We start from the raw sequence: 264,340 nt of genomic DNA on the forward strand, positions 1-264,340 counted from the left end.
ACCACATGTCCATAGTACATTTCCCTGCAAAAACATCATCCCAATTCACACCCGCAAGATCCGTATGCTCCACGTCCCGCTGGACTAAGTTGTGAATGTAGGATGGGACTATGTTGAAAAATAAATATGCTAGGTTTTCTAAAATTGACTCCTTCTATCTTAGGCCACAAACTTATCAATCACTCCTCATAAAATATCAGATTAAATTTGAGGTAGAGACTTGCTAGTAGAAATTTCATCACCCTAATGATGTCAAGATATCAATGATGGGACTTTAAACTTCATTCACTGTGAATTAAGGGCTTCCATCAGGACTGAGTTTGACATTGGTCTTTGTAGACTTTCACCTGTTTGTCTTTATTCTCCCCCGTCTTCTCACCCCTGAGTCTGCGCTCGTGTAGCCAGGAAATGTGGAGTGAAGTCAACATTACAACAAAAGAATAACAAAACACTAAAGGAGAGAGGGTCGCAAAGGGGTTTAAAAAAAAGAATCAAATGAGCAACTAAACTAATAAAAATTGTATTCTGCGGAAACCATTGATTGAAGAAAACCAAGCAGATTGAAAGGATAAACTGACAAGGTGTGATAGTAAAGTTTTTAATTAGCTCTTGTGTCTCTATACCTACCCATGTAACTGCTACAATGGGCATGAGATTTGCGGAGATTAGAAATAATGCTTCAATATTTAAAGTAAAAAGCCAGGGTGGAGAAGATGAAACCCTGCCTCCCATATAACCCTCCACCTTAAATTCCTACGTATACCTGTCTAGTAGTCTCTTAAATTTCACTAGTGTATCTGCCTCCACCACTGACTCAGGCAGTGCATTCCATGCACCAACCACTCTGAGTAAAAAACCTTACTCTAATATCCCCCTTCAACTTTCCACACCTTACCTTAAAGCCATGTCCTGTTGTATTGAGCAGTGGTGCCCTGGGGAAGAGGCGCTGGCTGTCCACTCTATCTATTCCTCTTAATATCTTGTATACCTGTATCTATGATGGTAGTGGCAAATATATTTTGGTTGAGTGGATTAGATCTGTGCATATTAAAACTGAAGGCAATGTAAAACCTCATTGTAAATGAAACTATGGAAGAGATAAATAATTTCTCCTTTTGAATTTGGCAGTAAAAATAGAGTAAAACAATTACTTGTAAGGGCTCAACACTCACTTTCAAAGTCTCTACAGCTCATGTTCTCAATATTTATGCTGATTTATTAATGAGGCAGCTGATTCTAAATTGGGAATGGAAATAATGTCATGGAAGAATATGACAGGATACATGACGATATTAACATTACAGAATAGACAGAACTGGCCAATTGATCTGCAATATAACTCAGTTTAATGCAGTACATTTTAATACAAAGAGCAAGTAAACCACACTTTGCTTATAATGATCTTTAAATAGGTATGAAAGCAAATGTATTATGTGTCATACACTAAATCTAAAGATGACATTAATAAGGCCACTAAAAATTCAAATTGTGCAATGTAGATCATCTCTATATGGGTAGAATTAAACAGCAAAGCACCTGGATCTTGGTTTGGTTATAAATAATGTTCCTTGATTTTATTTTAAAAAGCATACAGAACTATTCAGATTCATTGATTTATCACAAGTTAATCAAAACATACAGTGAAATATATGGCAAACACGAGGAAGTCTGCAGATGCTGGAAATTCAAGCAACACACACAAAATGCTGGTGGAACACAGCATTTTGTGTGTGTTCAGTGAAATATATCATTTGATTTAAAAACCAACACAACCTAAGTATGGGCTGTGAGCAGCCAGCAAGTGAGCATTAAAGCATTTCTGATCCAGTAATGGAAAAGACATATAAAAGCTTGTAGAATTTAGGTTCACTTACAAGCTAATAGCTAAGGACTAATTTGATGGAATTAATAATTCGATAGGGCAGAAGTGGAGATGTTTTCACATAATAGGGTAAACCAGGCCTGAAACCTTGAAAACATGACAGGCATTTGTAAATCCAAAGGAATGAGAAATATGTGGAATATGCTCGTGACATTAATATAATTTAGTTCACATATTTTCTGAAGATATTTGCCATTTAATCTTATTAAAAGATCACTCTCAGTTGCTAAATAATTCAAGTTCCTGCTGCTCTTAACTGGGTCAAAATGTTGGTTTATGTTGCATCATGATCCAGAAAGTGAGAAAATTTTGTAATAATTAACCTGGAACAATTACAAAGTAAATCAAATAGTGTAGATTACAACACTGTACAGTATATCACTGTACAATACCAGTGACCTGAGACCAATTCCCGACGCTCTCTGTAAGGAGTTTGACATTCTTCCGGTGCCCAAGCGAGTTTCCTCCCACAGTCCGAAGATTTACTGGTTCATAGGTGAAATGGTCATTGTAAATTGTTTCTAATTAAGGGTTAAATTGGGGGTTTACTGGTTGGCCTGGATGGAATGACTTAGTCCATACTGTATCTCAGTAGAATAGTTACTATGACGAGTGATAAATTGCTAGGTTCAGTGATTTTTTTGATTGGTGTTCTGGGATAGATGTTGTCTATATTCCTATCACCCCTACCGGGGCATAAGCTGCCTACAACAGCTCGTCAGAGTCCTCTGTCCTGGGCCATTTTTCAAGTTGACCCAGGTGTGCCCATTTTCTTGGTTGTGTTGCCAGGTTTTCTTTGGCTGGCCTCTTATCAGCCCAGTGGCTTCCACAGACTTGTAGCTTTCACCACACGACTCTATACATCTTCCAGGTGAAGATCCTTCCTCTCTCAGGAATGAGGTCTTTGTTGTGTTTCTATAGCTCTGGGTTTTTACGAATAAGGTTGCTAGCCCCCTCCTCATTTTGTAGCTGTGCTTGGATGGTCCATACATTTCTGCTGCATCAGGTATTCATTAGTATAAGATGATGACAGACAGAGAGAAACTGGGGTAAAGAAATACAGAAGAGCAGGAATTTGGAGATGGGCAATTGAAGGTAAAGTTATGTTCTCATTAAATAAATCTAATCCATTGTCTAAAACAACACTGGTAGTCATAATGAGGTCATTGTCATCTAGGAGTAACACCTCATATTCCATCTGGGCAGCCTCCAACTTGATGACATAAACATTGATTTTGCCAACTTCTCGTAATTTCTCCCCCCCCCCCCCCTCTCTTTTTGGATTCCCTGTTCTGGCTCCCCTCTTAGCCCTTCTTCAAACCAGCCCATCATGTCCTACTGGTGGTGCTCCTCCTTCCCTTTCTTCCATTGGCCATGTCGCCTTCTATCAGATTCCTCCTCTGACTCTTTACCTGTTCCACCTATCATCTCCCCTTCCCCCACCCACCTTCAAGCCATGCTCTCTTCTCATTGCTGCCATTGGGAAGGAAGTACAGGAGTCTTAGGTCCCACACCACCAGGTTCAGGAAAAAATATTACCCTAGCACCATCAGCCTCCTGACCAGCATGGGTAACTTCACTCACCTCAACTCTGAACTTATTTCACAACCTACTGTGATGAGGTCCTAAGATTTATTCAATATGGACTGTTCCTTTAAAAAGAGTGTGTGTGTACTGATTCAGAGAGAGAGAGAGAGAGAGAGAGAACTGAACAGCTCGTGAGTTGCCATGGTTACGGAAGGGCAGAGCTATATGATGGACAGCTGGCGTTCAGCATGTTTGGGATATTTACAAGGTCAGCTGGCTTTTCAGATAGACACACGGGAGACACAGAAGAAATAGACATTGGATGAGATTTATGTGCCCATGAGAGGGTAGGTTTTGCTAGCACTGTGGAAAAGGGGTGACTGGTGGAAGGCTATCAGTGTGTTTAACCCTTGCCTGGGTTGATAGCTTTACCGTGTGAAGACGGTACCCTTTTGTGTGGTCACAGTCGGTGATTTTAACAAGACTTCGGAGGACAATGTGGGAAGAATCGACAGCATTGGCTTACTTGGAAAACAAATCACCTCTCGCTCTCCCCAGTTCTACTCAACTCAATATCACAAACTGAACTGACTTCATTTCTATACCATCGTAAGACTGTAGCATTTACCACCTGAGCTTGGAAGAAGTTTTGGGTTTTATATTTACACACTTATATGCTCTGCTAACCTGTTTGATTTATCTGGTTTTATTACCATATTACACAGATACTAATAAATAGTGTTTTGTTTATAGCAAAATTAGACTCCAATTGTGTTCCATTTCTGCTGGTTACTTTTAACCTGTTATGGGGTACATAACACTACTGACTCATTTTGTACACATCATGTTCTCAGTATTATTTCTGTACTTATTAATATTTTTTATTTGCAGAATTCATTCTTTGCTCACAGGCTGTTGTCTTTGTAGTTTTTCATTGATTCTATTGTATTCCTTTGGTTCACAGTGATTGCCTGCAAGAAAGTTAATCTTGGGGTAGTATTGGTGACATATACATTGATAATAAATTTACTTTGAACTTTGCTGGAATCTTGAAGCAGCGATCAATGTGTTGGAAGAACTCAACAGGTTAAGCAGCGTCTGTGAGGGAATAGAATTCTTTTCCTCCTACAAGTGCTGCCCAACCCACTGAGTACATCCAGAGAATAAGTATTGGTAGATTATTTGATGAAGTTTAATGCCCATTTCCCATCTGTGGGCTATAAAGTGGAATCATAGTCAGTAATCATAATTGGCAATTATGTTACAGTTCAGGTGGAAGTCTTAATATATTTGAAAGTTGTTAAATGTTATAGAATCAAAGTCGAATTTATCTTATGTGCAGGTGTGTGTGTGCATAGGTGTAATGAAAAACTTAACTATCAGTATCACTGCACATAGCATCACATATTCAGCATTCACAAGAAAAACATTAAGCATAATTTGTACATAATTACCATGTACTTTTTTTTACAAGAAAACAATTAGAACAAGAATCAGAGCCTGTTTAGTGCAACTTGATCAAAATGGGAGCTAAACTCTATCGATTAGGGCTGTGCCAACTGGTTCAAGATTTGAATGGTCAAAGTGAAATAGCTTTTCTTGAACCAGGCAGTGTGGACCTTCAGGCTTCTGTACCTCCTGCCCAATGGTGGCTGCATGAAAATGGCATGAAAGATTAGTTCTTGCACAGAACTCTTAAGTTCAAACACTTAAGATTGCTAGAAATACTGAGAATCTTTTCAGGTTGATGACCTTTTCATCGTGATTAGGAATGATCAGAGATTAAATGAATCTTAGAATTCAGAGAGAGGAGAGAATTAAAGGGAAATAAGGCAGAGAAGTTTAAATGGGAAAATACAGTAATGGAGAGGTGTAAAAATGGCTGTAAAGGCTATGGCAATAAGTAGACCTGGAATGGGAATGAATTGGAGAAAATAATAGATGTAAATAAAGCGGCTATATTTCATTAGGAGTTTGAGGAGACTTGGTATGTCACCAAAGACACTCGCAAATTTCTACAGATGTACTGTACTGAGCAGTCTAACCGGCTGCCTTACCATCTGGTATGGGGGCACTGCACAGGATTGAAATAGAACATAGAAACATAGAAAACCTACAGCACAATACAAGCCCTTTGGACCACAAGGTTGTGCTGAACAAGTCCCTACCCTAGAATCACTAGGCTTACCTATAGCCCTCTATTTTTCTAATCTCCATGTACCTATCCAAAAGTCTCTTAAAAGACCCTATCATATCCGCTTCCACCACCGTTGTCGGCAGCCCATTTCACACACTCACCGCTCTCTAAGTAAAAAACTTACCCCTGACATCTCCTCTGTACCTACACCCCAGCCCTTTAAACCTGTGTCCTCTTGTGGCAATCATTTCAGCCCTGGGAAGAAGCCTCTGACTATCCACACAATCTAATCTTTCAACATCTAATACACCTCTATCAGGTCACCTCTCATCCTCCATCTCTCCAAGGAGAAAAGGCCGAGTTCACTCAACCTATCCTCATAAGACATGCTCCCCAATCCAGGCAACATCCTTGTAAATCTCCTCTGCACCCTTTCTATCTATGGCTTCCTGTAGTAAGGCAACCAAAACTGAGCAAAGTACTCCAAGTGGGATCTGACCAGGGTCCTATATAGATGCAACATTAACTCTCGGCTCCTAAATTCAATTCCACGATTGATGAAGACCAATACACCGTACGCCTTCTTAACCACTGAGTCAACTTGCGCAGCAGCTTTGAGTGTCCTATGGACTCGAACCCCAAGATCCCTCTGATCCTTCACACTGCCAAGAGTCTTACTATTAATACTATATTCTGCTATCATATTTGACCTACCAAAATGAACCACTTCACGCTTATCTGGGTTGAACTCCATCTGCCACGTCTCAGCCCAGATTTGCATGGTACTCTGTAACCTCCGACAGCCCTCCACAATATCCACAACGCCTCTAACTTTTGTGTCATCGACAAGCTTACTAACCCATCCCTCCACTTCCTCATCCAGGTCATTTATAAAAATCTGTAAGAGTAAGGGTCTCAGAACAGATCCCTGAGGCACTCCACTGGTGACCGATCTCCATGCAGAATATGACCCGTCGACAACCACTCTTTCCCTTCTGTGGTCAAGCCAGTTCTGGATCCACAAAGCAATGTCCCCTTGGATCCCATGCCTCCTTACTTTCACAATAAGCCTTGCATGGGGTACCTTATCAAATGCCTTGCTGAAATCCATATACACTATATCTACTGCTCTTCCTTCATCAATATATTTAGTCACATCCTCAAAAACTTCAGCTAGGCTCGTAAGGCACGACCTGCCCTTGACAAAGCCATGTTGACTATTCCTAATCATATTATACCTCTCCAAATGTTCATAAGTCCTGCCTCTCAGGATCTTCTCCATCAACTTACCAACCACTGAGACTCACTGGCCTATAATTTCCTGGTATATCTCTACTCCCTTTCTTGAATAAAGGAACAATATTCCAATCCTCTGGAACCTCTCCCGTCCCCATTGATGATCACCAGAGACTCAGCAATCTCCTCCCTCGCCTCCCACAGTAGCCTGGGGTACATCTCATCTGGGCCTGGTGACTTATCCAACTTTATGCTTTCCAAAGGCTCCAGCACATCCTCTTTCTTAATAACTACATGCTCAAGCCTTTCAATCTGCTACAAGTCATCACTATTATCACCAAGAGCCTTTTCCATAGTGAATACTTAAGTACTAAGTACCTCTGCTATTTCCTCCGGTTCCATACACACTTTCCCACTGTCACATTTGATAGGGGCCTATTCTTTCATGTCTTATCCTCCTGCTCTTCACATACTTGTAGAATTCCTTGGGGTTTTCCTTAATCCTGTCCACCAAGGCCTTCTCATGGCCCCTTCTGGCTCTCCTAATTTCGTTCTTAAGCTCCTTCCTGTTAGCCTTATAATCTTCTACATCACTAACATTACCTAGCTCTTTGAACCTTTGTAAGCTTTTCTTTTCTTAATAATGATAAATAAGTTACAGAAAGTTGTGAATTCAGTCAGCTCTATCATGGGCACTAGCCTCCCCAGTACGTAGGACATCTTAACCATATAACCATATAACAATCACAGCACGGAAACAGGCCATTCCGGCCCTCCTAGTCCATGCCGAACTCTTAATCTCACCTAGTCCCACCTACCCGCACTCAGCCCATAACCCTCCACTCCTTTCCTGTCCATATACCTATCCAATTTTACCTTAAATGACACAACTGAACTGGCCTCTACTACTTCTACAGGAAGCTCATTCCACACAGCTATCACTCTCTGAGTAAAGAAATACCCCCTCGTGTTTCCCTTAAACTTTTGCCCCCTAACTCTCAAATCATGTCCTCTCATTTGAATCTCCCCTACTCTCAATGGAAACAGCCTATTCACGTCAACTCTATCTATCCCTCTCAACATTTTAAATACCTCGATCTAATCCCCCCTCAACCTTCTACGCTCCAATGAATAGAGACCTAACTTGTTCAACCTTTCTCTGTAACTTATGTGCTGAAACCCAGGTAACATCCTAGTAAATCGTCTCTGCACTCTCTCTAATTTATTGATATCTTTCCTATAATTCGGTGACCAGAACTGTACACAATATTCCAAATTTGGCCTTACCAATGCCTTGTACAATTTTAACATTACATCCCAACTTCTGTACTCAATGCTCTGATTTATAAAGGCCAGCGTTCCAAAAGCCTTCTTCACCACCCTATCTACATGAGACTCCACCTTCAGGGAACTATGCACTGTTATTCCTAGATCTCTCTGTTCCACTGCATTCCTCAATGCCCTACCATTTACCCTGTATGTTCTATTTGGATTATTCCTGCCAAAATGTAGAACCTCACACTTCTCAGCATTAAACTCCATCTGCCAACGTTCAGCCCATTCTTCTAACCGGCATAAATCTCCCTGCAAGCTTTGAAAGCTCTTCTTGGAGCGATGCTTCATCGGAAAGTCTGACCATCTGGCTGTACTTCTACTCCCTGAGTACAGGCAGAGACTGAAGATTGCAACACCAGTAGTAAGGACCAAGAAGGTATGGACATTGGAAGCACTTACAGGACTACTTTCAGGGATTCATCTTTGAACCTGGATAAGTATGCTGCAGCTGTTACCGACTTCATTAAGATCTGTGTGGATGAGTGTGTGCCTATGAAAACTTACAGAATATACCTGAACTAAAAGCTATAGATGGACTAGGAGGTTCATCGGCTGCTGAGGGCTCGATCTGTGGCACTTAACTCTGCTGATCCAGGACTGTACAAGAAGACCAGGTATGATTTGTGGAGGGCTATTTCAAGGATAAAGAGACAATTCCAAGTGAGGTTGGAGGTGACACCAGATGCATGTTAATTCTGGCAGGGTTTGCAGGACATTAATTCTTATAAAGTGAAATCTAATAGCGTGAATGGCAGCAAATCTTCACTACTAGACGAGCTCAACGCCCTTTATGCTCGCTTTAAAATGGAAAATATAACTACAGATGTCAAGATTTCTGCTGCATCAGGTGACCTGTCTTGGAGGCCAATGTCAGCCTGTCTTTCAGGAGGGTGAACCCTCTCAAGGCAGCAGGTCTTGATGGAGTACCTAGTAAGGCTCTGAAAACGTGTGTCAACTGGTTGATGGGAGTATTCAAGGGCATTTCCAATCTCCTGTCAGAATTTCACACCTGTTTCAAAAGGGGAACAATTATACCAGTGCCCAAGAAGGGTAGTGTGAGTTGCCTTAATGACTATTGTCAGTAGCACTCACAGCTATGGTGATGAAATGCTTTGAGAGGTTGGTCGTGGCTAGAACGTTCTCCTGCCTCAGCAAGGACCTGGACCCACTACAATTTGCCTGTCGCCACAATAGGTCAATGACAGACGCAGGCTACGTCCACACTAGACCTGATAATTTTGAAAATGCCAGTTTTGCGTAAAAACGATAGGTGTCCACACTATGCGTTTTTGAAAATACCTCTATCCACACTGAAACGGAGATTTTGGTGAATTTCCTCCTGCTGATAGATAGATAGATAGATACTTTATTCCAATTTATTCCAATACATTTCCAATGTCCCATACACTTGTTGTAGCAAAACTAATTACATACAATACTTAACTCAGTAAAAAATATGATATGCATCTAAATCACTATCTCAAAAAGCATTAATAATAGCTTTTAAAAAGTTCTTAAGTCCTGGTGGTTGAGTTGTAAAGCCTAATGGCATTGGGGAGTATTGACCTCTTCATCCTGTCTGAGGAGCATTGCATCGATAGTAACCTGTCGCTGAAACTGCTTCTCTGTCTCTGGATGGTGCTATGTAGAGGATGTTCAGAGTTTTCCATAATTGACCGTAGCCTACTCAGCGCCCTTCGCTCAGCTACCGATGTTAAACTCTCCAGTACTTTGCCCACGACAGAGCCCGCCTTCCTTACCAGCTTATTAAGACGTGAGGCGTCCCTCTTCTTAATGCTTCCTCCCCAACACGCCACCACAAAGAAGAGGGCGCTCTCCACAACTGACCTATAGAACAACTTCAGCATCTCACTACAGACATTGAATGACGCCAACCTTCTAAGGAAGTACAGTCGACTCTATGCCTTCCTGCACAAGGCATCTGTGTTGGCAGTCCAGTCTAGCTTCTTGTCTAACTGTACTCCCAGATACTTGTAGGTCTTAACCTGCTCCACACATTCTCCATTAATGATCACTGGCTCCATATGAGGCCTAGTGATCTGTGCATGCTGTGCATGCGCAGGACACATCTATCAAAAACAAGCGACATGTTTGGTGTCAAATCTTGCCGTAAAAGTCCGGGTTTGTGCAGTTACAAACTAGAAAAACTTAAAACGACGGACAGCTGTTGGCTTTCGCACAGGAGAAAACTAAAACTTAAAACTAAAAAAAAAACAAATACTGGAGCGTACCGCAGCAACCGACAGGGAGTTCATGGACAGATTGACCCGGCTGACGATAAACATTGAAAAACTGACTAACTCTGTTGCATTAATAAAGCACCTTGTTAAATGTATAAAACATGTCTGCATCAGTGTTATCTTGTATTTCCATACAATGTTACATTAGGCTGTTACACATCTATTGTCAGAGAAGTACTTGCATAAATAGGTAAACCACCTTCATACGAGCAAGGACAGAAAACAGGACAAAGTACAGTATACTTATTTATTCAGTAAGGTATGGGTCAAAGTATTTGGTGAGTACATTTCTAACTCTTCTGGCTTCAGTCTCTTTGCCCTCTGTTCTGAAATTGTTAGGTTGCGTTCAAGAAAACAATGAAATAGCGCGCTGCCAAGAGATAGCGATTTCAAAAGTCTCCGGTTACCCTGTCCACACTGATCTGCCTGAGCAGCGTTTTCAAAAATACCCACCCTGTGAAGTTTCTGAAAAGCTCCGGTTTCGGGGGACAAAAACGTCGTTTTAGTGTGGACGGAGGATAAAAACGAAGAGAAAAAGCTTCGGTTATGGATTTATCCAGCGTAGTGTGGATGTAGCCGCAATCTCAGTGGCTCCTCACAAGGCCTTGGACCACCTGGACAACACAAACACCTATGTCAGGATGCTGTTCATTGACTATAGCTCAGCATTTAACTCCATCATTCCTACAGTCCTGATCGACAAGCGATAGAACCTGGGCCTCTGTACCTCCTTCTGCAACTGGATCCTGGACTTTCTAACTGGAAGACCACAATCTGTGCAGATTGGTGATAATATCTCCTCGCTGATGATCAACATTGGTGCACCTCAGGGGTGTGTGCTTAGTCCTCTGCTTTACTCTCTCTATACCCACGACTGTGTGGCTAGGTATAGCTCAAATACCATCTATAAATTTGATGAGATTTTGAGGAGTTTGAGGAGATTCGGTTTGTCACCTAAAACACTCAAAAACTTCTACAGATGTACCATGGAGAGCATTCTGACAGGCTGCACCACCGTCTGGTATGGACGGGGGGTGGGCTACTGCACAGGATCGAAAAAAGCTACAAAAACTTGTAAATTTAGTCAGCTCCAGCTTGAGTACTAGCCTCCATAGTATCCAAGACATCTTCAAGGAGCATTGCCTTAGGAAGGTGACATCCATTATTCAGCACCCCCCCCCCCCCCCCCCAAACACCCAAGACATGCCCTCTTCTCATTGTTACCAACAGGGAGGAGGTACAGGAGCCTGAAGGCAAACACTCGATGATTCAGGAACAGTTCCTTCTACTCCGCTGTCCGATTTCTGATTGGACATTGAATGCATAAACACTAACTCACTACTTACTTAATTTAACTTTCATATATAATATATATTTACTGTAATTGAGTTTTTATTATGCACAGTAGCATAATGACAGCAAATTTCACAATACATGCTGGTGAGAGTAAGCCTCATTCTGATGTAATAAACAGCTAAGCAAACTGCTGGAATTCTCAGATGCAAAGTAATATACAAAAATGAGAACTGTTGGATATCTAAAATTGCTGAATTCAATGTTAAATTCAAAAAGCTGTAAATTTGTCGAGTTATTGGATTAGGTGCAGTCCCACTAGCTTGTGCTGAGTTTGTTGGAAAAAGTTACAAGAGTAGAGATTAGGGGGAATAGGTTGGTGAACCTTTCAGTCTTATCTACTGAAAGCCCAGTTACTTGAGCAATACGCAAAAAATTACTGGAGGAACACGGCAGGTCAGGCAGCACCTATGGAGAGGAATAAACAGTCAACGTTTTGGGTTGAGACCCTTCATGGGAACTGGAAAGGAAAGGTACTAAAGGCAGGGGGAGGGGATGGAGTACGCTGGCAGGTGATGGTCTGCTATCAACTGGTGCTTCTGCTTCCCTTTCACCCATGATCCATTCTCTTCTCTGATCAAATTCCATCTTCAGCCCTTTACCTTTTTCTCCTATCATTTCATCCCTCCTCCCCCACCCACCAACCAACCTTCCCACTCACCTGGCTTCACCTATTGCACTTCCTCTCTCACCAACCTTCTTACTTTGACCTCTATCCCTTTCCTTTCCAGTCTTAATGAAAGGTCTAGGTCCAAAACGTCCATTCTCGATGCTGCCTAAGGTGCTGAGTTTCTCCGTTTTGTATACGTTGTTAAAATCATATTCAGTTCTGATGCAGGGTCTTGGACCTGAAACATCAGCTCTTAACTTTTTTTCCACAAAACTGCTTGACCTGATGAATGTTTTCAGCATTTTCTGTTTTATTTCAGGATTCCCACCAACTGCAATAATTTTGGTTTTCAAAATCAAGTTGTTTGTCAGGACCTGCCAGGTATGGTAACAGTTTCAGATATTGAGATATCATGAATAACTTTGGTACCATGCATTAGTAGACTGAGGTAGTTAAAAACAGAATGCAGAATAGTGTTACAGCTACAGAGAAAGTCCAGTGCAGAGACAAAAAAAGTACAAGGACTGTGATGACGTAGAATGGGAAATCAACAATTCATCCTTAGTGTCCATTAAATTCTCTGAAACCGAGGGACAGAAAATGTCTGCTTCTGTATGCTTCCAAGGTTTTGTACCATGTGCATATTTGCTCTGATCTTTCTTAATCCGGTACCCAAGATGAAGCCGACTAAATTTACAACCCTCTGCAGCTTCTTTTGGTCCTGTACAGTAGTCCCCCAACCCACCAACCTGTTTTGGGACAGATATTTCATATAAAAATGGTGCATGCACACCAACTTTAATCGTCTGCTCACGAGTGCATGTACAAGTATATCATAACATCCCCCTTTTTATCAAAACAAAGAAAAGGAACAACTGTATTAACAATTAACCTCAATTTCTCTGGAGTCTACTTTCCAGTATATTTTCACGGAATTAACTTTCAAAGCATTCATTAATCATGCCTTATGTCTCTTATGCCTGTCACAAATACATACCACTCATTATTTCCGTTTGTATGAGCACATATACAAAATATAAAACATACTAAAATTTGACTTTAACTTCAAACTACACAACCTCAAATAGGACATGGTCCTTCTTTGAGTATAAACATGACATTGAAATGCCAAATAGTGTCAGACTTATTGTTCAATTGTTCATGCAATTATTCAATGTGGGACAAAGTCTTCTAGGTATTGTGGCCTTTTCACCATGCGGCCAGAATGAGTTTTGACTGTTTTGTCTGAGTCCTGTTGTTTGTTATTTGCATGTTTCAGCTTTGTATTAGTGTTTGTGTTCTGTCATTAGCCTCTGCTAGTGTTTGGCTCTGTGCATTTGATGCGGTAGGCACACTGTGATCATTGATCTCAGTTGTTTGACCTGATTTTGCCTGTTCATGTGTGATTAGCTTTTCAGACGGTTCCTCAGCCGTCTTTCGTAGATGTGTGCGATTACGTCGGTAGATCCCAGAAGGGGTTTGAACTACATATCAAGGCGCATCAAGGCGCCAACACACAATTGCTTTCTCCCAATTCTTTTTACCTTAACCATGGGTTGCATGTGCACGATATCCCCTTTGGCAAGTGGGGCAAGATCTTTGGCTGATTTGTTGTAATTGTCGGCCTGCTGCTGGACGCGGTTTTGTACACCTGCGTTCGCATACAGCTCTGTGTTCCAGTAAACTTGCTGTTGTAGGCGGGTGCGTGCGTGTGCGGTGATTCATCAGACGCTCAGCAGGACTTGTGCTGAGCCATTGCGAAGGTGTGTTGCGTTGGTCTACAAGTGCGAGGTAGGGATCTGCTTGTGATTTGTTGCTCTTTGTGAGGATACGCTTAGCTGTTTTAACTGCTGATTCAGCCTTTCCATTTGCTTTGCTATTTCTGGGACTGCTACACAAGTGCTCAAAATCCCATTCTCGTGCAATTCTGTAAAACTCCACTGACGTGTATTGTGGCCCATTATCACTAACCACTTGTGTTGGGCTACCATATCTCACAAAATGTGCCTTCAGTTTGCAAATAAGGGCTGCGCTGGTCTTATCGCAAAGAAGATCTAGCTCGAAGAAATTGCTGTAGTAATTGACGGTGATGAGGTACTCTTTTCCTTTGAATGTAAATAGGTTGGTACTTATCTTTTCCCACAGCCGAGCAGGTACCTTATGACTCATAAATGATTCTTTCTGCTGACTCATTTTGTATGTGCAACAAACATCACATGTAGCAATATATTGCTTGATGTCACTGTTCATGCCTGGCCAAAAAAGACATTTATGTGCGTGTCTGAGGCATCCTTCTACGCCCAAATGTGACGAATGAATTCTTTCCTTCATTTGCTTTCGCTCACTTTGCGGTATGATGACACGCTCACCTTTGAAGATTAAGCATTCTTGGACTGCAAGCTCATCCCTATAGCTATAGTAAGGTTTGAGTTGCTTTGGGAGCGTGTCACGTTCGCTTGGCCATCCGCTGATGATTACGCATTTCAAACATTTGTAGTGTATTATCTTTTGCTGTTTCTATGTGAATCTGCTCCAGACGCTCATCGCGGATTGGCAGGTGTGATAGCATGTTAACTTGGTCGAAGCTGTTCTCCTGGCCTGGAGTACAGTTAACTGCTTGCAGTAGCGTATCCGCGAGGTGCATGAGCTTTCCTTGACAGTAGGTGATGTCGGAATCATAGCTCTGCAGGTGAAGAAACATTCCCTGTAGGCGCTTTGGTGCCTTCACCAATGGCTTCTTAACTCATTTCAAGCAGCTTGTGATTGCAGAGTACTCTTGTGAAGCGGCCAAAAGTGTATTGATGGAAACACCCAAGTGCGAAAACGATTGCATTTCCTTTTCAATTGCTGCATAACGCATTTCTGTGTCCGTTAGCGCTCTGCTTGCATATGCGATCGGACGCCCATTCTGGAGGAGTGCTGCCTTTTGTTGCTGGCGTCACATTGGATGGTTAGCTCTTCCTTAGAATTGTAGTACGCTAACACTGGTGCTTCGGATACCATCCGCTTGATCTTGGAGAACGTTTTGCTGCTCAGCCTACCACTCCCATGCTACATCTGGCTTTGTCAGCTGTCTTATTGGCTCAAGGGTATCTGAGAGACTTGGTAGAAAACAGCTCAGGTAGTTGACAAATCCGATCAATCGCTGCACTCCCTGCACATCTGTGGGTCCTGGCATGTTGAGAATGTCAGCGACCTTTCTAGGATCAGGCTGAAGTCCCTCACTTGTGATGAGATGTCCCAAAAAGGGTATCTCTGTCGCTCTGAAGACAGATTTGTTCTTGTTGAGCCTGATATACTGCTTTGCACAGCGCTGTAATAGCTGCTCAAGTTTCACATCATGATCAGCGATTGCCTTTCCCTGCGTTTCCCCTTTTCCATATACCAGAATGTCGCCTGCGATGCAGATCACTCGCAGTAGTCCTTTCAGCGCCTGATGCAGTTTGCACTGGAAGATCTCTGATGAAACGCTGGTTCAAACGGAAGTCTGAGCCATCTATATTGCCCGAAAGCTGTGTTGGTGGTAAGCACGCTTGATTCACTGTCCAATTTCACTTGCCAAAATGCAGAACTCATTTCAAGCTTGCTGAAAACCTTAGCCTGGTCAAGATCTGGCAAAATATCCTCCATCACCGGAAGGGGGGGGTAGTGTTCTCTCCTCAGCGCTTTGTTCAATGGTCGAGGGTCAACAAATATACGAAGATTGCCGTTCTACTACCACTAGCAAGCTAACCCACCTTGTAGGTTCATGGACTGGAGCTATCACCTTGCGGTCTACCAGTTGATCAAGCTCAGCTTTCACTTTCCGCTTCATAGTGTGAGGTAGACGTGTGGGGGTAACTTCCTCATCAATCTGCAAGTGGGCTGCACCCGAAAGCTCCCCGAGCGCATCATCGAACACCTCTGCATAGCGTTCTTCTGGTGTGCATTGTTTTTCTCTGAGTGCAGGTGCATGCACCCTGAGAAAGTTGTCATCGTTGACCGTAATCAGCTTCATTTGTTGGCTGGCCCTGCTTCCCAGCAATTGTGTAAAGTCATCAGTGACCACAACAAATTTGACAGAATACTTGCGGTTCGTCATGGGGTTACGCAATTTCACTCTGCACATTCCTTCTGCATCCATGGTGGTCATGTTCTCCATCATCAGCTTTTTTGTACATTGTCTTAGTGTGTGATCTACTCCCTCCAAGTATTTGCGGGGTAAAATGTTAATGCTCACCCCGCTGTCGACTTGGAAGTCTATTGGCTCCCCATTGATGAGCATCTGTGTGAATACGTCATCCTTTGTCTTCAAACTGTTGATCACCAGCATAACATTGTTGATAAACTCGGTGCTGCTGTCACTGTTGGTTTGGTTATTGCTTTGTGCTTTCACCCCATGCATGGGCTTCTGCTTCAGTACCTTTGCAAAGTGATTTCAAATGCCACACGCCTTGCACACCTGTCCGTACGCTGGGCATTGTTGTTTGTCTCTTGCATGTTCCGTGCCACAGTACTTGCAAGGGTTCACTTTGCTTCTGTGGCTGTTCAAGGTGCCTTTTGCTCTGGCTCCACCGCTAGCACTAGCCTTCTGTCCAGGATGCTTTGAACCTTTCTTGTTAGCTCGAGGTTTAATCCCAAGGACAGCAGCGGACCTGCTATCTGCAGCCATACTGAATGCTTGTAGGTGTGATTCAGCCATTTCTTTTACAGTGCTTTTACAGATGTCAATGCAGTTATTGAGCATTAGTTTTCTCTCTTGTAACAGACATTTTCCTTAATGCCCAGTATGATCTTGTCTCTCAGCAGACTGTCTGACATACATGAGCAAAAATTACATGTCTTTGCAAGAGATCTAAGGCTGGCAAGAAACGATTCAAAGATCTCACCTTGTTCTTGTTGCCGCTTGTTGAACAAGTACTGTTCATATGTCTCATTTTTCTAACCCAGAGCATATCTGTCAAATGCACCTAAAATCTTTATGAGGTCTTACCTGCGAACACAAAACTGTTGTAGACCTCAAGTCCTGACGGTTCAATTGTATGCAAAAATAATGCCGTCTGGTATGCTGGAACTTGTTTGTGCAGTTGTGCTACGACGCTGTAATTAGTCCACATCTGCCGCCAGTCCGTGGTTGACCGTGACGGCCGGTGGCGGGCGAATGCCGCTGGCTGGCACCGACCATGGTCGCCCGCGGATGCTGGGTGCCGCTGAGATTCTGCTGTCCCACCTCGAGACATTGCTACTGCACCCGTCTCTATTTGTGGCTGGTTGCTCGTTTCGGTTGACATTTTTCTACTCTTACACTCACCCTCCGATGTTTCAGAGTTGTGCTATTATTATGCTGCTAACTGCACGTTGAAAATATCGGGCGCTGCCGATATTTTCCGAGTACCACCGCTGTCACTACGTTCCTAGACGGCTACTTCCGATTAAAAACAACGGCGCATGCGCACCAACTTTAATCATCTGCTCACGAGAGCATTTTCAAGCCCACACTTGAAAAGCACACATTTTTACTGAAAAGGATTTTGAAATTAATAAAGCCACAACAGGTGTTGTCTACGACGAGGTCCTGCAACCAGCATTGCTTTTCAGAATTTGTAGTTTCGGCTAGGGGATACCGGAAGTACTGATCAGGGTGTGAACGGCTTAAACTACAAATCCCAGGATGCTCCGCGGTTAGCGAAGCAGGCGGCGATTTGAACTGTGAGGCCGAGGCCGAGGTCTTGTTTGGGATTCTGAAGTGCTGGGTGAGTGAGATTTGTGTGCTAATCTCGACAAAAAAAAGAGGCTTGATTTGTGGTAGGGTTTCAGTGAAGGGCTGGGTCGCTGGGGGGGGGGGGAGGAGACATAAAACAACAGTGACCCTGGTTTAGCAACGTAAGTACGAGGAAATCTGCAGATGCTGTTAGTTCAAGCAACACACACAAAATGCTGGTGGAACGCAGCAGGCCAGGCAGCATCTATAGGGAGAAGCACTGTCAACGTTTCGGCCCGACTTTTCTTCCTATAGATGCTGTCTGGCCTGCTGTGTTCCACCAGCATTTTGTGTGTATTGGATCCTGGTTTAGCATAAGGTTGATCAGAATCAGGTTTGTTGTCACCGGCATGTGTCTTGAAATGTATTCACTTAGCAGCAGCAATTCAATGCAATACATTATATAGAAGAAAAAAATAATATAATAATAAATTACAGTATATGTATATTGAATAGATTAAAAATATGCAAAAACAGAAGTAATATATATTTAAAAAGTGAGGTAGTGTTCATGGGTTCAATATCCATTTAGAAATCGGATGGCAGAGGCTGTTCCTGAATTGCTGAATGTGAGAAAAGGGCATGCCCCGGGTGCTGGAGGTCCTTAATAATAGACGCTGCCTTTCTGAGAGACCACTCCTTGAAGATGTCCTGGGTACTTTGTAGGCTAATACCCAAGATGGAGCTGAATAAATTTACAATCCTCTGCAGTTTTTTTTGGTCCTGTGCAGTTAAACCCCCCCCATACCAGACAGTGATGCAGCCTATCAGAATGCTCTCCACAGTACTCTTTAACACCCTGGTTAGATCACACTTTTGTGTTCAGTTATGATCACCTGATTAAAGAAAAGATGTGGAAGCTTTAGAGAGGGTACAGAGGAGATTTACTAGGATGCTTCCTGGATTAGACAGCCTGTCTCATGAGGATACGTTGATTGAACTAGTTGTTTTCTTTTGGAGAGAAGGAGAGTGAGGGATGACTTAGAGGTATACAAGATGATAAGAGGCACAGATCAAGTGGACAGCCAGACACCTTTACCTAGGGCAGAAATAGATAATACAAGGGGGCATAATTTTAACAACAACACACACAAAGTGCTGGTAGAACACAGCAGGCTAGGCAGCATCTATAGGGAGAAGCGCTGTAAGGTGCTTGGAGGAACGTATAGGAGGGATGTCAGAGGTAATTATTTTTACTCAGAGAGTAGTGGGTGTGTGGAACACCCAGCCCGGGATAGTGGTGAAGGAGACAGATATATTAGGGACATGTAGGCCATGGATGAAAAAGAGAGGGCTATGTAGGAGGGAAGGGTTAAATTGATTTTAGAGTAGGTTAAAAGGTTGGCCCAATGTCATGGGCTGAAGGGTCTGTACTGTGTTAAGTTCTATATTCACTGCTTAATTGTCTGCTTCTTGTTGCGTACAGGTTGACATTGTGATAAGATGCCTGGGCGGCCAACCATCATGCCTGTGATATCCTTAAGCTCTGTGGATTCTGCATTGTCTTCGCTGAAAGCTTGTCATGTGTCAATCAGTTCTGGAATTGAGGTCACAACTGATGTCGCACTGGCCCTTATAGAGCATGAAGGTAAGTAGGGATCAGATTTATTATAAATACAACAGTGGTATCTTGAGGATCACTTCTGGGGTGTCTGCTTTACATTAACTTGCAATGATTTAAAAAGTCAGTATGTAATGTTTCAAAATGAGGGAACTGTGAGCTGCTGCAGAGGAACTTAGGGCGGACAGAAAGATAAATGTGAGATAGAATGGACTGTTCAACGTAGATTTATTACCCTGAGATTCATTTTCTTGCAGGCATTTACAAGAAAATAAAGAAATATGATAGAATTTATAAAAAACCTATACATAATAAAGACTGATAAATAATCAGTGTGCAAAAGAAGACAAATTGTGTAAATAATAAAAAGTAAATAAATAATACCGAGAACATGAGTTGTAGATTCATTGAAAGTGAGTCGAGAGGGAGTGGATAAGTTTAGCATTGAGATGAGTGAAGTTATCCATTCTGCCTCAGGAGCCTGATGGTTGTAAGGAAATATCTGTTTCTGAACCTGGTAGTGTGGGGCTGTACTTCTTGACCGATGTAGTAGTGAGAAGAGAGCATGGCCTGGATGGTGGAGGTCCTTAATGATGGATGCTGCTTTCTTGTGGCAGCGCTGATTGTAAATGTGCACAATGCTGTGGAGAGCTTTGCTTGTAATGGCTTGGATTGTGTCCACCAGTTTCTGTTCCTGTGCATTAGTGTTTCAATATCAAGCTGTGATACAACTGGTTAGGATACTCTAAACTGTGCATGTAGAGGTTTGTCACAGTTTTAGGAAAATTCACTTCAGGGAAAAATTAAAATGGTGCCAGGGAGAATCCTGGTATGCTGGTTCCTAACACAGAATGTGGAAAGAGGGATCAGTTAGGAAAACAAATTGTTGGCTTTTTTCTAATAGGAGGGGTTGGTATATGTAAGCGAGTCGCGGTGAGGCTATATATGACTGTAGTGAGATTTTATATGAAGAACTCTACGCAATGTTTGTCTTCGTACTTGGAGAAAGACAGGGACATAGGTAACACATATTGACTGCAACTCACAAACTAAAAGGTCTGGATGTGATTGAGTCTGTCAAATGTGTTCAGGAAATTTCCTTAATCAGTATGGAATATGGAAATAGGGAAATCTTAATATGGAAAAAGATAGGTCTTGTCTGTGGGTTGAGATTCCAAGTTGAAGAAAGGCCTATGTTGATGGTATCAGAAAGGATCTGGCAAGCCTGGATTGGGGCAGGCAGCTTTCTGGCAAAGGTACACTTAATAAGTGAGAGGCCTTCAAAAGTGAAATTATGAGAGAATGTAGTTGTATGTGCCTATCACAATAAAAGGTAAAGATAGCAGATTTGGGGAACCTTGGTTTTCAAGCATTATTGAGGTCCTGGTTCAGAAAAGAAGGAGGTGCATAGCAGGAATATAGGCAGGGAGGAATAAATAAGGTGGTTATGGAATATAAGAAACGCAAATGAACATTGAAGAAAGAAATCAGGAGGGCTAAAAGAAGGCAGGAGGTTGCCCGAGTAGATAAGTTGAAAGAGAATCCTAAGGAATTATACAAATATGTTAAGAGCAAAGGGATTGTAAGGGACAAAACTGGTCCTCTGGAAGAGCAGAATTGTAATTTGTGCATGGAGCCAAAGGAGATGGGAAGATCCTAAATGGATCTTAAAGGAACGTTAGGAGCAAAAGGATAGTAAGGGATAAAATTGGTCCTCTTGAAGATCAGAGTGGTCGGCTATGTATGGAACCAAAAGAAATGGGAGAGATATTAAATAGGTTTTTTGCATCTGTATTTACTAAGGAGACAGGAATGGAGTCTATGGAAACAAGGCAAACAAGTAGGGAGGTCATGGAACTTATACAGATTAAAGAGGAGGAGGTGCTTGCTGTCTTGAGGCAAATCAGAGTAGATGAATCCCCAGGACCTGACAGGGTATTCCCTCGGACCTTGAAGGAGACTAGTGTTGAAATTGCAGGGGCCCTGGCAGAAATATTTAAAATGTTGATATCCACGGGTCAGGTGCCAGAGGATTGGAGGATAGCTCATGTAGTTCCATTGTTTAAAAAAGCCTCAAAAAGTAAGCCGGGAAATTACAGGCCGGTAAGTTTGACATCGGTAGTGGGTAAATTATTGGAAGGAGTACTAAGAGATAGGATCTACAAGTATTTGGATAGACAGGGACTTATTAGAAAAGGTCATCGTGGCTTTGTGCATGGTAGGTCATGTTTAACCAATCTATTAGAGTTTTTCGAGGAAGATACCAGGAAAGTGGATGAAGGGAAGGCAGTGGATGTTGTATACATGGACTTTAGTAAGGCCTTTGACCAAGGTCCCGCATGGGAAGTTAGTTAGGAAGATTCAGTTGCTAGGTATACATGGAGAGGTAGTAAATTGGATTAGACATTGGCGTTTGGAGGGATATGGCCCAGGTGCAGGTCAGTGGGACTAGGCAGAAAAATGGTTCAGCACAGCCAAGAAGGGCCAAAAGGCCTGTTTCTGTGCTGTAATGTTCTATGGTTCTGTGGATCTTTTGCACCTGTGTTTATTCAGGAGATGGGCAGAGAGTCTACAGAAGTGAGGCAAAGCAGTATTGACTTAATAGACCAGATACATATTACAGAGGAGGAGGTGTTTGCTGTCTTGAGGCAAGTTAGGGTGGATAACTCCCTAGGGCCTGGCGAGGTGTTCCCTGGGATCCTGCAGGAGGCAAGTGCAGAAATTGCTGGGGTGCTAGAAGAGATATTTGGGTCGGTGGTGAGGAAGGCAAATGCCATATTAGCATTCATTTCAAGAGGTCTAGAATACCTAATACCACTACCAATGATGATTTAAAAGGTTAGAGATTATGGTGGCATTAGAAATGATCTGTCAAAAATCATTTGACTCTGCCATGGTGCCAGAGGACTGGAAAATTGCAAATGTCACTCCACTCTTTAAGAAAGGAGAAAGGTAGCAGAAAGGAAATTATAGACCAGCTAGCCTGACCTTAGTGGTTGGGAAGATGTTGGGAGTCAGTTGTTAAGGATGAGGTGATGGACTACTTGGTAACACAGGACAAGATAGGGTAAAGTCAACATGGTTTGCAACGAGAGGGGAGAACACATTGGGCCTTATTTATGCAAATATCCCGATGTGTACCGGGTGGAGCCCCACCCCCACCTTGGATACGCAGACTACATCTCTGTTATGCTAATCCCAGCATACAGACCGCTTGTCAGGTGCTCCAGACCAGTACAGAAGCAGGTGAAAACCTGGCCAGCAGGAGCCATCTCTGCTCTTCCAGACTGCTTTGAGCACACTGACTGGCACGTGTTCAGGGAGGCTGCAACCCATGGCAACTCTACCAACTTAGAGGCGTACACGGCATCAGTGACTAGCTCCATCAGCAAGCGCATCGATGACATCACTGTGTTCAAGACCATCACTAAGCGCTCTTTACCAGAAGCCATGGATGACCGAGGAGATGCGTGCGCTGCTGAGGACCCATGACTCCGCCTTCAGAGCAGGTGACAAGGCAGCCCTAACAACAGTGAGGGCCAAACTGTCCCGGGCCATCAGAGAGGCAAAGTGTGCACCCACCCAGTGAATCCATAGCCACTTCCAGGACACTAGTGACACGTGGCGCATATGGAAGGGCATTCAGAGCCCCGTTAACCCATCAAATATAATATTTTTCAAAAAATATTTGAACTGATAAGAAGGGCAAGAATGGGGAAAAAGAATGGAAATAAAAAAGCGACACTACGGAGCCTGCGTCTGAGAGGAGTGCTGCGAGCGGCTCTCCTACCCGACGCCGGGCTTCGTTCAGGCGAAGTGGCGAATATCTTCGAAATCCTGAAAGAAATAATGGAGTTCCAGAAAGATGTAAAGCAGCAGCTCCGTGATATTAAGTCAGAGCTCACCAGCGTAAATCAAAAAATAGTGGTGGCAGAGACTCAAATTGAGAAGGTGGAAGATTGCGTTCAAAACGTGGAACAGATACTGAGTAAGACAATAAAAATAATACATCACCAAGAAGGTAAACTGCTTGACCTGGAGGGAAGATCACGGTTGAAAAATATCAGAATCTACAACGTTCCTGAAGGAGTGGAGGGCTGGTCTATGACAGAGTTTGTCGGAAAGTTACTGCGGGACACGCTGGAGCTTACCCCGGCTCTGAAGCTGGAAGTTGAAAGAGACCACTGCGAGTTAGTCCCAAAACCTACCCAGGATAGAAAGCCACGCTCAATAATAATTAAATTCCTTCGGTACAGCACCAAGGTGGAGATTCTATGAAGGGCCTGGGGTAAGAAGAGAATGTTCTTAGAGGATAAATTAATATATTTCGACCAAGATTACCCTCCCCCCCCCGCAGTTCTCCAGAAATGCAAAGAATACTCTGAAGTAAAGCGAGTACTAAAGCAAAATAAGATTAGATTTCAAACTCCATACACTGCTAAACTTCGAGTGTTTTATGACAACAGGACGCGGTTGTACCAGACAGTGGAAGAGGCGACTGCAAATATGAAGGCCAGAGGGTTGCCTGTCAGCATGACCAAAACGAGGAAAAGCCTGGCTGAGATGTTATCCCACTCCGCTTTGGAAATAGTGCGAGAATCGAGAAGGCAGGAGACGGGAGAAGGCCGAGAGAAATATTTCAGGAAGAGACTAGGAGTTTCCCAAAGACAGTCCTCACCCCCTTCAGAACAGCCATAAGGTTTGGCTAACTTTAAAAATGTTGAGAAGCTAAACGGAAGCAAAAGTACACGTTGATATACCTATCTCGAGAAATACTTGTTATAATGTGGATTTTATATTACTCAGTTGTTATTCTTTATTCACTCACTTACTCCCTTTCCCCACCAAATTGAGAATATATATATAATGTATGTGTGTGCATATATGTGTATGTATGTAATGTGTGTGTGTATGTATGTGTGTATATACACACACACGTATATATAGGAGGAGTACACAGGACAATCTTGTCTGTGTAATGGATTTGTTCACTGACTTTTATGAATACTGCAATGGGGGCCCTCAACTCACAAGTAGGAGGGGTTATCCCCCACAGCTAGACATTTCCTCTAGCTCAACCCAGGGTCATCTACTAGAGACCTCAGCCTTGGAATCACACGTTCGTTGCCATTTTTGTTATTATTTGCGTTAAAAGGTAAAATTCATTTCTTTTAATGCCAATGGGCTATTAAATCCGATTAAACGTAAGAGAATTTTATCCAAAGTGAAAAAAGAACAAGCCCATGTAGTATATTTACAGGAAACTCATTTAAGTGATAATGAGCGTAAAAGACTAAAGAGAATGGGCTTCACTAATCTGTTTTTCTCCTCATATAAATCAGGACATAGGAGAGGAGTTGCTATTCTTATCTCAAGTAAGCTAAATTTTGAAAAAATATTTGAAATGGGAGATAAAGAAGGCAGATATATTCTGGTAAGGGGGAATATAGACAGCAATTCAGTTACTCTATTGAATATATACGCACCCCCGGGAAGAGATATTGGTTTCTTTCAGAAAATTACTGATATTATGGTAACGGAAACAGAAGGTCTCCTGATATGTGGGGGAGACTTAAATTTACCATTACAACCAAACTTAGACTCTTCCAATAGAAAAACCTATGAAACAAAATCTTTACTTTTTGAGGATGTTGGTTTAATTGATATCTGGAGGGACCTTTTCCCTGACAGAAGGGATTACACTCATTATTCTGCTCCCCATTCTGTATATACAAGAATAGACTATTTCATAACATTTGGAAAAGGCAAGGACAAAATAAGCACCTGTGGAATTGGGACAATAGATGTAAGTGACCATGCACTTATATATTTATCTGTTGATTTTGACCTACAGCCAATGAATACTATTTGGAAACTAAATTCAAGTCTACTCAATGAGCCGTACTTTAAGGAACAAATTAAAAAAGAAATTGGTCTCTACTTAGAATTTAATGATAATGGAGAGGTTTCACCTCCCATTTTATGGGATACTCTGAAGGCGGTCTTAAGAGGGAAAATTATAGCGATATCTTCATATAAGAAAAAAATAAGGAATAAAACATTAGAGGAATTACAAAATAAGCTGAAGGAACTAGAGAAAAAACACAAATTGAATTTGGCACAGGATACATTAGGGGAAATTAAAAGAATTAGGAATGAAATAAATAATTTGGCTACGCAAGAAATCAGGAAAATGTTTCTGAAACAGAGACATTATGAAAGTGGATTGATCAAAATCAAATAAGTAAAATATTATGCTGTTATATATACAATGGTCAAAAAAAACTACAACTCCTCATAATCATAAAAAAGAAGATTGGAAATTTTATTAATAAGGAAAGAAAACCCCACTAACTAAACTGAAATAAAAAAGAAAGAGAAAAAAAGGAAAGAAAAAGAAAGATTGAGCAGTCCAATTGAGGTTAAAATTAGAAAAAAAAGAGGAAAAAAAACACATCCTTTCAGTCATCTCTGAGCCTTCATGGATAAGGATTTCCCCCTAAGAGAATAAAGAAAAATAAATAAAAATAAATTAAATCATGTGGAAATATTGAATAAAGGGTCGCCAGACTTGTTCAAAATTAAAGGATGTATCAAATGTCCGGCTTCTAATTTTCTGCAAGCTTAGACATGACATAATGGAGGAGAGCCAATATAAAACAGTAGGTGGGTTAGATTCTTTCCAATGTAGCGAAATAGCTCTCCTAGCCAGTAAAGTTGAAAAAGCTATCACATGTTGGGAGGAAGCAGACACTTTGCTTGCTTCCTCTGGAATAATCCCAAAAATTGCTGTGTGGATTAGGTTGAACATCCATATCGATAACTTTAGATAATATTCCAAACACATCCCTCCAAAAATTATTTAAACTTACACATGACCAAAACATATGAATTAGAGTAGCCATTTCTGCGTTACATCTGTCACAAATAGGGCTTATATTCGGAAAAATATGTGCCAATTTATCTTTGGACATATGGGCCCTATGTACTATCTTAAACTGAATTAAGGTATGGCGTGCGCAGATAGATGAATTATTGACTAAATAATAAATTTTACTCCATTGATTATCTGAAGGTGAATGTTGAAGTTCTACTTCCCAGGTACGTTGAATCCTATTATTAGGCGACATGCAAGCATTCATTAACTGTTTATAAATGATAGCTATTAATCGTTTTTGAAAAGGTTTAAACTGAAAAATAACATAAGCCATATTTAAAGAGCAAGCCAAGGGGTAAATCGGTAAAAAATCACGTAAAAAAATTCCTAACCTGTAAATACCTGAAAAAATATTAGAGATATCATATTTATCCATTAACTGTGAAAAAGACATTAGTCTTGTAAAAACAAATCTAAAAAAGTTTTTATTCCCTTAATTTTCCATGTTAGAAAAGCCTTATCCAAAGTTGATGGTTTAAAAAAGACTAATTTCTTTTTACTAGAAAGTAAAAAATCATTTAATTCAACAAATCTACGAAATTGAAACCAAATTTTTAAAGTATGTTTAACAATAGGGTTAAGAGCTTGTCTACCTGTTCTGGAGAGCGAAAATGGAAGAGGAGCTCCTAATAAAGAAGCTAATGAAAACCCCATTACTGAATTTTCCTCCATATGTAACCATGAAGGGCGATCTTGGTCGTCTATATCATAAATCCAGAAAGTAATATAACAAATATTAATTGTCCAATAATAAAATCTAAAGTTTGGTAAAGCCAGTCCTCCATTTTTTTTGATCTTTGCAATAAAAGTTTATTCACTCTAGAGCTTTTATTATTCCAAACATAAGATAAAATCAGAGAATCCATTTTATCAAAAAATGTGTTTGGAACAAAAGAGGGAACTGCTTGAAATATATATAAAAATTTTGGTAGAATAACCATTATTATAGCATTTATTCGACCTATCAATGACATCGACATAAGTGACCATTTAGAAAGCACCTGTTGAGTATATTCAACTAAAGGGAAGAAATTATACCTATATAGGTCTTTAAAATTTTTTGTAATTTTGATACCAAGGTAAGTAAAATGGTTTTTGGCAATATTAAAAGGTATTTGAATATAATAATCAGAATAATTATTAATAGGAAATAATTCACTTTTATGTATATTAAGTTTATATCCAGAAAAAGTACCAAATTCCATAAATATAGATAACATAGAAGGAATAGATTTCTTAGGATTTGAAATGTAAGCTAATAAATCATCCACGTATAACGAAACCTTATGTAATTTATCCACTCTCCTAATACCCTGCACGGAATTAGAATCCCTAAGAGCAATAATAAGTGGTTCTAAAGCCAAATTAAATAATAAAGGACTAAGGGGACAGCCCTGACGGGTACCTCTATATAATCTAAAGTAAGGAGACTTTTGATTATTAGTTAAAACTGCAGCTACCGGGGCATGATAAATCAATTTAATCCAGGAAATAAATCCTGGACCAAAATTGAACCTCTTTAAAACCTGAAATAGATAAAGCCACTCCACCCTATCAAAGGCTTTCTCTGCATCTAAAGATACAATACGTTCAGATTCTTTGGCTGAAGGGGAATAAATGATATTTAATAATCTTTGAATATTAAAATGTGAGTACCTATTTTTAATAAATCCTGTTTGATCATTTGAGATAACATTAGGCAAGATAGTCTCAAGCCTATTTGCTAGAATCTTAGAGAGAATTTTAAAATCTACATTCAGTAAAGAAATAGGTCTATAGGATACACATTCCAGTGCGTCTTTTCCTTTTTTTGGAATCAATGAAATTAGTGCTTCGTATAAATTTTAGGAAGGTTCCTAGAGGATGTAGAGTCGGTAAATGTTTGATGAAGATGTGGTGTAAGCATTTCATGAAAGGTCTTATAAAATTCTACCGTATAACCATCAGGTCCTGGAGCTTTACCTAATTGCATAGAGGATATAGCCTTGGCTATCTCCTCTTGTTTAATAGATGCATCTAACATATCGACATCTTGAATTAAAATTTGGGGTATGTTTAACCTTTGCAAAAATTTATTCATAGTCATAGTACTATCAGAGAATTCAGATTAATAAAGATTAGAATAAAAGTCCATAAATATCTTATTAATTTCATAAGGATCTAAAGTTTCTGTTCTATCTGGTCAGCAAATTTTTAAAATCTGCCTTCTGACCATCCCAGCCTTTAACTGACCCGCTAAAAGTTTAGCAGATTTTTCCCTATGCATATAAAATAAACATTTAGATTTAAAAATTTGCTGTTCAATGGGAAAGGTCAGAAGCAAATCATACTGTGATTGAAGTTCGACCCTTTCTTTATATAGGTCTTCAGTAGGTTTAACTGAATATGCTTTATCTATCTGTTTAATTTTATTAATAAGCACTGACAATTCTGCTTTAGTTTTCTTTCTCAAGGCTGCTGAATATGAGAATATCTGTCCCCTAAGAAAAAATTTCAAAGTGTCCCATCTCATCAGATTTGACATTCCTTCAGTTGTATTAAATTCAAAAAATATAGAAATTTGCTCCTTAATAAAATGAACAAAAGATGGATCCTGTAACAATACAGGGTTCAATCTCCACTATGAGATTTTCAAAAATCTATCCGAAAGCTTAAGGGTTAACTTTAAAGGCGCGTGATCTGAAAGCGCAATGATGTCATACGCACATTCAACAACGGAGTTTAACAGATGTGTATCTAAAAAAAAGTAATCAATTCGAGAATATTTATGATGGCCGTGTGAGAAAAAAGAGAAATCTTTATCATTGGGGTGTTTATATCTCGAAATATTGACAAGGTGATATTCTAATAAAAAAGAGTTAATACAAGCTGCCGCTTTATTAGGAAGTGACGGATTGGTTGATGACCTGTCAATCGCTGGATTTAAACAACAATTAAAGTCACCACCCATGATCAGCTTATATTCATTGAGATTCGGTAACTCTGAAAAAAGTTTCTTAAAAAAATCAGAATAATCTACATTAGGTGCGTATACACACACCAGAGCTACCCTTTGCTCGCATAATAAACCGGTAACAATTAAATATCTTCCAATCGAATCAGTAGTAGTATTAAGGTGTACAAAAGGGATTTTGGGACTAAGAAATATAGAAACACCTCTTGTTTTACTATCCGACAGCGAGTGAAATAAGGGCCCTTTCCAGAAGCGGAAAAACCTGTCCTCATCCTGTTTTCGTATATGATTTTCTTGCGCAAAAATATCAGCATTGTGTTTTTAATTTCTTAAAAATCTTTTTACGCTTAATGGGATGATTGACACCGTTCCAATTCCAAGATATATTGATTTTATTAACATCCATGTTTAAAATTGAGTTTAATATTATATAAAAGAAATGTTACGCAAGTACAGATTAAACCAAAAGGCGCGGGTACAACCAGAGGGAGTGACACGTTTACGAACGAGAAATCCATCAAAAGAACTGCCCAATCAAGAAAAGAACCTACTCTAATAGACCCCCACCCAATAGATAGAAATGAAGGAACCGATAGGCTGGTCCCATGCTAACTAATAACCTTTGACCCTGTTCTCCATCTTGCAGCTCCGTATAATTAAAAAAAGCAAAAATCCCACGAAAAATAGCCATAATAAAAGGCACAAACAGAATTCAACTACTATAATGTTATGTCTAACATTAATAGAAACATAATCAACAACAGCCATCTTAGAATCCGCTAAAGTAGCTTAAACATATATTCAAAAGAAGGAATAAATCCTGGCAAATAATGTTACAAGCAATGTTCTTTCTCTCGAAAAAGATAAGTTAATGAGTGAGTATATATATATAAGAATGAAAAGGTATAGAATGTACTTAACTCAAAAGCTCCATAAACAACTCATACAGCAGATACTTCAAAATTGCCTATTGAGTAATCGGAGTAACTTTAATTTTTTATTCAGTAGGCTTAACTTTAAGATTTTTAATATACTCCCATCCCTCCTGAGGAGAGTAAATTCTCAATGATTGAGATTTTTCAGGAAAAATTATCAGCTTTACTGGAAAGCGTAGGGAGGGATTTAAATCTAATTTATACATTTCACTCATAACTTCTCAATATTTCTTCCTTTTGGCAAAGATCTCAGGTGAATAATCTTTGACTATACAAATTTGTGTTGAAGAATAATTTCCATTTCTTTCTGGCTTCTTGAATAATAACTTATTTAGTTGTATAATAATGCAAAGAAAGTACAACTGCTCGAGGACGTAATTCAGCTGAACGCCGAGAAAATGAAATTCTGTGAGCTAGTTTCGAGGGTCTCATTGAAAAGTGAGTACAGCATATCTGAAAAGAATTTTAACAGATCGCCAGCTTCAGTATTTTCAGGCAGTCCCAGAATACGCAGATTCCTCCGACGCCCTCTACTATCTAAGTCAACCATTCTTTTCTTCGTTTTAGATAGTTCTGAGGTAATTTCATTGATTTTCTTTTCCATTGAAGATATCTTCATTCCTTGATCTTTAACAGTTTGCTTGAATAGTTCATGCTCACTCTCAATGTGGGTTGTAGTTTGCTGAAGTGTTTGAAGTTGAGAGTCCAAGTTTTTCAGAGAGTCTTGAATCGTAGCTTTTTCGAGCTTCCCGTTTGAACTGGCCAGCTTATCAATTTTAATATTAAGCGATCCGAATTCCGACTTCATGTCTTGTATTGAAGAAAATATTCCCGCTAGTGTAACAGGTTTCTCCGTTTTCTTGGTTTGTTCCGTTTGCTCCATTTCAGAGAAAGTTTTGCCACTTCTCAGTTCAATACCAGAATGAATTTTTTTGGCCATTGTAATTAAGTCGTAAATCCTTCAGTAGAAGTAGTAAATCATCAAAACTAAAAGGGATCTGTTAGTGGGATATAAAATATATTAAAAGAGAGAGAGCTGCTAGGAATGCGACCTACTCCATGTGCTACAAGGTGGAGAATGGAGGTCTTGCTTTGCCTAATTTAAGAATGTATTACTGGGCTGTTAATGTGTGATATATGTCCTTTTGGTTATACTGGGTTGTTAAGAACGAGTGGCCAATTTGGGTAGATATGGAATTGAAAGCTGTGAAACAGTTTTATTTAACCTCATTATTGGGAGCTGCTCTACCTATACAATTAGCTAAAGTTTCTAATTTAAATTTATACCCTGTGATTAAGTATTCTTTACAAATTTGGCTCCAGTTCCATAATTTTTTAATCTTAAAAAATTTAAACTTTGTAGTTTAATTTATCAAAATTATTTTTTAAGCCTTCTTTGAGTGATCCAATTTTTTTATTTTGGAAAAATAAAGGTATTAATTCTTTTTTGGATCTACTTAAAGAAGATAGACTGCCTTTTGAACAATTAGTTGATAAATACTCTCTTTCATATTCACACTTCTTACAATACCTTCAAATTAGACATTTCTTACAAAAATATTTAAGTAATTTTCCTTGCATATTAGAGGCCAACCTGTTAGATACTATTATGAGTATGAACCCTTTGTTGAAGTGTTCCATTGGAAGAATTTATAATTTATTATTACAATTGGATAAGCGCTCTTTCTTTAAGATTAAACAAGATTGGGAAAAGGAACTTAATTTGACTATTATAACGGAGGACTGGATGCGGATCTTGAAGCTGGTTAACTCTTCCTCTATTTGTGCTAGCCATTCATTGATTCAATTTAAAATTGTACATCGTTACTATTTGACGAAGGAGAGATTGTCTAAAATCTTTCCTAATGTTGATAGTTATTTGTGATAGATGTAAAACTGAGACAGCTACACTGACACACATGTTTTGGTCTTGATCTATACTGGAACAGTTTTGGAAGTCAGTTTTTTCCACAATTTCTAAAGCACTTAAAATTAATTTACAACCTAACAAATTAACTGTGCTCTTTGGAATAATACCTCAAAATATTCGTGGTATTTCTTTGTCTGACCAACATGTTAGTTTGTTACATTGATAGCTAGGAGGGCCATTTTGTTGAAGTGGAAGGATACATCGGCTCCCACTCTGTCACAATGGTTCTCTCAAGTGATGTTATGTCTTAATATGGAGAAAATGAGAAGTCGAACCTTCGAACCTATGTTTGATTTTGAGAAAAGATGGGGTTCATTTGCTCGTTACTACCATTTGAGTTAATTGATAGATTTTCTCCATGATCTAATTCAAAATTTTGGTATAATTATTTTTTTGGTGACAGTTTGATGTTTATCTTTAGAAGCTTTCTGTATGACACATGGCTCCGGGGTTGAACACCTAATGGGTTCTTTTTTTTCCTTACCGTTTTCTTAATTTAGTATGGTTTTTCTTATCTTTTTTTGTGTCACCATATTTTTCAATCCTTAATATTGTTTTTTTCTCTTTTGAGACATTGTAAGTGTTACTTACTTCCATGTACTCTTGTTATTTTGGATAATAATAATAAAAAGATTTGAAAAGAAAGAAAGAAACTCCACCCCATCTAAAACTCTTGCTCTAGGGAGATGCCAATCGATGTTTGTGAAATTAAAATCTCCCATCATCTCTGTTATTATTACACCTTTCCAGGATCTGTTTCCCTATCTGCTCCTTGATATCCCTGTTACTAATGGGCGGCCTGTAACAGAACACCCAGTAAAGTTATTGATCCCTTCCTGTTCCTAACCTCCACCCACAAAGACTCCGTAGCCAATCCCTCCATGACGTCCACCTTTTCTGCAGCAGTGATCAACAGTGCCACACTCCCACCACTTTTGCCTCCCTCCCTGTCCTTTCTGAAACATCCATAGCCTGGCACTCAAAGTAACCATTCCTGCCCCTGAGCCATCCAAGTCTCTGTAATGGCCACAACATCGTAGCTCCAAGTACTGATCCACGCTCTAAGCTCATCTGCTTTGTTCACAACACTCCTTACCCTAAAATAGAGACATCTCAAACCTTCAGTCTGAGTGCATCCCTTCTCTATCACCTGCCTATCCTCCCTCACACACTGTCTCCTGGCTTTCTCTATTTGTGAGCCAACCACTTCATCACCAGTCTCTTCAGTTTGGTACCCACCCCTCAACAATTCTAGTTTAAACTCTCCCCAGTAACCTTAGCAAACCTTCCCGCCAGGATATTGGTTACCCTGGGATTCAAGTGCAATCCGTCCTTTTTGTACAGGTCACACCTGCCCAAAAGAGGTCCCAATGATCCAGAAATCTGAGTGCCTGACCCCTGCTCCAATCCCTCAGCCATGTATTTATCTTCCACCTCATTCTATTACTATACATGCTGTTGCGTGGCACAGATATGTGGAGAAATTTCTTTCATATAACCATATGACAATTACAGCATGGAAACAGGCCATCTCAGCCCTTCTAGTCCGTGCCGAACGCTTACTCTCACCTAGTCCCACTGATCTGCACTCAGCCCATAACCCTCCATTCTTTTTCTGTCCATATACCTATCCAATTTTTTTTAAATGACAAAATCGAACCTGCCTCTACTATTTCTACTGGAAGCTCTCCCACACAGCTACCACTCTCTGAGTAAAGTTCCCCCTCGTGTTACTCCTAAACTTTTGCCCCTTAACTCTCAACTCATGTCCTCTTGTTTGAATCTCCCCTCCTCTCAATGGAAAAAGCCTATCCACGTCAACTCTATCTATCCCCCTCATAATTTTAAATACCTCTGTCAAGTCCCCCCTCAACCTTCTACGCTCCAAAGAATAAAGACCTAACTTGTTCAACCTTTCACTGTAACTTAGGTGCTGAAACCCAGGTAACATTCTAGTAAATCTCCTCTGTACTCTCTCTATTTTGTTGACATCTTTCCTATAATTCGGTGACCAGAACTGTACACAATACTCCAAATTTGGCCTCACCAATGCCTTGTACAATTTTAACATTACATCCCAACTCCTATACTCAATGCTCTGATTTATAAAGGCCAGCATACCAAAAGCTTTCTTCACTACCCTATCCGCATGAGATTCCACCTTCTGGGAACTGTGCACCATTATTCCTAGATCGCCAAGAGGTGATGAATTTGTGGAATTTTTTGCCACATTCAGTCGTGGAGGTCAGGTTGTTGGGTGCATTTAAGGCAGAGATTGATAGGTTCTTGATAGGACATGGCATCAAAGGTTACGGGGAGAAGGCCAGAACCAGGGTTGAGGTGGAGAAAAAAAAGGAATCAGGCATGATTGAATGGAGGAGCAGGTTTAATGGTCCAGATGGCCTAATTCTGCTCCTATGTATTTTGGTCTCGTATATCCATCATCCTTGGCTACAGGTGAGGTACCAGAGGATTGGAGGATATCTAATGTTGTTCTGCTGTACAAGAAAGGCTCCAAAAATAAACCATGAAATTATAGGCTGGTGAGCCAGACATTAGTAGTGGGAAACTTATTGGAAAGTATTCTAAGGGTCCAGATATGAGTATTTGGATATACATGGACTAATTAAGGATAGCCAGAGTAGCTTCGTGCATGGTAGGTCATGTCTAACCAATCTCGTAGACATTTTCGAGGAGTTACCAGGAAAGTTGATGAAGGCAAGGCTGTGGATGTTGACCACATGTACTTTGGCAAAGCATTTGACAAGGTCCTGTATGGGAAGTTGGTCAAGAATTGGGTTAGGCATTGGTTTTGAGGGAGAACCCAGAGAGTGGTATTAGAGGGTTGCTTCTCTGATTGGAAGCCTGTGGCCACTGCTGTGTCCATTGTCATCTAAGGTGGGGACATGTTTGGCACAACTTTGTGGGCCGAAGGGCCAGTATTTTGCTGTATGTTTTCTATGTTTCCATATTAATGATTTGGATGGTTAACTGAATCAGCAAATTTGCAGTTGACACCAAGTTTGGGGGTGTAGTGAACAGTGAGGAAGACTATCATAGCTCGCAGGTCTAGAAGTGAGATCTGGACCAGCTGGAAAAATGGGCTGACAAATGGCAGATGGAATTTAATGCAGGTAAGTGGAAGGTGTTGCTTTTTGGTAGATTCATCCAGAATAGGCCTTGCACAGTGTATGCTAGGGCACTGAGGGGTAATGTGAAACAAAGGGTTTTGATCCAAAATTCATTGAAAGTGGCATCACAGGCATTTAGGGTTGTAAAGAAAGCTTTTGACACTTTGGCCTTCCTAAATCAAAGTATTGAGTACAGAAGATGGGATGTTATATTGAAATTGTAAAGACATTGGTGAAGCCTAATTTAGAGTATTTTGTGCAGTTTTGGTCATCTACCTACAGGAAATATGTAAATAAGGTTGAAAGAGTACAGAGGAAGTTTACTACAAGGATGTTGCCTAAGGACCTGAATTATAAGGAAAGATTGAATAAGTTAGGACTATATTCTTTACAGCATAGAAGATTGAGAAGAGATTTGATTAGCGGGTTACAAAATTATGAGGGGTGTAGATAGGATACATGCAAGCAGGCTTTTTTTAACTGAGGTTGGGAGGGACTGCAACCTAAGGTCATGGGTTAATGGTGAAAGGTGAAATTTGAGGGGAACATGAGGGGAAGCTTCTTTACTTAGAGGATCGTGAGAGTGTGGAATGAGCTGCCAGCACAAGTGGTGCATGTGAGCTCAATTTTAATGTTTAAGAGAAGTTTGGATAGGGACATGGAAAGTAGGGGTATGGAGGTTATTGAGAGTAGATAGTCCAAATGGTTTTGACATGGACTAAATGGGCCTAAAGGACTGTTTCTGTGCTGTACTTTGCTATGAATCCATAAGGTGAATGGTCACAGTCCTTGTCCTAGGGTAGGGCGATAAAAACTAGAGAACATAGATTTAAGGTGAGATGTGAAGGGTATAAATGCAATGCAAGAGCTAGGGGGTGGGGATGTGGAATGAGCTGACAGAGGAATGGGTAGGGTGGGTGCAATATCAACAAATAATAGACTTTTCAACAGGTACAGTGGGTAGGAAAGGTTTAGAGAGATATGGGCCAAACACAGGAGAATGGTACGAGCTCAGTTAGCAACTTTAACATGGAAGAGATGGGCTGAAGTGCCTGCTTCTGTGCTGTCCGACTGTATTTGTTTTGGAATCTTGTGTAGTATAGATTCATTAGAACAGGGGTTCCTATTTGATGCCATGGACCCCTACCATTAACAGAGGGATTGTGGATCCCAGGTTGGGAAATGCTAATAAAGTTTGCAAACAACTGGTTTGGATGAATGAAAGATTATATCATTTAGATATAAAATTCTGGAAGGGATAGGATGGCAGATGCTATGAACCCGTGGTTCACAGGGCATTATAAATACAAGATGGTGGAAATCCAGAGTGCATTATCTTGGGATAATAGATGAAAATTAAAAACAAAAATGAAGAGAAGTTTCTTCATGCAAAAGATTGTAAAAAAACTTTGGAATTGGCCACTGCAGAAGTGACTTTAATCGTGAAGAAGAGATTTTCATTGTGAAGTGTATTCAACACTGAGAAATATTTTATGGGCACTTGATACATACAGCAAGTTGCAGGAGGCACAGTCTCAGTCATGATCTTACTGATTAGCAAATGTGCGACTTTCTCCTCCTTTACAGTACTGTTATGGAAGAGATAAATATGTTTAACACACAAACATTATTGATTTTGCTGTATGTGTCAGCCTTCCATTGAAAATGTTAATATTATTTTTTGCAGCAGTCTGCAATAAGCCCTATCCATACACAAAGACATATTTGCTTGTATCACAGGCAGTCTTTTTCATATCTGTTCCTGATCTTTTTGCCTCAGCAATTTGATGTGTATTGATAATATTGTTGACCCTTAATCAGCTGTAACACACACAAAAATGCTGGAGAAACTCAGCAGGCCAGGCAGCATCTATGGGGGAAAAAAAGCACAGTCGACGTTTCAGGCCGAAATCAGCTGTGTTCTTTTGTCTTCTCACATGATTACAATTTACACATGTAGCAAAAGTTTTTTTTGGGGGGGATTGGTGTATGTTATGCTGTTAATATTTTCAAAATCTTCAACATTGTTCTGAGCTCAGTTGACTCACCTGGGAACTTTGTAAATCATTAGTTATCACAAATACCAATGTGCTTGTTGTACATCATAGGTCTCAAATTATAGGAGTGTGAAGGTGGCTACTAGGTGTATACAGGTAGTTCCCGAGTTATAAACGTCCGACTTACGAACAACTCGTACTTACAAACCGAGGACGGAGAACACCGTCTGCCATTTTAAGTCGGATCGCGACGCCGTCCTCCATTTTAAGTCGTTGCCTTTGACACTGTGTTGAGTGTGTAACTTTGTATTTGGCTTAAAATTTTCTTAGCAAGATTTACCCCCCCCCCCCCGGATCTGGTCGGCTGGTGGCACAGTGAGATCAGCACCGGGCTCAAGAATGGAGGTTCCTGAGTTCGATCCAGTGACAGACCAACAGACCGCTCCCGTGCTGGGTTGATGTCGATCCAGTGACTCCTGTACCATCCGTGCTGGGTTGATGTTGAGTTCGGAACTTTACCTCATTAAAAAAAAACACTGCCACCTCTAGTTTAAATTCCCACACGGAATATTGTGGAGGATCAAATACCCAACCCAGCACAGCCCCCACTTGTCCCATTTAACCTGGCTCAGTGCTGTGGACTTTAGGACCTGGGGAATTCAGTGTGGTTGTCCTTAGAACCCAGTGGACCTCGGGAGCCGGTCGTGGTCGGGACCCGCCGCCTGCAGTGTTTCTGTTCCATTGATGGGAAATGGTCACGATTGAAAATAAAGTGGAAATAATAAAGCGTTTGGAAATTGGTGAAACGCCATCGGTCTTTGGAAAAGCGTTAGGCTATAGTCGGTCAGCGATTGGAACAATTTTAAAGGATAAAGTGAGAATAATGGAGCATGTGAAAGGCCCTGCCCCAATGAAAGCTACAATTATTACTAAGCAATGCAGTGGTTTAATTATTGGGATACATATGTTTCTTAAGTGTTTTATATGCATAGAAAGGTAAAATATATACAAAGACAAACGTTTGACTAACTGATGCTAAATAATACCAGATGTACTTGTTCCGACTTACGTACAAATCCGACTTAAAGACGGACTCAGGAACGGAACTCATTCGTAACCCGGGGACTGCCTGTATACATATCAGCACGATGGAAACAAAATTAAAATGTCATATGAATTTGGCATGTATGCATCAAGTACAGCATAAAAGGAGAAAAACTGTTTCAACTGACAGAAAACACAGCTTATAACTTTCCAATCACTTTTAAGACCAGTGTGGTCTTAGCCCATACATGGTTTGATGAATGTTCATGGAAGCTCTTCTTCACATCACTGTTATAATGCATGGTTATTTGAGTTACTGTTGCCTTGAGCCTGGCCATTCTCCTATTGTTTGTGATCAGATTTATTATTGATGACATGCTGTGTGTCATAAAATTTGTTTTGTTGCAGCAGTACAGTACATAAAATAAGCTATAAATTTCAATAAGAAAAATTATATATGTGTACATATGTGTGTATGTGTTTTTTATTTATATACATACATACTGTTCCTAAATCTCTTGTGCGTGCTCTCTGGTGGTAGCAATGAAAAGAGGGCATGTCCTGGGTGGAAATCTGTTCAAAGATTTTGTACAATAATTTAGAATGATGATCAGAATCCAGGTTTGTTTTTACTTCCCAGTATTTTATATTGCTCTTGAATTTTCTTATAGATTGTAACCAAAAGCTTTTGTTTTTGATGTTTCATGTCCCAGAAAAATACAGTTAAGTGAAAATGTGAACCACAGGAATTGAATAGATCATCTGAGGCATTGTTCAGTTGAGACATAGAAACATAGAAATCTACAGCACATTACAGGCCCTTTGGCCCAGAATGTTGGACTGAAGTGTATGCAAATTATACTGTTCTAATTATTGATATACAGTGATTGAATATTGGTTGCATCTGTGTTCTAATCTGGGGGGGGGGTTGCCTATTTAGTATTAATGAGATCCTCCATTTTCTTCTCTGAGCATCATGTCTTTAAAACTCTCTTTAAAAGGTGGTGAAAGTAGAACTTTTAATTTTTTATGTGACAGATTTGTGATAAGTACGGTGATAAAAAATTGCAGTAGATAGGAATATTGAGTTGAGGTTCCAGTTGGACCAGCCATGATTTTGTTGATGAATGGAGCAAGTTTTACTTTGAATGGCCAACTCCTGCTTCTTCAGTCCGCGATCTCTGCTGCTGATCTCAACGGCTCTAACAATCCAGAGCAGACTCAAAACCTAGACTCCTCCACCGTCGATGCAGGTTCCAACAACCTCTGACATTGCCAAAGTGCCGACTCCAATCCTACCTTGACCTCCAGACCAGGTCTTCACGTGCTGCTGCTGTCTCCCCTTTCCCCACCACTACTCCACAGTTCTGTCTCTTTCAGGCCCTACTATCAGCTCCTGGGTCCTCGGAGACTCCATCTTCCTCTCACCTCACCATCGCTGAACATTCCAAACCTCCCTTCTCCTCAAACACCAGCAACCCCTCCCCCTTCCGATCTCAGCTCTCATCCAATCCCTCCGTCCTTTATTCTCTCTGAGACAGAATGTTCTGCCTGCACCCACGCCTCTCAGTTCTGCGCCCGCCACGACGCTGAGATCTTCCTCTGCCACCGACTCCAAGGCTATTTCTTTGGCAAGGACTCCCCATGCCACACCAATGATCCCTTCTCCCGTCTTCAACCCTCTTCGTCTTCCTGGACACCCATCCCTGGTCTTCTGCTCTGGATCTTTCCATTGCCAACTGCTGACAAGACATTAACCGTCCAGACTTTAACACTCCTCTCTCCTATTCCAACCTCACTCCTTTCAAACGCTCGGCTCTCCACTCCCTCCGCACTAAAGCCTAACCTCACCATCAAACTGGCAGATAAGAGAAGTGCTGTAGTAGTCTGGCGAACTGACCTCTACCTTGCTGAGGCCCAGCGCCAACTCTCAGACACCTCTTACTTGCTCCTCAAACAGGACCCCTCTTAGGCCATTGAGTCCCACATCATCACCAACCTTATTGACTCTGGGGATCTCCCATCCACCGCCACCAACCTCAGTTCTTGCCCCTGCACCTCTGATTTCTACCTTCTACCCAAGATCCACAAACCTGCTTGTCCAGGTAGACCCATTATTTCAGCTTGTTCCTGCCCTACTGAACTCATATCAGCATACCTCAACACTGTTTTATCCCCCCGGTTCAGTCCCCTCCCACCTACATCCATGACACCTCACACACTCTTGATCTTTTCAAGGATTTCAGGTTCTCTGGCCCCCCCCATCATCTTATTTTTACTATGGATGCCCAGTCCTTATACACATCCCTCCCCCTCCAGTAAGGCCTCAAAGCTCTCCATTTCTTCCTGGACCCCAGACCCAACCAGTTCACCTCCAGCACCACTCTCCTCTGTGCGGTGGAACTTTTCCACACTCTCAATAATTTCTCCTTTGGGTAGCCATGGGCATTCGCATGGGTCACAGCTGTGTCTGCCTGTTTGTAGTCTACGTGGAACAGTCTATGTTGTAAGCCTACACTGGTGACCATCTCGCACTTTTCTGACACTACATCAGTGACTGCAATTGGTGCTACTTCCTGCACCTATGCTGAACTTTTAAAAATCGGAGCAAGAGGCTGAGAGTGAAGGAGTAAGGAATCTCGGAGAGAAGCCTCTTTTTTTTTTTTACACTGCTCAGGGAAAAGAGGCTGGACTGCACAGACGTGTGATGTCAGCCACGCCAAAGGCTTAAAAAGGCGACCACCATATACAGCGGGCAGTGTAGGTTCCGGTAAGTTTTGTTTTGTTTGTTTAGAGTAGAGAAAATGCCAGGTAGGATGTTGGAATGCTCCTCTTGCAGGATGTGGGAAGTCAGGGAGACCTCTGGTGTCCCTGACAACGATACCTGCAAGAAGTGCATCCAACTGCAGCACCTAACAAACCACGTTAGGGAACTGGAGCAGGAGCTGGATGACCTCCGGATCATTCGGGAGAATGATGAGTTTATAGATAGTAGTTTCAGGGAGGTAGCTATGCCAAAGGAGCAGGGCACAGGTGATTGGGTTACTGTCAGGCGAGGGAAGGGGAAAGGGCAGGCAAAGCAGGGTTCCCCTATGGCCATTCCCCTCAACAACAAGTATACCGATTTGGATACTGTTGGGGGGGCGGGGGGTGTTGACCTACCTGGGACAAGCAGTGGCAACTGGATCTCTGGCACTGAGTCTAGCTCTGCAGTGCAGAAAGGAGGGTGGAAGAAGAGGAGAGAGGTAGTGATAGGGGTAACGATAGTTAGAGGTACAGACAGGAGGTTCTGTGGTTGTGACAGAGACTCCCGGATGGTTTGTTGCCTCCGGGACGCCAGGGTTGGGGATGTCTCTGATCGCGTGCACAGCACTCTGAAGTGGGAGGGTGAGCAGTCAGATGTCATGGTACGTTTTGGTACCAGTGACATAGGAAGAAAGAGTGAGGAGGTCCTGAAGAGTGAGTATAGAGAACTTGGTAGGAAGTTAAAAAGCAGGACCTCGAGGGTGGTAATCTCAGAATTGCTACCTGTGCCATGTGCCTGTGGGGGTAAGAGTAGGTTGCTCTGGCGGATGAACACATGGCTGAAGAACTGGTGTAGGGGGCAGGGTTTCAGATTTCAGGATCATTGGGACCTCTTCTGGGGCAGTTGGGACCTGTACAAGAGAGACGGGTTACACCTGAACTGCAGGGGGACCAATATCCTTGCAGGGAGGTTTGCCAGTGCTATAGGGGAGGGTTTAAACTAGATTTGCAGGGGGATGGGAATCAGAGTGACAGAGCAGATAGTGGAGTGGAGGTGAAAATAAATGAAGTTAAAAGTTCACACAAAGTCACAAATAGAAGGGTTGTGTGTGGTGGTAATAATCTTCTGAGATGTGTCTATTTCAATGCGAGGAGTATTGTGGGGAAGGCTGACGAGCTGAGGGTGTGGATTGACACGTGGAATTATGACATTATAGCTAGTAGTGAAACTTGGCTACAGGAGGGGCAGGACTGGCAGCCCAGTTCCAGGGTTTAGATGTTTCAGATGTGATAGAGGCAGAGGGATGAAGGGTGAGGGGTGGCATTGCTAGTCAGGGAAAATGTTACAGCAGTGTTCAGGCAGATCAGATCAGAGGGCTTGTCTACTGAGGCCATATGGGTGGAGCTGAGAAACAGAAAAGGTATGACCACATTAATGGGGTTGTATTATAGACCACCCAATAGTCAGCGAGAATTGGAGGAGCAGATCTGCAGAGAGATGGCAGACAGCTGCAGGAAACATAAAGTTGTGATAGTAGGGGATTTTAATTTTCCACATGTTGATTTGGACTCCCATACTGTTAAAGATCCAGACATTTTAGTGTTTGTAAAATATGTTCAGGAAAGTTTTCTAAATCAATATATAGAGGTATCAACCAGAGAAGATGAAATATTAGATCTCCTATTAGGAAACAAGTTAGGACAGGTGACGGAAGTGTGTGCAGGGGAACACTTTGGTTCCAGTGATCATAACACCATTAGTTTTAACTTGATCATGGATAAAGATAGATCTAGTCCTTGGGTTGAAGTTCTAAACTGGAAAAAGGCCAAATTTGAAGAAATGAGAAAGGATCTAAAAAGTGTGGATTAGGACAGGTTGTTCTCTGGCAAGGATGTGATTGGTAAGTGGGAGGCCTTCAAAGGAGAAATTTTGAGAGTGCAGAGTTTGTATGTTCCTGTCAGGATTAAAGGCAAAGTGAATAAGAATAAGGAACTTTGGTTCTCTAGGGATATTGGAACTCTGATAAAGAAGAAAAGAGTTATACATGTTATACATGTATAGGAAACGGAGCAAATAAGGTGCTTGAGGAGTATAAAAAATGCAAAAAAAACTTAAAGAAAATAGGAGGGCTAAAAGAAGATGTGAGGTTGCTTTGGCAGTCAAGGTGAAGGACAATCCAAAGAACTTCTACAGGTATATAAAGAGCAAAAGGATATTAAGGATTAAAATTGGTTCTCTTGAAGATCAGAGTGGTCGGCTACGTATGGAACCAAAAGAAATGGGGGAGATCTTAAATGGTTTTTTTGCATCTGTATTTACTAAGGAAACTGGCAAGGAGTCTATGGAAATAAGGCAAACGAGTAGTTAGGTCATGGAACCTATACAGATTGTAGAGGAGGAGTTGCTTGCTGTCTTGAGGCAAATCAGAGTAGATAAATCTCCAGGACCTGACAGGGTATTCCCTGAGACCTTGAAGGAGACTAGTGTTGAAATTGCAGGGGCCTGGCAGATATATTTAAAATGTCGGTATCTACGAGTGAGGTGCCAGAGGATTGGAGGATAGCTTATGTTGTTCCATTGTTTAAAAAAGGCTCTGAAAGTAATCCAGGAAATTATAGGCCAGTAAATTTGATGTCAGTTGTGGGTAAATTATTGGAAGGAGTATTAAGAGATAGGATCTACAAGTATTTGGATAGACAGAGACTTATTAGGGAGAGTCAACATGGTTTTGTGCGTGGTAGGTCATGTTTAGCCAATCTATTAGAGTTTTTCGAGGAGGTTACCAGAAAAGTGGATGAAGGGAAGACAGTGGATGTTGTCTACATGGACTTCAGTAAGGCCTTTGACAAGGTCCCCTGTGGGAGGTTAGTTAGGAAGTTTCAGTCGCTAGGTATACATGGTGAGGTAGTAAATTGGATTAGACATTGGCTCAATGGGAGAAACCAAAGAGTTGTAGTGGAGGATTGCTTCTCTGAGTGGAGGCCTGTGACTAGTGGTGTGCCACAGGGATCATGCTGGGTCCATTGTTATTTGTCATCTATATCAATGATCTGGATGATAATGTGGTAAACTGGATCAGAAAATTTGCTGATGATACAAAGATTGGAGGTGTAGTGGACAGTGAGTAAGGTTTTCAAAGCTTGCTCACCAGCTGGAAAAATGGGCTGAAAAATGGCAGATGGAGTTTAATGCGGAGAAGTGTGAGGTATTGCACTTCGGAAGGTCAAACCAAGGTAGAACATACAAGGTAAATGGTAGGACACTGAGGAGTGCAGTAGAACAGAGGGATCTGGGAATACAGATACAAAATTCCCTAAAAGTAGTGTCAAAAGTAGATAGGGTTGTAAAGAGAGCTTTCGGCACATTGGCCTTTATAAATCAAAGTATTGAGTATAAGAGTTGGAATGTTATGGTGAGGTTGTATAAGACATTGCTGAGGCCGAACTTAGAGCATTGTGAGCAGTTTTGGTCACCGAATTACAGGAAGGATATTAATAAGGTTGAAAGAGTGCAGAGAAGGTTTGTTGCCAGGACTTGAGAAACTGAGTTACAGAGAAAGTTTGAATAGGTTAGGACTTTATTCCTTGGAGCGTAGAAGATGAGGGGAGATTTGATAGAGGTATATAAAATTGTGATGGGTATAGATAGAGTGAATGCAAGCAGGCTTTTTCCACTGAGGCTAAGGGAGTGGACTAGGCAGAAAAATGGTGCGGCACAGCCAAGAAGGACTGAAGGGCCTGTTTCTGTGCTGTAATGTTCTATGGTTCTAACTCACTGATTTCATCTACTTTGCCTCCAAATTCCACCCGGCCCCCAAATTCACCTGGTCCATTTCTGACACTTCCCTTCCCTTTCTCTATCTCCGGAGACAGCTTATCCACCTATCAATGATAAACCAACGGACTCTGATAGCTACGTGGACTATACCTCGGCCCACCCTGCTACTTGTAAAAATGCAATCCCCTTCTCTCAGTTCCACCGTTTCTGCCGCATCATCTCTAAGGATGAGGCTTTTCATTTTAGAATGAAGGAATGTCCTCCTTTTTCAAAGAGAGGGGCTTCCCTTCTTCCACCATCAACGCTGCCCTCAACCACATCTCTTCCATTTCACGCATGTCTGCTCTTACCCCACTGTAGAAACATTGAAAACCTACAGCACAATACAGGCCCTTCGGCACACAAAGTTATGCCGAACATGTCCCTACCTTAGAAATTAATAGGCTCATCTATAGCCCTCTACTTTTCTAAGCTCCATCTGCCTATCCAAAAGTCTTTTAAAAGATCCTATCGTATCCACCTCCACCACCGTTGCCAGCAGCCCATTTCACGCACTCGCCACTCTGAGTTAAAAAAAAACTTACCCCTGACATCTCTGTACCTACTCCCCAGCACCTTAAAACTGTGTCCTCTTGTGGCAACCATTTCAGCCCCGGGAAAAAACCTCTGACTATCCACATGATCAATGCCTCTCATCATCTTATACACCTCTATCATCCTCCTGCCACGCTACAAGGGATAGGGTTCCTCTTGTCCTCACCTACCTAGATCAGCACATCACCACACCAGGTTCCACTCCTGTACCTAATTAAAGTGGTCACTGAATTTATGTCCCAGGTACATTGGCTGAGGGAGACATTAATTATTTTCATAAAGTAAGTTCAGGCCATGAAAATAAAGTTTAATATGATAATATTAACAATCTTGGAAATTAGAATTTTATGTTCCCCTGCCCCCCCAAAAAAGAAACAACATTGAATAAATTTGATCTGAGACTATATGAAATGCCTCTTTGATTTTTAACCCTGTAGATGTTGGCAAGTTCAGCACCGCATGTGAATATTAAAGTCCTCGTTGGCTGAGCTCTGTGATTTATGAAATATGATTATTCTTCTACTAATTCTATTTTTTCCTAATTTATTTCATTTTTAATAGCTTGTGAAGGATATGTGGGGAAAAGTCCCGACAGTTTGACAGTTGACAAAATTGGCTTTGATTGGTTTTAATGTAAACTTTAGTGTAATTGAAGATCAATAGTCAAAACTGTTGGGTTTAACTAGGATGTAGTGAAATCCTAATTTGTTCTTTCAAATTGTTTTTAATTATGAGGGCTCCTGAGAGGATCATTTGGGTCTCTCTTCACCCATCCGAGATACAGTACCTATATAAAGTCTTCACCCCCCCCCCACCGGAAGTTTTCGTCTTTTATTGTTTTACAACATGGAATCACAGTGCATTTAATTTGGCTTTTTTGACACTGATCACTGATCAACAGAAAAAGACTTTAATTATAAATATGCAATCAATTGTTTTGTGTTTTATAAGTATTCACTTTACTTTATTGTCACCAAACAATTGATATTAGAGTGTACAATCATCACAGTGATATTTGTTTCTGCCGCTTCGTGCTCCCTGAAGTCCCTTCACCCCCCCTTAATAAGACACACCAAATCATCACTGGTGCAACCATTTGGTTTTAGAAGTCACATAATTAGTTAAATGGAGATCACCTGTGGGTAGTCAGGGTGCTGGCAGCAATGCAACAGTGTGGATGCCAACTGCCATAAAAACCCAAGGAAGAAGTAGTAGTAGTCAGGGTGTCTCAATTGATTGTAGTAAAAAATACACCTATATCTGGAAAGTGCAACTGCTGGTAAGTCAGTATCCTGGCAAATCTATGCTATGAAGACAGAAGAACACTCTAAGCAACTCTGCAAAAAGACTATTGAAAAGCACAAGTTAAGAGATGAATTCAAGAAAATTTCCAAGTCATTGAATATCCTTTGGAGTACAATTCAGTCAATTATCAAGAATTGGAAAGAATATGGCACAGTTGTAAATATCCCTATAGCAGCCATTTCTCACAAACTGAGTGACCGCCCAAGAAGAGGACTAGTGAGGGAGGCCACCAAAAGACCTTTGACAACTCTGGAGGAGTTACAAACTTCAGTGTCTGAGATGGGAGAGACTGCGCATACAACAACTGTTGCCCAAGTGCTTCACCAGTCATGGTTTTATGGGAAAGTGCAAAGAAAAAACCACTGTTGGTGGGGAAGAAAACTCACATGAAATCTTGGCTAGAATTTTCCAGAAGGCATGTTCAGAGTTCAGAGAAGAAAGCTCTGAATTCAGCTGGAAGAAGGTTCTATGCTCTGATCAAACCAAAATTGAGCTTTTTGGCCATCAGACTAAACGCTATTTTTGGCATAAGCTAAATACTGCACATCATCAAAAACATACCATCCCTACCGTGAAGAATGATGGTGGCTACATCATGCTGTGAGAATGCTTCACTGCAGCAGGCCCTGGAAGGCTTGTGAAGGTAGAAGGTAAAATGACTGCAGCAAAATACAGGAAATTCCTGGAGGAAAACCTGATGCCTGGAGGAAAGCAAGAGAACTGTGACTTGGGCTAGGGGTTGTTTTCCAACGGGACAATGACCCCAAGCACAAAGCTAAAGCTACACAGGAATGGCTTAAAAACAACAAACTTAATGTCCTGGGGTGTCAAGTCAGAGTTCAGACCTAAATCCATTTGAGAAGTTGTGGCTGAACTTGAAAAGGACTCTTCAATCTGATGGAGCTTGAGCAGTTTTGTAAATAAGAATGGGGGAAAGCTTGCAGTGTCCAGATGTGCAAAGCTCCGATGTGCAGAAACCTATCCACACAGATTCAGGGCTGTAATTGTTGCCAAAGGTGTATTTACTAAATACTGTCTTGAAGGGGTAATTAATTATTCAATCAATTAATTTGTGTATAATAATTGTAATAAAATCCAGCCCAATTTGTAGGAATTTGTTTTCACTTTAACACTGAAGAGTCTTTTCTGTTAAATCCACTGTGTTTCAATGCTGTAAAACAATAATACATGAAAATTTCCAATGGGAGTGAATACTTTTTATAGGCACTGTATTTATCTGGAGTGCTGCATATGCAGGGCCCTTAGCATTGTCAATGATTCTTCCCATCCGTCCAACAGTCACTTTGATGGCCTACCATCAGGCAAGAGGCACCATAACATTAGGACAAAGACTGTTAGGATGGGAAACAGTTTCTTCCCCCTGGCTGTGAGACAATGATCCCTCTACCTGCAGCCACCCAGCTCTCATCAATTATGAAGTGCCAGTAGCATATACTGTTTACTTTTTAACTTGTGTCATAAATTCACCTAGTTATTTGTTAGTTTATCTGTGGTAACATTACCCTATGTGATGTCTGTGAATTATATGTACTTGGTTGTGCATCTTGATCTGGAAGAACTTTATTTAATTTGGCGGTCTACATGTATATGGTTGAATGACAATAAACTTGAACTTGTTTTCTAGGCAGTGTGGAAGAAGTAAAGAAAATGGAAAAGTTGATGCTGGACTATGTATCCATGGATCGAGAACTTGAACAATTCATACAAGTTGTTGAAGGCGTCACAAATCAGGTAGAATTATCAAGACTGCTTTGATGTTCCACTATTCTTGAATGTAGCTCTGTTGCATGGAATCCTGGTGTTAAAGATAAGGTTAGCTTTATTTGTCACATTTTCATCGAAGCATACAGTGATTTGGATTGAAAATGTGCTCGGGTTAGTCAGCAAGTGCTGCAATGTTTCCGGCACCAACATAGCATGCCCAGAACTTACTAACCAGTGCGTGTTTGAAATGTGGGAGGAAACCTGAGCACCTGGAGGTAACCCACAAGGTCATGGGGAGATCGTGCAAACTCCTCACTGATAGTAGTGGAAATTAAATTGAATCTTACAGCTGGCTGTAATAGTGTTATGCAAATCACTGCACTACTGTGCAACCCTATCTTCCTATCTATCATAGGAGTGAAGGGACTTGGGATAGGATGGATGGTAAAAATGTAAATATAGCCTGCAGTCAAATTGTCAGGAAGGGCAGGCAGGTGATGGGACTTAGTTGCGGCCAACAGGCTGTGTATCAAATCATTGGGGATACAGAATCAGAAAGGATAGCAAGTACAGTACTCAAGGTGTTGTATCCAAATGCGCGTAATATAAGAAATAAGGTGGATGATCTTGTTGCAATATTGCAGATTGCTGGATATAATGTTGTGGCCATCACTGAATTGTGGCTGAAGGATGGTTGCAGTTTGGAGCTGAATGTACAAGGTTACATGTTATATCAGAGGGACAGAAGGTAGGCAGAGGGGGTGGTGTGGCTCTACTGGTAAAGAATGGCATCAGGTCAGTAGAAGGATGTGTAGGATCGGAAGATGTTAAATCCTTGTTGGCTGAGTTAAGAAACTGCAAGGGTAAAAGGACGTTGATGGCAATTATATACAGGCCTCCCAGTAATGGCTGGGAGGTGGACGACAGGTTTCAACAGGAAATAGAAAAGGTGAGTCAAAAGGGCAATGTTATGGTAGTCATGGGAGATTTTAACATACAGGTCGATTGGGAAAATCAGGTTAGTAATGCATCTCGAGAGTGAGTTTGTTGAATGCCTAAGAGATAGCTTCTTACAGTTGCTTGTTGTTGAGCCTACTAGGGTCATCCAGCTATACTGGATTGGGTCTAAGTAATGAACTGGAGGTGATTAGGGATCTTAAGGTAAAAGAACCCTTGGGAATCAGTGATCACAATATGATTTGAATACAACTTGAAATTTGATAGGGAGAAAGTAAAGTCTGATGTAGCAGTATTTCAGTTGAGTAAGGGAAATTGGTGTGAGAAAGGAGTTGATTGAAGTAAATTGGAAGCAGCTGCTGGCAGGGATGTCAGCAGAGCAGCAATGGCATGCGTTTCTGGGAAAAATGAGGAAGGTGCAGGACATGTGTATTCCAAAAGTGAAGAAATACAGGTTTCCCCCGCTGTCCGAAGGTAGAAAGTTCCTATGAAACGGTTTGTAAGCCGGAATGTCGTAAAGCGAAGAAGCAATTACCAATAATTTATATGGGAAAAATTTGAGAGCGTTCCCAGACCCAAAAAATAACCTACCAAATCATACCAAATAACACATAAAACCTAAAGTAACACTAACATATCTTCTCTTCTTCTTCTTCTTCGGCTGTCCATCGGTTTTGATGTTGACTGTGCTGAGAGTTTAGTCTCTGCAGGCATGTTTGTGGGCCACTGACCAGCACTGGATCAGCATTGTCTCCCACAGCACCGAATATCTGCGTTCATGACCTGCTTCATATTTCTTCATACCATCCAGAAACCCTACTCCAACACGCCTTGCACAGTAATAAGGCAGATGGTGTTGTGCCCCCACCATACTGTCTCTCTGGGCTTCCAAATCTGATGCTAAGTGGTACACAGGAGTGTAACAGACTTAGCGGATAAGGAAGCTGCCCTGCAGTGACAACTAACTAGTCTAGTGATGCCATTCATTGACCTGCACTCCGGTTCCTCCACATGCCACCAAGGTGGCTGTACCATTGACCCATTTGGATTCATCTGCCACAGACACCATTAGACACCCTGCTGCCGGCATCCTCGTTGGGTGCAGCCTTTGCCTGAAGAGGCATAACCTACAAAGTAGCAAAGGCATGCTTACCGATGGAACATCACCTTTACGGTGAGGTTAGACCTGCCAGAGAACGAATCTCTGCTGTACTTCACTGATGTTTGGCCAGTGTCACTCCTTTCCCATGGTGAGGTGCCAAGGTAGGATTTTGTAGGAGAACACTAGCATATAGTAAAAGCAGGAATGATATGATGAATGCACAACCTATATAAAGTAGAAATACTTTTCTGCAATCATTGCAGCACCATCAAGGGAAGCGAAAATCTCATGCAAGCGCTCTCGGCGGAAGCACTCTCTCCAGTAACCTTTAAGCTATGAAGCTTAAAACTGGTCAAACCACCCATGACTACCTTTAAATTCCATTTTCGTAAAAATGTCTTTAATTCATATGGGAAAATTTTTTTCCAATAAATTGCAGTTTCGTCACAGTTAAACACTTGGTTATATGAATAACCACCTTCTGTAATTATTTTCTTCAGTTCTGCTGGGAACTTTTCGGCAGCTTCAGTATCAGCCGAAGCACTCTCCAGTGAAAGTTAAACTATGAAGCTGCCCTCGCCTCAGAAATCGATCAAACCACCCATGACTACCTTCAAATTCCACTTTCGCAACACTTTTATCACTATCGTCCAGTGCTTTCTGTCAGCTTATTAAAACGACTGACTGGTTTCTCCTTCAGTATAAGATAACTTAACGGAACACCATGCTTTGTTCACCCATCAATCCACTCAAGAAATAGACTTTCCATTTTATCCATTATTGGATGCCGACTAAAAGAGACCACTTTGCTATGAGCAGAACCAATAGTAACATCGGCAGCTTTCAAGATTCTTTCTCTCTGTGTAACTAGTGCGAATGGTGGACGCAGGCAAGTTCAATGCGCGGACAATGTCCTTACTTCGTTGACCGCAATTGAAATGTTTAATTACGTCCAGTTTTACACTAAGCTTAACACCCTTACTTAGGCTTTTCTGATACCTTCGAACTCATCTCGCTAACGGATGCACAAAATAAATCGAGATAAAGCACAGATGCTCACAGACGTGTTTAAGCTATGATGGCTAGAGTACAGTTCCAGGGGAGGAGCCTGGCTGCTTCGGGCGCGCTGCCTTTTTTTGTAAAAGCAAAAACACTCTTTGGCTAGCGAAAACATATAACTAATGTAGGTCTTTCGTAACAGCGAGCTGTGGTAAAGCAAACGTTTGGAAAACGGGAGCCACCTGTACTCAAATGGTAAAATAGTACAACTGTGGCTGACAAAGGAAGTCAAAGCAATTGTAAAAGCAAAAGAAAGGGAATACAACAAAGCAAAAATTATTGGGAAGATTTTATAAGCCTACAGAGAGCAACTAAAAGAATCATTAGAAGGGAAAAGATGAAATTTGAAAGCAAGTAGCAAATAATGTCAAAGTGGATAGTAAAAGTTTTTTTCAAGTATGTTAAAAATAAAAGAGAAATGAGAGTGGATATAGGACCGCTAGAAAATAAGGCAGTAGAAATAATAACGGGGGACAAGGAGATGGCTGATGAACTAAATGAGTATTTTGCGTCGGTCTTCACTGTGGAAAACACTAGTAGTCTGCCTGATGTTGTAGTGTGTGAAGGAAGAGAAGTGGGTGCAGTTACTGTTACAAGAGAGAAGGTGCTCAAAAAGCTGAAAGACCTAAAGATGCACAAGTCACCTGACCAGAGGAACTGTACCTTAGGGTTCTGAAAGAGGTACTGTTGAGATTGTGGTTGCATTAGAAATGATCTTTCAAAAATCATTGGACTCTGGCATGGTGCCGGAGGACTGGAAAATTGCCAATGTTACTCCACTCTTTAAGAAATGAGGAAGGTAGCGGAAATGAAATTATAGCCCAGTTGGCCTGACCCCCGTGGTTGGGAAGATGTTAAGGATGAGGTGATGGAGTACTTGGTGACACAGGACAAGATAGTACAAAGTCAGCATGGTTTCCTACAGGGAAAATGTTGCCTGACAAACCTGTTGGAATTCTTTGTGGGGATTACAAGTAGGATAGATAAAGGGGATGCAGTGGATGTTGTCTATTTGGACTTTCAGAAGGCCTTTGACAAGGTGCCACATATGAGGCTGCTTACCAAGTTAAGAGCACATGGTATTACAGGAAAGTTACTAACATGGTTAGAGCACTGGCTGATTGGTAGGAAGCAGTGAGTGGGAATTAAATGATCCTTTTTTCTTGTTGGCTGCCAGTGACTAATGGTGTTCCACAGGGGTTGGTGCTGGGACCACTTCTTTTTATTCTATATATAAATGATTTAGATGATGGAATAGATGGCTTTGTTGCCACATTTTCAGATGATATAAAAATTGCTGGAAGGACAGGTAATGTTGAGGAAACAGGTAGGATGCAGAAGGACAAGAAAGTGGCAAATGAAATACAATGTTGGAAAATGTATGGTCATGCGCTTTGGTAGTAGAAATAAATGTACAGACTTTTTTTTTAAACAGGGAGAAAATGCAGGAATCTGAGACGCAGAGGGAGTTGGGAGACCTTGTGTGGAACTTGCAGGTTGAGTCAGTGGTGAGGAAGACAAATGCCATGTGAGCATTCATTTCAAGAGTTCTAGAATACAAGAGCAAGGATGTGATGCTGAGGCTTTATAAGGCACTGGTGAGGCCTCGGCTTGAATATTGTGTACAGTTTTGGGCCTCTCATCTTAGAAAAGGTGCTGACATTAGAGAGGGTCCAGAGGAGTTTCACAAGGATGCTTCCAGGAATGAAAGGGTTATCATACGAGGAACATTTGATGGCTCTGGGTCTGTGCTTGTTGGAATTCAGAAGGATGAGGGGGGATCTCATTGAAACTTTTTGAATGTTGAAAGGCTTGTAGATGTGGAAAGGATGTTTCCCATGGTGTAAAAATCTAGGACAAGTGGGCACAGCCTCAGAATAGAGGGACACCCTTTCAGAACAGAAATGCAGAGAAATTTCTTTTGCAAAAGGGTGGTGAATTTGTAGAATTTGTTGCTACATGCAGCTGTGGAGGCCAGGTTGTTGGGTGTATTTAAGGCAGAGATTGATGGGTTCTTGATTCGAGACGCATCAGTAGTTACAGGGAGAAGGCTGGGAACTAGGTTTGAGGAGGAGATTAAAAAAAAAGCCATGATTGAATGGTGGAGCTGACTCGATGGCCCAGATTGTCTAATTCTGCTCCTATGTCTTATGGTCTATCATATTTTCATTTCTCTATTGAGGTGGGAAGATCTTTTTCTGGTTCCTTCCTTATTTTTTCCAACTTAGCCAATCACCAGCTCAGCGTCATTACTGTTGGAGTCATCCAAGGAGCTATCAAGCATGCCAAATAACTGGTAATTTTTCTCATTGTGGTGTATACAATCTTTCTGTACATAAATTGACTCTCACATTACCTGGAAAGTAAGGATATCTTCCAAAAGTGGATGAATGTGAAGTGTTTAGGGATGTAATAAGGTATTCTTCAATTTGGATTGTACCTTTTAAATATTTACATATCTTGTATATTCTTTATAACTGTATTGGAATTATTGAGGTCTTGCTGATTTTGCTTTGAGTTTTACCTTATATTGGACTACAGAACTAAAGGTGCGCCAACCTGAAATTATTAACCTGCTCAGTTGAGGAAAAACACCAGAGACACGAAATTACCTCTGAAACGGTTTTTATTCAGAGAGGAGTTCGCAGCCCCATACACTTAGGGCGTAAGGTAGCCAACTCCCAATTTGGCGGTTTACAAAGGTCATACTTATACCCAAAAGCAGGGTACTACATTCACAAATATGGTTACCGATTCAAATTCATCAATTGATTGGCTATTGCATAGCTAAGCACGCAAATTACTCGGAATAAGCATAGACGCAAGCGTAATACTTGGAATGGGTATGGACGCAAGCAAAACACTGGAAATAGGTATATAGCTCAAAATACTTTGCCAAACACATTGTCTTGTGGTCGCAGGTTTCCTTTTCTTTGTGGTTGCCACTTGCTGTCTGAAATCTTATTTTAGCTACTTCCCCAATAACGTATCCTCTCCCTGGTCCTGTCTACATATTTTGCTACACTTACCCCTCGCCCACCCTTTCTACACATACCCCTTACCCTCTTCACGTTCTCAGGTGCAGAGTTTTAACCAGTGACTTGTACTAACACATCCCCATTTCTGACTCTTCAAATGAGAGTTTAAGCTAAATTAAACTAAGCTTTAATTAAAATAACAGATAGAGGGATATCACCTGCACAAGTTAAATATTGCTATTGTTGGCAACAAATTCTAGATTTTACAGTTAACATGTATGAAGGTGTGGGACAAATCTTTGCAGGGGCAAAGCCTCACAATTTCTTCACACATTGTAGTCGCGGTGTTTTATTCAATAATGTTGCCCCAACCATTTTTCTATTACAGGCCCTTAGCAACTGACAGTTTGCGTGGTTTCAATTTCACAATGTTGTTCGACCAAATTATAATTTAGGTATCAAAAAAAAATTTGTTTAATATTCAAATTTAGGTTCAGACTTTTAACTTTATTGTTTTATTGTTAAGAATTTGTAGGAAAAAATCCAATATTAAGTGCTATTTCTGTGCTACGATTTATTAGGGCAACTCGCAGTTCATTTCCTGTGTATAAGGTTGTCATTGTGTCCATATATTTTTAAACCATGGAAAAAATCAGTCATTGGTATGATTGTATTGTAAGTTTGCTGAATTATCTTTTCCCATGTGTTTTGTCTGTGGGACTTGATGCATGCTAGTTTTGGTGCTGATGATGGGCCCCAGAACAAGCCACAGTTCCAGCTAAGCTGTTCCCCTACACATTGATTTATTTTCTGATTCTGCACCTACTTTTCCACCATTTAGAATACAAGTCAGGAGTATGATGGAATAATTTCAGCTTGCCTTGGTGAATGTTAACACAATCAATATTCAGAATCTTAGTGGAAGGATGTGTGGTGGAGTTAATAAATGGGTGAAAGCTGATGAAAAATTATGCGAAGCAGCTCTTGAAGTCACATCTTCAAATTACATCCGCTGTTGCCAAGGACAGGGAGCTAACTTGCATAATCTTCAAATCCTTCCCAGGTACAGAGGAGCTACCAGTATTTAAAATGAGGGTATAAGGGCACGAACATCATCTGATTGGTTTAATTTTGGAGAAATTTATATACAGTCAGCCCTCCTTATCTGCAGGGGATTGGTTCCAGGACCTCCTGTGGATACCAAAAAAATGAGGATGCTCAAGTCCCTTATATAAAATGGCGTAGTATTTGTATGTAACCTACGCACATCCTCCCGTATACTTTAAATCATCTCTAGATTACTTATAATACCTAATACAATGCAAATGCTATATAAATAGTTGTTATACTGTTGTTTAGGGAATAATGACAAGAGAAAAAAAAAGTCTACATGTTCAGTACAGACGTAACCATCATAGCTCTTCTGGGAACGCCGATGCCGCCTTGACATCAGCCGATCCCGATTCTCTCATGATCTTTAAGTTTTTGAGGCTGTAACGCTTTACATAGCCTGCCAGCCATCCCTTACTAGTCTTAAACTCCTTCCTCTTGCTCACAACTCAGGTAGCGAATGAACGAAACGTGAGGTGAGCAATGCTCAAACGACGAGTGCTGGAGAGAGAACTTCTGGGTTTTCCCAGTTCGTGCATGTACTCATGGACTGTAAATCTTAATCAGAGAAAAAGGTTAATTAGCATTTGGAGAGCTGTATTGAAGATGTTTGGCAGAAATGTTTGAATTTCTGAATCAGATGAAAAGCAGCACTTTTGGAAAGAGAAAAAGGTTAGGTATGTATGCATGCACTGGTGTGTGTTTATACATGCACATGATTATCTAACTTTAGTTTACAATGATGAAAACTACTCCATGCCTTGATAGAAATCCTTCTTCAGTGACTGTTGAGTGCATTTGCTTTTGAACATCAGTAAGATGTGTTTGTTGCCTTTATACTGGGATTGTTGTCCAACTTGAGAAGTTGTTATACTTAAAATTAGAAATGACCAGAATCTTCATTCGACATTATTAGGAATGGTTGCAATGGAATAACCCACTCTGGTTAATATCTAGACAGTGCACTAACAATTTTGTTTGTGTATGCATAACTGGTATGTTATCTCAAATTAATGAGTTCAATACTTGTCTGTTTTTCTAAATTACTTTTGATGAGAAAGTTTAGTAAAAGATGACTTTATTGATATTAGCCACTTGTAGTTTGAATTTGCTTTTTATATCATTAGAAAAGTTTAACATAATAAAATGGCAACTGCATTAAAGGTATTTCTTACTATATCTATGGTATCAAAAAAACAAGAAAATCATAACGTAGCACTCTTCTCTCCCTATCATTTCCATTTGCCACTTGCATGTTTTAGATCAGTGATTTTCAACCATTTTTTGGCCGCTTCTCAGGTTTCAGGGTCCCCCTTTCAAACAGGGATACAACATGAACGGATAGACAGAAAATCATTTTTTTTTAACAATCAATTTAATTTTTATTTATTTATTAAATTTTAGAAAATTACAAAGAATAAACGTGATGATAAAATAGTGAGAAAAATAATATTAACCCTCCCCCCCCAACCCTTATCTAAAGAAAGATCCCCACATGCTCCATGGAGTTTAAAATAATTTTAATATTTATTTTTACTTTCCCTAATTACTTTATAATTTTATCTTCAAAGGACCTATGTATTTAATCCTATCTTTTGTAAGTATGGGAGCCAAATTTTCAAAAATATATCATATTCATTTCTTAGATTGTATGTAATGTTTTCAAGTGGAATACAACTATGTATTTCATTATTCCAACAATCCATTGTTAAATATAAATCAGATTTCCAAGTAACTGCAATAACTTTTTTGGCTACTGCCAATGCAATTTTTATAAATTTTTTCTGATACTTATTCAATTTAAGTTTCGGTATTGTCCCTTCAATGTCTCCTAATAAAAATAATACTGGACTGTGTGGGAGTTGTACTCCAGTAATTTGTTCCAATAAAAGTCTTAGATTTATCCAAAATGGTTGAATTTTAAAACAAGACCAAGTAGAATGTAAAAAAGTACCAATTTCTTGATTACATCGAAAACATTGGTCAGACATATTTGAATTTAATCTATTTATTTTCTGTGGTATATATAATTGATGTAAAAAATTATATTGTATTAATCTAAGTCAAACATTTATTGTATTTCTCATACTATCAGAACATAATCTTGACCAGTTTTTTCCATCACTTTTAACATTCAAATCAGATTCCCATTTTTGTCTTGATTTATGAATTCCTGATTTAATTGTCTGTTTTTGAATCAAATTATACATACAAGATGTAATTTTTTTAATTTTTCCATTTTGAATTAATATTTCTATTTCACTAGGTTTTGGCATCAACATTGTTTGTCCCAGCTTTTCTCGTAAATAAGCCTTTAATTGACAATAATGGAAAAGAGTGTTCTTTATATTTATTTTTTAATTGATCAAACAACATCAATATACCTCCTTCAAAACAATCACCTATATATTTAATCCCCTTTTGGAACCAATTACCGTAGATTCCGGATTTTAAGCCGCTACTTTTTTCCCACATTTTGAACAGCTTTGAACTTTGCGGCCAATAATCCGAAGCGGCTAATGCATGATTTTTTTCATGCCGCCTCGTAAACATTTTGCCTCATAACAGTAGACCAATAAAATTGATGAGTAGTTCACAGAGGTCCAATGAAATTGTACGATAAATCAAGCGCACTTTCACAATTAAATTATTGTAAATCAGTCATTTGTACTCACCCTCATCAACATGGAAAACACTCGAAGCATTGTGCTGCCTACTTAGTTTAAACTATATTTGTTTTCTGTACTACATCGCGGGATGCTATGACGTCACACCCGGTTTCGCGGTGTCTTGTGGGAAAATGCCGGTTTGCGATGAAACGGGACGGAGGGAGGGAGCGCATTACGCGAGCGGCTTTGGATCTGAGCGAATTCTGCTTTTAAGTTAAAGGTATCAATAACTTTTCCTGGTAGGCTGCAATATATATATTTTTTTACTAGTCGTTAGGAGATATTGGAATGTTGTTCAGTAAAGAAGTATACGCAACGTATATTTAAAAGTAGCCGCGTACGGGCACGGTTCGAAAAAAAGCATTTGCAATATGTATTTGTTTTTGTTACCATATGGATTTAATTAAAAGTTAAAAAAATCCTCACGTGTAATATCTTTCTGTGTAAATATCTCATATTACAACGTGGGACACCTGCGGCCGAAAATCCGGTGCGGCCTAAAATCCGATGCGGCCTTTACAATTAAAAAATTGATTTTATTTCTAAAATTAGAGCCAGCGGCTTTTAATCAGGTGCGCTCTGTAGTCCGGAATCCACGGTATGTAAAAGTTTATTATCCATTGTAAAAGGAATAAGTCTATTTTGAATTAAAGTTCTTTTTGCTAATAAAGATTTCTTTATCTCATCGTCCATATTTACCTTATTCCATAAATCAATCAAGTGTCTTAATATAGGAGATTCTTTTTTTTCCCATATCCATTTGGATTCCCATTTATATATAAAATCTTCTGGTATGTTTTCTCCTATCTTATCTAATTCTATTCTAATCCATGCTGGTTTTTCTTCATCAAAAAAAGACGCAATAAATCTAAGTTGATTTGCTTTATAATAATTCTTAAAATTTGGAAGTTGTAACCCTCCTAAATCAAATTTACATGTCAATTTTTCCAATGATATTCTTGACATCTTTCCTTTCCAAAGAAATTTCCTTACATATTTATTCAGTTCTTGAAAAAACTTCTGAGGTAATTGTATTGGTAAAGTTTGGAATAAATATTGCAATCTAGGAAATATATTCATTTTTACAGCATTAACTCTACCTATTAATGTTATTGGTAACATCATCCATTTATCAAGATCCTCTTTTATATTTTTTAATAATGGCAAATAATTTTGTTTATATAAATTTTTTACATCATTATCAACTCTAATACCTAAATATTTTATCCCATTTATTGACCATCGAAATTGAGTTACTAATCGACATTGATTATAATTTCCTTTGGTAAGGGGTAAAATTTCACTTTTATCCCAATTTACTTTATACCCTGATACTTTCCCATGTTCTTCCAATCTAAAAGATAATCTTTGCAAAGATTGCAATGGGTTTGTTAAATAAATCAAAACATCATCAGCAAATAAATTAATCTTGTATTCTTCTTGATTAACTCTAAAGCCCCCAATGTCTGAATCTGTTCTAATTAATTCAGCTCATGGTTCTATTGCCAATACAAATAAAGCAGGTGATAATGGGCAGCCTTGTCTAGTTGACCTTGTTAAGCAAAATGGTGTTGAAATCTGACCATTTGTAACTACTTTAGTTTGAGGATTAGTATTTAAGGTTTTAATCCATTGTATAAAAGATTTTCCTAACTCATATTTTTCCAATACCTTAAATAAAAAATCCCATTCCAATCTATCAAATGCTTTTTCTGCATCCAAAGCAACTGCCACACTCATTTCCTCTCTTTTTTGTGCCAAATGAATTATACTAAGTAACCGGGTTATATTATCCATTGATTGTCTGTTTTTAATAAAACCTGTTTGATCCATATGTATTAATTTTGGTAAATATTTAGATATTCTATTAGATAAAATTTTTGCTATTATTTTATAATCTGTATTCAACAAAGAAATAGGCCTATATGATGTTGGTTTTAAAGGATCTCTATCTTTTTTTGGCAATACAGTTATGATCGCTGTTAAAAAAGATTGTGGGAGTTTATGCATTCTTTCCACGGTATATTAATTCCATAAAAGGAGGAATTAATAAATCTTTAAATTTTTTATAAAATTCAGGAGGAAAACCATCTTCTCCTGGGGATTTATTACCCTGAAGTGATCCTAAAGCTTCTTCAACCTCTTTTAATGTAAAGGGCATATCTAATCCTTTCTGTTCTTCCAAATTTAATTTTGGAAGGGTTATTTGTGATAAAAATTTATCTAAGCAATCTTATTTTGTGATTCTGATTGATATAGTTCAGTATATAATTTTTTAAAAGTTTCATTAATTTCTAAAGGTTTATAAGTAACCTTATTTACACTTGTTCTAATTGCATTTATTGTTTTAGAAGCCTGTTCTGTTTTCAACTGCCAAGCAAGAATTTTATGTGATCTTTCACCTAATTCATAATATTTCTGTTTAGTTCTCATAATTACTTTTTCTGTATGATATGTCTGGAGTGTATTATATTGTAGTTTTTTATTAACAAGTTGTCTTTGTTTTTCTTCTGTCATATATCTTTGAGATTCTTTTTCTAACTTTATGATATCTTTCCAATTGATCTATTTCTGCCATGTATTCCTTCTTAATTTTAGATGTATAACTTATAATCTGACCCCTTAAATATGCTTTCATCGCTTCCCATAATACAATTTTATCCTCAACTGAATGTAAATTTGTATCCAAAAAAAATTGAATCTGTTTTTTCACAAAATCACAAAAATCTTGACGTTTTAATAAAATTGAATTAAATCTCCATCTATAAATCGATTCCTCCTTATCCATCATTATCATTGTCATTATCAAGGGGGAATGATCTGACAGTATTCTTGCTATATATTCCACACTTTTCACTCTATCTTGAATATTTTTTGATAATAAAAAAAATCAATCCTTGAGTAAGTTTTATGTCTATTTGAATAAAATGAATAATCTCTTTCTCTTGGATTAATTTTTCTCCATATATCAATCAGGTTTAAGTCTTTAATTAATGATAGTTAGTTTTATTACTTTTGGTTTTGTAAAACTGGATCTAAACAAAAATTAAAATCTCCACCTATTAATATTTTATCATGTGCATCAGCCAAGTTCAAAAAAACTTCTTGTATGAATTTTGCATCATTTTCATTTGGTGCATAAATGTTCATAAAAGTCCATAATTCTGAAAAAATTTGACAATGCATAATCACATATCTCCCCACAGAATCAATTATTACATTTTGTATTTTAATTGGTAAAGATTTATTAACCAAAATTGCAACTCCTCTCGATTTTGAATTAAATGAAGCTGCAATGACATTTCCAACCCAATCCCTCTTTAATTTCTTATGTTCTGTTTCTGTTAAATGTGTTTCTTGTAAAAAAAAAGCTATATCTCCTTTCATTTTTTTTAATATATGTTAAAACTCTTTTTCTTTTTACAGGTACATTAATTCCATTAACATTAAGACTTAAAAAATTAAGTAAATTAATCATTCATAATACCTTGGGAACTCTTTAAAATTCTCCATGTTGCTATGATTTTCTCCCCAACCATCCAGGCAAAAAAGAAGGAAAATAGAAGAAAGATAACTAATATATAAGAAAAAAAACAAAGTACCCCCCCCCCACTAATGTTGCGAATAAAAAAAACACAACATTACCCCCCCCCCCCATTTTACGGGTCATGGCAATCACCATGATTGTACACGTGAAACTCGCAGCCATCGATCAGGAGCTCCTCTAGCTCCCCCGCAAAAAAAAAAAAAGAAAATATATTAGTGAAGGAAAGAAAGAAAATAATTAATGTCTCTACTCCCAATTAATACTCCTCAACTTTTTTTTTAATAATTGTCCGTCAAGTCCAGCCTTGTTTCAGTCTTCATCATTAGTCCATTTCATTTCTATAATTCTTTACTTCTCTTCGTGGACATAAGGTAATTCTTGTACAAATTTCTCCGCTTTCCGGTACTCAACGAAAAATCTTCTTTCTTCGTTATCCAGGAAAATTATCAATTTTGCTGGGTAGCTCAATAAAAATTTGTAGCCCTTTTCCCATAAAGATTTTTTCACTGGATTAAATTCCTTCCGCCTCTTCAGAAGATCGTAACTTAGGTCTGGATTAAAAAAAACTCTTTTCCCTTCTATTGTCAATGGCCCATTTCTCTTTTTAGCACCTTGAGTAGCTGCCTTCAAGATAATTTCTTTATCTTAGTACCTTAAGCATTTTATCAAAATTGATCTTGGATTTTGATCTTGTTGAGGTCTTGGTCTTAAAGCTCTGTGTGCTCTTTCAATTTCAATTACTTGGCTTCCTTCTTTCATTTCCAAAATTTTCGGAATCCATTCTTGAAAGAATTTTATTGGATTTTCTCCCTCTGTACCTTCCATAAGACCAACAATTTTGATATTATTTCGTTTACTTGAGTTTTCAAGCGCATCTATTTTTTCCAACATCCATTTTCTTTTTATTGTCCAGGCAAGATTATTGTCTTCTATCTTATCTATTCTTTCAGTATTTTCTTCCACTTTTACTTCCATCTCTTTAACTTTATTATCCATCTTCTTTTGTTTTTCCACCACATTATCGAGTGTATTCTGCATCCTTCTTATAGCTTTTAATTCATTCATAGTATATATCAGGATATCTTTTATGTCTCCTTTAATCTCCTCTTTCTTTTCCTCTTCTTCTTCCTCTGAATTTCCCAAAGAGTCTGACTCCACTTCCGATTCACTTCCAGTTTCACTTCTAGCCTTAGTTGGGATTTGTAGTTTTGTTACTTTTGTTAATATCTGTTCATGCATACTTGTTTCTTCGCGCATGCGTTGTTCTTGCCGTTTCTTCTTAGAGACCGCCGACATTGCTGCAACTTCCTGTGCCGCATCATCAGAAGTGCCATGCACTTCGCTGGGAGGAGATCCAACTTGAGTCCGAGGCTTCGCCGATACGGTTAGGCCTTTTTCCCCGCCGATTTGCGCAGTCTTCGAAGTAGTAGCTTTCTTCTGTTTCAGTTTAGGAGCCATATCAAAAGATAATCCTGAGTTACTTATAAATAGTTTCTAGTAGATATTTGTTAACTCTTCTTCATTTAAACCCTATTTCATTACTTTTTACGAGGGAGCTGGATTCCTAACGTCTCGACCCTACGTCATCACGTGACATCCCCCCATTTATTATTGAACACCAAGAAAACTTTGAACATTCCGACGTACTGGACAAAACACTGGTCAAAGGTCACCTCTTGTTGCGATATCAATTCTGTTCCTGGATTTTGTCCAGGATACTACCTAGCAGAATCCACTCTCAACCAAATAGGTTGAGGGAAAGGCAATAAAAAAAATCTTTGGGCTTTTTCCCACAGTGTTGTAAATTTATTCAGCAGATCACTTGATCCAAAAATCTTTTTGAAACTGACTGAACTGACGACGTGCAGTTATACCACTCTGAAGATCAATCAAACTCTCTTGAATTTGTGCCTCAACTTGGGTGGATTGTACTTCAAATGGATTCAAAACCCAATCCAGGATACCGAGGTTTAACAGGTCATTAAATCTTTCTTTTATATCTTTGTGTATCTGCTTGAGATGTTTCACATAAACGGTAAGGTCATCGTCCTTCAGTTTAAAGGCTGTAAACTTCATCAAATCCTATGGTCTCTGCGATCGTCTTGAGGTTTGAAAACCGTAAAAAATTCCTGACATCCCATGTTATGGCAATAGACTTCGAGTTTCTTAAGGAAAGAAACAATGGCTTCCTTACAATGTACGAGGTTACTGTCTTTGCCCAGTAAGGTCCTGTTAAACAAATTAAGTTTCTGAAAGATATCTGCCAGATAAAATATGTTCGCCTTAGCATCAACAAGTTTTTCTCCATGTTCTTTATCAGACATGAAGGAAACTGTGGTGTCCCAGAGTGTAACAAAACATTGAAGACAGTTTTCCTTGGAAAGCCACCTCACCTCAGTATGCAGCAGCAGCATCCAGAAGTCTTCTTCATTTTCTTCACACAGCTGCCGGAAAAGACGATCCTGAAGACCATGGGATTTGATGAAGTTTACAGCCTTTGTGACAACTGAAAGCGAAAGATTGAGATGTCCTCCTAAATTTTAAAAGTATGAGGCATGATTTTGCTATTTTTTTCCTAGCTAAATTGACAACATTGACTAGGAAATGGTTTAGGAAGGCTGCCTAAACGTTTTTGACTTGGGAATAAGTGCATGAAATACAGATACATTACTGACAAAAAAAAGCTGTCACCTGGAGCCAGGGATTTTTTTTTTTTTGGTGACTTCATATGCAGTAATAAATACCTTTCACAACCTACCTTAATGTATAATATATCCAAGCACACATACTTTAAAGTTACTAGGCTAAAAAAGGCCTAGCAAGACACGCTGATCTTTGCACAATGAAGTATGTCGATAATGGATGCGAGAACTTTTGATTGAATATATTGACCCGGTGCAGTTTGATTCGCGACTGACTAAAGTGAGGCTGTGTGGGAGGAGCTTAAGCAATGAATTTACCAGCTGAATTCAAATGGTGTGTTGGAAAGGTATTATAAATAGGAGGGAAACTATTGACTCCAATGAAGTTTGCTGCTTGAGTATTTCATTGGTTCAGTTACCAGGGCCCCCATAAACACTTGGGGCTCACCTTCTCACAGTTTTCAGTCGGTGGCCTCCTTCAAATGTGCCAGGGCCCCCAAGGGGGCCATATGGCCCCCATTGAGAATGGCTATTTTAGATGATGGAACCTTGGGTTTATCCAGTAAGACTGAGCAAGTCAACTACAGTTTTTACTTGCTATTAAGTATCTATTTTGATTTTTTTTTCTCTGATCACTAACCTATTCAATTGGATTTTATAAAAATCCTAGAAATGTGTGGTAGAAAAGAAGGTCTTCAAATTGTCTTTTGTGCTGGTTATTGCAATTGCAGTCATTACTGTTGACATATTGTACATTCACAAAGTTGAAGCCCCAGGGCTGATGCCCTGATGCACCTTTCATTATGTGTGGTCTGTTTTGTGCTTTTTCGTGATATCATTCCAGAGAAAGTTGTCTCATTTTTTAACTGCATTGTATTTGTGGTTTATAAATGACAATAAACTGAATCTAAATCTTGCTACTAGAAATTAGACTTAGTTTTGTCTACTCTCTGTTTTCAGCCGGCTTGTGTTCTGTCTGTAACAATATGCTAAGTTTTACTTTTGTAAGCTACTACCAGTCACTATTTTTAAGATGCTAGGGTGAAGACCATTAGGATTTGGGAGCATGTCGCTTCAGAAATTTTCTCAGTGTCAGTATGCTGATGATTGTAATTGTTCTGAATTCCTCCCTCCTCCTTCAGTTCATGATTTATAGTGATTTCTGGGGTGTACTGGTGTCTTCTCTAGTGAAGGCTAATGCAACATATCTGCTTTATTTCTCCACTATTTCCCTATTCTGCATTATTTATCGTCCTGATTCACTTTCTATAGGGCCAAGATACTATATTTTAAAAAATCTTTTATAGAATTTCATACAACCAAGTTTTTAATTTCTGATTGAATCTTTTATTTTAATTTTATCTGTCTTATTCACCTTTTAGTCATTTTTTATTCTTTTTATATTCTGTCCATTCTTTAAGATTTACCACCTGTCTTTGGAAAAGCTAGTTACTTTTTCTTTATAGTTAGCCACAACTGGTGTGTCTTGTGCATGAAATGTTACTTTCTTATTGGGATGTTTCTCTGTTTTGAAAGATCCACATACAGTGACATGCAAAAGGTTGGGCACCCCAAGAGATTTGAGCTCTCAGATAACTTTTACCAAGGTCCCAGACCTTAATTAGCTTGTTTGTGAACAAGCCCTGTCATTGTTAGGAAAGGCCAGGTGATGCAAATTTCAAAACTTTATAAATACCCTGACTCCTCAAACCTTGCCCCAACTATCAGCAGCCATGGGCTCCTCTAAGCAGCTGCTTAGCACTCTGAAAATTAAAATAAATGATGCCCACAAAGCAGGAGAAGACTATAAGAAGATAACAAAGCATTTTCAGGTAGCCGTTTCCTCAGTTCGTAATATAATTAAGAAATAGCAGTTAACAGGAATGGTGGAGGTCAAGAAGACCAAGAAAACTTTCCAAGAGAACCACTCGTATGATTGATAGAAAGGCAAATCAAAACCCCTGTTTGACTGCAAAAGACCTTCAGGAAGATTTAGCAGACTCTGGAGTGGTGGTGCACTGTTCTACTATGCAGCGACTTTTGCACAAATATGACCTTCATGGAAGAGTCAGAAGACGAAAACCTTTCCTGCGTCCTCACCACAAAATTCAGTGTCAGAAGTTTGCAAAGAAACATTTAAACGAGCCTGATGCATTTTGGAAACAAGTCCTGTGGACTGATGAAGTTAAAATAGAAATTTTTGGCCGCAATGTACAAAGGTATGTTTGGACAAAAAAGGGTGCAGAATTTCATGAAAAGAACACCTCTCCAACTGTTAAGCAAGGGGGTGGATCGATCATGCTTTGGGCTTGTGTTGCAGCCAGTGGCACGGGGAACATTTCACTGATAGAGGGAAGAATGAATTCAATTAAATCCCAGCAAATTCTGGAAGCAAACATCACACTGTCTGTAAAAAAGCTGAAGATGAAAAGAGGATGGCTTCTACAACAGAATGATACTAACCACACCTCAAAATCCACAAAGGACTACCTCAAGAGGTACAAGCTGAAGGTTTTGCCATAGCCCTCACCATACCCGACCTAAACATCATCGAAAATCTGTAGATAGATCTCAAAAGAGCAGTGCATGCAAGATGGCTCAAGAATCTCACAGAACTAGAAGCCTTTTGCAAGGAAGAATGGGCGAAAATCCCCCAAACAAGAATTGAAAGACTCGTAGCTGGCTACAGAAAGCGTTTACAAGCTGAGTTACTTGCCAAAGGGGGTTTTCCTAAGTATTGACCATGCAGGGTGCCCAAACTTTTGCTTTGGGCCCTTTTTCTTTTTTGTTATTTTGGAACTGTAAAAGATGTAAATTGCTTAAAGTATTAAAGAAATGTGTCATCTTTAACTTTATGCCTTTTGGAAATCAGGTCATCTTTTACTTGCTTAGCTATTCCCAGTAACAGAAATTTTGACCAGGGGTGCCCAAACTTTTGCATGCCATTGTAAATGTCTGCTGCACTCTCAATTCAGACATCCCCAAACTTATCATTAGATGTAGGAGCAGAATTGGGCCATTTGGCCCATCAAGTCTGTTCCAGTGTTTCATATGGTTGATCTATTTCTCTCTCAGCCCCAGTCTCCTGCCTTTTTCCCATATTCCTTCTTGCACTGATTAAGCAAGAGTCTATTAACCTCTGCCCAAGTATACGCAATGGTTTGGCCTCCACAGCTGCCTGTGGTACTAAATTCCACAGATTCACTACTTCCTTCTCAACTGTGTTCTAAATGGATGCCCCTGTATTCTGAGGCTGTGTCCTCTGGTCTTAGATTCCCTCACTATAGGAAACATGCTCTCTAGCGATGTATCAGAAACACAACATCCATTATTAAGGACCCCCATCACCCAGGGCATTCCCCTTTTCTTACCGTTGCCATCAGGTAGGAGTTACAGAAGCCTAAGGGCACACACTCAGCAGTTCAGGAACAGCTTCTTCCCTTCTGCCACCTGATTTCTGAATGGACATTGAACACATGAGTACTACCTCACTTTTTAATATTATTTCTGTTTTTTATCTATTCAATATACATACATTGTAATTGATTTACTTATTTATTTTCTATATTATGTATTGCATTGAACAGCTGCTGCTAAGTTAACAAATTTCATGACACATGCCAGTGATAATAAATCTGATTCTGACATCTACTGTATTGAAACCTTTCAACATTTGATAGTTTTCAATGAGATTCCCCCTCATTCTTCTGAATTCCAGTGAGTACTGGCCCCGAGCCATCAATTGGTCCTTATAATGGTAACCCTTTCATTCCCAGAATCATTCTTGTGAACCTCCTCTAAACTTCTCTAATGTCAGCACATCCTTTCTTAGATAAGGGGCTCAAAACTGCTGTCAATACTCCCAAGTAAGGCCTCACCCGTGCCTTATAAAGCCTCAACATTACATCCTTTTATAATTTAGTCCTCTTGAAATGAATGCTAACATTGCATTTTCCTTCCTCACCACTGACTCAACTTGAAAATTAACCTTTAGGAAATCCTGCATGAGGACTCCCAAGCCCCTTTGCAACAAGGCCATTCAACTCATTGAGGGGTGAAAAAACAATGAAGTGGTGACTATTTGGGCTACTAATGTACGTTCTAAAATTGGTGATGAAATTGCTTTTACTTTAATAAAGAAATCTTTATTTGTAGGTTTAAATAGATTTGAATAATTCTTGCAATTATTTGTCACTGTTTTGAATTTGCAGTTCATATTTTCTTTCACTGTATATTATAAATCAAAATCCAACTAGTTTTTATGTAAAGGCTGGAAAGCAAGAGGAGGCAGTAGGGTTGTGATCTAAGAGTCAAGTGGGTAGTAGCCCAAAAGAGTTTGAGAGCCGCTTGTCTAAACGAGATCTTACAATCTCCTGAACAATTCAGTGAACTTGACTCTCAGGAATGCAGATACAGTACCTTGAAGAGGCTGACGTTTGGCCATCTCTGGAAGAGAGTGTGCTGGGTTGGACTTCAAGATGGATGAAAACCCAAGGCCCTAGGCAGAAATCAAACAGGTCTTCTCCCCACTACTCTCTGCCAGCTAAGATTCTCCACCTGAGCCCGTCCCATCTGCTTGCATTTGAAATGTTTCCCTCCTTTCTCTCTCATACCATCAGGTGGGAGGTGCAGGAGTCTTAGTTGCTTTCTTCCAACCATTAGACTTCTGGTTCTGTGTGGATGGCTTCACTCGCTTCAATGCTGAACTGGCTCAACGGCCTGTGGACTCATTTTCAGGAACTCTGCAGCTCGTGTTATCAGTATTATTTGTTACCTTTTTTATTACTCGCACCACTTTCCCCTCTGGCACTTTGGATATTTATTGGTCTTTATTGTGTGTTTTTCATGGATTTTATTGTATTTCTTTATTTTCCTATACTTGCCCAAATCTTAAGGTTGTATATGGTATACATACTTCGATAATAAATCTACTTTGGACTTTGATACTGTACAAGTTGAATTTTTGTTGTAAGCATGACACCCTAAGACCATGAGATATAGGAGCAGAAGCAGGCTATTTGGCCCATCCAGCCTGCTCCGCCATTAAATCATGGGCTGATCCAATTCTTCCAGTCATCCTTACTCACCTGCCTTCTCCCCATACCCTTTGATGCCCTGGCTAATCAGGAACCTATCTATCTCTGCCTTAAATGCACCCAGTGACTTAGCCTCCACAGCCGCTCGTGGCAACAAATTCCACAGTTTTACCACTGTCTGACTAAAGTAATTTCTCTGCATCGCTGTTCTTAATGGACATCCTTCAATCCTGAAATTGTGCCCTCGTGTCCTGGACTCATCAGATTAGGATTGTGCACGGCACCCCGCTTAACAAATAATAGAATTCTCTCTTCAGGACCTCTCTTTTTCTACCTATGTCATTGGTTCCACCCGCTTTTTACCCTCTCCCTTCAGAATACTCTGCACCTGATCCAAGACATCCCGTACCGTGGCACCTGGGAGGCAACACACCATGCAGGTATCTCTATTAGGCTGACAGAACCTTCTGTCTGTTCCCCTCACTATTGAATCCCCTATGACTACCGCATTCCTCATCTTCTTCTCTCCCTTTTGCACCACGGAATCAGGCTCAGTGCCAGAGACCGGATTGCCGGGGTCGTCCTCTGTCGGGACACCTCCTCAACAGCATCCAAAACGGGATACCAATTACTGAGGGAGATGGCCACAGGGGTGCTCTCTACTATCTGAGCTTTTCCATCCCTTCCCTGACAGACACCCACTTGTCTAACTCCTGCAGCCTCGGGGTGACTAACTCCTTGTAGCTCCTATCCATCTCCTGCTCACTTTCCCTTATAAGCTGTAGGTCATCAAGCCGCAGCTCCAGATCCCTAACATGTTTTCTTAGAAGCTATATCTCGGTGCACCTGGCACAGATGCATTCGTCTGGGAGACTGGAAGATTCCCAGGATTCCCACATCTGACACCCAGAGCAAAGTACTACCCCTACGGACATGCTCTCTATTCCTCCAAAAAAAAAACAAGGGAAAAAAAATGAAGTCCACCTACCCACTTACCTTACTGAAGCCCGAATGAGCCAAAGCCCTACCACTCTGCCTCAGACCACTCCATCGATGACTGCTCTGCTAGGCAGTGTCTCTCTTTTATGCCTGAACCTTCCCAGCTCTGTAACTCATATTGGTGCTCCAGTTATAGCCGAGTTCCTGCAAAGCTTTCCCCTTTTAAACTTCGGTCCCGGATCTGTGCGCTGCCTCCTGTCTTGGAGCTCTCCAACTCACAACTGGTGCGCCAGTTATCTTCACTTTCTCAACCTTCTTAACAGTAAATAGATTTTCCAGCTGGCTATGCTAATGTTTGGTCATGTGTTTGGAACAAATTCTGTTCTGGTAATGTAATCCAAGTTCTAATATTAAACATCTGAATGTGTGACCAGCTGTTCCAGAATCCAGCTAATCTCCATAATGAAAGGTGGGTTGAGGATGGTGGAAGGATAGCCATTTAAAAATATCCACAATCTGACATTTCTCACTATCCATTATAAATTGTAAAGAAAATCTTGCGTTTATTTCAGATTGATAACAAATCCACTCTGCTAAAGATATATTCACCATTGCAAATTTACATATTTTTCTTTCATGGTCTCATATCTGATATTAAATTGTGGGTGTGAAACTTGGGTAGGCCTGGAGTAAAAAAAATGTTTGGACTTTTAATGTTGGAGTTACAAAAAAAGTGTTATGGCTGGTTACTTCCTGCATTAGTCTGGACAGATCAAAGTGTTTATGATGAGAAACATTTTTGCAAAGCTAATAATTTGTGCGAGGACCAGTTGAAAACTTTTAGCATTTTAGCTTAAAATGCTTTTAAGCTTTACAAAATCTGCTAGTTAAGAACCTTGCATTCCAATGAATAACACTCTCTTGAATTTTCCTTTTCCAACCACCCTCTTGATATTAACCTTTTCTACGTAACACATTTCTGTATGTTGGCTTTGAACAACATAGAAGTGTTCGACATAGTACAAAAATGTAGTGTTTTGCAAATTATAGTAGATCTGTGATTTGGTTCGAAATCTGTAGCTATCTTAGGAGAGGCTGAGACATGTGCAACTGCCTCTCATTAGGTGATGGTGTTAACTTTATCAATTCCCATCTTAAGAACCTTTCTTTCATATCCCAGGATCTTCCCCCTCACCTGGCCTCACCTATCACCTGTTAGCTTGTATTCCTTCCATTTCCTCCATCTTTTTATTTTAGCCTCTGCCTCCCTGCCCTTGCAGTACTGATTAAGAGTCTAGGCCCAAAACTTCTTTTGTTTACTCCTCTAATTGCAGCTGCCTGACTTGCAGAGTTTCTTCAGCTTTGTGTGTTTGTGTTCCTCTGGATTTCCAGCATCTTCAGAACCTTTTGAATTTATCTTAAGAACCAATCACATTTATAAATTTAAATCTTTTTCTAGGTAATGCAAGAACGAACAGAACGATTGCCTGATCTGAGATTACTATTAGATAAAAGGTTTAAAGAACTGAAAAATCTGAACAAAGATGAAGATCTACTTAAAACTGATAAATATCTCCATTTTAAATGTCAGCTGAATGAAATGAGAAGGCAAGGTAAGTGCAATGGTTATTTCACATCTGTGTCAATGCTTAGTGTTTATAGCCTCATTGTGGAGTTTGACATTGTCTTTTGAAGGTACTGCGGAGAGGGTCAGCACAGAAGCAGGCCCTTCAGCTCATCTAGTCCATGCTGAGCAATTTAAACTGCCTACTCTCATTGACTTGTACTGGGATTTAGCCCTCCATACTTCTACCATTCCTCATTCCCCATGTGCCTCTCCAAACTTATCTTAAATGTTGAAATCAAACTCGCATGCACCACTTACGCTGGTAGCTTGTATCATAATGCAACTGAATTTCGCCTTCCCTGGATTGCAAACACCTGACATGCTCACTCCTCCAAATTAATGAGCTCCCATAATATCATTGAACTTAAAAGTTCAATGTACATGCATTCAGATTCATTTATTTATCACATGTACATGAAACATACAATGAAATGTGTTGTTTGTATTAGCAATCAACACAACTTAGATGTGCTAGGAGTCGCCTGCAAGTGTCACTACACATTCCAGCACCAACATAGCATACCCATCTTGTTCAGCAGAGCAACACAAACAATAATAGCAACAAAACAGCAGTAAAACAAACCCCTTTACCATCCTCCCAACAACCCATCCACTTGCTCACAAGTCTGGCCTCCAACATCAGGTCAGGCCGATCCAGAACCCTTGGCATCAAACTAGCAGATATTGTGCCTCTGAGCTCTAGTCCCTGGCCTGGACTTGGAGGCTCATAGATATTGGGCAACTGACTTCTGGGCACACCGACCCAGAGGCTTTCAGACTCACCAATCCTATGATTGGCTGAACTAGTTTCCTTTCTCTGTCTGCTTGTAGTAATTGTTCTTTCTTATCCATCATCTGATGGGCTTTTGATGCCATTCATTACAGTACTGTGGAAGTCTGGTATTTTCCGACCTGTGGGCATTTGTAAAAAAATACTGAACCGGTCATTATCCAGGGATGCTTGTACATGGCAATTAAGGAAATGTCAAATAGAAAGACCATTATCCACTTAGACTACCATTCTAGTGAAGTTTGTTTCAAAGATTTTGTTGTTCATAATACTTGCTGATCCATAACGTAGATAGTTCTGAGGAGAAGGTATAGTTGCATGCAACTGCTGAGAGGATGAGTGAGGTCCTTCTCCCCTTTTAGTGACATTTACCGGTAGTGTATACGAGGACCTTGAAGCATTCCACACTGAATCCCAATAAATAAATAAACAAACAAACAAATAAATAAGCTGTTCCTAAGATGTTGAGTGTGTGCCTTCTGACTTCTGTACCATCTTCCTGATGGTAGCAATGAGACGTGGGCATGTTCTGGATGGTGAGGGTCCGTCATGATGGAGGGTCCTTAATGAGGGGAGGTATATTACTGACATGGGCTAGATAAAGGAACAAGGATTTTAGATGAGGAAAGGGTGATGGGGAAATCCAAATATGATGTGGATAAACAGGGCAGAAGGAAGGAAGTGAAAAACTGCCTTGTATATACTGTTTTATATAATAAATTCCAGTCAGGAAAGCTCACCAGCTCTTGGGTGGGGGGTGGGGGGGGAGGGGTGGAGGTGTTGAGAGGAATGGAATGATGAAATGATAGAGCAGAGAGCTTGACTAGTACATTACTACTCACAACCTTCTATAGATGCACAGTTATCCCCATTGAACTCCACTGAAGAATGACATAAATTGAATATCGACGTCCAATCTTCCCAGTCAGTTTTTTACTGATGATGGGACTACTGTTCTTTGCCTTGCACTCCTCAATAATTCCAGTAGGGGTCACTGAAGTTCAACAGACATCCCAGTACTCGATTAATACAAAAGCAACATTTGAATTGGGAATAACTAGCTGCCACATGGAAGATATTGAGTAAGAGGTACTTTAATGTTTTGTTTGCTTGAATTAATTGCATATATTTAATTGCTTTTATGTTGGAGAATTCAATTTAAAAAATAAGCTCTGCGGGTTTTATCTTCGATAAGCTAGTCAAGCGATTTGTTGTACAAGCGTTTTTGCAGACCCCTCTGCATTTTCTCAATGTGATTATTAGTTACATTCAGAAAGGCACCACGCAGAGTCTTGCTGAGCAGCTCCCAGCTCTGGCTTACCTGAGAACATTTGTACCTGTGGGTTCACTCCTGGTAAGAGTGCATTTAGATGGTAGGCTGTTGAGGTAATTCACCAGTCACTAGGAGACTATGTATTATATGAACCAGAGTTATTTGGAAAACAAAAGGGTGATTGTGTAACTTATTATTTCCACTGTCAGCAGGTTTTGTGGTGTAGTAATGTAATATTGATCTAAATAAATGTGATCTGAGCCAGTAAATAAAATACAGGATCATATGGTGCTCTACTGGAATTGATATTACAGTAATCAAATTATTTCTTCTCTATTTTGGTCACTTTGCTTTTTTTCCAAAGTTTTATGTTTTCTCCTATCTAACATACCTAAAGTATAATTCTATACTTTAGTTTAATTTTATTTCACTCTGGAGAGGGGTTGAAAGGAATGGAATGGCGGAACAGAGCATTTGAACTGAATGGCTTAATTCTGCTCCGATGTTGGTCTTACATCTGTGAGGAGATGCAAATGTCAGAACTGGTTGCACAGATTGGACAATTCTGTTTTGTGTTTTATTTTCCAAATCATGACTGAATTTGTATATAGGTGAACAATAATAGTAACACACACAAAATGCTGGTGGAACGCAGCAGGCCAGGCAGCATCTACAGAAAAGAGTACAGTTGATGTCCATAATCACAGGATTTATCCCTGTGAAATGTAATAAATAAGAAGATGCTGTTTTGGACAGACAGAAAGCAGATTGTCCTGATGAAGGGTCTCGACCTGAAACATTGACTGTACTCTTTTCCATAGATGCTCCTCCAGCATTTTGTGTGTGTTGCTCGGATTTCCAGCATCTGCAGATTTTCTCTTCTTTGTTATGGAAGAACAATAGTTCTGTCTGGGGCTAAGTTCAGTGTTGTTTTCTTTTCATTTTCTCATCTGTCTTTCCATCGCAATTTCAGATTGATCTGGTCCTAGGCTCTTTTCAATAAACGAGGATCTCTGATTCACATTGGATTATTTTTTCAATCCTCACCTTCTGGCGGAAAAGTCTCCGGCCTCTTGCTGACAGCTCCCAGACCACAGGAGTCCAAATCACAAAACTAATTCTTTCCACCCTTTTTATGGTACCATTTTCCATGCAACTGGAAATTGTCATATTATGACAATACCAACGTAAACACAACATGGATCAATTCACAAGAATAAATGAGAATTATTGAAATGAATTTGCAATAAGATTTCTAAAGCATTTAAAAACTTGATATTCTGCAGATGCTGGAAATCTGGAGCAACACACTAAGTGCTGGAAGAACTCAGCAGGTCAGTCTGCATCTATGGAGAGGAATAAACAGTTGAGATTTTAAGCGAGACCATTCATCAGGACTAGAGGGAAGAAGACAGAATTAGAAGGTGGGAGAGGTGGAGGAGTAAAAGCTGGCAGGCTACAGGTCAAGCCAGGTGAGGGGGAAGAAGAAGTGAGAAGTTAGGAGGTGTTGGGTAAAGGGCGAAAAGAAGGAAGAATCTGATAGCAGGGGAAGTACACCATGGGAGAAAACCAAGGAGAAGGGGCACCAGAATGAGGTGATAGTTGAAGATAAGAGAAGGGGTAAGAGGGGAACCAGAATGGGGAATAGTAAAAGATTGCTGTCGGATTGGAGGCTACCCAGCTGGAATATGAGGTGTTGCTCCTAAGAGTAGCCTGATTGTGTCAGTAGAGGAAGCCATGGACCAAAATGGGAAGAAGAATTAACATGGGTAGTCACCAGGAAAGCTCATCCATTGTGGCAGATGGAGAGAAGGTGCGTGATGAAGCTGGGTCTCACCAACGTTGAGGAGGCCACACCAGGAATACCAGATACAATAGATGACCCCAACATGCTTGCAGTTCCTTCCCAGTGAGTCTTCAGCATTATGCCTTTGTTGTTACTGACCAGCATCTCCTTGTTCTATCAATTGGTTCTCTTAGAGTTTCTCATGTGTGTTGACCATGTATATAAAGTAGACCTGAAACAGAACCACTGAATGTTTATTACAATAAATTTATTGGATTATTTTGTGCTGACAGCTTTTCGGTTTCTCCTCCCGATATGTGGAATCTCTGCATGAGGAGCAAAGGCTTTGCATGAACACAACTATACCAGGCTTACTTCATTAATGATGATTCATTGATTAAATGTACAAGATTCTGTCAAAGTTGTCAAGGTCTATTTGTTCTGCATTTTCTTTGTGCTGTGCCAACAGCAATGATCTTGTTGCAACTCAAATGCTGACCTGTGTTCTGGGTGACACAGGAAGATGAAATAGTAATAAACTCTGGTTATTAGAGTCTTTGTGTACCTTGGCAATGTTTGGTATATTTTTCTATGATGTGCTGGCAATATGATGGTATTGAAAGCCATTAACCTTGAATTTCTCTGGCATCTGTCCACTGCAGAATAAGAAAGGTGCACTGAGTAAAACTGGCTTATAGCTGCAGGTATTTATTATGAACAGCCAGCTTAAACTTTAGAATGTGTCATGGAAACCAGTATTTTCACAAATTGCTGAATTTACAATGAGTTGAATATTAACCGGGATCCCTGTAAGTAATATAAATGCCAAATGAAAGTAATATGACTCACTGTGAGTCATTTGATTCAGGTTATTTTGAAAGAGTACACAATAAATAATTTGGCTGTTATTCTGTTTACTGCAATACCTACAAAGTATTGGAGGAACTCAGTAGGTCAGGCTGCATCTATAGAGATGAATAAATAGTCGATGTTTTGGGCAGAGATCCTTCAGGATCTGATTCATTTCCATTGATGCTGCCTGACTTTCTGAGTTCCTCCAGCATTTTGCATGTGTTGTTCTGGATTTCAAGCATCTGCAGAATCTCATGTGATTCTGTTTACGGTGCTATAGATATTTTTCTAGGAACTTAAGATTGCATTTATTACAATCATTATTGAGGGTTAGTGCAGAGCACACCAGGATACCAGCCTGCAGGATACTTAACTGAACTTTATCGATAACCCTGTTTGCACAGTATGTGAATCCTCCCATAGAACCATAGAACATTACAGCACAGAAATAGGCCTTTTGGCCCTTCTTGGCTGTGCCAAACCATTTTTCTGCCTAGTCCCACTGACCTGCACCTGGGCATTATCCCTCCAAACCCCTCTCATCCATATATACCTGTCCAAGTTTTTCTTAAATGTCAAAAGTGAGCCCGCATTCATCTGGCAGCTCATTCCACACTCCCACTACTCTCTGTGAAGAAGCCCCCCCAATGTTCCCTTTAAACTTTTCACCCTTAACCCATGACCTCTGGTTTTTTTCTCCCCTAGCCTCAGTAGAAAAAGCTCCCATGTGGGAGTGGCTAACTGAGTGGCATCGGAATAACATTATTAACTACCTCTACATCTCCCCTTCTTTTAAAAAAAGAAAAACTAGGTATGTACTACTTATCCATAGAACTGCATAGAAATTAATCACTGAAGCTGGCTGATTTAGTTCATTTTGCCCATAGCACATAACTTGTGTTCCTTATATAAGCATAAAAAAGAATTGCCACCATTATAACTGTCTTACAATAACACTATTAACCACCACTACAGGGGGGACGTCACATGATGACGTAGGATCGAGACATGGAAATCCAGCTCTCCCGTAAAAAAAAAAACAGTAAAATAACATTTAAGTGAAGAAAAGTTATTAAATACTTTTTAAAAACTACTTATAAACTATTCAGGATTGTCTTAAGATATGCCTCCTAAACAGAAGCAGAAGAAAACTACTACTTTGAAGACAACACAAGTTGGAAAAGAGTCAAGGCCGGTCACTATGAAAGAGCCTTGGGCTCAACTGCATTTTAACTCTGGCGATACAGAACAGGAAACTGCGGCACCATCAACCGTTTCCAAAAAAAAGAGCAACAGGAATTGCGCATGCGTGAAGAAAGGGGCATGCGCAAACACGAGCAACCCAAACTACAAATCCCAGCTATGATCGGAACTGAAAGTGAAAGTGAATATGAGGTGGAATCAGATTCTCTGGATAAATCAGACGAAGATGAAGAGGCAAACAAAGAAGAGCAACAGGAAGAGGTTGGAGGTGATGGAGACATAAGAAAAACTTTGGTGCAAATAATGCATGAATTAAAAGTAATTTAAAAAAGATATTAAAATATGAAGATTATGTTTGATAAAAGGATGAAAAGTTAATTGAAATTGAAAGGGTTCACAGAGCCTTAAGACCAAGACCTCAAGTTGATCAAAACCCACGATCAATCTTGATAAAATGCTTAAGATAACAAGATAAAGAAAAGATCCCGAAGGCAGCTGCCCAACGTGCCAGAAAGAGAAACAGGCCATTGATGATAGAAGGGAAAACAGTTCTTTTCTATCCTGATATAAGTTATGATCTTTTGAAGAGAAAGAAGGAATTTAACCCAACGAAAAAAGTTTTATGGGAAAAAGGCTATAAATTTATATTGCGCCACCCGGCAACCCTGATAATTTTTTTGGATGACGGAAAAAGAAGATTTTTTACTGATTATCGGGATGCAGAAGAATTCGCACAAGAACTCCCAAATATTCGCTAATTACAGTCAAAGATTTAAAAGTGAAATGGATTAAAGATGAAGATAGGGACAGTGAATGGAACTGATGGATGTTTAAGGACAGAAGAATATTTAAATATATTCTTAATTATATGATACAGGGGAGAAAGGTTAAAATTTGAGAAATATTAATCGAGAGTAGTGATTTTTTTTCTCTTATATATACTTTTTTATGTTACGGGGGAGCTGAGGGAACTTCGGATCAATTGCTACAGGATTCACGTGTGTAATCATGACGATTGCCATGACCGTACAATGGAGGGGGGTAATGTGTTTTTTTTTTCATTCACAATATTAGTAGGGGGGTATTTTGTTATTTTTTTCTTTATAATCTATTTTTCTTTTATCTTTCTTTCTTTGCCTGGACAATCGGGGGGTGGGGGGGGAGACACATAGCAACATGAAGAATTTTAAAAAGATTCCCCAAGGTACTACGAAAGTTGAAAGATTAGGTATTATTATAGATTGGAGTAACCCTGTTTAAAAATAATGACTAATTTACTGAATTTTTAAAGTTTTAATGTTAATGGGCTTAATGGACCGGTAGAAAAGAAAAAGAATTTTAACATATATTAAGAAAATGAAAATAGATATAGCTTTTTTTTTACAAGAAACACACGTAACAGAGATAGAAGATCAGAAATTAAAGAGAGATTGGGTCGGAAATGTTATCGCAGCTTCATTTAACTCAAAGGCGAGGGGAGTTGCAATTTTGGTTAATAAAACTTTACCAATTAAAGTACAAAATGTATTAATTGATTCTGCGGGGAGATATGTAATTATACATTGTCAAATTTTTTCAGAACTATGGACTCTTATGAATATTTATGCACCAAATGAAAATGATGTAAAATTTATACAAGAGGCCTTTTTGAATTTGGCTGACACATATGACAAAATATTAATAGGTGGAGATTTTAATTTTTGTTTAGACCCAGTTTTAGATAGATCATCAAAGGTTGTTACAAAATCAAAAGTAGCAAAATTAACTTTATCATTGATGAAAGATTTAAATTTGATTGATATATGGAGAAGAATTAATCCAAAAGAAAGAGATTATTCATTTTATTCAAATAGACATAAAACTTATTCAGGGATAGATTTTTTTCTATTATCAACGAATATTCAAGACAGAGTGAAAAATATGGAATATAAAGCAAGGATATTGTCGGATCATTCCCCCTTGATAATGGCAATGATAATGATGGATAAAGAGGAATCGATTTACAGATGGAGATTTAATTCAATATTATTAAAACGCCAAAATTTTTGTGATTTCATGAAAGAGCAGATTCAGTTTTTTTTAGATACAAATTTACATTCAGTTGATGATAAATTTATAGTATGGGAAGCAATGAAGGCATATTTGAGAGGTCAGATAATAAGTTATACTTCTAAAATTAAGAAGGAATATATGGTAGAAACAGATCAATTGGAGAAAGAGATTACAAAATTAGAAAAAGAATCTCAAAGATATATGACAGAAGAAAAAAGAAGACAACTTGTTAACAAGAAGTTACAATATAATACACTTCAGACATACAGAACAGAAAAAGCAATTATGAGAACTAAACAGAGATATTACGAACTAGGTGAAAGATCACACAAGATTCTTGCTTGGCAGTTAAAAACAGACCAGACTTCCAAAATGATAAATGCAATTAGAACAAGTGTAAATAAAATTACTTACAAACCTTTAGAAATTAATGAAACTTTTAAGAATTTTTATTCTGAACTGTATCAATCAGAATCACAAAATTGTAATGTCGAGATAGAAAGGTTTTTATCACAAATAACTCTTCCAAAATTGAATTCGGAAGAACAGAAGGGATTAGATATGCCTTTTACATTAAAAGAGGTCGAAGAAGCTCTAGGATCACTTCAGAGTAATAAATCCCCAGGAGAAGATGGTTTTCTGCCCGAATTTTACAAAAAGTTTAAAGATTTACTAATTCCTCCTTTTATGGAGTTAATACATCAAGCAGAAAGAACACATGAACTTCCAGAATCTTTTTCGACAGCTATTTTAATAGTATTGCCAAAAAAAGATAGAGATCTTTTAAAGCCAACATCATATAGACCTATTTCTTTGTTGAACACCGATTATAAAATAATAGCAAAAATTTTATCTAATAGATTATCTAAATACCAAAATTAATACATATGGATCAAACAGGATTTATCAAAAATAGACAATCGGCAGATAATGTAACTTGGTTACTTAGTATAATTCATCTGGCACAAAAGAGGGAGGAAATGAGTGTGGCAGTTGCTTTAGATGCAGAAAAGCATTTGATAGATTGGAATGGGATTTTCTATTTAAGGTATTGGAAAAGTATGGGTTTGGAAAATCTTTTATAAAATGAATTAAAACCTTAAATACCCAAAGCTGAAGTAATGACAAATGGTCAAATTTCAACATCGTTTCAGTTAACAAGGTCAACTAGGCAAGGTTGTCCATTATCACCTGCTTTATTCGTGTTGGCGATAGAACCATTAGCTGAATTAATTAGAACAGACCCAGATATTATGGGTTTCAGAGTTAACCAGGAGGAATATAAGATTAATTTATTTGCTGATGATGTTTTGCTTTATTTAACAAACCCATTGTATTCACTGCGTAAATTATCTTCTAGATTAGAAGAATATGGGAAAATATCAGGCTACAAAATAAATTGGGATAAAAGTGAAATTCTACCCCTTACTAAAGGAGATTATAGTCAATGTCAATTAATAACTCAATTTAGATGGCTGATAAATGGTATAAAATATTTAGGTATAAGAGTTGATAATGAAATAAAGAACTTATATAAATTAAATTATTTACCATTATTGAAAAAAATTCAAGAAGATCTTGATAAATGGATGATGTTACCAATAACATTAGTAGGCAGAGTAAATGCTGTAAAAATTAATGTATTCCCTAGATTACAATATTTATTCCAAACACTACCAATACAATTACCAGAGAAGTTTTTTCAAGAGTTAAATAAATGTGTGAGGAAGTTCCTTTGGAAAGGTAAGATGTCAAGAATATCGTTGGAAAAATTGACATGGAAATTTGACCTAGGAGGGTTACAACTTCCAAACTTTAAAAATTATTATAAAGCAAATCAACTTAGATTTATTGCATCTTTTTTTGATGAAGATAAACCGGCATGGATTAGAATAGAACTAGATAAAATAGGAGAAAATATACCAGAAGATTTTATATATAAGTGGGAATCTAAATGGATACGGGAAAAGAAAGAATCTCCTATATTAAAACATTTGATTGATTTATGGAATAAGATAAATGTTGATGATGAGATAAAGAAATTTTTATTAGCAAAGAGACCTTTAATTCAAAATAAACTTATTCCTTTTACAATGGTAACCAACTTTTATACAACTGGTTTCAAAAAGGGATTAGATATATAGGAGATTGTTTTGAAGGAGGTATATTAATGTCATTTGATCAATTAAAGAATAAATATAAATGATCAAACAACACTCTTTTTTGTTATTTCCAATTAAGGGCTTATTTAAGAGATAAATTGGGTTATTGCAATGTTATTGCCGAACCTAATGAAATAGAAATTTTAATTCAAAAAGGAAAAATTTAAAAAATTATTTCTTGTATGTATAGTTTGATTCAAAAGCAGGCAATTAAACAAGGAATTCATAAGTCAAGACAAAAATGGGAAACTGATTTGAATATTAAAATTGAAGAAACAAATTGGTCAAGACTATGTCTTGACAGTATGACAAATACAACAAATGTCCGGCTAAGACTAGTGCAATATAATTTTTTACATCAATTATACATTACACCACAAAAAATAAATAAATTAAACCCAAATTTATCTGATCAATGCTTCCGATGTAATCAAGAAATTGGTACTTTTTTACACTCTACTTGGTCTTGTTTTAAAATTCAACCTTTTTGGACAAATTTAAGAGTTTTACTGGAACTAATTATTGGAATACAACTTCCTCATAATCCAACATTATTTTTACTAGGCGATATTGAAGGGATAAAATCGAAATCCAAGTTGAATAAATATCAGAAAGAATTCATAAAAATTGCATTGGCAGTAGCCAAAAAGGCTATTGCAGTTACTTGGAAATCGGATTCATACTTAAGTATAGATCGTTGGAAGAATGAAATTTTTAGCTGCATTCCACTTGAAAAAATTACTTATAATTTAAGAGATAAATATGAAATATTTTTGAAAATTTGGTGCCCTTATTTACAAAAGCTAGGATTAAATATATAGGTGCTCCGAAGATAAAATTATTGGTTATCTGGGGAAAGAAATAAATATACATATTAAAGCTATTACGAACTCCTTGGAGCATGTGGGGATCTTCCGATATCCAGGCTTCCTCCCTTCCTCCCTTTCTCCCTTCCTTCCCCTCCCTCCCTCCCTTCCTTCCTTCCCCCCCTCCCTTCCTTACTCCCTCCTTTTTTTTTCTATAGGGATATGTTGGGGGGGGGAAGGGTTGATAATTTTTTTTCTTTCTGTAACCTATTTGAAAATTCAATTAAAAAAATTATTTTAAAAAAACACCACTACAATTACTAAATCCTCCATTGTAACAAAATTATTTAGAAGTGACACTATGCATTTACTTTTAATAACAAGTTAAAACCTATTAACACCTGGTATAGAATAATAGCAGTATGATCATATCTGACTTGGTTCCAATAATTTTTTTTATTTTTTTAAAATAATTTTTTTATTAGTTTTTCAAAACATTTTACAAATTAAAAACCCCAAATCCCAATGAGGAGCATTAATACAGTGCAAAATTAAGCATACAATAACAATATGCTACAAAGGAAGAGAATTTAACAAAAAAGCACCTAAATTAAAGACAAGTAAGCTTAGTGTCCTCCCCAAGCCCCACAACACAAGAAAAAAAACAACTCCAGACCGACCACAACACAGTATAAAGAGTATAGGTCAGGACAGTCAAACTCCCAGACTGTGAATACATTTAGCAACAGAGGATAGTAATGCCTACTACCAGAAAATAAAGGGAGCTGAAAGCAAGAAAAGAAGAAAAAAAAAGAAAAAAAAACCCTAGTCAAGAGGAAGGTTATGAAAGTACTCCCAATAATTTTCATGGAGAAGTGTTAATGGTACTTTGATTGCCAAGAGCCAAGGAAAGGGAGATCAGGACAGGAGTAAAACAAGCAGGGGTTGGAAAAAACAAGGAGGAGGTGTGGGTGGAGGGAGAAAATTAGTGGAAGGGTCATAGTGATGGGAGCTTGAGCAGGGAATGGCCATTGTTAAAAAGGGTGTGAGCAAGAGAGAGTGATAGTATGAAAAGCATACATAGGTGTGAGCATTTGTTAAGTCCATGCAGTGGAACACAGCATCCAATCATCTTGGATCTCTTTTGACCAAAACCTCATTTTGTCAAGGTCACTCCATGTAAAAAGAATATATTTCCAGGCACTCTATACTCTTTTGAAGCAAGCCAACCTTGACCCCAAGTGATTGAAATGAGGATAAGTACCTGGGAGTCAGTTCTACTTTTTGATGAATAAAACTTGCATTTCATTGTTTATTCTTGCTGTATTTCTGTCAGTAATTATTGGTCATAGAATCTGGCGTTCCCCAAATACCAGCCTCAGGGAAGTACAAATGATAATTTATTTGAATATTAACAGATTGATCAATGTGCAATCACTGCCATGCTTGGATGTGTGTGCAATGCTTGGAACCATATAAAAACTGGTGTAAAAATAAATCATTAGTGGTTCTTGACCTGTACTTGGCGGGGGGGGGGGGGGGGTGGTGGGCGGGGGGGATCTCACTGAAACCTATCGAATATTGAAAGGCCTACATAGATTGGGCTTGTAACCGGAAGTGGGGGAGTTTAGGACCAGAGGGCACAGCTCAAATTACAAGGACATCTCTTTAGAACAGAGATTAGAAGGAATTTCTGTAGTCAGTGGGTGGTGACTCTGTGGAATTCATTCTCATGGACAGCTGTGAAGGCCAAGTCATTAGGTATATTTAAAACAGAGGTTGATAGGTTCTTGATTAATAAGGTTGGTAAAGGTTATTGGGAGAAGGCAGGAAAATGTGATTCAGAGGGATAATAAATCAGCCATGATACAATGGCAGAACAGACTTGGTGGGTTGAATGGCCTACTTCTACTCCCGTATCTTCTGGTCTTTATTGAAACATACAAAAGTTCAGCGTATTTTTTATTTCTACATGGAAATGGAAGTCACCAACTGCAGCAGCTCTTTACCTTTTGGCATGCTTCATTTGATCTCTTACATCCATTTTCTCTCACCATCTCAGCCTCTCACCCTGCTACCCTGTTTCCACCACCTTTCTGGCCTTTCCAGGTACCTTGCCCCTGCTCGCTCTGCATCTGTCTCTCATTCCTTCTGCTTTGGTTTATCACTTTTCCATGTCTCTTTTCCTCCCTTGGCATTTCAGCATTTGTTAAATGCTCGTTCTCTTATTCTCATATATAATGTTCATACTTTCTCCAAGACTTAAAATGCTAGCAGTTTATCACCTTGACACCGAATTACAAAATGGAAGAAAACATAGCGAGTCCATAACAACTCTACGTCAGAACAATCAGAAGAGTCAGAATCAGGTTTATTATCACTGTCCTACACGACGTGAAATTTGTTGTTTTGTGGCAGCAGTACAGTGGAAATTACCATAAGTAAGTAAACAAACAAATAGTGAAAAAAGGAATATAAGAGTTTGTGGGTTGATGGACAGTTCAGAAATGTAATAAGAGGGGGGAAGAAGCTGTACCATATCATTGAGTGTGGGTCTATTGACACCTGAACTTCCTCTCTACTACCCTTTCACGTTTTTGCTCCTGTTTTAAATCTCCTGCTGAACTCTGTAATTTCTGGTTCTCTCTTCTGTTTTTGGCATCTGTCAGATGCTTTTTTTTTCCTGTCTTTTAGAGGTCTGGATTTCATTTCCTGACCTCTTTACCCTTCTGAGAATATTTGTAACTTGTAGCTAAAACATCTCAACCTTAAAGGCCTCACGTTGTTCAAGTAATGCTTTGATTGCAACACACAAACTACTGGAGGAATTCAGCAGGTCAGGCAGCACCTATGGAAATGAATAAACAGTGACGTTTTCAACTGAGATCCTCGGGACTTGCTTTGTTTGGCAAGTTTAGTTTTTTATTTATGAGGGCCAGATCTGTTCTTATCCCATTGAAGCTCACCAAATGATTATTTTTACCTTTGAGTGATCTTAATGCTCTGTTAGAGCTATCTTTATTCTTTATAATAGTTAAATGAAGTTTTTTTGTTGCATGTTGCGCCCTGACCCACACCACAACAATTTCCTGATACATGTAAATGTGTATAGCAAATAAAGTTGATACTTGGTTTTAAATTGTATGATATTATAATCACTGTTTCCTTTGTGACTTCTCAAACTGATTTTTACTTGATTTGGCTTGGCTAATTTCCAAAAAACTATCTTCCTCTGGGACAAGAACAAGTACACCTGAACACACACAAGTTACTGCACTCTTTTTGCCCAAAATGTTACTGCTATCCTGGATAGTTGAATTTCCTGGCACTTTACTCCTCATTATCCTATAGAATAATCCCAATCTGTTAATGTTTTTTTTAACAGATTTGGTTGTTGGTCATTCCAGTGCTTCCTCCCTCTCCAGCACTGCAATTTCTTAATCTGGTTTCTGTTACAGGCATGGTTATGTGAATCCACAGTATGTCAACCTTATTTAATTGGCTGGAAGTCATAAACACAAGATTCCTAGAATGCCTCCTAGTATGTAACACACAGAAAATGCTGGAGGAACTCAGCAAGTAGGCAGCATCTATGGGAAGGAATAAACAGTTGATATTTCAGGCCAAGACCTTTTATCAGTCCTGATGAAGGGTTTCAGCCCAAACCTTCAACTCTTTATTCCTTTCCATAGATACTGCATGATCTGCTGAGTACCTCCAGCATTTTGTATGTGTTACTCTGGACTTCCACCATCTGCAAAATTTCCTGTGTATATAAACGCGTCAGGGATTTTCTCTTGGTCTACAAAAAAAAATCTTGTTCTGCTATTTATCTTTCTGCACTCTTGTTCTCTTTTTCAGTACTGCCTTCCTGTATTGTAACATTGTAAAGTCATTTTAAACCTCCTTTCACAGCACTATACAACTTTCCCTCAAGGATTTATCCCCACTTTTAATACATTCTTTCCAGCCTGTATAACATTCCATCTTCCTCATAGCTGATGTCAGTGCTCCAGGAATCACAACTCCTCCCTCATTACTGTTTTTCAGCCAAACATTCGTATCTGCTCTCTTATTTCTGTACTGACTGGTGCTTGGTATCAGGAGTAGGATGGGAATTAAAGATTAACTTTATTGTCACATGTACATTGAAATATCAAAGCATACAGTGAATTGTGTTGTTTGTATTGAGAATATGCTGGGGGCAGCCTGCAAGTGTCACCATGCTATGGCCCAAATATAGCATGCCCACAACTTACTAAACCTAACTAATACATCTTTGGAATGTAGGAGGAAACCAGGACACTGGTAGTAATCCAAGCAGTCACAGGGGAAAATGCGCAAACTCCCTATGGACAGCGGTCTTGCAGCTAGAGTTGTAAAGTGTTACGCTAACTGTTGTGCTATTCTATTTTTTAACCTCTTCCCTAACACAACATTTGTCTGCAGATCCCCCAAGACTTTCCCTGTAAATCTTGCTATTTGGTAGATAAAATGGACAACATTTGACCACTATATGTTCCAGATCAGGGGAGCAGGACTGAGACAGATCTATCACATCTGTGTACCATGATGAGTTAATCATGAAGAAAATGCCACTCATCATCATCAGGGGCCATGGCCAGTTTAAGCTTTGACTGCCATGGCCCACACACTCCTGTTTCGGGTCATGTGGATCAATTCATTGGTATTCATTTCCAGTTCTCTGGCTGCTGTCTCCATCGTCATTTGTTTTTGCCTTCCACTTGCTTTCTTCTCTTCAATCTTTCCCATAATTGCCATGCATTCTAACTCCTCTTTCCTAATCACGTGTCCAATGAAGTTACGTTGCCTTTTCATAATCTCATACATTATTTCTGTCTTTGTGCTTACTCTGTTCATGACATCCTCGTTAGATATTCGTTTTGTCCATGATATTCTTTGCATCCTCCTCAAAAACCACATCTTTGCTGCTTCAATTCATTTCCTCATGTTACTAGATATTGTCCAACATTCTGATCCATATAACATAACTGGATAAACATAATATTTCAGTACTCTGAGGCGGGTTGTCATGCCTAGTTTAGTGTTGGCCAGTATACTCTTCATTCTCGTAAAGGTGTCTTTTGCCATCCCTATTCTTCTTTTGATGTCCGTGTCGCATCTGCCATCTGATGTCACCCAGCTTCCTAAGTAGCAAACGTTCTGTACTTGTTTTATGTCTTCCCCATTTATTCTCAGTCTGCAGATAGGATTCTCCTTTTTGGATATCACCATACATTCTGTCTTTGTGCAATTGATAGATAGGCCCATTTTTGTACTTTCTTCAACAATTATATCAATTAAGTTTTGTAGTTCTTCCTCTGTACTTGCAATTAACACAGTGTCATCCACATATCTGAAATTATTGATGTTTTTGCCACCAACTTTAATTCCCAAGTTGTCTCTTATTTTTGTAATATTGTTTCACTGTACACATTATACAAATCAGGGGAGAAAACGCACCCTTGTCGAACACCTCTCTTGATTTTTGTAAACTGACACACTTCTCCATCTATTCTTACAGCGGCAGTTTGTTTCCAGTACAGATTTCTGGTTAGGCGGAGGTCTTTCGAATCTAGATCTAGAGTTTCCTGTAATATTTCAAATAACTTATTGTGCTTCACTTTATCAAGTGCTTTTGTATAGTTGATAAAACAAACAAATCATTTTGCACTTGAATAGCTGGTTCTGTTAGTATCCTTAACATCAATATCACATTTCTTGCACCTTTGTCTTTCACAATACCACATTGTTCTTTACCTATTTCAGCTTGTAACTTACTTTTAGCTTTTGTCATCAAAATTCTTAGAAGTATCTTGGTGATATGACTCATTAAACTTATGGTCTTATGTAATTCACATTCTATTGCTCCACGTTTCTTAGGAAGAGTGATAAATACTGATTTTTCATCTCTTCTGGTATTATTCCAGTTCAAGGGCGATAATTTGTTCTATTACTAATTCATCAGGACCTGCTGCCTTTCCTTTCTTCATCTTATTTATTGCATTACGAACTTCAGGATTTTAAAACAAAAGAGATGGTTGTTGACTTCAGGAGAGCACGGAGCAACCACTCTCTGCTGAACGTTGATGTCTGCTCTGTTGAGATCGTTAAGAACACCAAATTTCTTGGTGTTCACCTGGCGGAGAATCTCACCTGGTCCTTCAACACCAGTTTCATAGCCAAGAAAGCCTAGCAGTGTCTTTACTTTCTGCGAGGGCTGAGAAAAGTCCATCTCCCCACCCCCCATTTTCACCACATTCTACAGAGGATGTATCGAGAGCATCCTGAGCAGTGGCATCACTGCCTGGTTTGGGAGTTGCATCATCTCGGATCGCAAGACCATGTAGTGGTTAGTGAGGTCAGCTGAGAAGATCATTGGGGTCTCTATTCCCACTATTACAGACATTTACACTACACGCTGCACCCGCAAAGCTAACAGCATTGTGAAGGACCCCATGCACCCCTCACACAAACTCTTCTCCCTCCTGCCATCTGGCAAAAGGTACCAAAGCATTTGGGCTGTTACGACCAGACTGTGCAACAGTTTCTTCCCCCATTAGACTCCTCAATACTCAGAGTCTAGACTGACATCTACATCATTTATTACTATATTGCAATTTGTCCTCTACTGTGCCTATTGTCTTATTTATTAATTACTGTAATGCCCTGCACAATTTGTGCACTTTATGTAGTCCTGTGCAGGTCTAGTACAATTTTTATGTTGTTTTATGTAGTCTAGTGTAGCCTTGTGCTGTCTCACAGTGTCTAGTGTAGATCTGTGTTGTTTCATGTAGCACCAGGGTCCTGGAGGAACGTTGTTTCCTTCTTACTGTGTACTGTACCAGCAGTTTATGGTCGAACTTAAACTTGAAAATACTTGGACCTTCAATGTTCTTCTTAATTTCTGGTTTTTCGACTCGATCGTCTTCAAACAGTTCCTGAATATACTCAGTCCGTCTGTTCATAATCTCATTTTTTTCCATGATAATGGTACCGTCCTTTGCTTTCAAACATCCACCTGAAGTACAGAGCTTTTTACCAGTGGTATTCTTGATTTGTTTATCTAACTTTGTTTATTAACTTTTTATCTAAGGACTTATATTCTATGGGATTTGCTTTCTTCCGTCTCCTTTCTTCCATTAGATTTTTGATTTCATCTGTCATCCATTTATTCTTTGTGCTTTTTTCCTCTTTAGGAATCACTGACTTTGCTGATTCTACCAAGGCATCCTTTAGAGAATCAAACTTCATTTCTACATGATTGCTATCATCTTCAACAGATTCTATTTCTAGACTTTGAAATCTATTCCTTACCTCAATTGCAAATTTTTGTCTTTAAGTTTTCTTCTTTAGATAGATAGATAGATAGATACTTTATTCATCCCCATGGGGAAATTCAACTTTTTTCCCAATGTCCCATACACTTGTTGTAGCAAAACTAATTACATACAATACTTAACTCAGTAAAAAATATGATATGCATCTAAATCACTATCTCAAAAAGCATTAATAATAGCTTTTAAAAAGTTCTTAAGTCCTGGCGGTTGAATTGTAAAGCCTAATGGCATTGGGGAGTATTGACCTCTTCATCCTGTCTGAGGAGCATTGCATCGATAGTAACCTGTCGCTGAAACTGCTTCTCTGTCTCTGGATGGTGCTATGTAGAGGATGTTCAGAGTTTTCCATAATTGACCGTAGCCTACTCAGCGCCCTTCGCTCAGCTACCGATGTTAAACTCTCCAGTACTTTGCCCACGACAGAGCCCGCCTTCCTTACCAGCATATTAAGACGTGAGGCGTCCCTCTTCTTAATGCTTCCTCCCCAACACGCCACCACAAAGAAGAGGGTGCTCTCCACAACTGACCTATAGAACATCTTCAGCATCTCACTACAGACATTGAATGACGCCAACCTTCTAAGGAAGTACAGTCGACTCTGTGCCTTCCTGCACAAGGCATCTGTGTTGGCAGTCCAGTCTAGCTTCTCATCTAACTGTATTCCCAGATACTTGTAGGTCTTAACCTGCTCCACACATTCTCCATTAATGATCACTGGCTCCATATGAGGCCTAGATCTCCTAAAGTCCACCACCATCTCCTTGGTCTTGGTGATATTGAGACGCAGGTAGTTTGAGTTGCACCATATCACAAAGTCCTGTATCAGTTTCCTATACTCCTCCTCCTGTCCATTCCTGACACACCCCACTATGGCCGTGTCATCAGCGAACTTCTGCACATGGCAGGACTCCGAGTTATATTGGAAGTCTGATGTGTACAGGGTGAACAGGACCGGAGAGAGTACGGTTCCCTGCGGCGCTCCTGTGCTGCTGACCACCGTGTCAGACCTACAGTCTCCCAACCGCACATACTGAGGTCTATCTGTCAAGTAGTCCACTATCCAATCCACCATGTGAGAGTCTACTCCCATCTCCGTTAGTTTGTGCCCTAAGATCTTGGGCTGGATGGTGTTAAAGGCACTAGAGAAGTCAAGGAATGTAATCCTCACAGCACAACTGACCCCATCTAGGTGAGAGAGTGATTTGTGCAGCAAATACGTGATAGCATCCTCCACTCCCACCTTCTCCTTATACGCAAACTGAAGAGGATCCTGGGCGTGCCTGGTTTGTGGCCTCAGATTCTGTATTATCAGCCGCTCCATGGTCTTCATCACGTGCGACGTCAAGGCAACAGGTCTGAAGTCATTCAACTCCTTTGGTTGTGGTTTCTTCGGTACCGGAACAATACAGGATGTTTTCCACTGTCTGGGTACTCTTCTCTGCTCCAGGCTCATGTTGAAGATACGCTGTAGTGGTTCTCCCAGCTCAGTCGCACAGGCCCTCAGTAATCGTGGGGAAACTCCATCCGGTCCAGCCACCTTGCTGGTACAGATCTTCCTCAGTTGACCTTCCACCTGTGCAGCCGTAATCCTGGGCGTGGGCAAGGTCTCCTGTGAGTGGCTATTTTCCTGTGAGGGAAGTAAGCCTGGTGTGGATTTCTGCGGTGAGGATGAGATTAATGAGATTAATTAATTGTGAGTAGTCAATTAATTGTTCAGGGTTTTGCTTCTTCAGTTTTTTAAGTTTTACTTTTACATGACATATTACTGGTCATTATTACTGTTGTAATGTGAGTATTATTAACAGTAAGTTAATACTAATTGGGAAGCTGTTGGTAACGAGAGGTTGGTTTCAGGGTCGGCGGGGTTTGTACTCCCAGTGTGCATTGTTTATAGTTCCACCACCTACGCCACACGAGGTACCTGGAAGCCTCTGTATTGTAAATATCATTTGCCGTCCCAGATAAAGATGTTCTTTTGTCCATGAACTTGTCAAGTGGTCCTTTTTTGAAGTAGATGTTACTGCCTATTTTTGGCAACAGGGTGAACTGGGTCTGTGGACGTGTCAACACATTTCAAGGATGAGGAGCCTCGCGTTCGGATGGCTACGTTCAGTACTATTGGTGAATGTGTGGAGGGAAATGAGGACTGGCTGGAGTATGAGGACACTTTTTCTGTGCTAATGGAATTACTGAGGAGGCTAAGAAGTGCACTATTCTCCTGAGTGTGTGTGGGGGGGGGGCAAAGACTTACAAGTTGATAAGGAACTTAGCCACATGGTGGAAACTGGGAGAAATTCCATATGATGAACTGGTCAAGCTTGTGGGGGACCACCACAATCTGAAACCTTCGGTGATAGTCCAACGGTGTAAGTTTCACGGCCATTTCAGGAAGCCAGGTCAGTGGCTGAGCTTCGGCAGCTGTTGGAGCATTGTGATTTCAGGGCAGGGTTGGATGACATGCTCCGTAATAGATTAGTGTACGGCATTAATAATGTTACCACACAACACCGCTTGTTGGAGGAAACCCCACTGTTGACTTTCAAGAAAGCCCTAGAGATTGCCCAAGGCATGAAGATGGCTGCTAATAATGCTAAGGATATCCAGAAAGGGCATGGGGGGTCGCAGTCGGCGGCAGTGCTCCAAGTCAGGAGGGATACTGGTAAACAGGCAAAGCGGGTGAAATGTTTTCGGTGTGGAGGGATGCACTATGCAAATATTTGCAAATTCAAACACTGTCTGCCATGCTTGTAGCAAAAAGGGACATTTAGCTTAAAAGGTTCAGGAGTTTAAAGGGTAAGGTTAAGCCTGGGCAGGGGAAAGATCAACAGGCTCAGCCAGCCACACACCACCTAGAAGAAGCAGACGAGGAGGCAATGTGTGCCTACAACATGTTTGGGGTGGAAACGGATGAGGGACCACCTGAACCATATTATGCCACAGTCACTGTCAAGGGAAAGGACATTAAGTTTGAGATTGATTCAGGGGCTACTGCATCAGTCATCAGTGAGGAGACCTACAGGAGGACATGGGGATCCAACCTGCCTCCCATCAGACCATCTGAGCTCAAACTCAGGACCTGTACGGGGCAGCCCATACCTCATTTAGGGGTGTTATATGTGGATATTTCAGCTAGGGTCAGAAGGCTGAAGCCAGGCTGGTGATAACTAAGGACAGTGGGCCCAGCCTTTTGGGCCTCGATTGGCTTCGCAAAATCTGACTCAACTGGCATGAAATTAACACATGACGGAGGACATTCTGCAGCGGTATAGTGACGTTTTCAGGGACGAGCTGGGCGCACCGAAGGGCGTGACCGTGAAACTCTATGTTGACCCTGAGGCCACACCACGTTTTTTAAGTCCAGGTTGGTTCCCTATGCCATGAAAGGCAAAGTCGAGAAGGAGCTGGAACTTTTACAGGGTCATAAACACAAAGTACACTGCAGATGCTGGGGTCAACACAACACGTACAACAAGCTGGTGGAACTCAGCAGGTTGGGCGGCATCTGTGGGAATGAGCAGTCAACATTTCGGGCTGAAACGTTGACTGCTCGTTTCCATGGATGCTGCGACCTGCTGAGTTCCTCCAGCTTGTTGTATGTTTACAGGGGCTGGGCATCATTGAGCCCGTCCAGTTTTCAAGGTGGGCGGCTCCCATTGTTCCAGTTTTGAAGGCAGATAAAATGGTGAGGATATGTGGGGACTACAAGCTTACGGTGAAACAGGTCTCTAAGCTGGAGGAGTACCCATTGCCTCGGGTGGATGACCTGTTTGCGACCCTGTTGAGGTAAGCTGTTCACAAAGCTGGACATGAGCCACACCTACCAACAGCTGATGCTCGATGAGGATTGAAAGAAGTATGTCACAATCAATATGCACAAGGGATTATTCAAATACAATCACCTGGTGTTTGGAGTGGCATCTTGCCCCACCATTTTCGAAAGGACAATGGACTCTTTGCTGCAGGGGATTCTGGACATAGCAGTGTATCTTGATGATATTTTGATCACAGGAGCCACGGAGGGGGAGCATCTGGCTAACTTAGAACGGGTGCTGAAGAGGCTCTCAGACGCAGGGCTGCGATTGAAACGCGGAAAATGTGTGTTCCTGGCTCTGAGTGTGACGTACCTGAGACACAAGATTACAGCTGAGGGGCTTTGCCCAGTGGAGGACAATGTGAGAGCTATCAAGGAAGCCCCAAGCCCCAAGAGCATCACTGAACTCAGATCATTTTTGGGCATGGTGAATTATTATGGCAAGTTTCTTCCGGACCTCTCAAAGGTTTTGGCCCCACTGTATAAGCTGCTTCATAATGACACTAAGTGGCAGTGGGGTGAAGAGCAGGAGGAAGCTTTCAAGGAATTGAAAGAACTCCTCCACTCAGCGAAGCTGTATTTAGTTAAAAATTATAGTTAGATGTGATTTTTTTCTATGTTGTAAAAAAAAGTTTTAAAGAGATTAGGTATGTCATATTCTTAAAGGGCCGGTATTGATATGAATACCCTGACATTCTCCAGATGTCCCAAAACCACTTTACAATTAATAATTTACATTTAGATTCATCATTGATGTTATAAAGGTAAACATGAGTCATTCTCCACACAACACACCTCTTGCTTTTGCCACCAAGTGCAAAATGCTCATACAATGTTTCAACAATTTGAGAAGCATTAAAGTATAGTCTTGTTCTGTGTAAGATTGAGTCCCATCTGTCTACTGATATTGTTGACAGCTCTTGTCAGTAGCTGTCAACACATGGGACACCAGTGGTCTTTTTGCAATTACAGTTTAAAGCAAAATAGGAATATTCAGCAGATTAATGCCAGTGCTGGATGCAAGTTCTATTTCATCATTTTAGAGAAATTTGAATAAGTACATAGATGAGAGGGCTATGGTCCCAGTGCAGGTTGACGGGACTAGGCAGATAATAGTTTGGCATGTGCTAATAGACTGAAGAACCTGTTTCTGTGTTCTTTGAATGTGATGAGAGAAAGTAAGTAATCACATCTGAGAGAGTGAATTGAAACCTACTGCTGAAACACATAAATATTAGGTATGCACTTGTTTGATACGTATTTTGAGAACTCAGCTTGCAGAGTGTTAGATCTTAATCCAAAGAAGCAAGGTATCTTGTGTCGCTACCACTGTCATGTGAGTGGGCTTCAAGTAAATCCCAGCAGCAGCATCACAGGAAGTCTTTATTGGAACTTGTTCTATAAATTCTAGAGTTCTGCATTTTCACAGGTGTCCTAAACCTGCAGGAAGTGAACAAGGGTAAATATGTGCAGAACTGGAGGTGTTTCTGTACAGTTTGTGCCCAATTATTTTGGGGTGATTATCTTCCATCTGGTGCACAGTTTGTCTCTCTACATGTGCAACTTGATCTGAATATTTCCAGTTTATTCTAATTTTTATATCAGTGATTGAATATGCAGCATCTCTAATCTCTATTTGGTATTTCCTTTTTCTTTGGAAGTATCATGTCCTCTGTAGTATGCAGTGAGTTTAAGAGCTAGAGTACTGCCCTTTGATACATTTTTGCCTGCAAGTTACTTTGCTGTGCTCTCTTCCAATGTAGATGTCCAAAAATGTAATGGAACAAGTTTGTATCCATAGAAAATGATGCAGAGGATTAGTACCCATTCTTCAACAAGAATATTCTCAACTACTTGGTGTTATTTAAGAGCAGAACAATAAACCCTAATCACTACACCCTTTTTTCCCCTCAATTATCTTTCTATTCTCAACCATGCAGATAACTGAACATAGAACAGAGAATATTACAGCACAGTATAGAGCCTTCAGCCAGAATGTTGTGCTGACATTTTAACCTACTCTTAAGATCAATCTAATCCTTCCCTCCTACATAGCCCTCAATTTTTCTATCATCCATGCGTCTGTCTAAGAGTTTCTTAAATGTCCCTAATGTATCTGCCTCTACCAACACCCCTGGCAGGGTGTTCTACACAACCACCACCGTCTGTGTGAAGGGCTATTAGAAAAGAGCACTTGGTTTACTTTTTTCATTGTCTCTTCCCTACCTTCCCTACATTACTAATCATTGTGCTGTTCTGAATGCTCTTTCAAATTTCAGTCAGTATTAAATTAGGAGATACAATAATTTATTGATAGGATCAGCAAATTGCAAGGACAATGCATTTATAAGATACTGTTCAAGGAGAAGATTCGCCTCTTATATCAGAGATATAAATGCATTTTTTTTAATCATCCTGAGCCCTCTGTCAATAGGCAAAATAAATCGTGCAGATATACCTCTTGTGCTACTGTGTCAAGGGTAACAGTGGCAGAGGTTAGTACCATGTTTGAAAAGTTAAATAAAACCCTTGTGTGAAATTGAAACCCAATTATGGTTCATTTCAAGCTGAAACAAAGTTCCTAATGTTGGTAATTTACTTAGTGACTCAGCATGGTCTCTCTCAGCATGGACTCAGTCCATGAGCCCGCATTGTGTGTTGTTGGAATGTGGGATGAAAGTGGAACGTGGTCATGGGGAGAACGTACAAACCCCTTACAGCCAGTGGTGGGATTGAACCTTGCTCATTGGCACTGTAAACTGTTAGGCTGATGGCCTCACTACCATACTGCCTGTTAAGTTTTTAAAAGTTTGGAAATGGGTGTACTGCAGTGGTGTGAATAGGAGTGGCATTGTGCACGGTGAGAAATCGGGGCTTGATGAATTTTCTGTTTGGGATGAGAGTTGAGAAAATTGCGACAGAGCTGTCAAAGCATTCAACTGATCTGTTTACAAAACTGTATTCTACAAATGAACTTCTGATTGTCCTTTATTTCTTTTGAATGTTTTAACCATTTACAACTACCACTACTGAATGCCTTTTCTACTTTGTTTTTTCTTTCTGCCTCCTTTATGAGGAGGTCTCTTTGCAAAGCAAAGTGCTGGTGTGTTGAACTATTTTAGGCTAAGAATCCTTCCAGACAGATTTGTATTCCCGGCCTGAAGAGAACCCCTTGGAGTGGCAAAATCAACCCTGTTGAAATAGTATTCTTAGGTATCCAAGGCTGATGCTGTCAGCCAAGCTGCTACTCTGAATTTTGTTCTGTCTAGGGAAGAACCAATACTGTTGCCAACTTAAGCAACATTCATTATCAGGGACCCCCACCAATCATTGCATGGTCTCTTCTCACTGTTGCCATTGGGCAATAGGTACAGGAGCCTTAGGCCCCACACCACCAGATTCAGGACCAGTTATCACACATTTCTCTTCTGCCTACAGAGTTTCTTATAAACCAGGTAACAGCAGGGGCGTAAGTGTTAAGAGAAACAATCCATCTCCATTTATGACATGGGATTTAGAGGAGAAAAGAAGGGCTTGTGTGAAAGAACATCTTGATATAGATGGTTTTCTTGAAATGCAGCCCCTCCATAACACAAGGGTACACTGTATCTTGCTGATTTTCTTGTTCTCATATATGATACACATAGCCATATGGTACTTTTTCTCCCTTATTTTGATACCTTTCTTTCATCAAAGAAATCATTGCCTCCACCTTACTTACAAACTCTGTCATTCTCCATCGTCCCTTTGTTAAAGTCCTTATTTGTGCTGTATAGTTATAAATCCATTTGACCTTTTCTAGAATTGCAAGTGTAAGTCCCTCTAACGGTTTCACAAAGACCTGACATACTGATTAGCTGTAGCTTTATTTCCTCTAGTATTTTGTGTGTGATCCTCAGGCTCTGATTTACTTGTCATGTGTACATCAAAACATACAGTGAAATGTATCGTTTGTGTCAAATCAAATCAGCAAGGATTGTGCTGGGCAGCCCGCACATGTCACTACACTTGGTGCCAACATAGCATACCTAACCTCTACTCTGGAATGTGGGCGGAATCCGGAGCACCTGGAGGAAACCTACATGGTCACAGGAAGTATGCTCAAGCTTCTCACCAGTAATGGTGGGATTGAACCCTGACTCTGTTCTAGATCCTTTGACTTGGTTGCCTACTGCAACATTCTCAAACATGTTTCCATTGTTGTCCAGTGAGATGGGATTGCAATTACAGCCAGAGAATGATCAAATTGACTTCTGTTTGTGTTTCTGTGACATTATCTCTGATGTTTCCAAGGATTTGTTGGCACCTTCCTATTTCTAGTCTTTGCACTGGGCCTTGGCTGTGCTATGTGTAAACATATCATCAGTTTCCATGTATCAATGGTGTCATCACTAAGACTGTTTATTTCCACTTTTCTAACAGTGCCTGACTGTTTGAAGCCCTCATCCAAGCATTTGGTCATCTGCAGAATTGTCGTTCCATTCATTCCCTTGTTCTGTGCTTCAGAAACTTGATAACATCCAAACCTCTGCTATGCTCAAAACTCAACTGCTATTCTCCTAATTCTCACCAACTATGGGTTATTGTTTGTATCAATTCTTCATAGTTCAAAGTAAATTTATTGTTAGTGTGCATTCAGTACCTTGAAAAGTTATTCAATTATATCAACCCCACAACTACTTTCACATTTTACTGTCTCATTTTCTAAATTTAAAATATATTGAAGTACGATTTTTGAAAAATCTTTAAACCATTGTGCATCATGTTAAATCAAGGGAAAAATTCCAAAACCTGTCAAAAATTTACTAAAAATTAAAGTCCAAAATTGTGAGGCTGAAAGAGTATTATCCCCTTTGTAATTACTGCATTAATGACTGCCTTATCAACTCATCCAGTTTGTTGCTGTAGAAAACTGGAGGATCACCTGTTTTCAATGAACTCCTAACAATAAAAAAAAACGCGTTCTCTATAAGGTCCAACAGGATGTAGATTCTCAACAGACAAAACCAAAATGGACAAAAGAGCATTCGAGACAAGTTAGGAAAATGTTAATAGAGAAGCACAAATCTGGGGAAAGGTACAAGACCATCTCAAAAGCACTGAACGTGTCTTGGAACTTGATGCACTCCATTATGGAAAAGTAGAAAAAATATGAAACCACAGCCACACTGTCCAGGTCAGGCTGCCCCTCTAAACAGTCACCAGAGAAGAATGGCACTTGAAGAGAGGCTACTGTGATGCCAACAGTCACTTTGAATGAGCTGCAGGTCAGTGGCTAAAACTGAAGATAAATTCATGACTCCACAATCTTGAAGGTCTTGTACAAGGAGAGTATTTATGGAAAAGTGGCAAGGAAGAAGCCCTGGCTGGGGAAAAAACAATATATCCTTGCCTGTAAAGACTTTGCAAAGTATCACCTAGAAGGCATTGTAAAGGTGTGAAACAAAGTTTTGTGGTTGGGTTAGACTAAAGTGGAACTTTTCAGCCTCAAAACTAAGCGGTATGTGTGGTATAAATCTAATACTGCACATCAGCCAGGTAACACTATCCCTGCTGTAAAATATGGTGGAGGTAGCATCATGCTATGGGGATGCTTTTCAGCAACAGGTATAGGAAATCTGGTCAGGGTTGATGGGATGATGAATGCTACTAAATGCAGAGTGATCCTGGATAAAAACCTGCTAGCCTCTGCCCAAAAGATTAAACTGGGGAGGAGGTTTGTCTTCCAGCAGGACAATGACCCAAAGCAGGCTGCCAAAGTAACCATGGAATGGCTTCAGATGCAGAAAATTGATAGAAAATAGAAACATAGAAAACCTACAGCAGAATATAGGCCCTTCAGCCCACGAAGTTGTGCCGAGCATGTCCCTACTTCAGAAATTACTAGGCTTACCTATAGCCCTCTATTTTCCTAAGCTCCATGTACCTATCTAAAAGCCTCCTGTTACGTATTCAGGCAACAATAAATATAGATGAGTTAGGCAAGGGTTTTTATAACAAATAACACGTTTATTAAACACTGAAAACAAACCCCCTCAAAAGTAAACAAACTCAAACGTAACCGGAAAACAGCTGCTGTACGGCAGATTCACAGTTCTTAATAGCGCTGCAGTTCAAACAGGTCTTAAAGCGGTATTGAAAAAAAACAGTTCTTTAAAGCGGTATGCCGAAAGTAAACAGTTCTTTAAAGCGGTATGCCGAAAGTTCAAAAGCTCACAGTCCTTTTAAAAGGAGAGACTTTTTAAGGCGATTTAAATTCTCTTCCACGTCGTTGTCCTATCCCCGGTGTCAAACTTTCCCACGAAGAATTTTATAAAACGTAATGGTTTAATGGCACTAACCTCTTCTTCCACACTCTGTCCTCAATCTCCCGCTATCCCAGCGGAGATTAACACGAGAACAGTCAACAAAATCCTTCCGAATGAGGATCAAATAAGGTCGTAACCAATCCACCGTCGAAAATCGATTCTCCTCGATTTTTATCTTCCAAATTCTTATCTTCACTCTCCACCAGCAAAGAACCCGCTGGCAATGAACTTTTAAACTTTAGGCATTATATAAAACTTCATTTTTCAACTAAACTGCGTCATCACATTAAATCACGCAGGGACATGAAGTCAGCTTGGCAAATCCCGCCACGAACTGCCCCACCTGACAGGGTGGGTCTTCCTTTTATACCATGTAAAAAAAACCTGTCACATGACCTCTACTGGCGGGAAAATGACATCACTCCACCATCACAAGACCATTATCTCATGTCCAGTATAACTTCAACCCCAGTCACGTGACAAGGGTACCACTGTCACGTGTCACGGGTACGTAACACCTCCCTCCAAAAAAAACATTTTTGGTCTGACAAGAACAAAAATTTTAACAATTACTTACAAGAAAAACAGATGTATAAATTATAACATACACAATATACAATACAGTAGGAGTGTTACAATAAAAAAAACCACTCCAAAAAAAAAATTACATTGTACATTCAACATCGAGATAGACAATCAGCAACCACCTTATCTTTACCTTTAATATGAGTTATCACAATATTGTACTCTTGTAACATCAAACTCCAATTTAACAATCTTCTGTTTTTGTTTTTCATCTTACTCAGAAAAACCAACGAATTATGATCAGTGTAAACAATAAGTGGTTTTTGAGTTGTACCAACATATACCTCAAAATATTCTAAAGCTAAAACAAGAGATAACAATTCTTTCTCTATTGTTGAATAGTTTCTTTGATGCTTATTAAATTTCTTAGAAAAGTAAGCTACTGGATGATCAACCTCATCACCCTCATTCCTTTGCATCAATACTGCTCCCGCAGCTTCATCACTAGCATCTTCAGCTAATGAAAAAGGTTTTCCAAAGTCAGGTGCCTTAAGCACAGGTTGTTGACATATCATTGTTTTCAATTTTTCAAATGCTTCCTGACAAGGCACTGTCCACACAAACTTCACATTCTTCTGCAAAAGGTTAGTTAATGGAAGGGCAACATTAGCAAAATTCTTACAAAATTTTCGATAATATCCTACCATTCCCAAAAACCTTCTGAGAGTTTTTTTCCCCGTTGGAGTGGGAATCTCTAAAATTGCCTGAACTTTTGCCTGAACAGGAGCTACATTACCTTGACCGTGGCATGTCCAAATTCACTCTTGGCTAAATTAATAGTCAAGTTAGCTTTTGAAAGCTTTTCAAACAATTTCTCCACCGCAATTATGTGTGCTTCCCAAGTATCATTTCCTGTCACTAAATCATCAATATAAGCATCAGTATCTTTCAATCCCTGAATCACAGAGTTAATCATCCTCTGGAAAGTACCTGGGGCATTCTTCATCCCAAATGGAAGAACATTATACTCATATAACCCAGATGGAGTTACAAATGCAGAAATCTCTCTACCTCTGTCCGTTAATGGAGCACACCAATACCCTTTCAATAAATCAATCTTTGTAAGGAACTTTGCTTTTCCAACCTTATCTACACAATCATCTACTCTAGGAATTGGATATGCATCTGTTTTTGTTACAGCATTCACCTTCCTATAGTCCGTACAAAACCTAATACTACCATCAGGTTTTGGCACCATAACACATGGCGAACTCCAATTCAAGTTAGAATGTCTAATAATATCATTCTCTAACATGTATTCAATTTCTTTCTCAGCAAGTTCACATTTTTCCATGTTCATCCTATATGGATGTTGTTTAATAGGTTTGGCATCTCCAACATCTACATCATGTGAAGCTATAGTAGTCCTTCTCGGAACATCTGGAAACAAATCCTTATACTTAAAAATCAATTCCTTCATCTGTTGTTTCTGCTCTAGCTGTAAGTGTGCTAATTTCTCATCCATATTTTCCAGAATGGTTGAATTAGGTAACCTAACAGAAACAATGTTAGATTTAGAATGAAAGTCAGATGAATCATCTATCATGTTCCCAGTTAAATCAAACTCATTCTCACTAACCACAACAGTCACAGTATCAAACTGTTTCTCAAAATATGGTTTAATCATATTTATGTGGCAAAGTTGTGTTGACCTTCTACGATCTGGAGTTTTTATTACGTAATCCACATCATTGATTCTAGACACAATTTCATAAGGACCATGAAATCTAGCTTGTAAAGGATTTGTCTGCACTGGGAAAAGAACCAACACCTTATCTCCAGGCTTAAACATCCTCATCCTAGCTTCCTTATCATACCAAGTTTTCATTTTCTCCTGAGCCAACTTTAAATTTTCCTTGGCTAAACTACAAGCTTTATGTAACCTGTCCTTAAATTTCAAAACATAGTCCAACAAATTAGTGTGTACTTCCTTACTAATCCACTGTTCCTTCAATAAAGCTAAAGGTCCTCTAACTCTATGCCCAAACACAAATTCAAATGGACTAAAACCTAAAGATTCCTGTACCGATTCCCTTACTGCAAATAAAAGTAAGCTTATACTCTCATCCCAATCACTTTCATTTTCCACACAATATGTCCTAATCATATTCTTGAGAGTAGAATGAAACCTCTCCAAGGCACCTTGCGATTCTGGATGGTATGCAGACGAAGTGATTTGCTTAGCTCCCAATTTATAAACTATCTGTTGAAACAATCCAGACATAAAATTACTGCCTTGATCAGTTTGTATTTCCTTAGGCAATCCAAAATAAGTAAAGAATTTTATAAGAGCCTTCGTCACAGTTTTAGCTTTTATATTCCTAAGTGGTACTGCCTCTGGAAACCTAGACGAAGTACACATGATAGTCAACAAATACTGATAACCAGTTTTTGTCTTTGGTAATGGACCAATACAATCTACAATAACTTTAGAAAACGGTTCACCAAATGCTGGAATAGGTTGTAATGGAGCTACTGGTGTAACCTGATTTGGTTTACCCACAATTTGACAAGTATGGCAAAGTACAAGTACAAGTACAAGTACAAAACATCGCCACATCTTTTCTTAGACCAGGCCAGTAAAAATGTTTTAAAATCTTGTCCACAGTTTTCCTTACCCCTTGATGTCCACCTAAAGGCACACTATGAGCTAAAGTCAAAATCTCATTCCGATAAACTTTAGGAACAACTACCTGATAAACAACATTCCATTCCTCACTTGCAGGAATTGTAGGCGACCTCCACTTCCTCATCAACACTCCTTTTTCCAAATAATATCCTACTGACACCTTCTCAATTTCACTACCTAGTAAAGCTTGTTCCCTTAATTTTATAATCTCAGGATCTCTATTCTGCTCTGCTATCATCTCCTTCCGAGACAGAGATAAATCTTCATAGTCAGACTTACTCCCAGAATCTTGTTCAAAGAACGAAGGTAAGAAAGTCTCTGACACATCCTCAAAACTCGAATCCTGAGTTGAACAGTCATGAGTAACAACCTCATTCTGCACATCAATTTTTTTAGCCATAGCTCTAGTCACAACCCAGGAAAAATCTGTGTTAGAATTCATCTCTGGTTCCTCTGACTCCATTGTCAAATGCACTTCAGGGAAAAACTTGTCCACCTGCCAAGTCATTACCTAACAATAAAGAAATACCCTTCACAGGTAAGCTATGCTGTAATCCTACTTTAACAAATCCTGTAACTAACCCTGACTTTAAATTTACTTCATGTAAATGTACAGGCATAAAATCACTTCCAACACCTCTTATGTAATTTACCTCACCAGTATCACTCTCTTCATTAAACTTCAACACACTATCTAACATCAATGATTGGGAAGCTCCAGTATCCCTAAGAATTTTTATTGGCACCAGAGTAGATCCTTCTTTCAAGGATACAAACCCTTCAGGTATAAAATGATCATATCCCTTTCTAACTTGGTCAGACTCTAACAAATCCTCATTTGTGTTTACCAAACCCTGTAACTTTACAGGTGCTTCAGTATGTTGCACACAAGCATCTGGAACTGCTTCCTTCTCTTTCTTTTTCAATTTGAAACAGTTAGCTATTACATGGCCAGGCTTCTTACAATAGTTACAAATAAGACCAAACTGTCTTTCCCTCACAGGTTTTCCTTCCTCCTTACCTTTCTCATTAACCTCTGATTTAATTTCTGATTTACCTTGAGTCTCCATATTATTTTTCCTCTTAAAAATTCTACCCTGAGGAAATTTATTCTTATGGATTAAAACATACTCATCAGCTAATCTAGCACAGTCCTGCAATTTATCAGTATCCCTCTCATTTAAGTAGGTCCTTACTTCAACGGGAATGCTTCTTTTAAATTCCTCCATTAAAATCAGCTCTTTCAATGTATCATAGTCCTCATTTACATTTTTAGAAGAAACCCATCTCTCAAAACACATAGCTTTATCATAGGCAAATTCCACATAAGTCTTTTCCACAGACTTTTTCAAACTCCTGAATCTTTCCCTATATACTTCTGGGACTAATTCATATGCTTTGAGAATATTCATTTTCACAATATCATAATCTAATGCTTGCGCAGCAGTTAAAGCTGTGTAAACTTGTTGTGCTTTGCCTTTAATCACACTCTGTAACAACACAGACCATTTATCTTTCGGCCAGTCTGACATCCGAGCAATAGTTTCAAAATGTTGAAAATATCTTTCCACTTCTGTTTCACTAAATGGAGGGACCAATTTAATTTCTTGGCTAGCAACAAACGTTTTTTTAGAATCAGAAGACTGATTCCCAGACCTTAATTTCGCCATTGCATATTCAAAATCTCTCTGCTTTTGTTCAATTTCCAATTTACACCTCTCTAACATCATTTGTTCGATTTGCAACTGCATCTCCAGATTACTTATTGGAAACGATTCTAAAATTGATTCATCAAAATCACCCGAAGCCACGAAATGTGATGCGATTTTTCTCTGTATTACAGCTTTTGATGTAGTCGCCAAAATACCTTTAAGTTGCAATCTATTAGCAATCTCAGATACTTCAGTTTTTTTCGCCTTCGCTAACAAATCCGCGGCTGGCGAATCCAGAAACTCATCAATATTCATCGTTGCCGAATACCACTCACAAACCAATCAAACAAAAGAATCGAGTATTCCCCGTTACCAAAACACCGATTCAAAATTCAACAAGCATTTTAAACTCAAATGATCCAAATCCGGACGCAGCCCCCATAATTATGTTACGTATTCAGGCAACAATAAATATAGATGAGTTAGGCAAGGGTTTTTATAACAAATAACACGTTTATTAAACACTGAAAACAAACCCCCTCAAAAGTAAACAAACTCAAACGTAACCGGAAAACAGCTGCTGTACGGCAGATTCACAGTTCTTAATAGCGCTGCAGTTCAAACAGGTCTTAAAGCGGTATTGAAAAAAAACAGTTCTTTAAAGCGGTATGCCGAAAGTAAACAGTTCTTTAAAGCGGTATGCCGAAAGTTCAAAAGCTCACAGTCCTTTTAAAAGGAGAGACTTTTTAAGGCGATTTAAATTCTCTTCCACGTCGTTGTCCTATCCCCGGCGTCGAACTTTCCCACGAAGAATTTTATAAAACGTAATGGTTTAATGGCACTAACCTCTTCTTCCACACTCTGACCTCAATCTCCCGCTATCCCAGCGGAGATTAACACGAGAACAGTCAACAAAATCCTTCCGAATGAGGATCAAGTAAGGTCGTAACCAATCCACCGTCGAAAATCGATTCTCCTCGATTTTTATCTTCCAAATTCTTATCTTCACTCTCCACCAGCAAAGAACCCACTGGCAATGAACTTTTAAACTTTAGGCATTATATAAAACTTCATTTTTCAACTAAACTGCGTCATCACATTAAATCACGCAGGGACATGAAGTCAGCTTGGCAAATCCCGCCACGAACTGCCCCACCTGACAGGGTGGGTCTTCCTTTTATACCATGTAAAAAAAACCTGTCACATGACCTCTACTGGCGGGAAAATGACATCACTCCACCATCACAAGACCATTACCTCATGTCCAGTATAATTTCAACCCCATGGGGATAAATAAAGTATCTATCTATCTATCTATCTATCTATCTATCTATCTATCTAACACTCCTAAAAGACCGTATCGTATCCGCCTCCACCACCGCTACTGGCAGCCCATTCCACGCACTCACCACTGTCTTGAGTTAAAAAAACTTACCCCTGACATCTCCTCTGTACCTACTCCCAAGCACCTTAAACCTGTGTCCTGTTGTGGCAACCATTTCAGCCCTGGGGAAAAAGCCTCTGACTATCCACACGATCAATGCCTCTCATCATCTTGTACACCTCTCATCCTCCTTTGCACCAAGGAGAAAAGTCTGAGTTCACTCAACTTATTCTCATAAGGTATGCTCCCCAATCCAGGCAACCTCCTTGTAAATCTCCTCTGCACCCTTTCTATGGCTTCCACGTCCTTCCTGTAGTGAGGTGACCAGAACTGAGCACAGTACTCCAAGTGAGGTCTGACCAGGGTACTATATTTGTAACATTACCTCTCGGCTCCTAAATTCAATTCCATGATTGATGTAGGCCAATACACCATATACCTTAACCACAGAGTCAACCTGCGCAGCTGCTTTGAGCGTCCTATGGACTCAGATCCAAAGGTCCCTGTGATCCTCCACACTGCCAAGAGTCTTTCCATTAATACTATATTCTGCCATTATATTTGACCTCCCAAAATGAACCACTTCACACTTATTTGGGTTGAACTCCATCTGCCACTTCTCAGCCCAGTTTTTGCATCCTATTAATGTCCCGCTGTAACCTCTGACAGCCCTCCACGCTATCCACAACGCCTCTAACTTTTGTGTCATCAGGAAACTTACTAACCCATCCCTCCACTTCCTCCTCCAGGTCATTTATAAAAATCACAAAGAGTAGAGGTCCCAGAACAGATCCCTGAGGCATTCCACTGGTGACCGACCTCCATGCAGAATATGACCCATCTACAACCACTCTTTGCCTTCTGTGGGCAAGCCAGTTCTGGATCTACAATGCAATGTCCCCTTGGATCCCATGCCTCCTTACTTTCTTAATAAGCCTTGCATAGGGTACATTACCAAATGCCTTGCTGAAAACCATATACACTACATCTACTGCTCTTCCTTCATTATTATGTTTAGTCACATCCTCAAAAAATTCAATTCTATTCCTGTTCTCACTGTCATGTGGCACCGGCAGTAATCCCGAGATTACTACCTTTGCGGTCCTGCTTCTCAACTTCCTTCCTAACTCCCTGTAATCTTTTTTCAGGACCTCTTCCCTTTTCCTACCTATTTCATTGGTACCAACATGTACTACGACCTCTGGCTGTTCTCCCTCCCACTGCAGGATATCTTGGACGCGATCAGAAACATCCCGGACCCTGGCACCTGGGATGCAAACTACTATCTGAGTTTCTTTCCTGTGTCCACAGAATCACCTGTCTGACCCCCTGACTATAGAGTCCCCTCTCACTACTGCCTTCCTCTTCCTTTCCCTACCCTTCTGAGCCACAGGGCCAGACTCTGCCAGAGTTGTGGCCACTGCCGCTTCCCCCAGGTAGGCTGCCCCTCCCAATAGTACTCAAACGGGAGTACTTATTGTCAAGGGGTACAGCCACAGGGATACTCTCTAGCATCTGACTCTTCCCCTTCCCCCTCCTGACTGTGATCCACTTGTCCGTCTCCCATGGAGCTGGTGTGACCACCTGCCTGTAAGTCCTCTCTATCACCTCATCACTCTCCCTGACCAGGCAAATGTCATCGAGCTGCATCTCCAGTTCCCTAACTCGGTCCCTCAGGAGCTGCAGCTCAGCACACCTGGTGCAGATATGGCCGTCCGGGAGGCTGGGAGATTCCAGGACACCCCAGGTGGCCCAGTTAGAATCCTAACCTTAACCCAATCGAGCATCTCTGGCAAAATCTCAAAATTGCTGTCCACCACTGCTCCCCAGCAAATCCAGCAGAGCTTGAGCAATTTTGCAAGGAGGAATGGGCAAATGTTGCTCCATCACGTTGTGCAAAGCTAATAAAGACTTATCCAAGAAGACTACTGGCTGTAATGGCTGTGAGAGGTGGTTCAACTAAGTTCTGAGCATAGTGGAGAGGGGTGGGGGAGAGAGGAATGAATTCTTTTGAAATGTTCATATCTCAGGTTTTGAATTTTTAGTGTTTCAGGCTTTAATTATGCCTGTTTCTGGGCTTTACTGTGAAAAAAGGAACATGTGATTCACAAATAAAAATTCACAGTTAAATTGATCAAAATCCTTGGTTGTAATACTCAGGGGCTGAATACTTTTTCAAGGCATTGTGTATGTTACCATATACTACCTTGAGATTCATTTTCTTGTGGCAGTGCTCCATGTAAATGGGCTCAATGGTGAGGAGGGCTTTGCCTGTGGATGGACTGGGCTGTATCCATTACTTTTTGTAGGCTTTTCCACTTCTGGGCATTGAAATTTTCATAGTTGGCAGTAATGCATCCAGTTAACACATCTGTACAATGAAATCTATACCCAGATAGTCAACACTTCCATAAATTCCTATTGGAGTTCTCATTTAATATCATAACATCAATCAACCTTGTTCTTATCACAACCAGCTCTGTAATCCTCTGAATTGTGTTCGTCCAATTCAAATCTCTTTAGTCACCAGTTCTAATCACTGTACTGAGACTGTGTTTTATGGATATGGTTTCAGCAGTCAAAGTTCAAAAGTGTCAAGTACATACTTCTGGAATTTCCTCTCTTTGCCTTCCCCCTACATTTTCGTTCTATAGAGTCATAGAGATTAGAAACATAGGAAAACCTACAGCACAATACAGGTCCTTTGGCCCACAAAGCTGTGCCAAACATGTCCTTACCTGAGAAATTACCTAGCGTTACCCATAGCCCTCTATTTTTCTGAGCTCCATATAGCTGTCCAGGAGTCTCTTAAAAGACCTGATCATATCCACCTTCACTACCGTCGCCGGCAGCCCATTCCACGCACTCACCACTCTTTGCGTTTAAAAAAAACTTACCCCTAATAATCTCCTCTGTACCTACTTCCAAGCACCTTAAAACTGTGCCCTTTCATCTAGCCATTTTAGCCCTGGGAAAAAACCTCTGACTATTCACATGATAAATGTCTGTCATCATCTTATAACCTCTATCAGGTCACCTCTCATCATCCGTCACTCTAAGGAAAGAAAGTCCAAGTTCACTCAACCGATTCTCATAAGGCATGCTCCCCAATTGAGGCAACATCCTTGTAAATCTCCTCTGCACCCTTTCTATAGTTTCCGCATGCTTCCTGTAGTGAGGCAACCAGAACTGAGCATAGTATTCCAAGTGGGGTCTGACCAGGGTCCTATACAGCTGCAACATTACCTCTCGGCTCCTAAACTCAGCCCCACAATAGATGAAGGCCAATGCACCGTATGCTTTGTTAACCACAGAGTCAACCTGCGTAGCAGCTTTGAGTATCCTATGGACTTGGACCCCAAGATCCTTCTGATTCTCCACACTGCCAAGAGTCTTACCATTAATACTATATTCTGCCATCATATTTGACCTACTGAAATGAACGACCTCACACTTATCTGGGTTGAACTCCATCTGCCACTTCTCAGCCCAGTTCTGCATCCTATCGGTGTCCCGCTGTGACCTCTGACAGCCCTCCATGCTATCCACAACACCTCCAACCTTTGTGTCATCAGCAAATTTACTAACCATCCCTCCATTTCTTCATCCAGGTCATTTATAAAAATCACAATGAGTAGGGGTCCCAGAATAGATCCCTGAGGCACACCACTGGTGACCGACCTCAATGCAGAGTATGACCCATCTACAACCACTCTTTGCCTTCTGTGGGCAAGCCAGTTCTGTATTCACAGAGCAATTTCCCTTTTGATCCCATGCCTCCTTACTTACTCAATAAGCCTTGCATGGCGTACATTATCAGATGCCTTGCAGAAATTCATATACACTGCATCTACTGCTCTTCATCAATGTGTTTAGTCACTTCCTCAAAAAATTCAATCAGGCTTGTAAGGCATGTCCTGCCTTTCACAAAGCCATACTGACTATTCCAAATCATATTATGCCTCTCCAAATGTTCATAAACCCTATCTCTCAGGAACTTCTCCAGCAACTTACCAACCACTGAAATTAGACTTACTGGTCTGTAATTTCCTGGGCTATCTCTACTCCCTCTCTTGAATAATGGAACAATATCCATAACCCTCCAATCCTTCGGAACCTCTCCCGTCCCCATTGATGATGCAAATATCAATGCCATAGGCTCAACAATCTCTTCCCTTGCCTCCCACAATAGCCTGGGGTACATCTCGTCTGGTCCTGGTGACTTATCCCACTTGATGCTTTCCAAAAGCTCCTGCACTTCCTCTTTCTTAATATCTACATGCACAAACATTTCAATCCACTGTAAGTCATCCCTACAATCACAAAGATCCTTAGTGAATACTGAAGCAAAGTAGTCATTAAGTACCTTTGCTATCTCCTCCGATTCCATACACTGTCACACTTGATTGGTGCAATTCTTTCATGTCTTATCCTCTTGCTCTTCAGATACTTGTAGAATGCCTTGGGGTTTTTCTTAATCTTGTCCGCCAAGGCTTTCTCATGGCCCCTTCTGGCTCCTAATTTCTTTCTTGAGCTCCTTCCTGATAGCCTTATAGTCTTCTAGCCCTCTATCATCACCTACCTTTTTGAACCTTTGGTAAGCTCTTCTTCTTGTCTAAACTTACAACAGCCTTTGTACATCACAGTTCCTGTACCCTACCATCCTTTCCCTGTCTCATTGAATGTACCTATGCAAAACTCCATGCAAATATCCCCGGAAGTTTTGCCACATTTCTTCCATACATTTCCCTGAGAACATCTGTTCCCAATTTATGCTTCCAAGTTCTTGTCTGATAGCCTCATATTTCCCCTTAATCCAATTAAACACTTTCCTAACTTGTCTGTTCCTATCCCTCTCCAATTCTATGGTAAAGGAGGTAGAATTGTGATCAGCATCTCCAAAATGCTCTCCCACTGAGAGATCTGACACCTGACCAGGTTCATTTCCCAATACCAGATAAGTTCAGCCTCCCCTCTTGTAGGCTTATCTACATATTGTGTCAAGAAACCACCTTGAACACACCTAACAAACTTCACCCCATCAAACCCCCTCTCTCTTGGGACATGCCAATCAATATTTGGGAAATTAAAATCTCCCACTACGACAAACAAAGCTGATTCTGTACTGACCACCAGATCCATTGTATCAATCCTTTTGTAAATGATAGCAACCTTTTAGCATGAACATAGATTTCTCCTTCTGATAATTTTTATTTCTTCATTTCTTTTGCAATTCCTCACTCTGGCTTCTTGCCTCTTCTCCTCTCTTGACTATCACCTCCCCCTGGTGCCCCTCCATCTTCCCTTTCTTCCATGGTCGACTCTCCTCTCCTATCAGATTCCTTCTTCTCCAGCCCTTCACTTTTTCTGGTTTCACCAACACCTTCTAGCATGTCCTCCTTCCACTCCCCCCTAACCTTTTTATTCTGGAGTTGTCTCCCTTCCTTTCCAGTCCTGATGAAGGGTTTCAATCTGAAATGTAGATTATGTATTCATTTTCATAGATGCTGCCTGCTCTGCTGAGTTCTTCCAGCATTTAAGACCATAAGACAAAGGAGCAGAATTAGGCCATTTGGCTCATCGAGCCTGCTCTGCCATTCAATCATAGGTGATCTTTTTCCCCCCTCAGATTTTGTGTGTGTTGCTCTTGTTTTCCCCACATTCCCATCAGCTTCCTCATCTGCAGGAAAGGGACATTTTACAGCAGCTAATCACCCATGTATCTAGTTTTTTTTACCTGTTCCAGAGTCTTTTGCCAAATTTTGTTTGTTGATGCTTCTGTGATGTACCTAGCAGCAGTGTTTAACCCTGTTGAAGATGCTTTGGGAATGCAGTTTAGTGTTGGCATGCAACAAAGGAATGACTTAAAATGTTTGTTGTGAGAACATTAAGCAGTGATAGCAAATGTTTTGAAGAACAATGGAGAAGAGGAGGACATACTATGTTAAGGAAATTATTTCCAATACAAGAATGAAAACATGAAAAGGGTGTCTTGTTTATTAATTAATTCTTTTCTCCAATTAACAACTTTCCCATGGTGGCTTTGACTAGGTGTTGATCCTTGAAGCCCATAAGATTTTATTCAGTTTTTGTATGCAGGACATTACAGCAGTTCGCAGATTGAGAAAGTAAATATAAATAGAACTAGTTGGCAGTTCTGGGAAATGAGGGGCAGGAATGTAGCTGTTTAGATATCTGTTCTAACCAGATGTTCAGTCACAATTGCATCATGTAATATGGATTGCTTTTGTTGCCATGCCAATTTATATAATCACCTATATGCATGTAATTGCCTAGTGAATTTGTTTTCTCTTCCGCTCTTGTATGCAGTCTATAACCCTCTCCCCACAGTTGCTTCTGTATTTTTCTAGAAGTTTCTTAGTTCTCTGTAGCAAGTGTCACTCCACTTGAATCTGGTTATTTTATAGGTTAATTGTAATCATTGGAATGTTGTTAATCTCTACAAAGAGTATGAGAGGCCCATGACTGCCTTTTCCCTTTCTCCTTTGTTTTCTTGGCTCCTCTTTCTTTCTTTCTTTCTTCTTTGTGTAACATTTAATCAAATGGCTGTAAGCAACAGGTTTTATGCCTCATTCTTGATTTCCGAAGAAAGATCCACCACAGGGGCGGGTGGTTAGGATGTTTGTTATAGGCCCAGAATGATTGATGTAATAATTCATTGCCAGGGTGGTTGAGGGAGAGGTGGGATTGAGTTGAATGATGGGTCTTTGTTGGATTGGGGGTGAGGAGAGATAGTTGATTAAGGTTGTGAGGGCTTTTGTCTTTCCAAGGATGTGAGTTTAGAGATTCATGGAGGCCTAGAGCAATACAGTGAGGATACAGCCCCTTCATGCCAATCATAGTGTCCACTCAGCCAGTCCCAGTTCCATGTGTGGGTCCTGATGAAGGGTTTTGGCTTGAAACATTGACTGTTTGCTCTTTTCCATGGATGTTGGCTGGCCTGCAGAGTTCCTGCAGCATTTTGTGTGTATTATTTTGATTTCCAGTATTTGCAGATTTTCTCTTGTCCATGATTGGGAACTATTTAGGAGTAGGTAAATAAGATGGAAATATTGGTTAGTTCAGTGCAAGTGTTGGCCCAGGCAAAAAATATAAGTAATGAAACTTGCCTTCTAGCCTGGTGGTTGCTCCACAATTGTTCACGTATTGGTGATTAAAGGTCAATTCTGTGGGCAGATTTTTAAAAGAATTGTATCATCAAAGTAAGCTGATCACATGATTAGCGGAAAGAAGTAACAAAAATTTACAGTGGTCATTTTGTTCCATATTTGATCTGTGGGTGTCTTGAAAGAAACAGCATGAAGGGATCTATGGTAATATCCAACATGCGTCTTTGTCACCAACATTGTTGCTCTTTCAGCAGAGGGCGGTATTTGCTGTGTGTGTACCCATATTTTGAAATTATTTCCAGATACTCTCAGTGGCCACTTTATTAGGTACACCTGTACACCTCATTAATGCAAATATCTTTTTCAATCTTTTTATTAAGTTTTGAATTGATAAACATAACAATGATAATGATACAAAGAGATCGGGATTACATTAATAATGGTTAACGTATACAGACACAGATTCTGAGTAATAATGTAATCTAAACCTCCCAATCTCTTAATAACTGAATATGAAAAAGATACAAAAACTTTTATACAAAAAAAGTCCCCCTAAACTAAAAAATAAACCGGAAAAAAGACAAGACAAAACAAAAGCAGGGCTGCCATGTTTCATCAGTTAAAATCATTATTTGTCATTAACTCCACTCCTCTATACGCGAACAAAAAGTTATTGAAAAGGATTCGGAAATGGTCAACTTACATCATATGAAAATGTTGAATAAATGGCCTCCAAGTTCCTTCAAATTTAACCAAAGGATCGATAGCACCACTCCTAATCTTTCTAAGTTTAAACATGTTATCATTTGGGAAAACCATTGAAGTGTAGTCAGGGGATTAGAATCTTTCTATTTAAATAAAATGGATCTTCTGGCTATTAATGTAACAAATGCAATCACATGGCAATATGAAGGGGGCTAGAGTCCATCACTGGTAATTCAAAAATTGCAGTAATAGGATGAGGTTGCAAATCAATACGCAAAGCTCCTGAAATACTATCACAAATGTCTTTCCAATATTTTCCAAAAGAGGGCAAGACCAGAACATATATGTCAAGGAAGCTACCTCAAAATTACATCTGTCACAGACAGGATTTATATGGCAATAAAAAAGGAGCTAACTTATCCTTAGACATATGGGTCCTATGAACCACCTTAAATTGTATCAAAGCGTGTCTAGCACACATTGAAGAAGTGTTAACTAATTGGAGAATTTTCTCCCATTTCTCTGTAGGTAAAGATACCTGAAGTTCTCTTTCCCATTCATTCTTAATTTTATCAGATGTACCTAGACATATTTTTGTAATCAGATCGTAAATAATTGCTATTAAACTCTTCTGATAGGGGTTTAAACCTAAAAAATTTTCTGTAATTTCAGTTTGATGTGGTATCAGAAAAGTAGGTAAAATAACGTTCAAAAAGTTTCTAATCTGTAAATATCTGAAAAAAACGTGATCTAGACAAATTATATTTATTTGACAACTGTTCAAAAGACATGAAACAGTTGTCCATGAATAAATCATGAAAACATGTTATTCCCTTCATTTTCCAGAAAAGAAAAGCTGTACCCCTGTACAGACTCGCACTCGAGGTTCACCCATCGTGGACATTGAATTTCATCCAAATCTTGTGTCCATAACGTTAAACATCGTATATTAATTGCCCAGTAATAGAATCTTAAGTTCGGCAATGCCAAATCGCCATCCTTTTTTGATTTCTGTAAATATTTCTTACTTAACCTAGGATTTTTATTCTGCCATATATATGAAGAAATTTTAGAATCAATAATATCAAAAAAGGATTTAAAGATGAAGATTGGTACCGCCTGAAATAGATACAGAAATTTAGGTAAAATAATCATCTTAATAGCATTAATTTGAACAATTAATGATAAGGACAATGGGGACCATTTAGTAAACAGTTGTTTAACATGATCAATTAAGGGTAAAAAGTTAACTTTAAATAGATCCTTATGGTTCTTAGTAATTTTAACACCCAAATAAGTAAAATAATCAGTAACCGGTCTAAATGGTGATTGTCTATAGATTGGAACTTGCATATTTAATGGAAAAAGCTCACTCTTATTAAGATTCAATATATAACCAGAAAAACTACTCAACTGAGTAAGTAGTGATATTACTGCAGGGATGGATTTCTCTGGGTTAGAGATATATAATAACAGATCATCGGCATATAGTGATACCTTATGCGACCCATTCCTACGAATAATGCCAAATATATTGGGTGAATCACGAAGGACAGCCCTGTCTAGTACATCAAAAAAGCTTGAAAAAGGGGGATTTTTGATTATTGGTAAGTACAGAAGTCAAATGTGTATGATATATCAATTTAATCCAAGATATGAATTTTGGGCTAAAATTAAATTTCTCAAGCGTATATATTCCCATTCAGCTCTTATCAAACGCTTTCTTGGCATCAAGCAAAATAACACATTCTGGAGTTTTAGATGACGAAGTATGTACAATGTTCATTAACCTCCTATCATTAAAATACGAATAATGATTTTTAATAAATCCTGTCTGGTTGTCAGAGACAATTTGTGGCAATACATTTTCCAATCTAAATGACAATATTTTGGAAAAGATTTTGGAGTCCACATTCAACAAAGGTATAGGTCTATATGATGCACATTCAGTGGGGTCTTTATCTTTTTTAGGAATTAAAGAAATAGATGCTTCATAAAAGGATTGTGATAATTTACCTACAAATAAGGCATCCTTAAAGATTCTACATAACCAAGGACAAAGTAAATTTTAAAAATTCTACTGTATACGCATCCAAGCCAAGTGCTTTACCAGAATTCATCGAAGAAATTGCTGTAGCATCCGTGCCCCCAATTTACCCCCCGTTTGCCTTGGATGAACTGCCGTTGCCCGCCAATGGTGCGATACTTCAGTGCAAATACAGTGTAATACCACCTCAGTACACGCTCGCAACACAAATACCAAACAATACACCAAAAGCAAGTAAATAATTGCAACTTTGTAGTTATTTCTTAGTGATGGGTTAGTAGAAACAGATAACCTAAAGATGCCAAATCAGTAAGTTCATCAGTATGTGCACATAATATTTTAATACGTTGGAGCTCATGCCTCTGGTTCCATCAACAACGACCTTCTGAGCCTTCGGCCACCGTCCGAACTGCTGACGTCCAGTTTCCGCCGCCCCGGAACCGCTGTCTGCTCCTCACATGTCCGTCCTCACTCGCCTCCCAAAAAAGATTACGAACTCCCGCTCAGCTTACACATACAAGAAGATAGCATAACAGTGCTCCATTGGTTAGTTCCCCCCTTATCTGCAGTCATAGCCCAAACATTCCAGACACAGAAACCCATTACAGCATTAAATAACAATACAGAGAAGCCATTTAGTTAGCCTGAACAGTTAACACCACAGTTACTGGTACTGAGAGGCCTATATTGCTTTCTTTATTTCTTCCATAATGGGTGCATCTAATGCTAAACGTTCATTAAGTGGTAATTTCAGAATATTCAATTTCCTTAAAAATTCATGCATTATGATAGAATTGTCGGGAAATTCTGATTGGTATAAAGAGGTATAGAATTCTTGAAAAGATTTATTAATTTTGTCATGGTCAACCGTCAAAATACCATCCTGTTTATGAAATATCTCTCTCTCTCTCTCTCTCTCTCTCTCTCTCTCTCTCTCTCTCTCTAATTGACAGCTTTAAGTAATTGATTTTCAATCAGTGATGTTAATAACAAACTGTGTTACATCTGAAGTTCAACTCTCTTTTTAGAAAGCTCCAGATTAGGAGCAGCAGAATTTTTTTTATCACTTTCGTTAATCTTATCAACCAATGTACGTATTTTATTATTAATTCGTTTTTTCAATCCAGCAGAATGTGAAATAATTTGCCCATGGATGTATACTTTAAAAGTATCCCATAATATCCCACTGGAAATTTCTTCCGTAAAGTTAGTTAGTTGAAAAGAAAAAGGCAATCTGTTATTTAATAAAGTTAACAAAGTTTAAGTCATGAAGCAGAGTAGAATTGAACCGGCATTGTCTAGCGCTAAAAGTTACATCAGTCAATTTGATTGATAATTTCAAGGGCGCGTGAGTGGAAACGGCAATTGCGTCATACTCACAGGCAGCAACAGACGGAACTAATCGAGAGTCGATAAAAAAGTAATCAATTCTAGAGTAATTACGATATACATGAGAAAAGAATGAGAACTCTTTATCGTTAGGATGTAAAAACCTCCAAATTTCTAAAATTACAGAGACAACTAAAAAGGAATTAATAAAAATAGCGGATTTGTTTGGAAGTACCTGATTGGATGCAGACCTGTCCATCGAGGGATTCAGGCAACAGTTAAAATTTCCACCTGTTATCAATGTATATTCATTTAAATTAGGAAGAGATGCAAATAGATGTTTTAAGCATCTATTTAAGCAAATATCTAATCAGACAATCATATGGCAGTAACTCAGTGCAAAAAAGCATGCAGATATGCTTCTATGATATGTTCTATGGTTCTATATCATCAAGTGTTTCAGATGTTCAGACCATGCAACAAAATAGGGAAGAAATTAGATCTTAGTGACTTTGATCCCAGAATGATTGTTAGTGCCAGACAGAGTGGTTTGTATATCTCAGAAACTGCAGACCTCCTGGGATTTTCACAGACAACAGCCTCTAGAGTTTACAGAGAATGGTGCAAAACACAAGAAAACATCCAGGGCGCAGCAGTTCTGTGGGCAAAAATGCTTTGTTAATGAAAGAGGTCAGAGGAAAATGACCAGATTGTTTCAAGCGGACTAGAAGATGACAGTAACTCAAATAGCCATGTGTTATAACAGCGATGTGCAGACAAGCATCTCTGAATGTACAACACATCAAACCTGTAAGTGGATGGGCATTGCAGCAGGTGACCACAACCAACAGTGGCTTCTTTATTAGGAACAGGAGGTAAATAAATAATAAAGCAGCTGCTGAGTGTATATCAAGATGTACAGCAATGTTATCATTATCTTTGATCTTTATCCATCAATAATGCTACTCTCACCTGCATTGCCTCCGTTTCTCAGATATCTTTGCTCACCCACTGCCGTAACAGTGATAGAATTCCTCCCATCTTTATCGAACAACCCATGAGCCTCTGCATCCAACACATCATTCTCTGCAACTTCCTTCATCTTCAAAGGGATCCTACCACCAACACACCTTTGCCTCCCCAATCCCACTCTCCACTTTCTGCAGGGATTGTTCCCTCAGTGATTCCAACCCTATGGCATGAATATCAATTTCTCCTTCCGATTTAAAAAAAAATCCCTCCCCCTCTTCTTCTATTCCACACTCTGGCCTCTTACCTCTTCTCACTTGCCTATCACCTTCCCCAGGTGCCCCTTCTTCCCTTTCTCCTATGGTCTGTTCTCCTCTCTTATCAGATTTCTTCTTCCCCAGCCCTTTACCTTTCCCACCCACCTGGCTTTACCTATCATCTTCTAACTATCCTCCTTTTCCTCCCCCAACCTTTTTATTCTGGTGTCTTCCGCCTTCTTTTCCAGTCCTGAAAAAAAGTCTCAGCCCAAAACATCGACTGTTTGTTCATTACCATGGATGCTGCCTGACTCATTGAATTCCTCCAGCATTTTGTGTATGTTATTACCTGTAGTTTAAGCAGAAAAAAAGTACATTAACCCACAATTACAGTTATATTTTAGTGTTTAGGTGATTGATTTTTAATGAGAAGAGGCTACTCTTTAAATGGTTAGGGTGCAACCTGTAAGTCGGCAATATTGTTTTAACACTTTCTTAATATGTTAATAGATATTTGCATTAAATACCTAATGGGTGAGTTAATGGTTAAAAAAATATTATTGTATGCTTGAACAAAAATTAAGTTACCTATACAGAGCAGTATGAGGCTGTGCTCACACCTTGAGAAGGAATACTTTAAACTGGACCTTGTGTTCTTAGATTTTCATAAAAACCCCTCTTTAAGCTGCAGTGTGGTAGGATAACTTAATTGGCAGAAATATACGTAATTTGCAACCACCAACATTGAGTTGGGGTTTCATTTTAAGAGATTGGTCAGATGTGATGACTTAAATGGTTTTCAGCGGCCTTGTGTTCAGTTTTTTTTTATTCAATAAATGAGTTGCTGCAGCTTCTCTAAAATATAAACAGCCTCTGTCATTTTATTTGTGAAGACCTGCATTGGTGACCCCGATTCTCTAGGATGATTCTGGAGTTATTGCATATCGGCCAATGTAGTCACTTTGAAACTGCCAGAGTTTTGGGAGCAAAATGCCATCGCTTGGTTTGTACAAGTTGAAGCCCAGTTCACCCTGTGAGAAATCTCCACCAATAACAGCAAATATTTCTATGTGGTAGCGTTGCTCAAGAATTCCGTGGCTGTGAGAGTAGTGAGTCTGCTTGAATACCCGCCTGGACACAATAAATACTGATCGCTGAAAATTCACCTTTTGCAGACGTTTGGACTATCAGAGTCTGAGCACGCCGAACAGTTGCTCTCCTTGCCCAGTCTTGGTGATGGTAAGCCTTCAGAGCTAATGGACCACATGCTGTCTCTCCTGGGAAATAACATTTCTTGTTTTATTTCTAAAGAACTCTTCATGCAGTAACTGCCTGATCAAGTTCGCATAGCCCTTGCTTATGCACCCGTGAAGGACTGTAGGGAGCTTGCTAAAATGATGATCGTCTACACTGAGCCAGACAGGGATGCACAATTCCTCCTCCTTTCTCCACCTCAATAAGCCCAATCAGCAAGGCCCCAAACATAAGGACACCCGTGACTGCGAAACAAATGACATTGGGCCTGTGTTTTTACCATGCCCGTTTTGGAGGTGCCGACCACTTTGCAGCTTCAACAGTGCCAGTGCAGTGGGACATCAGAGATCTGTGTACATTTTTTAGGTGATGCTTCTTTTGTGATACGGGTGCTCAAGTGAATGTGCTGCCAGCATCAGCTATTGATAAGAAGGCAAAGAGTGACGTAATCTCACTGGAGGTCACCAATGGCAACAGGATCAAGACTTGTGGGACATGATGGGTGAAGCTCTGCTTCAGTGTGCGATGTTGCACATGGGACTTCATCGTAGCTAAAATGGCTAGACCTCCACTCGGTGCAGATTTGCTGTTTGCCCAAGGACTGTCAGTTGATCTTAAGAACTACAGGTGTCCCCCCCCACACCCTTTTACAAAGGTAGAGCGTTCCTATGAAACCTTTCTTAAGCCGAAATGGCATAAAGCAAAGAACCATTGATTTTTATGGGAAAAATTTTCGTAAAAGTGAAAATCCTCTTTGTAATGCGAAAACAAGTTACTAATGTAGGTCTTTTGTAAAAGTGAAGTGGTGTAAAGCTAACATTCGTAAAGCGCAGGACTCCTGTACTGGCTTGTCCGGTTCAAGGTCTTTGGGTCCCTGCTCCTCCAGTAAGTTTCCCACAACGATGCTGTCAAGCGAGAGTTTACTTGACTGCTGGGTGAATTCCCAAATCTCACCAAGCCCACATTCTTAATTACAGTCACAAGGCATGGGGTCAAGCACCACATTTCCACAACTGGCCTATTAGTCAATGCCTGCGCACATGGATGGGAACCAGAAAAGTTGGCAACCACAAAGGCCGAGTTTGCCAACATGAAAAGACTCGGCACTGTTCGCTTAGGTTTTGCCTCTTCATATGGTCCCCAAGTCTGATGGTAGTTGCTGCCCATGTGGCGAATACTGACATCTTAACGAGGTCACCACCCTAGATCATTACCCGGTTCCCTCACATCCAAGACTTTTCAGCATGTTTAGCTGGAAAGTCAATTTTTTTCTAAAGTCAATTTGGTTAGGGGCTACCATCAGGTGACTGTATACTTGGAGGATATTCTCAAAGCATCTGTGATAACCCATTTGGCCTCTTTGAGTTTCTATACACATGCTGTTTGGGCTGAAACATGCAGCACAGACTTTCCAACTGCTGATGGACTCTACATTAAAAGAATTAGATTTTCTTTTTGTTTACCAGTGTATCCAAATCTGAACATGCGTATAATCTCTGCATGCTTTTCAAGCGCTTAAGCCAACATAGGTTGATTATTAACCCTGCTAAATGCCAGCAGCACCAAGTATTCCAGGTCTGGGGAACAAAAGGATTTGAGGGCATGTTGTCCCTCAAAAGTCGGTCAGGGTCATCCTGAACCAGAAACCCTGGATCATTAGTTCCGTGCGAGCAGTACTTACTGTGTGACATGGAGCTTACATTGCCACCAATCAGCTGGAACTCAAGAAAAGTAGGTACAATCTGTCCAAAGGTATCAATACTGTGAAGCAACAATATAGGGACAAGATGGAGTTAAGATCCACAACGAATAGTGCACGACTTGTGGCGAGGGTTGCATATCATTGCAGACTTCAAAGCCAAACGTAGTGGTGCCGCCAACATCGTGGCCTCTCTCCCGGGTGAACTCAATTGCTTTTACACTCAGTTCGATGTCGCTAACTTTGAGCCTCCGACGAAAGCCACCGCTACAACCTGAACCTGCTCATCTCTGAGGCTGAGGTACGCAGATGTTTCCAACAAGTGGACAGCTACAAGGCTATGGGACTGGATGGCATCCCAGGATGAGTACTCAGGATGTGCGCAGTACAACTGGCAGGTGTGTTTACTGACATTTTTAAACTCTCCCTCTTCCAGTGTAGAGTGCCCTCCTGCTTCAAATTATACACCATTGTCCCTGTACCAAAAAAGACCAAGGTAACATGCCTGAGCGACTGGTGTCCTGTCGCACCCACCTCAATAATAAGCAAATGCTTTGAGAGGCTGGTTAAGGATTACATCTGCAGTATGCTACCACCCAAACTGAACCCCCTACAATCTGCCAACCGACAGAACTGATTGAAAGAAGACTCAATAGCCACAGCTCTACATACTGTCCTTGCACATCTGGAGAAGAAGGATACTTACATGAGAATACTGTTCTTGGACTACAATTCAGCATTCAACACCATAATTCCACCCGGGCTTGACAAAAAGCTCAGAGACCTCAGCCTTCACCCTGCCATGTGTGGCTGGATCCTGGACTTCCTATCAGATCGCTGGCAGGTGGTAAGAGTGGGCTCCCTCACTTCCACTCCTTTGACTCTCAACACAGGAACCCCTCAGGGCTGTACTAGGTCCCCTCCTTTACTCCTTGTATACCCATGACTGTGTCGCCACCCACAGCTCTAATCTGCTGTTATGACCCCAGCCCCCTCCTTTGTGAGATTCGCAAGAGCCCTAGTCAAGGGGGGGTCAAATAACCCAAGAGGGGGAGAGACGTGCTGAATAAACACAGGAAAATGGGAGAGAGAGCGGGAGACGTGCTGAAGACCACGTTCCCCTGGGAAGCAGAATAAAGCGACTCTTTGACTATTGTCTCATGAAGACCACGTGTAAAGCCCTCGGGCAAAGTGGGCTGGTTGAGAGAGAGATTGGCACCGGCGATCCCATGAGAAAGTATAAAGGAGGGTCTGGGGGGGGAGGACCCCTTCAGACGCACCAGAAGACACGCTAGAGATCCTGTGACAGCGTTTTGATAGCAACAGCCGGTGGTGGGGTTCGTGTGCGTCTTTTCCTTGCCTGGGATTGGCGACCCCACAACGGAAGAACGGCTTAGCTACAGGGGAGGCCACCGATGAGCGTTCATTTCCCCAACGAGGCTCCGACAAACTGAACTCCTACAGGTTGGAAAACCTGTCGGGTAACTGTTTCATTCAATTCTCTCCCTCTCTTTCTAACAAAAGTGCACCAACGCGACACCACAACGACGGCAGCTGGTGGAACTGCAGTGACCGCAAAAGACTTTTAGATATCCAGTAAACAATATATATCTACATTACCCCTAGACAACGATAGAGCTTATTTCTGATTGATTACTACTATACCTGTGCTTTAGATTGAGTTGTGACGACGTATATGATCTGAATGTTTTGTATTAACCATACGTTTGTGCCCCTTTATAAATAAAAATGTTTGAAAATAGTAGCACCAGGCTTCAGCGGACCTATCTATCTTTGCTGATAAATCACCCGGTTACTGGGGAACGTAACACTGCTAATTAAATTTTCTGACGACACTACATTGATTAGCCTAATCTCAAACAATAACGAGGTGGCCTACAGGGAAGAAGTCATCTTTCTGACACAATGGTGTCAAGAAAACAACTTCTCCCTCAATGTTGCAAAAACAAAGGAGCTGGTTGTGGATTACAGGAGGCATGGAGACGGGTTAATCCCTATTGACATCAGTGGATCTGGGCTTGAAAGGGTAAACAGCTTTAAGTTCCTCGACATCCACATCACCAAGGATCTCATGTGGTCTGTACACACCAGCTGTGTGGTTTAAAAAAAAGCACAACAATGCCTCTTTCACCTCAGACGATTGAGAAAGTTTGGTATGGGCCCCCAAATCCTAAGAACTTTCTGCAGGTGCAGAATTAAGAACATTCTGACTGGCTGCATCACTGCCTGGTATGGGAACTGTACCTCCCTTAACTGCAGGATTCTGCAGAAATAAGTGCAGACTGCCCAGTGCATTTGTAGTTGTGAACTTCCCATGATTTAGGACATTTACAAAGACAGGTGTGGAAAAAGGGAAAAAGGGATCATTGGGGCCCGAGTCACCCCAACTACGATCTATACCAGCTGCTGCCATCCAGGAAATGGTACCATAGTATAAGAGTTAGGACCAACGGGCTCCGGGATAACTTCTTCCACCAGGCCGACAGACTGATTAACTCACGATAATTTGATTGTATTTCTATGTTACATTGACTGTTCTATTTATTATAAATTATTATAAATTACTATGATTGCACATTGCACATTTACGTTTGTAGATGGAGACATACATAAAGACTGTTACTCCTCATTCAATTCAATTCAGTTCAAATCAAGCCCCTTATGCACATGCTGGTCAAAATATCAGACCCTTGGTCTGCATGGCAGCACTGCCACAGGACCGACATATCAAAGTTCAGAACTGATATACAACATATCAAAGGGAAAAATGAATGCCTCTCACTACCACCTTTGAGGCCATACATATAGGTCCTGCTGCAGCTCAGAACAGCTCAAAAAGAAGACCTGCAATCATCCATAGCTGATGGATTCATTCCTGATGCTATAAGCACCTGGTCAGCCTCTCAACAGAGTTTTACCTTCCTCAGTTCCTTTTCAATTCCTTTTCATCTATTCCTACCTCCCATCATGGCGTACGGCACTCTTGGGTACCTGTTCACCTGCGTTACGCCTCATTTGTTTTTGTTTGCCATGATACACATCAACATCTCCTTAGGCTCCTTACGATGGCCTGTTCTACATTTCGGAACGGAGAGAAAAGACTTTTATCATAGGTCAGAGGAGCAAAGCTGAATGTATTTTGGTAGATCGCCTTAAACTGGCCCACCAAGATTTGAATGATTCTATTACCATGCCCCTGACATCACCACATGACCATGAGCATGTTAATACACCTCTGGACGAGCCAGAGGCATCTGTGGTTCCTCCACCCATGGAACACAGGACCCAAGCTAAGCTCTGGACATGCTCACAATGTGGTTTTAGTGAATTCTAAAAGGCCTGTCTCAGGTAACGCAATTGGTGAAAATGTACGTATTTCACAATCACCGACATGAGTTGGGGTTTCACTTTGAGAGGCTAGTCTGACATGATGATGTAATTATGTTAAGGTTTTTAGCATGTTTTGTGTTAAGTTTTTATGGTGTTTAATAAATGACTTGCTATGGCTTTTCTGAAACATCAAATGCCTCCAACATTTTATTTATAAAACCTGCAATGTTACCATTCTGCAAATGGAGTGTGGAGTAAGTGTCCACATGAAAATGGCAATGAGATTGAAGCTGAGAAGTTCTAATCTATCATATTTGGAGTTAGGTTTAATGATTCTGCCCTTGCACTTGTCCAGCTTAGTATTGCCTTTCCCTGTGTCCTGATCAGAAATAAAAGTTTGCATTGCTGATCTTTACAGATCATCTCTTCTTGTCATCTTCGAGTGTCAGAAACTCTCTTATATCAAACAACACACACAAAATGCTGGTGGAACACAGCAGGCCAGGCAGCATCTATAAGGATGTCGACGTTTCGGGCCGGGACTCTTCGTCAGGACATCGTGCATATGAACAAACTTACTTGTGCATTTTTATATAATGTTGCAACCTACAATGAAAACTAGTTGAAATGATTTAAAGATCATTCTTGCATTTAGGTTGGCACACCCAGTGAGTAAAACATTACAGTAAACTGGATCGGTATTGTGAATGACTTGTTAAAATCATAGTTTTGTATAAGCCTGTTACATTGATTGAAGTGCATATGCACTTCACTGACATAGCAAAACAGGGTGTGTGGCAGAATTTATATGATGCACAATAATGTAATGCCAATTATTGTTGATGCATTCAGTTGGTAAGAATGAGCTGTACATTGTTTAATAATAAGGAAGGTCTGTGGAATTGTGGATAGTGTGGAGGGTTGTTTTAGGTTACAAAAAGGTATTGATAGGTTGCTGAGCTGGGCTGAGGAATGACAGAATGGAGTTCAGCCTGGAAAAGTGTGAAGTGATTCATTTTGGAATGTTGAATTTGAAGGCAGTATACAGGGTTAATGGCAGGATTCTTGAGTGTGGAGGAACAGAGGGATCTTAAGGTCCACGTTCATGAATCCCTCAAAGTTGCTGTGCAAGTTGATAGGGTTGTTAAGAAGGCATTTGGTGTGTTGATCTTCATTAGTCAGAGGATTAAGTTCCCAAGAGCCACAAGGAAATGTTGCAACTCTTTAAACCCTGGTTAAACCACACTTGGAATGTTGTATTTAGTTTTGATAGCCTCATTATAGGAAGGATGTGGAAGCTTTAGAGAGGGTGAAGAGGACATTTACCATAATGCTGCCTCAATTAGAGGACATACCTTATGAACATAGGTTGAGTGAGCTACAACTATTCCCTTTCGAGCAAAGATGTGTACAAGATGATAGGAAGCAAAGATAGTGTGGATAGCCAGAGACTTTTTCCCAGGGCAGAGGTAGCTATTACAAGAGGCATAGTATTAAGGTGATTGGAGGAAAGTATAGTGGGGACATCAAATTTAAGTTCTTTACACAGTGCGGTGAATGCCTAGAGTGCACTAGATGCAGCTACATTAGGGATGTTTAAGAAACTTTTCAATAGGCACGTGGCTGTAGAAAAATGGAGGGTTATATGGGAGGGAAGGGTTAGAGAAGGTTAAAAGGACAGCACGAGATTATGGGCTGAAAGGCCTGTACTGTGCTGTAACATTCTATGTTCATGTAATTTCTTTACTATTTATTAAAATTTCAGAAGGAAAATGTTCACTGGTGAAATCATGACACATCCTTCATATAGTTGAGATCCTCAGAAATGTTGCTGCATAACAGACAAATCCTGTTCACCCACCAGTTATGTGGTCACTGTCTTTCATTGGCTCCCAGTTTATTTCAATTTTAGTGAGCCAATGTGGAAGAAAACAGAAAGGGCAGGATCAATTGAGGAGCTAGACTTATGATAAGACTGAAAATAGATTTAAAAATGGGATTGGAAATGCTGCTAGCCCTGTTTCTTTTTGACCTATGCCTTAGCAGGAGTAGTTCCTTTCCTATGGCATACCATTCATAATCTCCAAAAATAAAAACAAGGAAGAAAATTGAAGAACATAAGGACACAAGAAAATAGAAGCAGGTGTAGGCCATTCAGCCCCTCAAGCCTGCTCTAGAACTCAATATGTTCATGGTTGATCAACATTGATATCAATTTCTCTTCTGTACCAGTTCCAACATTAGCCACAATTTCTCAATTTTTCAAATGCCTGTCCATCTCTGCCTTAAATATATCTAACGATTTGGCTTCAGTTTCAATGACAGAGAATTCCAGAGATTCACTACCCTCATAGAGAAGAGTTTTTTATGTACCTCAGTTTTAAAAAGACCATAAGCTATAGGAGCAGAATTAGGCCATCTGCCCATCGAGTCTGCTCCACCATTCAATCATGGCTGATCCTTTTTTTTTAAACTCCTCAACCCCAGTTCTTGGCGTTCTCCTGTAACCTTTGATGCCATGTCCAATCAAGAACCTATTAATCTCTGCCTTAAATACGCGGCCAATGACCTGGCCTCCACAGTTGTATGTGGCCACAAATTCACCACCCTTTGGTTAAAGAAATTTCTCCGCATCTCTGTTTTGAAAGGGCGCCCCTCTATCCTGAGGCTGTGCCCACTTGTCCTAGACTCTCCCACCATGAGGGGGATCTCATCCGAAAGGTTTCAGTGAGATCACCCCCTCATCCTTCTGAATTCCAGCGAGTACAGACCCAGAGCAATGAAATGTTCCTTATATGATAACCTTTTCATTCCTGGAATCATTCTTGTGAACCTCCTCTGGACATTCTCCAATGCCAGTACCTTTTCTAAGATGAGGGGCCCAAAACTATTCACAATACTCAAGGTGAGGCCTCAGCATCACATCCTTGCTCTTGTATTCTAGACCTCTTGAAATGAATGCTAACATGGGATTTCCCTTCCTCAACACTAATGCACCCTGCAAGTTAACCTTCAGGATGTTCTGCACAAGGACTCCCAAGTCCCTCTGCGTCTCAGATTCCTATGACCATACCCTTATTTTGTAGCCATGTCCTATTGTTTGTAACTCTCTCACTAATGGAAACATCTCAACATCCACCCTGTCAAGTGCCCTTTGGATATTATATGTTTGAATTAGGTCACCACTCATTCTTCAAAGTTCAAAGTAAATTTGTTATCAAAGTATGTATATGTCACCATACAGAACACAGAGATTCATTTTCTTACAAGCATTCACAGTTGAACAAAAATATGTGATAGAATCAGTGCACACAAAGACTGACAAACAACTAATGTGCAAAATAAGAAACAACAAGCAAACAAATAAAACTGAGAACAGGAGTTGTAGAGACCTTGAAAGTGAGTCCATAGGTTGTGGAATGAATGAAGTTATCCACACTGCTTCAGGAGCCTGATGGTTAAAGGCTAATGAACAAAGTACTATTCCTGCTCCTTCAAACTAAAATTGTCTAGCTTCTCCTGATAAGACAGCCCTCATATCCCCTTTTGACTTCCTCAAATGCTACTATATCCTTTTTATTAAGGTAAAAAGGGGGGGGGGGGGCAGAGCTTTACAGCATTCCAACTGTGGCTTCATCAACACCTTATAGAACTATAACAAAGTCTTCCTGTTGTTAATGCCAACATTACCATTTGAGTTCTTGAAGTTTGACCTGCCTGCTAATATTTTGTGCTTCATACACTGGTACACCTACAACCCCAGCAAATTCTCTCATTGCAGGTTTTCTCCATTTAGTTAATAGCTTACTATTTAATTCCTCTTACCGAAGTATGTGATACTACACTTCCCCACAGTAAACTCCATTTTCCAGATTTTTCCACAATTGCTCAATCTTTCGATTTTCAACATAGAAACATAGAAAATAGGTGCAGGAGTAGGCTGATGGCTGATCATCCAACTCAAAACCCTGTACCTGCTTTCTCTCCATACTCCCTGATCCCTTTAGCCACAAGGGCCATATCTAACTTCCTCTTAAGTATAGCCAATGAACCGGCCTCAACTGTTTCCTGTGGCAGAGAATTCCACAGATTCACCATTCTCTGTGTGAAGAAGTTTTTCCTAAAAGGCTTCCCCTTTATCCTTAAACTGTGACCCCTCGTTCTGGACTTCCACAACATCGGAAACAATCTTCCTGCATCTAGCCTGTCCAATCCCTTTAGAATTTTATACATTTCAATAAGATACCCCCTCAATCTTCTAAATTCCAGTGAGTATAAGCCTAGTTGATCCAGTCTTTCTTCATATGAAAGTCCTGCCATCCCAGGAATCAATCTGGTGAACCTTCTTTGTACTCCCTCTATGGCAAGAATGTCTTTCCTCAGATTAGGGGACCAAAACTGCACACAATACTCTAGGTGTGGTCTCACCAAGGCCTTGTACAACTACAGTAGAACCTCCCTGCTCCCGTACTCAAATCCTTTTGCTATGAATGTCAACATACCATTTGCCATTTTCACTGCCTGCTGTACCTGCATGCTCACCTTCAAAGACTGGTGTACAATGACACCCAGGTCTCGTTGCACCTCCCCTTTTCCTAATCAGCCACCATTCAGATAATAATCTGTTTTCCTGTTCTTGCAACCAAAGTGAATAACCTCACATTTATCCACATTAAATTGCATCTGCCATGAATTTGCCCACTCACCTAACCTATCCAAGTCACCCTGCATCCTCTTAGCATCCTCCTCACAGCTAACACGGCCGCCCAGTTTCGTGTCATCCGCAAACATAGAAACATAGAAAACCTACAGCACAATACAGGCCCTTCGGCTCACAAAGTTGTGTTGAACATGCCCCTAGCTTAGAAATAACTAGGCTTACCTGTAGCCCTCTATTTTCCTAAGCTCCATGTACCTATCTAAAAGCCTCTTAAAAGACCCTATCGTATCCACCTCCACCACCGTTGCTGGCAGCCCGTTCCATGCACACACCACTCCCTGAGTAAAAAACCTACCCCTGACATCTCCTCTGTACCTACTCCCCAGCACCTTAAACCTGTGTCCTTTTGTGGCAACCATCTCAGCCCTGGGAAAAAGCCTCTGACTATCTACACGATCAATACCTCTCATCATCTTGAACTCCTCTATCAGGTCACCACTCATCCTCTGTTGCTCCAAGGAGAAAAGGCCGTGTTCACTCAACCTATTCTCATTAGGCATGCTGCCCAATCCAGGCAACATCCTTGTAAATCTCCTCTTCACCCTTTCTATGGCTTCCACATCCTTCCTGTAGTGAGGCAACCAGAACTGAGCACAGTACTCCAAGTGGGGTCTGACCAGGGTCCTATATAGCTGCAACATTACCTCTCAGCTCCTAAATTCAATACCACAATTGATGAAGGCCAAAACACCATACGCCTTCTTAACCACAGAGACAACCTGCGCAGCTGCTTTAAGCATCCTATGGACTCGGACCCCAAGATCCCTCTGATCCTCCACACTGCCAAGAGTCTTACCATTAATACCATATTCTGCCATCATATTTGACCTACCAAAATGAACCACTTCACACTTATCTGGGTTGAACTCCCATCTGCCACTTCTCAGCCCAGTTTTGCATTCTATCAATGTCCCTCTATAACCTCTGACAGCCCTCCACATTATCCACATCACCTCCAACCTTCGTGTCATCAGCAAACTTACCAACTCATCCACAAAGTTCTGGATCCACAAAGCAATGTCCCCTTGGATCCATACCTCCTTACTTTCTCAGTATGCCCTGCATGGGGTATGTTATCAAATGCCTCGCTGAAATCCATATACACTACATCTACTGCTCTTCCTTCATCAACGTGTTTAGCCACATCTTCCTTTGCATTTTCCTTTGCAGAATCCCTTCCACCTATGTTCCTATCAGCAAACTTGGAAAACATACATTTTGTTCCCCCTTCTAGGTCATCAATGTAAATATAAATGAATCAAATTCAGATCCGAGTGTAATGTATTGAAATGCAACCTGCAATCACAAGGATGTGCTGGGGCAGCCCACAGGTGTCACTACAAATTCCAGCACCAACATAGCATGGTAACTGTGCTCTGTAGAACAAGGCAGAACACAACAAAACAGAACATGTCATGACAAAGTAACAACAGCAAAACAAGCCCTGTCTCTCCTTCCTAACCAACAACCCTCAAATGTACATAGTACTCTAACCCAGGACAGGCAATCTTTGGCCTCCATTCTCCAGAAGACATTGATTTACAGGCTTCCACTTCCTTAGTGGACTTGCAGAGATAAGTGCCGCGGCAATTGAAGGATGCCCCGAGTCACATGTGAGTCCTGATGAAAGGACTCAGCTCAAAATATGAACTCTTGGTTTCTTTCCATAAACACTGCTTGACCATTGAACGATAGAACACTACAGCACAGAAAACTGGCCATTCGGCCCTTCTAGTCTGTGCCAAAACTTTATTACACTACTCCCATTGACCTGCACCCATTCCATAACCCTCCAGACCTCTCCCATCCATGTATCTATCCAATTTATTCTTAAAACTTAAGAGTGAGCCTGCATTTACCACATCAGATGGCTGCTCGTTCCCCACTCCCACCTCACTCTGAGTGAAGAAGTTCCTCTTAATGTTCCCCCTAAACCTTTCCCCTTTCACCCTAAAGCCATGTCCTCTGGTACTTATCTCTCCTAATCTAAGTGGAAAGAGCCTACTACATTTACTCTGTCTATACCCCTCAAATTTTGTAAACCTCTATCAAATCCCCCCCCTCATTTTTCTACGCTCCAAGAAATAAAGTCCTAACCTGTTCAATCTTTCCCTGTAACTCAACTCCTAAAGATCCGGCAACATCCTAGTAAAACTTCTCTGCTCTCTTTCGATCTTATTGATATCCTTCCTATGGTTAGGTGACCAGAACTGCGCACAGTACTCCAAATTTGGCCTCACCAATGTCTTATACAGCCTCGCTATAACATCCCAACTCCCATACTCAATACTTTGATTTATGAATGCCAGGATGCCAAAAGCCTTCTTTACAACCCTGTCTACCTGTGACGCCACTTTCAGGGAATTATGTATCTGACCTTCCATGCTGACTTCCTCCAACGTTTTGTGTGTGTTGACCTGCAGTATCTCTTATGCTTAAGTCTTCCTAAATAATGAGTTACACCTTTTTTGTTTTTTGACTGTAGCATCTTGCTAAAAATAGATACTAAATTAACTAGCCTATAAAAAATTGCCTTTTGCTTTTCCATTTTTTGAAATTTGGGAATCTCATTGGCTCATTTTCAATATTCTTTCCCTGAGAAAGTTATGAAAAAATTTAATCTGTGGGTCAAGTATAGTTTGTAACGTATGGTTATTTGAGTTCCTGCCAGCTTGAACCAGTCTGGCTGTTCTCCTCTGACCTCTTTCATTAGCAAGGCTTTTTCACCCACAGAACTGTCACCCACTGGATGTTTTTTTTTTCTGTTTCTTGTGCCATTCTCTGTAAACTCTAGAGACTGCTGTGTGTGAAAATCCCAGGAGATCAGCAGTTTCTGAGATACTCAAAACTGGCACTAACAATTGTTCTATGGTCAAAGTCACTTAGATCATACTTCTCCATTCTGATGTTTGGTCTGAACAAAAACTGAATCTCTAGGCCATGTCTTCATGATTTTATGCATTGAGTTGCTGTCACATGATCAGATATTTGCATTAAAGTTGTACCTAATAAAGTGGCCACTAAGTGTATAATCACTCTTCAATTGGTTACCAGTCGCAGTTGAAGAGCTTGAAAGCAAATTATCAAATACATTGATTATAAGAACTCTCTTGTATCTATGGAAAAAGGTTATTGCCATGCACCAACAGGTTCTGTGTTGCGTAATCAAGATTTATTGAGATGATAACAGTTTTGTTATGAGCAACACAGTGCAGTAACTATGGCTACGAGACAATTGGACCTGATAACTATTGTATTGCTTGATGTGTCATAATGTTTTCACTAGTTAAATAAAATTCTCTTTACGTGAAATTTCACTGTTTCTCCTTCAACTGCTGCATTTCAAATATTTTTTAGAATGTCACTGTTTTCTCTTTAAAAATTAGAAACAGGATCACAGGTCACACCACACAAATAGTCTATCAGTTTTTGGTGGCCTTGTTGTTGTTTTGTTGTTTCATATGACAGGCATTTTTCTCTTCACACTTCTAATTATTTCTTGTCAAGTCAGTCCTCCAGCTTGTGGCCACATCGATGGACTGTGGCAAAGCTGTCTCAGATCTTGGTGAGAGGGCATGTTTGGACCAGATGGGGAACATCCTGGGTTGGAGTACCACAGGGGCAGGCTGGGGTTTGTCTGGCACCCTATCGGTGAAGTGTTTGTGCTGTTTTGGCATGTCGATTTCTGAGTCTTTTTGTGGCTGTAAAGTCTGGGAGGAGTGAGGTGGGGTCATCGATCAGATCTCCGGGGGGAGGGGGGGTGAATGCGTTGGTGTGTCAATATTGGTGGCATTCAGTGTGTTTGTTATAGGAGATGCCAGATGAAGATTAATCCAACCCTGGCTCCCAAGCAGAGAGACTCAAGTCTGCCCCTCCCGGGCCACATTTCATCATGTTGATGGCCTAATGCAAGGATTACAAGATAGACCTTCTCCCAAAGGTCTTACAAATATTTTACTCTGTTTAGCCACCATGATTGATCTAGCTTCGATTGCGATCCCTCATGGTGCTTGCCAGAATCCCATCAGTGCTAGATTCCTAATTAATTTTGATTCTTTACCCATCTCCTTTTCATGTCCTTTTGTATTGACCCTTCCTCCAGTGGGAAAAGTTTTTCTCTGTCCATTTTATCTAGGCTCTTCTTGATATTAATGGCCTTTATCTGGTCGCCTCTTAGTGTCTCCATTCCAAAGAGAATATTTGGTTTCTCCAGACTATCCACTTAATTGAAGTTATTTTAGTTAGAGGATATTTTCTTTCCCTCTCTATGTCTTTCTTATCTTTCTTAAAATAATGTGTGCAGTGACTGGTAACAGTGCTGGAGTTATAACAAAACTGGTGTCTTTGGTTGATTGTGATGTAATCATAGAACATTAGAGCACAGAACCAGAGCCTTTGGCCGACTTCATCCCTGTTGAATTATCATTCTGCTTAGTCCTTATTGACCTTTACCTGGACCATAGCCCTCCATTATCTCATTTTTTTTCTCTCTCTTGCCCTCGCTCTCTGTATCTCTCTCGCTCTTGCCCTCTCTATATCTCTCTCGCACTGCGTTCTCTCTCTCTACCTCGTTGTGTCTCTCTGTGTCTCTCTCTATCGCTCTATCTCTGTGTGTGTGTGTGCATGTGTTCATTTTTTAATAATTTCATTTTAAGTCAAGTTTAATGTCGTGCACAAGTATGATTAAGTACTATAGATTGAAAAGCTTGCTTGCATCAGGATCACTGTCACATAGGTGCAGACTGGTGGTTGTCCATCATATCCAACAATGACAGAAAACCTGTCCAGGAGAGTTTTTAAAGTAGGAAAACCATTGCACTGAGGCAATTCCATTCCCTCGACCTCAGAAGTCCCGGTCCAGTGGTACAAAGAATAGTCACAAACTGAGGTCTTCCTTGGTTGCAGTGGATCACCATGACATCTTCTGTGCCTTGTCATGCCCTTTGCTCTCCGTAGAATATAGCAGTACCACCTTCTTAGCCGTTGGATCTCACTGTAGATCTCATCCTACCAGTCTGCCAGAGCTGACTTTGTAAGCTCGGACAGGCATTCCCTATCTCACTGGGGTATGAGGCCACTGGCTACCCTCACCTGGTTTAGCCTGCCTGCCGAAGCAGTGTACCAAGGTATGGCCGCAGTCGTGTGCAAACAGCTACTTGGAGCCACAGGTGAGAGCTGAGTGTCTGGTGGGAACCAAAGGTGAGTGTACTGCCCCAATGTGGACTTCACAAGTTCCATCACCAGAGTTGCTATCCCCTACCTGGACACCCCATATACCCCAAGACAATACACAGGATATAAATTATACATAAGATCACATCATGCAGTGGAAAAAAAGACTGCAAAAGCAAGACATTGGTGCAAAAAAAAAAGGCACATTGGAAGATCTTTAGTGCAAGAGGTGGCCCATGGTGTTTCATTGCCAAGGTGGTACTGGTTATGCAGATAGATTCAAGAACCTGATGATTGTACGGAAGTAGCTGTTCTTGAACTTGGTGGTGTGGTACTTGAGGCATCTGTACTTGCTGCCTGCCTGAAGAGGTCGTGACCCAGGTGGTAAGGATACTTGATAATCGATGTCATCACCTTGACATGGGTACTGTCAATAGTGAAAATGCTGTGCCTGATATTGTGATTGATACCTGTCTTGCATTCCTGTATGTTGGATTTCCCATACTAGGTTGTAAAGCAGCCAGTCAAGGTGCTTTCAACAGTGCCACACTATTGCCACACCATGATAATTCTACCTGCAGTTCTCAAACTACGTAATGGCATTTACATATGTATCCTGGATCCTTTTGTGCTGTATCTTAGTCTTGTACTAGATAAATTATACAAAGTTTGTACTTTTCAATGCTCCAGTAGGAGCATTCTCCTCACTCCTTTGTATGCTTTTTTTCCTTTTTTTCTATGTTACATCCAACTGAGCAAAGTAATTCAACAACAGTAGTGATGTGGCGGCTTCTCTTTTCCTTTCCAGTCCCGATGAAGGGCCTCGGCCTGAAACATCTGGCTGTTTATTTACCTCACAAACAAAAGAAAATCATGCGTCTGCTCTTACTCCATCCTCCCGCCACCCTACCAGGGATAGGGATAGGTTCCTCTTGTCCTCACCTACCACCAGCCTCCATCAGCCTCCATGTCCAGTACATGATTCTGCCAAACTTACGCCACGTCCAACAGAGTCCCACCACCAGGCACATCTTTCTCGCTTCCTCTGCTTTCTGCAGGGATTTCTCCCTAAGTAACTCTCTTGTCCATTCATCCCTCCCCACTGATCTTCCTCCTGGCACTTATCCTTTCAAGTGGAACAAGTGCTACACATGCCCCTACACTTCCTCCCTCACTACCATTCAGGGCCCCAGACAGTCCTTCCAGGTGAGGCGACACTTCACCTGTAAGTCTGTTGGAGTCATATATTGTGTTTGGTACTCCCATTGTGGCTTCCTGTATATCGGTGAGACCCGACAAAGATTGGGAGACTGCTTTGCTGAGCACTTATGCTCTATCTGCCAGAACAAGAACTCCTAGTGTCCACCCATTTTAATTCTACTTCCCAGTCCCATGCTGATACATCCATCCATGGCCTCCTGCACTGTCGTGATGAGACGTGATTTGGGTTGGGGGAATGCCACCTTGTATTCCCTTTGGGTAGACTCCAAACTGATGGCATAAACATGGATTTCTCAAACTTCTGGTAATGCCACCCACACACCCCCACCTTCTCCATTTCCCATCCCCTTTTCCCTCTCTCACATTATCATCACCTCCCTCTGGTGCTCCTCTCCCCCCCCCCCTTTCTTTCTTTCATACATGACCTTCTATCTCTTTCACCAATCAACTTCCCAGCTTTTCACCCCTTGCCCTCCAGGTTTCACTTATCACCTTGTGTTTCTCTTTTCCCACACTCCCACCTTTTTAAATCTCCTCAGCTTTTTTCTCCAGTCTCGCTGAAGGGTTTCAGCCTGAAATGTCGACTGTATTCTTTTCCATAGATATTGCCTGGCCTGCATCATTTTGTGTGTGTTGCTTATTCACTTCTATAGTTGCTGCCTGACCTGTGAATTCCTCCAGCATGTTGTCTGTATTACGCTGGATTTCCAGCATCTGCAGAATCTCTTGTGTACAGTATATAGGAGTATTTGTGTTGGATCATTTCCTTTTATGTTTAGTATAACTTTCCAAACAACAAATAATGCTGAGAACAAGACATAAAAATTGCCTTGTATGATCTTTTTTGTGTTAATACGGCACCATCATCCTAATTTTTGAGTCAGTCATATAATGAGTAAACTACAAATATGAGTGTTGCAGAACAGAGTGGCTTGATCACCCTGCTATTATCAGTATTCCCCATTGATGTGTTGCAAAGTTCTCACAGTTATAAAATTTACCACAACAGGTGTGCTCTTTGCAGCCAGCTCTTAAAGAGACATACCACTGTACAAACCATAGTCCTTCACCTCCAGGAGTATGTTGCTAATGAATAAATAGATTCTACTGTGATGGGGGGAGGGTGACTGACTAATCCAAGGAAGTCAGATGGATGTGGGCATGCTGCTGAAGATCAGTGAAGGGTCTTGGGCTGAAGTACCCACTGTTTATTCCCCTCCATAGATGCTGCCTTCCCTGCATTTTGTGTATGTTACTATGGATTTCCAGCATCTGTAGAATCTCTTGTGCACCAGTAGTGCATTTAGATACATTTTTTTTGTGCATGGATAGCCATGGAATTTTAGTAGTGCCTCAGCCAGGAGATTACTGAGGAGGACTCTGCAAGGGCACAAGTTTTCTCAATGAATGCCTGCAATTTGAAAAAGCTTGTTGTGGAGGAGAATGCACTTGCCTGGCTGAAGGAAGTATGGTTAGAGTTTTCTATGCAGATTCAGATTTCTTTATCACATGTACATTAAAACATACGGTGCAATGCCTCATTTGCATTACAACCAGCACAACCCAAGGCAGCCTGCAAGTGTTGTCATATATTCCAGCACCAACATAGCATGTCCACAATGCTCAGCAGAACAGTACAGAACTCAACAAGTAACGAAACAAGACCTTTTCCTAAATGCTTATACATAGTCCACCAACCCTAGGACAGGTAGTGTCCTGCCTCCAGCTTCCAGTGGACCTGGACTCGCAGACATCGAGCCTTCAAACTCCCAAAATAACTGACCATCGGGCTTCAACTTCTGGAAATCTGATTTACCTTCAGGCTTAGATCTTCAGTATTGACCCCAGGAAACCACCGATGACTTGAGCACTAGGCCTCGAATTCCAGACTTGTTAATGACAGGAGTCTGAACACTAGGCCTCGAGCTCTGGATTGCTGATGACAGAAACTCAAACACTAGGCCTTGGAGTCTGGTCTTGCCTATTTCTGTAATTAAGGGTGCTCCTGCCACACACAACTCTAATTTCTGAACCCACCGACAACTCGCTAGTCTACTGGATGACATCTGACCATGGATGTTGTACATCCATGTTGCTGGTCTTCAAATGTGAAGTGCTGGCTTAGGCTCTGGCCTAACCTCCAATTTCTCCTTAAACCCCAACCTAACCCTGAAGCCCCTCTCTATCACCAAAACCATCTGCATAAACCTAAAAAAAACTAAAAGTAAAACCAAAAAAAATGTAGCCGTCCAAAGTGGTGTGAAGCTGGGAGGAAATGCAACTCTGGCTTCACCAGGCAAGATGTTTAAGGACATGTGGTCACAGAGATCAGAGATGACTGTTAGGCTCTTTAATCTGTTAATCTGTTAGGCTGCCTCAGGATCAGTAAAGCTGGTTGTGCTGTGCTGTTTTTCAGAGCAGTGAAATTAGCAATCACAATTAAGATAAATTGTACCTGTTGCATTATCGTTGAGTATTATGCTTGACAAAAGTACCAAGGAGGAAAAAACTTTGCCACAAGATGAGGAAACAAAATTACAGATGGGCCCCAGTATGCCTAGAAATGTGCATCAAATTCTTTGGTTGTGAGATACCCTGATTTTTAGCTGCAGACAATCTGTATTTGAAGTTGTATAAACAAATCACTAGCCCTCTGTTTCGTGCTGTGAAAAGAAAGCCTTTAGTTGTCGCTTCTACAGGGAAAAAAAAGGGCTGAGCTTTTCAGTGTTTATAGTTCGATAAATGTTAGATTATTATATAACTGTCCACCAAACACAGTTGGTAAGGAAAACACTTACAGATTTGTACAGCACAGAAGCAGGCCATTCGACCCGCCAACCAAGAAGTCCATCTGAGCTAGTCCCAGTGGCCTTTATTTGACCCATATCTCTCTAAACCCTTGTTCTCTATGTACCTGCCTTTCAGATGTTGTAGTTATAGCCACCTATACGGCTTACTCTGGAAGCTTGTTCCATATATCCTCCTCCCTCTGTGTAAAAATAAATAAATACATACCTGTTGGGTCCTTTTTAAATCTTTACCCTCTCAACTTAATTTTGTGTGCTCTTCTTTTATATTTCCTTACCCTGAGGAAACAATGTGTCCTAGTTGGTATTGGAAAGCTGGAAATTATATTTCCATAATTCTATAATTAGAAGTCACACAATTAGTTAAATGGAGATCACCTGTGTATAGTCAGGGTGTTTCATTTGATTGTAGTAAAAATACACCTGTATCTGGAAGGTCCAACTGCTGGTGAGTCAGAATTCTTGCAAAAACTACACCATAAAGACAAAAGAAGACTCCGCACAGGGGTTATTGAAAAGAACAAGTCAGGAGGTGGATACAGTAAAATATCCAAGTCACCAAATATCCCTTAGAATACCGTTAAGTCAATCATCAAGAAATGGAAAGAATATGGCACATCTGTAAATCTGCCTAGAGCAGGCTGTCCTCAAAAACTGAGTGACCATGCAAGAACTAGTGACTAGTGAGGTAGGTCACCAAGAGACCTATGATAACCTAAACTTCAGTGGCTGAGATGGGAGAGTCTGCACATACAACAGTTGTGCAGCAATACACAGCTCAAATCACATCGTCAAGTTCGACGATGACACGACCGTGGTGGGTCTCATCAGCAAGGACGACGAGTCAGCTTACAGAGAGGAGGTGCAGCGGCTAATGGACTGGTGCAGAGCCAACAACCTGTCTCTGCATGTGAACAAAACAAAAAAGATGGTTGTTGACTTCAGGAGAGCAAGGAGCGACCACTCCCCGCTGAACATTGACGGCTCCTCCATTGAGATCATTAAGAGCACCAAATTTCTTTGTGTTCACCTGGCGGAGATTCTCACCTGGTCCCTCAACACCAGCTCCGTAGCAAAGAAAGCCCAGCAGCGTCTCTACTTTCTGCGAAGGCTGAGAAAAGTCCATCTCCCAACCCCATCCTCACCACATTCTACAGGGGTTGTATTGAGAGTATCCTGAGCAGCTGTACCACTGCCTAGTTTGGGAATTGCACCGTCTCAGATCACAAGACCCTGTAGCAGTTAGTAATGTCAGCTGAGAAGATCATCGGTGTCTCTCTTCCCGCTATTACAGACATTTATCCCATACGCTGCACCTGCAAAGCTAACAGCATTGTGAAGGGTCCCACGTACCCCTCACACAAACTCTTCTCCCTCCTGCCATCTGGCAAAAGGTACAGAAGCATTCAGGTTCTCACGACCAGACTGCAACAGTTTCTTCCCCCAAGCCATCAGACTCCTCAATGCTCAGAGTCTAGACTGACATCTACATCATTTATTATTATATTGTAATTTGTCCTCTACTATGCCTATTGTTTATTAATTATTGTACTGCCCTGCGTTGTTTTGTGCACTTTATGTAGTCATGTGCAGGTTTGTAGTGCAGTTTTTATGTGTTTTACGTAGTCTAGTGTAGCCTTATGCTGTCTCACAGACAGACAGACAGACAAACAGACGGACATACTTTATTGATCCCGAGGGAAATTGGGTTTCGTTACAGTCGCACCAACCAAGAATAGTGTAGAAATATAGCAATATAAAACCATAAATAATTAAATAATAATAAGTAAATTATGCCAAGTGGAAATAAGTCCAGGACCAGCCTATTGGCTCAGGGTGTCTGACACTCCGAAGGAGGAATTGTAAAGTTTGATGGCCACAGGCAGGAATGACTTCCTATGACGCTCAGTGTTGCATCTCAGTGGAATGAGTCTCTGGCTGAATGAACTCCTGTGCCTAACCAGTACATTATGAAGTGGATGGGAGACATTGTCCAAGATGGCATGCAACTTGGACAGCATCCTCTTTTCAGACACCACCATCAGAGAGTGTAGTCTCATAGTCTAGTGTAGATTTGTGTTGTTTCATGTAGCACCAGGGTCCTGGAGGAACATTGTTTCATTTTTACTGTGTACTGTACCAGCAGTTTATGGTTGAAATGACAATAAACTTGACTTGTCTGGGTGCTTCACCAGTCGCAGCTTGATGGAAGAGTGGCAAAGACACAAGCCCCTGTTGAAAAAAGTTCACATAAATCTCAGCTAAAGTTTGCCAGAAGGCATGTGGGGAGACTCTAAAGTCAACTGGAAGAAGATTCTATGGTCTGATGAAACCTAAATTTAGTTTTTTGGCCATCAGGCTAAAATTTATGTTTTGTGTAAGCCAAACACCGCACATCATCAAAAACATGCCATCCCTATCATGAAGCCTGGTGGTGACTGCATCATGCTGTGGGGATGCTTCACTGCACCAGGCCCTAGAGGGCCTGTGAAGGTAGAGGGTAAAATGAATGCAGCAAAATATGGGGAATTCCTGCAGGAAAACCTGATGCAGTCTGCAAGAGAAGTGCAACTTGGGAGAAGATTTGTTTTCTAGCAAGAGAATGACCCCACCATAAAGCCAAAACTACACAGGAATGGCTTAAAAACAACAAACTTAATATTCTGGAGTGGTCAAGTCAGAGTCCAGACCTCAATTTAATTGAGAATTTGTAGCTAGACTTGAAAAGTGCTGTTCACTCACAATACCCATACAATTAGACAATGCTTGAGAAGTTTTGTAAAGAAGAATGGGGGAAAATTACAGTGTACAGATATGGAAATCTATTAGAGACCTATCCACACAGACACAAGGCTGCAATTGCCAAAGGTCATCTACTAAGCACGGGCTCAAAGGGGTAAGTAATTATGCATCTATTATTTTGTGTTTTATATTTGTAATTCATTTAAATCACTTTGTAAAGATCTGTTTTCACTTTGACATGGAAGAGTCTTTTACTGGTGATCAGTGTCAAAAAAAAAGCCAAATAAATCCACTGTGATTAAACATAGAATATGAGAACTTCCAAAGGGGTGAAAACTTCTTATAGGTACCATATATTGTGTTCTGCATGAGGAAAAAAATGTCTCTTTCCAATATCATGAAATCAATTTGCAATGAGTACATTTTGCAAATTTAGATGCTCTTTTTTGCCATCATTCTTGTTTTATTAGCATGGCATTGTATACATGAGATAAAGCAATAGCTGAATGATTCTTACTGTGTGTGGAACTAATACAGATCATTTATGGGGATTTCGAGCCTGAGAAGATGTTAAATTTTGGGAGTGTTTCTTCCAACAACATTTCCTCTCCTGCTTCCAGACTTCTCCCTACCTCCTCCCTGCCTCTCCTTCAACCTTTTGCCTCCCCACCTCTTCCATAACCGCCCACCTCCTACCCTTTCCTTAATTACCTGTTCTCCACCTCTCTCTCAATCTCCTACCTCTGATACTCCATAAGACCATAAGATATAGAAGCAGAATATGGCCATTTGGCCCATCGACTTTGATTCACCATTTCATCATGGCTGATTCATTTTATCTCTCAGCCCCAATCTCCTGTCTTCTCCCCATACCCCTTCATGCCCTGTGAAATCAAGAATCCATTAGCCTCTGCTTTAAAGACCTGACCTCCACCACTGCCTGTGGCACTGAATTCCACAGATTCTCAACTCTCTGGCTAAAGAAATTACTCCTCATCTCCATTCTAAAAGGGTGCCCCTCTATTCTGAACCTGCCTCTCTGCCCCTAGACACTCATCCACAGGAAACATCCTATCCACATCCACTATCAAGTCTTTTCACCATTCAGTAGGTTTTAATTAGGTCACCGCTCATTCATCTGAATTATAGAAACATAGAAAACCTTCAGCACAATACAGGCCCTTCGGCCCACAAAGCCGTGCCAAACATGTCCTTACCTGAGAAATTACCTAGGGTTACCCATAGCCTTCTCGTTTTCTGAGCTCCATATACCTGTCCATGATTCTCTTAAAAGCCCCTATCGTATCTGCCTCCACCACCGTCACCGACAGCCCATTCCACACACTCACTACTCTCTGCGTTTATAAAAAAAAAACAACTTACCCCTGACATCGCTGTACCTGCTTCCAAGCACCTTAAAGCTGTGCCCTCTCGTGCTAGTCATTTCAGCCCTGGGAAAACACCTCTGACTATCCACACGATCAATGCCTGTCATCATCTTATACACCTTTATCAGGTCACCTCTCATCCTCCGTCACTCCAAGAAAAACAGGCTGAGTTCACTCAACCTGTTCTCATAAGGCATGCTCCCCAATCCAGGCAATGTCCTTGTAAATATCCTCTGCACCCTTTCTATGATTTCCACATCCTTCCTGTAGTGAGGCAACCAGAACAGAGCACAGTACTCCAAGTGGGGTCTGACCAGGATCCTATATAGCTGTAACGTTACCTCTTGGCTCCTAAACTCAGTCCCATGATAGATGAAGGCCAATGCACTGTATGCTTTCTTAACCACAGAGTCAACCTGCGCAGCAGCCTTGAGTGTCCTATGGACTCAGACCCCAAGATCCCTCTGATCCGCCACACTGCCAAGAGTCTTACCATTAATGCTATATTCTGCCATCATATTTGACCTACCAAAATGAACGACCTCACACTTATCTGGGTTGAACTCCATCTGCCACTTCTCAGCCCATTTTTGCATCCTATCAATGTCCCGCTGTAACCTCTGACTGCCCTCCACACTATCCAAAACACCTCCAACCTTTGCATTATCAGCAAATTTACAAACCCATCTCTCCACTTCTTCATCCAGGTCATTTATAAAAAAATCACAAAGAGTAGGGGTCCCAGAACAGATCCCTGAGGCACACCACTAGTGACCGACCTCCATGTGGAATATGACCCATCTACAACCACTCTTTGCCTTCTGTGGGCAAGCCAGTCCTAGATCCACAAAGCAATGTCCCCTTGGATCCCATGCCTCCTTATTTTCCTCAATAAGCCTTGCATGGGGTACTTGTCAAATGCCTTGGTGAAATCCATATACACTACCTCTACTGCTCTACCATCATGTGTTTAGCCACATCCTCAAAAAATTCAGTCAGGCTCGTAAGGCACAACCTGCCCTTCACAAAGCTATGCTGACTATTCTTAATCATATTATGCCCCTCCAAATGTTCATAAATCCTTCCTCTCAGGATCTTCTCTATCAACTTACCAACCACTGAGATAAGACTCACTGGTCTATAATTTCTTGGGCTATCTCTACTCACTTTCTTGAATAAGGGAACATCTGCAAATCTGTAATCCTCCAAAACCTCGCCTGTCCTCATTGCTGATGCAAAGTTCATCACCAGAGGCTCAGCCGTCTCCTTCCTCACCTCCCACAGTAGCCTGGGGTACATCTCGTCTGATCCCAGTGACTTGTCCAACTTGATGCTTTCCAAAAGCTCCTGCACATTGTTTTAATATCTACATGCTCAAATTTTTCAGTCCGCTGCAAGTCATCCCTCCATTCGCCTTCTCCGTAGTGAATACTGAAGCAAAGTACTCATTAAGTACCTCTGCTCTCTCCTCCGGTTCCATTAACATTTTTCCACTGTCACACTTGATTGGTCCTATTCTCTCTCATCTTATACTATTGCTCTTAACATACTTGCAGAATGCCTTGGGGTTTTCCTTAATCCTGTCTGCCAAGGCCTTCTCATGGTCCCTTAGGTCTCTCCTAATTTCTTTCTAGAGCTCCTTTCTGCTAGCCTTGTAATTTTCTAGGTCTCCATCATTACCTAGTTTTTTGAACCTTTTGTAAGCTTTTCTTTTCTTCTTGACTAAATTTACAACAGCCTTTGTACACCACAGTTTCTGTATCCTGCCATCCTTTCCGTGTCTCATTGGAACGTACCTATGCAGAACTCAATGCAAATATCCCCTGAACATTTGCTATATTCCGTATATTTCACTGTTAACATCTGTTTCCAATTTATGCTTCCAAGTTCCTGCCTGATAGCCTCATATTTCCCCTTACTCCTATTAAACGCTTTCTGAACTTATCTGTTCCTATTCCTCTCCAGTGCTATGGTAAAGGAAATAGAATTGTGATCACTATCTCCAAAATGCTCTCCCACTGAGAGATCTGACACCTGAGCAGGTTCATTTCCCAATAACAGATCAAGTATAGCCTCTCCTCTTGTAGGCTTATCTACATATTGTGTCAAGAAACCTTCCTGAACACCCCTAACATAACTCCACCCCATCTAAACCCCTCACTCTAGGGAGGTGCCAATCAATATTTGGGAAATTAAAATCTCCCACCACAACAACCCTGTTATTATTACTCCTTTGCAGAATCTGTCTCCCTATCTGCTCCTCGATGTCCTTGTTACTATCGGGTGGTCTATATAAAAAAAACCAGTTGAGTTATTGACCCTTTCCTATTCCTAACTTCCACCCACAGAGCCTCCGTGGACAACACCTCCATGACTTCCTCCTTTTCTGCATCCGTGACACTATCTCTAATCAACAGTGCCATGCCCCCACCTCTTTTGCCTCCCTCCCTGTTCTTTCTGAAACATCAAAAGCCTGACACTTGAAGTAGCCATTCGTGCCCCTGCACCACCAATCTCTGTAATGGCCACAACATCATAGCTCCAAGTGCTGATCCACACTCTTAAGCTCATCCGCTTTAAGGCTGATTTATACTTGTGTGTCATATCTACACCGTAGGTACTGCATACTCTACGCTGTACCTACGCCCTACCCCATGCCATAGGGTGACGTGCACCTCCCCAAAAAGGTAACTCATGCGCCGCGGGGCCGCAGACCACAGCAACTGTGATTGGTCCGCTTGGTGGCACCTCATTTCCTCCTACGCATTTCCGGTTGCTTCTTCTCCGCCATGTCTGTAGACCGATGCAAAATAGATTAACCAAATCGTCAAATCTACCTGCTGACATGCAAACATGTTTGAAATGCATTCACAAAGAATGTCTCTCCATGTCTCTCACAAAGAAACTCAACACAGTGGTATAGAAACCCCAAAGCCAACTAGCGTTTTGGCGTACACCAATGTATGCTCACTACAGCGTAGAGCTACGCAGAAGTGAAAATCAGGGCTATGGTGAGGCCCGTACGCACAAGTACGGCCTTTATTCATAATATTCTTCATGTTAAAGTAGATACATCTCAAACCATCGGTCTGAGTACATCTCTTCTCTGTCACCTGCCTATCCTCCCTTTCGCATTGTCTCCAAGCTTTCTCGATTTATGAGCCAACCTCTCTTTCCTCCGTCACTTCAATTCAGTTCCCAGCCCCCAACATTTCTAGTTTAAAACTCTCCCTAATAACCTTTGCAAACCTCCCTGCCAGGATATTGGTTCCCCTCAGATACAACTACAACCTGTCCTTTTTGTACAGGTCACACTTGCCCCAGAAGAGGTCCCAATGATTCAGAAATCTGAATCCCCCCCCCCCACCCACCCACCCACCCACCCAGCTACGCATTTATCCTCCACCTCATTCTATTCCTGTACTCGCTGTCACGTGGCACAGGCAGTATTCCTGAGATTACTACTTCTGTGGTCCTGCTTCTCAACTTCCTTCCTAACTCCCTATAGAATGGTTGATCACTTAATAACCATCCCTTTGTGACAGGGACGTGGCAGGAAAACGAACCCAAGTGTAGGACTCTGACGCGGAGGCAGGATCAGGAGGCAGAATCTCCATAACAAGCGTAGAATCGGTACTAGGCTGAGTCAGGGCCTGAGAGACTTAGTTTACAGAGAGATACAGGGTTGAAGACTTGGAGCAAGGTTCCTCTCTCTCTGAGAGTCAACCAACAATCTGGCAAGGGCTGACTGGAACTGTTGGAGTCTTATCCTCTGGTGGCTAATGGAAACCAGGTGCTGGTGATTGAGAGGAATTGGGAAAGATTGGGAATCAAGTGTGGGGATTAAGGACCAATTAGGGAGGAAAGGGAAAAGGTGGGAAATGCCAGCCAGGACCATGACACCCTTCAAGTTATGCCCGTAACTGCTGGTGCATCTATCACAGCTCCAGTTATTGGAACCATGTAACCAACTCTCATTTAGGAGATTGTATATTTATGCTTTTAGTTACAGATGTTTCATGTGCTTTTTAAATTATCTGTTATTTCTGCTTCTTTTGTTATCCTGTTTCCAAGTTTTTTGATCATCTGACAGCATTAGCAGGGCTGTGAGCTGTGTGGGGTTAGTGAGATCTGCCAGTGAGATACAGCTTACTGCTTTTGGCGCTCTGTCTGCCCGCAGGCAATCAGACATCTCCTCCAGCAGACCAATCAAAAGCAGTGAGTTGCCTCCCATCAGGCAGTGGTTCAGATCACTAAAGAACCTGGCTCCTACTGTGTGTTCCATGACTGATATACTTGTCATGATAAACACAAAGTGAGAAATTTGACCTTAATATAGTGAAAGGTCAGGAGTGTTTATAACAAAACCACAAAGGATTAGAATCTTCAAGTTCAAGTTTATTGTTATTCAGCCATACACATGTAACTCTCTTATCAGGGCATGTGTACAGACCTGGCACATTGGCTAACTCTGCTAACATCCATGTGACTTAGCAGGGAGAAAGTCGCCATTCATAAGCAATATACGTCTAGGGTTGGTATGATTTGGGGTTCAACCAAACAGGAAAGTTGTAATGTTCTGATTAAAGAAACCTTGATTTGAGGTGATACACAGTTATCGGCCAGCAAGAAATAACAGATTGTACACAATATAAAGTTATAAAGAAAATATATTTACTAATTTCAGCTTTATTGAACAGTTACTAAGTGAAAGAAAGGAAAGGTAAAAAAATATAAAAGGGCCCATTACAGTTAAGCCAGTCTATAATGTACACATGGCCGTTGGAGCTCATCTCTTCCAAAAGCTGGGTATAACTGTTACTCACGGTACTGAATTCTCATTACTAATCACTGGTTGAGCTTTCCATCTTGGGCTCCTTTCTCACGAAAAATTCCTTGCAATCACATCTTCCCGTCAGTTTGAATCCTATGGGCATCTCTCCCAATCTCTTTACCGCATCTCCTGCCAAAAGACCATGAACCAAACTACTGTCCTTCAAAAAACTCTTCCCCACAGCTCTCTAGAACTTTCTGTCACATCCTACAATTCTGATTGGCTGACTCACATTCCTAAGTTGGACAACGTGGGTCCTTATCTTACCAAAGCCAAATCACTCTTTCTAACATGGCTCACTGCTTTTACAGAAAATTGCTAATATAAACTACAGCATAGAAGTAGAATCTTAGCCAGGGCATTACACACTTGAAACGGTGTTTCTCTGCAACCAAGATGCAATATACAGGATGTAAAATAATGTTAATGCAGTAGTATTAACATATAATAAAACAATATATTCTGTAGATGTAACAGTTGGCATAAAATGCATATAAAACATGTAGTTTAAATATACAACAGGTATACTGCTACTAGCACTGTCAGAAGTATTGTGTCCTGGGTGATAGGAGGGTGTTCAGTCGTCTCACAGCCTGGGGAAAGAAGCTGTTACTCAGGCTAACAGTTCTTGTTCTTATACTGCCTCATGGTAGGCAATTGTGGGAAGGATGGGAGGGGTCCTTGACAATGCCGAGGGCTCTGTGAATGCAGTGCTTCTGGTATGTGCCCTGGATGGGGAGAAGAGAGACCCTGATGATTCTCTCAGCAGTCCTCATTCTGTTGCAGGGACCTGTGCACAGATGCCTTGCAATTTCGATACCTATGTTGTACATAAATAGAATGGATTCTACAGATGTTGGAAATTCAGAACAAAGTCCTGAGAGAAGGGTCTCAGCCCAAAATGTCAACTGTTTATTCCCCTCCATGGATGCTGTTTGAGTTTTTGTGCAGTGATTAGAATCCTGTAACTGGATGTGTTCCAGATAAGCATTGTTTTTCACAAGCTTTTATTAAAACTGGATGGAGTTGATCTTCCAAGTACTTCTGCAACTAATTCTGTAACGTTTTCTTTGCTAATGGTTAGTTCTCAAAAACAACCATTGAAAGTTAAATATTACTCAAGCAAGTTCAGTTTCAGATGGAGTATTCTTTGAACAAGTGAACTCTTGTGTAATTGGGTTTTGTCAGAAAGTCCCTTGGAGAAATGAAAGGAGCTCTGTTGGAATTCATTTCAGATATTTGCCAACACATGCTAGAGTGAGGACGTGTTGCAACATAAGCCTTCCTTTTCCTTTTACAGAATAAAGAGAGCTGTGATTTATGTTACCTTGTTGGAATAGGTTCTTTTAGCTGATTGTTGCATTTGGCTAAAGGAGTTTTTAAGTATGTTGCAAAACGCAATTCAAGCTGCATTTTGCTGCCTTAACAAAGAACAGCAGAGCAAGTTCATTTGATTCCACAAACAGAAATTGTGCAACCCCTATACCGCCATTGAACATGAACTTCAACCCACCACCAACTGTGCCGAAGTTTTCTTTGAAAATATTGACTCATTCAAATCAGGATTAAAATTTAACCAGTCACTCTTACCCAATTTACAAGTGTTTATTACCGTTCTAATTTATTAGAACCAAAGTAAATGACTTTTTTAATTGCTTAGTGGACAAAAACACGGAATCAGGTTCAGTTCCTGGCAATGTTGTTAGTCAGAGGAGATTTATGGTATTACCCGCTGTTTTGCTTCACACTGCATATGTTAAATTTTTTAAATGTTTTTACAAGATATATATTGAGTATCTGTTATTTTGTTCAGAAAAGCTCGAATTTGATTGTGATTAGATTCAAATAAAGTCAACCATTTAACATTGAAATGAGGGGCATTTATTTAAGAGTTATGAATGTTTGGAAATTTTTAACCTGGTCTGTGAACCTGAGTTTGTGTCTGCTGGAGCCGAAGAAAACAGCCTGTTCTGGGGTTAGAGAACTGTGTATGTTCATGGATGGGAGGAAAGAACGGGGCTTGTTTTGCTGTTGTTTTGTGGCTTGTTGTGTTCTATGTTGTTCTCGAGCACTGTGGGCATGCTATGTTGGTGCTGGAATGTGCAGTGACCCTTATGGACTGCCCCCAGCACAGTTCAGGTGTGTTGGTTGTTAATGCAACCAAGTGATGTATATCATTGGATGTTTCAATGTACACGTGATAAATAAAATTAAATCTTGAATCTTGGTGACCAAAGAAAGTCAGACAGTAGGAAGATTTGAGACTGAAATTAATAGATCTTTGAGTTCCAAAGATATCTAGTAATTTGGGTGGACAGGAAAGCAGAGTTGAAATAGAGATTCTGCCACCTGTAGGGTCCCTTTGCATTCTTAATGCTTTTGGTCTTAAATGCATAAGTGTTCACATTTCATTAACTTGAAATGGAGATTCTGCCTGGAATTTCCTACCCAACAATATTGCATAAGTCCTTCATCAAAAGGACTGTAGTAAGTAAATAGTTCACGTTACCAGTTTAAGAATAGGGGGATTTAAAAACTTAGAATTAAGTCATAGAGCACGGTAGCAGAGAAGCAGGCTCTTTGGCCCACCCAGCCTGCTGAACTGTTATCCAGCCGAATCCTATCAGTCTACATCTGGACCATAGCTTTATCCAAACTTATGCAAACTTCTGTTAAAAGTAGCAAATGAAACTGCATCTACTACTTCTGCCGGCAGCTTGTTCTACACTCGCACCACCTTCTGAGTTAAAAAGTTCCACTTACGTTCCCCATAAATATTTTATCTTTTACCCTTAACTAACAACCTCTTGTAGTCTCACTCAACTTCTGTGGAAATAGCCTGCTTGCCTTGACCCTATCCATATCTGTCATAATTTTATATACCTCATGCTCCAGGGAATAAACTAAATCTATTCAAACTTTCCCTATAACTCAGGTTCTCAAGTAATATCCTTGTGAATTTTCTCTGCAGTTTTTCAATCTTATTGATATCTTTCTTGCAGGTAGGTACCCAGAATGCCACATAATACTCCAAATTTGGCCTCACCAATATCTTATACAACTTAACTGAAGTAAAATAATTTCTTAAAAGTTTAAATATTTAATTAATGAAATACATAGAAATGCATAAGTTATTGAAACATTAAAATAACACAGATGAAGCTATATGCTGAATAGTGATATGCTTACATTCCCCTTTACCTCTCAATTCTTTGGCCCAGTCTCATATGAGGCTATGGAAGAGATTTGCCTGAGTCTTGATGCAGGGTCTTGACCTGAAATGTTGAAAGTTCTACCGCCCATACACACAGACAAATGCTTCTCGCTGAGTTCCTCCTACAGGTCGTTTTTATTTTCCCCACAGAGAAATATTAGGAAATCTCACTGCTTCACTCCAGACTGGTGACCTCACAACCCAGCAAGATTTCACCCCCAATAAATTTGCAAAATTAAGATTTTTTTTTTTCCTCTATTAATCTTCTCTTGCCCAAATTATCTTTTGCCGTTTTGGACTGACACCCTTTGATGGGACTGGAAAGGAAGAGGGAAGAAGCCAGTATAAGGAGGGTAGAGGAAGGTGAAGGAGTACAAGGTGATAGGAGAGACTAGTATCTGGTGTTCCCCGTATGGTCTCCTCAGCTTCAGTGAGAGCTAATGCAGATTGGGGATCACTTTGCCAAGCATCTTTACTGTGACTGCTTACAAAAGGCATAATCACCCAGTGGCTCTAATTTGGCTTCCTGTTCCTATTCCAACATGCCTGTCCATGGTCTCCTCTACTGCCACAATGAGACCAAACTTGGGCTGAAGGAGCAACATCTCATATTCCACATGGGTGGCCTCCAAACTGAGGGCATGAACATCGATTTCTGAAACTGGTAATTTCTCTCTTCTCCCTTTTTCTCATTCCCTATTCTGGTTTTCCTCTCACCCCTTCTCCTGAAATGCCCGTCACCTCCCTCTGGTGCCCCTCCTCCTTCCTTTTTTCCCATGGTCGATTGTCCTTTCCGATCAGATTCTTTCTTCAGCCTTTTATCTTTTTCACATATCACCTCTTAGTTTCTCACTTCATTACCCCCCCACCCTGTACCAGTTTTCACACTCACCTGCCAGCTTGTAATCCTACCCCTCGCCCATCTCCTTATTCTGGCTTCTCTTCCCTTCCTTTCCAGTCCCATTGAAGGGTCTTGGCCCAAAATGTTAACTGTTTATTCCTTTCCACAGATGTTCTGACCTGCTCAGTTCTTCCAGCATTTTGTGTGTGTTGCTCTGCAGAGTATCTTCAGGTGGTTATTGACTTCAGGAGACTCACCATTCGTAACCCCCCCCCCCCGCCCCCTTTATACTAGTGGCACAGCAGTGGAAACTGCAAGCAGTTTCAAACCCTTGGCAGTACATATCACAAACAACCTCTCATGGTTCCAGAACACGTCCTACACTCATCAGTGCCTCAACTTTCTGAAGAGGCTGAAGAGAGTCATACATTACACATCCATACTCGCATCATTTTCTCAATGCGAAGCAGAGAGCATCCTGACAAGCTACATCAGTGCTTGGTACTGAAATTGCACTGCAGCAGACAGGAAGGCTTTACAACAGGTAATGAAAACTGTCTAATGCATCACTGGCATCAGTCTACCCGCCATCAAGGACATATATACAAAAAGATGCCGGAAAAGGGCCAGTAACATCATGAAGGATTCCACCCACTCTGCTCATTGACTGTTTGTCTCATTCCAAGCAGGAAGCAGGCCATGTACCATCCACGTCAGAGCCACCAGACTCAAAAACAGTTACGTTCCCCAAGCAGTAAGGCTGATTAACACCTCCACCCACTAACTCCACCACTTCTTTATTATTTTCTGTCAAAGTCACCTTATGTACAGCCTAGCATCATCTTATGGATATGCTATCAATCTATGTATATAAGCTTATGTGTTTATATTTAATGTGTTATTTTTTATTGTATTCTTTATTTTTTGTACTTTTACGTTGCATTGGAACTGGAGATCTAGAGTAACAATTATTCTGTTCTCCTTTATATTTGTGTACAGGAAATGACATTTTTTTTAGCGTGTCGCACCAGACAGTCAGCCATTCTTGCGTGGCGAGTGGTGTCAGGATTGGTCTTATTTTGGATTAACCGGGTCACGATATTAACGTTCCTGACTCGACCCTTGTATTTTTTGTGCAAGGCTGAGTGGCTAGCTCGACATTCAAACCAGCATGGATGGAAAGTGTGCTCGGAGGTGGCCCGACTTGGATTCAAACTCGGGGACCTTTGATCCAGAGTCCGGCGCTGATGCCATTGCACCACCAGTCGGCCAGGAAATGACATCAAACAATTTTATTGTTTATTCATCTCCATAGATGCTGCCTGACCTGTTTCTCCAGCATTTTGTGTGTTGCTTTAGATTTCCAGAATCTGCAGATTTTCTTGTGTTTAAAACAATTTTAAATCTTGAATCTCTTAATTATTCTTTCTGTCAGTTTATTGTTTAAGATGATAAATTTATTGTTATGAATTTTGGTGGCTTTTATTTAGTGTAACAGAGCATGTAAGAATCTAAGTCTCTAGAATTTTTAAAAAAATATGAATTCTCATGTATGGTAGTTCAATGGCTGTAAATGTAAAATCATAAATAAATTCAAGAGATTCTGCAGGTGCTGGAAATCCAGAGCAACGCACAGAAAATGCTGGAGGAGGTCAGCAGGCCAGGCAGCGTCTAGGGAAGGGAATAAAGAGACGATGTTTGGGGCAAGACCCTCATCAGGATCACGTCAGTCCTTATGAAGTGTCTCTGGCTGAAACATTGTCTCTCTATTCTTTTCTATAGATGCTGCCTGATCTGCTGTGTTCCTCCAGCATTTTGTGTGTGTGTCTCAAAAATAAACTGCTGTGGAGAACTTGAAGCTGCGCCAGCTTCTGCTTCTGTTTAGGAGACATATCTTAAGACAATCCTGAATAGTTTATAAGTAATTTAAAAAAAGTATTTACTAACTTTTCTTCACTTAAGCATTATTTTACTGGTTTTTTATGGGAGAGCTGGATTTCCACATCTAGATCCTACGTCATCACGTGACGTCCCCCTGATCCAGTGACTCCTGTACCATCCGTGCCAGGTTGATGTCGAGCTCACAACTTGACCTCGTAAAAAAAAAACACTGCCACCTCCAGTTTAAATTCCCGCGTGGAATATTGTGGATGATCAAATACCCAAACCCAGCATAACCCCCACGTCCCATTTAACCTGACTCAGTGCGGTGGAGATTAGGACCCGGGGAATTCAGTGCGGTAGTCCTTAGGACCCAGTGGACCTCGGGAGCTGGCAGAGCTCAGGACCTGCCGCCCGCAGTGTTTCAGTTCCATTGACGGGAACTGATCGCGATTGAAAATAAAGTGGAAATAATAAAGCATTTGGAAAGAGGTGAAACGTCATCAGTCATTGGAAAAGTGTTAGACTACAGTTAGTCAACAATCGGAACAATTTTAAAGGATAAAGGATAAAGTGAGAATAATGGAGCATGTGAAAAGCCCTGCCCCGATGAAAGCTACAGTTATTACTAAGCAATGCAGTGGTTTAATTATTGGAATACATATGTTTCTTAAGTGTTCTATATGCATAGAAAGGTAAATACAAACCCCATTTCCCGAAAAGTTGGGATATTTTCCAAAATGCAATAAAAACAAAAATCTGTGATATGTTAATTCACGTGAACCTGTATTTAACTGACAAAAGTACAAAGAAAAGATTTTCAGTAGTTTTACTGACCAACTTAATTGTATTTTGTTAACATACACAAATTTAGAATTTGATGGCTGCAACACACTCAACAAAAGTTGGGACAGAGGCATGTTTACCATTGTGTTACATCACCTTTCCTTTTAATAACACTTTTTAATCGTATTGGAACTGAGGATACTACCGTAGATTCCGGATTTTAAGCCGCTACTTTTTTCCCACATTTTGAACAGCTTTGAACTCTGCGGCCTTTAATACGGAGCGGCTAATACATTATTTTTTTCATGCCGCCAAAAACATTTTGCCTCGTAACAGTAGACCAATAAAATTGATGAGTAGTTCACAGAGGTCCAATGAAATTGTACGATAAATCAAGCGCACTTTCACAATTAAATTATTGTAAATCAGTCATTTGTACTCACCCTCATCAACATGGAAAACACTCGAAGAAAAGCATTGTGCTGCCTTTATGGCAGTTATTTAGTTTATAATATTTTCGCTTAGTAATTCATTTTCTAGTTAAAGTTAGAACTGTTTTAACTATATTTGTTTTCTGTACTACATCGCGGGATGCTATGACGTCACACCCGGTTTCGCCGCGTCTTGTGGGATACCGGTTTGCGATAAACGGGACGGCGGGGGGGAGCGGCGGAGCGGCTTTGGATCTGAGCGAACGCTGCTTTTAAGTTAAAGGCGATCAATAACTTTTCCTGGTAGGCTGCAGTATATATATTTTTTACCAGTCGTTAGGAGATATTGGAATGTTGTTCAGTAAAAAAGTATACGCAACGTATATTTAAAAGTAGCCGCGTTACAGGCACGGTTCGAAAAAAAGCATTTGCAATATGTATTTGTTTATGTTACCATATGGATTTAATTAAAAGTTAAAAAATCCTCACGTGTAATATCTTTCTGTGTAAATATCTCATATTACAACGTGGGACACCTGCGGCCGAAAATCCGGTGCGGCCTAAAATCCGGTGCGGCCTGTACAAGTAAAAAATTGATTTTATTTCTAAAATTAGAGCCAGCGGCTTTTAATCAGGTGCGCTCTGTAGTCTGGAATCTACGGTAATTGTAGTAGATTTGCAATTGGAAATTTTGTCCATTCTTGCTTGATATAAGGCTTCAGCTGCTCAACAGTCCATGGTCTCTGTTGTCTGATTCTCCTCTTCATGATGCGCCATACATTTTCAATAGGAAATGTTGTAGCCCGTGCAGAATGTGGTCTGGTATTGTCCTGCTGAAATAAGCATGGACGTCCCGGGAAGAGACGTTGCCTAGATGGCAACCTATGTCTCTCTAAAATCCTAATATACGCCTCAGAGTCAATGGTACCTTCACATACATGCACCTCACCCATGCCGTGGGCACTGATGCACCCCCATACCATCACAGATGCTGGCTTTTGCACCTTTCGCTGATAACAATCAGGATGGTCATTTTCATCTTTGGCACAGAGAACTCAATGCCTGTTTTTTCCGAAAACTAGCTGAAATGTGGACTCATCTGACCACAGCACACGGTTCCACAGTCTTTTGGTCCATCTGAGATGAGCTTGGGCCCAGAGAACTCGCCGGCATTTCTGCATAGAGTTGATGTCTGGCTTCCTCCTTGCGTAATACAGTTTTAAGTTGCATTTCTGGATGCATCGATGGACTGTGTTAAGTGACAATGGTTTTCTGAAGTACTCCCGAGCCCAGGTGGCTATAATTGTCACAGTAGCATGACGGTTTCTTAGGTAGTGCCGCCTGAGGGCTCGAAGATCATGCGCATTCAACAGTGGTTTCCGACCTTGCCCTTTACACACTGAGATGTCTCTGAATTCTCTGAATCTTTTCACAATATTATGTACTGTAGATGTTGAAAGACCTACATTCTCTGCAATCTTGTGTTGAGAAATGTTCTTTTTGAACTGACTAACAATTCTCTCACGAATTTTGGCACAAAGGGGTGAACCACGACCCATCCTTGCTTGCAAAGACTGAGCCTTTGATGGACGCTACTTTTATACCCAGTCATGATACCTCACCTGCTACCAATTAGCCTGCTTAATGTGGAGTCTTCCAAACCGGTGTTACTTGAATATTCTGTGCACTTTTCAATCTTATTTTAACTCTGTCCCACCTTTTGTTGAGTGTGTTGTGGCCATCAAATTCTAAATTTGTGTATAATTACAAAATACAATTAAGTTGGTCAGAAAAACTAATGAAAATCTTTTCTTTGTACTTTTGTCAGTTAAATAAAGGTTCACGTGAATTAACATATCACAGTTTTTTGTTTTTATTGCATTTTGGAAAATATCCCAACTTTTTTGGAAAAGGGGTTTGTATATACTAAGACAAACGTTTGACTAACTGACGCTAAATAATACCAGATGTACTTGTTCCAACTTGCGTACAAATCCGACTTAAAGATGGACTCAGGAATGGAACTCATTCATAACCCGGGGACTTCCTGTATACAAAATACCTGACCATTCTATGTGGCAGTAAAATACACGGACATTTTGCAGCAGAAGTAGTGAACCCATGCACTCTGTGAATCTGGATGTTAGTGAATACATGCCAACTTTACAAGGGAAACAAGAATTTCGCCAATGCTCTGTTCTGCCACATTTCTCTCAACCAACATCTCCAAATGCTCCAATTCTTAACCAAAGTGACTCCACACCTCAATTATTAATGTTAGGCCTTTTAAGATAAGGGAGAGTTGATTGTAACAGAAATTCAGGCCTTAAGTTTGTCATCCTTTGAATTCTGTTATGTCTGAATTGTTCTCAGTTTGTATAGGCAGTCAGCCAATTTACTAACAGACCACAAATGAATATTAGTTAATGTAATGTGCCTTTGGTGGTGTTGCCTTGAATAACAACATAGGGTAGTAATAAGTGATTTCTCAATCATATTGCAATCCCTTTGTGTACAGTGTCCTTTGACTCAAAGTCAAAGTATACATATTACATATGTATATTATCAAAATATACATATGTTATCAGATGCTACCTTAAGATTAATTTTCTTGCAGGAAATTAAAGGAATACAATTGAATTTATGTAAAACTATTCATAAACAAAGGCTGACAAGAATCCAATGTGCAAAAGAAGATAAACTGTGTAAATAAAAATATTAATACTAAGAACATGACTTGTAGAGTCCTTGAAAGTGAGTCTGTAGGTTCAGAGTTGAGGTGAGTTGAAGTTTCCATGCTGGTTCAGAAGTCCAATTGTTTTAGCGTAATAACGGTTTCTGAACCTGGTGGAGTGCCTCTGGTTCCTCAACTTGACGTGTGGCTCCTGTACCTCCTGCTTGATGGCAGCAGCGAGAAGAGTGTAATGCCTGGATCATGGTGATCCTCTGACGGATTGTGCTTCCTTTTGGCAGCACCCTTTGCGATTATAGAGACTTGGAAATGAAAGTGACAGTAATTTCAAGAATCCAGGTTAGCTGCTTATATATTATGTTTTAAGTAGTGCAACTAACTGAATTGAATTGACTTTATTACTTATCCTTCATATACATGAGGAGTAAAAATCTTTTTTATGTCTCCATCTAAATGTGCAATTTATAGTAATTTATAATAAATAGTATGTACAACAGGACAGTCAATATAACATAGAAATAAATCGATGTGAATTAATCAGTCTGATGACCTGGTAGAAGAAGCTGTCCCAGAGCCTGTTGGTCCTGGCTTTATGCTGCAGTACTGTTTCCTGGATGGTAGCAGCTGGAACAGTTTGTGGTTGGGGTGACTAAGGTCCCCAATGATCCTTTGGGCCCTTTTTATGCACTTGTGTCTAAATATCCTGAGTAGAGGGAAGTTCACATCTACAGATGCGCTGGGCTGTCTGCACCACTCTCTGCAGGGTCCTGCGATTGAGGAAAGTACAGTTTCCATACCAGGCAGTGATGGAGCCAGTCAGGATGCTCTCAATTGTGCCCCTGTAGAAAGTTCTTAGGATTTGGGGACCCGTACCAAACTTCTTCAACCGTTTGAGGTGAAAGAGGCGCTGTTATGCTTTTTTCACCACACAGCTGGTATGTACAGACCACGTGAGATCTTTGCTATGCCAAGGAACTTAAAGCTCAACCCCAGATCCATTGATGCCAATAGGGGTTAGCCTATCTCCATTCCTCCTGTAGTCCACAACCAGTTCCTTTGTTCTTGCGACATTGAAGGAGAGGTTGTTTTCTTGACACCATTGTGTCAGGGTGATGACTTCTTCTCTGTAGGCTGCCTTGTTATTATTTGAGATTTAGCCAATCAATGTAGTATTGTCAGCAAATTTAATTAGCAGATTGGAGCTGTGGATGGCAACACAGTCATGGGCATACAGAGAGTAAAGGAGGGGGCTTAGTACACAGCTCTGAGGGGCAGAGGTGAGGGAGTCCATTCTTACCACCTGCTGGTGATCTGACAGGAAGTCCAGGATCCAGCTACACAAGGCACAATTATAAATATATTTACAAAGTAACAGGTTTTACTGCCCAGAATCTCAAGTGTTTATAACATTCAGGATTTGGATACCAACCTCAAGTTGCTCTTGAGTAGGAGGTAGTGAACTGCCTTTTGCTGCAATCAAAACATTGAAGATACAGTTCCATTATGTAAGAGGATTCAGTTTATGATCCAGACTCAGTGGGGTAAAATGGCACATGAACATCGAAACATACGATGAAATGCATTGTTTGTGTCAACAACCAACACAGTATAAGGACGTACTGGTGGCAGCTCGCAAGTGTTGCCACGTGCCCACAACTTAATAACTCCAACTGTATGTCTTTGGAATGTGGAAGGAAACTGGAGTGCCTAAAATCTATCCAAGTGGTCATGCAAAGAAGATACAAACTCCTTACAGACAGCAGTTTGAATTGAACATGGATTACTGACACTGTGGTAGACGTTCCACTAACGGCTATGCTACTATACCGCCCAGGAGATTGTCTTAGTGCCTTTAGAAAGAGGTACTGAAGTCATGCAGTAGGCACAATGCAAAAGAACAAAATCTAACAAAGGATGCTGAAACTAAAAAAAAGGTAGATATGCAAATCTGCAATAAATGCACAAAATGTTGGGTATACACATCAAGTCAGGATTCTCTTGGTGAGAGTACAAACTCTGTATTTTAGGTTTATGTTCTTCCTACATTGTTTTTTTTTGAAGAATTAAAACAGTTATTGCAAGAGTTCTGTACCTCCTGTCCAATGGTAAAAGGAATAAGATAGCATGGGTGGCAGTCCATGGTGATGCATGCTTAGATTTTGTGGCTGTACTCCTTGAAAATGTGTAGAATTTCCTTTCAGAGATGATTGAAGAATAACTATTAATCAAGATGCTGGGAATAACTTTGCTGCTGTAAAATAGTACTATCTCCTCATCCACTTGATGGAGCGAATGAGATCTCAGCTAGCAGAATCAGGTTTATCACTGGCAATGTGATGTGAAATTTGTTAACTTAGCAGCAATTCAATGCAATACATAATCTAGAAGAGAAAAATAATAAATAAACAAGTAAATCAATTACAGTACATGTATATTGAATAGATAAAAATGTGCAAAAAACAGAAATACTGTATATTTTTTTAAAAGAGGTGAGGTAGTGTCCAAGGGTTCAATGTCCATTTGGGAATCAGATGACAAAGGGGAAGGAACTGTTAGTGAATCGTGGAGTGTGTGCCTTCAGCTTTCTGTACCTCCTACCTGATGGTAATGGTGAGAAAAGGGCATACCCTGGGTGCTGGAGCTCCTTAATAATGGACACTGCCTTTCTGATAATAATGGACTGCTCCCTGAAGATGTTCTGAGTACTTTGTAGGCTAGTACCAAAGATAGAGCTGGCTAGATTTATAACCCCCTGCAATTTCTTTCAGTCCTGTGCAGTAGCCCCCCCAACCCCCGTACCAGACAGTGATGTAGCCTGTCAGAATGCTCTCCACAGTACACTATAGAAGATTTGAGTATACTTGTTGATATGCCAAATCTCTTCAAAATCCTAATGAAGTATAGCTGCTGTCTCAGTCTAGTAATGCTAGGCACAGGAGAGTCTGTACATAAGATGACTGACAGGAAATAATAAAGTAGTGGTGGCTAAGAACATGCAGGGGTGAGTTAGTGGGCAGATGTGTTAATAAGTCTAACTGCTTGAAGAAAGTAACTGTTTATGTGTCTGGTGTGTGACAAATGGTCCATGAGCAGGGTTGATGGGATCCTTCATGATGTTCTGTTCCTTACTGTATATCTGTCCTTGATAGATAGATAGATAGATAGATAGATACTTTATTCATCCCCATGGGGAAATTCAACTTTTTTTCCAATGTCCCATACACTTGTTGTAGCAAAACTAATTACATACAATACTTAACTCAGTAAAAAATATGATATGCATCTAAATCACTATCTCAGAAAGCATTAATAATAGCTTTTAAAAAGTTCTTAAGTCCTGGCGGTAGAATTGTAAAGCCTAATGGCATTGGGGAGTATTGACCTCTTCATCCTGTCTGAGGAGCATTGCATCGATAGTAACCTGTCGCTGAAACTGCTTCTCTGTCTCTGGATGGTGCTATGTAGAGGATGTTCAGAGTTATCCATAATTGACCGTAGCCTACTCAGCGCCCTTCGCTCAGCTACCGATGTTAAACTCTCGAGTACTTTGCCCACGACAGAGCCCGCCTTCCTTACCAGCTTATTAAGACGTGAGGCGTCCCTCTTCTTAATGCTTCCTCCCCAACACGCCACCACAAAGAAGAGGGCGCTCTCCACAACTGACCTATAGAACATCTTCAGCATCTCACTACAGACATTGAATGACGCCAACCTTCTTAGGAAGTACAGTCGACTCTGTACAAGTAATGTACAGATGACAAGTAATCTGGTGCTGGTGATGCATTGGGCAGTTTTGACTACCTGTTGCAGGGTCTTCCTGTCTGCCACAGTGCAGTTTCACTACTGCAATTTCTGTACCAAGTAGTGATGCAACTTGTTAGGATGCTCTCTATAGTGCTTCTGTAGAATGACGTGGGTATTGGTGTGCAAGTCCAGCTCTCTTCAGCGTACTCAGTAAGTAGAGGTGTTGGTGAGCTTTCTTGAGTATCGAATGTGTTTTGGGACTATGAGAGGTTGTGTGAGATATGCAGCAGTTGGAAACAACTTGCAGGTGTTCTATATACATATATACATTCCACTGCTGAGCTGCCAGTGTAAAGGGGGTTGTTGATGGTGTGAGTTTTTCTGAAGTCGATAACCTCCTCCTTGTCTTTTTGACATTGAGGAAGAGGTTATTTACCTGGCACCAGGCCTTGAGCTCTTTCACCTTCTCTGTAGGATGTCTCATCGTTGTTGGTGATGAGCCCCTCCACTGTTGTGTCATTGGTGAACTTGACAATGTGATTGCTCAGGTGTTTAGCTCTACTGTCATGTGAGAGCAGAGTGTATAGCATTGGGCTCAGCACACAGCCCTTGTTAAAAATAATGGGGAGGATGGAGAGGTTGTGAATCCATACTATCAGAAGATGGTGTATTTAGACCGAGGAGTAGGAGTTTGTTTTCGAAAGTCTGTAGAACTGAAGTACAGAAACAGCTTTCTGACATATCGAATTTATTTCTGTTTTCTAGATGTATCAGGGCTAGGTGCATGACAAATGCTATGGTATCTGTCGTAGAACATTTCTGTCGGGAAGCCATATTGATGAGTGACCGACATGGCAGGCGTAGAGTTTTTGATATGTGCCATTGTCAGACTTCCTGATAATTAGAGATCATTGAAGTATTTCTGATAACTAGCAGGACAGATGGACAAAACCTGAGGCTGTAATGTTAGTCAATTTTTAAAGAGCATTCAGTAAGGTGCCACATGAGATATTACTCCAGAAGTACAGTCTCATGGAACTGAGTTAACCTCAAATTAGGATGATAATATATTGGCTTAGATCAAGGAGGAACAGTTTTATATTGACTGTGACTGGTTGCATGCTACGGGGTCATTAATCATATAACCATATAACAATTACAGCACGGAAACAAGCCATCTCGGCCCTTCTAGTCCATGCCAAACGCTTACTCTCACCTAGTTCCACTGGCCTGCACTCAGCCCATAACCCTCCATTCCTTTCCTGTCCATATACCTATCCAATTTTACTTTAAATGACAATAACGAACCTGCCTCTACCACTTCTACTGAAGCTCGTTCCACACAGCTACCACTCTCTGAGTAAAGAAATTCCCCCTTGTGTTACCTTTAAACTTTTGCCCCCAACTCTAAACTCATGTCTTCTTGTTTGAATCTCCCCTATCTCAATGGAAAAAAGCCTATCCACATCAACTCTATCTATTCCCCTCATAATTTTAAATACCTCTATCAAGTTCCCCCTCAACCTTCTACGCTCCAAAGAATAAAGACCTAACTTGTTCAACCTTTCCCTGTAACTTAGGTGCTGAAACCCAGGTAACATTCTAGTAAATCTTCTCTGTACTCTCTCTCTCTCTCTCTTTCTCTATTTTGTTGACATCTTTCCTATAATTCGGTGACCAGAACTGCACACAATACTCCAAATTTGGCCTTACCAATGCCTCGTACAATTTTAACATTACATCCCAACTTCTGTACTCAATGCTCTGATTTATAAAGGCCAGCATACCAAAAGCTTTCTTCACCACCCTATCCACATGAGATTCCACCTTCAGGGAACTATGCACCATTATTCCTAGATCACTCTGTTGTACTGAATTCTTCAATGCTCTACCATTTACCATGTATGTCCTATTTGGATTATTCCTACCAAAATGTAGCACCTCACACTTATCAGCATTAAACTCCATCTGCCATCTTTCCACCCACTCTTCTAACTGCCCTAAATCTCTCTGCAAGCTTTGAAAACCTACTTCATTATCCACAACGCCACCTATCTGAGTATCATCTGCATACTTACTAATCCAATTTACCACCCCATCATCCAGATCATTAATGTATATGACAAACAACATTGGACCCAGTACTGATCCCTGAGGCACACCACTAGTCACCGGCCTCCAACCTGACAAACAGTTATCCACCACTACTCTCTGGCACCTCCCATCCAGCCACTGTTGAATCCATTTTACTACTTCAATAGTAATACCTAATGATTCAACCTTCCGTGTGGAACCTTGTCAAAGGCCTTACTGAAGTCCATATAGACAACATCTTACTGCTTTACCCTCGTCAACTTTCCTCGTAACCTCTTCAAAAAAATTCAATAAGATTTGTCAAACATGACCTTCCACGCACAAATCCATGTTGACTGTTCCTAATCAGACCCTGTCTATCCAGATAATTATGTATACCATCTCTAAGAATACTTTCCATTAATTTACACACCACTGACGACAAACTGACAGGCCTTTAATTGCTAGGTTTGCTCTTAGAACCCTTTTAAACAATGGAACCACATGAGCAATACGCCAATCCTCCGGCACCATCCCTGTTTCTAATGGTATTTGAAATATTTCTGTCAGAGCCCCTGCTATTTCTACACTAACTTCCCTCAAGGTCCTAGGGAATATCCTGTCAGGACCCGGAGATTTATCCACTTTTATATTCCTTAAATGCGCCAGTACTTCCTCCTCTTTAATCAAAACTTCCCTTCTTGTTTCTCTTACCTAACATAATTCAATATCCTTCTCCTTAGTGAATACCGAAGAAAAGAAATTGTTCAAAATCTCCCCCATCTCTTTCGGCTCCACACATAGCTGTCCACTCCGATTCTCCAAGGGACCAATTTTATCTCTCATTATCCCTTTGCTATTAATGTAACTGTAGAAGCCTTTCGGATTTATTTTCACCTTACTTGCCAAAGCAACCTCGTATCTTCTTTTAGCTTTTCTAATTTCTTTCTTATGATTCTTCTTACATTCTTTATATTCCTCGAGCACCTCATTTACTCCATGCTGTCTATTGTATATTCATTGTTGGGGTCTCAACTGAATACAATTTAGATTGATGTTTTGTCAATCATTGAAACTACTCTAAGATCAGTCTAACCTTTCCCTCCCAAATAGCTCTCCATTTTTCTATATTCTCTGTGCCTATGTACAAGGTTCTTAAATGTACGAGGTCCCTAATCTATCTGCCTCCACTACCCTTGCCGGTGCTTATGCTGGTTTCTGTGGTGTGAAGCGAACTGAGAGTACGAGACTTCATCCTGGATAGGTTAACCCCTAGCATTTTGCCGGTACCCGTTTTCAGCTGGGAGGACTGGAGCAGTGTGTTGTTTATTGCCTTGCTCAAGGACACAACACGCTGCCTCGGCTGGGGCTTGAACTCACGACCTTCAGATCGCTAGTCCAACACCTTAACCACTTGGCCACGTGCCACTATCATTCTTAGTGTTAAAAAAAATCTTCCCTGACATTCACTCCACCTAATACTTTCCTCCAATCGCCTTAAAATTATACCCCTTCGTATTCTGCCCGGGGAGGAAATCTTTGGCTACCCACCTGATATACCTCTTGTCATTTTGTACATTTCTATCAAGTCACCTCTCATCCTTTGCTCCAAAGTGAAAACCTAGCTTGCTCAACCTATCATCATAAGACAGAGTGGTAGTAGATGGTTGCCTCTCTAGAGGCTGTGACTAGTGGTGTGCCATAGGGGTCACTGCTGTTGTCATTCCTCTCTTTCAGGCCCAGGCCCTGCTGCCTCGACTCTACCACAGCCATCTCAGATCTGCCACTTCAAATTGGTTCCAAGTCCACCAGCAATAGCCAGATAGTGACTCATTCTCACTCTTGGGCTCAGGCCCCACTCCCTTAACTCTGCCACGCCTCATCTCAGATCTGTCACTTCAAATTGGCTCCAAGTCTGCTTAGCAATATTGGCTCATTCCTCGCTCTTGGGCCTGGGTCCCGCCACCTCGATTCAGCCCATACATTTTACTTTACTGTCACCAAACAATTGATAATAGAGCGTACAATCATCACAGTGATATTTGTTTCTGCATACTGCATCACAACTGCTCAGCACCTTCAAGACTTCAGTTCACACTGCAAAAATGTCAGGTTGTACAAGCAGTTTGAAAGCTCAACTTCAAAAGGGGAGCTACAGGTCACTGATTGTAATGATCGTTGTCCAAGAAAGCTGTGATTAATAGAATAGTTAGTAGATTTGTTTGCTGCTGGTTAAGGTATTGCTGTATTACTAGTGCTATTTTAAACCATTCTTCCTATAATGAACTGAAGACAATAAATGGTAGGTGCAGTATTATGTGGGAAGTGAGGCAGGAATAGATAATCTCAAATAGTTCCATTTATTGTCAGAGAAGGTATACAGTATATAACCTGAAATTCTTACTCTTCACAGACACCCATGAAAACAGAATAATCCCAGAAGAATGAACGATACAAAAGCACTAGAACCCCAAAGCCCCATCTCCCCTTCACCTGCACAAGCAGTAGCAAACCATCAACCTCTGCCCAGGTTTTTGGAAGACCATACGATGGAGTACTTGGCACAGTTTTGGCTTCTGTGTATAGAGGGTTTATAATGTTGCCTTGGGGGAGAGTGCAGTAACAGTTCTTTTGCTTGGTTGATTTCTGGCAAGAAGGAATTTTCTTAAGACCATAAGATATAGGAGCAGAATTAGGCCATTTGGCCCATTGAGTGCAATCATGGCTGATCCTTTTTTCCCTCCTCCTCAACCCCATTTCCCAGCCTTTTCCCCATAACCTTTGATGCCATGTCCAATCAAGAACCTATCAATCTCTGCCTTAAATGCATCCAACAACCTGGCTTCCACAGCTGCACGTGGCAACAAATTCCGCAAATTCACCACCCTCTGCCTCAAGAAATTTCTCTGCATCTCTGTTTTGAATGGATGCCCCTCTATTCTGAGGCTGTTCCCTCTTGTCCTAGACTCTCCCACCATGGGAAACATCCTTTCCACATCTACTCTGTCTAGGCCTTTCAACATTTGAAAAGTTTCAATGAGATTCCCCCTCATCCTACTGAATTCCGGCGAGTACAGACCCAGAACCATCAAACGTTCCTCGTATGACAACCCTTTTATTCCTGGAATCATCCTTGTGAACCTCCTCTGGACACGTTCCATGCCAGTCCATTTCTTCTAAGATGAGGAACCCAAAACTATACACAATACTCAAGGTGAGGCCTCACCTGTGCCTTATAAAGCCTCAGTATCACATCCCTGCTCCTATATTCTAGACCTCTTGAAATGAATGCTAACATTGCATTTGCTTTCCTCACCGCCAACTCAACCTACAAGTTAACCTTTTCAGGTGTTCTGCACAAGGACACCCAAGTCCCTTTGCATCTCAGATTTTTGGATTTTCTCCCCATTTAGAAAATAGTCTGTACATTTATTTCTTCTACCAAAGTCTATGGCCATGCATTTTCCAACATTATATTTCATTTGCCACATTCTTGCCCATTCTCCTAATCTGTCTAAGTCCTTCTGCATCCTACTTTTTTCCTTAACACCTCCTGCCCCTCCACCAATCCCTTATGAGGGAAGATTGTTACTAAACTAATGCTCTCTGTACTTATAAGAAGTGATCTAATTGAAAGATTAAACATTCTGTGAGGGCTTTGCAAGGCAGATATTGCAAGGATTTCCCTCTCCTGAGGCATCTATAACTAGGACGCATGGTGTCAGCATAAGCAGTTATCATTTAAACTGAGATGAGAAGAAATATTTTCCCTCAGGTGGTTGTGAATCTTTGGAATTTTGTACCTCTGAGAGCAGTGGCTGATGAGTCATTGTGTACACAGGCTGTGAGAGATTTTTGCGATTTCTCCAACCTGCAGTAATTTCTCTCCCTCTTTCATTTCTCTTTTCCATTCCCCATCTGACTTCCCTCTTGCCCCTTCTCTTCTCCTCACTTCCTCCTTGTGCCTATACTCCTTCCCTTTCTCCTATGGGCCACTCTCCTTTCCAATTAGATTCAGTCTTCTTTAGCTCTTTACTTTTTCCACCTATCACCTTCATCTCCCCTTTCCTACCCACCCACCTTCCCCCTCACCTGGTCTCACCTCTCACCTTCCAGGTGGCACACTTTCCCCTCTCCCCACCTTCTATTCTGGCTCCTTCCCCCTTCCTTTCCAGCCCTGGTGAATGGTCTTAGCCTGAATCATTGGCTCTTTACTCTTCTGTATAAATGCTGCTTGGCCTGCTGAATTCTTCAGCATTTTGTGTGTGTTACTACAAGATTTTTGAACTATTGAGGAAATGGGTGTTGGAGAAATCAGATGGAAAAGTAGAGTTGAGACCTATAATCAGAGAAGTTAAGTGGTGGATAGGCTCAAAGAGCCATATGACTTATTCCTAATCTTGTTTCTAATGTTTCTTTTTAACCTCAGAATGATTTTGGTGTTAAAAGTTTCACTAGTCTCAGTGAATCTCAGGGATGACACCTGGAGCCAGGCAAATTATAAACACAAAGTACACTGCAGATGCTGTGGTCAAATCAAGACGTACAAAAGAGCTGGATGAACTCAGCAGGTCATTGACTGCTTCTTTCAACGGATGCTGCCCAACCTGCTGAGTTGATCCAGCTTTTTTGTACGCCAGGCAAATTATGGTTGCTCAGTTGGTGTTCTGCCAGTATATTCTGTTGCAATGAATGAGAGGAGATATTTCTATGGAGTTTGGAATGATTGCAGTGTGAAGTTTAAATTACATTGCTGTGGTTTTCCATATGCTTCTGAATGCATTAGGTTACCATCCCTTTAGCCATTTATTCCTTTTTAGATGGTGGGGGTACACCACCAGGTTCAGGAACAGTTATCAAGATTAAGATCAAAATTGTTTAATGTTATTTCCAGTACACGTGTAGAAGAGAATGAAATAATTGTAACTCCAGATTTGATGCAGCACAAATAAAGAACCTGAATAAGATAAAAAAAACATAATAATGAAAAAAATCACAAAAATATAATATAGCTTATATACATAGATCAATTGGGGTGTTAGCTTTCATAAGTCGAGGGATAGAGTTTAAGAGATACGATGTAATGATGCAGATCTATAAAACTCTAGTTAGGCCACACTTGGAGTACTGTGTCCAGTTCTGGTCGCCTCACTATAGGAAGGATGTGGAAGCATTGGAAAGGGTACAGAGGAGATTTACCAGGATGCTGCCTGGTTTAGAGAGTGTGCATTATGATCAGAGATTAAGGGAGCTAGGGCTTTACTCTTTGGAGAGAAGGAGGATGAGAGGAGACATGATAGAGGTGTACAAGATATTAAGAGGAATAGACAGAGTGGACAGCCAGTGCATCTTCCCCAGGGCAGCACTGCTCAGTACAAGAGGACATGGCTTTAAGGTAAGGGGAGGAAAGTTCAAGGGGGATATTAGAGGAAGGTTTTTCACTCAGAGAGTGGTTGATGCGCGGAATGCACTGCCTGAGTCAGTGATGGAGGCAGATACACTAGTGAAGTTTAAGAGACTACTAAACAGGTATATGGAGGAATTTAAGGTGGGGGGTTATATGGGAGGCAGTGTTTGAGGGTTGGCACAACATTGTGGGCCGAAGGGCCTATAATGTGCTGTACTATTCTATGTTCTATTTTCTAATTGTACATCCATAAAGTGACACTTACCACAGGAGTGTCTATACATAAAATGGCAAATAAGAAATGATAAAGCAGTGGTGGTTGGGGTATGGAGTGGTAGGTTAGTGGGTGGAGTTATTGATCAGTTGTACTGCTTGGGGAGTCTAGTGGTCCTGGCATGGATGCTGTGTAGCCTCCTTCCTAATGAGAGTGGGACAAAAAGTCCTTGAGCAGGGTGGATGGGATCTATCATGATGATACTGGCACTTTTCCGGCACCTTACTGTATATATTTATTGAGATACAGCACAGAATAGGCGCTTCCAGCCCTTTGAGTCGTGCCACCCAGCAATCCTCCAATTTAACCGTAGCTTAATCATGGGACAATTGACAATGCCTAATTAACCTGATATGACAATGCCTAATTAACCAACTGATATGTCTTTGGACTGAGGGAGAAAACCAGAGCATGCAGAGCACTAAAGTAAAAAAACTAGGTTGACACGCATCTCCCTATTTCCATGTTTTTCTTCTGATTAGCTTATGGAGTTACAAAACAGAATATCAGCCTATTTCACCAACATATCGTATTGCCTGTAGCACTCTATTTCTGTCTCTCTATGTAGTGTCTCTATTTCCTGACGAGACTGAGGTCCTTTAACATCTGCCAGACGATGCTGAGGATGTTCTACGGGGCTGTGGTGGCCAGTATTATCATGTTTGCTGTTGTGTGCTGGGGCAGCAGGCTGAGGGTAGCAGACACCAACAGAATCAACAAACTCATTAGTAAGGCCAGTGATGTTGTGGGGGTGGAACTGGACTCTCTGACGGTGGTGTCTGAAAAGAGGACGATGTCCAAGTTGCATACCATCTTGGACAATGTCTCCCATCCTCTCCATAATGTACTGGTTAGGCACAGGAGTACATTCAGCCAGAGACTCATTCCTGCCTGTGGCCATCAAACTTTACAACTCCTCCCTCGGAGTGTCAGACACCCAGAGCCAATAGGCTGGTCCTGGACTAATTTCCACTTGGCATTGTTTACTTATTATTTAATTATTTATGGTTTTATATTGCTATATTTCTACACTATTCTTGGTTGGTGCGACTGTAACGAAACCCAATTTCCCTCGGGATCAATAAAGTATGTCTGTCTGTCTGTCTCTCCCCACTATCAACATCCATTAACCTCTGTTATCTGTGAAGTCACTGATCATACCATATACAGCCATGTTCGAATCGTTCACATTTGTCATAAAGAGCAAGGGTCCCAATACTGACCCCTATGCAATGTCACTGGTCACAGGATTTGTGCATTCTATAGCTTACTCCCAGGTCCCTCTACTTCTGTACGCCTTGTAAATAGTGTCCTTTTATTCTATATTGCCCCAGTCCTCACTCTTCCCAGTAAGGTTCCGGGCCTGTACTCACTGGTTAAGAGAATGGGGGGGGTGGGGGTGGAATCTCATTGAAACTTCCCAAATATTGAAATGTCTGGAAAGAGTGGATGTAGACTGGATGCTTCATATAATAAGAGAGTCAACACCAGAGGGCACAGCCTCAGAATAGAAAAATGTTCCTTTAGTACAGATTTGCCAACTAGTGGAGTGGTGCTGCAGCAACAACCTGGCACAATGTCATTAAGATGCAAGAGCTGTTTATGGATTTCAGGAAGGGTAAAACGAAGGGACACATACCAATCCTCAGAGGGATCAGAAGTGGAGATTGAACAGCTTCAAGTTCCTGGGTGTCAAGATCTTTGAGGATCTAACCTGGTCCCAACATATCGATGTAGTCATAAAGAAGGCAAGACAATGGCTATACATTATTAGGAGTTTGAAGAGATTTGGCATGTCAACAAATACACTCAAAAACTTCTATAGTTGTACCATGGAGAGCATTCTGACAGGCTACATCACTGTCTGGTATGGAGGGGCTACTACACAGGACCAAAAAGAAACTGCAGAAGGTTGTAAATCTAGTCAGCTCCATCTTGAGTACCAACCTACAAAGTACTCAGAACATCTTCAGCTACTCAGAAAGGCAGCATCCATTATTAAGGACTTCCAGCACCCAGGGCTTGCCATTTTCTCACTATTAGCATCAGATAGGAGGTACAGAAGGCTAAAGGCACACACTCAGTGATTCAGGAACAGCTTCTTCCCCTCTGCCATCCAATTCCTAAATGGACATTGAATCTTTGGACACTACCTCACTTTTTTTTTTACAGTATTTCTGTTTTTGTACATTTTTAATCTATTCAGTATATAATTGATTTACTTGTTTATTATTTTTAAATTTTTATTTTTTTTCTCTGCTAGATTACGTATTACATTGAACTGCTGCTGCAAGTTAACAAATTTCACGTCACACACTGGTGATAATAAATCTGATTCTGAGATGAGGCGGAATTTCTTTAGTCAGTGGAATTCATTGCCACAGACAGCAATGGAGGTCAAGTCATTGGGTCTACTTAAAGTGAAGGCTGATAGATTTTTGATTAGTAAAAGTGTCAAAGGTTACAGAAAGAAGGCAAGAGAGTGGGGTAATAAAACAGCCATGATTGAATGGTGAGTTAGACTTAGAACCATAGAACGATAGACCATTATAGCACAGTACAGGCCTTCAGCCCTTCATGTTGTGCTAAAGCATATAATCCTTAAAAAAAAAGTACTAAATCCACACTACCCCATAACCCTCAATTTTTCTTTCATCCATGTGCCTGTCCAAGAGGCTCTTAAATACCCCTAATGTTTTAGCCTCCACCACCATCCCTAGCAAGTCATTCCAGGCACTCACAATCCTCTGTGTAAAAAATCTTACCCTTGATGTCTCCCCTAAACTTCCCTCCCTTAATTTTGTACATATGCCCTCTGGTGTTTGCTATTGGTGCCCTGGGAAACAGGTACTGACCATCCACCCTATCTATGCCTCTCATAATCTTGTGGACCTCTATCAAGTCCCCTCTCATTCTTCTATGCTCCAAAGAGAAAAAGTCCCTGCTCTGTTAACCTTGCTTCATATGACTTGTTCTCCAAACCAGGCAACATCTTGGTAAATCTCCTCTGCACCCTCTCCATAGCTTCCGCATCCTTCCTATAATGAGGTGACCAGAATTGAACACAATACTCTAGGTGCGGTCTCACCAGAGATTTGTAGAGTTGCAACGTGACCTCTCTACTCTTGAACTCAATCCCCCTGTTAATGAAGCCTAGCATCTCATAGGCCTTCTTAACTACCCTATCAACCTGTGCAGTGACCTTGAGGGATGTATGGATTTGAACCCCAAGGTCCCTTTGTTCATCCACACTCTTAAGTAACTGACCATTAATCCTGTACTCAGTCTTCTGGTTTGTCCTTTCAAAATGCATCACCTCACACTTGTCCGGATTGAACTCCATCTGCCATTTTTCTGCCCAACTCTGCAGCCTGCCTGTATCCTCTTGTAACCTTCGACAACCTGCCGCTTCATCCAAAACTCCTCCAATCTTCGTGTCATCTGCAAACTTACTCACACATCCTTCCGCCTCTATATCCAGGTCATTTATAAAAATCACAAATAGCAGGGGTCCCAAGACAGATCCCTGCGGCACTCCACTAGCCACCGACCTCCAGGCAGAATACTTTCCTTCCACAACTACCCTCTGCTTTCTTCCTTTAAGCCAGTTTTTTATCCAGACAAGGTTCCACTTATCCCATGCCTCATGACTTTCTGGATGAGTCTCTCGTGAGGGACTTTGTCAAGTGCCTAGCTAAAGTCCATGTAGACCACATCCACAGCCCTGCCCTCATCAATTTCTTTTGTTACCTCTTCAAAAAACCCAATCAGGCTCGTGAGGCACAATCTTCCCTTCACAAAGCCATGTTGACTATCTATGAGTAGACTGTACTTCTCCAAATGCACATAGATCCTATCCTTAAGAATCCTTTCCAGTAGTTTGCAGACCACCAACGTAAGACTCACCGGTCTGTAGTTCCCAGGTTTCTCCCTATTGCCTTTTTTAAACAAGGGAATTTGCCATTCTCCAGTCCTCCGGCACTTTCCCTGTAGCCAAAGAGGATTCAAAGATCATAGCTAATGCTCCAGCGATCTCTTCTCTCAATTCCCACAACAACCTGGGGTGTATCATATCCGGCCCTGGGGATATATCAATCTTGATGTTTTTAAGAAGATCCAGCACTTCTTCTTCCGTAATCTCCACATTGTCCAGCACACAGGCCTGCTTTATTTTGACCTCACTCTGATCAAGATCCTTTTCACTTGTGAATACTGAAGCAAGGTATCCACTTAAGACCTCCCCAACCTCCTCCGCCTCCAGGCACATGTTGCCCTCTTTATCCTTTAGCAGTCCAACCTTCGTTCTCGTCATCCTGTTTTTCACATATGCATAGAACGCCTTGGGGTTCTCCTTAATCCTACATGCCAAGGCCTTCTCATGCCCCCTTCAAGCTCTCCCAAGTCCTTTCTTTAGCTCCTTCCTGGCTACCCTATATTTGTCATAAGCCGCTCCTACTTCCTGCTTCTTATATCTAACATATGCTTCCTTATTCCTCTTGACGAGTTGCCTCATGTGTTTCGTCACTTGATGGACTGAATGGACTAATTCCTTTCCCATGTCTTATGGTCTTATGGTCTTTAGGTCTTTTTCCTGGAAGAAACAGAAGAATGTTTAGGACAGAATCTTTTAATGTAGAAGTGAATATGTATATTTACAATTAAGCCATTTTGATGTTGCATCTTATATGTACAATTAATTGAAATGAAGTTAATCAAACATAAACCTAGGCATGCAGATTGTTCAGATCCTGTACTGTACATTCTTGGGTCATTTGCTGCAGGCGCAGTTCCACATGACTCCTAAAGTTTATCAGCTGATAGTTTAAAGAGAAGGCATCCAGTGGGTTTTTGTTTAATCCACTTTCATTACTGAATAGTTAAAACATAATCCAAGGAATTATTTTAATCAGCATACATTTGAGTAGAGAGAAATTTAAATAGTGCAAGGGAGAAAGGGGTAGTTAATTAATGTGAAATGCTGAGTTAAAGTAAACATGGCAAGAGGAAGCTCACGCAGATCATAAACATCACTACGGTTTTTTTCAGTCCTGTAAGTTGTTTAGAATTCTGATGTAGTTCGCAACAGAGAAATAATATTATCGGACTGGTCGCAGGTCATACTTTCTTTGGTGTAGGAAAATAATGAAGAGGAAGATTTCCAAAAAACGACTTGTGACTGATAATCTAGGATTTTTTCCCTTGGGAATAATTATACAGAATTAACCCTTTTATACAACAAAGAAACAGGTCCTTTGGCTGATCATGTCAGTTCCAATATTAATGTAACTGATCGCATCTGCCTACATTTGTGATCCATATCCCTCTATTCCTGCTTGTTCCTGAGCTTGTCTAAATACCTCTTAAATGTTGCTATCATGTGCTTCTACCACTTGAAAAAGCAATGAATGACTTTTTATGGATTTTTGTTTTGTTAATGAGTACTGATGAAAGTCTCTGTGTGTCCTCCCTGTGGGATGCATGGGTTTTCTTCGGGTACTCCCATTTCCTTCCACAGTCCAAAGTTGTACCGGGTAGGTTAATTGGTTGTTGATTGATTATCCTGTGATTTGTGGGGTTGCTGGGGCAGCATGGCGCGAAGGGCCGACTCCACGCAGTCACCTTAACTAAAAAGAGTAACACATCGAAGACCATCAGAGGAACACATCAGAGGCCATAATCACTGGATATATCTAGTATATGCTAACATATATGTATATTTGATAATAAATTTACTCTGACTGTGGACAAGCCAACAAGATCTTTCCAGTCCTTTGAAATAAAATACCTGAAAGCAATAGCTTGCGAGTTGAGTTGTACCCAAATCAGTGGTTTACAGTGTTCAGAACTGTGGAAGGGCGTGCAGCACAATGATTTCTGGATGTCAGAATCTACAAAGGGCACAGTAACCTCCACATACAAGCAAAACTGATCAGAAATTGGCAGTCCATGTCACTGCTTCATGTAGATCACATGCAAACATAAAAACCAAAAAAAACAAACAAAACAATTAAAGTTGAAAGTAAATTTATCAAAGTACATCTGTTACTACATATTACACTGGGGTTCATTTTCTTGCAGGCATTCACAGTGGAACATAGAAATGTAATAAAATGAATGAAAAACTACACACAAACATAAAGTGACAAACAAGCAACTTGCAAAAGACAAACTCTGCAAATACAAAATAATATCACGTACCTCGCAGCTAATCACCACAATATTCTTACAGAAGAGCAGAAAGGATGCCGTAAAGGTATGGAAAGATGTAAAGAACAACTGATAATAGATTCTGTAATTCTAAATCAAGCCTGGTGGAAAAGCAGAAATCTGTCATGTGGCTATGTTGAATACCAAAAGGCATTTGATTCTGTTCCAACTCATGGTTAATACACACACCACACCACACCACACGTGAAATTTCTGCAAGATAATCACCCTATCTAACAACAACCAAAAAAGAACAGCCACTACTATCAAAATAAACGGAGGCATTTTCTAAGGCAACTCTCTAATTCCACTATGGTTCTGTCTAACTTTAAACCAGCTCTGTAATTTACTGAATTGGATGAAAATCAGGTATCAGATCAGAAACAACAAAATGAAATATACCTTAACATATCTTTTATACATGCATGATTTGAAATTATATGCTCCTTCAACAGTTAAGCTAAAGCAATTTTTGAAAATACTAGAAAATAATTGCATAATAATGCACCCCCTTCAAGTTAATATTTAGTAAATGCACCTTTGCCAGCAATTACAACCTTGTGCCTGTGTGGATAAGTCTCTAACAGCTTTGCACACCTGGACACTGCAATTCTTCCCCATTCTTCTTTACAAATCTCCTCAAGCTCTGTCATATTGCATTGGGATTGTGAGTGAACAGCTCTTTTCAAGACCAGCCACAAATTCTTAATTGGATTGAGGTCTGGACTCTGACTTGGCACTCCAGGACATTAACTTTGTTGTTTTTTAGCTGTGGCTTTATGCTTGGGGTTATTGTCTTGCTGGAAAACAGATATTTTCCCATGTCACAGTTCTCTGGCAGACTGCATCAGGTTTTCCTCCACAACCTTCCAGGACCTGCTGCAGTGAAACATCCCCACAGCATGATGCAACCACCATCATGCTTTATGGTAGGGATGGTGTGTTTTTGATGATGTGCGGTGCTTAAAACATAGCATTTAGTCTGATGGCCAAAATGCTCAATTTTAGTTTCATCAGACCTTAGAATCTTCTTTCAGCTGACTTCAGAGTCTCCCACATGCCTTCTGGCAAACCCTAGCTGAACTTTCATGTGAGTTTTTTTAACAGTGGCTTTCTCTTTGCCACTCTTCCGTAGAGATGTGACTGGTGAAGCACCCAGGCAACATTTGTTGTATGGGCAGTCTCTCCCAGCTCAGCCGCTGAAGCTTGTAACTCCTCCAGAGTTACCATAGAACACTGTAGCACAGTACAGGCACTTCAGCCCTCCATGTTGTGCCAACCCATATAATCCTTAAAAAAAAAGTACTAAACCCACACTACCCCATGACCCTCCATTTTTCTTTCATCCATGTGCCTGTCCAAGAGGCTCTTAAATACCCCTAATGTTTTAGCCTCCACCACCATCCCTGTCAAGTCATTCCAGGCACTCACAACCCTCTGTGTAAAAAACTTACCCCTGATGTCCCCCCTAAACTTCCCTCCGTTAATTTTGTACATATGCCCCCTGCTGTTTAGAACATAGAATAGTACAGCACATTACAGGCCCTTCGGCCCACAATGTTGTGCTGACCCTCAAACTGCCTCCCATATAACCCCCCCCACCTTAAATTCCTCCATATACCAGTCTAGTAGTCTCTTAAACTTCACTAGTGTATCTGCTTCCACCACTGACTCAGGCAATACATTCCACGCACCAACCACTCTCTGAGTGAAAAACCTTCCTCTAATATCCCCCTTGAACTTCCCTCCCCTTACCTTAAAGCCATGTCCTCTTGTATTGAGCAGTGGTGCCCTGGGAAGAAGCTCTGGCTGTCCACTCTGTCTATTCCTCTTAATATCTTGTACACCTCTATCATGTCTCGTCTCATCCTCCTTCTCTCCAAAGAGTAAAGCCCTAGCTCCCTTAATCTCTGATCATAATCCATACTCTCTAAACCAGGCAGCATCCTGGTAAATCTCCTCTGTACCCTTTCTAATGTTTCCACATCCTTCCTATACTGAGGCGACCAGAACTGGACACAGTACTCCAAGTGTGGCCTAACTAGAGTTTTATAGAGCTGCATCATTACATAGCGTCTCTTAAACTCTGTCCCTCGACTTATGAAAGCTAACACCCCATAAGCTTTCTTAACTACCCTATCTACCTATGAGGCAACTTTCAGGGATCTGTGGACATGTACCCCCAGATCCCTCTGCTCCTCCACACTACCAAATATCCTGCAATTTACTTTGTTCTTTGCCTTGGAGTTTGTCCTTCCAAAGTGTACCACCTCACACTTCTCCGGGTTGAACTCCATCTGCCACTTCTCAACCCACTTCTGCATCCTATCAATGTCTCTCCGCAACAATCCTCTTCCACAATCCTCTACACTATCTACAACACCACCAACCTTTGTGTCATCTGCAAGGTTGCCAATCCACCCTTCTACCCCCACATCCAGGTCGTTAATAAAAATCACAAAAAGTAGAGGTCCCAGAACAGATCCTTGTGGGACACCACTAGTCACAACCCTCCAATCTGAATGTACTCCCTCCACCACGACCCTCTGTCTTCTGCAGGCAAGCCAATTCTGAATCCACCTGGCCAAACTTCCCTGGATCCCATGCCTTCTGACTTTCTGAATAAGCCTACTGTGTGGAACCTTGTTAAGTGCCTTACTAAAATCCATGTAGATCACATCCACTGCACTACCCTCATCTATATGCCTGGTCACCTCCTCAAAGAACTCTATCAGGCTTGTTGGGCACGATCTGCCCTTCACAAAGCCATGCTGACTGTCCCTGATCAGACCATGATTCTGTAAATGCCCATAGATCCTAACTCTAAGAATCTTTTCCAACAGCTTTCCCACCACAGACGTAAGGCTCACTGGTCTATAATTACCTGGACTATCCCTACTACCTTTTTTGAACAAGGGGACAACATTTGCCTCCCTCCAATCCTCCGGTACCATTCCTGTGGACAACGAGGACATAAAGATCCTAGCCAGAGGTTCAGCAATCTCTTCCCTTGCCTCGTGGAGCAGCCTGGGGAATATTCCGTCAGGCCCCGGGGACTTATCCATTCTAATGTATTTTAACAACTCCAACACCTCCTTTGCCTTAATATTAACTTGCTCCAGAACATCAACCTCACTCATATTGTCCTCACCGTCATCAAGTTCCCTCTCAGTGGTGAATACCGAAGAGAAGTATTCATTGAGGACCTCGCTCACTTCTCAGCCTCCAGGCACATCTTCCCACTTTTATCTCTAATCGGTCCCACCTTCACTCCTGTTATCCTTTTGTTTTCACATAATTGAAGAATGCCTTAGGGTTTTTCTTAACCCTACTCGCCAAGGCCTTCTCATGCCCCCTTCTTGCTCTTCTCAGCCCCTTCTTAAGCTCCTTACTTGCTACCCTATATTCCTCAATAGACCCTTGTTTCCTAAACCTCATGTATGTTGCCTTCTACTGGACTAGATTTTCCACTTCACTTGTCACCCATGGTTCCTTCACCCTACCATTCTTTATCTTCCTCACCGGGACAAATTTATCCCTAACATCCTGCAAGAGATCCTTAAACATCAACCACATGTCTATAGTATATTTCCCTGCAAAAACATCATCCCAATTCACACCCGCAAGTTCTAGCCTTATAGCCTCATAATTTGCCCTTCCCCAATTAAAAGTTTTCCTGTCCTCTCTGATTCTGTCCTTTTCCATGATAATGCTAAAGGTCAGGGAGTGGTGATCACTGTCCCCCAGATGCTCACCCACTGACAGATCTGTGACCTGACCCGGTTCGTTACCTAATACCTAGATCTAGTGTGGCATTCCCCCTAGTAGGCCTGTCAACATACTGTGGCAGGAATCCATCCTGGACACACTTAACAAACTCTGCCCCGTCTAAACCCTTGGAACTAATCAAGTGCCAATCAATATTAGGGAAGTTAAAGTCACCCATGATAACAACCCTGTTATCATGGCAAACCCTGTTTGCCAAAGGTTGTCAGAGGTCTTTTGGTAGCCTCCCTCACTAGGCCCCTTCTTGCATGGTCACTCAGTTTTTGAGGACAGCCTGCTCGTGGCATAGTTACAGCTGTGTCATATTGTTTCCATTTCTTGATGATTGACTTAACTGTACTCCATGGGATATAGAAACATAGAAAACCTACAGCACAATACAGGCCCTTCGACCCACAAAGTTGTGCCGAACATGTGCCTACCTTAGAAATTACTAGACTTCCCCATAGCTCTCTTTTTCTAAACTCCATGTACTTATCCAAATGTCTCTTAAAAGACCCTATTGTATCCACCACCGCCACTAGCAGCCCATTCCACGCACTCACCACACTCTGTGTAAAAAAACTTACCCCTGACATCTCCTCTGTACCTACTCTCCAGCACCTTAAACCTGTGTCCTCTTGTGGCAACCATTTCAGCCCTGGGAAAAAGCCTCTGATTATCCACACGATCAATGCCTCTCATCACCTTATGCCCCTTGGGGTTTTCCTTAGTCCTGTCCGCGAAGGCCTTTTCATGTGCCCCCTCATGAAAGCCATTTCAGCCCTGGGGAAAAGCCTTTGACTATCCACACGATCAATGCCTCTTATACACCTCTATCAGGTCATCTCTTATCCTCTGTTGCTCCAAGGAGAAAAGGCCGAGTTCACTCAATCTGTTTTCATAAGGCATGCTCCCCAATCCAGGCAACATCCTTGTAAATCGCTGCACCCTTTCAATGGCTTCCACATCCTTCCTGTCATGAGGCAACCAGAACTGAGCACAGTGCTCCAAGTGGGGTCTGACCAGGGTCCTATAGATCTGGAACATTACCTCTCGGTATTCAGTGACTTGGAAATTTTCTTGTATCCATCTCCTGACTTGTGCTTTTCATGGAGTTGCTTGGTGTATTCTTTTGTCTTCATGATGTAGTTTTTGCCAGGATACTGACTCACCAGCAGTAGGACCTTCTAGATACAGGTGTATTTTTACTACAATGTGTTGAAACACCTTGATGGCACATAGGTGATCTCCATTTAGTGTGACCTCTAAAACCATTTGGCTTCTAAAAACAATTATGTAACTTCTAAAACCATTTGGCTACACCACAGTGATGATTTGGTTTGGCATATTGAAAGGGGTGAATACTTATGCAATCAATTATTTTGTGTTTTATATATGTAATTAATTTAGAACACTTTGTAAAGATCTGTTTTCACTTTGAAAGTATTTTTCTGTTGATCAGTATCAAAAAAAAAGCCAAATTAAATCCACTGTGATTCAATGTTGTAAAATAATAGAACATGAAAACTTCCAAGGAGCGAGTACTTTTTATAGCCACTGTATATTAATATATTCTTTTGGCATAATACCTTGGTCCAAATCTGATGTGGAAAATTTACAAAGAAAAATGAGAACTGAAATGACAAATTTCAGAAAACATTATGTACATTCAAGTGCACTTAGATTAACACAATTTATGGCAGAAGGGGAAGAAGAACAACAAAACATTAAAAATCTACATAACAGAGAAAAATTCTGAGGATATACTTTCATCAATGAAAACAGAGATCAGCACTCCATGTGAGCATATGCAATTCCAAAAAGAAGTACACACCACTAAACTTAAATGAGAGCGCAACCCAGTAAAATGAGGACATTATCACTATTGAAGCAAAAGTTAACCAGTGGAAGAGCATCCCCTTGATCTGAGCAGACTAGATGTCGAACACCTGCCTCATGTTCCCAGAAACAGAAGGGTTTCTTGTTCAATACTGAACCAGGAGGTTAACACAAAAAAATTGAAAAATACATAATAAAAACCAACAAATTCAAGATGATAAATGTAGAAAATGCCAAGAGAAACCAGAAACAATCCAACCCAATGCAGGATCCTGCAGCAGTTCAACTCAATCTGATTACTTGCACAGGCACAATCAAGTGGCAAATATCAATCACCAAAATCTTGCTTTAAAATACAAACTTATAAAGGACATCAGATCTTACTCTAAATACAAGCCTAATCCAAGTTTAGAGTCAGAGTCCTACAAATTATATTGTGACTGATCCATTATTACAACCCATAATAACTGTCCGGATATAATATTACAAGGCAAACAAGCAAGATCAATTTACTTAATAGATATAGCTATTCCAAACACGCACAACATACAGAAATCAATAAGTGAAAAACACCAGAAATATGCTGAATTAAAAGAGGAAATGGAAAGATGATGGAACATGAAAAGGTAAACATTGTCCTAATGTAATATATGCAACAGGTATCATCCCCAAATCACTTAACAATTGCATTAAACCATTAGGCCTACTGGACAATATTTATGTAAACCTCCAGAAAGGCACAATACTAAATACCGTAGATTCCGGATTTTAAGCCGCTACTTTTTTCCCACATTTTGAACAGCTTTGAACTTTGCGGCCAATAATCCGAAGCGGCTAATGCATGATTTTTTTCATGCCGCCTCGTAAACATTTTGCCTCGTAACAGTAGACCAATAAAATTGATGAGTAGTTCACAGAGGTCCAATGAAATTGTACGATAAATCAAGCGCACTTTCACAATTAAATTATTGTAAATCAGTCATTTGTACTCACCCTCATCAACATGGAAAACACTCGAAGCATTGTGCTGCCTACTTAGTTTAAACTATATTTGTTTTCTGTACTACATCGCGGGATGCTATGACGTCACACCCGGTTTCGCGGTGTCTTGTGGGAAAATGCCGGTTTGCGATGAAACGGGACGGAGGGAGGGAGCGCATTACGCGAGCGGCTTTGGATCTGAGCGAACTCTGCTTTTAAGTTAAAGGTATCAATAACTTTTCCTGGTAGGCTGCAATATATATATTTTTTTACCAGTCGTTAGGAGATATTGGAATGTTGTTCAGTAAAGAAGTATACGCAACGTATATTTAAAAGTAGCCGCGTATGGGCACGGTTCGAAAAAAAGCATTTGCAATATGTATTTGTTTTTGTTACCATATGGATTTAATTAAAAGTTTAAAAAATCCTCACGTGTAATATCTTTCTGTGTAAATATCTCATATTACAACGTGGGACACCTGCGGCCGAAAATCCGGTGCGGCCTAAAATCCGGTGCGGCCTAAAATCCGATGCGGCCTTTACAATTAAAAAAATGATTTTATTTCTAAAATTAGAGCCAGCGGCTTAAAATCAGGTGCGCTCTGTAGTCCGGAATCTACGGTACTTGCAACTCCTCCCTCGGAGTGTCAGACACCCAGCAATTGAGAAGTTAATCTGCCTCGCTATGCCTGTACCTCAGGTTTTACCAGCTTGAGTTGAGAAGAAAATAAAAATATAATATTAAATAGTAAGTGAATAATACTGAGAATATGAGTTGGGGAGTACTTGAAAGTGAGCCCATTGGTTGAAGGGTAATTACTGTTCCCGAACCTGGTGGTGTAGGCCCTACGGCTCCTGTACCTCCTGCCCAATGACAGCAGCAAGAAGATAAAAATCAATTAATTAAAAGATGTGAATTAACTATAACTTCCTATTTTTGCAGGCAGCTGCTTATTGAATTGAATGAGCTTGCAGTTCCTATAGCATTTCCAACTTGGCATGGGTTCATCAGGCAAATTTTAACCGCTGAAGAACTGTAGCAAGATCACATCCTACTGCCAAACTACACAAGAGCTGTGCTGATTCAGTGCAGACCCTGAAATGTTAACATTGGTGCAGGATCCCTAATGAGTCAGGAAGGGAAGGGGAAAAAATGCTTACAATTCGGTTTTAAAAACAGCTGATAGAAGTACATAATGTTATGAGGGCACCAATAGGTTGGAAAGTCATTGACTTATTTCTAGGGTGGAAATGTGAAATACTGGATGGTACAGATTTAAGGGAAGAGGGGGAAAGTTTAAAGAAGACATAGAAGGCAATTTTTCTTTTTAAACACAGAGAGTGTTAGGTGCCTGGAATATGCTATAGTGGAATAGTGCTATATGAAATAGTGGAAGGAGTTACATAGGAAAATTTAACAGGTATTCAGAGACATATGAAAAGGCAGTTAATGGAGAGATGACTGCAGGCAGATATGCAGTTTAAACTGGTGCCATGGACAGCACAGACAACGTAAGCTGAAGGGCCTTTTCCTATGCTGTGCTATTCTTCATTTTATGATTTATGGTCAAAGTGAGAAGTGCCCAAGGTCACTTGACTTGGAAACTCGAGAGGATTTGCCACCTAATAAGGGCTGACCAAGTGCTTCAATGTCTCACCTTTCAACTGAAGCTACCGCAGAAACAACTGCACAACCCTCACTTGGTACACCAGGCTGTGAAGATAAATCACCATTGGATAATAGTTTGAGTAAGGTGCTGACACTAGCCAGAGAAACCCTGAGGCAGAGTCAGTCTGAATGGAAGGACACCATGGAGGAAACCACTGCTCTCCAAAAAAAACATTACTGCATGTCTCAAGTTTGCAAAAGATATTCTGCAACACTTCTGGGACAATTTTCTGTGGACAGATGAGACGAAAGTTGAACTTTCTGGCAGAAACGCACATTGCTATGTTTGGAGGAAAAAGGGCTCTGGACACTAACACCAAGCCCTCATCCCAAATGAAGCATGGTGGAAGGAGCATCATGGTTTGAGGCTGCTTTACTGCCTCAGGGTCTGGACAGCTTCAATCATTCAGGGAACAATGAATTCAGAATTGTATCAAGATATTTTACAGGAGAATGTTAGGGCAGCAGTCTGTCACCTGAAACTTAATAGAAGTTGGATAATCTAATAAGAAAATGAACCAAAAGACAAGAGTATATCAACAACAGAATGGTTTAAAAAGAATGGAATGACCGAGTCAAAGTCCTGACCTTAATCCTATAGAAATGTGGACCTGAAGCAAGTAGTTCATGGCTAACACGAGAGGGCACAGTTTTAAGGTGCTTGGAAGTAGGTACAGAGGGGATGTCAGGGGTAAGTTTTTTTACACAGAGAGTGGTGAGTGCGTGGAATGGGCTGCCTGCAATGGTGGTGGAGGCAGATACGATAGGGTGTTTTAAGAGACTCCTGGATAGGTACATGGAGCTTAGAAAAATAGAGGGCTATGGGTAACCCTAGATAATTTCTAAAGTAAGTACATGTTCAGCATTGCATTGTGGGCTGAAGGGCCTGAATTGTGCTGTAGGTTTTCTATGTTTCTATATAAGGAAGCCCACCAATATCACAGAGTTGAAGCAGTTATGCTTCAGTTTTGTAAGGAGGAATAGCCTAAAAATTCTTCAAGCTGATGTGCAGGACTGATTAACAGTTACTGAAAGCATTTGGTTGAAGATATTGCTGTACAAGGGGTCACTCCAGTTACTGAAAGCAAAGGTTCACATACTTTTTCCAACAAATGCATGTAATATTGGATAATTTTTCTCAATAAATAAATGGACAAGTATATTGTTTTTTGTGTTTTTTATTTAATCATCTTTGTTAAGATTCTTTTCCTCTAATTTTATTTCAATGGCTTCCTTTACCATTTGGTCCCAAAAGCCATTGGCGCAGCACAGTAATTTGGTGCTGTTGAAGTCGATTGTATGGCCATTGCGAATGCAGTGTTCTGCTAACATCAATTTCTCCAGGTAACCTAAATGGATACACTTCCAGTGCTCCTAGATGCAGGTTTCCACTGTACGACCTATCTGGCCAATATATGCTGCTCCACATTCACAGGGAGTCCTGTAAACGCCAGCCGACCTGAGTCCCAGGTCATCTTTGATCTGTATAAGCTGTGTCTTAAGCTTCTTTATGGATTTGTGGATGGTATTAATCCAGTATTTCTTAAGGATCCTGGTGATCCTTCCAGAAACCATGGAAATATAAGGAAGACAGGCTGTTGCAACAGGTTCCTTCTCGTTTTTAGGTTTTCTGCTTTTTCGTTTAGCCCTTTTAAGGGCCCAATTAATCTCCTTCACCTTGTAGCCATTCTGTAGGACCATCATACGTAATTGTCTTATTTTCTTGGGGAAATTCTCCAGGTCTGAAATAGTTTTCGCACAGTTAATCGAATTAGAAACAACCACTGTACATTGGGAGATGAGATGGTGGGAGTTAATGTTGAGATACAAGTCCGTGTGAGTGGGTTTTTGATTGATTCCATGGCCGAGGCTAACATCCGGTTTCCGTCATATTAGAATGTCCAGGAATGGGAGGTAACCATTCTTCTCCATCTCCGTCGTAAATTGAATGTTTGGATGTATATTGTTCAGATGATTGTGAACGGTTGGAGTGCCTGGAGTCCATGAGGCCACACTACAAAGATGTTATCGACATATCTGAAGAGGCATTTGGAATGTAAGGGAGATTAACTCGGAGCCCTCTCCTTAAAGCCCTCCATTTAGAAATTAGCAATACAGGCAAGCCCTAAGTTACGCACGTCCAACTTACGAACAACTCGTACTTATGAACGGAGGGAGAACGCCGTCTGCCATTTTAAGTCAGATCACGACGCCGTCCGCCATTTAAGTCGTTGCCTTGACACTGTATTGAGTGTGCAACTTTGTATTTGGCTTAAATATTTCTTAGCAAGGTTCACTCTGACTGCCCCCCCCCCCTTTTCCAGTCGGCACTGCCCCCACTTGTCCCATTTAACTTGTGTCAATGTGGTGGACTTTAGGACCCGCGGGAGCAGAGGACCCACAGCTGCTGCTGAATCTGCAGTTTTCTGTTCCATTGATGGAAAATGATTGCGATTGAAAATAAAGTGAAAATAATAAAGCAATCGGAAAGAGGTGAAACGCCTTCAGTCAATGGAAAAGCGTTAGGCTACAGTCGGTCAATGATCAGAACAATTTCAAAGAATAAAGTGAAAATAATGGAGCATGTGAAAGGCCCTGCCTCGATGAAAGCTACAATTATTACTAAGCAACGCATTGGTTTAATTATTGAAATACATATGTTTCTTAAGTGTTTTATATGCATAGAAAGGTAATATATATACTATATACCAAGACATATGTTTGACTAACTGATACTAAAAAATACCGGATGTACCTGTTCCAACTTGTGTACAAATCCGACTTAAAGACGGACTTAGGAACGGAATTCGTTCGTAACCTGGGGACTACCTGTACCTGGTGTCGTGGGTGATCCCCAGGCCACTCCATCCATTTGTTCATAGTAGTTTCCTTTATAGAGTAAGTATGTCAATGTAAGGGTGTGTTCAAAAAGATCGATGGTACCCTTATCAAATCTTGATTGCAGGAGGACCAAGCTGACATTGTTTAGAACACTGGATTGACTTCAAAAGCATAAAATTACTGTGCTGTGCAATAGCTTTTGAGATGGTCTCGTAAAGGAAGCTATTGAAGTAAAACTAGAGGAAAAGATTTTTACCAAGATGAAATTCTTGCTCTAAGTAAGAACTGGAATTCGACTGTAATCAAAATGGGAGAGCGGAACCTGATTGGATGAGGACTTACCTATCAGGAGGGCTGGTCTACGGGCGTGTAAATACCACTGGACTAGACTTGCCCAGGCATTATCCCTGAAGAAGATGGCAGAGTTTGTCATCAAAACATTGGTTATAATCGGTCTGTACCCGCTGGAAGCCCGAGAAGAGTTTATTCATCATATACGCTGGGAAAGCACTATATCTTTGTTCTGATATGGCTTTAGAATGGACAGTCACAATTAATCCACTACCAAGAGTTTCCAACCTTTTTTTATGCCACAGATCCCTACCATTAACTGAGGAGTCCTGAAGTCATAAAAGCATTATGTGATATATTGTAATTTGAGGATAGTTTGTCAAGATCTGCCATTTTTGCAGAGGCATGACTTATCATACCCAAGAAACTATTTGCATTGGTCTTGACACTGGCTTTTTTGGATCAGCAAGTATTACTCCAGCCTAGATGTGCTGTTGTAGGATGCACCATTATTAGAGTCAAGAAGTTGCTGGGCACCCAATCCCTAAAAAGTAGATGGAATGTTCCTAAACACCCTGCTCCAGCTTATCAATGTCTCTCTCATGGCATTTAAGGAGGAGCATCTCATGATCCATCAGCAGCTCCCAGCCAAGCATTTGCAGAAATGCTTTATCATTACAGCTTTCTAACAAATATCGAGATCTTGCTTGTCTGGAGATGTAAAGTGCCCTTCCTGTCAGTTTATTCAGGTAATATATAAATGGAGTCTCAGTGATACCATATGTCACCCTCAGGGCAGCTGTGCTGGAGAGAATCTTCACAATTTAAGATTATTGTATGTCATTTCAGTACACAAAGTGTAAGAGAGAACAATATAATTGGTACTCTGGATCCGATGCGAGATATAAAAACACACTGATATAAAAACACAATGATAAAGAACACAGTAAATATAATATATAAGATAGCTTATATACGTAGATTGATTACTACCAATTTACTTCTGGAGTGTGTATTTTCCAAGGAAATCTGGAAAGAGACAAAATAGTTTTTCCTGAGATTCACCCTCAACAGCTGTGTAACTCAGGGCTGAATGCTCAACAGGCTACTCCTAGTAATGCTCTACAACGAATACTAACTTCTGCTGGAAGGTGATCAGATCAGGGAAAGACACTGTCTGGTCTGCCTACATCTTGTCGGTTTTGGTGCAAGGAGTTGTACACAACAGAATATTGTAAACATGGCTGTCAACGACATGTTGAAGGCTGACTTAAGCTTGTGCAGCTGACCAGTTTAAGGCTTTCTCACTACTGCAGACTAAAGGGATGGGATGTTTGTTGAAACATTATCTCTTGCTCTATTTGCCTGAGGAATGTGGGTAATGAGAAACTGATGTCATATTGATGTAATGTAAGTGGAATGATATGACTTGCACTGAAAATGCTACTATATTATATTACATCCTGACAAAAATTATGAATAAAATAACATTTTTGAAATAAAATTGTCTTTTATCCTCCTGTTCTCTGAAATTTGATGAGCATGTACTTGATATTTAAGTTAACCAGATTACTCAGTTGTAGAGCTGTAAGTGGAAAAAACACAATTTGCAGATGCTAGATCTGAGAACTAAATCTACAGATCCAAACCTTAGACATGGGTTAATCAATTTTCTAATTCTTCTTCAGCAATCCTCTGGGATGGAGGACAATTTGCTTCCACTCCAGTTTTGTAGGTTGAGATGGCTGATAAAATCAATAAGTAACTGCACACTCTTGCATGCAGGGCCAACAGTGACCAGTCTCAGATGTGTGTTCCCAATGTATGCACAGAATCTTCATCTTCAGTCTGAGCAGTGGTGGGCCAGAGATTCCACAACTCGGTGGGGTGCTGCATTTCTTCAAAGAGGTTTTCAGCCAATCCTTGAACTTTTTGTCTTCAATCTGTCTCATTTCATCTACCAAATACCTACAGGCTTGAGCTATCACAAGTAAATATAAAGAAACTACTGCTGCCACAGCAGCAGTGAATGTGGATACCCCTACTTCCACTAAAAATGTATGTTTTTTAAAAATAATTTGCTATAAAAGAATGATTTTTAGATTTAGAGACAAGGCAATTCTATATAAAATGGAGACACTTAACCAATGGTAATGAATTGTCTGTCCATTATGCACGTCGCAATATTTTCCTTAACATTGATTTCAAAAATGGACAGAGATCAAGCAGAAGATATAACAAATTTATGATAACCATTACACTGCTATTAAAGCAGATGTTGACTCTCCTTTCCAACATCTACAAGATAATGAGAGGCATTGATTGTGTAGATAGTTGAGGCTTTTTCCCAGGGTTGAAATGGCTAGCACAAGGGGGCATGTTTTTAAGGTGCTTGGAAGTAGGTACAGAGGAGATGTCAGGGGTAAGTTTTTTTTTACGCAGAGTGTGGTGAGTGCGTGGAATGGGCTGCTAGTGGCGGTGGTGGATGCAGAAACGATGGGATCTTTTAAGGGACTCCTGGATGGATACGTGGAGCTTAGAAAAATAGAGGGCCGTGGGTAAGCCTAGGTAGTTCTAAGGTAAGGACATGTTCAGCACAGCTTTGTGGTCCGAAGGGCCTGTATTGTGCTGTAGGTTTTCTATGTTTCTATGTCTAGGAAGATTGCTGATTCAACAAATGATTTGTGTTCATTTGGGAAAAGCTTTAATACATAGCGCACTGCCTATATTATTAAGAAGGTCCTAACAATCAGTTTGAACAGAATTAGACTGAAAATTCATGTTAATTGAACAACACAAATTCTTGAGATTCCTGTAATAAAAGCAGAAAGTATTGAAAATGTCTAACAATACAAGTATCTTCTATGGTCAGGGATAAGGCGTATGTTTCAGGTCAGTGATCTTTCAATTATCCTGAAAGGTCATTCATCTGAAATGTTAATTCTAATTCCTTCACCAAAGATGCTGTTTGACTTGTTGAATATATACATAATTGTAAGCTTTTGGGGGGGGGGGGGGGCAAGGCTTCTATAATCTACATTATTTTATCTTGGAATATAGAAATGCTCCAATATTAGGTGCATCGAGTATGATTTTAAATCCATCTAAATGTTGATAACACCAAATACTTACTACTGACAAAATTTAACAACATTTTTGTCATAAACCTATATGGAAATAAGTGATCAGGGTGACAAGAATGCAGCATGTTCCCTTTTGTTTTCAGTGTTTTACAAATTTAATAATGGATGAGTTTAATTTCTGTTTCTTTTTACATTCTTGCCAAATTGTCTTCCTCCATCCCTTACCATCTCCACCTCTCCTGTAGGGTGTTATTTTATTTCTGCTATTTGCTATCATTTCTTGCTCATCTTGCTCGTGAGTACCAGCAATCAGATTCATAGATAGTCATGCCAAGTCCTCTTTCTAACAGAAATAGAAATAGAAATTGCTGTCTAGAAATAGAGCTACGAGTAATATTCTCCTCAAATATTTAACAAAACCTCACTTTGAACAGCATGTCTAGTATAACACCAGGAAACAGACTTTAAAGGTTTGGAGTACTAAGGTGGTCACTCAGAGCTAAGTGTATGAGGAAAGGCTCCTGGAACACATTCTTCAGACTTAACAGGAAGAGAATGTTAATATTTTAATCAAAATTGTGAAAAGCAAATTAATTCCAGGTAATTACTGTTTAACTTGAAATATACATTCAGGATACATTGGTTCAAGCTAGCAAGAGCCATATTTAGTACTTGCAGTCAGTGGGCACGTTATTAGGTACAGGAGCGAAACGCGGTGTGGTCTCCTGATGCTGTAGCCCATCCACTTCAAGGCTTGATGTGTGGTGTGTTCAGAGATGTTTTTCTGCACACCACTGTTATAACGCATGATTATTTGAGTTACTGCCATCTTGGCCTTTCTCTAACCACTCTCATTAACCAGCATTTTCACCCAAAGAACTGCTGTGCACTGGATGTTTTTTTTTGGGGTTTTTTGCACCATTCTCTCCAAACTTTAGAGATTATTGTGCGAAAAATTCCAAGAGAGGTGGTAACAGGATGAGGCGAGGGAGGGTTACCTGTGTTAATTGTGGAACGGAAGTATGCGTGTGAGTCCTCAGAGAACTGGAGTTGCAGCTCGATGACCTTCATCTGGTCAGGGATAGCGAGGAGGTGATAGAAAAGAGTTATAGGTAGGTGGTCACACCGGGGCCATGGGAGACAGACAACTGGGTAACAGTCAGGAGAGGGAAGGAGAAGAGTCAGGTACCAGAGAGTACCCCTGTGGCTGTCCCCCTTGACAATGAGTACTCCTGTACTCCAGCCTACCTGGGGGAAGCAACAGTGGCCGTGCCTCTGACACAGAGTCCGGCCCTGTGGCTCAGAAGGGTAGGGAAAGGAAGAGAAGGGCAGTAGTAACAAGGAAATCTATAGTTAGGGGGTCAGACAAGCGATTCTGTGGATGCAGGAAAGAAACTCAGATGGTAGTTTGCCCCCCAGGTGCCAGGGTCCGGGATGTTTCAGATCGTATCCACGATATCCTGCAGTGGTAGGGAGAACGGCCAGAGGTCGTGGTACATATTAGTACCAATGATATAAGTAGGAAGAGGGAAGAGGTCCTGAAAACAGGCTACAGGGAGTTAGGAAGGAAGTTGAGAAGCAGGACCGCAAAGGTAGTAATCTCGGGATTACTGCCGGTGCCACATGACAGTGAGAACAGGAATAGAATGAGGTGGTGGATAAATGTGTAGCTGAGGGATTGGAGCAGGGGGCAGGGATTCAGATTTCTGGATCATTGGGACCTCTTTTGGGGCAGGTGTGACCTGTACAAAAGGGACGGTTTGCACTTGAATCCCAAGGGGACCAATATCCTGGCGGGGAGGTTTGCTAAGGCTACTGGGGAGAGTTTAAACTAGAAATGTTGGGAGGTGGGAACCAAACTTAAGTGACTGGGGAAGAGGCAGTTGGCTTACAAATAGAGAAGGCTTGGAGCCAGTGTGTGAAGGAGGATAGGCAAGTGATAAGAGAAGGGACGCACTCAGGCCGACAGTTTGAGATGTGTCTGTTTTAACGCAAGGAGTATTGTGAACAAAGCAGTTGAGCTTAGAGCGTGGATCAGTACTTAGAGCTATGATATTGTGGCCGTTACAGAGACTTGGATGGCTTAGGGACTGGAATGGTTACTTCAAGTGCTGGGTTTTAGATGTTTCAAAAAGAACAGGAAATGAGGCAAAAGAGGTGGGGGCATGGCACTTTTGATCACAGATACTCTGCAGAAAAGGTGGACATCATGGAGGGATTGTCTACGGAGTCTCTGTGGGTGGAGGTTAGGAACAGGAAGGGGTCAATAACTTTATTGGGTGTTTTTTTATAGGCCATCCAATAGTAACAGGGATATCGAGGAGCAGATACGGAAACAGTTCTTGGAAAGGTGTAATAAGAACAGAGTTGTCGTGATGGGAGATTTAATTTCCCAGATGTCAATTGGTATCTCCCTAGAGCAAGGGGTTTAGATAGGGTGGAACTTGTTAGGTGTGTTCAGGAAGGTTTCTTGACACAATATGTAAATAAGCCTATAAGAGGAGAGACTGTACTTGATTTGGTATTGGGAAATGAACTTGGTCAGGTGTCAGATGTCAGTGGGAGAGCATTTTGGAGATAGTGATCATCATTCTATTTCCTTTACAGTAGCATTGGAGAGAGATAAGAACAGACACGTTAGAAAAGTGTTTAATTGAAGTAAGGGGAATTATGAGGCTATCAGCAGGAACTTGGAAGCTTAAATTGGGAACAGGTGTTCTCAGGGAAAGGTACAGAAGAAATGTGGCAAATGTTCAGGGGATATTTGTATGGAGTTCTGCATAGGTACATTCCAATGAGACGGAAGTTATGGTAGAGTACAGGATCTGTGGTGTACAAAGGCTGAAATAAATCTAGTCAAGAAGAAAAGAAAAGCTTACAAAATGTTCAGAGAGCTAGGTAATGCTGGAGGTCTAGAAGATTATAATGCTAACAGGAAGAAGCTTAAGAAGGAAATTAGGAAAGCCAGAAGGGGCCATGAGCAGGCCTTGGTGGGTAGGATTAAGGAAGACCCCAAGGTATTCTACAAGTATCTGAAAAGCAAGAGGATAAGACGTAAAAGAGTAGGACATATCAAGTGTGCCAGTGGGGAAGTGTGTATGGAACCGGAGGAAATAGCAGAGATACTTGATGAATACTTTACTATGAATACTATTCACTATGGAAAAGGATCTTGATGATTGTAGTGATGACTTGCAGCGGACTGAAAAGCTGGAGCATGTAGATATTAGGAAAGAGGATGTGCTGGAGCTTTTGGAAAGCATCAAGTTGGATAAGTCACCGGGACCGGATGAGATGTACCCCAGGCTACTGTGGGAGGCGAGGGAGGAGATTGTTGATCCTCTGACAATGATCTTTGCATCATCAATGAGGACGGGAGAAGTTCCGGAGGATTGGAGGGTTGCAGATGTTGTTCCCTTATTCAAGAAAGGGAGTAGAGATAGCCCAGGAAATTAGAGACCAGTGAGTTTTACTTCAGTGGTTGGTAAGTTGATGGAGAAGATCCTGAGAGGCAGGATTTATGAACATTTGGAGAGGAATTCCTAATATGATTAGGAATAGTTAGCATGGCTTGGTCAAGGGCAGGTCCTGCCTTACGAACTGATTGAATTTTTTGTGGATGTGACTAAACACATTGAAGAAGGAAGAGCAGTAGATGTAGTGTACATGGATTTCAGCAAGGCATTTGATAAGGTACCCCATGCAAGGCTTATTGAGAAAGTAAGGAGTCATGGGATCCAAGGAGACATTGCTTTGTGGATCCAGAACTAGCTTGCCCACAGAAAGCAAAGAGTGTTTGTAGACGGGTCATCTTCTGCATGGAGGTCGGTGACCAGTGGTGTGCCTCAAGGATCTGTTCTGGGACCCTTACTCTTCGTGATTTTTATAAGTGACCTGGATGAGGATGTGGAGGAATGAGTTAGTAGGTTTGCTGATGACACAGTGTTGTGGATAGTGTGGAGGGCTATCAGAGGTTACAGCAGGACATTGATAGAATGAAAAACTGGGCTGAGAAGTGGCAGATGGAGTTAAAACCAGATTAGTGTGAAGTGGTTCATTTTGGTAGGTCAAATATGATGGCAGAATATAGTATTAATGGTAAGATAGTGTGAAGGATCAGAGGGATCTTGGGGTCCAAGTCCATAGGACGCTCAAAGCAGCTGCACAGGTTGACTCTGTGGTTAAGAAGGCGTATAGTGTATTGGTCTTCATCAATTGTGGAATTGAATTTAGGAGCTGAGAGGTAATGTTGTAGCTATATAGGACCCTGGTCAGATCCCACTTGGAGTACTGTGCTCAGTTCTGGTCGTCTCACTACAGGAAGGATGGGGAAGCCATAGAAAGGGTGAAGAGGAGATTTACAAGGATGTTGCTTGGATTGGGGAGCATGCCTTATGAAAACAGGTTGAGTGAACTCGGCCTTTTCTCCTTGGAGTGACGGAGGATCAGAGGTGACCTGATAGAGATGTATAAGATGATGAGAGGCATTGATTGTGTGGATAGTCAGAGGCTTTTTCCCAGGGCTGAAGTGGTTGCCACAAGAGGACATACCGTAGATTCCGGACTACAGAGCGCACCTGATTAAAAGCCGCTGGCTCTAATTTTAGAAATAAAATCAATTTTTTACTTGTAAAGGCCGCACCGGATTTTCGGCCGCAGGTGTCCCACGTTGTAATATGAGATATTTACACAGAAAGATATTACACGTGAGGATTTTTTAACTTTTAATTAAATCCATATGGTAACAAAAACAAATACATATTGCAAATGCTTTTTTTCGAACCGTGCCCGTAACGCGGCTACTTTTAAATATACGTTGCGTATACTTCTTTACTGAACAACATTCCAATATCTCCTAACGACTGGTAAAAAATATATATACTGCAGCCTACCAGGAAAAGTTATTGATCGCCTTTAACTTAAAAGCAGCATTTTCGCTCCGCCGCTCGACCCCCGCCGTCCCGTTTATCGCAAACTGGTATCCCACAAGACGCGGCGAAACCGGGTGTGACGTCATAGCATCCCGCGATGTAGTACAGAAAACAAATATAGTTAAAACTCTTCTAACTTTAACTAGAAAATGAATTACTAAGCGAAAATATTATAGACTAAATAACTGCCATAAAGGCAGCACAATGCTTTTCTTCGAGTGTTTTCCATGTTGATGAGGGTGAGTACAAATGACTGATTTACAATAATTTAATTGTGAAAGTGCGCTTGATTTATCATACAATTTCATTGGACCTCTGTGAACTACTCATCAATTTTATTGGTCTACTGTTACGAGGCAAAATGTTTACGAGGCGGCATGAAAAAAAACCATGTATTAGCCGCTCTGTATTAAAGGCCGCAGAGTTCAAAGCTGTTCAAAATGTGGGAAAAAAGTAGCGGCTTAAAATCCGGAATCTACGGTAGATTATTTGTCACATGTATGCATTTCACTGTATGTTCCAATGTGCATATGACAAATAAAGCTCATCCTTAAAAGGTGAGGGAAATCGAGGTCCATCTGCTGGAGTGATTAATCAATCAATCAGGGCCAAAATGATATGATATACCACCTGTTTACATGGCACTCTATAATAGTTCTGAGCATCGTACAGTATATGATTAGTATTCCTCATTTCTTTTTGTACAAAGCTCCATCAACTTGCTTGTGAAAACAAAAAAAAATGCATCACTTTATGCAACAAATCCTACCTGATGCATTATTCTCCTGTATTGCACACAAAATTAAGGGCAGAACAAAAATAAAATAAGAATGAGCGTGATGCTCAGTTATTTTGTAGGAGTTGTGTTACTCTGGATTTCCAGCATCTGTAGAATCTCTTGTATTTGGGTGATGTCCAGGTTTTTTTTAACCATTTTCACCTGCCAGCTCAGGACAGCTTTGGAGGATCAATGAAGACAGTAAATGGGGCAGAAAGGTCAAACAAATAACAATGGAGCAAATTAAATGATTCAACTTCTCAGTTTACCGAGCATGGAGGAAGTGAAATTGGTTTGCTATCTATTGAGAAACAGAAGTAGGGCTTTTAGTCAGATACAATCGTATACTTAACATGAAATCTAAAAGGATTACCTATGCACACTTTGAAAATTCAATCTGCTCTAATGCTTTCTATTTTGAGAGTGTACAGAATCATTTTGGTAGCTATTATAACAGACCCACAAAGCCTTTGCTTTATTTTTGTAGCATGATGCAGTAATATATTCCCTGTGCCTTATTAACTTAGCGGCTGTTGAGAATATGAGTCATTTTTTAATTTGGTTTCAGCTAACGTTGGAGTAGGCAAATGTTCTCAAAAGATATGAAAGAAAACTATTGATAATTTTGTCCTTGAAAGGAAGTCATTGCATCTATTTTGAAATACACTGAACCACACTATATTCAATGATATGTTTTCATTCTGTTGAACAATGCTTTGATATACACTCAGTGGCCACTTTACTGGGTATATCCAGGACTTAATAAAGTGACCACTGAGTGTATGTTCGTGGCTTTCTGCTGCTGTAGTCCATTCACTTCAAGGTTCAATGTGTTGTTCATTCAGAGATGCTCTTCTGTACAGCGCTGTTATAACACATGATAATCTGAGTTACTGTCACCTTCCTGTCAGCTTGACCAGTCTGGCCATTCTTCTCTGACCTCTCTCATTAACAAGGCACTTTCACTCACAGAACTGTTGGACACTGGATGTTTTTTGTTTCTCGAGCTATTCTCCATAAATGGTAGAGACTGTTGTGCATAAAAATCCCAAGAGATCAGCAGTTTCTGAGATACTCAAACCATGTGTCTGGCACCAACAATCATTCCGTGGTCAAAGTCACTTAGATCACATTTCTTCCCAATTCTGATGTTTAATTTGAACAACAGCTAAACCTCTTGACCAATGCTGCATGCTTGTATGTATTGAATTGCTGCCATAACTTCTGTAGATGTGTGATGGAGTGTATATTGACTGGCTGCATCACAGTCTGGTATGGCAACACCAATAATCTTGAATGGAAAATCCTACAAAAGGTAGTGAATACAGCCCAGTCCATCACAGGAAAAGCCCTCCTCACCATTGAGAATGTCATCACAGAGAATTATTGCAGGAAAGCAGCATCCATCATCAGGCACGCACACCACCAGGTTCAGGAACAGTTATTACCCCTCTACCATCAGGTTCTTGAATCAAAGGAGATGACTTCACTTGCCCCATTACTGAACTATTCCCATAACCTATGGACTCATTTTCAATGACTCTTCATCTCATGTTCTTGATAGTTATTGTTTATTTATTATTTATTTTTCTTTTGCACACTGGTTATCCATCCTGTTGGTTTGGTTTTCATTCATTCTATTATGGTTATTGGATTTATTGAATATGCCCGCAAAAAGATGTCAAGAATTTTATGGTATGAATGTTGATTCTTCTTCAACTCTCTAATTATTACACTTTATCATATTCCCTTATTTCTAACACAAGGTGGGACATGCAACAGTCATAGAAATGAACCATTTAACAAGAGCCTTTCCTTTTTCTATATCAGTATTCTTCAACTTCTTTCTCAAGTGTTAGAACAGTAAACCACAGTTCAGGCACTTCAGTTCAATATGTGCAAACCTTTTGACCTAGTCTAAGATCAATCTAGTCCTAATTGAAGGGTCTCGGCCTATACTCTTTGTCCACAGATGCTGCCTAGCCTGCAGATTTTCTCTTGTTTGTAATAGAAATGGAGAGTTTTTTCAAAAAAAAAATCCACTAATGTATGTTAGAGCTGGACTTCATTGGGCAGAGCAGCCATAAAATAACATACACTCAGTGATATACCTTACGCTAATGCAAGTACCTAATCAGTCAATCATATGACAGCAACTCAATGTGTAAAAGGATGCAGACATAGTCAAGACGTTCAGTTGTTCAGACCAAACATCAAAATGGGGAAGAAATGTGATCTAAGTGACTTCAACCATCGAATAATTGTTGACAACAGAAGGGGTGATTTGTATCTCAAAAATTGCTGATCTCCTGGGATTGTCATATACAACAATCTCTAGAGTTTACAGAGAATGGATGAATGTACAAAAAACAAAAAAAAATCCAGTGAGCGGCAGTCTGGGGTGAAAATGCCTGTTAATGAAAGAGGTCAGAGGAGAACAATAGACTGGTTCAAGCTGACAGGAAGGCGACAGTAACCCAAATAACCACGCATTACAACAGTAGTATGCAAAAGAGCATCTTTGAATGCACAACACATTGAACCTTGTAGTGGATGGGCTACATCAGCAGAAGACCACACCGAATCCCACTCTTGCAGCCAATTGATTAAGGTATACTTCTGTATCCGATAAGGTGACTACCGAGTGTATTTCTAACACAAGATGGAACATGTAACAATAATACAAATGTACAATATAACTAGAGCTTTTCCATTTCCTTTATACATATCCTTCAATTTCTTTTCAAGTCTATTGATATGGATTGTTCAAAATCCTTCAACAAAATGTCTCCACTAATGTTTGCAAGAGCTGGGCATTTATTGGTCAGAGCAGAATAAAATTACATCACTTTTCACTTGTTCCCCATACATTGTCACCTGTTCAAAATTCCAAGTGTACGGAGAGCTCTGACGTTGATAAAATGAATAACGTAAAGGTAGATGCTAGACTGTTGTAATAGTTTTATTATGGAAACTGACCATTTAACAAGGTTTTGTTAATGATATTCACAATAATTATCCATGAATTAAAAAGAATCTGTATTTCAGTGTTAATGTCCTTTTTAAGTAACTGTCTTTTTCTTGAATGTGCTCTGTAACTAGTTACAGTATAAACAAAAAAATGGTAGTACCAGTGAGTCGAATTTGTAACACAGCATTCCTTTCAAATGACAATCTATGTTCACTTACTGTTTTAAAATATCATTGAGATTGCTGACTGGGTGAAGAAACAGGTCTCGGCACATTCATACTACAGTATTGAACATAGCCTTTAATTTGTATCAAGTAATCCCTATTTAATACAGAAGCATACCAGGCTTCCAGCTGGGTGTGAAATACGGTTACCTTGGGACTTTCCATGGCAATGTCATCTAAACACTGTATTCAAATAATTTAATTGTAGTGAATAGAGTAGATATTACCTCCAGTCCCAATTTCTCAGCATTAGAAAATAAGAATGATTAGATTGCTGATATAGTTTCAGTTTATCTAAGAGACTGTATAACATGGGCCCATTCTGAGCTTCTCAAAGGAATATAACTTGGTAAAGATTTTGGTATGTTTTGAAAAAAATATACACTTAGTGACCACTTTACCTAAGTACAGTCCCCCACAGTGGCTACTGAGTGTATGTTTGTGGTCTTCTGCTGCTACAGCCCATCCACCAAGGTTTACCATGTTATGCATTCAAAGATACTCTTCTGCACACCACTGTTTTAGTGCATTGAGTTACTGTCAGCTTGAACCTGTCTGGCCATTCTTCTCTGATCTCTCCCATTAACAAGGAAATTTTCCCCCACAGAACTGCTGCTCACTGGATGTTATTTTTTCATACATTCTCTGTAAACTCTAGAGTTGTGTGTGAAAATCCCAGGCAATCAGCAGTCTCTGAGATACTCAAACCACCCCATCTGGCATTAACAATCATTCTACGGTCAAAGTCACTTGGGTCACATTTCATCCACACTCTGATATTTGGCCTGAACAACAACGGAAGCTCTGGACATGTCCACGTTTTTATGCATTGAGTTGCTGCCACATGATTGACTGATCAGATACCGTAGATTCCGGATTTTAAGCCGCTACTTTTTTCCCACATTTTGAACAGCTTTGAACTCTGCGGCCTTTAAAACGGAGCGGCTAATACATTATTTTTTTTCATGCCGCCGAAAACATTTTGCCTCGTAACAGTAGACCAATAAAATTGATGAGTAGTTCACAGAGGTCCAATGAAATTGTACGATAAATCAAGCGCACTTTCACAATTAAATTATTGTAAATCAGTCATTTGTACTCACCCTCATCAACATGGAAAACACTCGAAGAAAAGCATTGTGCTGCCTTTATGGCAGTTATTTAGTTTATAATATTTTCGCTTAGTAGTTCATTTTCTAGTTAAAGTTAGAAGAGTTTTAACTATATTTGTTTTCTGTACTACATCGCGGGATGCTATGACGTCACACCCGGTTTCGCCGCGTCTTGTGGGATACCAGTTTGCGATAAACGGGAAGGAGGGGGCATTAGACCCGAGCGAAACGCTGCTTTTAAATGCCGTTTGCGATAAACGGGACGGCGGGGGTCGAGCGGCGGAGCGAAAACGCTGCTTTTAAGTTAAAGGCGATCAATAACTTTTCCTGGTAGGCTGCAGTATATATATTTTTTACCAGTCGTTAGGAGATATTGGAATGTTGTTCAGTAAAGAAGTATACGCAACGTATATTTAAAAGTAGCCGCGTTACGGGCACGGTTCGAAAAAAAGCATTTGCAATATGTATTTGTTTTTGTTACCATATGGATTTAATTAAAAGTTAAAAAATCCTCACGTGTAATATCTTTCTGTGTAAATATCTCATATTACAACGTGGGACACCTGCGGCCGAAAATCCGGTGCGGCCTTTACAAGTAAAAAATTGATTTTATTTCTAAAATTAGAGCCAGCGGCTTTTAATCAGGTGCGCTCTGTAGTCCGGAATCTACGGTATTTCAAGTCAAGTCAAGTCACTTTTTATTGTCATTTCATCCATAACTGCTTGTACAGTACACAGTAAAAATGAGACACCGTTTTTCGGGACCATGGTGCTACATGAAACAGTACAAAACTACACTGAACTACGTAAAAACAGCACAGAAAAAATCTACACTAGACTACAGACCTACCCAGGACTGCATAAAGTGCACAAAAACAGGCAGGCATTACAATAAATAATAAACAAGACAATAGGCACAGTAGAGGGTAGTAACTTGGTGTCAGTCCAGGCTCTGGGTATTGAGGAGTCTGATGGCTTGGGGGAAGAAACTGTTACATAGTCTGGTCGTGAGAGCCCGAATGCTTTGGTGCCTTTTCCCAGATGGCAGGAGGGGGAAGAGTTTGTATGAGGGGTGCGTGGGGTCCTTCATAATGCTGTTTGCTTTGCGGATGCAGCTTGTAGTGTAAATGTCTGTAATGGCGGGAAGAGAGACCCCAATGATCTTCTCAGCTGATCTCACTATCTGCTGCAGGGTCTTGCGATCCGAGAGGGTGCAATTTCCCAACCAGGCAATGGTACAGCTGCTCAGGATGCTCTCAATACAACCCCTGTAGAATGTGATGAGGATGAGGGTGGGAGATGGACTTTCCTCAGCCTTCACAGAATGTAGAGACGCTGTTGGGCTTTCTTTGCTATGAAGCTGGTGTTGAGGGACCAGGTGAGATTCTCCACCAGGTGAACACCAAGAAATTTGGTGCTCTTAACGATCTCTACCGAGGAGCCGTCGATGTTTGCATTAATGAAAAGGTGTACAGGTGTACCTCAAAGTGGCCACTGAGTGTATTTTCTAATATTAAGATAACATAGTGATTTATTGTCTTTTATTGTTACAAAATGTAATTTACAATGTAAGTATATACAGTATGTAATGTATCTGGATAGTTTTGCATTTTGTTTCCTTCTTTAAACACACAAGCATTTGATTTTACTGTGATCAAAGTGGTTTTCAGCATTTTTCAAAGAATAAAAGTTTGTGTTCAATTGAGCTCCAAAGATTTATATGGGCTCATTTTGATAGGCCTTAAAAATGCACAAGGTGCCTGTAGTGTAAGATTAGCCTCTGTTGATGGAATTACAGGCATTAAGACAACTTGCTGCTGCTTGCTTATTTCAGTGATTTCAGTGTTCTTCGGCAGTCCCGTGGGGCTGAAGCTAATGGGTTTCCAGCTCTGATTCTGAGTAATGAAAGAAGTGCACATGATTATTGTTAATACCAACTGGCAGTTGCAAAGAGCTGTCACGTGTTCTTGATGGAGCAACACATTGGTTTGATGATGTGGGTCCAAGCTGAAAGGAGACAAGCTCCAGGCCCTTCTGTATGGGTTTGCATCCAACCCAGATGTCAGTGTCCTCTTACAGAAATTCCTACACACACTCTAATCGTATATACTCTGTATATCTGCTCACCACCCCCCCCCCCCACTTGCTCATACAGAGGTATTACACATACTCTAAGCAAACAGTCATAGAAGACTACAGCACAGTGACAGGCTCTTCAGTCCATCTAGTCCATGCCAAACTATTATTCTGCCTCGTCCCATCGACCTGGACCTGGACCATAGCCCTTCCATTCATGTACTTAACTAAATTTCTCTTAAATGTTGAAATTGAACCTGCATCCTCCACTTCCCTTGGCAGCTTGTTCCATGCTCTCGCCACCCTTTTAGTAAAGAAGCACCCCCTCGGGTTCCCCTTAAACATTTCATCTTTCACCCTTAACCCATGACCTCTAGTTCTGGTCTCATCCATCCTCTGGAAAAAGCCCGCTTGAATTTACCTTATCTATTGGGTGTCAAACTTAATATTCTGCCCATGCACATGGATATAAACGCGTACACTTAAAGTTCAAAGTAGCTTTATTATAAAAGTATGTATATGTCACATATATATCCCTGAGATTCATTTTCTTGCAGGAATTCTCAGTAAATCCAAGAACTGCAATAGAACCATAATCAGGTTTATTATCACCAGCTCGTGTTGTGAAATTCGTTAACTTAGCAGCACCAGTTCAATGCAATACATAATATAGAAGAAAATAAATAAGTAAATCAATTACAGTATATGTATATTGAATAGATTAAAAATTGTGCAAAAACAGAAATAATATATATTATAAAAGTGAGGTAGTGTTCATGAATTCAATGTCCATTTAGGAATCAGATGGCAGAGGGGAAGAAGCTGTTCCTGAATTGCAGAGTGTGTGCCTTCAGGCTTCTATATCTCCTGCCTGATGTTAACAATGATAATAGGGCATGCCGTGGGTGCTAGGGATCCTTAATAATGCATGCTGTCTATCTGAGACACAGTTCCTTGAAGATGTCCTGGGTACTTTGTAGATTAGTACCCAAGATGGAGCCGACTAAGTATATGTCCCTCTGCAGCTTCTTTTGGTCCTGTGCAGTAGCCCACCCCCTCCCCCTTACCAGACAGTGATGCAGCCTGTCAGACTGCTCTCCACGGTACATCTATAGAACTTTTTGAGTGTTTTTTGTGTCTTCAAACACCTAATGAAATATAGTCACCGTCTTGCCTTCTTTATAACTGTATTGATATGTTGGGACCAGGTTAGGTCCTCAAAGATGTTGAAACCCAGGAACTTGAAACTGTTCACTCTCTCCACTTCTGATCCCTCTATGAGGATTGGTATGTGTTCCTTCATCTTACCCTTCCTTCAGGAAGAGTAAGATGAAGACTGCACCCAACAGTTTGGACAAGCAACCAATGTGCAAAAAACAACAAACTGCAGAAACAAAAATAAATAAGTAATAAATACTGAGAGTATGAAAGTGAATCCATAGGTTCTACTTTTTTCACATTGATCTCCCTGAATTTTCATCTGAGGCACAGGAGTAAACCATATTATTAGATCATGCTTAATCGACATAGGGTTCCATGTAATACGCACTCATGCTCGCATCCCCCATCCACATGCACAAACACCCCCACCCACACCCCAAATAAACCTTTATCTCCTTTCTTACACATTTCTGACAAGTTTCTAATTTTCCTTTACTTTTGGAAGATCACTTCTCACCTTTTCCATTAGCATTATCTATCCATGGGGTGTTGTGTAAGGAACAGCAACGAATAACCTGTCTGGCTGTCTCTCTAACAATGCATTGGTACATCAGCCTGTAATTGGATTCATTTTTATGCATTCTTTTTCTCTGGAAAACTTCATAAAAGTCATATAGGATGTGAAGATGGGTCTCAGCTCAAAACTCTTTATTCATTTCCATAGATGCTGCCTAGCCCACTGAGTTTGTCCAGCATTTTGTGTGTGTTGTTTGGGGTTTCTCAGAATTCCTCATGATTATAGTGAAAATTTCACTTCTTAGTGAAAATGCATCCATCGGGTATTTTGAATCAAGCACTCCCTGGCACAATTCATCTTACTTCCTTAGAAGGTTGGCGTCATTCAATGTCTGTAGTGAGATGCTGAAGATGTTCTATAGGTCCGTTGTGGAGAGCGCCCTCTTCTTTGTGGTGGCGTGTTGGGGAGGCAGCATTAAGAAGAGGGACGCCTCACGTCTTAATAAGCTGGTAAGGAAGGCAGGCTCTGTCGTGGGCACAGAATTGGAGAGTATGACATTGGTAGCAGAGCGAAGGGCGCTGAGTAGGCTACGGTCAATCATGGAAAACCCTGAACATCCTTTGCATAGCACCATCCAGAGACAGAGAAGCAGCTTCAGCGGCAGGTTGCTATCGATGCAATGCTCCTCAGACAGGATGAAGAGATCATTACTCCCCAATGCCATTCGGCTTTACAATTCAAACGCCAGGGGTAGAATATGTTAAAGTGCCGGGGTCAGGACTGAGCTTAAGTTACCATTCAATGTATTTCTTAGTAAACTATTTAAGAACTTTTTAAAAGCTATTTATTAATTCTTTTTGAGAGGGTGATTTTAGATGCATATTTATATTAAGTATTGTATGTAATTAGTTTTGCTACAATAAGTGTATGGGACATTGGAAAAATGTTGAATTTCCCCATGGGGATAAATAAAGTATCTATCTATCTATCTATCTATCTATCTATCTATCTATCTATCTATCTATCTATCTATCTATCTATCTATCTACTGCAGCTGATATTTTCCCTGTGTCCTCCTGACAGAAATTGGTAAAGTACATAATTAGCAACCAGTGCCCTTCACCTGTAATTCCAAATAAATCAAGGGCTCATCAACAAGGAGACATACTGTAGATTTCAACTGGGACTTGGATGTGTCACCATAATCACGTACCTGAGTTTTTAGTGTGCACACACGTTACATGTTTAGAAAAAGCTGCAGAGGGTCATAAACTCAGTCAGCTCAATCATAGGCACAGGTCCCACCACCGAGGACATCTTGAAAAGCCAGTTCTGCAAGAAGATGATACCCATCTTTAAGAACTCTCACAATCTAGGACGTTCCCTTTTCTTATTACTACCATTAGGGAGAAGATACAGGAGCCTGAAGATGCATAATATACATTTTAAGAACAGCTTCTTCCCCTCTGCCATCAGATTTCTGAATGGACCGTGAACGCTATCTCACTTTTGGCTGTCTTTTTGCGCTACTTCTTTATTTTTAATATATTCCTTAGTGTAACTTATTTTATAGTCATTTTATTACTGCTGCTGCAAAACCACTAATTTCACAGCATACTGTATGTCAGTGCTAATAATTCAGATTCTGATACAATAGACTTAAAATAATGTGGATTGTTTGTACGCTTGATTCTGTCAGAAACCCGAAGCAGTTGGTCACGGTGGAATTGATAGTGCCTTAGAAGACCGGATTGAGGAGGCATTTCAGTATAAGAAGGCCAAATAGAGCAGTGGCAAAGACAGGGGTGGAGGGCATGTTTTGAGCTTGTAGAGGTGAGGTGTAGAAGTTTTACTGGCTGCTTGCTCTACAGAACCTACTCTCTCCTTGGCATTATGAGTCTGCAAATAGAAGAGCCATCAGGACCATTACAGAGGCTGCAGTTGGCTATGGGTCAAGAAATGAGACCCATGGACCATTGCTGATGGGACACAAGCTAGGGCCTGATCAACCCTGGCTGGGTCGTGTGGCCGAGGGTGTGTGAAGTGGAGAGAGTGAACAATTTTAAATTCCTGGGTGTCAGTATCACTGAGAACCTAACCTGGACCCAACATATCGATGCAGCTATAAAGAAGGCAAGACAGTGGCTATATTTCATTAGGAGTTTGAGCAGATTTGGCATGTCTCCTCAAACACTTGAAAATGTACAAATCTACCATGGAGAGCATTCTAAATAGCTGCATCACCATAGGGGGGTGGGTGGAGGACGCCACTTTTAAGGAATTCTGTATCTGTATTCCCAGATCCCTCTGTTCTACTGCACTCCACAGTGTCCTACCATTTACCTTGTATGTTCTACCTTGGTTTGTCCTTCCAAAATGCAATACCTCACACTTGTCTGTGTTAAACTCCATCTGCCATTATTCAGCCCATTTTTCCAGCTGGTCCAAATCCCTCTGCAAGCTTTGAAAACATTCCTCACTGTCCACCTCCAATTTTTGTATCATCAGCAAATTTGCTGATCCAATTTACCACATTATCATCCAAATCATTGATATAGATGACAAATAACAATGGACCCAGCACTGGTCCCTGTGGCACACCACTCACAGAAGCAATCCTCCACTATCACTCTGTGACTTCTCCCATTGAGCCAATGTCTAATCCAATTTACTACCTCACCATGTGACTGAATCTTCCTAACTAACCTCCCATGCGGGAGCCTTTTTTAAACAACGGAACAACAAGAGCTATCCTCCAATCCTCCGGCATCTTCACCTGTAGGTACCGACATTTTAAATATATCTGCCAGGGCCGCGGCAATTTCAACACTAGTCTCCTTCAAGGCTCGAGGGAATACCCTGTCAGGTCCTGGGGTTTTATCTACTCTGATTTGCCTCAAGATAGCAAGCACCTCCTCCTCTTCAATCGGTCTAGGTTCCATGACCTCACTACTTGTTTGCCTTATTTCCATTGATTCCATGCCAGTTTCCTTAGTAAATACAGACGCAAAAAAACCCATTTAAGATCTCCCCCATTTCTCTTGGTTCCATACATAGCCGACCACTCTGATCTTCAAGAGGACCAATTTTATCCCTTACTATCCTTTTGCTCTTAATATACCTGTAGAAGCTCTTTGGATTATCCTTCACCTTGACTGCCAAAGCTACCTCATGACTTCTTTTAGCCCTCCTGGTTTCTTTCTTAAGTATTTTTTTGCACTTTTTATAATCCTCAAGTACCTTATTTGCTCCCTTTTTCCGACACATCATAAATCTCTCTCTTCTTCTTTATCAAAGTGTCAGTATCCCTAGAGAACCAAGGTTCCTTATTCTTATTCACTTTGCCTTTAATCCTGACGGGAACATACAAACTCTGCACTCTCAAAATTTCTCCTTTGAAGGCCTCCCACTTACCAACGACATCCTTGCAAGAGAACAACCTGTCCCAATCCACATTTTTTAGATCCTTTCTCATTTCGTCAAATTTGTCCTTTTTCCAGTTTCGAAACTCAACCCGAGGACCAGATCTATCTTTATCCATGATCAAGTTGAAAATAATGGCATTATGATCACTGGAACCAAAGTGTTCCCCTACATACACATCTGTCACCTGTCCTAACTCATTTCCTAATAGGAGATCTAATATTGCATCCTCTCTAGTCATTACCTCTATATATTGATTTAGAAAACTATCCTGAACACATTTTAGAAACTCTAACCCATCTAGACCTTTAACAGTATGGGAGTCCCAATCAATATGCGGAAAAGTAAAATCCCCTACTATCACAACTTTATGTTTCCTGCAGTTGTCTGTTATCTCTCTGCAGATTTGCTCCTCCATTTCTCGCTGACTATAATACAACACCATTAATGTGGTCATACCTTTCCTGCTACTCAGCTACCATATGGCCTCGGAAGATAAGCCCTCTAATCTGTCGTGCCTGAGCACTGCTCTAACATTTTCCCTGACTAGCAATGCCACCCCCTCCCACACTTCATTCCTCTTCCTCTATCACGTCTGAAACATCGGAACCTTGGAACATTGAGCTGCCAGTCCTGCCCCTCCTGTAGCCAAGTTTCACTAATGGCTACAATGTCATAATTCCACATGTCACTCTACACCCTCAGCTTGTCAGCCTTCCCCACAATACTCCTAGCATTGAAATAGACACATCTCAGAAGATTATTACCACCATACACAACCCTTCTATTTGTGGCTTTGCATGAAACTTTATCATTTATTTTCACTACTTTTTTTTATTTTATTAAAAAAAACAAGATTTACAGAGTGCAACACATAGATACATCTCAACATTGTAATTGTATTGTATTGTAATAAAATTGATCAAAATGTTATAGCAATACACATAAAGGTATACCTTTAACACAGAAACCAATTTTAGGTTTTACTATTAGGCTGCCAATATAAGGAATATTACTTTTCTGGTCCTTATATTTATCATAAAGATTGCCCATCATGGGTCTCCTTAGAAGTTAATTCTGTAAAAAATTCCTCTATTGTCTCTCTAATTGGATCATACTCTTTTTCAGCAAATAAAATAACAGATATCTTAATTATTAAGCAAACTTTAAGGATTTGGGCTCAATTTAGGAAATGTTTTGGTTTAGTGAATTTTTCATTATCATCTCCCATTCTCCTTAATTATTTTTTTATCCCTTCCATGACTGACAAAGTCTTTAAGGACTGGGATGAACTAGGTATTAAGTGTTTTTGGGACCTGTTTATCTCAGGATCTCTTGCTTCATTTGACCAATTGTCAAATAAATTTGCACTCACAAAAACACATTTTTACAGATACCTTCAAATTAGAGATTTTCTACGTTTCCATTTAACTACTTTTCCTATAGCTCCTGATAAAAATTTACTAGACGATCTTTTAAATTTAAAACCTTTTGTTAATGGTTCTATTACTGTTATCTATAAGTTGTTGATTGATTCTAGACAAGACTTTTTAGATAAAATAAAAAAAGCTTGGGAGGATGACCTAAATTGTCAGATTTCTGATGATAGATGGAATAAAATTCTTAAACGGGTTAATTTTCACTACTTATTTAATTTAACTATTTATATATATATTTACTGTAATTCAGTTATTTTATTTTTCAACAAATCTCAAGACATATGCTGGTGATATTAAACCTGATTCTATCATGTTTGTTTCATCGTGTGCAAAATAGCTACTTCAAGATAGTCCATTTATAGCTGTAGTATGTGAAACATGACAATTTACCTTAGTACATCATGTGATGCTATAAAAATCAACTAATTCTTATCAGTGTATTGCTTTTGCAAAAGGCTCAGTGATATGAATCACTCAGCAATGGATGGAGAATAGTAAGGATGTATGGGAACAATGCTCCTGAGGTGATCTCCCATTTGTGACTTGTGAAGTTTGGTTTACACTGGACTTCCATATTTTATTTTGTGGTTCTGTCTTTAAAATAGGAAAATTTGGTATTTACTACCTCATACTTTTTGCTTCATTCTCCCCACCCGTTATATCTTTTAGTTTAATTTCTTTTTTTGTTTCAATTTTGTTGCCATTTTAATAAATTAACTAATTTTTTGATGACAGTTAAGCATGATGGTGGAGAGACAGACACATTAGGAACATTTGAGAAACTTAGGCACATGGATGATAGAAAATGGAAGGCTAAGTGGGAGGGAAGGTTTAGATTGATCTTAGAGTAGGTTAAAAGTCGGCACAACATCATGGGACAGAAGTCTTGTACTGTGCTGTAGTGTTCTATGTGTTTTGCGTATGCTTGAAATTGCACACAAAAAATATTGTACATTGCGGGTGAATTCAAGCACTCAGTTGTTTATAAGAAAATCTTGTGCTTTGATTTGTTCGGCACCATTGTGCTTTACTCAAATTCAAGCCAATTGCTGGCTGGATGTATTAAATATCTGCAGCTTTCTTTAAGTTTAAACCAAGCAGAGCCTTATGGATAAATAGATTATTCATAACATTTGCATTCATCAGAGTGGAACTGATTGTAACTTGTTGTTTTATTGTTTGAATGAAAGCTTTTTAATCAATAAACAGTTATTTGAACTGAGGTGTATATAAATGGCAAACTTGGTTTATTCAGACTGTTCCTCTTGAACTTACAGTTGGTGCAGAGTCACAGAGCGAGAGCACTTCAGCCAATGAGATTGATGAGGACATTGCAGTGACCCAGAGCCAAAGGAATTTCATTTGCCCCATTACACAGGTACAGAACAGCATATTCTGAGAGCTGAGTGTTCTAGTACATTTTTCTTCACAGTTAATCATCACTGTTCGCAACTGAATCTATTTTGAGTTATTTCTGTCATTTAAATTAACAAGAGCTGTGTCTTTAATTTGAACCTGAATTCATGTTGTAAAATAAGTACTAAGTTTTGAAATGCCTCAAAGTTCAAAATAAAAGTACATATATCCCTGAGATTCATATTCCTGCAGGCATACTCAGCAAATCTACAGTACAGTCACTGTAAACAGGATCAATGAACAGCAAACTGCAAATATAAATAAATAGCAATAAATAACACGATAGTCCTTAAAGTGCGACATCAGTTGTGGGAACACCAGAAATAGATTGAGTTACGTTATCCCCTTATGTTCAAGGGTCTGAAGGTTGAGAGGTAGTAACTGTTTTTGAACCTGGTGGTGCGAGTCCTGAGGCTCTTGGACCTTATACCTGATGGTAACAGCACGGCCTAGGTGGTGAGGATATCTAATGATGGATGCTACTTTTCTATGGCAGTGTTTCATGTAGATGTGCTTAATGATTGGGAGTGCTTTACCCATGATGTACTGGACGGAATCCACTACCTTTTGTAGGATTTTCCACTCAAAGGCATTGGTGTTACCATACCAGGCTGTAATGCAGACATCCCACCTCTCCCGGAAGTTCCGGGAGTCTCCTGCATATTGATAGCGGCTCCCTGGCGCCCGCAAATTATATACAATATCCTGGAGATTGATTTTTTTGAGCGCGAGTGAGCGAGAGAGAGAGAGAGAGAGAGAGAGAGAGAGAGAGAGAGAGAACGCACATGCACACCATGGCCGTTTTCCAAAAAAAAAGAAAATATAAAATGCACTTCATCCCAGACTACACTAAAGTGTACCCCTGTCTAATAGGGGTCAAAAATGATGACAATGTTGCTTGGTGCACTGTTTGCAACAGCGACTTTTCTATTGTCCGTGATGGGTTAAATGACTTGAGGTGAGTTTAAAAGGTGTCATTCATTCATTAGCATAGCTAACATTATTTAAAACTAGCTGGCTAACTGCTAAGGAGCTACTCTATTGCAGACATCTCAGTTCTCCTGGAAGTTCCAGAAGTCTGCCACAAATTGATGGTGCTACCTCCCTGAAATGAGTTTTTGCAGGGTGGGTTGTCTGGTAATGCAGCCAATCAGTATACTTCCCACTGCACATCTATAAAAGTTTAATCACAAAACAAGAGAAAATATGCAGATGAAAACCAAAGTAATACACACAAAATGCTGGAGGAACTTAGCAGACCTGCTGAATTCCTCCAGCATTTTGTGTATGTTACCTATATCGATAGAAGTTTGTCAAGGTTTTTGATGATGTGCCAAATCTCTGCAGACTGCTGAGGAAATAGAGGTGCTGCTGTGCTTTCTTTGCAATTAAATTTATATGATGAGTCCAAGACAGGTCCTCCTGAGATTGTGACTCCCAGGGATTCAAAGTTACTGAGCCTCTCCACCTCTGCTCCTCCAATGAAGACCTTGGACCTCTGGTTTCCCTCTCCTGAAGTCTACAATCAGTTCCTTGTGTCTTGCTGACATTGGGTGAGAGATTGTTGTTATGACACCATTCAGTCAAATTTTCAATCTCCCTCCTTTATGCTGATTCATCACCTCCTTTGATAGGGTCCATGGTGTCATCAGCAAACTTGGATATGGTGTTGGAGCTGTGCTTAGCCACACAGTCTTAGGTACAAAGCGTATAGAGCAGGGGGCTAAGCACACATCCCTGTGGTGCACTTGTGCTGATTGAGATAGTGGAGGAGATGTTTTTGCCAATCCAAACTGACTGGAGTCTGCAAGTGAAGAAATGCAGGATCCAATTGCACAAGGGGGTTGTGGCGGCTGCAATTACCTGTCGCACCATCAGCCAGGCTCATTAAAGTGTCCTGTAGCTGACCATCCTCCTGATAATCTGGTAAACGACGGATCTATTGCATTACACCAGCCTCAGTAGATGGGGCTGGATAATTGGATTGTGCCATTCTGCTACAGCCAGAGGGGTGTTCTCTGGAGCTGCTTTATTTATGCCGTATCTTTTTAAGGAGAGGAATGTTTTCTCTGCCCTGAAACTTACTATGGACTGGCCAGCATCGAACATAAACCCACAGTCAGGAGATGAGTGGTGTCTCTTGGTTTGAGGAGTATTTACTATGTTGTTGTAACCAAGTTCTGTTCTATTTAGCTGATTCAAGTTTGGACTCTAGAACAGTTCTGTTGAGTTTGTAAACATTTTGGGTAAATAAAGCCCTATTTTTTTCTCCTTTACCTGCTCTCCCAGTTTTATGCTTACCCTGGTCCTTCACGGGTATTGAGGCCACGATCTTGGAATTTACTGATTAGTTGGGGATGATGGTATTAAGTGCTGAGCTATAGTTGATAAAGAGCATCCTGATGTATGCAATTTTGATAGATAGATAGATAGATACTTTATTCATCCCCATGGGGAAATTCAACTTTTTTCCAATGTCCCATACACTTGTTGTAGCAAAACTAATTACATACAATACTTAACTCAGTAAAAAAAAATGTGATATGCATCTAAATCACCATCTCAAAAAGCATTAATAATAGCTTTAAAAAGTTCTTAAGTCCTGGCGGTAGAATTGTAAAGCCTAATGGCATTGGGGAGTATTGACCTCTTCATCCTGTCTGAGGAGCATTGCATCGATAGTAACCTGTCGCTGAAACTGCTTCTCTGTCTCAGGATGGTGCTATGTAGAGGATGTTCAGAGTTATCCATAATTGACCGTAGCCTACTCAGCGCCCTTCGCTCAGCTACCGATGTTAAACTCTCCAGTACTTTGCCCACGACAGAGCCCGCCTTCCTTACCAGCTTATTAAGACGTGAGGCGTCCCTCTTCTTAATGCTTCCTCCCCAACACGCCACCACAAAGAAGAGGGCGCTCTCCACAACTGACCTATAGAACATCTTCAGCATCTCACTACAGACATTGAATGACGCCAACCTTCTTAGGAAGTACATTCGACTCTGTGCCTTCCTGCACAAGGCATCTGTGTTGGCAGTCCAGTCTAGCTTCTCGTCTAACTGTACTCCCAGATACTTGTAGGTCTTAACTTGCTCCACACATTCTCCATTAATGATCACTGGCTCCATATGAGGCCTAGGTCTCCTAAAGTCCACTACCATCTCCTTTGTCTTGGTGATATTGAGACGCAGGTAGTTTGAGTTGCACCATATCACAAAGTCGCTATCCAGATGTTTCATGGTTGTGTGAAGAACCAATGAGATGGCATCTGCTGTGGACCTGTTGCTTCGGTAGGTAAATTGGAGCAGTTCCAAGTTGTTAGTCAAACAGGAGCTGATATGTTTTGTCACCAGCCTCTCAGAACACTTCATCACTGCGGATGTAAGTGGCACTGGGCAATAGTCATTGAGGTAGGTTACCACGCTCTTCTTGGGCACCAGTATGATTGAAACCTGCTTGAAGCAGGTGGGTACCACACACTGCTGAAGCGAGAGGTTGAAGATATCTGTGAACACACCAACCAGTTGGTCAGCACAGGTCATCAGTTTTTGGCTAGGTACTCCATCCAGATTGGATGTTTTCCTTGGATTCACACTCTTGAAGGCAGCCGCACATCATCTCAGATACTGAGACCAAGGGATCATCGGGATATGTAGGGATACGCGATGGTTCCTCCCTGTCCTGGCAGTCAAAGCAAGGATAGAAGGCATTGAGCTCATCTGGAAGTGAAGTTCTGCGACCACCCATATCGGTAGATTTAACTTTGTTGGAGGTTATAGCATTCAAACCCTGCCACAGCTGTTGAGCATCCCTCGTTGATTCCAGTCTAGTCCGGAATCTCCACTTTGACTTTCTGGAGATCATATACACAAGAGGATCTGTAAGGCAAACAGGAATTACCATTTAATATTTTCCATCTCTTGTAAATGAAAAAAAAGTCTACATCTGCCATTACTTTATAATGATCTAGATCAGGGGTTCTAAGCCTTTTGTTATGCCATGGACCCCTACCATTAACTGAGGAGTTAATGAACCGCAGGTTGGGAATCCCTGATCTAGATTATTAGAATGTCAGAAAGACAAGATTCTGCAGATGCTGGAAATGCGAGCAACACACACAAAGTGCTGGAGGAACTCAGCAGGCCAGGCAGCATCCATGGAAAACTGGGGTCACAGCCTGAAACATTGACTATTCTTAAACACAGCTGTTGCCTGACCTGCTGAGTTCCTCCAGCATTTTGAGTGTGTTATGATTAGAAGGTCAGTGAGTGCGAAATAACTGGAGTAAAGCCGCAGAGCGTTACTTTTTAAGTTCAGCCCAAAATACTGATAACTTACTGAGTTTTTTTTATTTCTTTATTCTACTGAAGAGCTTTCCAGCTATTGCCTAGAGTCAGGGTTAAATGGCACAGAAATGGGTCATAGAACTCTACAGCACAGAAACAGACCCTTCAGTCTATCTAGTCCATGCTGAACTGTTCATCTGTCTGGTCCCATCAACCTGCACCCAGACCATGGCCCACCATATCCCTCCCATCCATGTACCTATCCAAATTTCTCTTAAATGTTGAAATTGAGCCCACATCAAGTACTTCCACTGGCAGCTTGTTCCTTCTCTCACCATCCTCTGAGTGAAGAAATTCCACCTCATGTTCTCTTAAACATTTCACCTTTCACTCTTGACCTGTGACCTCTAGTTCTAGTTTCATCCAGTCTTGGTCCGTCACCTTCTCTCTTTGGCTATTTGAGTACTTGTACTGATATATGTTAAATATTGTGGTTCCTGCTCTTTCCTTGCCCTTAGACAGTCCATTTCAGATTCCAATCACCATTTTTCACAGTGGTTCCATACCACTATTCTTACATTCCTTAGATATGAAAGTAAAGGAGTGAATATAGATCTCAGTTATGTGTTTTTGTTTCAGACTTAATCTCCTTTCCATCTTAAATCTGCTTTAGAATTTTTCATTGGACCACTGACAGGACACATCTTAAAATCTACAACAAAACAGAAAATGTAGTATATCATCGTAAACATGAGAGATTCAGCAAATGCTCAAAGTCCAAAACAACTGGAGGCACTCACCAGCTCAGGCAGCATTTGTGGAGATGAAAGATCTTGATTCAAAAGATTTATTCCTCGCCATACATGCTGCCCAACCTGCTGAGTTCCTCCAGCATTCTGTGTTGTATTGCTCTCATATCTCAATATATTTCAGATATCTTTCTCAGTTTTCCCTTTCTATTGTACAAACTTTCTCCCATTCACAAAAAATGGGAGGAAGTTTATATAGAATAGAAGTAAAACTAAGTTTGTAGAATAGAAGGCAAGAAGACAGCTTTCACAGGAGGTAGGTAAAGTGAAACTGGACTGTCATGAATACTTCAGATACACTAGTACATGCAGAATTGACTTATCAGAAAACCTTTTATTTAAATAATGGTGTTATTCAACTTTGCTCTGAGAATAACTCAGATATGGGTAGTTTTCCAGTATTTTAAGAGGAGACAAGGCATTATTTGCATTTCCAAGGCAAAAGGGTTGGTAATTGTCTCTATGTTAAAGCAACTAAAATTTCTACCTGCTTTTAGAGTGACAGAAGGCAACTTTCACCTCTGTTTTATGCCTGAAATCCACATCAGTTGAATTAATTTTCCTGTAATGTTTAAAAATGTATTTTTTCCTCTGTCTTCCATCTGGTCACGTCTTCTTGGCCCTCCCAGTCCTATGTATATAAACAGAAGCAAGGTATGTAAACTGAGCATTTTTTCCAGTTCTTTAACAAGTTAGTTTTTGTTTCCCAGGTAACAAAAGGATCTGTGGGTCCCTCACCTTGCTTCAACTACAATGTCTAAGTACTAGTCCCTCTACTGTATCTGATTTCCTCTGCATGTGGTTAGAGACAAAGCTATTATCCTCAATTTCTTTCAGAAATTGTTCCCTGGTATTGTAATGTGTGGCGACATTTACTGGCTGCCTCCAGCAAATCCCTAGGCGTATATTGGTTGTTAATGCAAATGATGCATTTCACTCAACACACACAAAATGCTGGTGGAACAGAGCAGGCCAGGGAGCATCTCTAGGAAGAAGTACAGTTGACGTTTCGGGTCAAGACCCTTCGTCAGGACTAATGGAAAAAAGAGATAATAAGAGATTTGAAAGTGGGAGGGGGAGGGGAGACTCAAAATGCATTTCACACTATGTTTCGATATACATGTAGTAAACAGATCTGAATGTAACCACCGGCACCATTATTCGCACTGGAAAATGTCTGAAACTAAGTTAGACTGTTTGCAATCCTGTTTTAATACTGGATCCCAGGATGAGGGATAAGTGAATAAATAATAATGGAATAAATGATGGAAGGACAGAATACTGGTGCTGTAACATAACATGATTTCTCCCCCTCTTCAGCCTTGCAGCCAAGTTTTCATATGTACCTATGCTTCCTTTCTATTCATGATTCAAGTATCTTTATTATCAAAGAATGTATACATTATACAACCTTGACATTTGTTTACTCACAGGGAGCCACAAAGCAAGAAACCCAAAGAACCCAGTTAAGGAGAAACATATTAAAAATAAAAATAAAGGACCAACACCTGATGCGCAAGGGAAAAAAACACAAATCATGCAAACATTTGAAGCAAACAACAGAATTCTAAATCAAATTGAGTCCTCACTTGTGAACCCCGGAGTGGGCCCAAGCTTTGCTTATCAGTTCATCATATTAGTGGGCACAGAGCTCAGCTGCCAGGGCACTCTTCATAGCCTCAGCGGCATGGAAAGAGGTGTGACTTTCACGAAAAGCGAGCACAAACTGCTCTCACCTGAGATCCGGACACCCTGTCTTTTTAAACACCTGCGCTGGTGTTTAAATTGACCGAACAGTGAAGGACTCCAATGCCCTGGAGAAAGGAGTAACCATCACAGAGAGCAAGCAAAATCAGTTGTCAACTCCGATCTAGGCCAGCGTATAAATTGTCTTAACAACGAATCAGTTTACGGGTATCGGTACTCCATCTGGAATGATTCTGCAACATCATCTCGGCTCATCCCCCAAACTTGCCTGCTGCTGGCTCTAAACCTTAATTTGTATCCAGTCCACTTGTACATCACTCTTGCTCTTTCTGACCTGCCTTGCTCCTAGTTAAGCAGTGCTTTAACTTTAAATTCTCCTTTTCAAATATCTTCATGTTTTGCCCCTTTCTATCTCTGTAATCTATTCCATTTCAGACTTTGCGGGGACTGCCCTCTCTGCTACCTTCTGTTTCAACAGTCCTTGCAGTTGCAGTCAGTTATAAAGTACTATAGCTCTGAAGCAGGCCCTTCAGCCCATCTAGCAAAACTGTTATTCTGCCTCATCCCATAGCAATCCATAACCCTTTCCATCCATGTACTTATCCAAGCTATTCTTCAATGTTGCACTTGAACCCTCATCCACCACTTCTGCTGGCAGATGGTTATGATTTCATATGCCAAAGCCTTTAATCATGGAATTCCCTCCCTGAACACGTCCATTACTTTCTTTCTTTAAGGCAGCCATTAAACCTTTGAACAGTTCAACTGTGTGGAATAGGATCAGGAGGAGATATTTCATCAATGGAGCAAGTTCCACTGTTCAATAGGATTAAGTCAAATCTGTGACCAGACACTGCTTGCCTCTGAACAACCTATGGGTATCCTGCCTTAAAATTTTCTAAAATTGATCTGTTCGAATTTTATTTACCATCAAACTGCTCATACTGGCAATCTGAAATAAAAATAGAAAATGCTGGACCCATTTAGCAAGTCAGGGAGTATAACTGAAAAAGAAAATGTTAATTGTTCAGGTCAAAAACTCTACATCAGAATCCTTTGTCTTTGACCTGCAACATTAACTCTGATTTTGTTGTGTTTTTATTTTTGTTTGATAAGCCCCCTAGAAGTTAAGTATAGGATTCCCCTGCTACTCGAAGGTAGAGCATTCCTATGAAATGGTTCGTAAGCCAGAATGTTGTAAAGTGAAGAAGCAATTACCATTTATTTATATGGGGAAAATTTGTGAGCATTCGCAGACCCAAAAAATAACCTACCAAATCATGCCAAATAACACATAAAACCTAAAATAACAGTAACATATAGTAAAAGCAGGAATGATCTGATAAATATACAGCCTATATAATGTAGGAATACTTTTCTGTAATTATTGCAGCACTGTCCACCGCAGCGAAAATCTCACGCAAGCGCTCACGGCAAAAATACTCAGCGCAAGCGCTCTCGGCAGAAGCACTCTTTCCAGTAACCTTTAAGCTATGAAGCTGCCAAATCATACCAAATAACACATAAAAATACACAGCCTATATAAAGTAGAAATAATGTAGGTCCAGTGTAGTTTCACTTACCGGAATCGGGAAGACAGTGAGCACACTGATGATGGTGTGTTAGGCAGAGTCATCGGAGGTTGGGGTGGTGGGAGGTAGAAGAGACTGGGGTGTCATCTCACTGTCATCTTTTTCCATCAGGGTAGGCAGGTCACCTTCTTCTATGTCTGCCTGCCTCGATGTCAAAGATCGAGGCTCGTTGTCTGCTGTGGCTGATGTGTGAAGGCTTGAAAAACGACAGTATGCTTGACTGCTTAGCCTCACGCATTTTTCTATCATACACTTCTTTGTAAGCACTCAAACCATCCTGCAAATACGCCCTAAACCTATGTACCCTTTCAAAATTAAAGTCATACTTTTCTGCAATCATTGCAGCGGAAATCTCACACAATTACTTCACGTTCAGTTCCTGGACGACTTCACTTTCGCTACTGCATTCAGTTTCAATTGTTATCCTTTCCTCTTCATCAGCTCTTCATCTCTCAGTTCTTGGTCATGGGATGCCAAAATCTCTTCAACATCATCTTCGATAAACCCTTAGCCAAACTCACTATATCCTTACTTCGTTCACCACAATCGAAACACTTAATTATGTCTAGTTATACGCTAAGTGTAACACCCTTACGCTCTCTTTTAGGCTTTTCCGATACCTTAGAACTCATCTTGCTAACAGATGCTCACAGGCACATGTATAAGCAATGCTGGCTAGAATGCAGTTCCGGGTGAGGAGCTTGTTGTAAAGTGAACGTTCAAAAAACAGGGGACACCTGTAGAAGGTGCTGGTCACTCTGGAAGCAGGTTTTAACTAGATCCAAAGGTTTCTATCCACTGAAGGCATCATTTTCAATAGGAGTCTTAATTGCAAGCTTCAATCCATTCTGCATATTAAAAACCTTGGTAGATCCTTTCATTCTATTTCACTGAACATTTCCTGGCTGGCATTGGCAGGCTTTCACTTGATGGCAGGAAACTAAGAGCTTACTGTGAATTTGCGGTAATTGGTAGCCCAGGCAAACTGGTCAGTCAAGTATGCCTACAGATGTTCTGAAGAAGAAATATTCAGACTCGCATATCTCGGCAAAAAGTTACAGACACAATGCCCTTGGAGAAGTCTGTTGATGTATTTGTGGTATCAAAATGAAGGTGCTGAATATGGAACTAAAATTGTAATTTTATTCTATAAACTTTTCTAAGAAAAGCATGTATGTTGGCTTCATCAGCAGCATCGGCATCAAATATGGAGAATCCTGCCAATGTGTCTTGTCAAGGAAAGAACAAAACAGTGATTAATTGGCTTTTAAACTTGTGTCTGCAGAGAGAAATGGAATGCCCTGTGAAGAATAAAGTTTGTGGTCATAGTTATGAAGAGGAAGCCATAATAAAAATAATTCAAACCAAGCACAAACAAAGGAAGAAGGCCCGGTGAGTTGGGAGTGAACACTTCTCACTACATCCTGATTACTGATCTCACAAGTACTTTTTGCTAAACACAGTCTCCAGGTTTAGGTGAAGACTGTCCTCTTCATATCCCTGTTATTTATATTAGTAACAATTAATTAGGTATTGCACATTTAATTGCGTTGTCATGGTAGCATTGTGGTCATGACAGTGATCACCAATCAGCCTTTGATTCCTGTCTCTGTCTGTAAGGAGTATGTACCCCATCACCACTTGGGTTTCCTCCAGGTGCTTTGGTTTCCACTCAAATTCCAAAGATGTATGGTTAGGGTTAGTAAGTTGTGGGCATGTTATGTTGGTGCTAAAAGCGTATCAACACTTGCAGTCTGCCTCCAGTACATCCTTGGACTGTTGGTTGTTGGTGCAAAAATGACACCATTTGGGGTCCATATGACAAATAAAGCTAATCTTTCTTTCTGATATAAATGATTCTCAGGATAATTTTAACAAGGTGGCGTAGCTACAAGGTGGAGTGTGAGAGGTTTCCTCTCACACTCCAAAAACATACAGGTTAATTGCCCTAGTGTGCAGATGAGCAAAAGAACCTTGACTGGATTTGTTGGCAATGTGGGAATACATTTAGTTAGAGTAGTTTGATGATGGTCAGTGAGGACTTTGTGGGCCAAAGGTTCTTGTTTCTTGTGCTGTATCTTGCACAGGTAGTGGGTAGTGGCTCCATATGTCACTACTACAGAGCGTAACGACCCTGCCTTACACGAATCCTGGGCTCAGCTGTCTCCGGCTGACAGTACCCGGTATGGGCCCCTATCCAGGGTTTTGGATCCCACTGCCTTGTGGGTATCTTCGGGAGAAGAGAAGGCTAAGGAGTAAACCCTACACAAATCCGGAGTGGAGCCCCTAAGGTGGTTGGATAACATCACATCACATCTGCGAGCCTGAGAGGGAGATCTTGATGTCTGGGCAGCCCAGGATCTCCATATTCTTCGCCCAGGTCTGTGCCCCGTAGAGCTTTGAATCCTAAACCATTGAAATCCATTGTCTACTTAGACAGACGGAGCCATTACATTATTTTGTACAGTTTTAAGGTGCTTGGAAGCAGGTACAAAGGAAATGTCAGAGGCAAGGTTTTTACGCAGAGTGTGTGGAATGGGCTGCCAGCGACGGAGGCTGATATGACAGGGTCTTTTAAGAGAGTCCTGGATAGGTACATGGAGCTTAGAAAAATAGAGGGCTATGGGTAACCCTAGGTAATCTCTAAAATAAGTACATGTTCGGTACAGCATCGTGGCCAAAGGGCCTGTATTATGCTGTAGGTTTTCTATGTTTCTATCTCTCTTTGACTGCAATAATGGATGCTAGGTTATTATAGTCTTAGCATTACCATCATTTTTAAACTAATATATTTTGTCTTTTAATTGGGTTTTCCCTGACATGCCAATAAAATAAGTGGTCAATTGCACGTACCCAGATGTAAAACAACTTTTGATTAATATGCTAAAACCCACATTCTTAAAGTGATTTTAGTAATTGGAATAGGATTTTTTGTTAAATTGGGCAATCTTTTTCCTTCCTACCCTTAAACTATTGAATACTCCTACAATATTATGTTGAAATTGTAAACAAGATTAATCTCCTTATCTTAACAAGAAATACAATCAGAGTAGGCAGAGGATAGTGAATCTGTGGAATTCATTGCCACAGATGGTTGTGAAGCCCAAGTCATTGGGTTGATAGGTTCTTACTTAGTAAGGGTGCCAGAGGTCAGGGGTTGAGAGGGAAAATATATCAGTCATAATGGAATGGCTGAGCAGACTTGATGGGCTAAGTAGCCTAATTCTGCTCTTATGGCTTCTGGTCTACAGTCTAATGTTCATTTCAACCAAGACAATCTGACCTTTATCATTTCTATGAACTAGATTGATCACACCAGCTAATGAAATGGCACCTCACAGACCTTTGTTATTAGTCTCTTTACTCAACATGGTGCTTCAAAAATCTGTAAGATCAGTGAAGTGTATTATTTGAACGATCAGGTAAAGTATCTTAATGATTAGAGTGCTTGCCTAGAAATTATAGTGGATCCATGCTGGATAGATGTGGGACTGCCGTGCCTAGCAATGGGTCAAGTACTGCAAATTTGAGACCTAGTGTTTGATATTTGGCAGATCCTGGGGTCAATTGGATATCCGGATGTTGAGGCCCATTGGCCAGGGCCCCGAGTCTGTGAATCTCTGCAAGTTTGCTAGAGGTCAGAGACAGCCTTTCTTGAGTTGGAGGACTGTCCATGTGTGGGGAGAAATGGGACTTGTTTTGTTGCATGTCCTGTTCTGTGTTGTTCTGCCAAGCATTAGACGTAAGACATAGGAGCACAGTTGGGCCATTTAGCCCATTCAGTCTGCTCTGTCATTCCATCATGACCGATTTATTATCCCTCTCGGTTACATTCACCTGCCTCTCCTCAACCTTTGATGCCCTTACTAATCAAGAATCTATCAACCTCCACTTTAGACATACCCAATGTTGTGTCTTCCATGGCTGAATTCCACAGATTCGCCATGCTCAGGCTAAAGAACTTCTCATCTCTGTTCTAAAGGGATATCCCTCTATTCTGAGGCTGTGCTCTCTGGACCTAGACCCCCTCTCCACTATAGGAAACATCCTCTCCACTTCCACTCTATCTCAGCCTTTCAGTAGCAGTAGGTTTCAATGAGATCCCCACACCCCCATACTTCTAAACTCCAGCAAGTATAGGCCCAGAGCAATCAAATATTTCTCATATGTTAAGCCTTCCATTCCTGGAATCATTCTCACGAACCTCCTCAGGACCATCTCCAATGCTGACACATTATTTTTTAGATATGTGACCCAAAACTGCAAACAATGCTCCAAACGCAATCTGACTAATAACTTATAAGCTTCAGCATCCTTGCTTTTATATTCTATTCCTCTCAAAATGAGTGCAAATATCCATTTTCCTTCCTTACCTTGCAAGTTAACCTTTAGGGAATCCTGCATAAGGACTCCCAAGTCCCTTTGCACCTCTGATTTCTGCATTTTCTTCCCAGTTAGAAAATAGACTACACGTTTATTCTTTCTACCAAAGTGCATGACCGCAGACTTCCCAATACTATATTCCATCAGCCACTTCTTTGCCCATTCTCCTAATCTGTCTAAGTCCTTCTGCAGACTCCCTACTTCCTCAACACTACCTGCCACTCTACCAATTTTTGTATCTTGTGCAAACTTGGCCACAAAGTTATCACTTTTGTTAACCAAATCATTGATCTAATATGAAAAGAAGCAGTCCAAACATCAACCCTTGTGGCACACAGGCAGCCAACCAGAAAAGGCCCCATTTATTCCTTCCCTTTGCCTCCTGCCAGTCAGCCAATCTTTTATCCATGATAGTATCTTTCCTATAATACCATGGACTCTTACCTTTTTTAGCAAAGGCCTTCTGAAAATCCAAGCAACTGGAGCCTCAGCTTAGGGGGTGTGCATGTCAGAGGATTGAGAACACTAAAGGAGTTATTGTGTTGGAGCTTCTGCCTTGGACAAGGCAGAAATAAAACAGGTCTGAGGGAACAAAAGTGAGTGTGGGACTTACTTTGCAGGAGTATTAATTCAGTATCACACTGTAAAAGAGCGTAACCATCTGCTGGAGGTACTCAATGGATCAAGCAACTTATGCTGGTGGGGAAGGAATTGTCTATGTTTTGAGTTGAAATGTTGCATCAGGACTGAGATTGCAGTGGGGAGGTGGTCAGCATACAGAAGGGGAGTGGTGAGATTGGTGCCTGCAGTGTTTGACACATTGTCAAGGGGCACAAGATTAAGGTTAATTCCTGGGATGTCCGGACTGTCTTTACGCAGAGAGGTTAGAGAGACTGGGCTTGTATATGCTGGAATTAAGGAGATTGAGAGGGGATCTGATTGCAACATATAAGATTATTAAGGGATTGGACAAGATAGAGGCAGGAAATATGTTCCAGATGCTGGGAGAGTCCAGTACCAGAGGGCATGGTTTGAGAATAAGGGGTAGGTCATTTAGGACAGAGTTAAGGAAAAACTTCTTCTCCCAGAGAGTTGTGGGGGTCTGGAATGCACTGCCTCAGAAGGCAGTGGAGGCCAATTCTCTGGATGCTTTCAAGAAGGAGCTAGATAGGTATCTTATGGATAGAGGAATCAAGGGATATGGGGACAAGGCAGGAACCGGGTATTGATAGTAGATGATCAGCCATGATCTCAGAATGGCGGTGCAGGCTCGAAGGGCCGAATGGTCTACTTCTGCACCTATTGTCTATTGTCTAAGATGACAAGTAGGGGAGGAGAGAAGGGATGGAGTTGGGAGACAGTGGCAGGTGAATGATAGATAGAGGCAGACAGAGGAAGAGGGCAATGAGGAAGAATGAGGCAAACAGATGTTCCCTCATACACTCCAAAACAACCAGTGCACAAGCAGTGATATCTCACAATTGTGGCTGACACACATATCCAGGAAATACCCAGTCAGGTTTCTGGAACAAGTAATAGTCATTTTGGGCTTTACAGAGGGTGAAGTTAATTTTCAGTTGCCAAAGGCAGAAGGAAGCAGTTACTGTGTCATGAGGAAGTTTAACTAAATAACAAATACAAGCATAGTTGTTGAAAGGAAGTTTAACATATGCATTTTATCAAAGGAAGGCAGAAAGTGTAAAGTCGATAATAAGAACAAAATAAAATCTGCAGGTCAGGCAGCATCGGTAATGTTTCACAGGTTGTTGAATCTTCATCAGAACCGGGAAAAGTTAGAAATAAGAGAATAAACACAAGAGATTCTGCAGATGCTGGAGATCCAGAAGAATACACACAAAATACGGGAGGAACTCAGCAGGTTTGGCAGCATCTTTCATCCTTCATCAGGACTGAAGAAAGGTCTCGGCCCCAAATGTCAGCTGCTTATTTCTCTCCATAGAAGCTGTCTGACCTGCTGAGTTCCTTCAGCATTTTGTGTGTGTTCCTCTAGAAAAGACAGAAATTTTAATTTTCCGAGGAAGCTGAGAGGCACATAGAGAATAAAAGGAAATATATTTATTAAGATGGAGAGCAAAGGAGACCTTCAACTGAAAGTTTGGTTTGTTTTTAACTTTTCTAAGTTCTGATGAATGATTATTAAATTGAAATGTTAACTGTTCCTCTTTCATGTACTGCTTTACCTGCTGAATAATTCAAATTTTTTTTTTCATTATTCCAGATTTCCAGCATCTGCAATATGTTTTTTTTAACAATAAGGTCACATTATTTTCAACAGGCGTGAAAATGATCCTGGATTTAGTTTTACTAAGTGGTTTAAAATACTGCTGATTATTTGAGGTTTATCAAATTTTCAACGAGTATCATGAACAAAGCAGGTGAGCCTAGAGCGTGGATCAGCACTTGGAGCTATGATGTTGTGGCCATTACAGAGACTTGGATGGTGCAGGGGCAGGAATGGCTACTGGAAGTGCCGGGGTTTAGATGTTTCAGAAAGGATAGGGAAGGAGGCAAAAGAGGTGGGGGTGTGGCACTGTTAGAGATAGTGTCACGGCTGCAGAAAAGGAGGAAGTCATGGAGGGGTTGTCGACAGGGTCTCTGTGGGTGGAAGTTAGGAATAGGAAGGGGTCAATAACTCTACTTGGTGTTTTTTATAAACCACCCAGTAGTAACAGGGACATCAAGGAGCAGATAGGAAGACAAATTCTGGAAAGGAGTAATAATAACAGGGTTGTTGTGGTGGGAGATTTTAATTTCCCAAATATTGATTGGCATCTCTCTAGAGTGAGGGGTTTAGATGGGGTAGAGTTTGATAGGTGTGTTCAGGAAGGTTTCTTGACACAATATGTAGATAAGCCTACAAGAGGAGAGGCTGTACTTGATCTGGTATTGGGAAATGAACCTGGTCAGGTGTCAGGTCTCTCAGGGGGAGAACGTTTCGGAGACAGTGATCACAATTCTATCTCCTTTAACATAACATTGGAGAGGGAGAGGAACAGACAAGTTAGGGAAACGTTTAATTGGAGTAAGGGGAAACACGAGGCTGTCAGGCAGGAACTTGGAAGCATAAATTGGAAATGGCTGTTCTCGGGGAAATGTACAGAAGAAATGTGGCAAATGTTTAGGGGATATTTGCGAGTGGTTCTGAGTAGGTGTGTTCCTATGTTCTTACATTCAATGAGGCATGGGAAGGATGGTACAGTACAAGATCCATGGTGTACAAAGGCTGTTGTAAATCTAGTCAAGAAGAAAAGAAGAGCTTACAAAAGGTTCAAAAAACTAGGTAATGATATGAATCTAGAAGATTATAAGGCTAGCAGGAAGGAGCTTAAGAATGAAATTAGGAGAGCCAGAAGGGGCCATGAGAAGGCCTTGACGGACAGGATTAAGGAAAACCCCTAGGCATTCTACAAGTATGTGAAGAGCAAGAGGATAAGACATGAGAGAATAGGACCAATCAAGTGTGACAATGGAAAGGTGTGTATGGAACCGGAGGAGATAGCGGAGGTACTCAATACTTCGCTTCAGTATTCACTACAGCAGTGGTCCCCAACCACCGGGCCGCAAAGCATGTGCTACTGGGCCGTGAGGAAGCGATATGATTTGGTGATATGAAACGATGTGAGTCAGCTGCACCTTTCCTCGTTCCCTGTCACGCCCGCTGTTGAACTTGAACGCATGCGAGGTTATTACCCACACAAGATCATCAGTCACCTAACTGCAGTGATACCCTCGCGCCAGGGATCACTGGTTGTCCTTGGGTAACCGGCCACCTCGTGCAGCCGGAGAGAAGTGCCATTGCTACTGGCCTGAAGTGTGGACAGATGTGCGCTATCTCTAAACCTGTTTAGCACACAGAATGTTTGTGGGGAACCCGGTGCTAAAATATTCGCAGACAACCTAATTTGGGCTCAGGGTTTCGTAAGTAGCTGAGCAGCTACCTCGCTGCGATCTACTGTAAGTCATCCCTCAAGCCAAACTTTTGTCGGCTGATAGATCCTACCTACCTGCAAGGGGAGGTGGGTGCGTATCCTGTTGCATTCTTCCTTGCTCTCTCCGGAATGCGACCGCTGCGGCCCCGGCACAGGGACCTCTGGCCCTGACCTAGTCCTCTCACCCCACCCACGACCAGCCGCACCTGGCCAAGGTGTCTGGAGGCAGGCGAGGCTAGAGTTTCGGCCCGGACGCTGTCTAATGGGGCACTGAAGCCCTCAAAACTGCTTCAGTGCCTTGAGTCCAAGCACCCTGCACTTTAACAAACCCGCTGAGGTTTTTGAGTGGAAAAAATGTGAGGAAGCGGGACAGAAGCAAGTGCTGAGAGCCACGAAAACTAAATTGCGGAATAGACTGGACATAAGGCACCCCCTTTGAGTATCGTTGTATTCTGTTCGTGATTAACACCCCCCTACCCCTGTCGGCCGGTGCGCAAGAATATTGTTAATACTAAACTGGTCCGCGGTGCAATAAGGGTTGGTGACCCCTGTACTACAGAAAAGGATCTTGGCGATTGCAGGGATGACTTGCAGTGGACTGAAAAGCTTGAGAATGCAGATATTAAGAAAGGGGATGCGCTAGAGCTTTCGGAAAGCATCAAGTTGGATAAGTTACCAGGACTGGACAGGATGTACCCCAGACTACTGTGGGAAGTGAGAGAGGAGATTGCTGAGCCTCTGGCGATGATCTATGCATCATCAATGTGGAATGGAGAGGTTCTGGAGGATTGGAGGGTTGCGGATGTTGTTCCCTACTAACAAGAAAGTTAATAGGGATAGCCCAGGAAATTATAGGCCAGTGAGTCTTACTTCAGTGGTTGGTAAATTGATGGAGAAGATCCTGAGAGGCAGAATTTATAATTTATGAACATTTGGAGAGAATTGTATAATTAGGAATAGTCAGCATGGCTTTATCAAGGGCAGGTCATGCCTTATGAGCCTGATTGAATTTTCTGAGGATGTGACTAAGCACATTGATGAAGGAAGAGCAGAAGATGTAGTGTATATGGATTTTAGCAAGGCATTTAATAGGGTACCACATGCAAGTGTTACGAACCCCGTAACTGGGTCACTTACCAGCAAAGATAGAGAGGTCCGTTGAAGTCTGATGGTACTATCTTTAACAGTATTTATTGGTAAAAATACACAAAAATAATATCAATGCAAACATACAGATAATATACGTTGTCAATACTAAATCTAAAAGTGCGGGTATAATAATAATCAATAAGAAATAAGCTCTATCGTTGTCTAGGGGATAATGTATTGTCCGATGGAAATATAAAAGTCACTCAGTTCATTCAGGCTGCAGCCTTTGGTTGGAGTCAAGAAAGAGATTTTTAGAAACTTGCCAATTCCTTTTATGATTCCGAACCTTCGAGAGTTCCGTGGGTGTGGCCGGTCACTTATGGCCTCTCCGTTTGCTAAAGCCGTTCTTCCTTGGTAAGGCCCCAATCCCAGGCAAAGGGAAAGGACGCACGCGAGCCCCCCACCGGCTGTCGCTATTAAACGCTGTCACGGGATTTCTAGCGTCTCTCCTGGTGCGTCTAAAGGGGTTGTTCCCCAGACCCTCTTTTATCCTTACTCACGGGGTCTCAGATGTCAGTCAGGTTGGGATGATGCAATCCCTCAACCAGCCCACTCTGGTCATTCCCCTGAGGGGCTTCAATGAATTGTACAGTACTCAATACACAATTCCGTCTCCAAGAGACAATAGCCGTTATCAATGGTTCCGCCTTGCTGAGGCCAGGACACATTCCAAAACCTGTGTATTCTGGACGTCTCTCTCTCATTTCCTGGGTCCCTGACCCGAATTAATAGCGATCTTGCGATTCTCAAAAAGGAGGGGGCGACTTTGTACCCTTCGGCACCTCAGAGTTGTGGCACATTCATAACACAAGTAAGGAGGCTTGAGATCCAAGGGGACATTGCTTTGTGGATCTAGAACTAGCTTGTCCAAAGAAGCCAAGAGTGGTGTGGAGGAACCCTACTCTTTGTGATTTTTATAAATGACCTGAATGAGGAAGTGGAGGGATGGGTTAGTAAATTTGTTGATGACACAAAGGTTCGGGGTGTTGTGGATAGTGTGCAGGGCTGTCAGAGGTTACAATAGGACATTGACGTAGATGTGGAGTTGAGTTTAAGAGCCGAGAGGTAATGTTGCAGTTATATAGGACTCTGGTCAGACTCCACTTGGAGTACTGTGCTCAGTTGTAGTCACCTCACAACAGGAAGGATGTGGAAACCATAGAAAGGATGGAGAGGAGACTTACAAGGATGTTGCCTGGATTGGGGAGTTTGCCTTATGAAAACAGGTTGAATGAACTCGGCCTTTTCTCCTTTGGAGTGACGGAGGATGAGATAGAGGTGATCTGATAGAGGTGAATAAGATGATGAGGAGCATTGATCGTGTGGATAGTCAGAGGCTTTTTCCCAGAGCTGAAATGGTTGCCACAAGAGGACTCAGGTTTAAGGTGCTGGGGAGTATGTACAGAGGAGATGTCAGGGGTAGGTTTTTTATGCAGAGCATGGTGAGTGCATGGAATGGGCTGCCATCAGTGGTGGTGGTGGAGGCAGATACAATAGGGTCTTTTAAGAGATTTTTGGATAGGTACATGGAGCTTAGAAAAATAGAGTGCTATGGGTAAGCTTAGTGATTTCTAAGGTAGGGACATGTTCGACACAGCTTCGTGGGCCAAAGGGCCTGCATTGTGCTGAATGTTTTCTATGTTTCTATCAATAAGGAATATTTTCTGAATAAGTGCAAATTTGTATTGAATTTGTTTTTCTTTCTTTCTGAAATAGATGCCCAGTTGTTGGGTGCGATAATGGAGATGTGAAACAACTTGATCTTTCAATGGATACTACCCTGAGGAGGGCTATTGAGAATCACAGAAGGCGTCAAAAACCATGATTCCTGGTCACAGATATAGCAGGCAATTGCAAAGGAAATTTTGTCAGATCTACTAGAAAGTTATGCTGTGAGATGAAAATAGTTCTGATTAATCAGTCAATTAAACTATTTGACCAAAATTTATGTTGTGTTATATAATGTTTGTTTTGTTAAAATCACATATTACAATGCCATTTATCAGCTTTGCTGTTTTGTGATTTGCCACTCTTTTTTTTTTTGTTTTATGTATCTGCAATAAATCTGGCTTTTTTCGGTTTAAATTACATGCAATAATTGATTGGCTGCCATCAGAGAATGTCATAATGTGCTGTAAATTAGCAAAACTGTTTAATACACAATGTTGAAAATTCTGAATGTTGAACAGTGATGACAAAGCAGAAGAACATGTAATTGGGTGGTAAGAAGATTTGCATCGATCTCTTAAGCAAATTGCACATAATATATGGTTTTGTGAATTGCTTGACAGAAATCTCATGGATTTTCAATGACCCGCTGACTAAATCAGTTAGAATTCTTTGTCTCACTTACATATTACAGCTTGGAGGTTTAGCTTTCTGAACTGGAGGTGAAAGTAGTATTTACAGAGACAGCTGATTCCAAACTAGCAAAGCATCCATAAGGAGCTGGCAGCTGTTGATTTTCCAAAATAAAATCCATTTGAAAATACATTCCTTACAAATTTAACCAGGAAAAAATGCCAGATTCACTTCAGATACATAAAACAAATAAAGTAGTGAGTGGGAAATCCCTGACACCAGAATTGATAAATGGCATTACAACCTAGTGAGAACACACTGGCAACACACAAACTGACGTTGAGACTTTTTCCAGGTATCAGAGGGAAATCATAAATTTTAAACTTTCTAAATATTGGAAAGAAAGTGTGTTCCACTCTTCAGAAGGTAGTAACTTCAAGTCAGATTCCAAAGTACACTTATTATCAAAGAATGTATAAATTATATAGCAAGAAACCTGAAAGAACCCAATTTTTTAAAAAGACCAAAGCGCAGTGCTCCCAGAGAAAGAAGAAAACAAACAAATCATGCAACCAATAGAAGCAAGCGGCAACAACAGCATTCCAAACCAAATTGAGTCCTGAGATCCAAATCCCTGGAGTAGGCCCAAAGCCATGGTATTCAGTTCATCATATTAACATGGCAAATTGTCACTAAGTTTGCACACATGAAGCACAGCAACTGAGGGTAGTCTCACAGCCTTAGCATCACAGACAGAGGAGCCCCCAGACTATCTAGGCTGACTTTTAAATTATCCAAACTTTGCACTAGAAACCGCCTCCCACCGCACTGAATTGGTCCAGGCCTAGACTTAGCAGCCAGAGAAGCCGTTCTCGACCTCTCCAAGTTGGTAGGCGCCCAGAGGATTTCAACCTTGCCAGACAGCCTGCCTTCTAATCAATCTGGGTCAGCATTTAGATTGTCCAAACAGCATATTGTACCTCGCATTAGGACCTGGGTCTTGCCATAGTGAATCATTCTGGGCCTAGAACATGCTGCACAGCGATTCGCTTCAGGCCTAAATTTTGCTGCTGAAGAAGCTGTTTTTAACCTCTCCAAATTGGCTCAGTGCTTAGAGTGATATACCCTTGCACTCAGGCCAGCTGGGCGGGCAACAGAACTCTTCTGTCCGGTATTCTCCCCTCTGAATCGTCCACTCCAGCCAGCGTGGCTCCTGCTCCAAGTGTGATGATTTTTGCAGCACACCAGCTTAGATCAGTACTTGGAGATACGATATGGTGGCCAGTACATAGACTTGGATGTCTCAGGGGCAGAAATGGTTACTTAGAGTGCCAAGCTTTAGATGTTTCAAAAAGGACAGGAGGAAGGCAAAAGAGGTGGTGGCGTGGCACTACTGATCAGAGATAGTGTCACAGTTGCAGAAAAGGAAGAAGTCATGGAGGGATTGTCTATGAAGTCTCTGTGGGTGGAAGTTAGGAAAAGAAAGGGGTCAATAACTCTACTGGGTGTTTTTTATAGGCTGCCTGATAGTAACAGGGATATTGAGGAGCGGATAGGGAGACAGATTCTGGATAAGTGAAATGATAACAGGGTTGTCATGGTGGGAGATTTTAATTTCCCAAATATCGATTGGCATCTCCCTAGATCAAGAGGTTTAGATGGGGTGGAGTTTGTTAGGTGTGTTCAGGAAGGTTTCATGACACAGTATGTAGATATGTCTACAAGAGGAGAGGCTGTACTTGATTTGGTATTGGAAAATGAACCTGGTCAGTTGTCAGATCTCTCAGTGGGAGAGCATTTTGGAGATAGTGATCACAATTCTATCTCCTTTATCATAGCATTGGAGAGGGATAGGAACAGGCAAGTTAGAAAAGTGTTTAATTGGAGTAAGGGAAAAGGAATTGGAAGGACAAACCAAGGTAGAACATACAAGGTAAATAACCATATAACAATTACAGCACAGAAACAGGCCATCTCAGCCCTTCTAGTCTGTGCCGAACGCTTACTCTCACCTCGTCCCACTGACCTGCACTCAGCCCATAACCCTCCATTCCTTTCCTGTCCATATACCTATCCAATTTTTTTTTGGTAGGACACTGAGGAGTGCAGTAGAACAGAGAGATCTATGAATACAGATACAAAATTCCCTAAAAGTGGCATCACAGGTAGATAGGGTAGTAAAGAGAGCGTTTGGTACATTGGCCTTTATGAATCAAAGTATTGAGTATAAGAGTTGGAATGTTATGGTGTGGTTGTATAAGGCATTGGTAAGGCCGAATCTGGAGTATTGTGTACAGTTTTGGTCACCGAATTACAGGAAGGATATTAATAAGTTTGAAAGAGTGCAGAGAAGGTTTACAAGGATGTTGCTGGGACTTGAGAAACTGAGTTACAGAGAAATGTTGAATAGGTTAGGACTTTATTCCCTGGAGCGTAGAAGAATGAGGGGAGATTTGATAGAGGTATATAAAATTATGATGGGTATAGATAGAGTGAATGCAAGCAGGCTTTTTCCACTGAGGCTAGGGGAGGAAAAAACCAGAGGACATGGGTTAAGCGTGAAGGGGGAAAAGTTTAAAGGGAACATTGGGGGGGGGGGCTTCTTCACAAAGAGAGTGGTGGGAGTGTGGAATGAGCTGCCAGATGAAGTTGTAAATGCGGGCTCACTTTTAACATTTAAGAAAAACTTGGACAGGTACATGGATGAGAGGTGTATGGAGGGATATGGGCCAGGTGCAGGTCAGTGGGACTAGGCAGAAAAACAGTTTGGCACAGCCAAGAAGGGCCAAAAAGCCTGTTTCTGTGCTGTAATGTTCTATGGTTCTACAGCAGAAATGTGGCAAATGTTCAGGAGATATTTGCATGGTGTCCTGCATAGTATGTTCCAATGAGACTGGGAAGGGATGGTAGGGTACAGGAACCGTGGTGTACAAAGGCTGTTGAAAATCTAGTCAAGAAGAAAAGCTTATGAAAGGTTCAGAACACTAGATAATGATAGAGATCTAGAAGATTTATAAGGCTAGCAGGAAGGAGCTTGTGAATGAAATTAGGGGAGCCAGAAGAGGCCTTGGTGAGCTGGATTAAAGAAAACCCAAAGGCATTCTACAAGTATGTGAAGAGCAAGAGGCTAACACGTTAGAGAATAGGACCAATCAAGTGTGACAGTGGAAAAGTGTGTATGGAACCAGAGGAGATGGCATAGGTACTTAATAAATGCTTTGCTTCAGTATTCACTATGGAAAAGGATATTGGCGATTGTAGGGATGACTTACAGCGGACTGAAATGCTTGTGCGTGTAGATATTAAGAAAGAGGATTTGCAGGAGTTTTTGGAAAGCATCAAGTTGGATAAGTCTCCGGGTCCAGACGAGATGTACCCCAGGCTACTGTGGGAGGTGAGGGAGGAGATTGCTAAGCCTCTGGCAAAGATCTTTGCATCATCAATGGGGATGGGAGAGGATCAGAGGGTTGCAGATATTCAAGAAAGGGAGTAGAGCTAGCCCAGGAAATTATAGACCAGTGAGTCTTACTTCAGTGGTTGGTAAGTTGATGGAGAAGATCCTGAGAGGTAGGATTTATGAACATTTGGAGAGGCATAATATGATTAGGAATAGTCAGCATGGTTTTGGCAAAGGCAGGTCATGCTTTACGATCCTGACTGAATTTTTTGAGGATGTGACTAAACACATTGATGAAGGTTTATGTAGTGCATACAGATTTTAGCAAGGCATTTGATAAGGTACCCCATGCAAGGCTTATTGAGAAAGTAAGGAGGCATGGGATCCAAGGAGACCTTGCTTTGTGGATCCAGAACTGGCTTGCCTACAGAAGGCAGAGTGGTTGTAGACGGGTCATATTCTGCATGGAGGTCAGTGACCAGTGGTGTGCCTCGGGGATCTGTTCTGGGACCCCTTCTCTTCATGATTTTTATAAATGACCTGGATGAGAAAGTGGCGGGATGGGTTAGTAAATTTGCTGATGACAAATGTTGAAGGTATTGTGGATAGTGTGGAGTGCTGTCAGAGGTTACAGCAGGACATCGATAAGATGCAAAACTGGGCTGAGATGTAGCAGATGGAGTTCAACTCAGGTAAGTGTGAGATGGTTCATTTTGGTAGGTCAAATATGATGGTGGAATATAGTATTAATGGTAAGATTCTTGGCAGTGTGGAGGATCAGAGAGATCTTGGGGTCCAAGTTCATAGGATACTCAAAAAGTGCTGTGCAGGTTAACTCTGGTTAAGAAGGCATAGGTGCATTGGCCTTCATCAGCCATGGGATTGAGTTTAAGAGCTGAGAGGTAATGTTACAGCTATATAGGACCCTTGTCAGACCCCACTTGGAGTACTGTGCTCAATTTTGGTCACTTCACTGTAGGAAGGACGTGACAGCCATAGAAAGGGTACAGAGGAGATTTACAAGGATGTTGCCTGGATTGGAGAGCATGCCTTATGAGAATAGGTTGAGTGAACTTGGCCTTTTCTCCTTGGAGCGGTGGAGGATGAGAGGTGACCTGTTAGAGGTGTATAAGATGATGAGAGGCATTGATTGTGTGGATAGAGGCTTTTTCCCAGGGCTGAAATGGCTAGCATGAGAGGGCACAGTTTTAAGTGCTTGGAAGTAGGTACAGAGGAGATGCCAGGGGTAAGTTTTTTACCCATAGAGTGGTGAGTGCATGGTATGTGCTGCCGGTGACGGTGGTGGAGGCGGATACAATAGAGTCTTTTAAGAGATTCCTGGATAGGTACATGGAGCTAAGAAAAATAGAGGGTCATGTGTAACCCTAGGTAATTAATCACTAATTTTTATTGCAACACCAACAAATTACATTCAATACAACCAGTTGCCGATTATATTTTGACTGTTTAACCCAGCCACCCCCCAACCCTCATCCCCTCCCCCCCTCCCCTCCACCAACCGACTGAATAGTAGTGCATACACAGACAGAGTATTCCTATTTTAACAGATCTTTTAAGTTAGATATCAAATTTGTCCACATTAAGACTGTGTTTGGTCATGCATCATTTACTCCTGCTGATGAAAGTTCCAGGTAAGAAATGTCCAAAAAGCTCCGAAGCCAGTGAGTATATGGAATATCATGGGGAGGTTTCCAACGCTGGACTACAATCTTCTTAGCTGCAGTCAGGCCTGCCAGCCAGATTTTGCGTGTTTTTTCTATAAGGGAAAGGTGGGAGTCATCATTTTGAAGATGTACAGCGGGGTCCATTGGTAAATGTACCCCCATTAGTTCTGTAAGAGTACTGATAACCTTCCCCCACAAACCAAAAACCCCTGGACATTCCCATACAACATGTATAAAAGAGACAACAGTTCCGTGGAGGCAAAATGAGCAATATAGGTCAGGAACCAGTCCCATTTGATGTCAAATTCTCAGTGTTAGATATGGTCTATGACAAAATCTCAAATGTATATACCAATGATTTGAGTTTTTCAAAGCACCAGCAGCATTATTCCAAATCGCATCCCAGTCTCAGTCTTGTCCCAATTCAGATATGTCCCTATCCCAGGCTTTCATCCCTGATGTGGGCATATATTTCTGGGAGTTTAATTTAACATGATATATGACACTATCTGTCTTGGAGCACTCTGTATCTAACTTAAAATGGGATGGTCCCTTAAATCTGACCCCCAGGGAACCCCGTAGGCTTTACAAGCTGATCTTACTAGAAGGAAAGAGAGTGTTTAGCCAGTCCTTTCAATGGATACATTAATACTCTGTCTCATTAATATCGTAACTCCTTTCGTATGAGTACCATCAGCTGATGCCACAACAGGTTTATAAAAGTAGTTTTGAACCCTGGGAATGTAATTAGGTTTAAAATGTGTTTCCTGTAACAGCGTGATATCTATTTTCTTTCTGCTTAAGAAATCTAAAACCTTTGAATGCTTGTAGGAAGAGTTTAATCCTCTAACATACACTGATACAATAGTAAGATTTTCTAATTTATCTGAGTTGCTCATCTTCCCCTGGATCTGTTGTTGTAAGTTGGTTGTGGAGCCCTGAGTTACCCCCTTCCCACCCCCTTTCCATCACCCCTCACATTCAACCCTTTACTTTATAATATCTGTGACATTAGCAATGTCAGACACTGAACGTTAACCGCCCCCCTCTAGCGCCAACACATTAGAAAGGCAGAGCGTTTCTCATTGACAGTCATATCAAAGAGACGAGAAAGAAAAACCTGGTCAAACCCATTAACCTCTATAATTAAAAGCATTCCCGTCTCAAATATAACACATAATCTAGAGCTCAACAGCCTCTTGCGCGAGACTGTTGTTTTAATAGTCCGTCGCTTAGCGATGACACCAGTGACGTCTTATCTGGTTCCCGTGAACGTAAACAAGTCTACTGGAGACATAAACCAAAATGAACATGTACAACTAAAGTTATTCAGAACAAACAGTTGGTTTTCAGCTTCATTCTTGATGAAGTATTGACATTTGGGTGTGTTGAATATCACCTTAGAAAGTAAAAGATAAAAAGTATATTCTAGGTGGACTTGTATCACATTACCATGTTATCCTTGTACTAACAAGTTAACTGAGCCATTGCCTTAAAACTCTGACCTGCAATACTCAGAAACAAACTGGCCCCTTAATCAACTAAATACAAAAGTGCATCAAATGACTTTCTAGTAAAAGAATAACCAGAGAACTTCACACCTAGGATGTAACTTGCCCGTGCCTGATAGATTGCGCATATAGGCTGGAACCCTAGGTAATTTCTAAAGTAAGTACATGTTTGGCACAGCATTGTGGGTCAAAAGGTCAGTACTGCGCTGTAGGTTTTCAATGTTTCACCAGCAGGGCACATCTTGCAAATTCACTTTGCCTTTGCTCACCTCTTCACTATTGGCGCTGATAGTTTACCACAATTTACTTCAAAAAAGTGTTATTAATAATTTTAATTGAATTCCTTTGTTTTGCACACCTTTGTTAGTGCTATCTTATACAGAAGGATTACTCAGTTAACTATGAACTTAAGACTGTAAATCAAAATTCTTTTGAAAATACTCCCTAGGTCAGGCAGCATCTGTGGAGACAAATGGAATTTTCTTTTGAGGTAATCAGAACTGGATCAGTGAGAGAACAAACACGAGGAAATCTGCAGATGCTGGAAATCCAGGCAACACACACAAAATGCTGGTGGAACGCAGCAGGCCAGGCAGCATCTATAGGGAGAAGCACTGTCGATGTTTCGGGCCGAGACCCTTCGTCAGGACGCCCGAAACATCGACAGTGCTTCTTCCTATAGATGCTGCCTGGCCTGCTGTGTTCCACCAGCAGTTTGTGTGTGTTACAGTGAGAAAACAATTCTATTTAAGTTACGAGGTAGGGAAGAGACAGAGAATGTGTGTGATGAGGTGTTCAGGTGACATGTTTGCTTTAGGAGTGCTAAAGGAGTGCTGTCTCGAGAAATATAAACAGAAGAAAGCAGATAGAAGAGAAAAAAAATACAGCATCTCTGAGATGCAGAACAGTTGCTGGAAATATGAGATTGGATAATAACAATAGTTTTGCTTCTTACGTTTTATGCTTTAACATAGAAAACAGACGTTCACATGTATACTGACAAATGAAACAACATTTCTCTGGACCACGGTGCACAACACTGTACATATAACTGACACACACAGCACATAATATACCACTAGTAAATTAATAAGGTAAAAAACTTAATAAGTAAACAGTATAACAGTACTGGCACTTCATTCCTGAACAGGCCTAGGAGATGGCAGGGGTTCAGTAGTCTTATGGCCTGGGGAAGAAGCTGTTTCCCATCCTAACAGTTATTGTCCTAATGCTATGGTACATCCTGCCTGATGGTAGGGGTCAGAGGGATTGTTAGGCTGATGAGAGGGATCATTGACAATGCTAAGGGCCCTGAGCTGCTGATAAATGTCTCTGGTGAGTAGAACAGAAACCCCGATGATCCTCTCAGCATACTCACAATTCTTTGTGGGGACTTGCAATCAGATGCCTTGCAATTCCTGTACTATACAGTGATGGTATAGACACTCTCGATGGTGCTCCTGTAAAAATTGGTTAGAATGGGGTGGAGGGATGCAGGGAGCCTCACTTGCTTCAATCTCCTCAGGATGTGGATACATTGCTGTGCTTGCTTAACTAAAGAACGACCAGGTGAGATTGTGCACTCACTCTCAGATACTTGGATCTCCTGTATATGCAGTGGTCAGCCTGCACCTTTCTGAAGATCATCTCTGTAGCCTGGAATACACTCACTTGTCATGGTTTTAACTATTTTCAATCCCTCCCCCAATCTGTAGGTCTTGACTCTGATTCCTCTTCGTTCTACCTGTTGCATATTAAATTGCGGAATAACTAATTTGGGTTTTCCTGGCAAGATATGGAAGTAGATTGCCAGGCCTTCTGTGCAGGTACTGCTGCTACCCAGGTTGGGACCCGGCTGGATTTGAACTCAGGACTATCTGCCTGATAGTCCAGTGCTGATGCCACTACACTACCAGCCAGCCGTCCCTACTGATCTGTTACAGAATGCCAATCACTTTGGCTGAAGCTGGCAATGTACAAGAAGTTGAGTCTTTTCTGATACGTAGTTTTTTGTGCTTGTACTATAAACTGGGATTTAAATGCCAATGCTTTTTAAAGGAGTTTTAATTTTTTTCACACATTTCTAACATTTCTGTTTGTAAACCTTTTAATTGCATATAATATTTGCATAAGATTTAATTGCATATTTAGTTTTCTGGATTGCAATTGTTCAGCCATACTTCAGCAAGAAGACTAACTTTATATACATGTGTATTCACTTCACAAGATATGGTAATAATGTAATTACTCATGAAGAATTTAAAGCTGAGCTTCTGCCAAAAATGTGGTGCATCTATTTTACATCAACCAGACTTTCTTCATAACTGGAGTGAGTTGCTGAGTAAACTGAAGTACTGTAGTTAAAGGAAAGAGAAACAATGTACGTTAATTTAGTACCAAGCTTTCTGTGTTTTGCTCAGTGACATTCCTGTTCCAAATGAAGTCACAGAATCATCCAACCTAAAAGAGGCTTTGCATTTCACAATTTCTGTGCTGTGTCTCTGAAAACATTTTTCAAGTTTATGTAATCTGTAGTCATTGAGATTATTTCTCCATAACGGCCACAACATCATAGTTCAATGTACCAAATCATGCTCTAAGTTCATTGCCCTTGTTCCTGATACATCTCACATTAAAAAAGACATATTTCAACAATCCCACTGACTGTAATTGTGTCCCTTCCTAAAGATTTCTCTACATGTAGCATCTATCTGTACACTAATTGTCCCATCCTATGACTCTGGTTCCCATTCCCCTGCAATACTAGTTCAAACCCTCTCCAATGGCTCTAGCAAATCTGTTCACCAGGATTTTGGTCCCCCTTGAATTCAGGTGTAACCTGTATTTTTGTACAGGTTGTACCTTCCCCAGTAGAGATCCCAATCATTCAGAAATCTGAAACCCTGCCCACTGCACCAGTTCCTCAGCCACATATTCATCTGCCAAATTATCCTATTTTTATCCTCACTGGTGTGTGGTACAGGCAGTAATCTGGAGATTTTAATTTTTAATTCCATTTAGGGAAACAACATGGTAACAGGTCCTTTGGCCCAATGGGCCCACACTGCCCATCTGTATCCATGTGATCAATTAACCTACAAACCAGTATGTCTTTGGAATGTAGCTTTCTACCTAACTACCAATATGTACCACAACTTCTGGCTACTCATCCTCCCCTTTAGAATGCTATAGACCCAATCCAAGACATTCCTAACCCTGGCACCTGGGGGGCAACGTGCCATCTGGGTGACTCTTTCATGTCCACAGAATCTCCTGTCTGCCCCTCTAACTTTGGAAAACCATTTCACTGCTGAACTTCTCTTCTCCCCCTTCCCTTCTGAACAACAGAGCCAGAGACCTAGTTGTTACAACTTCCAAGTAAGTCAGTTCCCAAACACCCCAACAGTATCCCAAGCAATGTATTTATTATTGAGGGGAATGGCCACAGAGGTACTTTGCACTGTCTGCCTATTCCCTTTCCCTCTCCTGATAGACGCCTGTCTCACTCTCACTGTGGCTGCTCCCACCAAGGCCTCTCTACTTAAACCTAACTTTTTTTATTGGCCCTTGCCAAGATCCTATTTAACTCACAATCTCAGTCCCCACAGAAAATCCCAACAGGCCCTGATTCATTTCTTAAATCTAGCACTTAAATTGCACAAACAATTGTCTCCAATCTCAATTGACACCATTTAGAACTTAACGATATTGTCACTGTTTCTACGAATGCAAAAGATTTTCTTCCTGGAAGTACCATTTTGTCATGCTCATCAGCATTGTGGTTTTCCTGAACGTGACTTCTGATGCTCTAGTAATTCTCAGCACAGATTTGTGTTCAAAATTGCATTACTTTCTAAGTGCTGAAGAGAGAACACATGCATTTGATTTAACAAACACAAAATCAAACACCAAAATTCAAACTGCTGGCAAACTGATTATTTTTTTAAAAATTGAATGTGCATACCTTTAGATTGGAAATTGAGGCTCAATGTACATACATTAATAAACTGTAAGATTCTAGCTATTCATAAACTTGAATCCAAAATGGGCATAACGAAGTTATGGGTGTCACATAACTGACACAATCTAATTTCAGAAATATTTATGTGGTGGGGCTTGCAATAAGGAAAATCAAAGAAAACAATGAATAAATCTAATACACAATCCAACCCTTGCTGTTTAAAACAACATAACTTTTGTGGTTTGGATTACTGCCATTCCAGATATTTATATATTCTACATGTCAGCTTTTTTAATCTTAGCAATGTCTTTGATCAACTCCCTATCTAATTAACATAGATATATTACGTAAACTGCAAGATTATATTGGATTATAAAAATTTACCTTAAGGACTTCTGAACATATTGCAAAGAATTTCATTGGGTGAGGAACATTTAAAAGTTGTTTCATCTATAACCATATAACAATTACAGCAAGGAAACAGGCCATCTCAGCCCTTCTAGTCCATGCCGAATGCTTACTCTCACCTAGTTCCACTGACCTGCACTCAGCCCATAACCCTTCATTCCTTTCCTGTCCATATACCTATCCAATTTCTTTTTAAATGACAATATCGAACCTGCCTCTACCAATTCTACTAGAAGCTCGTTCCACACAGCTACCACTCTGAGTAAAGAAGTTCCCCCTCGTGTTACCCCTAAACTTTTGCCCCCTAACTCTCAACTCATGTCCTCTTGTTTGAATCTCCCCTACTCTCAATGGAAAAAGCCTATCCATGTCAACTCTATCTATCCCCCTCATAATTTTAAATACCTCTATCAAGTCCCCCCTCAACCTTCTATGCTCCAAAGAATAAAGACCTAACTTGTTCCACCTTTCTCTGTAACTTTGGTGCTGAAACCCAGGTAACATTCTAGTAAATCTTCTCTGTAGTCTCTATTTTGTTGACATCTTTCCTAGAATTCGGTGAACAGAATTGTACACAATACTCCAAATTCAGCCTCACCAATGCCTTGTACAATTTTAACATTACATCCCAACTCCTATACGCAATACTCTGATTTATAAAGGCCAGCATACCAAAAGCTTTCTTCACCACCCTATCCACATGAGATTCCACCTTCAGGGAACTATGCACCATTATTCCTAGATCACTCTGCTCTACTGCATTCTTCAATGCCCTACCATTTACCATGTATGTCCTATTTTGATTAGTCCTACCAAAATTTAGCACCTCACACTTATCAGCATTAAACTCCATCTGCCATCTTTAGCCCACTCTTCTAACTGGCCTAAAACTCTCTGCAAGTTTTGAAAACATACTTCATTATCTACAACACCACCTACCTTAGTATCATCTGCATATTTACTAATCCAATTTACCACCCCATCATCCAGATCATTAATGTATATGACAAACAACACTGGACCCAGTACAGATCCCTGAGGCAGACCACTAGATACCGGCCTCCAACCTGACAAACAGTTATCCACCACTACTCTCTGACATCTCCCATCCAGCCACTGTTGAATCCATTTTACTACTTCAATAGTAATACCTAACGATTGAACCTTCCGTTTGGAACCTTGTTAAAGGCCTTACTAAAGTCCATATAGACAACATCCACTGCTTTACCCTCGTCAACTTTCCTAGTAAGCTCTTCAAAAAATTCAATAAGATTTGTCAAACATGACCTTCCACGCACAAATCCACATTGACTGTTCCTAATCAGACCCTGTCTATCCAGATAATCATATATACCATCAATAAGAATACTTTCCATTAACTTACCCACCACTGATGTCAAACTAACAGACCGATAATTGCTAGGTTTACTCTTAGAACCCTTTTTAAACATTGGAACCAAATGAGCAATACGTCAATCCTCCAGCACCATCCCCGTTTCTAATGACATTTGAAATATTTCTATCAGAGCCCCTGCTATTTCTACACTAACTTCCCTCAAGGTCCTAGGGAATATCCTGTAAGGACCCGGAGATTTATCCACTTTTATATTCTCTAAAAGCACCAGTACTTCCTCTTCTTTAATCATCATAGTTTCCATAACTACCCAACTTGTTTCCCTTACCTTACACAATTCAATATCCTTCTCCTTAGTGAATACCGAAGAAAAGAAATTGTTCAAAATCTCCCTCATCTCTTTTGATTCCACACATAGCTGTCCACTCCGATTCTCCAAGGGACCAATTTTATCTCTCATTATCTCTTTGCTATTAATATAACTGTAGAAACCCTTTGGATTTATTTTCACCTTACTTGCCAAAGCAACCTCGTAGCTTTTGTCAGTTTGTCTAATTTCTTTCTTAAGATGCTTTTTACATTCTTTATATTCCTCGAGCACCTCATTTACTCCATGCTGCCTATATTTATTGTAGATCTCTCTCTTTTTCCAAACCAAGTTTCCAATATCCCTTGAAATCCATGGCTCTCTCAAACTTTTAACCTATCCCTTCAACCTAACAGGAACATGAAGATTCTGTACCCTCAAAATTTCACCTTTAAATGACCTCCATTTCTCTATTACATCCTTCCCATAAAACAAATTGTCCCAATCCACTCCTTCTAAATACTTTCACATCTCTTCAAAATTAGCCTTCCTTCAATCAAAAATCTCAACCCTGGGTCCAGACCTATCCTTGTCCATAATTATATTGAAACTAATAGCATTGTGATCACTAGAGGATCATTGTGATACCTCTATCACCTGACCTATCTCATTCCCTAACAGGAGATCCAATACTGCCCCTTCTGTAATTGGTACCTCTATGTACTGCTGCAAAAAACTATCCTGCACACATTTTACAAACTCCAAACCATCCAGCCCTTTTACAGAATGGGCTTCCCAGTCTATGTGTGAAAAATTAAAATCTCCCACAATCACAGCCTTGTGCTTACTACAAATATCTGCTATCTCCTTACAAATTTGCTCCTCCAATTCTCGCTCCCCATTAGGTGGTCCATATACACCCCTCCTGCAACCATGTTTCACTAATAACTACAACATCATATTTCCAGGTATCAATCCATGCTCTAAGCTCATCCACCTTTCTCTTAGTATTAATGCTCTTAGTATTAAAATAATGCTTTTAATACTAATGCTCTTAGTATTAAAATAAATGCATTTAAGAAATTCTACACCTCTTACCCTCTGTTTATCCCTAACGGTGCAAACAACTTTACTATCTTCTTCTTCCTTCTCCCCTACGTCTTCGGTCTGAGCGCTCCCCTTCTCTATCACCTGCCTATCCTCCCTCACACACTGTCTACAAGCTTTCTCTATTTGTGAACTAACCTTCTCTCTCCTAGTCTCTTCAATTTGATTCCCACCCCCCAACCATTCTAGTTTAAAGTCTCCCCAGCAGCCTTAGCAAAACTCCCGGCTAGGATATTGGTCCCCCTAGGATTCAAGAGCAACCCGTCCCTTTTGTACAGGTCACACCTGCCCCAAAAGAGGTCCCAATGATCCAGAAACTTGAATCCCTGCCCCTTGTTCCAATTCCCTCAGCCATGTATTTATCCTCCACCTCATTCCATTTCTACTCTCACTGTGGCGTGGCACAGGCAGTAATCCTGATATTACTACCTTTGTGGTCCTTCTCAACTCCCTTCCTAACTCCCTATATTCTCCTTTCAAGACCTCTTCCCTTTTCCTACCTATGTCATTGATACTTATATGTACCACGACCTCTGGCTCCTCACCCTCCCACTTCAGGATATCTTGGACGCAATCAGAAACATAATCTAATACTGTATTAATATTGAATCTAGTATTAATATATCTAATATTAAATAAAACTAGTGACTCCAGATCTTTTTATCTACCACAACAGGAGTGCATAGAGTTATAGTCATGAAACACTACAGCACAGAAACAGTCTAGTCCATGTCAAACTATTATTATGTCTAGTCCCATCAACCTGCATTAACCATTGTCCTCCATATCCCTCCCATCCAAGTACCTATCCAAATTTCTCTTAAATGTTGAAATTGAACCTGCATCCACCACTTCCACCTCAGCTTGTTCCACACTCTCACCACCCCCTGAGAAAAGTTGGTCCCTCTCAGTTGGAGAAAAGTTGGTCCCTTAAACATTTCACCTTTTGCCCTTAACCCTTGTATGGCTAAGTCCTGGGCTTTTTAATTTTCAGGTCTTACCTTTTCCTGAATTGATATCATAGGGATTTCAAATCAGTTGCAAATACAGTTGACATAATAATCTAGAAAACACAAATAGTGTAAAATATACTGTCTAAACATTTGCAGGTGTAAATAGGTTAAACTGATTGGAGCCAATATGGAGTACTTCAAAGCATGAGAGTTTTCAGAAATGTTAGATAAGCAATACATTACTGCAGCTCCTTTCAAAATAATATAAAAAGTGTTGATGTAAATAATCAGTGGTCACACCATCTCTCCACAGAACTTTGTGCAGCTGTCTCAACATAATGCAGGCCAATACAGGTGCCACAATGTCAATATCACCAGCAGGACAAGAGAAAAGATTAAATTATCTCTGTGCCAATCAGGAAAACAGCTGTCCCTGTCACACATAGAATTGCACAAAGGCTGTTTGATACTCTCAGCTTGTTGTAAGTACAAGAGATTCTGCAGTTGTTGGAAATCCAAAGCAACACGCACAAAATAGTGGAGAAACTCAGCAGTCAGCCAACTTCTATGAAAAGGGTCAACATTTTGGACCAAGACCCTTCATCAGGACTGGAAAAGAAAGGGGAGGAACCTATAAGAAGTTGGGGAAAACAGAAGAAGTACAAACTATAAGGTGATAAGGTGAAGCACAAGGTGGGTGGACAGGGGAGGGGACATGAAGTGAGAAGCTGGAAGGTGATAGGTGGAAAAGGCAAAGAGCTGAAGAAGAGGAATCTGATAGGAGAGGAGTGGATCATGGGAGAAAGGGAAGGAAGAGGGGCACCAGTGAGAGGTGATTGGCAGAAGAAAAGGGGTAAGAGGGGAGCTAGAGATAAAAAAGATAAAGGTGGGGAAAATATTACTGGAATTTAGAGAAATTGATGTTCATACCATCAGATTGGAGGCTACACAGTCAGAATATGAGGTGTTGCTCTTCCAACATCAGGCATGAAATGAAGAATAGGCTCAAGATTAGCTGCCATTTATGGAAAAGGATTTCAAACTTTGGGCAGTCTTTAGATGTAAATATGTTCTAAAATTTAGTTTCTGATGTACTACTACCTCTGATTTTTGACTGTCTCACTAATCCTATATTCATGAACTAGTTTTAGTTGCATCAGCATCTTGAAAACCAATAACATTTTGATTATGTTTTGTAATATATCTGAGTTTCAAGAAATATACCCCTACTTTGTCTAATCTCTCCCCATAAATTATCTTTTGGAGCTTGAGTAGTATTTTAGTACTGACTAAAAATTAGCGTTATTCGTCTCATATAGTGAAATCTGTTGTTTGTATCAAATCAAATCAGCATGGACTGTCCTGGGCAGCTTGCAGATGTCGCCACGGTTCCACTGCCAGCACAGATTGCCCACAACTCACTAATCCTAACCTGTATGTCTTTGGAATGTGGGAGGAGCCCAGAGGACCTGGTCATGGGGAGGTTCTACAAACTTTTCACAGACGGTAGAGCGAATCAAACCCAGATCTTATAGCTGACACTGTAATAAGCATTACGTTAAATGCTACACCCCAAAGATCAGGGTCCACTCCATCCATGTAGGTTTCTGAGATGTGGGTCTGGAATTGAACCATCATCCAAATGTGGTCTATCTAGGGCTTGTACCCAATACAAAGAGGACATTGGCCCAGGGTCAGCATCTACATCCAGTGTGAATAATTTTGGAGAAACCAATGCAACCCCTGCACTGTGGGGCCCTTCACTCAGCAACACTCTTCTGAGTTCCGCTACCTTAGGTACCAGGTAACACAGCTACCAGTGGAATGCTTGCCCACTACACTCAGCTGCCTGAGTGACTTGGGATATAAATATAGGAGGGGTGATTGATAAGTTCATGGCCTAAGGTAGAAGGAGTCAATTTTAGAAAACCTAACACATCTATATTTCAACATAGTCCCCTCCTACATGTACACACTTAGTACAGAGGTCATGAAGCATACGGATCCCTTCTTTGTAGAAGTGGTCCACACCAGGGGTGATTGATAAGTTCATGGTCTAAGGTAGAAGGATGTAAGTTACTAACTTCAAACTTTCTGCATTATCACTCAGAGTTGAACTGCACGTGCATGTAACGAGAGCGTCTTGGACCTCCAGGTGGTCCACAGCAGGGGTGATTGATAAGTTTGTGGCCTAAGGTGGAAGGAGATGAGCTATACATCTCACGTTACATGCACATGCAGTTCAACTCTTTGACTGAAAATGCAGAAAGTTTGAAGTTTGTAACTCATATCCTTCTACCTTAGGCTACTGACTTATCAATCACCCCATGCTATTGACCACTTCTGGAGGTCCAAGACACCGACTTCTACAAAGAAGGATCCATATGCTCCACGACCGCTGGACTAAGTGTGTAAATGTAGGAAAAATAAATGTGCTAGGTTTTCTAAAATTGACTCCTTCTACCCTAGGCCACGAACTTATCAATCACCCCTGGTGTGGACCACTTCTACAAAGAAGATGTCTATATGCTCCACGACCTCTGGACTAAGTGTGTAAATGTAGGAGGGGACTATGTTGACATATAAATGTGTAGTTTGGGGAACCAGAAAGGAAAAAGAGAAGAAAGATACTTGACATAAAGAAGAGGAAAACTGGAGCATTGTCTTAAGAACAGGTAGAAATTGCTGATATGGGGCTGAAAGGAGTGCCTCTCTTCAGAAATAAAGGACACCCTATTAGGAACCCTCTACCCATATGGCTTTGCAGAAGAACACACTGTAGTGAATGGTTCTTATCTGTATTGCCTGCCACAATCCACCCCCCATCAAATTATCCAAAAAAGCTGTCTGCCACATCTCCAACCTATTTATTGATTCTGTCTCTGTGCTCTCCCACACTCCACGAGCAAGGTTGAAGCTCAACATCTTTCTGCTCAGTAACATTGTGCAATAACAACATGCCCAAAGCTTTAGGAGTTGCAGGGTGCACCTTAACAAATCCCTATGGTTCACCGGTTCCCTCTATTTAATCTGTGGTAAAGCCATTATGCAGTCTCTTCCCTGTCAGCTATGAAAACCAGCAGCTCAGCTCTAGCTGCTGCGAGTTTGGACTTTGGTGATGCATCACACAGAAAACAATCCTTAAGCATCTCCTCTGAAGTTCATTAGGTGCAACTGTACAAGATGGTGGTTACCGTAGTTACTCTCAGGAAGCCTGGCTCTTTCACAAAATGGCAAAAGTATATATCAGCACAGAAATGAAAGAATGGAACTGGGGTTAGCTTTTAATCTAAAAAGAGAGCCATAGCAAAGAAGAAATCAGGGGACTATGAACCAGGGAATTGGAGGTGGAGAGGGTCAATAACTTTAAATTCCTTGGTGTTATCATTTAAGAGGATCTGTTCTAGGAGTAGGAGCGATTACAAAGCAAACATGGCAGTGTCTCTACTTTCTTAGAAGTTTGTTAAGATTTGGCATTGTCATCTAAAACTTTGACAATCATCAATAGATGCACAGTGGAGGGTATCCTAATTGGTTGCATCCATCATCACCATGCAACCCATCTCTCTCGTTGCTACTGCCATCGAGAAAGAGGTACAGGAGCGTTAGGTCCTACACACCTAGGTTCAGGAACCATCAACCATCAGGCTTGTGAACCAGCATGGATAACATCACTCACCTCAGCACTGGACTGGTTCCACAACCTAGAGACTTACTTTTAAGGGCTTGACTACTCAAGGTCTCAGCTTTATTTATGCAAGTATGTATTTCTTTAGCCAGAGGATGATAAATGTGTGGAATCCATTGTGTGGAAGCCAAGTTATTGGGTGTATTTAAGGTGGGGGTTGATAGATTCTCAATTAACTGGGGTGTGAAAGTTTATGGGAAGGCAGAAGAATGGATTTGAGAGGGAATTGGATCAGCCATGATATAATGGTAGAGCAGAATCGATGGGCTGAATGGGCCTAATTCTGCTCCTATGTCTTCTGGTCTCATGTATTTGCATAATTTGTCTTCTTTTGCATCTTGTTTGTTTGACAGTTTTTGTTTCTGTGTAGTTTTTAATGGATGCCTGCAAAAAGATCAACCTCAGGGTAGTATTGGTGACATATACAGACTTCAATAATAAAGACATATGTAAACACATATGAACAGTACAGGTATGAGGTGTGGAGTGGAAGCGCAAAGTGGCAGAGCATGGGGGAAATGAATTGCGCTGAGGGGCTGTGGAGGGGAGTGGCTGATGTAGATGTAATGATGCTGGGGATGGGGGTGGTTCAAGCTGCAGGTGTTGACTAGCCTGATGGCTTGGAGGGAAGTAACTGTTTTTGAGTCTAGTGGTGCAGGGGAAGAGGTGCTGGAAGTGGAGTGGTGTGGGGGGGGGGATTGATACTGGAAGTGGAGTGGTGTGTGGGGGGGGGATTGATGCTGGAAGTGGAGTGGTGTGGGGGGGGAGATTGATACTGGAAGTGGAGTGGTGTGGGGGGGGGGATTGATACTGGAAGTGGAGTGGTGTGGGGGGGGGAGATTGATGCCGGAAGTGGAGTGGTGTGGGGGGGGATTGATGCTGGAAGTGGAGTGGTGTGGGGGGGGGGGATTGATGCTGGAAGTGGAGTGGTGTGGGGGGGGGGGAGATTGATGCCGGAAGTGGGAGTGGTGTGGGGGGGGGGATTGATGCTGGAAGTGGAGTGGTGTGGGGGGGGGGATTGATGCTGGAAGTGGAGTGGTGTGGGGGGGGGGGGATTGATACCGGAAGTGGAGTGGTGTGGGGGGGGGGATTGATGCTGGAAGTGGAGTGGTGTGGTGGGGATTGATGCTGGAAGTGGAGTGGTGTGGGGGGGGGGATTGATGCCGGAAGTGGAGTGGTGTGGGGGGGGGGGATTGATACCGGAAGTGGAGTGGTGTGGGGGGGGGGATTGATGCCGGAAGTGGAGTGGTGTGGGGGGGGGATTGATGCCGGAAGTGGAGTGGTGTGGGGGGGGGGATTGATGCTGGAAGTGGAGTGGTGTGGGGGGGGGGATTGATGCTGGAAGTGGAGTGGTGTGGGGGGGGGGGGATTGATACCGGAAGTGGAGTGGTGTGGGGGGGGGATTGATGCCGGAAGTGGAGTGGTGTGGGGGGGGGGATTGATGCCGGAAGTGGAGTGGTGTGGGGGGGGGGATTGATGCTGGAAGTGGAGTGGTGTGGGGGGGGGGGGATTGATACCGGAAGTGGAGTGGTGTGGGGGGGGGATTGATGCCGGAAGTGGAGTGGTGTGGGGGGGGGATTGATGCCGGAAGTGGAGTGGTGTGGGGGGGGGATTGATACTGGAAGTGGAGTGGTGTGGGGGAGGGGATTGATGCCGGAAGTGGAGTGGTGTGGGGGGGGGGGAGATGCTGGAAGTGGAGTGGTGTGGGGGGGGGGGATTGATGCCGGAAGTGGAGTGGTGTGGGGGGGGGGAGATGCTGGAAGTGGAGTGGTGTGGGGGGGGGGAGATGCTGGAAGTGGAGTGGTGTGGGGGGGGGATTGATACTGGAAGTGGAGTGGTGTGGGGGGGGAGATTGATGCCGGAAGTGGAGTGGTGTGGGGGGGGATTGATGCTGGAAGTGGAGTGGTGTGGGGGGGGGGGATTGATGCTGGAAGTGGAGTGGTGTGGGGGGGGGGGAGATTGATGCCGGAAGTGGAGTGGTGTGGGGGGGGGGATTGATGCTGGAAGTGGAGTGGTGTGGGGGGGGGGATTGATGCTGGAAGTGGAGTGGTGTGGGGGGGGGGGGATTGATACCGGAAGTGGAGTGGTGTGGGGGGGGGATTGATGCTGGAAGTGGAGTGGTGTGGGGGGGGGGATTGATGCTGGAAGTGGAGTGGTGTGGGGGGGGGATTGATACTGGAAGTGGAGTGGTGTGGGGGGGGGGATTGATACCGGAAGTGGAGTGGTGTGGGGGGGGGGGGATTGATGCTGGAAGTGGAGTGGTGTGGGGGGGGGGGATTGATACCGGAAGTGGAGTGGTGTGGGGGGGGGGATTGATACTGGAAGTGGAGTGGTGTGGGGGGGGGGATTGATACCGGAAGTGGAGTGGTGTGGGGGGGGGGATTGATACTGGAAGTGGAGTGGTGTGGGGGGGGAGATTGATGCCGGAAGTGGAGTGGTGTGGGGGGGGGATTGATGCTGGAAGTGGAGTGGTGTGGGGGGGGGATTGATACTGGAAGTGGAGTGGTGTGGGGGGGGGGATTGATACCGGAAGTGGAGTGGTGTGGGGGGGGGGGATTGATGCTGGAAGTGGAGTGGTGTGGGGGGGGGGATTGATGCTGGAAGTGGAGTGGTGTGGGGGGGGGGGATTGATGCTGGAAGTGGAGTGGTGTGGGGGGGGGGGGGATTGATGCTGGAAGTGGAGTGGTGTGGGGGGGGGGGGATTGATGCTGGAAGTGGAGTGGTGTGGGGGGGGGGGATTGATGCTGGAAGTGGAGTGGTGTGGGGGGGGGATTGATGCTGGAAGTGGAGTGGTGTGGGGGGGGGGGATTGATACTGGAAGTGGAGTGGTGTGGGGGGGGGGATTGATACTGGAAGTGGAGTGGTGTGGGGGGGGGAGATGCTGGAAGTGGAGTGGTGTGGGGGGGGGGGATTGATACCGGAAGTGGAGTGGTGTGGGGGGGGGATTGATGCCGGAAGTGGAGTGGTGTGGGGGGGGGATTGATGCTGGAAGTGGAGTGGTGTGGGGGGGGGGATTGATGCTGGAAGTGGAGTGGTGTGGGGGGGGGGGATTGATGCCGGAAGTGGAGTGGTGTGGGGGGGGATTGATGCTGGAAGTGGAGTGGTGTGGGGGGGGGATTGATGCCGGAAGTGGAGTGGTGTGGGGGGGGATTGATGCTGGAAGTGGAGTGGTGTGGGGGGGGGATTGATGCTGGAAGTGGAGTGGTGTGGGGGGGGGATTGATACTGGAAGTGGAGTGGTGTGGGGGGGGGATTGATGCTGGAAGTGGAGTGGTGTGGGGGGGGGGGGATTGATACTGGAAGTGGAGTGGTGTGGGGGGGGATTGATGCCGGAAGTGGAGTGGTGTGGGGGGGATTGATGCTGGAAGTGGAGTGGTGTGTGGGGGGGGGGGATTGATGCTGGAAGTGGAGTGGTGTGGGGGGGGGGATTGATGCTGGAAGTGGAGTGGTGTGGGGGGGGGGGGATTGATGCTGGAAGTGGAGTGGTGTGGGGGGGGGGGGATTGATGCTGGAAGTGGAGTGGTGTGGGGGGGGGGGATTGATGCTGGAAGTGGAGTGGTGTGTGGGGGGGGGATTGATACTGGAAGTGGAGTGGTGTGGGGGGGGGGGATTGATGCTGGAAGTGGAGTGGTGTGGGGGGGGGGGGATTGATGCTGGAAGTGGAGTGGTGTGGGGGGGGGGATTGATGCTGGAAGTGGAGTGGTGTGGGGGGGGGGATTGATGCTGGAAGTGGAGTGGTGTGGGGGGGGGGGATTGATGCTGGAAGTGGAGTGGTGTGGGGGGGGGGGGATTGATACCGGAAGTGGAGTGGTGTGGGGGGGGGATTGATGCTGGAAGTGGAGTGGTGTGGGGGGGGGATTGATGCTGGAAGTGGAGTGGTGTGTGGGGGGGGGGGATTGATGCTGGAAGTGGAGTGGTGTGGGGGGGGATTGATACTGGAAGTGGAGTGGTGTGAGGGTTGGAGATGCCGGAAGTGGAGTGGTGTGGGGGGGGGGATTGATGCTGGAAGTGGAGTGGTTTGGGGGGGGGGATTGATGCTGGAAGTGGAGTGGTGTGGGGGGGGGATTGATGCCGGAAGTGGAGTGGTGTGTGGGGGGGGGATTGATGCTGGAAGTGGAGTGGTGTGGGGGGGGGATTGATGCTGGAAGTGGAGTGGTGTGGGGGGGGGATTGATGCTGGAAGTGGAGTGGTGTGGGGGGGGGATTGATACTGGAAGTGGAGTGGTGTGGGGGGGGGGATTGATACTGGAAGTGGAGTGGTGTGGGGGGGGAGATGCTGGAAGTGGAGTGGTGTGGGGGGGGGGGATTGATACCGGAAGTGGAGTGGTGTGGGGGGGGGATTGATGCCGGAAGTGGAGTGGTGTGGGGGGGGATTGATGCTGGAAGTGGAGTGGTGTGGGGGGGGGATTGATGCTGGAAGTGGAGTGGTGTGGGGGGGGGGATTGATGCCGGAAGTGGAGTGGTGTGGGGGGGGATTGATGCTGGAAGTGGAGTGGTGTGGGGGGGGGGATTGATGCCGGAAGTGGAGTGGTGTGGGGGGGGGATTGATGCTGGAAGTGGAGTGGTGTGGGGGGGGGATTGATGCTGGAAGTGGAGTGGTGTGGGGGGGGGGATTGATACTGGAAGTGGAGTGGTGTGGGGGGGGGGATTGATGCTGGAAGTGGAGTGGTGTGGGGGGGGGGGGATTGATACTGGAAGTGGAGTGGTGTGGGGGGGGGATTGATGCCGGAAGTGGAGTGGTGTGGGGGGGGATTGATGCTGGAAGTGGAGTGGTGTGTGGGGGGGGGGGATTGATGCTGGAAGTGGAGTGGTGTGGGGGGGGGGATTGATGCTGGAAGTGGAGTGGTGTGGGGGGGGGGGATTGATGCTGGAAGTGGAGTGGTGTGGGGGGGGGGGATTGATGCTGGAAGTGGAGTGGTGTGTGGGGGGGGGGGGATTGATGCTGGAAGTGGAGTGGTGTGTGGGGGGGGGATTGATACTGGAAGTGGAGTGGTGTGGGGGGGGGGATTGATGCTGGAAGTGGAGTGGTGTGGGGGGGGGGGGATTGATGCTGGAAGTGGAGTGGTGTGGGGGGGGGGATTGATGCTGGAAGTGGAGTGGGTGTGGGGGGGGGGATTGATGCTGGAAGTGGAGTGGTGTGGGGGGGGGGATTGATGCTGGAAGTGGAGTGGTGTGGGGGGGGGGGGATTGATACCGGAAGTGGAGTGGTGTGGGGGGGGGATTGATGCTGGAAGTGGAGTGGTGTGGGGGGGGGGATTGATGCTGGAAGTGGAGTGGTGTGTGGGGGGGGGGGATTGATGCTGGAAGTGGAGTGGTGTGGGGGGGGATTGATACTGGAAGTGGAGTGGTGTGAGGGTTGGAGATGCCGGAAGTGGAGTGGTGTGGGGGGGGGATTGATGCTGGAAGTGGAGTGGTTTGGGGGGGGGATTGATGCTGGAAGTGGAGTGGTGTGGGGGGGGGGATTGATGCCGGAAGTGGAGTGGTGTGTGGGGGGGGGGATTGATGCTGGAAGTGGAGTGGTGTGGGGGGGGGATTGATGCTGGAAGTGGAGTGGTGTGGGGGGGGGGATTGATGCTGGAAGTGGAGTGGTGTGGGGGGGGGGATTGATGCTGGAAGTGGAGTGGTGTGGGGGGGGGGATTGATACTGGAAGTGGAGTGGTGTGAGGGTTGGAGATGCCGGAAGTGGAGTGGTGTGAGGGTTGGAGATGCCGGAAGTGGAGTGGTGTGTGGGGGGGGGGATTGATACCGAAAGTGGAGTGGTGTGGGGGGGGGGGATTGATGCTGGAAGTGGAGTGGTGTGGGGGGGGGATTGATGCTGGAAGTGGAGTGGTGTGGGGGGGGGGATTGATACCGAAAGTGGAGTGGTGTGGGGGGGGGGGATTGATGCTGGAAGTGGAGTGGTGTGGGGGGGGGATTGATGCTGGAAGTGGAGTGGTGTGGGGGGGGGGGGATTGATGCTGGAAGTGGAGTGGTGTGGGGGGGGATTGATGCTGGAAGTGGAGTGGTGTGGGGGGGGGGATTGATGCTGGAAGTGGAGTGGTGTGGGGGGGGGGATTGATACTGGAAGTGGAGTGGTGTGGGGGGGGGGATTGATGCCGGAAGTGGAGTGGTTGTGGGGGGGGGGGATTGATGCTGGAAGTGGAGTGGTGTGGGGGGGGGATTGATGCTGGAAGTGGAGTGGTGTGGGGGGGGGGGAGATGCTGGAAGTGGGAGTGGTGTGTGGGGGGGGGGATTGATACCGGAAGTGGAGTGGTGTGGGGGGGGGGATTGATGCTGGAAGTGGAGTGGTGTGGGGGGGGATTGATACTGGAAGTGGAGTGGTGTGGGGGGGGGGATTGATACCGAAAGTGGAGTGGTGTGGGGGGGGGGATTGATGCTGGAAGTGGAGTGGTGTGGGGGGGGGGATTGATGCTGGAAGTGGAGTGGTGTGGGGGGGGGGATTGATGCCGGAAGTGGAGTGGTGTGGGGGGGGGGATTGATGCTGGAAGTGGAGTGGTGTGGGGGGGGGGATTGATGCTGGAAGTGGAGTGGTGTGGGGGGGGGGGGATTGATGCCGGAAGTGGAGTGGTGTGGGGGGGGGGATTGATACTGGAAGTGGAGTGGTGTGGGGGGGGGATTGATACTGGAAGTGGAGTGGTGTGGGGGGGGGAGAGATGCTGGAAGTGGAGTGGTGTGGGGGGGGGGGGATTGATACCGGAAGTGGAGTGGTGTGGGGGGGGGGGATTGATACCGGAAGTGGAGTGGTGTGGGGGGGGATTGATGCTGGAAGTGGAGTGGTGTGGGGGGGGGGAAGATGCTGGAAGTGGAGTGGTGTGGGGGGGGGGATTGATGCTGGAAGTGGAGTGGTGTGGGGGGGGATTGATGCTGGAAGTGGAGTGGTGTGGGGGGGGGGGGGATTGATACTGGAAGTGGAGTGGTGTGGGGGGGGGGATTGATGCTGGAAGTGGAGTGGTGTGGGGGGGGGGGATTGATGCTGGAAGTGGAGTGGTGTGTGGGGGGGGGATTGATGCTGGAAGTGGAGTGGTGTGGGGGGGGGGGGGGATTGATGCCGGAAGTGGAGTGGTTGTGGGGGGGGGATTGATGCTGGAAGTGGAGTGGTGTGTGGGGGGGGGATTGATACTGGAAGTGGAGTGGTGTGGGGGGGGGGGGATTGATACCGGAAGTGGAGTGGTGTGGGGGGGGGGATTGATGCTGGAAGTGGAGTGGTGTGGGGGGGGGGATTGATGCTGGAAGTGGAGTGGTGTGGGGGGGGGGATTGATACTGGAAGTGGAGTGGTGTGGGGGGGGGGATTGATGCTGGAAGTGGAGTGGTGTGGGGGGGGGGGATTGATGCTGGAAGTGGAGTGGTGTGGGGGGGGGGATTGATACTGGAAGTGGAGTGGTGTGGGGGGGGGGGGATTGATACTGGAAGTGGAGTGGTTGTGGGGGGGGGATTGATACTGGAAGTGGAGTGGTGTGGGGGGGGGGGATTGATACTGGAAGTGGAGTGGTGTGGGGGGGGGGATTGATGCTGGAAGTGGAGTGGTGTGGGGGGGGGGATTGATGCTGGAAGTGGAGTGGTGTGGGGGGGGGGATTGATACTGGAAGTGGAGTGGTGTGGGGGGGGGGATTGATGCTGGAAGTGGAGTGGGTGTGGGGGGGGGGGATTGATGCTGGAAGTGGAGTGGTGTGGGGGGGGGGATTGATGCCGGAAGTGGAGTGGTTGTGGGGGGGGGGATTGATGCTGGAAGTGGAGTGGTGTGTGGGGGGGGGATTGATACTGGAAGTGGAGTGGTGTGTGGGGGGGGGGATTGATGCTGGAAGTGGAGTGGTGTGGGGGGGGGGATTGATACTGGAAGTGGAGTGGTGTGGGGGGGGGGATTGATACTGGAAGTGGAGTGGTGTGGGGGGGGGGATTGATGCTGAAGTGGAGTGGTGTGGGTGGGGGGATTGATACTGGAAGTGGAGTGGTGTGGGGGGGGGGGATTGATGCTGGAAGTGGAGTGGTGTGGGGGGGGGATTGATGCTGGAAGTGGAGTGGTGTGGGGGGGGGATTGATGCTGGAAGTGGAGTGGTGTTGTGGGGGGGGGGGATTGATACTGGAAGTGGAGTGGTGTGGGGGGGGGGATTGATGCTGGAAGTGGAGTGGTGTGGGGGGGGGGGATTGATGCTGGAAGTGGAGTGGTGTGGGGGGGGGGATTGATACTGGAAGTGGAGTGGTGTGTGGGGGGGGGATTGATACTGGAAGTGGAGTGGTGTGGGGGGGGGATTGATGCTGGAAGTGGAGTGGTGTGGGGGGGGGATTGATGCTGGAAGTGGAGTGGTGTGGGGGGGGGGGATTGATGCTGGAAGTGGAGTGGTGTGGGGGGGGGATTGATGCTGGAAGTGGAGTGGTGTGGGGGGGGGATTGATGCCGGAAGTGGAGTGGTGTGGGGGGGGGATTGATGCCGGAAGTGGAGTGGTGTGGGGGGGGGGATTGATGCTGGAAGTGGAGTGGTGTGGGGGGAGGGATTGATGCCGGAAGTGGAGTGGTGTGGGGGGGGGATTGATGCCGGAAGTGGAGTGGTGTGGGGGGGGGGATTGATGCTGGAAGTGGAGTGGTGTGGGGGGGGGGGATTGATGCTGGAAGTGGAGTGGTGTGGGGGGGGGGATTGATACCGGAAGTGGAGTGGTGTGGGGGGGGGATTGATACCGGAAGTGGAGTGGTGTGGGGGGGGGGATTGATGCTGGAAGTGGAGTGGTGTGGGGGGGGGGATTGATACTGGAAGTGGAGTGGTGTGGGGGGGGGGATTGATACTGGAAGTGGAGTGGTGGTGGGGGGGGGGATTGATACCGGAAGTGGAGTGGTGTGGGGGGGGGGATTGATACTGGAAGTGGAGTGGTGTGGGGGGGGGGGATTGATGCTGGAAGTGGAGTGGTGTGGGGGGGGGGATTGATGCCGGAAGTGGAGTGGTGTGGGGGGGGGGATTGATACCGGAAGTGGAGTGGTGTGGGGGGGGGGATTGATACTGGAAGTGGAGTGGTGTGGGGGGGGGGGATTGATGCCGGAAGTGGAGTGGTGTGGGGGGGGGGATTGATACTGGAAGTGGAGTGGTGTGGGGGGGGGGATTGATACTGGAAGTGGAGTGGTGTGGGGGGGGGGGATTGATACCGGAAGTGGAGTGGTGTGGGGGGGGGGATTGATGCTGGAAGTGGAGTGGTGTGGGGGGGGGATTGATGCTGGAAGTGGAGTGGTGTGGGGGGGGGGATTGATACCGGAAGTGGAGTGGTGTGGGGGGGGGGATTGATGCTGGAAGTGGAGTGGTGTGGGGGGGGGGATTGATGCTGGAAGTGGAGTGGTGTGGGGGGGGGGGATTGATGCTGGAAGTGGAGTGGTGTGGGGGGGGGGATTGATGCTGGAAGTGGAGTGGTGTGGGGGGGGGGGATTGATGCTGGAAGTGGAGTGGTGTGGGGGGGGGGGATTGATGCTGGAAGTGGAGTGGTGTGGGGGGGGGGATTGATACTGGAAGTGGAGTGGTGTGGGGGGGGGGATTGATGCTGGAAGTGGAGTGGTGTGGGGGGATTGATGCTGGAAGTGAGTGGTGGGGGGATTGATGCTGGAAGTGGAGTGGTGTGGGGGGGGGGATTGATGCTGGAAGTGGAGTGGTGTGGGGGGGGGATTGATGCTGGAAGTGGAGTGGTGTGGGGGGGGGGGATTGATGCTGGAAGTGGAGTGGTGTGGGGGGGGGGATTGATGCTGGAAGTGGAGTGGTGTGGGGGGGGGGATTGATACTGGAAGTGGAGTGGTGTGGGGGGGGGGGATTGATGCCGGAAGTGGAGTGGTGTGGGGGGGGGGATTGATGCTGGAAGTGGAGTGGTGTGGGGGGGGGGGGATTGATGCCGGAAGTGGAGTGGTGTGGGGGGGGGATTGATGCTGGAAGTGGAGTGGTGTGGGGGGGGGATTGATACCGGAAGTGGAGTGGTGTGGGGGGGGATTGATACTGGAAGTGGAGTGGTGTGTGGGGGGGGGATTGATACCGGAAGTGGTAGTGGTGTGGGGGGGGGGATTGATACTGGAAGTGGAGTGGTGTGGGGGGGGGGGATTGATACTGGAAGTGGAGTGGTGTGGGGGGGGGGATTGATGCTGGAAGTGGAGTGGTGTGGGGGGGGGATTGATACCGGAAGTGGAGTGGTGTGGGGGGGGGATTGATACTGGAAGTGGAGTGGTGTGGGGGGGGGATTGATGCTGGAAGTGGAGTGGTGTGGGGGGGGGATTGATGCCGGAAGTGGAGTGGTGTGGGGGGGGGGGATTGATACTGGAAGTGGAGTGGTGTGGGGGGGGGGATTGATACTGGAAGTGGAGTGGTGTGGGGGGGGGGGATTGATGCTGGAAGTGGAGTGGTGTGGGGGGGGGGGATTGATGCTGGAAGTGGAGTGGTGTGGGGGGGGGGATTGATGCTGGAAGTGGAGTGGTGTGGGGGGGGGATTGATACCGGAAGTGGAGTGGTGTGGGGGGGGGGATTGATGCTGGAAGTGGAGTGGTGTGGGGGGGGGGGATTGATACTGGAAGTGGAGTGGTGTGGGGGGGGGATTGATGCTGGAAGTGGAGTGGTGTGGGGGGGGGGATTGATGCTGGAAGTGGAGTGGTGTGGGGGGGGGGATTGATGCTGGAAGTGGAGTGGTGTGGGGGGGGGGATTGATACTGGAAGTGGAGTGGTGTGGGGGGGGGGATTGATACCGGAAGTGGAGTGGTGTGGGGGGGGGGGATTGATACCGGAAGTGGAGTGGTGTGGGGGGGGGGGATTGATGCTGGAAGTGGAGTGGTGTGGGGGGGGGATTGATACCGGAAGTGGAGTGGTGTGGGGGGGGGGGATTGATGCTGGAAGTGGAGTGGTGTGGGGGGGGGGGATTGATGCTGGAAGTGGAGTGGTGTGGGGGGGGGGATTGATGCTGGAAGTGGAGTGGTGTGGGGGGGGGGATTGATACCGGAAGTGGAGTGGTGTGGGGGGGGGGATTGATACCGGAAGTGGAGTGGTGTGGGGGGGGGGATTGATGCTGGAAGTGGAGTGGTGTGGGGGGGGGGATTGATGCTGGAAGTGGAGTGGTGTGGGGGGGGGGATTGATGCTGGAAGTGGAGTGGTGTGGGGGGGGATTGATGCTGGAAGTGGAGTGGTGTGGGGGGGGGGGATTGATACCGGAAGTGGAGTGGTGTGGGGGGGGGATTGATGCTGGAAGTGGAGTGGTGTGGGGGGGGGGGATTGATGCTGGAAGTGGAGTGGTGTGGGGGGGGGGATTGATACCGGAAGTGGAGTGGTGTGGGGGGGGGATTGATGCCGGAAGTGGAGTGGTGTGGGGGGGGGGATTGATACTGGAAGTGGAGTGGTGTGTGGGGGGGGGATTGATGCTGGAAGTGGAGTGGTGGTGGGGGGGGGGGGGATTGATGCTGGAAGTGGAGTGGTGTGGGGGGGGGATTGATGCTGGAAGTGGAGTGGTGTGGGGGGGGGATTGATGCTGGAAGTGGAGTGGTGTGGGGGGGGGGATTGATACTGGAAGTGGAGTGGTGTGGGGGGGGGGGGATTGATACTGGAAGTGGAGTGGTGTGGGGGGGGGGATTGATGCTGGAAGTGGAGTGGTGTGGGGGGGGGGGGATTGATGCTGGAAGTGGAGTGGTGTGGGGGGGGGGATTGATACTGGAAGTGGAGTGGTGTGGGGGGGGGGGATTGATGCTGGAAGTGGAGTGGTGTGGGGGGGGGGTATTGATACTGGAAGTGGAGTGGTGTGGGGGGGGGGATTGATACTGGAAGTGGAGTGGTGTGGGGGGGGGGATTGATACTGGAAGTGGAGTGGTGTGGGGGGGGGGATTGATGCTGGAAGTGGAGTGGTGTGGGGGGGGGGATTGATACTGGAAGTGGAGTGGTGTGGGGGGGGGGATTGATACTGGAAGTGGAGTGGTGTGGGGGGGGGATTGATACCGGAAGTGGAGTGGTGTGGGGGGGGGATTGATACTGGAAGTGGAGTGGTGTGGGGGGGGGGATTGATGCTGGAAGTGGAGTGGTGTGGGGGGGGGATTGATGCCGGAAGTGGAGTGGTGTGGGGGGGGGGATTGATGCTGGAAGTGGAGTGGTGTGTGGGGGGGGATTGATGCTGGAAGTGGAGTGGTGTGGGGGGGGGATTGATGCTGGAAGTGGAGTGGTGTGTGGGGGGGGGATTGATGCTGGAAGTGGAGTGGTGTGGGGGGGGATTGATGCTGGAAGTGGAGTGGTGTGGGGGGGGGGGATTGATGCTGGAAGTGGAGTGGTGTGGGGGGGGGGGATTGATGCTGGAAGTGGAGTGGTGGGGGGGGGGATTGATACTGGAAGTGGAGTGGTGTGGGGGGGGGGGATTGATACTGGAAGTGGAGTGGTGGGGGGGGGGGATTGATGCTGGAAGTGGAGTGGTGTGGGGGGGGGATTGATGCTGGAAGTGGAGTGGTGTGGGGGGGGGGGATTGATGCTGGAAGTGGAGTGGTGTGGGGGAGGGGATTGATACTGGAAGTGGAGTGGTGTGGGGGAGGGGATTGATACTGGAAGTGGAGTGGTGTGGGGGGGGGGATTGATACTGGAAGTGGAGTGGTGTGGGGGGGGGGGATTGATACTGGAAGTGGAGTGGTGTGGGGGGGGGGATTGATGCTGGAAGTGGAGTGGTGTGGGGGGGGGATTGATACTGGAAGTGGAGTGGTGAGGGGGGGAGGGATTGATGCTGGAAGTGGAGTGGTGTGGGGGGGGGATTGATACTGGAAGTGGAGTGGTGTGGGGGGGGGATTGATGCTGGAAGTGGAGTGGTGTGGGGGGGGGATTGATGCTGGAAGTGGAGTGGTGTGGGGGGGGGGGATTGATGCTGGAAGTGGAGTGGTGTGGGGGGGGGGAGATGCTGGAAGTGGAGTGGTGTGGGGGGGATTGATGCTGGAAGTGGAGTGGTGTGGGGGGGGGATTGATACTGGAAGTGGAGTGGTGTGGGGGGGGATTGATGCTGGAAGTGGAGTGGTGTGGGGGGGGGGATTGATGCTGGAAGTGGAGTGGTGTGGGGGGGGGATTGATACTGGAAGTGGAGTGGTGTGGGGGGGGGGATTGATACTGGAAGTGGAGTGGTGGGGGGGGGATTGATGCTGGAAGTGGAGTGGTGTGGGGGGGGGGATTGATGCTGGAAGTGGAGTGGTGTGGGGGGGGGGATTGATACTGGAAGTGGAGTGGTGTGGGGGGGGGATTGATACCGGAAGTGGAGTGGTGTGGGGGGGGGGGATTGATACTGGAAGTGGAGTGGTGTGGGGGGGGGATTGATGCTGGAAGTGGAGTGGTGTGGGGGGGGGGATTGATACTGGAAGTGGAGTGGTGTGGGGGGGGGGGATTGATGCTGGAAGTGGAGTGGTGTGGGGGGGGGATTGATGCTGGAAGTGGAGTGGTGTGGGGGGGGGGGATTGATGCTGGAAGTGGAGTGGTGTGGGGGGGGGATTGATACTGGAAGTGGAGTGGTGTGGGGGGGGGGATTGATACCGGAAGTGGAGTGGTGTGGGGGGGGGGATTGATACTGGAAGTGGAGTGGTGTGGGGGGGGGATTGATGCTGGAAGTGGAGTGGTGTGGGGGGGGGGATTGATACTGGAAGTGGAGTGGTGTGGGGGGGGGGATTGATGCTGGAAGTGGAGTGGTGTGGGGGGGGGATTGATACTGGAAGTGGAGTGGTGTGGGGGGGGGATTGATACTGGAAGTGGAGTGGTGTGGGGGGGGGGATTGATGCTGGAAGTGGAGTGGTGTGGGGGGGGGGATTGATGCTGGAAGTGGAGTGGTGTGGGGGGGGGGGATTGATGCTGGAAGTGGAGTGGTTGTGGGGGGGGGATTGATACTGGAAGTGGAGTGGTGTGGGGGGGGGATTGATACCGGAAGTGGTGTGGTGTGGGGGGGGGGATTGATACTGGAAGTGGAGTGGTGTGGGGGGGGGGATTGATGCTGGAAGTGGAGTGGTGTGGGGGGGGGGATTGATACTGGAAGTGGAGTGGTGTGGGGGGGGGGATTGATGCTGGAAGTGGAGTGGTGTGGGGGGGGGATTGATGCTGGAAGTGGAGTGGTGTGGGGGGGGGGATTGATGCTGGAAGTGGAGTGGTGTGGGGGGGGGATTGATGCTGGAAGTGGAGTGGTGTGGGGGGGGGGGATTGATACTGGAAGTGGAGTGGTGTGGGGGGGGGGATTGATACTGGAAGTGGAGTGGTGTGGGGGGGGGGATTGATGCTGGAAGTGGAGTGGTGTGGGGGGGGGGATTGATTCGGAAGTGGAGGTGGTGTGGGGGGGGGGATTGATGCTGGAAGTGGAGTGGTGTGGGGGGGGGGATTGATAGCTGGGAAGTGGAGTGGTGTGGGGGGGGGGATTGATACTGGAAGTGGAGTGGTGTGGGGGGGGGGATTGATGCTGGAAGTGGAGTGGTGTGGGGGGGGGGATTGATGCTGGAAGTGGAGTGGTGTGGGGGGGGGATTGATGCTGGAAGTGGAGTGGTGTGGGGGGGGGGATTGATGCTGGAAGTGGAGTGGTGTGGGGGGGGGATTGATGCTGGAAGTGGAGTGGTGTGGGGGGGGGATTGATACTGGAAGTGGAGTGGTGTGGGGGGGGGATTGATGCTGGAAGTGGGAGTGGTGTGGGGGGGGGGATTGATGCTGGAAGTGGAGTGGTGTGGGGGGGGGATTGATGCGGAAGTGGAGTGGTGTGGGGGGGGGGATTGATGCTGGAAGTGGAGTGGTGTGGGGGGGGGGGATTGATGCTGGAAGTGGAGTGGTGTGGGGGGGGGATTGATGCTGGAAGTGGAGTGGTGTGGGGGGGGGGATTGATGCTGGAAGTGGAGTGGTGTGGGGGGGGGGATTGATGCTGGAAGTGGAGTGGTGTGGGGGGGGGGGATGCTGGAAGTGGAGTGGTGTGGGGGGGGGGATTGATGCTGGAGTGGAGGGGTGGTGGGGGGGGGATTGATGCTGGAAGGAGTGGTGGGGGGGGATTGCTGAGTGGTGGGGGGGGGGATTGATACCGAAGTGGAGTGGTGTGGGGGGGGGGAGATTGATGCCTGGAAGTGGAGTGGTGTGGGGGGGGGATTG

General features: G+C 41.9%; 1 protein-coding gene across 3 annotated transcripts; it reads left to right on the forward strand.

Annotated features, from left to right (window-relative positions):
* The first annotated feature begins 17,941 nt into the window (after positions 1-17,941).
* On the forward strand, positions 17,942-230,549 carry nsmce2 (NSE2 (MMS21) homolog, SMC5-SMC6 complex SUMO ligase). Of its 3 annotated transcripts, XM_073052853.1 has the most exons (8): positions 17,943-18,073; positions 19,508-19,669; positions 48,637-48,743; positions 72,215-72,368; positions 75,732-75,779; positions 210,593-210,693; positions 220,409-220,515; positions 230,322-230,549. In XM_073052853.1, the coding sequence occupies exons 2-8, from the start codon at positions 19,525-19,527 to the stop codon at positions 230,428-230,430; spliced, it is 771 nt and encodes a 256-aa protein (XP_072908954.1). In that variant the 5' UTR covers positions 17,943-18,073; positions 19,508-19,524; the 3' UTR covers positions 230,431-230,549. The 3 variants fall into 3 exon arrangements, with proteins under 3 accessions (XP_072908972.1, XP_072908954.1, XP_072908963.1); XM_073052871.1 differs by lacking the exon at positions 220,409-220,515 and having other exon boundaries at positions 17,942-18,073; XM_073052862.1 differs by lacking the exon at positions 75,732-75,779.
* The last annotated feature ends 33,791 nt before the right edge of the window (positions 230,550-264,340 follow it).

Source organism: Hemitrygon akajei, chromosome 1 (genome assembly GCF_048418815.1).
Source record: "Hemitrygon akajei chromosome 1, sHemAka1.3, whole genome shotgun sequence".
NCBI lineage: Eukaryota > Metazoa > Chordata > Chondrichthyes > Myliobatiformes > Dasyatidae > Hemitrygon > Hemitrygon akajei.

What these genes read in the sequence shown, in the direction of transcription:
- nsmce2 (XM_073052853.1), top strand. Translation starts at nt 19,525, where the DNA reads ATGCCTGGGCGGCCAACCATCATGCCTGTGATATCCTTAAGCTCTGTG. An exon ending in GTGCTGGAAGAACTCAGCAG is followed by an intron (nt 75,780 to 210,592) that starts GTCAGTCTGCAT and finishes TTGAACTTACAG; the next exon opens with TTGGTGCAGAGTCACAGAGC. An exon ending in AAACAAAGGAAGAAGGCCCG is followed by an intron (nt 220,516 to 230,321) that starts GTGAGTTGGGAG and finishes TTTCTGAAATAG; the next exon opens with ATGCCCAGTTGTTGGGTGCG.